The following is a 288,358-nucleotide window of genomic DNA, read 5'->3' on the forward strand; positions in this document are numbered from 1 at the left end:
GTGGTCTTCAGGTGGTCTTTGGGGGTCCTCAGATGAAGGCTCGTAGTCTTCTTCACTGTGTTCGCTGATTGACCTTTGCTTCTGCGCAAACTCAGTCCTAGGATCACGTAAACGGTGCCCTTCGAGGCTGTGGTCATTCTTTTGTGACCTCCTATCTTCCATGCATTTGTTCTCCAAGGCCCAGTTGTCTGGGATGGGATTATCCTGGAGCCCCCCTTATGTTATAACTATTCTTCTAGCTACTCCTTGAATCACATCAAACTGTAAGGCACCCTTAAATCACGCCAGGGTGTCTTCTGATCTAATTAGGTGGCTAAGGTATTTACAACATCTTTCTTGCTCTTGTGTTTTTAACCCTTTCAATAGTAGATGATAATATTACATTAACCCTAAGATCTAAAGTTAATCTGAATTTAATTATATGTAATAGCACTGGATGGCAAGTTGCACATGATTTTAACAATAAAATTAATTGGGTACTACAGACATCTAAGGCATGTATGGGTCCCAGTCTCTCTGTTGGTCTCTCTAGTTCTCGGTCAGTCTGTTGGTCTCTGTGTCTGAGTCCCAGTCCGTCTCGGTCACAGTCTGATGGTCTCTCTTCCTGTGTTTCAGTCTCTCTGTCTCTCTGCCTGGGTCCCTCTGTCCCGCTCTTGTTTTATCTGTCTGGGTCCCAGTCCCTCTGTTGGTGTCTCTGCCTCGCTCTTGGTTTCTCTTCCTATCTATATGGGTCTCGGTCTCTCTGTGGGTCTCGGTCTCTCTGTGGGTCCCAGTCTCTCTGGCAGTCTTTGTTTCTCTGTCAACCTCAGTCTCTCTGGGTCTCTGTCTAGGTTTCAATCTTTCTGTCGATATCTCTCTCTGGGGACCTGGTCTCTGTTGGTCTTTGTGTCTCTATAGGTCTCCCTTGGTCTCCATCTCTTTTGGTCTTGGTCTCTCTTTCTAGGTCTCCATCTTTATGTCTCCATGTCAGTCTCTCTGGGTGTCAGTGTCTCTGTCTCTCTGCCTGCGTCTCACTCTCTCTGTGTCTCTGTGTCCCAGTCTCTCCGTCAGTCTCTCTGTTGGTCTCTGTCTGGGTCCCAGTTCCTATGTCTGGGCCCCTGTCTCTATGTTGGTCACTCTGGGGGTCTCAGTCGCTCTGGGTCTCTCTATCAGGGTGCCAGTCTCTCTGTCTGTCTCTCTGTCTGGGTCCTGGTCTCTACATCTGGGTTCCCGTCTCTACATCTGGGTCCCCGTCTGTCTGTGTCTCAGTCTCTGTGTCTGGTTCTTGGTTTCTCTGGATCCACGTATGCCTGTTCGTCTTTCTGGGTCTCTGTCTGGGTCTCTGTCTCTGTCTCTCAGTCTCTCTGTCTGGGTCTCGGTATCTCAGTCTGGGTCCTGGTCTCTCTGTCAGTCTCGGGATGTCAGTCTCTCTGTCAGTTTTTGTGGGTCTCTGTCTGGGTCACATTATGTCTCTCTGTCAGTCACATTATGAGTCCTATTCTCTCTGGGTCCTGTTGCATCTGGGTCCCGTTGCATCTGAGTCCCTGTCTCTCTGTTGGTCCTGATCTCTCTGTTGGTCTCTCTGTGTGGGTGTCCTGGTTTCAGCTGGGATAGAGTTAATTTTCTTCTTGGCAGCCGGTATGGTGCTGTGTTTTGGGTTTAGGATGAGAACAATGTCGATAACACACTGATGCTTTGGTTCTTGCGAAGTAGTGCTAAGTTGTTGCTAAGTAGTTGCTAAGTAGTGCTCACACTGGTCAAGGACTTTTCAGCTTCCCATGCTCTGCCAGGTCCACAAGAAGCTGGGAGGGGGCACAGCCAGGACAGTTGACCCAAACTGGCCAAAGGGCTATTCCATACCACATGATGTCATGCTCAGTATATAAACTGGGAGGAGTTGGCTGGGGGGCAGCGATCGCTGCTTGGGGGACGTGCTTGGCATTGGTCGGCAGGTGGTGAGCGATTGTATAGTGTATCACTTGCTTTGTATTACTATTGTATTATTATTATTTGTTTTTATTATTGTTGTTATTATTACTATTACTACTGTTCTATTTTTATTTTACTTCAGTTATTAAACTTTTCTTATCTCAACCCATGAGTTTTCTCCCTTTTACCCTTCCGATTCTCTCCCCCACCCCACTGGTGGGGGAGTGAGTGAGCGGCTGTGTGGTGCTTAGTTGCTAGCTGGGGTTAAACCACGACAGTCCTTTTTGGTGCCCATCGTGGGGCTGGAAGGGTTTGAGATAACAGATTAACTAGAGTGTATTAAGGAATTTGTATCTGTTAACAGTTGCCGGTCGTAATATTGATTCATCCGTTCTCGGTGCTAGTCTACCTGATCTGCACCATGCTCTTGTTTTTGCTGTACATGTTAAAGATGGATGTTGGTTTTTGCAGTTTGCTGTGCTCTGCAGTAATTAGTGATGTTTTGCCTGGAAGATTGGTTATTAAAACACTGACCTTGAGCACTATCTGGTATTTGGGTTCTGTAGTGAAGCCATTACTGTACTTCAGGTACCACCTCATGGAGACAATTAGCAATTATACCTCTTCCTCTGAGAGGGTTTTTATGGAGGAAATACAGAATGGAACCTTTGTTGCTTTCTTCTATGATGTTTCCTCCTTCATTACAATAACTTTTCAGTATCTTGAACATCCTTGGGTAGTTAAGATATATCCATTGGTAGTTCTTGGGAATATTGTTTCAGTTTTGTCTAAGGTTAATAAGCAGTTTCAGAATATCATCCAGAGATCTGCTCCAAGGCTGGATAGTTATGAGTGGCAGGGTGTGTAGGAGAGCATGGGCAAATGCCTAGGATGGTGGGCCCCTCCAGTGTTTTGGAACTTCACCCTTGAACAAATGCAGAATCCTGAAAAATTAGCAGAATATTTGGCAAAGGTATATTGTCACCCTGGCAACTCGAGAGAGACACAAATCACCGCAACGTGCTGGGGCCTAGCCCATGCCTACCGAGCCCTATTCAACACTATTCAGAACCCTCAAGGGGAAGAGAAGGTCTCTGGATCTGATGACAAAATGACAGCCCCCGTGGCTGCGCTGGCCCCCGCGGCTGTGCCAGCCCCTGCCACAGGCACTGCAGCTGCACCAGCCCCTGCAACAGGCGCTGCAGCTGAACCAGAGAACCAACCCATGCCAGTATCAGTTGCCCCTACACAGAAGAAAAAATACACAAGAAAATCAGCTAGTTTAGTAAGGGCTGATGATGAGCCAGGGCCATCAAGAGAACAGGAGGAGGAAGAGGCAGAACCCATAAATGAGATGGTAACCACCCGATTCCTGTCCCTGAGTGAGCTGCGAGATATGCAAAAAGATTTCAGGTGTCGTCCAGGCGAGCACATCATCACCTGGCTGCTATGATGCTGGGATAATGGGGCCAGTAACCTCGAATTAGAGGGTAGGGAAGCCAAGCAGCTGGGATCCCTTTCGAGGGAAGGGGGCATTGACAAAGCGATTGGAAAAGGGACACAAGCCCTCAGCCTCTGGAGGCGACTCCTGTCAGGCGTGAAGGAAAGGTATCCCTTCAAGGAAGATGTTATATGTCACCCAGGCAAGTGGACCACCATGGAGAGAGGTATCCAGTACCTGAGGGAATTAGCCATGCTGGAAGTGATTTATAATGACCTGGACTACAAGTAGTTATCCAAAGATCCAGATGAAGTTGGATGCACATGCCCCATGTGGCAGAAGTTTGTACGGAGCGCACCATCATCGCACGCAAACTCATTGGCAATAATGACCTGGAAAGTCGGAGAGGGATCAATGGTGGATGAAATGGCTAGCCAACTCCAACAATATGAAGAAAGTCTCTCTTCCTCCCTACGGGCCTGCATCTCAGCTGTGGAGAAACTGTCCCAGAAGGTCCAGCAACTCGAAGAGGATATATCCTACTCCTCACCTGTACGGACCAGTATCTCAGCCATTAGGAGTAAGCGTCCCTCTGTTCAAGAGAGAAGATATAGTGGATACACACCACGGGCCATCCTGTGGTTTTATCTGCGTGACCCTGGAGAGGACATGAGGAAGTGGGATGGAAAATCTACCTTGACCCTAGAGGCACGGGTATGTGAGTTGCAAGGAAAAGCAACTACAAAAGGTGGTTCTCCCAGGAAAATTGCTGCTCCAGTTTCCAGCGAGCAGTTCCCTAGACAGGGTAGAAGGGCTGATTTTGCTTCCGATTTTAATAAAGGGTTTTTTGACTCGCATTTACAAGAAGTGAGTAACAAATGCTATGACCAGGACTAGAGGGGCCCTGCCTCCAGCCAGGTGCAGGAAAGGGACAACCGGGTGTACTGGACTGTGTGTATTCGATGGCCTGGCACATCAGACCCACAGGAGTATAAGGCTTTAGTAGACACCAGTGCACAGTGTACCCTCATGCCATCAAGCTATAAAGGGGCAGAACCCATCAGTATTTCTGGAGTGACAGGTGGATCCCAACAGCTAACTGTATTGGAGGCTGAAGTGAGCCTAACTGCAAATGAGTGGCAAAAGCACCCCATTGTGACTGGCCCAGAGGCCCCGTGCATCCTTGGCATAGACTACCTCAGGAGAGGGTATTTCAAGGACCCAAAAGGGTACCGGTGGGCTTTTGGTACAGCTGCCTTGCAGATGGAGGAAATTAAACAGCTGTCCACCTTGCCTGGACTCTCAGAGGACCCTTCTGTTGTGGGGTTGCTGAGGGTCAACGAACAACAGGTGCCAATCGCTACCACAACAGTGCACCGGCGGCAATATCGCACCAAACATGACTCCCTGATTCCCATCCATAAATTGATTTGTCGACTGGAGAGCCAAGGAGTGATCAGCAAGACTCGCTCACCTTTTAACAGTCCCATATGGCCAGTGCGAAAATCTAATGGAGAGTGGAGACTAACAGTAGACTCTCGGGGCCTGAACCAAGTCACACTGCCGCTGAGCGCTGCCGTGCCGGACATGCTAGAACTTCAATATGAATTGGAGTCAAAGGCAGCCAAGTGGTATGCCACAATTGACATCACTAATGCGTTTTTCTCAATCCCTTTGGCAGCAGAGTGCAGGCCACAGTTTGCTTTCACTTGGAGGGGCGTTTAGTACACCTGGAATCGACTGCCCCCCAGGGGTGGAAACACAGCCCTGCCATTTGCCATGGACTGATCCAGACTGCACTGGAACAGGGTGAAGCTCCGGAACACCTGCAATACATTGATGACATCATCGTGCGGGGCAATACAGCAGAAGTTTTTGAGAAAGGGAAGCAAATAGTCCAACTCCTTCTGGAGGCCGGTTTTGCCATAAAACAAAGTAAGGTCAAGGGACCTGCACAGGAGATCCAGTTTTTAGGAATGAAATGGCAAGATGGACGTTGTCAGATCCCAATGGATGTGATCAACAAAATAACAGCCATGTCCCCACCAACCAGCAAAAAGGAAACAGAAGCTTTCTTGGGCGTTGTGGGTTTTTGGAGAAGGCATATTCCAAATTACAGTCTCATCGTAAGCCCTCTCTATCAGTCAAGTGACCCGGAAGAAGAACGATTTCAAATGGGGCCCTGAGCAACGACAAGCCTTTGAACAAATTAAACGGGAGACAGTTCATGCAGTAGCCCTTGGGCCAGTCCGTGCAGGGCAAGATGTCAAAAATGAGCTCTACACTGCAGCCGGGGAGAACGGCCCTACCTGGAGCCTCTGGCAGAAAGCATCAGGAGAGACTCGAGGTCGACCCCTAGGGTTTTGGAGTCGGGGATACAGAGGATCCGAGGCCCGCTATACTCCAACGGAAAAAGAGATATTGGCAGCATATGAAGGGGTTCGAGCCGCTTCAGAAGTGGTTGGTACTGAAGCACAGCTCCTCCTGGCACCCCGACTGCCGGTGCTGGGCTGGATGTTCAAAGGGAGGGTCCCCTCTACACATCATGCAACTGATGCTACGTGGAGTAAGTGGGTTGCACTGATCACACAATGGGCTCCAATAGGAAACCCCAGTCACAAAAGGACTGCCATGGTTTAACCCCAGCTAGCAACTAAGCACCACACAGCCGCTCACTCACTCCCCCACCAGTGGGATGGGGGAGAGAATCGGAAGGGTAAAAGGGAGAAAACTCATGGGTTGAGATAAGAAAAGTTTAATAACTGAAGTAAAATAAAAATAGAACAGTAGTAATAGTAATAATAACAACAATAATAAAAACAAATAATAATAATACAATAGTAATACAAAGCAAGTGATACACTATACAATCGCTCACCACCTGCCGACCAATGCCAAGCACGTCCCCCAAGCAGCGATCGCTGCCCCCCAGCCAACTCCTCCCAGTTTATATACTGAGCATGACATCATGTGGTATGGAATAGCCCTTTGGCCAGTTTGGGTCAGCTGTCCTGGCTGTGCCCCCTCCCAGCTTCTTGTGGACCTGGCAGAGCATGGGAAGCTGAAAAGTCCTTGACCAGTGTGAGCACTACTTAGCAACTACTTAGCAACAACTTAGCACTACTTCGCAAGAACCAAAGCATCAGTGTGTTATCGACATTGTTCTCATCCTAAACCCAAAACACAGCACCATACCGGCTGCCAAGAAGAAAATTAACTCTATCCCAGCTGAAACCAGGACAGTGGGTCTTGGCCTCTCCATCTTGGTCTCTCTCTCTCTCAGTTTTGGTCTCTCTGAGTACTAGTCTCTCTCTGTCAGTCTCTGTCTGGGTCTCAGTCTCTCTGTCAGTCTCTCTGGGTGTCTTGGTCTCTCTGGGTCTCTGGCTAGGTCTCAGTTTCTCTTTCGGTCTCTCTGGGGGTCTCAGTCTCTCTGTCGGTATCTCTGTCTGTCTCTTTGGGGATCCCAGTCTTTTGGGGGTTCTGGTTGTTATGGAAATTACACATGCCAGCCACCATAACAGTGTTCGACTCTAGGTTTCCACTGAATCAATAAGCCGAAAAAGAGATTCTTCTGTAAAGTTCCTTTTATTAATAGCACTACAGCTCGAGCTGGGTGCCTCCGAAGAGTGACCTCAAACAAAGAAATCCCTAGGCAATTATACCCTTACAGTCTAAGTTCCCCACCCCTCACGTGACAGTTCAGACCAATAATAATATTAAGGTCTGGGGTCTTCTTGCTTTTTATTGGTTTGATTTGTTTGCTGTTTTGTTACTAAGCAGTTGCTAAGTGGTCATCTTATACAATATAGAGTGGTTCTATATCCTGTTTCACATCCTCTTAGGTCGGCTTCAGCTAGTTCTGTAGTTAGCTATTCGGCATGTTATAATACGGTTGTTACAGTTCATATACCACGATCTATAGGCTTTGTCTACTCTAGCTGTTAATGTTTAAGCTGCTAGTGCTAAGTTTCGACTAACTTTTTCTACAACATGGTCTTTCTAACAGTCCCAGTCTCTGACAGTCTATATGTGTCTCTTCCTGGGTCTCATTCTCTCTGTCTTGACACCAGTGTCTCTGGGGGTCCTGGTCTCTCTGGTTCTCTGTCTGGGTCTCTGTCTGGGCCTCAGTCTCTCTGTCAGACTCTCCAGGGGTCCCATTCTCTCTGTCAGTACTGGTCTCTCTGTCGCTCTCCCCATAGGTCTCTCTCACTCTTTCTGGTTCCCCGGTCTCACTGTCTGTGTCATGGTCTCTCTCTCTCTGCATCTCGGTCTCCCCGTGTCTCTGTGTCTCTCTGTCCCAGTCTCTCTGTCCGACTCTCTGGGGGGGGTCTCAACCTCTCTGGGTCTCTGTCTTGGTCCCAGTCTTTCTTTCTTGGTCCTAGTGACTCTGTCTCGGTCCCAGTCTCTTTGGGGGTCCCAATCTCTCTAATGGTTGGTCTGGGTCTCGATCTTATGGTCTGGGTCCTGGTCTCTTGGTATCTCAGCCTGGGTCTTGGTCTCTCTGTCTCTCTTTTTGGGTCCTGGTCTCTCGATATCTCAGCCTGGGTCTTGGTCTCTCTGTCTCTCTTTCTGGGTCCTGGTCTCTCTGTTGGTCAATCTTTCTGTAGGTCTCTCTGTCAGACTCTCTGGGGGGTCCTGGTGTCTCTGTTGATCTCTCTGGCTCTCTGTATGGGTCTCAGTCTCTTTGCCGGTCCCTCTGCAGGTCCCGGTCTATCTTGCTCCATGTCTATCTGGGGGTCCTGATATCTCAGTAGGTCTCTCTGGGTCTCGGTGTCTCTGTCAGTCTCTCTGGAGGTCCTGGTCTTCCTCTGCCAGTCCATTTGTGTTTCTGTCTGAGTCCCACTCTCTCTGGGGGTCTGTACTGGGAACCCTTGTGGAAGACATCATTGTATTCAAGGATTTAGTGATACTGAACAGGCCATGTCTGCTGTATTGGGCTTCATGCTTAGGGCTTGAGAAGCCTGTATGTTATTAGTATAATCTATAACTTATATCACTGGGAAAGGTAAACTGTATGTGGATCAAGGGATGGAATGTAGCGATCCTGACCGAGACACTGTTGCACGTTTAGGAGTTAGTGATACACATAACAGCTAACCTGAGCAGGCGCAGGTCTGTGCTGTGCTGCGCTGTGCTGTGCTGCGCTGCACATACAGCATGGCCCTCAGGCCTGTGTTGTGCTGCACAAATTCCTTGGCCACAGGGTAAACTTAACCAGCTCATTGTAGTAGAGGATCCTGCAGTCAGCTCTGGGGATCAACAGGGCTTATGCAAGGAACCAAAGAGAAAATGTCATTCTAAATGGTAAAAGGAAAACTTAAATTCCAATTTCAAGGCAAATTTGGGCTTGTTTGAGCACAAGGATACTCCCGTGGTAGTTATAGTATTCCTAGAAGTGAAGCTGGCTAGAAAGAGAAGTCTAAATGAGGTAAATTTACTAAGACACATGATCAAATTGCGAGTGACTGTTTTAAGCAGTGAGATCTAAATGACGTTCCTGGATTGCAAGTGTGAATCCTTTAAGAATAAGGGAACCTGGGTTCTGATTGCTTTTAGCAGCATCATGAATGATGCATGTTCTGGCATTAGAAGGTTACCTGATGTTCTGCACAGGGGAGGTATAGGATTCTTTCTGGACATCAATAAGAAAGGCACAACAGCAAATAGTGTAATAAAAAAATTGCTTTAATAATAGGATAGAAAGGGGAGGAGAAATATAGGATAGCGAGTAAATCTTACATCCCTTCAGATGCTGGGAGCCCTGCTTTCATGCAGCATCGGATGGACTCCTGGTGGACAGCCGTGGCACACTGTGCAGATCCCATCCGTGGAGAGGTTCACCCTCTCCCCTATAACGTGGCTCCTCATATCTAGTGTAACAAACAAAACTATTCCTCTTGTTTTGACATATAATGTCTTCTGCAAGACTCCCTATACACTCCACACCTTGATCTTGAGCACAGCCATGCTCACCATCTAATAAAAGGCCATTTTTATCAGTTATATCAACAAGCTGTGGATGTTGTCTACTTGGACTTTAGTAAGGCCTTTGACATGGTCTCCCACAGCATTCTCCTGGAGAAACTGGCTGCTCATGGCTTGGATAAGTGCACTCTGCGCTGGGTTAAAAACTGGCTGGACGGCCGAGCCCAGAGAGTGGTGGTGAATGGAGTCAAATCCAGTTGGCGGCCAGTCACGAGTGGTGGTGTTCCCCAGGGCTCAGTACTGGGGCCGGTCCTGTTCAACATCTTCATTGATGATCTGGATGAGGGGATCGAGTGCACCCTCAGTAAGTTTGCAGATGACACCAAGTTGGCTGGGAGTGTCGATCTGCTGGAGGGTAGGAAGGCCCTACAGAGGGACCTGGACAGGCTGGATCAATGGGCCGAGGTCAACTGTATGAGATTCAACAAGGCTAAGTGCCAGGTCCTGCACTTGGGTCACAACAACCCCATGCAATGCTACAGGCTTGGGGAAGAGTGGCTGGAGAGCTGCCTGGCGGAAAAGGACCTGGGGGTGTTGGTGGACAGCCGCCTGAACATGAGCCAGCAGTGTGCTCAGGTGGCCAAGAGGGCCAATGGCATCCTGGCTTGTATCAGGAATAGTGTGGCCAGCAGGACCAGGGAGGTGATAGTGCCCCTGTACTCAGCACTGGTGGGGCCGCACCTCGAGTACTGTGTTCATTTTTGGGCCCCTCACTACAAGAAGGACACTGAGGTGCTGGAGCGTGTCCAAAGAAGGGAAATGAAGTTGGTGAAGGGTCTAGACAACAAGTCTTATGAGGAGTGGCTGAGGGAACTGGGGTTGTTTAGCCTGGAGAACAGGAGGCTGAGGGGAGACCTTATTGCTCTCTACAACTACCTGAAAGGAGGTTGTAGCGAGGTGGGGGTCGGTCTCTTCTCCCTAGTAACAAGCGATAGGACGAGAGGAAACGGCCTCAAGCTGTGCCAGGGGAAGTTTAGGTTGGATATTAGGAAAAACTTCTTCACTGAAAGGGTGGTCAGGCATTGGAACAGGCTGCCCAGGGAAGGGGTTGAGTCTCCATCCCTGGAGGTATTTAAGAGAAGGGTAGACGTGGTGCTCAAGGACATGGTTTAGTGGTGGACTTGGCAGTGCTAGGTTAACGGTTGGACTTGATGATCTTAAGGGTCTTTTCCAACCTTAACGATTCTATGATTCTATGATTCTAAGCTGCTTAGCAACATCATGTTCGTAACTCCCCTGCAGTAGTGATTTTATATCTCAAGGGATCACACCTAATGCAGGAGTAGTTTAAGGTGATCATAATTGACTGTGCCTTAGGGGATACCGATATAGTTGTGGTACCATTTGTCCAGTGCAATATGATACCACCTGTTATTTGCTGTAAGTTCCACATCCTTGGCTGTCTATCACCTTCATGATGCAGGCTTAAATTTTGCTCGGCTTAAATTGCAGGCTTAAATGCAGACTCAGGCACCACTCACCATTCCATGTTCACTTAAACATTGACATCTTAGCTCCCAACAAAGAGTCCATCATCCTAAATGATATACCAAGCAGGTGAGGCCTTGAACATTGGTGTAATTTGCAGGTTGTCAATGTTAAGAGTGGCTGCCTCCTCCAGCATCTCTGGCCCAGGACTCCCTCCTGTCCGGCCGCTGGAGCCCAGTCCAGTGTGTCCTGGGACCTGGGGTCTCTGCCCAGGCTGAGGGACGTGGCTGCCGCTTTCCCGTTTGCAGGTTCAATCAGTAGCAAAGCTGAGCACATCACAGAGACACACGCGCACAGCCATGCACACAGATCCACAAAGGATACTGACATGGCCAGTCACACAGACTGCCACAGACAAGGCACTGCCTTCAACAGCACCTACTTAAAAGAATCACATAAAACAAGTATAGACAGCCATGTCCCCTTCATCCTCTTCGTCTGGTAGAGATAGAAGTTCACTGGTGAAGGCACATACACAACACCCTCTAAATTCACAAGCACACACATGTTTGGGGATCCTCTGCCTGCCTGGTACCCCTGCCCAGATCCTGGGCCCTCTTACCTGTTTTGCAGGTCCCCTAATCACTGGCTAGCCCAGCTTGATGCTCGTTAGCAAACATGCACGCACTCACACACTCATCCCACAGGCACTCCACACTCACAAGTCCCCTCAAATACCAGCATGGACCCTCTGCCCACCTGATACCCCTGTCCAGACCCAAGGCCTCATACTCTCTGGCTAGTCCAGCTTGAAGTTTTCTAGCAAATTACACATGCACACCCCCACCCACACCAGGTTTGGAGAAGATACAGCCACTCAGTCCCCTGCCAGCAGCTGGCACCAGGCACATGGGCTGTGACCCGAAGTCGCGCTCCAACCTCTGGCGCCACAATTCCACTCACACAGGCCTCACCGGTAGCTGGCACTTAGTCCTCACAGCAAACATACACACAGGATAGAGAGTGAGATTACACAGAGAGCTAGTTAAGAAAACATTTAATAAGATAGGATAGAGTGCTTTGATTAGGTTGCATGGCTCAGACAAGCGTACTGACTGGTCATTTTCTCTCCTGCTGGTGAGCAAGTGTCTGTGTGGATGCTAGCTGTGGCCAACTCATGACAGTGAACCAGAGCGTGATCAAGAGAATGAGGAAGAACGCAAGAGCGAGTGAGAGTGAGTGCGAGCAAGAGACTGCAAGTGAGCAAGAGAAAGAGTGAGAAAGCAAGAGCAAGAGAGCATGAGCGAGGCAGCACAAGCAAGACCATGACTGAGAGAGCGTGAGGAAGAGTGAGAGTGAGCAAGAACAAATTAACACAAGCAAGAGTACAAGGGAGAGAGAGTGAGATAGGGAGGTGGGGGAGAGGGCATGACTGAGAGAATGTGAGCGAGCAAAAGACTATAAGTGGGCCAATGACTGGAAAGCATGGGAGCAAGCAAGAATGTGAGAGCAAGTAAGAACAAGTGTGAGACTGTGAGCGAGCAAGAGAGTGCAAGAAATTGTGCATGAGCGAGAGAATGTGGATGAAACAGCAAATGAGATTGTGAGCAAGCCTGAGGGTGAGTGAGTGAGACTGAGTGAGTGCAAGCAAAAGCACGAATGAGGGAGCGCAAGAGGGAGAGAGCACGAGTGAGAGCAAGAGAGTAAGAACGAGCAAGAGTGAGAGAATGAGAGCAAGACTGAGTGAATGAGCAAGAGCATGAGGGAGAGCGCAAGCAAGGGAGCTCATGAGAGAGTTACTGAGAGCAAGCACAAGAGTGTGTGTGCACAAGAGAGCACAAGTGTAGAAGGAGGGAACATGAGTGCATGCACAAGTGGGCCAAAGGGTGAGCGAGAGAGCATGAGTTCAAGAGTGAGTGAGACTGACAGAGCAAGATAGCATGAGTGAGAGCAAGTGACAGAATGAGAGCGAGAGAGTGAGAATGGGAGTGAGACCATGCGAACGGTAGTAAGAGAGAAACTTGACTTGAACATAAGAAAGTTTTTTCATTGTGAAGATGGTCAAATTCTGCACCAGGTTGTTCAAAGAGATTGCGGAGTCTCTCTCCTTGGAGATATTCAAAACCTGACTGGAAAAGACCCTGAGCAACCTTCTCTAGTTGAGCCTGGTTTTAGCAGGGGGAGTTGAACTAGAGTATCTCCGGATGTCCCTTCCAACCTCAACTATTCTGATTCTGTGATCCAAGGATATGTGAATAGATAAAATTACAAGATAATTTCTGAAGTGTTTAGTAATTTCAATATTGTATGACTAAAAATCATGTTTATTACTGCTATTAGGTTGGTAATTTTTCAAGGTGAGATCATACTTTTCAGGTTATAAATGGTTTATTTTATGCTGCATTTTGAAATACTGCTTCTTGACTTTTTTCAGTGCTGTACTATAAATCAGCCCAGTAGTAAAGGAATTCTTACTCATATCAGGTGATGCTTTTAAAAATGGGGAAGAAGTTAAGCTTATAATTTTGAATGAAGATAAACTGTCTTGAAGCTCTTACATTCTGGTCATATCTGGTTTATTTGATTAGTCCTTTAAGAAAATAAATCAGATGAAAGTGTGCACAGTACACATCACAGTCAATGTATATACCTCTAGATGTGTAACTATGTACAGAGAATTATTTCCCTGGTATTTCTTTTTTGTCTGGTTTTTTTTTTTCCATCTCACTAACCATACATGCTCATGCTTCTGTTATGCCTTCTACTTTTTCATATATTCTATTATTTTTAAAGGGAAAAAAAGTAAATTATATTTTGGTAATATGTTTCTAACATCTCAGCATCTTTATAAAGCCAGTTTGACCCTTAAATCATTGGGGTTTTTTGTTTTGATTTTTTTTTCCTTGAAGTTGCTATCTGTCTAGCTGACCAGGTGCAATACAGTAGTTAGTTAGACTAGCAAATCACACTCAGAAATGCTAAATGCTGGGATCTCATGCTCTCTGAGCAAGAAAAATATTATGTTGGATAGTCAATTAGTGGGATTTGGGGTAACAAGCCAGCGAACACACGTTGTAAGCGCATGCCTCTGTAATGTTCCTCTGTAGAATATTTCACAAGAACACTCTGAGTTTTACTTCATTTATAATTACACAAATAAATCCTCAGAAAGTATTGGTGATACAGGAAAAGTATAAGACAATCAAAAATAAATTAGATTCAGTTCCTGTGTGCTGGCAGTGGGGCAACTATGAAGGCAAGTTAGGGAAAAACTCAGGTGAAGTCAGAGTACAAGAAGAGCCTGTGCTCTAATTCAGGGACTATAGACAGTGGTCATGAAAGGCATGAGCCTTGCTCATGGATTGGAGGCTGACTCCCCCATTTCTGTTCCTGCAATCCCTCCAAAAAAAAAAGGAAAGTACTTCATAGCTTTTAAAGCATTCAAAGGACAATATCTTAGGAATTATTGCAGACTGTCTTAATTGCCAAAAAACAACTTCAGATGAGAAATGCAGCATAGTTTCATAGCCTCCTGAACAATCCTGGTATTTTTCTTTTTTAGGACACAAAGCTGGAATCCTGTTAAGCATCACTAAGTGGTTGCAAGAGAGAACAAGTGTGCAACAGATAGCCTTCCTACTTTTTCAGTCCTCCCTAAATTGGGTTTGATAGTGCTGTTAAGGATGTTAAAAAAGCACCAAATCCAGTAGACAGACCAATGCATTCCTCCTTCCTGGCCACAGAAGGCCAGCCTGGTGTACTCTAAGAATTGGGAGGTCTCTCTGTCCCAGTCTGATGGATGCAGCTGCTGTTTCTGTTTGCAGGTCTGGCCAGTAGTGAGGCTGAGCATGTATTCTGGAGAGGCACATACACAAACATGTGATACTAACACAGGTGGCCACACAGTATAATAAACAGAGCAGTCCCTTTAGCAGCACTCACATATAACACTACCAGAACTCACATAAAATATTAAGTATGGAGCGCCAAATCCTGTTCCTCCTGTCTGGCTGATTAGGATTGAAATTCACTAGTGAAAACACACACATACTCTCTAGATTCACAAGCACACACACATTCATGGATACCTTGAATATTAGCATAGGCTATAAGTCCATTTAATATCCATGCCTGGGCCCCTTACCTGATGTGCAGGGTCTCCTCTTACTCACCAGCTAGCCCAGCTTGATACTCACTAGCAAACAGATGCATGCACTCACACACTTGTCTCACAAACACCCCCACAATCATGGAGCCCTTGAATATTAGCACAGGTTTTCAGTCCACCTAATGTCCATGCCTGGCCCCTGCTCCCCCCCCACCCCCCTTACCTAGCCACTGTCTCAGACCATGAGTCTTTCCAGATGTGGGTCTTCTACTTGCTGGTTAATCCAGCTTGAAGTTTGCTAGCAAATTATACGCGCAGGATGAAATTTACTGGAGAAAAATAAAAACACCTAGGTGTGACCATCAACAAACCCCTACAATGGAAGAAGGCTCAGAGAAGATAGACAAAGGTGATGTGCTCAAGAAGCTCGGAGAATAATGTATCTTCCTAAGCCAGACAGACCAACATGGGGGAAGGGTATATGTGGCTCAGCCCAACATAGAGTATAAAAATCAAACAACCGCCAAAATGGACTTTGAAGACAGCAATGGGCTTGAGCTGGCTTCAACCCATTTATTCTCTCCCAGTGACTGGGAATATATGGTGGTGAGCATATAGAGACTGGTAATAGGAATCACATTTGTATTGTGATCCAACTGTACATTGCAATTGCTATATTGTGCTCGTATCGTTATTTCAGTATATTGCAGTATCACTCCACTAAATCAAAATGCCATGTAATGTAAAATATCTACAAATAAGTAAATTTGCTATTAAACATTAAACCCTCCTCTTCTGGAATATCTAAAAGAACCTGGTCAGAGAGTATTGGACTCTGACATTAATAGGTGAGCAGGCTGGGGATGGGCAAGCATTTGGGAGGTGACACAGCCAGGACAGATGATCCAAACTGACCAAAAGGATATTCCATACCATATGATGTCATGGGGGGGAGTTTTTCTAAGAGAGCTGTTGCTTGGAGACTGCCTGGGCATCGGTCTGCTGGTGGGAGGCGGTGAGTGATTGCCTTTGCATCACTTGTTTTTTCTTTCTTGGTTTTTTCCTCTTCACTTATTAAACTGTCCTTATCTTGACCCACAATTTTTTCTCTCTTTTGCCCTTCCACTTCTCTCCCCCATCCTGCTGGGTGCGAGTGATCAAGTCAACCCACCATAGTCCTTTTTGGCACCCAATGTGGTGGGGCACGAGGGGTTCAAGATAACAACAGCTTTGATTGGAGTGTGCTAGACTGAATTTATAGTTGTTATACCTGTTTAGCTGCTACTTGGCAGGCTGTTACTTGCTGTTGCTGGTCATGATGTTGACTTGTTTGCTCTTGATACTGGTTTATTTGTTCTCTCACCTGCTCTGTGGTGTGCTCCCTCTCTCATCAAACTCCAGGGCTTGTTAATGGCTGCTTTTCACTTTTCCTGTGCTGTTTATCACTTTGTTTTGCTTTGCCTGGGAGAGCTATGATAAAAGCACTGGCCTTGAGCCTAATCTGGTATTTAGCCCCTGCATTGCTACTGTCCCAGTACTCCATGAACCATCTCGTGGAGAAAATTAACAATTACACCTTCCTCCTCCTCTCTGAGCCACTTTGTGGGGGAAATGAAGAATAGCACCTTCCTCTTCACCTCCGGGTAGAGGTTTTCTGCCTTGTTACAATGGCCCTTCAGTTTCTTGAACATCCAAGAATGCTCATATTGGTGTGCGTCATAAATCTGATTTCGGCTTTTCCTAAGCTTAACCAACTGCTTGGGAACGCCACGCGGGGATGTGCCCTGAGGCAGTCAATTCATGGGTGGCAAGGTGCATGGGACAATTTGGGCAGGTACCTAGAGAGTGATTTTCACCTCCAATTGTTTGGAATTTCACACCCGAACAGGCGTGGAATCCTGTTGAAGTGACAGAACACTTGAAGGAAGGATGTCTTGCCCATGGCAAAGAGATGCAACAACTTCTAGCACTGTGCTGGGGCCTGACTGATGCCTACCGAGCCTGTCCAGCACACTCAAAGGAGCGAGAGGGTGTCTGGATCTGAGGACATACAAACAGACATTGTGGCTAAGCCAGAGACCCAACCCTTGACTATAACAGTTGCTCCTGTAGTCAAGAAGAAACAGTGGAAGCAGAAGTCAACTTGCTTAGTAAGGGAGGAAGAAGCATCTCCTGAGAGGGAGCAGGAGGAAGAACCAGAGGAGGCAGGCTGTTCTGCAGCAGGACAGCCATGAGAACAGAAGGGGGAAGAGACAGAAACCATAAATGAGGCAGAAACCACCTGATCCCTATCCCTGAGTGAGCTGTGAGATATGTGGAAAGATTACAGCCATCATCCAAGTGAGTAAATTATCACCTGGTTGCTCCAGTGCTGGGATAGTGGGGCCAATGGTCCCACCCACGGAACTAGAGGGTAAGGAAGCCCAGCAGCTGGGATGCCTTGCTAGAAAGCATGGAATCAACAAAGGGATTGGAAAAGGAGCAGCGATCCACAGGCTCTGGAGGCAGCTCCAGTCGAGTGCGAAGGCAAGGTATCTCCTCAGAGAAGACCCTGCAAAATTTCTGAGGCAAGTGGACCACCGTTGAGGGAGGTATCCAGTATCTGAGGGAATTAGCGGTGGTGGAGGCGATCTACAGCAACTGGGACAATAACCAGGTCTCCAAAGATCTGGATGACATCCAGTGCATGCAGTCTATGTGGTTGAAGTTTGTATGGAATGCACCAATGTTGTACACCAGCCCCCTGGTGATAATGAACTGGACAGACATCGAGGCACCAATTGTGGATAGACCGGCCTACCAGCTCTGGCAATTCAAAGAGAACGTCTCTTCCTTTCCAACCCTACGATCCTGTGTCTTGGCTGTGAAATGACTGTCCCAACAGTTCCAGCAACTCAAAGAGAATCTTCCTCCTTGCCCTTACAGGCTGACGTCTCAGCTATCAAGAGCGTCATACAGAGCTGACCTTTCTCTGCTCAAAGGGAACCATGGGCACATGCCACATGCCACCCTGTGGTTCTATCTGCGCAACCATGGGGAGGACATGGGGAAGTGGGACGATGCACCTACCTCGAACCTAGAAGCTCGTGTATGTGAATTACAAGGAAAAACAGCATCCAAAAAGGATCCATCCAGGAAGATGACTGCTCTAATTGCTGTTGAGCAATTGCGCAGACACAGTAGAAGGGCTGATCACCCTTCTGATCCTGATGAAGGGACTTCTGGTTTGCAATTAGGGGAGTCAGGTGGATCTAGGGGTGCCCTGTCCACGACTGCCTTCTTTTCAGCTTAACTTTCTGTTTAGCTTTAGTGAACTGAATAAACCATTCTTAAACCCTAATTGGTGTTAACTAAATTAGTGAAGGTCTGCATATTGATGGGGCCAGTGTATTCTGGCTGAAATGATAAACTCCATGCACTAAACCACATACCTTTGTTATTAAACAGGAATACATCATTTTCTTGCTAATGCCTGATGCAGTGAGTGAGAAGTATAAAAATGAAACAAAAATATCTCTAGAGTCCTACTTATAATTGTTAACAAGGTTTTTCTGTTCATGCCCTTCTGTGTGTTAGAGGAAAATATATCTTGCCAAATCTAACAGCCTGAGTTTTGTAGCACTGGGGCCTCTGATCCATGCTGGGCAGATCCTGTCCATAGAAGAGATTCTCCCATTTTGGTCATTTGAGCTATTTCAGAATTTTCTTACAAGAAAACAACTCTATTCAACATTTCTATTATCAAACAGAAAGGATGTTCACATGAGAACTTCTCGCTGCACTGTGTCCACACAAGTGGCATAATCGCCAGTACTGAGTGGGAGCTGCCTGCAAATCACCTAAACCCCTCCCTTGTCCTGCCTTTGGTATCTCCCCTAAACATCTGTGGTGAGTTAACCTTGGCTGGCTGCCAAGCTGCTCTATCACTCCCCCTCCTCAGTGGGACGGGGGGGGGGGGGAGAAAAGATTAAAAACTTGTGGGTCAAGATAAGGGCAGTTTACTAAAGAAAAGCAAAGGCCACATGCAGAAGCAAAGAAAAACAAAAAGATTTATCCTCTACTTTCCATCAGCAGGTGATGTCCAGCCACTTCCTGGGAAGTAGGGCCTCAGTACGCGTAGCAGTTGCTTCGGAAAACAAATGACTTTTAATAACGAATCCCCCCCCCCCCTTCTCTTAGCTTTTATTGCTGAGCACAACGTCATGTGGTATGGAATATCCCTTTGGTCAGATTGGGTCAGCTGTCCTGGCTATGTCCCCTCCTAACCTTTTGCCCACCCCTAGCCTACTGGCCTTTGGGGGCGGGGGGTGTGTTGGAGAGACAGCCTTGATGCTGTGCGAGCACTGCTCAGCAGTAGCCAAAACACTGGTGTGTCATGGTTCTAGCTACAAATACAAAGCACAACACTATGAGGGCTGCTATGGGGAAAGTTAACTCCATCCCAGCCAGACCCAATACAACATCCCATAATAAGTCCTATGCAATCCCCCAAATGCTCTTCCCCTTCATCCCATTATGAGTCCTGCACCCCTAGGCATTAAGCCCCCTTAGTTCCAAAGGTGATCCAGAGAGCTGCTCCTGATGACTAATCTTGATGTGTTTCATGCCTGGACAAGGGGGGTGATCACTCGCCTGGGACAGCCCTGGGAAGTGCCTGGACAGGGTGTTCATTCCTCTGGAGTCGTCAATTTCAGTTCCCACCTGCCATTGTGCCCCTGTGCTCCTCTGGACTTGTGGAGGTGGGCATTTGATGGGCTGCTGGCTCCTCTGATGGGTCTGGAAGTAGCCCGGCAGGGTATTATTTGGTCTCCCCCTCCTGCCATTGTCTTTCTGTGCTCCTTTGTGGGTGTGCAGACAGCTTTTATCACATAACCTAACACTATGAGCTCATTAAGACTATATTTTGTCCTCATTCTACATGTTTAATAATATTAGAGCTCTAATTTATCCAGCTGTTTGACAGTGTCTGGAGAAGTTTACACATCCTAGGTCTGCTATTTGCCTTTGGCTTTTCTGATCAATTTCAGTGACTAAGCCAGGGAACTGTCACTTACCTGAGGAAGCCATGTTTATAGTACATATGCCAAATATATTTCCTGCATGCCAGGACAGTTGTAATCATGTAACAAATAACTAAATTTTATGGATAAATTTTATGAGATGGAGAGCATCTTCCAGATTGTTTGATCTTTACTGGTTGGTGGGCTGCTTCAAGCTCTTGCTTGTGACTGGTATAGTGAGTTGCCAGTCAAATATTCTTATATAAGTTTAGTTCTGCTATTTCTACCAATTAGGTGGTATCTTTTTTTCATAACACCTACCTTAATGTGCTTTATCTAACAAAAGTTACATCCCAAACAACTACCAACCAACATACTGAAGGTCAAGGAATTTGCTTAAGGAAAGCAAATGTCACTCCTATATTCAAAAAGGGCAAAAAGGAGGACCCAGGGCTGGCCAACCTCACCTCGATCCCTGGGAAGGTGATGCAGCAACTAATCCTGGGAACCATTTCCAGACACATGAAGGACAAAGAAATCATCAGGAATAGTCAGCATGGATTCATCAAGAGAAAGTCATGCTTGACTAACTTGATCACCTTCTGTGATGAAGTGACTGGTCTGGTAGATGAGAACAGTGGATATTGTCTACGTAGACTTCAGTAAGGCCTCTGACACTGTCTCCCATAAAAGACCCTCATAGACAAGCTGATGAAGTATGGGCTGAATGAGCAGACAGTGAGGTGGATTGAAAATTGGCTGAATGGCCGGGCCCAGAGGGTGGTGATCAGTGGCATGAAGTCTAGTTGGGGGACAGTAACTAGCAGTGTACCCCAGGGGTCAAGACTGGGTCCAGTCCTGTTTAATGTCTTCATTAATGATCTGGGTGAGGGGGCAGAGCGTACCCTCAGCAAGTTTCCTGATGACACAAAACTGGGAGGAGTGGCCAGAGGGTGGTGCTGCCACCCAGAGGGACCTGGACAGGCTGGAGAAATGGGCTGACAGGAACCTCATGAAGTTCCACAAGGAGAAGTGCCAAGTCCTGCACCTGAGGAGGAACAACCCCATGCACCAATATATGCTGGGGGCCGCCCAGTTGGAAAGTAGCTCGGCAGAAAAGGACCTGGGGGTCCTGGTGGGCACCAAGTTGAATATGAGCCAGCAATGTGCCCTTGCCACAAAGAGGCCCAACAGTATCCTCGGCTGCATTAGGCAAAACATTGCCAGCAGGTTGAGGGATGCAATTCTTCCCCTCTATTCAGCATTGGTGAGGCCACACCTGGAGTCCTGTGTCCAGTTCTGGGCTTCCCTGTACAAGAGAGACATGGACATACTGGAGAGAGTCCAGCGAAGGACCACAAAGATGATGAAGGGAGTGGAGCATCTCTCATATGAGGAAAGGCTGAGAGAGCTGGGACTGTTCAGCCTGGAGAAGAGAAGGGGGATCTTATCAATGTATATAAATACCTGAAGGGAGAGTGCAAAGCAGACGGAGCCAGGCTCTTTTCAGTGATGCCCAGTGACAGGACAAGAGGCAATGGGCAGAAGCTGAAACACAGGAGGTTCCATCAGAACATCAGGAAACACTTTTTTACTGTGAGGGTGGCTGAGCACTGGAATAAATTGCCCAGAAAGGTTGTGGAATCTTCCTCCTTGGAGATATTAAAAAGCCATCTGTACATGGTCCTGGGAAACTGGCTCTAGGTGGCTCTGCTTGAGCAGGGTGGTGGACAAGATGACCTCCTGAGGTCCCTTCCAACCTCAACCACTCTGTGATTCTGTGAAACTGTGGACCTCTGACATCAGTCTAATTATTTGAGTGATGTCAGCTCAGTAGGCCAAAACACATTCCACCCCTTGTTCTACATCTCCGTAACTCTCACTCATGTAATGATATATAGTTGGAAGTTACTTGCATCATAAATGACACCCTCTGTGACAGTCTCTAGATCTTTACACACAGGACTATAACAATAATAATTAAGATTATAAGTTCTCGCAACAAATACAACAATGGGGTGAATGAGAAGTTGGAACAAGGCATTAGCATTTGGGCTACAACTAGAGAATATATCATACGAATGTGCTTCATCTGCAGTGGCTACACAGTAAGCAGTCTTAAGTATATCCCATGTTGATGTAACACTTCAATCTCTACCTCCCAGTGGGTATCTAGGCCTCCTAACAATTTTGCAATTTGTGTCTCTTGTTCTGCTTGGCTTTGGAGAATGCTATTTAGGTATCTCCCAACCTCATAGCTGGATACTGTCCATCAAATACTTTCTTTGGACAGATTTCTCACATCCGCCAATGCAATTGCTTGGGCATGATAGGTGTGATTACCAATGATAGCCACAGTAGCATTGGTTTTACATTCTCGCATGAGAGGGAATGAACATGTTCCATCTTCCCACTCTACTGGTAGATGTACAGACACTATGCAAAGACTCCCATTCCGATTAATGGATACAAATTCTCTAAAAGATATAGAGGGTACAGATATCTTGAGTTCCGCTACTTGCATAAGAGTCAGTCACAGTTTTTCCATTCCTCCATCTGTTACTTCTCTGTAAAGTAAAACAAAAAGACCTACCAAGGCCATTAGGTTGTTATATTTTGGCTTTAACTGTAACTGTTGAAACTATTTTTCTTAAGATTACTCAAGATGACATCCATCTACTACTTAAATTTGAACTGTTTATGTTGGTTTTTTTCTTTATGAACAGAGTTTTTATTAGATCTTGGGACATTTTCTAGCCCCTTCTGGTTTATTATAACAGTGTTGGTAATTAAAGAAGGTGGCTCTACTTTTCTGGAGGTCTTGGGATAATAGAGGATATGGCATATCAAGTCATTTCCATGTTCATATGTCCCTAACTTTTTAATTTCATTTTTGAAATGAGAGCCACTGTCAGACTCAATTCTTTCAAGTCTACCATGTCTCCACAAAATTTGTTTTCTGAGACCTGCTATCATGTTTTTAGCAGTGACATGGGCTACTAGATAAGTCTCTAGCAAGCCTGTAGTCATTTCTACCATTGTTAGGATAAATCCATGTCCCCTACTAGTCCTGCACAAAGCTCTAATCATAGAATCATAGAATGGTTTGGGTTGGAAGGGACCTTTAAAGATCATCTAGTCCAACCCCTCTGCAACGGGTGGGGACATCTTTCACTAGATCAGGTTGGTCAAAGCCCTATCCAACCTGACCTTGAACTCTTCCAATGATGGGGTATCCACAACTTCTCTGGGCAACCTATTCCAGTGCCTCACCACCATCATTGTAAAAAATGTCTTCCTTATGTCCAATCTAAATCTACCCTCTTTCAGTTTAAAACCATTGCCCCTTGTCCTGTCACTACAAAAAGTAGTTTGCCCTGGCAAAAAGTCTCTCCTTCTTTCTTATAAGCCCCCTTTATATATTGAAAGGCCTCAATAAGGTCTACCTGGAGCCTTCTCTTCCCCAACTCTCTCAGACTTTCTTCATAGGAGAGCTGTTCCAGCCCTCTGATAATCTTCGTGGCCCTCCTCTGGACCCAATCGAGCAGGTCCATGTCCTTACGTTGGGGGCCCCAGAGCTGGACGCAGTACTCCAGGTGGGGTCTCACAAGAGCAGAGTAGAGGGGCAGAATCACCTCCCTCAACCTGCTGGCCATGCTTCTTTTTAGGCAGCCCAGGATATGATTGGCTTTTTGGGCTGCAAGCGCACACTGATGGCTCATGTCCAGTTTGTTGTTCACTGTTATTCCCAAGTCCTTCTCCCCAGTGCTGCCCTCAAGCCATTCATTCCCCAGTCTGTACTGATATCAGGGATTACCCCAACTCAGGTGCAGGATCTTGCACTTGGCCTTGTTGTACTTCATGAGGTTCACATGGGCCCACTCCTCAAACCTGTCAAGGTCCCTCTGAATGGCATCCCTTCCCTCCAATGAATCAACTGCCCCACTCAGCTTGGTGTTGTCTGCAAACTTGCTGAGGGTGTACTCAATCCCACTGTCTATGTCAGTGATGAAGATATTAAATAGTATCGGTCCCAGTATGGACCCTTGAGGGACACCACTCATTACTGGTTTCCACTTGGACATTGAGCCATTGACTATAGCTCTTTGGACACAGCCATCCAGCCAGTTCCTTATCCATCTAACACTCCATCCATCAAACCCATATCTCTCCAATTTAGTGGCCAGAATGTTTTGGGGGACCGTATCAAAGGCCTTACAGAAGTCCAGGTAGATGACATCTATAGCTCTTCCCTTGTCCACTGATGTAGTCACTCCATCATAGAAGGCCAACAGATTAGTCAGGCACTATTGCCCTTGGTGAAGCCATGCTGGCTGTCTCTAATCACCTCACTGACTTCCATATGTTTCGACATGTCTTCCAGGAGGATCTGTTCCATGTTCTTACCAGGCACAGAGGTGACAGGTCGGTAGTTCCCAGGGTCCTTCTTTTTACCCTTTTTAAAAATGGGTGCAATGTTTCCCTTTTTCCAGTCCCCAGGGACTTCACCTGACTGCCATAACTTCTGAAATATGATGGAGAGTGGCTTGGCAACTACATCAGCCAATTCCCTCAGGACCCTGGGATGCATCTCATTGGGTCCCATGGACTTGTATATGTTCAGGTTCCTCAGGTGGTCTCGATCCTGATCTTCTCCTATGATGGGAGTGACTTCATTCCCCTAGTCCCTTCCCTGAGGTTCAGGGGCTTGAGAGATGTGGGAAGAGATATTACCATTGAAAACTGAGTCTATTTATCATGCATCTCAAGATTGGTAGTTTAAGTGTTGTCTTTAATGCTTCAGTATTTTTAATTGTTCAGTTTTTTTCACTAATGTAAAAAATTTAGTCCTTTATTATTTGTATAATGGCATGTCTAGACAAGTCCATCCCTCAGTCTCTCACCCAGCGATAGGTGACATCTCATCCTGATGTTTCATGAGTCCATCAAGCTACAAATAGTTCCCCTCTATGTTCCCAGTACAGGTTTTTGTTGATTGTGGCAATCTGAGCAGCTTGGTCCACTTGATGGTTGTTGGTTTGTTCTTCGGTGGCCCTTCCCTTTGGGATATGGGCATTGACGTGTCGTACTTGCACACTGAGTTTTTCCAAATCCTGTATGATGTTTTTCCGCATGTTACCATTCAAATAGGCTTTTGTTATCTCTGCCAATTCCTGTTTCCCCTGTGTGAGCCAGCCTCAGAGGGCACTGGCCACCATCCAAGAATCAGTATGCAGGTATAACCTGGGCCATTTCCTCTATAATTGCTACATTGATGGCCAGTCTTATGGCTTGGACCTGCACAAACTGACTCAATTGTCTTTCACCTTCATCTGTTTTTATCACCTGTTGGACAGGGTTCGAAATGGCAGCCTTCCATTTTCCCTGATTGCCAATAATTCAACAAGAACTGTCAGTGAACAGGGCATATTGTCGCTCTTTTTCATAGTTTGTCTTATTCTGGAGCTTCTTGAGCACATGGTAATACCTTGGGTGAGGTCCCCAAATCACAATTTTCAGGCCATTCCATTAGCTCTTCTGCCAGACCTGGATGTCCCTGTTTCCCCATCTGAGCCTGCTGGGTAATCAGGACTATCCATTTACTCCAGGTAGCACTTGTCACATAATTAGTCGAGGGCGTTTCTCCTTTCAGCATCCAGTGAAATACCGGCAGCTGAGGGGCCAGCAGCAGTTGTGATTCCATCCTCATCACTTCAGATGCTGCCCAGATTCCCTCATAGGCAGCTAATATTTCTTTTTCTGCTGGGGTATAGTTTTCCTCACATCCTCAATAGCCTCAGCTCCAGAATCCAATGGGTCTTCCTCTGGTCTCTCCTGGTGCTTTCTACCATAAACTCCACTGGATCGATTGGTCCCTTGCTGATGTGTATAGTATGTTTCAGACATTTGGACTGGTTCTGATGGAGTCTAGGGCAACTGCATGTACTGCTACTTGTTTTACCTAGTCAAAGGCTTGTTGTTGCTTGGGTCCCCACTCAAATGAATTAATTTTCCTCTTGTCACAGGAAAAACAGTCTCACCTAAATTTAACTTAATTTATTGCAAATTAACATAAATTTTTAATTTATAATAGGAGTTTTGAGGAAAAAAAGACAATTAAACAAACACTTAGGGAAACACCTTTAGTCCTCCTTCTCCAGGCTCAGCTTCAGTGAAACACCTTGTACTGGCAGCCTTGGGGAAGACGTATTCGAGGAGTTTGTGATCTTGAACAGGACATGTCTATTGGGCTTTGTATTAAGGCTTGAGAAGCGCATAGGTTAGCTTGAGTAGCCGCTGTATGGGAACCTGCTGGAATGCCCCGTGCTGGCCTATGCTGTGCGCTGGTGGATGTTATGACAGAGATAGATAGATAACATTCCAACCTGTCAGGAAACTTTCTATTAGCTGAACATCTTACTAATGTAATCTGTAACTTATGATGTCTTTAAGAAAGTTAAAGTGTATGTGGATCAAGGGGTGCAATGTAGTGATCCTGACCGGAACACCATTGTACATCAAGGAGTGATCCACACAACAGTTAACCTGAGTAGGCCCAAGCCTGTCTTGTGCTGCACAAATTCCTCAGCCGCAGGATAAACGTAACCAACTCATTGTAACAGAGGAGTCTGCAGACAGCTCCTGCTTGGTACCTGTGATTGCGGCCACCTGCGTGACCTTGTCTTTATCTAAAAATGCAGGAAGGCATTCTTATGCAAACATCCTTTCTGTTTGACAGTAGAAATGAAGAATAGAGTTGTTTTCTTGTAAGGAAATCATATAATACATCAAATAACCAAAAAGGAGGAACCTGTCCACAGACAGAATCTGTGCAGCGTGCTGTGGGAAAATCCATTCGGGCTCTGTCCGATGCTGCACAAACACAGGGTTCCCAGCATCTGAAAGGACATAAGATTTACTCACTGTCTGTATTTCTCTTTGTATGCTATCCTATTAAAACAGCTGTTTTATTAAGCTATTTGTTGCCAGGCCTTTCTTATTGAGATCTAGAAAGAACCATCTCTCCCTCTCTCAGTCTCATACTGCCCCTCCCCCAGTGCAGAACACACCTCTCTTACCCTCTTTCTAGCATCAGCTTCCTTGTTTTCGCTGTGCATTATACTCAGTCCCTCCCAATTCCTTTGGTGAGGTGATGGGAGGTGTGGGAGGTGCAGGAGGTTGGGATCTGCATAGCAGTTTCTTTCTGTCGCTCTGCTTAGTTGTTTTCCTCCACTGATCCTTGCTTCTTACTGCTCCTCTGCACCAGGATAGTTTCCTGCATGGGCTGCAGTCCGTTCAGGGCTGCACCTGCTCTGGCATGGATCCTTGTGTGGCCGGCACAGGCAGGATGCAGGAACAACCACAAAACCACGTATGAAATGAAAAGAGTAAATTTATTTTCGTTACCTCGAATAGATCTGCAGCTATTAATCCTCTCTCAATACAAAAGGCAAATGAGTTAGTTACAGTAGAGGCCAACCAAATCCAAGTATTTACATGTGGATCTCACGGAAATGTATCCAGGGCATGTGCCTGTAGTACAAGACTACAAAGCACAACAAGCCAACCTGTGATAAGGGAGGAAAACAGGAGTATAATCTCCTTCCAGTAATACATACACCATTGCTCCAGCTCTTTCAGCTAATATCACTCCGGGTTTGATAACCTGATGTGGGGTAATTGCCCACACAGATTGAAGAGCTATGGCTTGCGCTTTTTCAGATTGAACTTCAATTCGATGTTGGGTTTGCGACACCAATAACACCATTCCAATGCTATCTCTTCTAGATAAGGCACAGGTATTCATCGAAGGTACCTGAAATACAAGAACTTGACAATCTGATATCAATAGAGGATGTAAAATAAGAGGAGAAGTTGGGGTACAGAACCATACAGCATTCTCAGGGGTTATATGAATCTTCACATCTAGACTAATAGGTCGCAGTCCCACCACACAATCTGTCAGTGTAAACAGTTCCATTTCCCCTGTAGTTAATATTTTGGGAGAGATACCATCTGGAAGAATTTCAGTCCTCACCATGTTTTGTACTGGAGATGTTGTAATACGATCATAGTGTGTTTGATTATGAATATTCTGGCTGTTTAACAAAAAACCTGCTTTAGTAAGATGTGAACTCCAATGCTGTAAAGTTTAGTGCTGGTTAGCTTTTTTAATTGTTCCTTCAACATCCCATTCATTCTTTCAATCAAGCTATTAGCTTGGGGATGGTAGGCAATGTGGAATATCCAATGTATCCCTAGCCCTTGAGCCCAATATCTTGTACATTATGTCCACTAAAGTGTGTTCCTTGATCACTTTGTATTTGGTGAGGAGGTCCATATTGATGAATGAGTTGTTCTAATGCTTCAATTGTGTTATGTTGATTAGCATATTTGGTGGGTTTAGCAAAAAACAGTCCTGACACAGTATCCACAGCAGCAAATACATATCACCACCCCCTTGACAGGGGTAGGGGGCCCATGTAATCAACCTGCCAGGTATTCAAGGCCCATTGACCCCATTTTATCTTTCCCCGTGGCCTATATAATGCCCTTAAATGTAGCTGCATACAAATAGTACAATTATGTGCACATGCTTTATAAATATGTAATGGCTATCGAAAAGAAAGCATTAGCAAGATCTATCACCACCTTCCAGGGCTGTAAATTTTTGCTGATTTTTTCTATAAGAGTAACCATGTCTGGTACTGTAACTGCAAGTGGGGAGGTGATTTTATTCAGTTCTCTATAATCTCCAAGTGCCGTCTGGTTTTCGAACAGGCCAAATAGGATTATTAAAAGCAGTCATGGTTTCCTTAACGATTCCCACTTGTTGAAGTGCCTGAATGGTTTGAGTAATTTCCTCCTCTCCCCTGATATATGATATTGTTTTACAGTTACCACCTTGGCAGGCACGGGCAGCACAACAGGATACCACTTCGGGAATCCATGCAAGACAGTTATAGATTGAATAGCAAATCCCGCTTGTGAAGTCCCAAAGCAGAAGTGACCATTTAAAGTTTCAACTGTTCGTCCTGCCAACACATCAATACCCAAGATATATTCTTTAATTGGGGCAATTAACACCGTCGTGGTAAATGGAGTGGCATTTCCTATTTTTAAGGCAACCTTAGCTCAGAGGGCAGGGGTTGGATTTCCCCTCAGTCCACAGATCTGTGAGGTGGCTTCTTTATTATTAATATTACTGTGTAATACAGTAACCTGAGCTCCAGTATCCACCAGAGCTAACACATGTAAAATCCCCCCAGACCACCACTTTATAGTTAAAGGAACATAGGAGCGTTGGTCCCCTCACAGTAAGAGGCTACAGTAGTGGCAATTTTGGGAGGCCTGCCAAATCTTCATTTCTGCTGTTTTGGCATTTGCCAGGTAGTGCCTTGCCTTGAGGTGGCAGGCAGGGGTGGAGGGTGGGTGTGGAGTTGGTGGTGGGGCCAGGGGCGGTCGGCTTTTTTGTGTAGGTGCTAACTTTTGCCATTGGCGAAACATTTCTGATGTTGTGATCCCATCTATTTCTGATCGTGGGATACCGGCTTGTACAAGATCATTCCACATTTGTTTCCTTGTCACCTGTGATGTAACTCCTTTTGGTTTTGACAGCTTTCCTTTATTCACCACCCGCACAGATGGTCCTGAAATTACAGCCCCAATTTCCTTCAAGTTATTTGCTAGGGCACCTACATTACCAGTAGCATTTGTGACTGCTGGAATAATCAAGGGTTTTAGTGAGGCAGGCGCTCCTCTCAAAAGCTGCATTTTGATACTTCTTGTTACTGCTACCCTGTCCAGGTTGAAACCCAATGAGCCATCGCTGTTATCAAAATATTCCCAGGCACAGCAGAGTAAGATGATAAGCAGTACAGCAGTACAGCAAGCAGTGAAAGCAAAAAGCAGCCACTAACAAGCACTAGACTCTAACATACAGTAAGGGAAGCAAGCCCCATGGCAAGCACAGAAGCCTGCCGATTAACAGCTAAACAGCAATAACAAACAACTATAAATTCAATCTAGCACATTCCAATCAAATCTGTCATTATCTCAAACCCTTTGAGCCCCACGTTGGGTGCCAAAAAGGACTGTTGTGGTTTAACCCCGGCTGGCAACTAAGCACCACACAGCCGCTCACTCACTCCCCCCCTGTTTATTAGCAATACGCGCTATCAACCGTTCGTGTATCCTGCGCTTCCTCCTCTGTTTTCTCTTAACATCTCTTCACATATCTCCTCACATATCTCCTTTTTGTGTGTCGTCTCACATATCTCCTTTTGTGTGTCCTGCCCCTGGTGGCTACTACTCTTAAAAATGTTTGAGCAGAAGCACCATATGCTCCTCTGACTGGTTCAAGTTTTGTTTTGCAGTGGGTTGTTTCCATCAGTTTCAGAGCCATCTGGAACCAGTTGTGACTGGCACAGGGCGGTTCATAGTCTCCTCCCACAGAGGTCACCTGTGCAGCCTCCTGCTACCAAAACCCTGCAATTTATGCCCAATACACCTGGTGACTTGGTACAGTGGGTTCATGAGCTGACTGTACCTGGGCATGTGCATTTGCCAAAATCCCACCATTCCAAAAAAACCTTATGTTTCCTTTTTATTGGTTAGTGGTTCCATTGCCACGATCTTGTCAGTCATGTGAGTAGAAATGTGATGGCACCCATCTTGCCATTTGACACCCAGAAACTGTATTTCTTATGCAGATTCCTTCACTTTATCCCTCTTGATTGCAAGTCCCACATTTAGTAAAATTCCAGTTTGCCTTTGTCGTACTTGCACACTTGCAAACTGTTTCCAATTTGTTATGCACCACTTGGGTGATGTTTCCCCATACTACGATGTCATCAGTGTACTGTAAGTGATCTGGGGCATTGGCCTCCTCCAAAACCTTTTGTGTAAGTAAGTCTGTGACAGATGGTGGGGCTATGCTTCCATCCTTGTGGCAGATGGTTCCGGAAGTACTGTACTCCTCTCCAGGTAAAGGCAAACTGCAGTTTACACTCAGGTGTCAGGGGAATTGAGAAAAATGGAACTGGCTATGTCAATGGTTGCATACCAGGCAGCATTCTTTGCTTGAATTTCATACTGTAGCTCTAGCTTATATGGTACTGCTGCGCTCAAAGGTGGTGTTACCTCATTCACACCTCTATAGTTTGTGGTTAATCTCCAGTCCCCATTGGGTCTTTGCACTGGTCAGATGGAGCTGTTGAAGGGTGAATGGGTTCAAGTAACCACCCCTTGACTTTCCAGCTTTTTGATACAACTGTGTATAAGACCAAGGGAATCTCTGTTGGTTCAATGCTGTCATTGGTGCGCTGTTCCAGGTGCAACTGGCACCAACTGAGGTGACATCTGTAGTAGTCCTACTACTGACTCTCCTTTTAAGATACTAGGCAGTTGAGATATCAAAGGGGTGTTCTCATTCATTCCCCCAGTGGTGATACCAAATGCCCATTGATTTCCTCGTGGGTCCTTAAAATGTTCATTCCTTAAAAAGTCAACGCCCAAGATGCAAGGAGCACCCCATCCCACTACCACTTCATGGGGTTTCCAGTTTCCTTTAGTAAGCGTGAGTTTGACTTCTACTACATGCAGTTTCCACTGGCCTCTGGTGACTTCTTTGATGATGACTGGCATCTTTCTACTGAGGGTGGAAGGGAGGAGAGTACATTGGGCTCCTGTGTCCACCAAGGCTTGATCATAGAATCATAGAATCATAGAATGGTTTGGGTTGGAAGGGACCTTAAAGATCATCTAGTTCCAACCCCCCTGCCATGGGCAGGGACACCTTCCACTAGACTAGGTTGCTCAAAGCCCCATCCAACCTGACCTTGAACACTTCCAATGATGGGGCATCCACAACTTCTCTGGGCAACCTGTTCCAGTGCCTCACCACTCTTACAGTGAAGAATTTCTTCCTTATGTCTAATCTAAATCTAACCTCTTTCAGTTTAAAAAATTACCCCTCGTCCTATTACTACACTCCCTGATAAAGAGTACCTCCCCATCTTTCCTGTAGGCCCCCTTTAAGTACTGGAAGGCTGCTATAAGGTCTCCCCAGAGCCTTCTCTTCTCCAGGCTAAACAACCCCAACTCTCTTAGCTTGTCTTCATAGGAGAGGTGTTCCAGCCCTCTGATCATCATCTTAGTGGCCCTCCTCTGGACCCACTCGAGCAGGTCCATGTTTTTCTTATGTTGGGGGCCCCAGAGCTGAACGCAGTACTCCAGGTGGGGTCTCAGGAGAGTGGCATAGAGGGGCAGAATCACCTCCTTCAACCTGCTAGTCATGCTTCTTTTGATGCAGCCTAGGATATGGTTGGCTTTCTGGGCTGCAAGAGCACATTGCTGGGTCATGTTGAGCTTCTCATCAACCAACACCCCCAAGTCCTTCTCCTCAGGGCTGCTCTCAATCCATTCTCCGCCCAGCTTGTATTTGTGCTTGGGATTGCCTGAACCCATGTGCAGGACCTTGCACTTGGCCTTGTTGAACCTCATGAGGTTCGCATGGGCCCACCTCTCAAGCCTGTCAAGGTCCCTCTGGATGGCATCCCTTCCCTCCAGCGTGTGGACCGCACCACACAGCTTGGTATCATCGGCAAACTTGCTGAGGGTGCACTCAATCCCACTGTCCGTGTCCTTGGCTGGGGACAGGGCTTCCCTATGGGATGTTTACCAAAGTCAGTTCTTTCAGGAGAGGAGAGTAGGAGGAATTTTTTGCTGGTGGGGCTGATGGTGTGAGGCCTTTCTCAGCCTGCTGTGGCTTGGCAGATGTCTTTCATTGCTACTTGAGTTCATGTATCCAAGTGGCCAGCTCCTTGGTGATTGCACTATCCACAGCTCCATCATTGGGCAGAGATGCCAGCCACAGTTCCTCCTAATTATCTAGCTCTAAGCTACTGGTGCCCGCATTCCAGCATCATAATAGCTAGGTTAGGAGCTTTTCCTCTACTCCTCATTGAAGAATTAGTATTTAGGTTTCACAATTCAGCATTATTTAAGGGTCAAGTGGTTTCAGTTTGTCATGTCACTAGTGTTTTGTGTGACTAGTCTCAGCCCCTCTCCCAGCCTGGCAGAAACTGCTGCAATAACCTCTTCACATGGATGCTAGGAGTGGAAGAGTTAAGATATGCTGCTCAGAGCACAGTTGCACAACCTTGACTCCTGTTTCCTCCCACTGCTCTTCAAGTAGCACAGAATCTCTCAGGCCCCACCTCCAAAAAAAAGCAGTCTTATACTAAGGGTGTTCCAAACAGCATAGGGAGGATTTGCTGGACAATATACTGGGAGCTGTTGGATGATTACAGAAAACATACCAGGAAGAGGAGGAGTTGCATTTTATTTGTTACTGTCTTATACTTGAACATGTTTCAAAATATTATCCTACATACACTATTGACACGTTTTATGAAGTAGGAGTGAATGTTACCTTATATATAAGTTAGTGCCTCAAGTAGGAGTACAAAGTGTGCTTCCCATCAGACTCCTAACCCTGAGTGCCCACCCTCACATCCTACAAGATTATACCCGGGCAAACTAATTTGGCAGCTGTAGGTGGTCTTGGCCTTGTGGGCATTTGTTAAATGATGCTACAGCTGTACAATTCTCTTTTCACTGTCCAAAACCTCCTTCGTATCCCACTGCTGACGCCTGTCCTGGTTTCAGCTGGAATAGAGTAAAATTTCTTCTTAGTAGCTGGTATAGTGCTGTGTTTTGGATTTAGTATGAGAATAATGTTTCTCACTTTTACTCTTCCAATTCTCTCCCCCATCCCACCGGGGGGGGGGGGAGTGAGCGAGCGAGCGGCTGTGTGGTGCTTAGTTGCCGGCTGGGGTTAAACCACGACAACACCATTTTTATTAATGTTGTGATTTAGGTCAGGACAGACTAAACATATGCATTAATTACTACACAATAATTCAATCTCTAACAACTACCTAGCAAAATATCAAAGGTCAAACTGTGGGCCTCCAACATCAGTCTAATTATTTGAGTGATGTCAGCACAGTAGGACAAAACAGTTGCCAAGATGAGAATGTCCCCATCTTTGGTGCTCTGAAGTAAGTATGAGAGAAAATGCATATTTAGCAAGGATGCATGTCATGTTAACAACCACTAATTGCTTGAGAAGATGCCTAATGATCTTTCCATGAAACCCATACCCCCCAGTATATAACCCAACTAAAGATTCTTTAGTATAAGCTAAACAATTTTATTTTAATTTTTGTCAGAAATGTGCTAATATCTGGACTACACCTAGCCCACATTTCAGAAATGGAAACAATATTCATAACTGGTCCCCAACTTTTGCCTAAATAATGAGCATTTGATTATTTAAGTGAATGTCACTAGATAATATAATTTCACTTTGACCACTAGCACTATGCAAGCATTTAATCATGATAAGCGACATAGACAGTGTTGATGAAGAAACAGATTTGAGTGTATAATTGTGTTTGTACACAAAAAATCAGAAGAAAGCACAATGTAGATGAAAAAAGCAAGTAAGAAACTATACAGAGAATGAATCAGCAAAAAGTGAAAAGTTAAACCTATGTGAGGAAGCATTCAGAAGAACACAGCTCCCCAAAATTAGCTTGGATGAGAGAAGCACAAGCTATGACAAACTCTACTATCCTGAGCATGTAGTGAGCCACTTTTGGAATTGTGCTTTTGTCACCATCAGACTTGATATAGACAACAGTCATAAAATTTCCTCTCATTAGGAAATCAGGGGGTACATATGTGACCTATGCAAAATTAAATTGCAAAATCACCCTTTCCAAAGCTCACACTATTATTTTCCTGGCTAGATACCACTTTTTTTTTTTTACCCAATTCCATATTGTGAACTGAAACAGAACCTGTAATACAACTGTCATTAGACCAATCCTCCTCCAAGTGTTAGCCTGGCTTGAGTCAAGCATTACCCAGAGGAAAAGGACAAGGGTCCTCTACTCTTGGTCTTTACATTGATAAAAATGAATCACCATAATTTTCACAGTAATACAATTTATTTTTCTCAACCTACAATATTCACAGCCTTCTCCATTTATAGGACAGAAATTCCAGAATAGTGACTTCCATTGTCGTCTTCTACTGCACTACAATCATTACACCTACAATAATGGGAACACTATAATGAACAGTTAACAGGATCTGTTTCTAGATCTTATGGGATTGTCAAAAGACTTCTGGAATCTCTTCAAGGAACTCCAGGGTGCCTGCTACTGAAGGGAAAAGACAGCTACAGGGGGCTGTGACTTCTAACAAGCTCTGTCAGCTATTCCTGATCCAAGGGTGGTTTGAGCTTTTTTTTTCCCAGCCAACTCCTGATTAGTGAGGGTCAAGCACCCTTTCAGCATGTGCTAGGGAGAGGCCTATGTAACTGCTAGGCCCAGAGCACAGGCAACAGATGCAACAATTTGCATAGCAGTTTGCATAGAAGGGGGCCAGCAACTCTGCTGAGGGCAATGTGCACGTGCTCAGCAATGGTTGTGATGTGCCACAGGGCAAGGTTCCCAGCACCCAATGGAGCAACTATCCCTGGAACATCAGAGGTTCCAGAGGGAGGCTGTAGCTCTCCAGGTCTCAGTAGGGAATGCCTGGGGTCTTTTGTTGAGACTGGGGCAAGGAGAGATGGTCTCTTTGCCTGCAGCTGTGTGCTGGTAGATCTGTGTTGCCAAGTAAAGGAGCTGGGAGAAGTCAGCAGACTACATAGCATCAGGGATGACAAGGAACAATCCAACTGTATCTTTTCCAAGACCCTGCAGATACAAAGGCCTGAATCCCCAAATGCACTGAAGGAAGGGCAGCCAGAATTTGTGCTTATTGGGGTGGAAAATGGAGACTCCCATGATGGCAAAGGCTGGAAACTTGTGACTTCTGGCAACAGGAGGAAGGCTCCTGCTCTACCCATAGATCTGCAACTGCAGAATAGGTTCAGTACCCTAATTGTAAATGAAGGGCTGGAAGCTCTGTCCAACAAAGCATCAGAGCCAGCTGAGCCTGAATCAAGCAGTAGCACCAAAAGGAAGCAGCACTATTGTAGTGGGAGATTCCCTCCTGCAGGGGGTAGAGGCTCCCATCTGCTGACCTTGACCTGCTGTCCAGGGATGTGTGTTTCTTGCCAGGGGCTCGGATCCAGGATGCTATGGAGAGACTGCTGAGACTTATCCAGTCCTTGGAGTATTAAGTCCTGCTGCTCATCCATGTGGGTACCAATAATACTGCATATCAAGAGTGACCACATGGCTCTGGGGACAAGGGCATTAGGGCCTACATGGTTTACTCCTCAATTTTGCTAATGAGGGGGGAGGACTTGAGGAGAAGAGGACAGAGCCTGCAGGTCAACCATGGGTTTCACAGATGGTAACAACAACAGGGATTTGGCATTTATGATCAAGGGACCCTGTGGGGTTTGAGAACTGATAGGGAGAGACAGAATCCACCTGACCAAGTGAGGCAAAAGCATCTTTGCCAACAGACTGGCCAGCCTTGTGAGGAGAGCTTTAATCTAGGAACAATGGGGAAAGGGAGAGGACGACCCACAGTCAAGTGAGAAAGTGGTGGACTGGGTTAACAAGCAAAAAGGGTGCAGGGTGATGTGGACAGGGGAGACCTTGAAATCAACAAAACAGGGCTGAGAGGGAACCACTTCAAGCATATACACACAGATAAGGAAGTGCCAAGAGGACAGAATTAGGAGGAAAGTTCTAACGCATTTTCTGGGAAATCATCATGACTGCATGCCTCTCTGAAGTGCATATACACTAATGCACACAACATGCAGAACAATCAGGAAGAATGAGAAGTTTGTGTGCAGTTACAGAGCTAAGATCTCATAGGGATCACAGAGATGTGGTAGGATAGTTCACACGATTGGAGTGCTGCAGTGGATGGATACAAGCTCTTTAGGAAGGACAGGCCAGGAAGGTGAGGAGGGGGCACAAGCAATCTATGAGGCTTCTGCAGTGCATTGATGACAACTTCCTGACACAGGTGATCAAGGAGCCAATGAGGTGAGGCACTCTACTGAACCTCATATTTACAAGGTTGAGGATGTGAAGTTTGGTGGGGAGGAGGAAGTGGAAAAGCAGCCTTAGTCACAGTGACCATGAGATGGTAGAGTTAAGGATCCCATGAGGAGGGAACAAGGCAAATAGCAGGATCACAATCCTGGACTTCAGAAGAGCTGACTACGGCCTCTTCAGGGAGCTGCTTGGAATAATCCAAGGGGCAAGGGACCTGGTGACAAAGGACACAGAAAAGGTTGATGTACTGATTGCTTCTTAGCCTTATTTTTTTTACTGCTAAGATTTGCTTTCAGGAATCCCAGGCCCCTGAGACTAATGGGTAAATCTGGAAAAAGGAAGACTTACCCTCATTAGAGGAGGATCAAGTTAGGGAACATCATTAAAACAAACTGGACATATACAAGACCATGGGACATGACAAGATGCACCCATGAGTACAGAGGGAGCTGGCTGATATCATTGAAAGGCCACTCTCAATTATCTTTGAAAGGTCATGGTGATCAGGAGAGGTTTCTGAGGACTGGAAGAAAGCTAATGTCACTCCTATCTTCAAGGAGGGCAAGAAGGAGGATCCAGGGAGCTAGAGGCTGGTCAGCCTCACCTCCATCCTTGGGAAAGTGATGGTGCAAACAATCCTGGAAGCCACTTCCAGACATATGACAAAAAGGTGCTTGGGATTTGTCAGCAAGGATTTATGAAGGGAAAATCATGCCTGACCAACTTGCTAGCCTTCTGTGATGACTAGCTTGGTGTATGAGGGGAGAATAGTGAATGTTGTTTATCTTGACTTTAGCAAGGCTGTTCACACTGTCTCTCATACTATCCTCATAGACACACTGATGAAGCATGGACTAGATAAGTCGCAGAGGCGTGTTGCTCCGGTGCTGGCCCAGTCCACAGTGGAGCGGCAGATCTTGGTGTACAGGGGGCTTTCCTGAGGCAGGAAAACGCCAGGGCAGCGGAGAGACCCGCCAGGAGCCAGCAGCTCTCACGAGAGATGCTGACGAGGCCTGGGCGTTGCCAGAGCAACCACGGCCACCCCTACATCTATAAAAAGCAGCCTAGGGAGCGCTAGCGACCAGGGTGTGGTGTGTCAGTTTGTGCATGAAGGGTGTCATCACCCTACCAGCTCCAAAGGTCAGTTCAGTTGGTGGTCATCACCAGAAGGAGCTTAGCTATGGTATCCACCCAGCAGAAAGCTATGTCCTCTGCACTCACCAGAACTGATGTGGCTACCCAGACAGAGCTCCCATGAAAATATGCAGCCATCCAGGTCTCAGGCTGTAGGGCATGCCAGAGCCTTTCACTAGTACCTGATGGCAGTAGTGAGAACAGCTGTGTGAGGTGTGACCAGGTGGATGATCTGCTCAACCTGAAGGCAGAGCTTTGAGAGGAAGTGGACAGGTTAAGGAGCATCAGGTAGTCTGAGAAAGAGATAGACTGGTGGAACCATGCTCTGCCCTTCCTGAGACAGAAACAGGAACAGCCACCAGAAAAAACACAAGATCAAGGGGATCCTGTATCCTTCCCCCCACCAGGCAGAAGGCAGTAACTTAAAGGAAAGGAGCGAATGGAGGCAAGTCTACGCTCAGGGTGGCAGGTGAACCCCCTCCTTGCCTACCTTGCCTTCCCAGGTGCCTCTATACAACAGATATGAGGCTCTGGATGTGGAAGGTCAGTCAACTGATGGTGTGGATGATGGTCCATCTATACCAGAAATGTTGCCAAGGTCAGAAAGGCCTACCCCTGTATCGTGACCACCTCCACAAGGAAAAAAGACGGGTTATAGTTGTAGGTGACTCCCTTCTGAGGGGACCAGAGGGTCTAATATGCCAGACAGACCCTCCTCCTCTTAGGGAAGTCTGCTGCCTCCCTGGGGCCTGGGTTAAGGACATCACTAGAAAACTTCCTAGCCTGATACAGCCCTCGGACTATTATCCATTATTGCTCTTCCATGTGGGTGGTGATGAAGCCACAGCGCGTAGTCCAAGGGCAATCAAAAGAGACTTCAGGGCCTTGGGACAGTTGGTAAGAGAATCTAGGGCACAGGTAATTTTTTCCTCTATCTTACTAAAGTCCAGGTAGACAACATCCACAGCCTTTCCCTCATCCACCAAGCAGGTCACCTTGTCATAGAAGGAGATCAGGTTGGTCAACATGGCCAACAGCCCAGCTGAAGTGCCTCTACACCAATACACGCAGCATGGGCAAGAAACAGGAGGAGTTGGAAGCCACCATGCTGCTAGAAAGATACGACCTACTTGCCATTACTGAAACTTGGTGGGATGAATCCCGTGACTGGAGCATTGCTATCAATGGCTACAAGCTGTTCAGAAGGGACAGGTGAGGAAGGAGGGGCAGAGGGGTTGCCCTCTACATCAAGAAATGGATAGATTGTGAAGAGCTCTCTCTGAAGAATAGCCACGAGCAGGTTGAAAGCTTATGGGTAAGAATTAGAGACCAAGGCAACAAAGGGAACCTTGTGGTTGGTGTTTTACTACAGGCCGTCTGATCAAGGGAAGCCTATTGACGAAGCCTTCTTACTCCAGCTACAGGAGGCATCGTGCTCGCAGGCTCGCATCGTGCTGGGGGACTTCAACCACTCCAACATCTGCTGGAAAAGTAGCACAGTGAGCTGTAGGCAATCCAGGAGACTCCTGGAGTGCATTGAGGATAACTTCTTAGGCCAGGTAATAGACAGCCCTACCAGAGGGGATGCATTACTGGACTTGTTGGTCACCAATGCAAGTGAGCTAATTGGTGACATCAAGATTGGAGGCAGCCTGGGCTGCAGTGATCATGCACTGGTGGAGTTCACAGTCCTGAGGGATATGGGACAGGTGAAAAGTATAGTCAGAACCCTGAATTTTAGGAAAGCAAACTTCCAGCTGTTCAAGGAGCTAATCAACAGGACCCCCTGGGAAATGGCCCTCAGGGACAAGGGAGCAGAACAGAGCTGCCAGGTCTTCAAGGATGCTTTCCATAGAGTGCAAGAGCTCTCGATCCCCAGGTGTAAGAAATCAGGAAAGGAAGGCAAGAGACCAGCATGGCTGAGTCAAGACCTGCTGGTCAAACTAAAGGGCAAGAAGGAAATGCACAGGCAGTGGAAGCAGGGACAGGTATCCTGGGAAGAGTATAGGGACACTGCCCGGTTGTGTAGGGATGGGGTCAGGAAGGCCAAGGCACAGCTGGAGCTGAACTTGGCAAGGGATGCAAAGAATAATAAGAAGGGCTTCTATAGGTATGTCGGCCAGAAAAGGAAGGTCAAAGAAAGCATACCCCCTTGATGAACACGACTGGCAAGCTGGTAACAACGGACGAGGAGAAGGCTGAGGTACTCAACAACTTCTTTGCCTCAGTCTTCACTGGCAACCTCTCTTCCCACACCTCTTGAGCGGATGGACCTCAAGGGAGGGACTGGGTGAGCAAAGTCCCTCCCACTGTAAGAAAAGATCAGGTTTGTTACCACCTGAGGAACCTGAACATACATAAGTCTATGGGACCTGACAAGATGCATCCCAGAGTCCTGAGGGAATTGGCTGATGTAGATGCCAAGCCACTCTCCATCATATTTGAAAAGTTACCAAGCTGAGTGGTGTGTTTGACATGCCTGAGGGACAGGATGCCATCCAGAGGGGCCTGGACAAGCTCGAGAAGTGGGCTCATGTGAACCTCATGAGGTTCAACAAGGCCAAGTGCAAGGTCCTGCACCTGCGTCGGGGCAACCCAGGGGGTTTCAGTACAGGCTGGGGGATGAAGGGATTGAGAGCAGCCCTGAGGAGAAGGACCTGGGGATACTGGCCTCACCAGTGCTGAGTAGAGGGGAATGATCATCTCCGTCGACCTGCTGGTAATGCTCTTCCTAACGCAGCCCCACCTCCTCCGTTCCAGGCTAAACAACAGTTAAGGAGTCTCAATTGGATTGCCCTTTCTGAACAGGAGGCGGGTGCTCTCCTTGAGGTGAACCAATGGGAGAACCCTTTCCTTGAGCGGTGGTGTCGGGTTGGAGAAGCGGTGGGACGAGGCAGGAGGAGGGAATAGTTGTCATCAATGAAGTCATAATCTCATCCCTCTCTGGTTTTGTACTCTGACTGACTCACAGAGAGGGAAGCCGTTCAATACAACATTCTTCCAAAGCAAGGTAACTGTAATTTACGATTTCTTCCCTCCCTTCCCATGTATACTCTCAACCTTTTCCATTATAGTTGGTTTTAAAGTAATTTATTATTATTGGTTATGTAAGCATGCATCATGCCCACTTTCACTCCTTGAAAAATATGCCTGCTGGCTTCAAGGATTATTATGTGCCTTCCTTCCATTCCTTTCTGCCATCTACAACTTACATTTCTCCAAAAATCTTTATATTTTTCAGTGGGTGAAGAGAAAAAAAGTTTTGATCCAGCATTTCTGGAATAATCATAATGTAAATATCTAATAAGAATAAAAAAAACACCAACCTTTTCCTGATTTGCAAGTCAGCTGCACCAACAGAGAGGAGGAGGAAGCAGGGAATGGTGCGTATGTGTATCTATCAATCTGTCTGTGAGTATATGTAATTTTTAAAGAAAGTGTCTGAAAAATTAAGATAAGAATAGTCGGCTGCTTTTGTAATCCCTTGGTATTGAGTCTGAAGCGAGCATTTAAAAGGCTTCAGGCAAAGCAGTCTAAACAGATATAGATCCCAGAAGCAACAGCCTCTTCAGGAGCAGCTCGGCAGCTACGATGGGGCTGGGAGTTGGTCTTGTCTTTTTTTAATTTTTTTTCCCCCTGCATTAATTGATCGATCTGTATTTTAGTGGCTCTAAACAGAGTGTGTTGGGAGGGAGATTATAATCTTCCAGCCTTTTGAGCAGAAGGGTTAGATTTATTGCATGCAGCTGAATGTTGCACTTCGAAATCCATTGCCTTCTGCCTTGGGGAAGGGGAGAACAAATGCTGCGCTTTGTGAGTGTTTTGTAATGGCATTGTTGTCTTCTATTGCAAAGAATTAAGTAGATGTGGCTGAGGAAAGAGAAGTGGAGTGGAAAGAGCTGTGTGTGAGGAGTGGTGTTACTTGTTAGAGCAGCAGCGTTAACTAGCAATGCCAAGGAGGCCGTGAGCTGGATAATCTCCCTGTCTGACTGCCCCAAACATATGAACATGCGGGAGAACGTTTAGGGGGCGGGGGATTCACTAACCAAGGCTGCAGCTCCTGTTGCCTTTCATTTTACTATCTTTCAATCTCTGGTTTTAATTGCACAGTCAAGTCACTCCTGCTGTAAAAATGTTGTGATTCATTTCTTAAAATAGCTTCTCTCATTCCCTTTTTTTCTGGGAAAAAAGCAAGTGTTCCCATGTCCCGTCCCCGTGTCCCATCCCCCCCCCCAGCACCTTGCAGTAGTCTGAGGAACAAAGAGTGGCATAAAACAACATGCGCTTACAAATGTATAATTGTCTTCCATGCAATTTGCATGTTATTTCCGGTATGTGTGGAAAATCTGCCTTTTTTGGGGGGGAGTACATACATGTTTATATTAATATAGATGCAAGTTCTTTGTAAAGATGTGATTCTCATCATCCTGTTGGGAGAGGGGTCTTGTTCTGTGCACAAAAAAAAAAAAAGGTGGGTTGGTGTGTGTGTGTGTGTTTTTGGTGTTTTTTTTTTTTTCTTCCCTTCCCCCTCTCGGTGATTAAGAGGAGGTAAGGAGAAAATGAGGCTTTCAGGAGTGTTCCGGTTTGTTACTGGGTGCTGTATGCTGAGTAGACCTGGAGGAGAGCAGTTACAGCCTGTCTCTCTCTTTGGAGAGAGAAAGGCAGTGTTTTGTGGTAGCTGAGGGTGGTTTTTGGGGTTTGTTTGGGTATGGGGGGGGGGGGTCGTGGTGGTGTGTTTTTTTGGTTTTGTTTTTTTTTTTTTTTTTCTTTCTTTCTTTCTTTCTTCCTCCTGCGTATGCGTTCAGCAGCAGAGAATCGGGAAGTCACAGCAGCCAAATACAGACTTAAACATTTATGGATGTGTTTGATTGGTGTGACATGACGGAAGAAGAGGAGGAGAGAGAGGCCTAGCTTTGCCATGAAACATGATTCCTGTTCATGCATCTGGCTCTTAACCCAAGTTATGCATGCTTAGATCTCACTTTTGGGTGTCAGTTCATCAAGGTAACCCACCAGGAAAAGCAGTGAAGCCATTGCTTTGTAGAGTGAGAGAAGAAAGCAGGACTGGCTCTTTCAAAATCAATTTTGAGATCCTCTTGATTGGGGCTAAAACTTCCTAGGAAGGAAATACAGTTCTGCTAAATGTACTTGCATGTCAACTGTGTATTTGTGGATGGAGGTGCTGGGGTGTGTTAGAGTTATAAAGTCGACGCCTGTACATTCCCCAGCAATTCCGGAAAATTCACGTTGGGGTTTTAAAAGAAAAAGCTTATTCTTTAATGAAGACAGTCAGAGTGAGAAACTTGCAATCTCTAATGATCCAGTCTCTTTGTGCATAGGGGGGAAGGGAGTGACTGAGTTTGGATCCTTTTTTTTTATTTATTTATCATTATTTTATTTTAATATTATTCATATTAAGTTTGTATGTAGATAAAACAAGTAGAACTTCCCCTGACCACATTTAAGGAAGCCCTTTATATTTGCTAGGGGAAGAATGGAGTTTATAAATTTGTCTTTTAATGCCCAAACAAAATTTATGCTTAAGGAGAAACAAAATATACACAATGGAAAAAAGTATTTTTAACCTATAATTGGAATCAGATTTTTTTTAAAAGACGTTCTAAAGAATCAGATTTTAAAAAATTATTTTTAAAGTGAGTGTAAATATTATTGAATAAATACTGTGCTGTAACCTCAATATGACTAAATAGGCTACATTGGAGTTGATTTTTTTCCCTTTATATTTGCTGTTTATTTTGTTTTCTGATGTTCAAAATTTTTTTTTATGTCCAACACTTCCAAACATTAGATGAACTCCATTCTTGCTAAGAAGGTCTTTGATGAATATTTTAGACAGGTAAGTAATTGGCTGAAGAGTCAAAGATATATGGATTTTTTTTTTAACTGTAGCAGACTAAATCTTGTGTTTGTTTTCTGTTTAAATGATATGGAACCGATGTTATTTACAGCATTGTTCCATTTGCCACCTTTCCTGTATATTTAGATCTTTCTTTGGTATTACTCACATCTAACCATAACCCCAGAGATCGAGGCAATAAATGTTACACCAAAATTTTCTTCCATTAGTATTATAAGAGTTACATGTCAAGGCCCACAGCCTTTTTTGTGTGAGTCAGTGTATTGTTATACAAACGAAGGCCCTTCTTTCTAAAAGGGAATTTTAATTTAGCAAATGAGACCATTTTTACAAATCATTGCAATGTTCATTATATTTTTTGTTTCCTACTGCAATTGATTTCCATATATTGAGTGTCCTTGACGTCCTCCTCTTCTGTGCTCCTTTGTTTCAGTTTTTCATTTCAGACTGATCCTCTAGTGGGAGTAATAAAAGGAAAATTACAACTTAAAGATCATTTGCCATGAAAATGGAAGCAAGTAGAAGCTTATGCCTTATTTGCACAGCTTTGATAGTTTGCAAATATATAGGATAATAGGACTGAGATGGAAAAAGATTTTAATTGTCAAAAAAACCCCATAACTATCACTTTTTGTATGAGCATCTCTGTCTCTCTGCTTCCCCTTGATCCCTAACCAGTCAACAAAGTCATGAGTGAGTCTTCTGTCACAGAATCATGGAATCGTAGAATCGTTAAGGTTGGAAAAGACCCTTAAGATCATCAAGTCCAACCGTTAACCTAGCACTGCCAAGTCCTCCACTAAACCATGTCCCTAAGCACCACATCTACATGTCTTTTAAATACCTCCAGGGATGGAGACTCAACCACTTCCCTGGGCAGCCTGTTCCAATGCCTGACTACCCTTTCAGTGAAGAAGTTTTTTCCGAATATCCAACCTAAACTTCCCCTGGCACAGCTTGAGGCCATTTCCTCTAGTCCTATCGCTTGTTACTAGGGAGAAGAGACCGACCCCCACCTCACTACAACCTCCTTTCAGGTAGTTGTAGAGAGCCATAAGGTCACCCCTCAGCCTCCTCTTCTCCAAACTAAACTACCCCAGTTCCCTCAGCCGCTCCTCATAAGACTTGTGCTCTAGACCTTTCACCAGCTTTGTTGCCCTTTTTTGGACACACTCCAGCACCTCGATGTCCTTCTTGTAGTGAGGGGCCCAAAAATGAACACAGTACTCAAGGTGCGGCCTCACCAGTGCCGAGTACAGGGGCACTATCACCTCCCTGGTCCTGCTGGCCGCACTATTCCTGATACAAGCCAGGATGCCATTGGCCCTCTTGGCCACCTGAGCACACTGCTGGCTCATGTTCAGGCGGCTGTCCACCAACACCCCCAGGTCCTTTTCCGCCAGGCAGCTCTCCAGCCACTCTTCCCCAAGCCTGTAGCATTGCATGGGGTTGTTGTGACCCAAGTGCAGGACCCGGCACTTAGCCTCGTTGAACCTCATACAGTTGGCCCCGGCCCAATGATCCAGCCTGTCCAGGTCCCTCTGCAGGGCCTTCCTGCCCTCCAGGAGATCAACACTCCCACCCAACTTGGCGTCATCTGCAAACTTACTGAGGGTGCACTCGATCCCCTCATCCAGATCATCAATGAAGATGTTGAACAGGACCAGCCCCAACGCTGAGTCCTGGGGAACACCACTTGTGACCAGCCACCAACTGGATTTGACTCCATTCACCACCACTCTGGGCTCGGCCGTCCAGCCAGTTTTTTACCCAGTGCAGAGTGCACTTATCTAAGCCATGAGCAGCCAGTTTCTCCAGGAGAATGCTGTGGGAAATGGTGTCAAAGGCCTTACTAAAGTCCAAGTAGACAACATCCACAGCCTTCCCCTCATCCACTAAGCGGGTCACTTTGTCATAGAAGGAGACTAGGTTAGTGAAAGAGGATCTGCCTTTCATAAACCCATGCTGGCTGGGCCTGATCCCCCGATTGTCCCACACGTGCCGCGTAATGGCACTCAGGATGATCTGCTCCATGACCTTCCCTGGCACCAAGGTCAGGCTGACAGGCCTGTAGTTCCCCGGATCCTGCTTCCGACCCTTCTTGTAGATGATTGTCACATTTGCTAGCTTCCAGTCAGCTGGGACGTCCCTGGTTGACCAGGACTGCTGATAAATAATGGAGAGTGGCTTGGCAAGCTCCTCTGCCAGCTCCCTCAGTACCCTTGGGTGGATCCCATCTGGCCCCATAGACTTGTGGGCATCCAGGTGGAGGAGCAGGTTGCTGTTACCTCTTTGATAACTGGGGCTTCATTCTGCATCCTATCTCCATCTCCCAGCTCAGGGGCCTGAATACCCTGAGGATGACCAGTCTGACTATTAAAGACTGAGGCAAAGAAGGCATTAAGTACCTCAGCCTTCTCCTCATCTTTTGTGGTGATGTTTCCCTTTGCATCCAACAAAGGATGGAGATTCTCCTTGGCTCTCCTTTTGTTGCTGATATATTTGTAAAAACATTTTTTGTTATCCTTAACTGCAGTGGCCAGATTAAGTTCTAGCTGGGCCTTTGCCTTTCTAATCTTCTCCCTGCATAACCTCACAACATCCTTGTAGTCTTCCTGAGTTGCCTGCCCCTTCTTCCAAAGTTGGTAAGCTCTCCTTTTTTTCTTGAGTTCAAAAAAACTGTCCACTAAAAGTAGAGTAAAATCTGCACATGTAGCACTGAATAGCGCTACTCCAAGTGTAGACTTGATTTTTAGTCACTGGCAAAGTTTTATGAATATTGATATGTGGTGAAGAAGTAGTTCCTTATACTCTTAACTCCAACTATCTACTTTACTCTTTTCCTGAAGGTTATTGCCTTCTGTAGCAAAGCTGTTAAAAGGGATCATATACACATGCCTCGACTTCTTCAGTGAAAAATTTGATAACATTGTTTATGCTCATCTTCTGTGGGCCCTGACTCTTGATGACTTCCCTTGGGATGGCTGTAGTAGATCCAGCCCCTAGCTGTTAGCCGCTCTTTTCTTGGTGCTGATTTTTGTTTTAGTTAATAACTTAGGCTGTAATTTACAGTGCTTCAGAAACTGCTTCATGAGAAGCCAAAACAACTACACAGTAGGGATGAGCTTCTACAAGAGGAATGGGAAAGAGTTGGAGGCGGGGACTACTAGAACTATCTAAAAGTAAACAGTCTCTTTTACAAAAAGAGCCTTATTTTATTTGACCTCCACAATGAAATGTCTGTGATGCAGGTACACAACCCATTCTACTCGCTCTACTGTGGGTGAGGATGGTGATCTCTGACAGAGGGCTGGAGAAAAAGCTGGGGCAGTGTATAGAGCTTGTTTGTCTCTATCCTAAGCATCTGGATAAAGAACTGAGGTGATGTATTTCTGATTCTATGGTTTGTATGCAAAACTGCAAGTTGCCTTCCAAGAGTGAACTTTTATGAGTTCAGCTCCTGTTATGTAAATTGAATAACACTAGTTTATGTCAGTTGAAAATCTCTTTCATCTTTACTGGTTTTATATTGTTTCATATACACTTTGTGTTCATTGATTGAATCATTGTTTGACCCTGGAATGGCAATAGTTAGGTCCTGATAAATGTTATCTAACAAATGGTGTTTTATGGGGATCTAAAATGCAAAACACTGACTTGTAAGTTACTTTTTCTAATTGTAGTGAGCTGTCTTCCTATTATCGGTTCTTAAACTTCCAGAATCTTAGTTTTGGTTATAGTTAATAAATCAAGCAAATATCATGAAACATTCATAGTGTCGTTTTGTATTTTTCATGATGTAAGAAAGGTGGCCCCAAGCTTTCCTGTTCCCAGTAACAGTGTGTTGTGATTTCATAATGTATTGTTTTTTCAAAAGCACCTATGGATTGTGACTTCAGTTGGAGGGAGGAGGTGGACTGTAATTATTTTCCTGTAGATTTAAAGATAAGGGAATGTGATCTGCACAGTAACATGCTATCAGCATGCAGCTGAAGCTTGGGTCTACATTGCCTTTTCATCGGATCTAAATGGTGCAGTTTACTTGTTTTCCAATATCTTGCTAAGGCAGGGGATCTGATCAAATACACCCTGTGGCTGAGACTCATTTTGGGTTGATTCAGGCTAGAAAAAGACAAAAGTTATATTAGATGGCGAGGAGAAACAAACAGAGGAATTGAAAATACTTATTGCTCTATGTGTTGCTAGAGTCAGTGCAACTGTCTTGTGCCAAAGTAGTCTGCCATTTCTGGAACTTTTGGGCTGTCCTGCTGGTTGTAAATTCCAAAGTAGTGGTGGTTTGTTGCCTGATCAATAATCATAGAATTGCTGAGGTTGGAAGGGACCTCTGGTGATTGTTTAGTCCACTCCCCCTGCTCAAAGAAGGGTCAACTAGAGCAGGTTGCTCAGGGCTGTGTCCAGTTGGGTTTCTAATATCTTCAAGGAGGGAGACTCCACAACCTTTCCGGACAACTTGGTCCAGTCTTTGACCATCTTCACAGTAATTTTTCCTTACATTTAAGTGAAATTTTTTGTATCTTAATTTGTGTCCATTGCTTCTTGTCCTTTCACTTGGGTACCACTGAGAAAAGGCTGACTCCATTTCCTTTATGCCCCCTTGTCAGGTATTTAGACACATTTATAAGATTCCCCCTGAGCTTGCTCTTCTTGAGCCTGAGAGAGCTGGGATTGTTTAGCCTCTCTTTGTATGAGAGATGCTCCAATCCCACCATAATCATCTTTGTGGCCCTTCACTGGACTTGCTCCAGTATGTCCATGTCTCTCCTGTACTGGGGAGCTCAGAACTGGACACGGTACTCCAGTTGGGGTTTCACCAGTGCTGAGTAGAGTGGAAGGATCACCTCCCTTGACCTCATGGTAATGCTCTCCCTAATGTAATCCAGGGTGCTGTTGGCTGCCTTTGCCACAAGGGCACATTGTGGACTCACACTCAACTTGGTGTCCACCAGGACCCCCAGGTCTTTTTCTGCAAAACTGTTTTCCAGCTAGTCAGCCCCAGTCTATACTGGTGCATGGTGTTATTCCTCCTCAGGGGCAGGACTGGGTATTTCCCTTAGTTGAACTTCATGAGGTTCCTGTCTGCTCATTTCTCCAGCCTGTCCAGGTCCCTCTGGATGGCGGCACAACTCTGGTGTATCAGCCACTCCTCCCAATTCTGTATCATCTGCATATTTACTGAAGATACGTTCTGTCCCATCATTCAGGTCATTAATGAAGATGTTGAACAGGAATGGACCCAATATTGACCTCTGGGGTACACCAATAGTGACTGGCCTCTAACTGGACTTTACTCCTGATCACAATGCTCTGAGCCTAGCAGTTCAGGCAGTTTTCAGTCAACCTCACTGTCCACTCTTTTAGTCTAGGCTTCATTGGTTGGTTTGTGAGGATGGTATGGAAGACAGTGTCAAAGGCCTTGCTAAAGTCAAGACAAACATCATCCCCTGTGCCAGTCATCTCATCGTAGAAGGCGATTGGGTGAGTTAAGCATGATTTCACCTTCATGAATCCATGCTGAGTACTCCTGATCACCTTTTTGTCCTTCATATGCTTGGAAATACTTTCCAGGATTAGGTGCTCCATCACCTTTCTTGGGGATTGAGGTGAGGCTATCCAGGCTGTAGTTCCCCAGATCCTCCTTGCCCTTCTTGGAGTGACATTTGCTTTCTTCCAGTCCATTCTAAGACCTAGCAGGTCTCCCTGACCCATCCTCTGTCCTCGTAGAACTTACAGCAGAAGAACAAGCATTCTACCTTCAATATTTGGATCCATCACAATCCACAGTTGGCAATAACTGACTCCACTTACTTTCTGATATAAGTGGTCTGAACCCAGTTCCTAAACAACTGGTATAAATCCACGTTGTAATTGACATCCTGGCTAGCACAAGTCAAGTACAGAACAGACAAGTAAAAGTGTAAGGGTATGTGGAAGGAGAGTGTTTGCTCCATTAAGGGTATCTGGTCAAGGACATTTTTCAACAAAGGATAATAAGAAAAGGAGGAAGCCATAAACAAGAACATACTGGGACACAAACCTGACTGGCAAATGATAAGGGAGGCAGTGATGAGAACCAAACCTGGTCAGTCATGCTAATTATAAGGGTATGTGAGAGTGTGAGAATGTTTATTCCAGCAAGGTTATCTAATTGGGGACCTTGTCAATTGGGGAACTAAGGGAAAAAGGGGGAAACCAGAAACAAAATATGCGGAGACACAGACCTGACAAAACAAACATGGGGACGATCACAAGAAACAAACCTTGCCAGTCACACTAATTAATGGAATATCAAGAAGAAACTACAGGTGCCACTTCCAGGAAGATCAACCTGGACTTTGCAATTGATAAGATTGTAAAGGGGAGGAGGAGGAGGATCCTGGACACCAGACTGGAAGAGGTGTGGGAATTGATAGAGCTATACAAATCCATGAAAGAATGTGCAGGGGGAAGGAGGAGCAGGGAGGAACAAAAAGTGGGTGGGGTGGGCAGAATGGGGTATAAAAGGGGCTGGTCAAATGTAAAACGGGGCTAGTCAGTACGCTTGTCTGTCTGAGCCCTGTGCCTGATCACTGCAGTCAGTCCTATCTTCTTATATCTACTTATTAAATCCTTTCTTAACTATCTCGCTGCATAATCTCACTCTCTATCCTGTGTGTATGTGTGCTGCAAGGACTAAGTGCCAGCTACTGGTGAGACCTATGTCTGGGGGGGGCAGCGCGAGTATCTGCATCTTCCCCAAACCTGGTGTGCATGGGGATGTGCACGTGTACCCCAGGGATCAATACTGGATCCAGTCCTGTCATCCAGACTAGATGACCTCCCGAGGTCCCTTCCAACCTCAACCATTCTGTGATTCTTATTTACAAAATTCAGGATAACACAAGAAAATAAATATAAAAACGATTAAGACTGTTATGTGACTTTTTTGTATTTAAATATTTACTTAAGGACATTCCTGATTAGGTCTATGCAATCATAACATCAAGTGAAACACACAAAAGATAAGACCGCTTTAGAGTGAACACAGCTGTAATTCACTTGAGGGGTTTGCCAAGTGTTGCAAACCATGAGAACTCAGCTTAAGTGGCTTATACAATGCTAAGAGCCCAAAAAATTAATTATAGGCCTTCAACTTGCTGGAGAACCAAGTATTATTTTTTTAGTTACTTCTGCTTAACAAAAATTGAGGCAGACTACAAGTTAGAATCGGTCTGCTTTTCTAGCTTTCTGAAAACTCTCATCAGTGCCTAACAGTTGCAATTTCTAGTCTACTAAAATCAGTGTATTGCAACACAGATGCCATCCTTTTATAAAACTTCTGGTCAGTTGCTGCCAACAAGATCAGTGCTGTTTCTTGGTACTTCTCCCTCCTTCCCAGTAACACCAATTCCACATGTCTGATAACACAGTAATTTCATTATTTGAGGAGCTAAACCAGCAGAAAATTAACACCGCAAAAAGTAATTTTCTGCTTATTTGGGTTCCTGAACTGACTTGCTGTAGGGTCAGATGTGTACCAGCACAAGGGAGGAGGTAGTAACACCCTCTTTAGTGGCAACTGGCCATTAGACAGGCTTAGCCTATTTGCTTCTTTTACTTGACTTTGAGAGCAGTTTTATAATAAGGGTACCTGTCCGTGGTCACTTATCCTATAATAATAAGTATAATGCAATAAGAAACAAAGCTTTTTAAACAACATTTGACTATCATATTTTGATTTCTATAAAAATTTTCCCTGACATTTCAAAGATAATTGAGTGTGGTGTTGCAATGACATCAGCCAGCTCCCCCAGTACTTGTGGGTGCATTCCTGTCAGGGCTCATGGACTTGTGTATGTCTAATTTTTTATATGTTTCCCTAACTTCATCCTCCTCTACTGAGGGTAAGTCTTCCTTGCTCTAGAGTTTCCTCCTCATCTCAGGCACCTAGGATTCCTAAAGACTGGTCTTAACAGCAAAGGCTGAAGTGAAGAAGGCAATGAGCACCTCAGCCTTTTTCATGTCCCCTTTCACCAGCCCCCTTGCCCACATTTTCCTTAGCTTTCCTTTTGCTGCTGTTATAGCTGTAGAAACCCTTCTTGCTCCCCTTCATGTCCCTTGACAGATTCAACTCCAGATGAGCTTTGGCTTTCCTAACCCCATGCCTGCATGCTCACACAGTGTCTCTGTATTCCTCCTGGGTCACCTGATCCTGCTTCCACCTCCTGTATGCTTCCTTTTTATGTTTGAGTTTAGTCAGGAGCTCCTTGTACATCCATGCAGGCTGTACATTCTGCTACCTTTGCGTGTTTTCCTGCTCATCAGGATGGACCATTCTTGAGTTTGGAGGAGGTGATCCTTGAATATCTACCAGCTGCTATATTTTTCAACATAGTGATTTTTGTGTTATAAAACTTCCTTTTGCTCTGTCTCATCTGTCATATAGCTGAATTGCTAGGCCGCTTCTAAGAAGCTTTGACATGATATATAAATTTCTGACAATTTTAAAATGTGATTCCTTTTGTTGGTGATGCTGTGGGATTGTGGGGTGCTAATTAGCCCCTGTGGTGTTCTGCTGTGATTTTTTTTTTTTTTTTAACAGAAAAATATCAGAGGTATCAGCATGTCTTACCCTGCAAGGAAATGGGATCCCAAGGTAGTTAATTTTAATTGAGTTAAACCCTTTTTCTAATTTGTTTGCTTGAATCAGAATAGAGATGTAACTAATAAAACATAACAAAAGGGAGTTTATAAACAGAACCTGGTAAACATTTTTGGTCCTGATAAAACATGTAGGTAAGAGGGGGAATACCCAAATAAGGTCTTGATGCAATTGCATTTTGCTTGCTTGAAGTATTGGGTCTGTTGGGTAAATGCTGTTTTACTTGTGACAGGAACAAGGTTGGCAGTTCTGTAAACCTGACATTCCTTGTTTGCAAGCAAATGGGGCAGCCAGCAGTAATGACCATCCTACTCTCCTACTCCATTATGTCTTCTCAGTGGGCCTCTTCTCTGCTTTGGTGGGAATCCTGGGAGGGTACATTGTGTTAAGCGATGTTAGGAGCAGGGACACCTCCTCCAGCTGCTCCACCTCAGGTCTTCCTCCTGCCCAGCTGCTGGAGCCCAGCCCAGGGACCCTGGGTCTCTGCCCAGGCTGAGGGATGAGGCTACCACTTTCCTGTTTGCAGGTTCAACCAGTAGCGAAGCTGAATATGTATCCTAGAAAAACACACACAGACACAGGACACTGACATGGCCAGTCACACAGACTGCCTCAGATAAGGCGCTGCCTTCAACAGCACCTACATACAGGACCCATATAAAACATAAACATAGACAGCCAAGTCCCCTTCCTCCTCTTCGGCTGGTAGAGATAGAAGTTCACTAGTGAAGGCACATACGCACTACTCTCTAGATTGACAAGCACACACACATTTGGGGATCCCTCGAGTACCAGTGTGGCACCTCTGCCCACCCGATACCCATGCCTGGATCCCAGGCCCTCTTACCTGCTTCACGGGTCCCCTACTCACCAGCTAGTCCAGCTTGATGTTTTCTAGCAAACATGCATGCACTCGCACACTCATCCCACAGGTGCTCCACATTTGCAAGTCCTCCTGGGCGTAGCACGGACCCTTACCTGTCTGATACCCCAGCCTGGACCTAAGCCCCCCCTCCCTTGGTGTGACTTACCAACTAGTCCAGCTTGAAGTTTGCTAGTGAATACACAGAATCACAGAATGGTTGAGGTTGGAAGGGACCACAGGAGGTCATCTGATCCAACCCCCCTGCTCAAGCAGGGCCACCTATAGCCAATTGCCCAGGACTATATACATACAGCCTTTGAATATCTCCAAGGAGGGAGACTCCACAACCTCTCTGGGCAACCTGTTCCAGTACTCAGTCACCCTCACAGTAAAAAAGTGTTTCCTGACATTCAGCCAGAACCTCCTGTGTTTCAGCTTGTGCCCGTTGCCTCTTGTCCTGTCACTGGGCACCACTGACAAGAACCTGTGTGAGCTGTGTGGTGCTTAGCTGCCTACTGGGGTTAAACCACAACAGTCTTTTTTGGTGCCCAACATGGGGCTCGAAGGGTTTGAGATAATGACAGATTTGATTGGAGTTTGCTAGCTGATTTTATAGCCCATCATCCAGATCATTAATGAAGATGTTAAACAGGATCAGACCCAGTATTGACCCCTGGGGTACACCACTAGTCACTGGCCTCCAACTAGTCTTCGTGCCACTGATCACCATCCTCTGGGCCCGTCCCTTCAGCCAATTTTCAATCCACCTCACTGTCTGCTCATCCAGCCCATACTTCATCAGCTTCTCCATGAGGATCTTATGGGAGACAGTGTCAAAAACCTTGCTAAAGTGTACGTAGAGCATATCCACTGCTCTCTCCTCATCTACTAAGCCAGTCATTTCATTGTAGTCATTTCACCTCCCCTTGGTGAATCCACACTGTCTACTCCAGATCACCTTCTTGTCCTTAATGTGCCTGGAAATGGTTCCCAGAATTAGTTGCTGCATCACTTTCCCAGGGATCAGAGGTGAGGCTGACTGGCCTGTAGTTCTCCGAGTCCTGCTTCTTGAAGATACAAGTGATGACATTTACTTTCCTCCAGTCCTCAGGCACCTCTCCCAATCGCCTTGATTGTTCAAAGATTATTGGAAGTGGCCTCACAATGACATCAGTCAGCTCCTTCAGCACTCATGGGTGCATCCCATCAGGGCCCATGGGCTTGTGTACATCCAGTTTGCTTAAGGATTCCCTGACCTGATCCTCTTCCTTGCTTCATCCTTTCCCTGTGGTGTCTGGGACCTGGGATTCCTGAAGGCTGGTCTTGCTAGTAAAGAGTGAGGTGTAGAAGGCATTTAGTACCTCAGCCTTTTCCATGTCCTGTGTCACCATGGTGGAGCAGATATCCACACTGCAGCCCATGGAGGACCCCACACTGGAAAAGTTGGCTAGTCCCTGAAGGAATTGCATCCCGTGGAGAGCTCACACTGGAGCAGATTTTCCTGAAGGAATTGCGTCTCATGAAGAAGACCCATGCTGGAGCAGGGGAAAAGTGTGAGGAGGAAGGACAGGCAGAGAGGAACTGTTACTATTGACTGTAGCCCCCCATTCCCCATACCCCCTGTGCTGCTGGCGGGGAGGGGTAGAGAAGTTGGGAGTGAAGTTGAGCCTGGGAAAAGGAGGGATGGGGAAAGGTGCTGTTTTAATTTTTTTGTCTTTGTTTCTCACCATCCAAATGGTCTCCAGTATAGTTTTTTTTTCCTGGCTATATTCCACTGACCCTAATGACACATGGAAATTCTGTTTTATTTATTTTTTTCTTTTCATTAGAGCTATTCTGCTAATTGAAAAGGAGACAGGAAATAGATGTCTACACCAGTGGACCCTGGCACAATGCCTCATCCTGGTCCTTCCCCAGGGCCAGGTCCTTCACCTGGACCAATTCTAGGACCTAGCCCAGGACCAGGGCCATCTCCTGGCTCAGTACACAGCATGATGGGGCCAAGTCCTGGACCACCCAGTGTCCCACATCCTATGCCGACAATGGGGTCTACTGATTACATGCAGGACGGCATGCACCAACGGCATAAGGTAATTTTGTTTTTAATAAATAAGATTTTTTCCTAGACTTCTCACCATTGATTAAAAAGCATACTTTTACTACATTTAGACCTGCAAAACAAGCTATTGCACTTCATACATCACCTGCAAAACTGCAGCTACACTTTGATTATATCTTTATTACTAAAGATTGTGTACATATTGGATCAAACAGAACTTGTTTGTTTTTAACAGACCAATTTGAACTACAGTGCTAGCAATTATGCAAATCTTAACTTGTAAACTGCACATTTCAATAGAATAGGCCTTACTAGAGAATAAAATTAAAGTGCTGCAAGACCGTTCTAGTAGTAATTTTTTGTAGTTAAACCTACATGTTAGATCTTGTAAGGTTCTTTTTCGACATCTGTATGGAACTATTCTTTTTCCATATTATATTTTTCTGGGGTGACTTTTTTTCATGAACATTTATTTTTATTATTATCTCTTAAAAGGCTTAAATATTTATTTCATCTTCCATGTTGATTTTAAAATTATTGTCAAATTAATTTACATAGGCTCCATCTCATTAAGGAATTTAAAACTATTTAATTTAAAGCATGTGAATAATCTAACTTGAGTGCTTGTCATGCTTAAATTTACATGTGTGCTTACACAATCAATTTCCTTTGCTATAAGGAAATATGTCTGAAATTTTCTTTTTTAAGACATTCTCTTACTAATTCTCATCTTTTATTTAATTATGAAGTAAATTTATGGTAACTTCACTTTTACAGGTTTTTTACCTTCATAAATATGCAATAACTGCTTACAGAAGCAAGATATAATTTCAAAAACTTTTGTTGATTATCATTGGTGTCACTTGGAATTGTTGTTCTTGTTGCTATAAGCATATAGAGAAATTTTCAAATTAAAATAAAAATGAGCCATTTATTTATTTACTTTTAAAACATTTTTGAACTCTTTCTGAAATGGCAACTTGTCGTGGTTTAACCCCAGCCAGCAACTAAGCACCACACAGCTGCTCGCTCACTCCCCCACCCCAGTGGGATGGGGGAGAGAATTGGAAGGGTGAAAGTCAGAAAACTCGTGGGTTGAGATAAAAACAGTTTAATAACTGAATTAAAATGAAATAATAGAATAGTAGTAGTAGTAATAATAATATAATAATAATAATACAATAATAATATACAAAGCAAGTGATACACTATACAATTGCTCACCACCCGCCAACCGATGCCCAGCATGTCCCCGAGCAGTGATTGCTGCCCCCTGGCCAACTCCTCCCAGTTTATATACTGAGCATGACGTCATGTGGTATGCAATAGCCCTTGGGCCAGTCTGGGTCAGCTGTCCTGGCTGTGCTCCCTCCCAGCTTCTTGTGCACCTGGCAGAGCATGGGAAGCTGAAAAGTCCTTGACTTAGTGTAAGCACTACTTAGCAACAACTAAAACATCAGTGTGTTATCAACATTATTCTCATCCTAAATCCAAAACACAGCCCTATACCAGCTACTAGGAAGAAAAATTAACTCTATCCCAGCTGAAACCAGGACACAACTTCTTCAATTTGCCTTTTTCACATATGGCTCAATCTTAGTTATTAAAACAATGATTGTCATGTGCAGTCAATAAGGACATGACACTGGTTGTCATCTACAGTATGAAAAAACACATCATTAAAACTTTTGATAATGCAAAGACATCTAAGGTGGAGGGGAGCCATGGTCCCAAGTTCTATTGAACTGCTGAAATCATCATCTTTGAGCGGTTGGTACATTCAATACTTGAATTTTATGCACAAGCATAACTTGAAGCATCAAGTTAGTTTAGTTGTTAGCCTCAAGTTGTGCCAGGGGAGGTTTAGATTGGATATTAGGAAAAATTTCTTCACTGAAAGGGTTATCAAGTATTGGAACAGGCTGCAGAGGGAAGTGGTTGAGTCCCCATCCCTGGAGGTATTTAAAAGATGTGTAGACTGTGGTGCTTAGGGACACGGTTTAGTGGTGGACTTGGCAGTGCTAGGTTAACGGTTGGACTTGATGATCTTAAGGATCTTTTCCAACCTAAATGATTCTATGATTCTATGATATTAGACATTTGCAATTGCCATTTCCTTGTTTGTGGGGTCAGTGACTGCCCAAGATGCCAGCATTCTGGTGAATACCAAAAACTCAATAGGCAGTCTGGGTTTACATTCTTCAATTGTCTCTCTCTTGAGAGATTCCTGAACTGCACAAGGAAGCACCTAGAATTCTGCAGTAGAACAGTTGAATACTCAATACAGTAAGTGTAACTTCTACATCTGGCTTCTCCTTGTACATTCATCAGGAGCTGTATGCTATGTCAGCAATGGAAACAAATACATACCACAGAGCTTTTATAGTCATTTTAGGAGCATCTTGGAGAAGTTCTGTGTACCAGAGTACAAGTTATGCCTTTGAGATACTTCAAGGCTTCTTTTAAAATTTACCATGACTGTAGAGTCCAGATAGTTGATCTAAAGGTGACCAATCAGTATAGCTAGAATAAAATTACTTCCCTTTCTCTCTACTGATTTTGCAAATGAGGCTAAGACTGTAACTACACAAATATTTGTTTTAGCAGCACTGTTGGCTTAAACAGCCTTGTTCTTCTCCAGGCTGCCAGTTCATTTGTTGTAGTACACTTGTGTGTGTGCATGAATAAAGTAGACAAAATATGCTCTGATTCATGCAGATATTTGTAGGATGGGCATATTTGTGCATATATACGCAATGGGATATGATTATCACTTTTAAAATTGACAAACTAACCAGTAAACTACCTTCATTCTGTATTGGATACTTGACTAACTTACAGAGAATAATATAATGCATACAGAATTTGAAGGAATCCAAAGTATGCAGAAGTATATGAAAAAACTGCTTGATATAAGGGGTTGCTAAATCCTGTAATAGGGTAGGGGCAAGGCTGCCAGTGCTCTGTGTCTCCAGGTCTAGCCAGTCATGACAGTGAGCGTGTGTTCCTAGTAGGCACGTATGCACACAATACATATATGCATACAGCTGCACAGATCAACACCAACAGAAAACACTGCACTTGCAAGCACAACCAGCACCAACAGCCTCATCCTGTTCTGCTCTCTAGCTGATCAGGATGAAAGCCTGTTAGCAGAAAATATTTACGATATGGATCCTTCCAGGAGCTGGGCTCAGACACTCAGTCAACCCATTAGCTGGCCCCTGGATCCCCTGGTCTTCCAGTTGCTGGCACCTTGGCATGCAAGCCCTCAAGACCTGCAGCCTCATTCCAGTTCCTGGTACTTGTCTTGCCTCTCCCTCCTTGCACACATGGACACACACACTATAGATCCTTGCAATAACTGGCCATAGACACTCAGTAGCTGGTCCCTGGATCCCCTGGTTTCCTAGTTGCCTCACAGACACACACACATGCAAATAGATCTCTCTGGTAACTGGTCCAGACCTATGGCCTTACCGGTAGCTGACCCTCATACCCCATCATCTCTCCAGTAGCTGGCTTGGACCTCCTGGTTCTTCTAGTAGCCAACTCTCAGACCCTCTGGTCTCTCCAGTATCTGGCCCAGGCTTATACCCTGGCTCCCAAACCTCTTATCCTACTTGCTGGCTAGTTTGGCTTGATATGTGTTAGCAATCACACACTGATATACATACCCACACAATAAGCATGCGTTCCAGTCTCTCCAGTTGCTGGTACCACAGACACATGGACCCCTATGACTTGTGGTTCCCCACTCCAATTGCTGGCTCTTAGACCTCCATACACACACACATGCACACAGAGTTGAGAACCCCCTCACCCAGGGGGTGAGTTTAATGACAAGACAGGACAGACTGTGCTGATCAAGTGCAGGGCATGGTCAGACAAATGCACTCACCAGACCTGTTTACATGCGCCCAGCCCCTTTTATCCCCTTATACCTCTATTTTCCCATGCTTGTTCCTCCCAAAATTCCCTAGATCCCTCCCTTTCCCTACCTTTGGTTACTCCCCTAAACATTCCATAATAAGTCTTGCACGATTCCAAAATGTTCTTCCTGGCATTCCATAATGAGTCCCATACCCTAGTAGGCAGTAACCCCCTTCAGTCTGTAAGTGCTTGGGAGAGCTGCTCCCGTTGACTCATCGGGTGGGTTTCACACTGGAGCTGAAGCTCTCCTCGGGACAGCCCTGGGAGGAGCCAGGGCAGGGGCTCTGTCTCTGATTAGGTTATTGGGGTTCCTCCACCTGACATTGTGCCTGTGCTCCTTTGTGTTTACAGAGATTTGCTTTAAATAGCATAATCTAACATTAAGTTGGCATTAATAAATCATATAGTTCCCATACTTAACAACAATTATGTGAAAATTAAATACTATATATTCAAATAACCAGAAAATCTGTACACAGGAAAATTTACTGTTGATTTATAAATATAGTTAGGCCAGAAAGAATAAACTAACTTTTTCTCACTAATTTTTGGAATAAACTTTAGTCCATCAATCACATTGTCAGCAGCATCAGGATGTCAACAGCATTAGGAAATCTCCTGAACTCAAAATATTTGGAAGCTGGGAGGATAGAAGAGGGAAGCATTGCTATATGTTTGCCCTGATCTTATTCTTCCTGGGTATTCACCTCTGGTCCCTTCTGGAGACAGAAGAAAGGGAAGGATGGTCTTGGTCTGAAGTGATATAGCTGTTCTTATGCACCAACTGGTCATGTATTTTTTAGCTATATATATTTATTAACCAGAACAATGATATTTTCCATAGATCTTACTCAAGGGACAGAAAGAGAACTGTGCACTTTGATCTCTCTTCCTATTTGCTCATAACCAGAAGTGTAATCCCTTGTTTTGCTTATTTTATTATTTATAACCATGTGTGGTGGGTTAGCCTTGGCCAGAAGCCAAATGCCCACCCAGCTGCTCACTCACTCCCTCTCCTCAACAGGATAGGGGGAGAAAATAGGATAAAAAAGCTTGTGAGGTGAGATAAAGACAGAGAGATAGCTTACCAATTACTGTCACAGACAAAACAGACTTGACTTGGGGAAAATGAATTTATTTATTTATTAAAATAGATTTGGATAGTGAGAAACAAAGACAAAAAAAAAAAAGCATTATGTCCTCCATGGGCTGCAGGGGAATACCTGCTCTGGCGCCTGGGGCACCTCCTCCCTCTCTTTCTTCTCTGACCTTGGTGTTTGCACTGCTATTTCTCACTCTTCTCCCCCCTCCCCTGCTTGTCCAGCATTTGGCTCAGCTCTGGCCTGCAGTGGAACTATTGCTGAGCTGGCTGGAACTGGCTGTGTCAGGCACAGGGCAGCCCCTTACCTCTTCTCCCTCTTCTCACAGAGGTCCCCCCTGCAGTCCTGCCCCCTCCTGCTACCAAAGCCTTGCCACTTAAATCCAATACACCATGTATACCATAAATGATTGCTGGCTGTAGAAAAATTAGTATGATGTCACAAACAGGATTTTTACTTGAAGTAAAAATATGCCAATAAGAAATTGATTCTTTTAATGGAATCTTTGTGTTTGAAGGGAAACAGCATTTGGGACATTCCAGTATAGCGGCAACTGAAAGGCAAAAGGTTGGGTTAATAATTTGGCCTAAGCTAAGTTGGTCTGCATTACACCGCTTTGTTATATGAAGTCAATACAGTTCATTTGTTTCTGTTTGGACAATTTTCCTCCAGTTTGTAGTACTTGACATTGTCCAAACAGCTCATAAGGAATCAGAAAAAGAAAAGGAAGCAGCAGGAAGGGGGATAAACGTTCTCATGTTGTGCTCTGCTTTCCAAAAATCTGATTCCAGGAATAGAGAGTCCCATTGTATTTACTTATAATAGGTAGTATGAGAAGTTTATATGCTTCTTTATATACTTGTGCAAATTTTTATTTTATGTCCCTTTGATTTTTTTTAGTAGATATATTTATTTTTTTTTACAGCCTACTGATGGCTTGCATGAAAAAGGAATGGTTGAAGATGTTCATTGTAGCTCTATGAAGAGTATGCGACCTCCTCACCCTGGAATGGGCCCACCTCAGAGTCCAATGGACCAACATAATCAAGGTTTATATGTATTATGCATGCAATATGATTTTTGGGGCCCTTTTGTGCTACAGGAAGTCACAAGTTCCTTGGAACAAGTTTCTTATATTTCCTCTGTGCTCTGTTTGGAAAAGACAAATTGTGATATTGAGGGGAGTAGAGGAATAACTTAATTATCTTGCTTTTTGGAGTGTTCATCAACCATGTACTGAAAAAAAGGGGTAATGTAAGGGCTTGGGTAAGGTTATAATCTGTGACCTGGGTAACTTTCTACGATCTTCAGCAAATCACTAAAGTCCATTATAGATTTCAGTTCCCGTTTTTAAAACAGTTTTCTTCTTTTTTATGTCAGTATTGTAAACATAAGTGCATTAAAGAATTTGATTGGTTTGAATCCTATGATGAAGGAATCACAAGAGAGAAGTCAAACCATCCTGGAGTGGCCTTATTTAATATCTGCCGTGTTTGCTCAAGTACTGTTCGTAGGTTTTGCCAAAAAATTGTGCCCAACAACAGAAACAAAATAGAAGCTAATTTCATCATGTGTCTTCTACATGTCCTTTAGTTCACAAGGTAAAAGGAAATGTATTCTATAAGCAGCTCAGTATGTTGAAGATTTAACTGACAACACCTACTTTCATTAATTAGTTTAGTAGATAAGGTTCTTTATATTGCATAACTAGTTGTATTACAGCAATGCCTAAAGATCCTGACTAGAATTAGGAACCCTATTTTACCAGTCCCTGTACAAATTATTAAGAGATGGTCACTTTTTTTGATGTGTTTTTGTGTTTGTTAGGTTGGATAAGACAAATCGTGGGAAGAGAAAACGGGTATAGATTAGCAGAATGTCTTTGCTTGAACTGCTGTGTGACTGAGTGGGCTGTGACTGGGATCCTGGTCAATACTTGTTCCTGTACCTTGAGCATTGGAAAGTACTGTTTTTCAGTTACACCTTTCACTACCAATTAAGTGAAATAGAACTGACTTCTGAAGGTACAAATTCTCCATCAGATTAAAGTGTTTTTCTGCTGATTTCAGCAGAATTAAAGCATGCTCATCTGAGAGCAAAATTTTACCGGAGTATGCATTCAGAGACAGTTTTGCTTGTAACAAATGTGTTTCCTAAAATGAACAGAATGTTTACTCTGAAAATGAAAACTGGTTCAATTTAAACATAATGTGCTAATAATACAGTACAGTACTTAGCACTGTGGGTCATGGCTCATGCATGGGACTTCTCTGTGCTACAATAAAACTAATAAGCAGTAATAACAGGTACGACTGTCTATAGAATAGACATGTATAGTGCTTGCTTCTGGATAGTATTCTAATTTAGAAGAAAAGTAGCACTAAGCAAAATTAATATAACCCATATTAAATGGACTAAAACTTGTTAAGTGATAGCTTATAAAAATAAATAAATAGCAAATCATCAACCAGTTGGGGACATTTCTAGTTGGTCTTGCGGGAATCTGAATATATTTGTCATAAATATATGTCATAAACTCATTGCTGGTAGAATTTGCAGATAACAGTGGTGTAGCAGTAAATAACAAAAGGAACATGTTGATTATATATGCTGATCAAGATCATAGAAAGATACCAATGAACTGAAACAACCCAAAAAACCCTCTTGTTTTTTCATGGAATTTGAACTAAATAAGTGCAATTATTGTGATACAGCAGTGAAACCCACTCCAATTACAATGTTTAAAGTGCTCTGTTCAACTTGAAATGCAAAGATAAGCACTGCAGGGTTTTTAAGGCTCTGGGACTTAATCTCTGTAAACTTTTAATCACGAAGCATTATTTGCTGAGCTTTTTACAATAAAGCTACCCAAATTTAGGTTAACATAGAGTTCACCAAGTTACTCCTTCTTCACAGAGAATATTGATATTTACTGTCCCTACTGTTCTTAAACTTAGCTGCACTTTCTTTTCTGATCCTTTCAGCCTTTTAAAGATGAGAAAAATCTATTTGGTCATCTTATCCATCTGTCTGCCGGTGGAAGACTACCTCTCAGCAGTATATTTCTCCAGTCCTAATTTTGAATGAATTGCATGCTTGGGACCTTCATATCTTTCTCTTAGTTGACAGTTCCACAAGAGATGATATTAGCACTGGCCATATTACCAATGAGGAAAATTTTATACTTTGCTTACCTTAAATAAATCTTGTACCTTCAGTCCTGTCTGAATATATTTCTCACTGTATATTTCTTCTAAGATGTTATGTGCTCTCACTGTGTATTGTGAATACCTATTCTGTTCCTCCTTCTGAGACTACATTTAATTAATGAAAAAAGTGATAGTCAACCTAAATGAGCCATTGAACTAAATTTCTTCAATTCCGGTCTATATCTCCTCCTCCCAAAACTTGTTTGCATTCATCGTTTCAATAAAAATCCCATCCCCACCCCCCTGCCATCAGTTGTATCAGAGCTGACAGCAGTTGAAATTTTAATGTATATGGTCCACATACATTTTCATCATTTAAGTCATCTTACTATTTAGTGGTAGTTAAGAGCTTGATTGACTTAAGCACTGATGAATATTCTACTGCTTGGAATGGTGGAATCTTGACTGTGCATCTAGTGCTATCTATTATGGTATTGTGGTTTAGAATTAATAATGTCATCTGCTGTTTATTCATAGAGTGGAAAAGGAGTACAAGTTTTCCTTAGCTTTCAGCTCCCATTTTCTCAACTTCGAAAGAATTAGTCGAAATGAAGAAAAAGTTCTATTTGCATCTGCTAAGTAAAATGAAAGCAGAAGCAATTAAGGCAAAAAAATTATACACACTCCTCACCCCCACCCCCCCACCCCCACTTGCTTCTGGAGAAGTGTTAGAACTAGGATTTGTTCCACTGTGAAGACTGAAAATAATATGCTTACTTTATATAACACATGATGCTATGACATACTTGTGTAGATCAAGTTGTATCAAAGTTTGAAAAAAAAATTGGTTGCTAATTATATATATATAGCTAAGAAAGCCTTTTAACTTCCTAAAATTTGAGAAGGACTCACAGGAACTGCCTCTTCTACTAGGGGTCATAGAGAAGATGGAGCCAGACTATTCAGAGGTGCCTGCTGCCTAGCAAGAGATATTCTAATTGTGCATAAGGAAAAAAAAAATCACAGTGAGAGTTGTGCAGCACTGGAACAGAGGCCCAGAGAGGCCTTGGAGACTTTCAAAATTTGCCTGGATAAGGCTCTGAGCAGCCTGATCTAACTTTGAAGTTACCCCTGTTTTGAGCAGAAGGTTAGAATACATGACCTCTAGAGGTCCAACCCAGATGATTCTATGATTCTATTTTTTATTTTTTAACAAGATACTAATGTTGTTTAAATAATTTGGTAAAAGAAAATATATAAGAAAAAAAAAAGCTGATTTTTTCAATTCAGAATACTGGCAACCATTAGAATTATAGCATTAAAGTCTCTGTTATTAGGGTATTATATGCATCTCTGATTTAAGTTGTCTTTGTAGCTCTGTGTTTTAAATAGCTATGAAATAATACTTTTGTAATGCAAAGCATTGCATAGGTATATGGTTTGCATTAGGCCCAGATGCAAGTGGCAGAAAAGTCACATGAAATCTGTGGAATTTACTTGTGATGTCAAGGCTATTTTTTTTCCTCATATTTGGTGTCTTCTCCCCTGTATATTTTCCAGAATTAACGGTTATCTGATTGTCCTCTGTCAGCACACAGAACTCTCTAAGTTCACACTCTTCTTGTGTTTCAGTTTGTGCCCATTGCCTATTGTCCTTTCAGTGGGCACCACTGAGAAGAGTCTGTCTCCATCTTCCCATCCCATCTCATCTCACTCAATCTCTCCTCATATGTCAAATGCTCTGATCATACTTCATGATCTTTGTGGCCCTTTGCTGGACTCTCTCCAGTATGTCCATGTCTCTCTTGTACTGGGAAGTCCAGAACTGGACACAGGACTCCAGGTGTGGTCTCACCAATGCTGAATTGAGGGGAAGAATTGCTTCCCTTTATCCGCTGGCAACACTCTTCCTAAAGCAGTCCAAGATGCTTTTGGCTACCTTTGCTGCAAGGGCACATTGCTGGCTCATGTTACACTTGGTGTCAACAAGGACCCCCAGGTCCTTTTCTACAAAGCTGTTTTCGAGCTGTTTGGCCTCCAGTCTGTATTTGTGAATGGAGTTATTCCTCCTCAGGGGCAGGACTGGGCATTTCCCTTTGTTGAATTTCATGAGGTTCCTCTGCCCATTTCTCCAGCCTGTTGAGGTCCCTCTGAATGGCAGCACTACTATCTGGTGTATCAGCCACTCCTTTCCAATTCTTTATTATCTGCAGACTTGTTGAGAGTGCACTCTGTCCCATCATTCAGGTCATTAATGAAGATGTTAAACAGTACTGGCTCCAGTATATCTCATATCTCACCAGTTTGGTTATAAGGATGCTATGGGAGACTGTGCCAAAGGCCTTGCTAAAGTCAAGGTAAACAACATGCACTGCTCTCCCCTAGTCCACCAAGTGAGTCATCTCATCATAGAAGGCTATTAGGTTGGTTATGTGTGATTTCCCCTTCATAAATCCATGCTGACTACTCCCAATCACCTTCTCATCTTTCATGTGTTTGGAAATGGCTTCCAGGATTATTTGCTCCATCACCTTCCCAGGGACAGAGGTGAGGCTGACTGGCATGTAGTTCCCTGGATTCTTCTTTTTGCCTTTCTTGAAAATAGGAGTGACATTTGCTTTCTTCCAGTCCTCAGGAACCTCTCCCAATCATCATGACCTTTCAAAGATAAGCTTAGGGACATGGTTTAGTGGTGGACTTGGCAGTGCTAGGTTAGCGGTTGGACTTGATGATCTTAAGGGTCTTTTCCAACCTTAACGATTCTATGATTCTATGATTCTGTAAGAATGTCCTCGCAATGATATTGGCCAGTTCCCTCAGCACTCATGGGTGCATCCCATCAGGTCCCATGGTCTTGCGTACATTCAGATAGTTTAAATGTTTCCCTAACCTGATCCTCCTCTACTGAGGGTAGGTCTTCCTTTCTCTAGACTTTCCCTCTAGTCTCAGAGGCCTAGGATTCCTGAAGGCTGGTCTTACTGGTAAAGACCAAGGCAAAGAAGGCACTGAATACCTTGGCCTTTTCTATGTCCTTTGTCACCACGTTCCCAGCCTGATTCAGCAGTGAGCCCACATTTTTTTTTCTTCCTTTTCCTGCAAGTATACTTGTAAAAGTCATTCTTGCCTTTCGCATCCCTTTCCAGTTTCAACTCCAGATGAGCTTTGGCTTTCCTAACCCCATCCCTGCATGCTTCTACAGTGTCTCTATACTCCTCCTGGGTCACCTGCCCCTACTCCCACCTCCTTTGCACTTCCTTTTTTTCTTTTATTTTAGTCAGGAGCTCCTTGTCCATCAATGCAGGCCTCCTGTTGCCTTTGCTTGACTTACTGCATGTCATTCTTGAGCTTGAATGATGTGATTCTTTAATATCAACCAGTTCTCTTGGAACCCTCTTCTTTCTAGTGCTGTATACCCTGAGATTCTTTCAAGCAGCTCCCTAAAGATGCCAAAGTCTTCTCTCCTGAAGCCCAGGGTTGTGCTCGAGGTTGGCCAGTATGTCTTGACTCTTTTTAAAGGTTTTGCACTTAAAGTAGAAAACCTCTATATACTTAAAGTAGAAAACCTCTATATGGCATCACAAAAATGTCACATTTTATAGTTAATAATGAGAAATTTGGAAGGTTTTTGTCCTTACCTGTAATAATTAGTTCGTGTTTTATTTTAATTTTTACTTTTGTAAAACTTGTTTTCCTTATTGCCAAGATTCCCAATGCGTATGACTTTGAGGGAGAGAGGAAATGTAATTATTAAATATGTAGAAACCTCAAAAAAATTCATTTCTAGAAATTCCTCTCTCCATAGCAATGTCATGCACTTAAGGCTTGAATTGTCAAGGTTAAAAACAAGTGCTGTATGTCTCATTTCACCTTTCTGACTTCACTTTTTTGTAGCTCAGATGATAGATTTAAGATCCAGAATCTCAAAGCCTGTCACTGATTTAGGACGAAATAACTTTGAAAAGTATAATATTGTGGTGGGGAGACAAAGAAATCTTTCTTTGGCAGACAGTTTTGAAAACAGCTTAATTAAAAGTAGCTGCTATTTAAAGGAAATTGTGAGATTTGGAAATGTAACAGTAATGGAAAAATACAATAAATAAGAAACCAAAATTTAAAAGCATAAGACAATAGAGCAATTATATGCTTTTTTAATACCATAATGTATTCATTTAAAGCAGTGTCTTCAGTAAGTGGGATTTTAGCCCCCCCTTTTCTTAATAAAGAAAGAATTATTTTTGAGAGTACTTAGTAGTCTCAGTCCTGACACCTTTGGTGGACAGAGATTAATAAATGGAATAAATCATATGATCTGTATGATTATTTATCATGGCTTTTATTACTGTTGTGGTTTAACCCTGGCCGGCAACTAAGCACCACACAGCTGCTCACTCACCCTCCCCCCCGGTGGGAAGGGGGAGAGAATCGAAAGGGTAAAAGTAAGAAAACTCATGGGTTGAGATAAGAACAGTTTAATAATTGAAGTAAAATGAAATAAAAATAAAAATAATAATAATAAATTGTAATGAAAAGGAAAAGAACAAAAAGAGAGAGAAAAACAAAACCCAGGAAAAACAAGTAATGCAACCGCTCACCACTTGCCGACTGACGCCCAGCCAGTCCCCGAGCAGCAATTCCTGCCCCCCAGCCAACTCCCCCCAGTTTATATACTGAGCATGATGTCATATGGTATGGAACAGCCCTTTGGCCAGTCTGGGTCAGCTGTCCTGGCTATGCTCCCTCCCAGCTTCTTGTGCACCTCCTCTCTGGCAGAGCATGGGAAGCTGAAAAGTCCTTGAATTAGTATAAGCACTGTTTAGCAACAACTAAAACATCAGTGTGTTATGACATTATTCTCATCCTAAATCCAAGACACAGCACTATACCAGCTACTAGGAAGAAAATTAACTCTATCCCAGCTGGAACCAGGACAATCATCAGCAATATATTTATGAATATATGTATAAGCAATTTTGATATTAATCTTTCTATTGAATAATCTCAGTAATTTTATCTTTTTACCCTTAATGTCTCTTATTCTCCCTTTTCATTCTTTCCTCAACTTTTTCTTTCTATATTTCCCTTAGGTTCCTTATTTTTTCTTATTTTCAATAGAGTCTTCTTTTCTTGACTTTTTGCTCTTTAGTTATAAAACTGAATTCTCAGTCTTTTTCTGTCTTATATCTGATCTTTTCCCAACTAAAACTTCTTTTTCTGTCCTGTCCTTCCATTTCCTTTTCCTATTTTTGAAAAACAAAACAAACCAAAACACAACCAACCCCAAATCTTCCATTCTTTTTTCTTTTTCCTTTCTCTCAGGTATTTTTAACATGTACTTCACCATGGGATATTAGTATCCTCAGACCCCACCTTTCATTAACTTTCAGTTCTTTAGCACTCTCATGTCTCAGCTTGTATGAATTCTGAATTTACAGCTACTGGCATCTCACCGGTCAAAATTTGTATAGTTCCCCTATGCTGCCCTTATTGGAAGAACAGTGAAATAAGGGAAGGAGTAAAATTGCTTGTTACTGTGACCAGGACTAGGTATAGATAAAGTTGGCCTAGTTTCAGTTCAGAATGTCAGATCGTCCAAGGAATCACAGGAGTAGATTTGATTCCACAGAACTCAGGGAAGTCTGCATGAACTTTTGAGTTCTGTGACCTATAACTTGGTCAAAGACTGTGAAAGGGAGCTAGGAGATTTGTTGTTTTGTAAGGCTCATCAGATTGATACTGTGGTGGGTTAACCCCAGCCAGCAACTAAGCACCCACCAGCTGCTTCCCCCCCCCCAGCAGTATGGGGGAGAGAATGAGAAGGCCAAAAGGAAGAAATTACTTGTAGGTTGAATTAAAGATAGTTTAATAAGTGAAGGAAAGAGAAAAAAAAACCACCAAGTGATGCAAAGGCAATTGCTTGCCACCTCCCACAAGCAGACTGATGTCCAACCAGTGTCCGAGCAACAGCTACTTTGGAAAGACTTCCCCATATTTTTTTATTGCTGAGCACAATGTCATATGACATGGAATATCCCTTTGGCCAGTTCAGGTCAGCTGTCCTGGCTGTGTCCCCTCCCAACTTCTTGTGCACCCCCAGCCTACTCCCTAGAGTAGGGGGGGCAGAGTGAGAAACAGAGAAGGCCTTGACGCTGTGCAAGCACTGCCTAGCTATAGCCAAAACATTGGTGTGTTATCAACAGTGGTTTAGTCACAAATGCAAAGGACAGCACCATACAGGCTGCTATGAAGAAAATTAACTCCATCCCAGACAGACCCAGTACAGATACAAATGCTATTTTTCTTCTGCAGATCTCTCTTTCACAGCTGGTGGACATCTTTAAAATCTAACTGTAGTGCATCACCTAAAGGATAAGTCTTAAGATTTTTTTTGTCTTGGATATGCTTTGGAGTCTTCGATATCTCACTTAAAAAGCATACTCATACCATCTATTTTCATGGATGTGTTATGAAGCTCAGGGAAATATTTGTGAAGTGTAATTAAAATTCAAACTTAAACCCACCAAAAAGCAAGATGAGTTCTGTTCCCTTCAGAGTTGTGCTCACCCTGTGTGGTGGGTCAACCTTGGCTGGCCTCCACATGTCCACCCAGCTGCTCTCTTAGTCCCCTTCCTCAGCAAGATGGGGAGAAAATAAGATGTAAAAACTTATGGGTTGAGATGAGGACAGGGAGATCAATCACCAATTACCGTCACAAACAAAACAGACTTGGGGAAAATTAATTTAATTTATTTCCAATTAAAAATAGAGTAGGATAGTGAGAAACAAAAACACAGCTAAAAACACCTTCCCCCCACTCCTCCCTTCTTCTTCCCAGGCTCAACTTCACTCCTGGCTCTTCTGCCTCCTCCTCCACCACCGAATGGCACAGGGGGATGGGGAATGGGGGTTGCAGTCAGTTCATAAAGCTTTTTCTCTGCCAGTCCTTCCTTCTCACGCTCTTCCCCTGCTCCAGCATGGGGTCCCTCCCACGGGAGACAGTCCTTCACGAACTTCTCCAACGTGAGTCCTTCCCAGCACAAGTTGGATGAAGCCATCACGACCCCCACTGGTGAAGCACACCGCCACACCCTGCCACCAAGCAGTGCAGGGGGGATGGGGAATGGGGATTGTGGTCAGTTCATAACGCTTCATCTCCATGGCTCCTTACTCCTCACACCAGCTCCAACGTGGGTTCCCTCCCACAGGCTGCAGTTCTTCAAGAACTGCTCCAGCATAGATCCTTTCCATGGGGTGCAGTCCTTCAGGAACAGACTGATCCAGCGTGGGTCCCCCACAGGCCACAGTTCCTGCCAGAAATCCTGCTCCTGCATGGGCTCCTCTCCACAGGGCTGCAGTTCCTGCCAGGAGCCTGCTCCAGCACAGGCTTGCCACGGGGACACAGCTTCCTTCAGGGCACATCCACCTGCTCTGGTGTGGGGTCCTCCCCAGGCTGCAGGGTGGATATCTGCTCCACTGTGGTTCTTCATGGGCTGCAGGGGAATCTCTGCTCTGGTGCCTGGAGCACCTCCTCCCCCTCCTTCTTCATTGACCTTGGCATCTGCAGGGTTGTTTCTCTCACATGTTCTCATTCCTCTCTCCCAGCTGCTGTTGCGCAGCAGTTTTTACCCTTTCTTAAATATGTTATCACAGAGGCACTACCAACATCGCTGATTGGCTCAGCTTTGGCCAGCGGAGGGTCTGTCTTGGAGCTGGCTGGAACTGGCTCTGTCAAACATGGGAGCAGCTCCTGATCTCACAGAAGCCACCTCTGCAGCCCCCCCTCCCCACTAACAAAACCATGCCATGTAAACCCAGTATACCCTGCTAGATCTTTTATAGGATTTAATGTTCAACAGCTTCTTCAGAAGATAGTTTTTGTGTTCAAAGTTGATACTCTGGGTTTTCCAGCACCTGGATGGTAAAAGGTAGTGAATGTTGTTTCTCAGACTAAAAGCTTTAATCTACATAATCTTGAGGAACTATGAAAAAATATGAATTAGATACTGTCTTTTTTTATATTTGTATGTTGGAGAGTATTAGCAAAAAGGTTATGTATCATTGAATAGGTACTTTGATGTATGCACATCAAAATAAATATATAAATATATAAATATATAAATATATAAATATATAAATATATAAATATATAAATATAATGCTGTTTTTATAAGCTATAAAATAGGCAAATATCTTTTAAAACATTCTATAATGAAATGTTTGTTCAACATACAGGTGAACCAGTGCCCTATCATGCCACTTGATTGCTGTATTTCACATGCAGTTTAGTTTTAGTTTGTTTTACCCCAAATGTGAGGGGAGTCAATTATTCTGTTTGAATAATAGCTCTTGTAGCCTTCTTGCTATCTCAGGGAATTTCAGATCATACTTCTGTTCTTGTAGAAAATATTACAGCTCTACTAATGTAAGAGAAAATTTTTTATACTTCAGATACTGTTTAGGGTAAAGAAACTTCAGTGGAGTTTAGACTTGATTAACCTGGAAAATAAGTTTTTGAACCTCTTATCTGCTCCAGGCTATATGTCTCCACACCCATCTCCACTGGGAGCACCAGAACATGTGCCCAGTCCAATGTCTGGACGAGGTCCAACTCCACCCCAGATGACTCCAAGTCAGCCAGGACCCACGATACCAGGAGATCCACAAGTTATGAGTCAACCCAACAGAGGTCCTTCCCCTTTCAGTCCTGTACAGCTACATCAGCTCCGAGCTCAGATTCTAGCATACAAAATGTTAGCTAGAGGTCAGTCTTTACCAGAAAACCTCCAACTTGCTGTTCAAGGAAAGAGGACCCTGCCTGGCATTCAGCAGCAACAGGTTCCTGCTGCCTATAGCAGGCAATCAAGTAAGTGAATGTAGGCACCATGTCATTGGCAAGATACTTCTTTGAGTTCTACCTGTGGAAAATAACAGAAATTGTTGGTGTGCAGGCATATAATTTGGAACCATTTGCAGACATCTGTATGAACAATGACCTATGGTTTTAAGTTGGAGTAAGTACATAAAGCACATTATTAATAGGATACTGTCATTTTTTTTTAAATAGAGATAAGAGTAATTTATATACTGTCTGTCCTGATTATGCCTGCCACTTTTGCAAATGTTTGTCATGATTTGTAAATTACATTTTACTGCTCTTCTTAGAATGCGTTTTCACTCCCCTGTTGCCATGCAGAAAAATAGATATAAAATCTAGAAGTTGACTGATTATGGAGATCATGAAAATTGAAACTATATGCAGTATGCTGTCAAGTGTATAACATAGGGAAAAGAGTTTCTCATAATAATAATAGATGTTATAATGCAGTACATTTTGGTCTTAAACAGCTGTTTTAATTTAAACAGCTTGCACCTGTTCTGTTTTCTGAACAAGTCCAATCCTAAGATCAATTTAATGGGGAGGGAAAGGAGGAGAGTTTTCTGTTGTTGAAGTTTGGTTTTGTTTGTAAGTAAGTTCATTAATTTGTATGATGATTGTCTTTCACTTTTTCCCTCCTCCACAACTTCAAGAAAATAAAGAAATGTCTAATCTAGCCATGTGGATATTATATGGATCCCACTGTGATATCTTAATAACAGTATTATGTGCATATTTTTTGACTCTTCATTACTTCCAACTTCAGACCTTTTCCCATGGGAAAAAAATTTCCAGTTTACTTAAAGGCAGTTTTAAATATCCTTTATGTATTTCTTTTCTCTTTTCCATTTTGTACATTTTTTAACTAAGGGCTATGAAAATGTAATCTTTATTTTTTAAAATTAATCTCCTCCTGCTGTTTATTACTCACTTGAAATAATAATCCTGTGTTCGTGATATTATAATATACACCATACAAATGATTTTGGGAACAAAATTAGCTTCAAGAACAGATTAAAAAATATGCTGATTATTTTAAAGAGTTAACGATTTCTGTAAACTGTTATTTAGCTTTAGAAGCTGAGGGTAAAGATGATCCTATTTTCTTATTAAAAGATAATTTGAATAACTGATCACTTAATTTCAATGCATGTGGCTTTGTCATCAAGTACTTTAAAAGATGTGATTTTAATATACCTCATTACATTAATTTTTTGCACAGTGGAATCCACTTAAATCTGTATTTAATGCACAAAGCTTATTTGCATAAATAGACTAGCATATTGGAATGCAGAGGGATTTTTTTAACGCGTAGTAATGTTTTATATTTTAATAATTTTCTTTCCTCTGTTAAATTATAGGTATTGGGTCACATGCAATGAGTGGTCCTACAGCTGGCCCAGGAGCAGCTCCAGGAGTACCTGGACATATAGCTGCCATGACCCCTAAACCTTGGACAGAAGGTAGAAGGGAGTATAGCAGTAATTTTATATCATGCATACAGTTAAGGTTAAACCGTGTGGGTAGGGATTGGGGAAAAGAGGCAGGAAAAAGAATGGGGAAATAAAAAGGCATAAAGAAGAAATGGTGTGACCTTTGCTTTGCCTAGCACTTAAATATCAAGGAGTGTTTTACCACTTATTCAAAGGTGAATGAGTTTATGATGAAATTATTGCAGCTGTTAGGCAGCCTGAACATGAAGCACCCTCTACAATCAGAATTAAATGTATAAACTTATTCCTTTTCCAGAGATTGATGCAGATGGTTGAATACCAGATGGTCAGGATGCTGGATCTGAAGTGAAATTGATTACAAGGCTACAGGCATATTGTGTAGTTGTATTTTTTAGCAATAAATTATTATTTTCTCAAACAATCAAGTGATATCTTTATTGTTGCAGATGTCTGTTCTTAGTGACTATCTCACATCTGTGTGCATGAGTGACTTCTTGACTTGTTAGAGTACTGAAACCTGTGCTGTCATTGGCAGGTGCTATATTTGTGTTAACTGATGAGTTAGTTAACTTTCAAAATAGTTAGAATGCTATAACATAAAAGAGTAATCAGATACCAAGTATTTCAGATACATAAATATAATTAATTGGGAGTTGGGGGCAAAATGGAAGCTATTTATATTTGTCAGGTATATTTAAGTACTATTGCTGAAATTTGAATACGGCTTACTGGTTCTCACAAAGAGTTATAAAAGCAGGCCTACTCATGCTTCTAATCAAATTATGACTGTGGATTCATCCTTGCAAGTGGTATAAGGACAACAAACATATGAAGAGGCAGAATTTGGTCCTGCACTTATATAAAACTAGTTCTAGAGGGCTCTTACTAATGCTAGATTTACTTAAAAAACAGTGTGAATTAAAAAAAAAAAAGAGGTGTTGCTCATAAATTGACATGCACTTTTATTATTTTTGGATCACTTTCTGCAATGTCCATTTGAGTTTGTTTCTCTATGGGGAGGGAAACCTAGTATTTTTCCTGATAAGTTTGAATGTTTGTCTTAGCTTCATGTTTTGACCTAAAAAATCATCTTGGATTTTTTACTTCATTCCATATTTCGTGTTATCATGTTTCTTATGTTCTAGGCCAAGCCCCAGATATGAGTGTTCCCAATACACCACAAAAGCTCTCCGTACCGCCTCCTAGTGGGAGGCCTTCTCCTGCCTCTGCTGCTTCCCAGCCTTCTGCAGCCATGCCTGGGCCCTCTGTACCACAGCCCACACCTGGACAGCCTTCACCTATTGTGCAGCTGCAGCAAAAACAGAATCATATCAGCCCTATCCAGAAACCACAAGGATTGGATCCAATTGAAATACTCCAGGAACGTGAATATAGGTAAAAGCTGAATAACAAGATTTAAATGCATATGCTTATTTTTTACTTTCTCAGTGGGCACTCTTGCAGTCATCCCCTGTACTGTAGTGATCATAGTTTAAATTGAGTTTCCATAGAGGGACCATGGCAAAAACAAGTACAGAGACATCAAACTGTAAAGCATGATTTAATTTCAACCCAAGTTCTGAATTAGCAAAGCATATTGGTAGTATCATTGCAAACCAGCTTAACTTTAAAATGGACTCAGGTACTTGGCTGGATTAGTGTGATATTTGGAAAGCTGCAAATAATAATAGCTATGAAATTAAAATCCTTGGAATCCACATGGAAACTATTTCAGTACAGAAAGTATTCAGAACCATAAACAAAAGGAAATTAGAAGGAAAAAAAAAAGGCAATGAAAAGACTGAAGAATAAGTGGCCAAAGCAAATTTTGTATAATGATAAATGGGTTGGCTGGACTACCAAAGAATAGTGAGAGTATTAAGGAGGTGAAAATGAAGATGAAAAATAGGATACCAGGAATTATGGTCCATGACTGTTGAGTTAGACTCCTAAGTAAGTACCCTAATTAAAAGGTGATGAGTACCCAGTAATATTCCTAGTAACACACAGAGGATCTAATATCTTATGATTTTCTGTGGTTAGAAAGAAACTGTTCCTTCCCCTTACTGAGACTATTATACAATTCCCCTTGAGGACTGGGGGAGGAGAAAGGTTGACTTGTATCTAAAGTATGTTCCTGGTCACTGTCAGTGACAGGAAACAGACTCCACATAGTGTATTTGCTTGACTTGAAATGATAATGCCTCTTCTTGTTACTAAAACAATGAGGGTATAGGGGGAAAGTAGACAAAAGATGGTAATCTCACTGAAAACAGATTAAATGAATACTTGCTTTGCAAATGTGTTCTACCTTTTCAGATACAGGAGGGAGGGTAAGTGGCATGAACTTTTATAGGATATCAAGCATCTCAGGAAGGATATGGTGTGATATCCGGAAACCAGGCCTTGATCCAGAAAACACTTGTAGTTTTTACATAAGAGCATGCTTAAGTTCTTTTCTGTCTTATAGTTGTGGTCATTCTGTCAGTCTCATAATTTTCACCTTACCATGGAATGGCTGTAGCTATTTTGGTGTGTACAGTCATGATCTAACAGCTTTTTCAGAAAACATGTAGGATGCACCATAATACAGTTTAACTGTTGCTCTGAATGAGGGATCACAGCATTAACCTGAGCCAGCAATCATTTGGCCAGTATTGCATAAACTCATTTGTAACTGCTTCTGCCCTTCCAGCCCTGCTCCACTGCTGCACTGTTTGTGCCAAATTTTATGACTTGAGGATATGCATAAATGAGGAAGGAAGGGGAGTGAGGGACAGCAGAAAATAACTGAGGTAGATCTACTCAACTATGTAGAAATTGGTTGCAGTCACAGCATATCCATTAGGTTCTAAATAGCCTGATCTGGGCAGGCTAAATAAGATGGAAGTTTGAGAGGGATTCTGGAATAGTAGAATTGTTTTTGTAATGGCTGGCTAGTAATTCAAGCTTTTTAAATATTGAGTGTTGTTGGGAATTTGTTTTGTTTTGTATACCAAGGTGCTTAGAACTTGTATAGGTCTTTTCATTATTTAAACCTAAATAAGTAACACCAAACTAAAGCTGTGAAAACAGCTTTTATGCTTTGGATGGTAATAGACTTAGCTTTAGTACAAGTAGAGTTAACATAACAGTATGAAGTATTCATGCCTTCTTAGTAAAATGGGAACAGAAGAAAGATAATATAAACATTTGCATCCTGAAAACCCAGTGAAGTTAGCAATATCTTTGAAAAACAATTACTGGATAGTAAACAAGACAGCTCCTTTTTTTAATAAGAGAAAGCATTTTACTATGAATTTTTTTTTTTAAACAAAAAAGGTGAATTATTTACATCTTCAAAAAAAGATGCAAGATGCTTCAAGAAATCCCATAATTCAAACATCCAGACCAAAAGTTAAAATTTTGGCATATTGCCTCACTGTGGAGAAGTCTCTGTTTTAAATCTGATGTCACAGTCTGTGGCCTTGAGCATGGTGTTTCTTGACTAAAGATGTGAAGTCTGCTGTGTCACATTCACTTACTGCTAATTTATCTGCTATATAAGAAGTCACTTGCTGAGGTATTTGGCCATTCCTCTTTGTGCATATGCACCCCCATAAGTGATTAATAGTTTGCTTTTGGGGGAGATGCATGTTTCTATACACCTTTCAATTTTTATAGATTGCTTATGTAGCATATATGTTAGAGCATGTCCTAGTTGCATGCAGGGCATCTCATCTCTCTCTCTTGTCTCTCTCAACTCCCTCTTGTCCTCTCGTCTCATCTCTCTCATCTTTCTCTCCCTCCTTTCTCGTATCTGTCTAATGTCTATCTTGTCTCTCTTGTCTCATCTCCTCTATCCTCTCAGTCAGGGGAAGGGGTTCGGGAAGGAGGAGACAAACTGAACAGGTGAATGCCTGGCTGCATAGCTGGTGCCATACTCAAGGTTTTGGCTTCTATGATCATCACCTTTGAGAATCCGGGTCTGTTGGGAGCTGATGGGATTCACCTGACCAAGTGGAGCAGGAAGGTCTTCACCAACAAGCTGGCCAGGCTTATAAGGAGAGCTTTTAAGCAGACTTATAAGGAGAGGTTTAAACTAGATTTAAACTAGATTTATCAGGGGAAAGAGATGGAGTTTTGAGTAACAGAGAAGAGCCAGGGGCTGCTGATGTATTAGGAACCAACAGGGAAACACCTGTGAAAAGCCTCAAAGGAATTAAGGTGTGTTACTCTAAAAAGGTGACACAGTCAACAGCCCAACTGAAGTGCCTCTATACCAATGCATGCAGCATAGGTAACAAACGGGAGGAGCTGGAAGCCACTGTGCAGCTAGAAAGCTATGATCTAATTGCTAGCGCTGAAACATGGGGGGATGAATCACACACCTGGAGTGCTGCAATCGATGGCTATAAACTATTCAGAAGGGACAGGCAAGGAAAGAGGGACAAGGGGGTTGCCCTCCATGTAAAAGAATGGATTGACTGCACAGAGCTGTCTTCGAAAAACAGCGATAAACAGGTTGAGAGCTTATGAGTAAAAATTAGGGGCCAAGCCAACAAAGGAAACCTCGTGGTTGGTGTTTACTACAGGCCACCCATTCAAGGGGAGCCTGTTGACGAAGCGTTCTTATTTCAAGGAATCACAAACTTCTGTGGACCTGAACAAATATCTGTTGCTTTTAATGGAACTCTTTCTTGCCAGAAGAGTAACCCTTCTTGATTTGGTGTTCAATCAGTATGGAAAATCTTACTGACCTAATTCTGCTTTCATTTTCTGTTCTCTTGAGGACACTAAATGAGTCTCCTGCAGTTAATGCAGTATTACATCCATTTTGTTTTTTTCAGGAATTTTAGAATCTTGTATCAGACTGTCTACTGTGCCTTACTGATGTTAAGACAAAATTGAGCAGCACTTAAAATTACTAAGTTCAAATAAAAAAAAAAAAATAAATCAGTTTTAAATCAGTTCTGAACATAATATTTTTGATGAAATTCTAATGTACCCTAATGCTTTCTGATGCATTGACCCAAATACATATATATGGAATATGGACCTTTGTTCTTTCTATTGCATTCTTGCTGTCATGTATGTGCAGGTGCACTTTGCACAAAGTGGTGTCAATAGAGGTACTTCTACTTTTGTCATCAGTTAATGTATGTATAATTCTCCATATCCTTGGAGAAACAGGTATTGAGGGGGGAGGGAAGAATTCCTTAGGAGATGCTTCATTTTTGCTCTTTGCAGTCCTATATCCCTGCTATCCCACAGAAAACTTATTTTAAGGTCTTTTTAACTAGGACATCTGCCTTGGTCTCATTGAGGGCAGATTACCAACTTTGGTTTACTATGTCACAGAAATAAAAGTGCAGGATTAATGGTTGCTGAGTACTGTGAATTGGGGTAGCTTACTAAAAGAAAATTAGAAAAGTAAATTTAGTGCTAGTCCAGTGTTCAGTAACCCTGAAAATTTCATGTTGCTTGTCTGTTAATGCTGAAATCCAGTGATTGCCTGCCACTAAATTGCCACAAGTTATTGCAAGCAGACTATTTTAACTTCTAAAGGATTTGAAAAAAAAATCTATATGGTTATATATAAATTGTAGCTTTATTGCCTGATAATGCGAATTATATTATTACTTAGGTGTACAGGTGCTGTGGCAATATACATTAAATTTTTAAGAATGCAAGAACAATATCTCTTAATGATTAAATGTATATCAGTTCTGTACCTGTTCTTATTTTATTGGATTCTTCTCCCATTTCTCCCCCCCCCCAATTTTTCCATTTATATTTAGCATAGCCTTATGAAAGTAATTTATGATATTACTAAAAGGAAATATTTCATTAAACAACTACTGTCTGCAAACGAGGGGAAGAGATTTGCTTTATGGTTTGGAGGTTAGTTAAAGGTTGCAGTGTCTGGGTTGCAAATACTGCAACTTTATTGTCCTTTCAAAAATCTATATAACAGAAGAAAGCTTTTTAGGTTTTTTCAGGTTAATTTTGGAATCTTGTACTAAACGTGAGTCTAAGACCTCCTGGCTTGTCTGTTTCTGGTTCCTTTCAAATTTCTGGCACTATCTTTAATGTTAGATTCAGAACTAGGGCTTTTGAACCACTAATGATAATGAACTAGCCATGATAATAAAGCTAATGAAAAGCACAGGCATGGTTTTAGGATGTATGAGGGGAGGTATTTCCAATAGAGAGTAAAAACTATTAATATAATTATTCACATCACTAAGAGGACCTATTATGTGCTATTCTAGACACTCAGGTTAAAGAAAAGTTAGTTGAAACCAGAACAAATACAGAAAGAATTATCTTAGATGATGCAGAGAAAGGATGTTCTGGCTTAGTGAAAAAAAAAGAAAAGTTTATATAGCCAAAAGCTCAAAAAAAACATGGTTGATTTATATAATCATTCAGGTTGGAAGAGACCTGTGGAGAGCATCTAGTCCAACCTTCCTGCTCAAAGCAGGGCTAACTTCAAAGTTAGATCAGGTTGCTCAGAGCTTTGTCCAGGCAAATTTTGAAAGTCTCCAAAAATGGAGATTCCACGACCTCTCTGGGTCTCTGTTCCAGTGCTGTACAACTCTCATTGTGACTATTTTTTCCTTATGTCCAATCAGAATTTCCCTTTTTTGCACCTGCTGTCTCTTGTCTTTGTAGTGTACACCTCTGAGAAGTCTGGCACTGTCTTTTCTGTAACTTCCTTGTAGATAGTAGAAGAGTAGATGAGTACTTCTCAACTTTTAAGATATTAAAAGGTGCTGCTTTCCTTATTATATGTATATTTACATTAAAGAAGAAAGCATCAGTTCAGGAAAGAACTAGTTAATGTAACAGACATTTTGTACAAGAACAAATGGTAATAAATAGACCAGAAATAAATTTAGGCTGGGAAATAGAAGATGATTTCTAACTGTCAGAGGTACAGGGTTCTGGAACAGCTTTTCAGTAAGCATAGCCTCTAGTTTTAAGATGGAGTTTGAGCAGCACATGAAAAGAAGTCCTATGGTGTGGCTAGCTGTGGCAGCAGGGGAATCTGAAGGCCCCCTCAAGTCCTATACTCCTCAATACAGAGGAGAATGGGACTAAAAACTGACATAACTTGGATATGGAGGGTAAGATTGGATACATGCATAGAGGACAAGAGCGGAGGGAGAACTAGCACAAGCAGCTGAGTCAGGTTTGAGGAGATGTGTCAGAGAAAAGAGACAAACGTAGGGAATGGACAGAAGTCTCTATACCCTCTAGAGAGTAATTCTCAACAGAGGAGTGCAACAAAAAGGACCAGCTAACAGGGATATTGGTAGTTAGAGGGCAGTTTGTGTCAGAAAGGGGCCAGAAACTCTGCTCAATAAAGTGTGGGACTGCTTGAGGCTGCACAACAATGGTAGTGACGTGCCACAGGGCTTAGTCCCCAGCACTTGCTGGAGCAACCCTGGAGGAAAGGTGCAGCTGCCCAAGTCTGGGGCTGCAGGGAGTGCCTGGGGCCTGTCCCTGGAGCTGGGGGCAATGGTGGCCTCACTTGTGAGAGACATGCTATGTTTGAGGCACTGAGCCACCAGTTGAAGGAGCTATGCAAGGAGGGGAGCAGGCTATGTAGCATCGGGGAGGATGAGCAGGAAATGGACAGGATCTTCACAGAGACTCTTCAAAGAAAAGTGGAGGTATGGGGAACAGCAAAGAAGTGCCCACAGGGACAGCATGATGTGGAGGCCTTCACACTTCTCCTTCCCACTAGCATGGCTAGTGGCCTATTTTAAGTGACTGTACACAAACACATGCAGCATGGAAAACAGACAGAAGGAATTAGAACTCCATGCATAGTCACAAAGGTCTGACCTCATTGTGTTTATGTGCTGGGATAGCTCATGTGATTTGAGTGTTGCAGTGGATACATAAAGCTCTTTAAGAAAAGAGCAGAAAAGCAAAACCCCACCTGGAGTTGAATCTGGAGAAGGATGTGAAGGGCAACAAGTAGGGCTTCTACATGTATATCAACAGCAAAAGGAAGATTAGGGGAAAATGCAGGCCTGCTGCTGAATGGGGCAGGGGAACTGGTGATAAAGGACACAGAAAAGGCTGAGGTATTCAGAGCCCTCTTTGTCTTGGTTTTTAACATGGAAGATTTGCTTTGAGGAATCCCTAGCCCCTGAGATCACTGGGAAAATCTGGAGCAAGGAAGAATTACCCTCAGCAGAGGAGGATCAGGTTAGGGAACATTTAAACAAAGTGGACATATATAAGTCCATGGGGCCTGATGGGATGCACCCATGAGTGCTGAGGGAGCTGGCTGATGTCATTGCAAGGCCATTCTCTATAATCTTTGAAAGGTCATGGTGATAGGGAGAGGTTTCTGAGGACTGGAAGAAAGCAAACGTCACTCCTGTTTTCAAGAAGGACAAGAAGGAGGATCTGGGGAACTACAGGCCAATCAGCTTCACCTCTATCCCTGGCAAGGTGATGCAGCAACTAATTCTGGGAACCATTTCCAGGCACATGAAGGACAAGAAAGGGATTGGGAGTAGTCAGCATGGATTTATGAAGGGGAAATCGCACATAACCAACCCGATAGCATTCTATGATGAGATGACTGGCTTGATAGAATCATAGAATTATAGAATCATTTAGGTTAGAAAAGACCTTTAAGATCATCAGGTCCAACTGTTAACCTAGCACTGCCAAATCCACCACTAAGCCATGTCCCTAAGCACCACATCTACCTGTCTTTTAAATACCTCCAGGGATGGGGACTCCACCACTTCCCTGGGCAGCCTGACTACCCTTTCAGTGAAAAAGTTTTTCCTAATATCCAATATCTAAACCGCCCATGGCACAACTTGAGGCCATTTCCTCTAGTCCTATCACTTGTTACTTGGGAGAAGAGACCGACCCCCACCTCACTACAACCTCCTTTCAGGTAGTTGTAGAGAGCCGTAAGGTCTCCCCTCAGCCTCCTCTTCTCCAGGCTAAACAACCCCAGTTCCCTCAGCCGCTCCTCATAAGACTTGTTGTCTAGACCCTTCACCAACTTCGTTGCCCTTCTTTGGACACGCTCCAGCACCTCGATGTCCTTCTTGTAGTGAGGGGGTCCAAAACTGAACACAGTACTCAAGGTACGGCCTCACCAGTGCCGAGTACAGGGGCACTATCACCTCCCTGGTCCTGCTGGCCACACTTTTCCTGATACAAGCCAGGATGCTACTGGGCTTCTTGGCTACCTGGGCACACTGCTGGCTCATATTCAGCCAGCTGTCCACCAACACCCCCAGGTCCTTTTCCGCCAGGCAGCTCTCCAGCCACTCCTCCCCAAGCCTGTAGCGTTGCATGGGGTTGTTGTGACCCAAGTGCAGGACCCGGCATTTAGCCTTGTTGAATCTCATACAGTTGGCCTCGGCCCATCAATCCAGCCTGTCCAGATCCCTCTGTAGGGCCTTCCTACCCTCCAGGAGATCAACACTTCCACCCAACTTGGTGTCATCTGCAAACTTACTGAGGGTGCACTCAATCCCCTCATCCAGATCATCAGTGAAGATATTGAACAGAATTGGCGCCACTACTGAGTCCTGGGGAACACCACTTGTGACCGGCCGCAAACTGGATTTGACTCCATTCACCACAACTCTTTGGGCCCTGCCATCCAGCCAGTTTTTTACCCAGCAAAGAGTATGCCTGTCCAAGCCATGAGCAGCCAGTTTCTCCAGGAGAATGCTGTGGGAAATGGCATCAAAGGCTTTAGTAAAGTCCAGATAGACAACATCTACAGCCTAATGGATGGATGAAGGGAAAGCAGTGCATGTTGTTTACCTTGACTTTATCAAGACTTTTGACACTGTCTCCCATAATATTCTCATAGACGAACTGATGAAGCATGTACTGGATAAGTGGATGGTGAGGAGGATTGAAAACTGGCTGAACTGCTGGGCTCAAATGGTGGTAATCTGTAGCACAAAGTCCAGTCGGAGGTCAGTCACTAGTGGTGTTCCTTAGTGGTCAGTTATTTGGCAAATACAATATCTTCATTAATGATGTGAATAATGTGACAGAGTGCACTCTCAGCAAATTTGCAGATGACACAATATTGAGAGGAGTGGCTGATACACCAAATGGTTGTGCTGCCATCCAGAGGGACCTTGACAGACTGGAGAAATGGGCAGAGAGGAACCTTATGAAGTTCAACAAAGGGAAATGCCCAGTCCTGCCCCTGGGGAGGAAGAACCCCATGCACCACTACACTCTGGGAGCCAGCTGGCTGAAAAGCAGCTTTGTAGAAAAGGACCTGGGAGTACTGGTGGACACCAAGTTGAACATGAGCCACCGATGTTCTCATGTGGTAGAGAAGGCCAACAACATGTGGGATTACATTAGGAAGAACAGTGCCAGCAGGTCGAAGGAGGAGATCCTTCCCCTCTACTCAGCACTGGTGAGGCTGCATCTCGAGTACTGTGTCCAGTTCTGGGCTCCCCAGTACAAGAAAGGTATGGACATACTGCAGTGAGTCCAGAGCAGGGCTGCAAATATAATTATGGGATTGGAGCATCTTTCATATGAGGTGAGGCTGAGGGAGCTGGGACTGTTTAGCCTAGAGAAGAGAAGGTTCAGGGTGGAATCTTATCTGTGCCTATATATGTTGTGGAAGGTATTAAAGAAGATGGAGACAGACTCTTCTCAGTAGTGCCCAGTGACAGGATGAGACAGTGTGCACAAATTAAAATATAAGTAATTCCATTTAAACAAAAGAAAAGGCTTTTTTACTGTGAGGATGGTCAAACACTGGACCAGGTTGCCCATAGAGGTTGTGGAGTCTCCATCCTTGGAGATATTAAAAATATAACTGGGCAAATTCCTAAGCAACCCCTTCTAGGTGACCTATCTTTGAGCAGGAGGGCTAGCCTAGATCAAGAGGTCCCTTCCAACCTCAGCTATTCTGTGAAGAAGGTCAAGCTGGGAAAGTGAGGATGAGGGGTTGAGGGTTTCATTTAGACAGCTGGAGGAAGCCTTTCTGATCACAGGCCTCGGTACTTATGGGGGACTTCAACCACCCTGAGATCTTTTTAAAGGGCAACATGGCTGGGCACAAGCAGTTGATAAGATTTTTGGAGTGTGTTGAAGACAAATTCTTGACACGGGTGTTGGATGGCCTGACTAGGAGAGATGCTCTGCTAGACATGTTACTTGCAGACAAGGAAGAACTGCTCAAAGATGTGAAGGCTGAGGGCTGCACTGGCTCCAGCAGCCATGAGATTGTGGAGTTTAGGATCCCGAGAGAAGTGAGCAAGACAAATAGAATCACAGCCCCGCACTTCAGGAGAGCAGTTTTCAGCTTGTTCAGGTATCATCTCCTTGGCAGGATCTCATGGGAGACTGCTCTGGAGGGCAATGGGGCCAAGGAGAGGTGGATAATCTTCAAGGACAGCCTCCTCAGAGCAGAAGTTGTTTCTTATGACGTGGAAGAAGTCGAGCAAGCATGGCAGAAAGCCAGCGTGATGAACAGGGAACACATGACTGAGCTCAAATGCAAAAAGGAAGCACACAGAAGGCGGAGACAGACATGGGCTACCTGAAAGGCATATAGAGACATTGCCCAGGAGTGCAAGGATGAAGTTAGGAAAGCCTAAACTCAGCTCAAGTTGGAACTAGAGAAGGATATGAAGGGCAACAAGAAGGGCTTCTATAGGTACACTGGCAGTAAAAGAAAGGCTAAGGAAAACAGAGGTCCACTGCTCAATGGGGCAAGGGACCTAGTGCCAAAGGACACAGGAATGACCAATGTACTCAGTGCCTTTTTTTGCTTCAGTTTTTGCTGGTAAGGCTTGTCCTCAGGCTTCACAGGTCCCTGAGCCTAGTGGCAGAGTCTGGGGGAGTAAAACATTACTCATAGTAGAGGAAAATACAGTTAGAGACCACTTAAACCAGTTTGACTGGCTGTGTGGTCAAGGGGAGAGCAGTGGAATTAGTTTACCTTGACTTTAGCAAGGCTTTTGACACAGTCTCCCATAGTATCCTTATAACTGAAGTGGTGATATCTGGACTGGATTAGTGGACGATAAGGTGGGTGGAAAATTGGATGGACCGTTGTGCTCAGAGGGTTGTGATCAGTGGTACAAAGCCTAACTGGTATGCAGTTGCTAGTTGACATCCCTCGGGGATCAATACTGTGTCTGATATTGTTTAACATCTTTAATAAAGACCTGGATGATCGAACAGAGCACACTCCCAGCAATTTTTCTGACAATACCAGTTTGGGAAGAATGGTCAATACGCTTGGAGGCAGGGCTGCTATTCAGAGGGACCTCGACAGGCTGGAGAAATGGGCTGACAGGAACCTCATGGAGTTCAAAAAAGGCAAGTGTAAAGTCCTGCATCTGTGCTGGAATAAGCAGGCTAGAGGCTGACTGACATACATAAAGCATGGGGAACCTAGGAAAATTCAGGAAGGAGTAGGAAGTTCTTAGGTTTCTGACAGACATTTGTTGTGGGTTAACCCCGGTTGGTAGCTAAACAACACACAGCCGCTCGCTCACTCCCACCCCCTGCCAAGCGGGATGGGAGAGGGAATAGGAAAAGCAAAAGAGTGAAACCTCATGGGTTGAGATAAAGATGGTTTAATTAGTGAAGGAAAGAGGAAGAAGAAACAAACAAACAACTAAGTGATGCAAAGGCAATCACTCACCACCTCACACAAGTAGACTGATGCCCAGCCAGTCCCCGAGCAATGGCTACCTTCCCAAACCACTTCAATCCCTCCGTTTTATTGCTGAGCATGACATCATATGGTATGGAATATCCCTTTGGTCATTTTGCGTCAGCTGTCCCATCTGTGTCCCCTCCCAACTTCTTGTGCACCCCCAACCTAATCTCTGGGGGACGCAGAGAGGGAAAAAGAAAAGGCCTTGACACTGTGCTAGTACTGTTCAGCAACATCCAAAACACTGGTATGTTATCAACATTGCTTTAGCCACAAATTCAAAACACAGTACCATATGGACTATGAAGAAAGTTAACTCCATCCCAGCCAGACCGAGTACAACATTCCATGTGGTACAACCTGATGTTGCCCCCAGGTGTTCTCTAAGGCTAAGACATTGTGGTGGTCAGGGAATAGAACTTAAGGGCCCCATCCTTAGCAGCCGTTCAAAAGAAAAATTAGAACTGCCATTGTTTACAAAGATGTACCTCAAGAAGCAGACAACTGTGTTTTTTGACCTAAATGTTCCAACCCTGATTATGAATAACATAGATGTCAATATGATGTCTTGTGATGAAACTTCTATTTTTTAATCCACTTCATTTTTAAACTAAAGCTTTTTTATGTATGATGTGCTAGATTAAGTTAAAAAAAAAACAACTGAGTTCCCTTATGTTAAGTAATGATATTGTTTCATTGCATAATGACATATTTATCATGGGAACTCTACCTCAGAGAGTAGGGAAAGCCAGCATAATATTTGATTCTTGGAACATCTTCATTAAGCAAGGGTAGAGAAGATGTAATTTTTTTTTTAATTTGTTTTGCAAGACTATTGAAGCTTTGCATTAGAAAACTTTAGTACCCCCAAAACAGATTGAATAGCAGGGCAGAAACATTGACATATTCTACTTCTGCAGGGCACCATAATTAAAAATGCAGCATGTTCTTCTGGTGTGATTTGACAGTACAGCTAAGGCAGTCTAATTGTTAGCTGTTGCCAAAAGAGGTAGTCCTGTCTCTCATTTTTCCCTCTCCCTCCTGCTGACCCTTCCCACTGTCTCCCCATTGGCACTTCTCTAATGGTGATCCAGTACAGGGAGCAAAACTGGCAGAAAGATACCCATAAAAAATAGTGAATAGTGAATAGTGTTCTGCCCTATACACTTCACTGTGGAGTCACATGATTGCAAAGGACAGTTGAAAGCAGGAGAGAAGTGTATGGGCCAGAAGGAAAACAAGGGAGGAAGCATAGTCCCTTTGTGCAGCAAATCACCATTAGATGGGAACCTGAGTCATCATCACTTCTTATTTAGGTAAAGAGCCTATTGCCATTATATTTCTGTGGAATTTGATTAAGAATCCCTGTTTAATGGCTTCTTTGAAATAATAAAAATTTTAATTGCTGAACTGGGTCACTGATTACTAGAAAATCTAAGGTATTCCAAGAAATCATAAGTGTTATATGTTGTTTTAAAATTGCTATCCCATCCCTGATGGGATGCACCCATAAGTGCTGAGGGAGCTGGCTGATGTCATTGTGAGGACACTCTCAATAATCTTTGAAAGGTCATGGTGATTGGGAGAAGTGCCTGAGGACTGGAGGAAAGCAAATGTCCCTCCTATCTTCAAGAAGGGCAAGAAAGAGAACCCAGGGAACTACAGGCCAGTCAGCCTCACCTCCATCCCTGGGAAGATGATGGAGCAGCAACTCCTGAGAACCATTTCCAGGCACATGAAGGACAAGAACTTGATTGGGAGTAGTCAGCATGGATTCACCAAGGGGCAGTCATGCTTGACCAACTTGATAACCTTCTATGATGAAATGACTTGCTTAGTAGATGAGGGGAGAGCAGTGGATATCATCTATGTAGACTTCAGGAAGGCTTTTAACACTGTCTCCCATAACATCCTCATAGGGAAGCTAATGAAGTATAGGCTGGATGAGCAGACAATGAGGTGGACTGAAAACTGGCTGAACGGCCAGGCCCAGAGGGTGGTGATCAGTGGCATGATGTTTAGTTGGAAGCCAGTAAATCACAGTGTACCTCAGTAAATACTGGGTCCAATCCTTTTTAACACCTTCATTAATGATTTGTACAATGGGGCAGAGTTTTCAGATGACCCAAAACTGGGAGGAGTGTCTGATACTCCAGAGAGTTGTGCTGCCATCCAGAGGGACCTGGACAGGCAGGAGAAATGGGCAGAGAAGAATCTCATGCAGTTCAACAAGAGGAGAGGAGGAACAACCTCATGCACCACTACACACTGGGGGCCACCCAGCTGGAAAGCAGCTCTGCAGAGATGGACCTGGGGGTACTGGCGGACAACAAGCTGATCATGAGCCACCAATGCACCCTCATGGCAAAGAAGGCCAACAGCATCCTGGGCTGCATTAGGAAGAACAGTGCCAGCAGGTAGAAGGAGGAGATTCTTCCCCTCTACTCAGCACTGGTGAGGCTGCATCTCAAGTACTGTGTCCAGTTCTGGGCTCCCCAGTACAAGAAAGGTATGGACATACTGGAGCAATTCCAGAAAAGGGCCACAAAGATCATAGAATAGAGTCATAGAATCATAGAATGGTTTGGGTTGGAAGGGACCTTTAAAGGTCATCTAGTCCAACCCCCCCTACAATGAGCAGGGACATCTACAACTAGATCAGGTTGCTCAGAGCCCCATCTATCCTGTCCTTGAATGTTTCCAGGGATGGGGCATCTACCACCCCTTCGGGTGACCTGTTCCAGTGTCTCACCACCCTCATCGTAAAAAATTTCTTCCTTATATCTAGTCTAAATCTACCCTCTTTTATTTTAAAACCATTACCCGTTGCCCTATCGCAACAGGCCCTGATAAAAAGTCTGTCCCCATCTTTATTGTAGGCCCCCTTTAAGTACTGAAAGGCCGCAATAAGGTCTCCCCAGAGCCTTCTCTTCTCCAGGCTGGATGACCCCAACTCTCTCAGCCTTTCCTCATAGGAGAGGTGTTCCAGCCCTCTGATCATTTCTGTGGCCCTCCTCTGGACCCGCTCCAACAGGTCCATGTCATTCTTGTACTGGGGACTCCAGAGCTGGATGCAGTACTCCAGGTGGGATCTCACGAGAGCAGAGTAGAGGGGCAGAATTACTTCCCTCGACCTGCTGGCCACACTTCTTTTGATGCAGCCCAGGATACAGTTGGCTTTCTGGGCTGCGAGAGCACATTGCTGGCTCATGTCCAGCTTTTAATTCACCAGTACCCCCAACTCTTTCTCCAGAGGGCTTCTCTCAATGCCTTCATCCCCCAAGCCTGTATTGATACCGGGGATTGCCCCGACCCAGGTGCAGGACCTTGCACTTGGCCTTGTTGAACCTCATGAGGTTCACACAGGCCCACTTCTTCAGCTTGTCCAGGTCCCTCTGGATGGCATCCTGTCCCTCAGGCATGTCAACTGTACTGCTCAGCTTGGTGTCATCTGCAAACTTGCTGAGAGTGCACTCTGTCTATGTCATTGATGAAGATATGAAACAGCACTGGCCCCAGTACAGACCCCTGAGGGACACCACTCATCACTGTTCTCCATCTGGACATTGAGCCATTGACCACTACCCTCTGGATGTGACCATCCAGCTAATTCCTTACCCATCTAAAAGTCCACCCATCAAATCCATATCCTTCCAATTTAGAGAGGAGGATATTGTGGGGGATCGTGTCAAAGGCCTTACAGAAGTCCAGATAGATGACATCCATAGCTCTTCCCTTGTCCACTGATGTTGTCACTCCATTATAGAAGGCTGCTAGGTTGGTCAGGCAAGATGACTGAGGGACTGGAGCACCTTTCATATGAGGAGAGGCTGAGAGAGCTTGGACTCTTCAGCCTGGAGAAGGCTCAGAGGGGGATCTTATCAATCTGTTTAAATACTTGATGGGAGGGAGTAATGAAGAAGAGGGAGCCAGACTCTTCTCAGTAGTGTTCAGTGACAGGACAAGAGGTAATGGGCAGAAATTAAAACACATGAAATTCCATCTGAGTGCCCCAAAAATACTTTTTTACTGTGAGGGTGGTCAAACACTGGACCAGGTTGCCCCGAGACGTTGTGGCGTCTCCATCCTTGGAGATATTTAAAATGTGACTGGACACAGTGTCACATCCCACCTGGGGAAGAGGGGGGAGGAGTGACTAAGATTCGCAAATCTTCTCGGTGTCGATTAAGGTGGGCCAACACTCAAGGTCTGTACACAAACACCAGCTTTAATAGAAAGCTTCTATAGAGACAAATATTGAGTACAAATATTCAATACCCGCCAACCCTCTCACGGTTATATCTACCCCAGCTATGCGGCTTTATGGAAAGTCAAGGTAGGCCGTGCAGTACTTGACTACAATTTAACAACTTAATCACCTTAGAAAAAGTGAAAGAGAGGGAGAGAGAGAAGGAAAAGAGAATCACCAGTCCTGGATCCAGCGTTGGTCCTGCCAACAGGGGTATTTGGTGAGGAAAAAGGAGAAGAGTGAGGAGGAGAAGTGAAGGTTCTTATAGAGGTGTTGATTCTGCGCAGGGTGCTCGGTGATGATAATTCCACAAATCAAGCATGCACACCGTCATACAAACTACAGCATATTTATCAGGCTACATGATTAGTATAAACCTGTCTGAATTTGCACTTATTGGTCAGTGATTAACATTTCATACACTATTGGTTTACTGTATTTAAATTAGCCTCGCTTGCTATGTAAATTAGCATGCATGCTCCTTTCAGGTGGGGGGAGGCAAGTCTTTTCGGTCCTGAATTGAGTCGGTGGTCACGATCTCCCTTCGCCGCATTTACCTTTCACCCAGTTTCTGCAGTTTTATCAAACTTCATGCTTCTCTGGCTACCGTCCAGTCTTTGGTGCCAAGATGTTCACTTTTATTGGCTTGTTAGCTCTTCTTCAACGTTAGAGCCGTTAGTTTTCCACAGTTTGTTATTTTTTAGCTCCCTCCCAAATTCCTTTCCCAAGGCACAAGTGGTTAGTAGTTTTGCTAATTGGAAAATTACATCAGAGGTACCAGTTGAATTAAGAGGAGCGACCAGTCAAACCAAGAGAAATAATACCAGGACTGTCCCCCAGGCAGTAGGTGTGGGGAGGGGGGAATAAGATGCTTAACAGACCACGGGGAATGGGGCCGAGGCAAGGCTGCCCTGTCTCCACAGGGCTCCCTCCCTCACCCTCACTCCAGGGTACTGTCTGGTCCTGGGTCCTAGCGACCGTCGCTCTGCATTCTGGTTTTAGTACCCAGGCTGTTTGAGACATCTTGTTGTTTTGCACTAGCAGTTCTCTACACACAGTCCTGGGCAACTTGCTCTAGGTAACCCTGCTTGAGCAGGGTGGTTGGACTAGCTGATTTCAAGAGGTCCCTTCCAACCTAAATGATTATGTGATTCTGTGAAATAGAATTTATTTTTAAGATTAGAAAAGCTGATAGCATTTTATTTTAATATACTTAAGGTCTGTAAAATCAACAAGCTCTTAAAATGAAAACACGATAAAATACAGAAACCTCTATTAAAAAAATAAACTATTAAATTGAAGAAGAGATAGCAGGATGTATGAGGAAACCTAGAATGCTGGAGAAAAACTCAGAAAAAATGGAAAAATATATTAAATAATTTTTCTTTGTTAGTACCTAGGAAGACTCAAAATATATTATTCTCGAGGTTTGGGTATAAGTACTGTTACAGAATGGGTACTTGTCTGCAGCTTTAAAAAAGAATTATATTTTCCTTTTCAGATTACACATTGCTCAGTATGCAGGTAGTTATTGTGAAATATTAATATTTTAATCTGTTAGCAAGTTATCAGGATTTATAAATTATATGGTTATGCTAATAATGGATTTCTTATGTTTATTCTATTATAGTGGATAGGAGATAAGTAACTTTGTGAACTGTGTAGAAATGAGTAGGTTCAGTCATTTAGTCCTTATAAACAGACTACCCACAAAAGAGTGTGTGTATGCATGTGTAGACATGAACTTGTGTCCAGACACAAACTTGCTCTGTGATCTGCCTTCCAGCTGTGCATCTGGAGCACTGAGTGTATGAGAGCACCTGTGGCACTGTGCTACTGCTGTGGTGTGGTGTGGGGAAAGGGCAGGGGAAGTACAAGGAAAGAATTATCTTAATGTGCAGAGAAGCAACACTAGAAGATGTTTTCTTTCTGCCTGCAGGCTTGTCCTGAAGTCCTCATCACAGGATAACATGTAAATATGCACCAGACACCTTTTCCTCATGTGATCTGATGTTTTATATATTAGGAGAGTGAAAAATGGAGATGTAATGTAGAGATTAGATATGTTTTCATTCCTGTGCTTTGGGGGATTTTAATTGGGGGGGTGTGTGTGTTTTAAAAAGTATGTAGGAAATAGAGGGAGTGTGAGCAAGAGCTCTTATTTCTGATTCATTTGAACTTAAATGCAATTTTTGGACCACTTAAAATGTTGTGGTCTGTCATTTTGCTGCCTTGGCCAAATTTAGAGTTTGCAAATAAATATTTACTTGTAAATAAAAAAAGCTCATAAAGATTATATAAACGTTAACTCTGTGATCTTGATTTTGAATGTGAAAAATAGAACCAAGTAAGTTTTTTCTGGCTTGTGTATTATTGTCAGTCTCTTTTGGATTTGTAAATGAATTAAGAATTCCATGAAGAAAGAGTGAAATAGAATCCAGTTTGTAGTCCAATAGCTATGTAAGTGCTATCATTTTACTGAAAATAAAGTTGTCACAATAAAACAAGCAAGTAGAATTATGAATATTAATATTATGAATATGTCATGTAAGAAAATTCCATTTGCATATGGTAACTATTCTGACAACACCATGTGTTAAATGCATAAAATAGTACCCACCAAACAGACCTGCAGACAGAATGCTAGGAAGCATGAGTAAAATAAAATTTCCGAGTTGCTATGCACACATATACTTTCTGTCCGAATTAAAAGAGGGGAAGAGGGGCAGAGGAGGAGTTTCATTATTTGGCAATTTATTCTGTAAATGGAAAATTAAACCTTATTCTTCTTCATCTATACAAATGCCTGTTAGTTCAGAAACAGGTAGTAAAAGCCAACTAAGTATCTGAGGTAAATTGTCAAATTTTACTATATACTGTTGATAAATACTGACAGATTTTTCCCAGTATCTTTTCCAATCCTATATTTATTTAGGCTTCAGGCTCGAATTGCTCACAGAATCCAAGAACTGGAGAACTTGCCTGGCTCTTTGCCTCCTGATCTGCGAACCAAAGCTACAGTGGAGTTGAAGGCACTTAGGTTACTGAATTTCCAGCGCCAGGTAATGCCTTTTGCTGCAGAGAAGTTCTTGTAGTGCTCACAGTCAAATGTGATGTTGTGGCATGTGTCAAGAGATTTTACAGCAGCACTGACCTTAAACAGGAGATTTTGTACAAGAGCACACTTGACTGATAAGAAGAATTTCACAGAAATGTTTAACTTTTAGTATTTATTTTGGTTTATTACTGAATATGTACATGTGTTCTCTTTCCCACCTGCTCCATCCTCCAGTATAAGTTGTAATCCTAGAATTGTGGTAGTTTTTCATGAAAATCATGGCAGTGGCACAGAGACACAAGAGAAGGACAGGCTGCAAGCCCATTTTCAACACAAATCATACTAGATGTAATTTTCATGACACTCTATACTTGTCATGGGTCTTGGTGAGAGTTGAATGCTCTTATTGTTGTGTGTAGCATTTCTCTGTAATCTGTTTTCAGCATTCCCACTGTGACACACAGACTGTGAAAATTAAGCCTAACAAAAGCATGTCTAAGATACAAGTTAGATCTTGAATATATATAACAGCATCTAAATTTCAGAAAGGGAGTCACAATACCAGACCATTCTGGGCCCCTTGTCATTGGCTTGCCTGGCTGGCCTTGAAGCAGCAGAGATGTGATTTGTCAGGCCAAGCAAAAATAGTTCCTGGAAGAAGTCTTTGGCAGTATTTGTACCATGTTATCTACATCTTCCTTCCCACTGCCCTTGCAATTCCTTTATACCGAGGCTTTGTCAGAGGTTAGTTGAAAAGTGGCAGGCTTTCCCTGCTTGCATTGCTGGGACTGTGGCTGTATTATTCCAAGCCTTCCCAATTTTCTACTCCCTATTCTGTTTCCCATGCAACTGACAATGAGAACAGTTGTCACCTATGTTCAGCACCAATTCTAGAAAAGCATGTAATATCTGTTCTTCCATGCTTTACTTGGGTGGTGTAACATCTTAACTGGTGCCTTTCATACAAGCAGGACAGTCATTTTCAGTAGGTAGGAAGGAAAAAAGTGATGTGCTTATGTTGTTTGATTCTTTCTGTTATCCTACAGAGACTGAAGATTTATTTAGGGAGACAGACCTTTCTGCTACAACTGAGGAGTTGCAGAACTGTAGTGGAAAGGGGAAAGGAAGCTGGGAGATCTCCTGCACCACTAAAATTTTATTTTACTGTATTACTAATTAAAGTTGTTCTTGTGTGCGTGAAAAATGGTTTTCTTTTGAACTGTTTCTTTTTTCTCACTGGTAGCTAAGACAAGAGGTAGTAGCCTGTATGCGTCGTGACACAACACTAGAGACAGCACTAAACTCCAAAGCCTACAAGAGAAGCAAGCGCCAGACTCTGAGGGAGGCCCGTATGACAGAAAAGCTTGAGAAACAGCAGAAGATAGAACAAGAGAGGAAACGTAGACAGAAACATCAGGTATTTTAACTCCTATTAACTGTTCTCCCAGACATGTAAATGCCATTTAGTTGATTGTTGCATCTTGTTATGATCTGCCAGTCATCGTCATTTTATATTTTATTCACCTCTGGAGTCTGAGGCACAAGAAAACAAGTTTGTACAATAAGCAAGCATAAAACTCTAAAATTACAACTCTTGTATTCCTGATCTCAAATCTTGTGCTATCAAATCTCTGAATTAAATTGTTTTCTTTCTCTAGGAATATCTGAACAGCATATTGCAGCATGCTAAAGATTTTAAAGAATACCACCGGTCAGTGTCTGGGAAAATACAGAAAATTTCTAAAGCTGTGGCAACTTGGCATGCCAACACTGAACGTGAGCAGAAAAAGGAAACTGAGAGAATTGAGAAAGAAAGAATGAGAAGACTAATGGTAAGGAATGGGGGAAGGGGTATGACAAGTTTGACTAAAATTACATACAGTCTGATGTACACCCTCAGGTGCTTATATATGCTCTTTTCAGAATAAAATCTCTTTAATTCAAGAAGTTTAAAAAGTATAAACCTAAAACTACTGCAGAAGAGTCCCTTGTATTTCTAATGATGGTAGTGAACTTGATAGTGTTCACTTTGAGCTATAGCTACTTTTTTCTTAAGATTTCTGATAATATATAATTGTCTTTTCTACAAGCTTCAAAACTTGTCATTCATGCATATCACAGCCACTTTTGTATAACATCGTTTAATCTCTGTCAACATTTTTACAACATTGCAGAGAGATTCAAGTTATTTACTATACAAGTACTGTGTATTCTTTCTAGCTATTATAGTTTTGAAGACTACTTATGATTAACTTTTTATGGTATTACTCAGAAACTTTGCATTTGCACACATACATATCCAATAGCAGTAAATATATGCAGTTTTTTCCTGAGAACTAATGGCAGTAAGCTATAGTTCCTCTTGCTGTTGTGGTTTCTTATTCTCTCCCTTCTTTGCACCTGAACAATGCCAATTGCACCTTTTTTAGAAACAGGATATAAAGGTTTTGTATATAACCATGTCTCTTCAGAATGCTGTGGAATTGATCAGTGGACTACTTACATTTCAAGAGTTAAAATATCTCCGTCTTAGTACTTAAAATGTAGACAGAGTAGTTTTTATGTACAAGTGTGTTAGCAACCAGAGTTAGATTAATTTTCTTCTGAAAAACTTCTACCAGACACTGGGTAACTCTAATACTTTTTTTTTAATTGTTGAAACCTACAAGACAGTAGGTGACCGGGAAAATATAGATTCTCAGTCAGAAATTGAATGACACAGTGTCAATTGAATGACAACAACGTAGAAGTTAATGGGAATCGGCATGTTTTCATTGAAACACAGTACTAATAAAACACCAAATATTTAAGGTGATGTGAAATAAAACTTTAATCCTTGTCCAAAATCAGTGCCCGCCAAGCATAAGGACTGAACGGTTTGGTTTTAAATCACCAATGAGGATTAAAAGTGCATATGAAATGTAACTGAAGGGCTTGCAGAAGAGAACAAATGTTTAGGCCCTATGGCTTTTCTCAAGGTTACATACCAATCTACATTATATAGCTTCTTTATTCTATCAGTAATAAGAGACAATTGCCAACACTTTATCTGTTCAAGCTGTTACAATGTTAATTATCAGATAAAAATATGATGACTTTACAAAAGTCTCGTTGTTTTAAAAATATTTTTTAGATTCTGAGGTGAATGAGCTTATGTCACTCTGAAATATATATGATATATAGTAAAGAAGTCGACAGCTAATAAATACAAGATGGATTTGTATGTCCAGAAATGTCACAAAACACTAATATCCAGTGCTTCCTCCTAAAACCTCCTACCCAAAGCCTGTGACTCAGATCTGCTATCAGAGACACAGTACTCAGTAGGCATCTTCAACTGGGTTTTGCTGTCAGAAGCACTTACCCTGTTCCCTTCTAAAAGTTTAATTAAATTTTCATGGAAAAGCAAAACAAAATGGCACTAATTATGCATGTTATGTTAGTGGAATTATTTCCCCTGTTTAAATTTAGTCCAACTGTGATATGTTCCTACAGTTTTTACAGATCTTTAATTCAGTGTAGCCAGAAGTTAATCTTCTATATACCAGAAATTTCTAAAGACTTCATCTTCTCTCAGACACTTGGGCTAGCCTAGGAAAACAGGCTATGTTTAAAAGTATGATAGCATACTTTTTAACCAAAGCATCTTAGATAATAGTGTTAAATTCCTTACGAAGATTGTCCTTAGATAACTAGGATTAGCATTGGTGATTGTGTCCCAGGGAAGTTCCTTAACATTTATATATCGCATGCAAGAACATTCATGATATGCTTCAAAAGATCTCACCAAGAAAAAGATAGTATGTATAGAGGAAATACCTTGGCTAGGTTATAATGATACTATATTTAATTATAATAGTCATAGAAGCTTACTTTTTGAGCATTGTAGTTCTGTTGTCTTGAATGCTGAAAATGGATTTTACCTTGCAAGTTCTTGCCAGGTTACTGCAGTTCTGGTATGTCTTCAGAAAGGCAGGAGTTTGTTCATATCTCACAACTGTGCTATTTCTATTGAAAGTAATGGTCTTCAAAATATTTCTTATTTTTGTTTGGTTTTATAAGGCCCCCTTCGGCTGGGGCTGCACGGCTAGAAGGCGCGTCCCCTGGGTGGTGGATAGGGGATCCCTCTCTGGAGGGTGCACCGGATAAAATTGAAGAAGGTGCCGCGAACCAACGCAGCCTAAGGGAAGGCCACCCTGACAGAAAAACCACTGGCCCTCCAAGTCATGGGGGTTGGGCAGGAGGCCAACTACCTCCTCCTGGAAAAAAAAAATAAAAAGTTGCAGAAACGACGAGCATCAACTCAGAGATGGAGAAAATCAGTAATGAAGTGAGGAGGAGGAGATGGAACTGGATCGGTCATGTCTTGAGGAAAAAACCAACAGAAGACTGCACTGTGGCCCTTGGACTCCAGAGCACGCAGCCGCAGACCGATCGAAGTGGAAGAACGATGTTCGCGCCTTGTGTGCCTCCTGGCACTGAGAGAATTCAGATTTATAAGGCCCTGTATACTTCTTCAATTATTAATTTATTCACTGAATTATCTTGGCCAAGATCTGCAGTGGGCTCTGTGATGCTTGTCTTATATTTCCTGATATGCATAAAGATGTCATTATATCTTTCTGGCATACACAAGTAATATTTCCTGCTATGCCCTAACAACATACTTATGCAGTGCTGTAGGGATATGGGAGTTGCTGAACTGACTCAGAGATGTGGCTGATCTGGTCTGATACCCTGTTTCTAACAGTGGCCAGCATCAGATTCTCCACAGGAAGATGAAACAACACCAGAGTAGATAGATGATGCATAATCTGCCCTAAGGAAAATTTCTTGGTAACACCTGACAGATAAAGATTATTACTTATACTGGGTAAAGGACCAAATAAGAGTTAGGCATCTGGGTCCCATTATCTTTCTATGAGAGTGGGGGATAACTGTACTTCGTGCTTTTGAAAAATCTTCTCTGTAGGAGTCTTATCAATTCCCTCAGTTTCCCAGCATTGTAACTTGCCTGATATGCTGTTGTATAATTTTCTTCTGTTCTCAGTCCTGTTGTAGAATGCCCCCCCCCCCGCAAGAGTAGGAGATATTTAAGGTAATACATCATCATCAAGACTGCAATTGTAGGTTCTTCTTAGGAACATTTCTCTCATGGATGATGTTTGTCCTGTATTGCTAGGCTGAGGATGAAGAAGGCTACCGTAAGTTGATTGACCAAAAGAAAGATAGACGCCTAGCCTACTTATTGCAGCAGACAGACGAGTATGTGGCTAATCTGACCAATCTGGTATGGGAGCACAAACAGGCACAAGCAGCCAAAGAGAAGAAAAAGAGGAGGAGAAGAAAGAAGGCAAGTAGCTAAAACTAATGCTTTTATCTCACCTCCCCCTCAAACCCCATTTTAACATTGTTAAATGCAGTGATCTCCAGTTGTCTCAGAGAGATCAGTGTCTGAAATCTGCATTGCCAAATTCTTAACGTTGAATGAATTCATATTTCTCTGAAGTCTGTTGTAGGAAATGCTGTATTTTTGCCATGCTAACATTATTCAAAAGATGGCAAGAAGAAGATGGGATTAGAAACCTGTGGGTTGTAAACATTTGAATTACTGATAAACTTCCTATAGGCAAAAATGGGCCAACCATGTAAATTAGGAATAAGTTATGAGAGTCCAAACTAGAGTATGTCAGAAAAGGCTAGTATATTCAATTATAACATATAGAACTGCTTATTTGGACCTCTAGAGTCTAAACTCAGTTCCATATTTCATTTGTAGGGTCATCAGAAATAGCCAGAGAAAGAGAACTTTAATTAATAGGTGTATTTTGTATAAATGGTTATTCTACAAGTAGTATTGTTCATTGTCTACATTGTAACCATTTAATTTAAGCCTTTTGAAAATCCACTTTGTATATTATTAAATATTTCTATCCCTGTCAGAGAGACTAGTTGGTAACTGAGCAAATTTATGAAAAAAAAAAAATATATATAAGTGATAATTAAGTAATAATTTGTCATTTTTGTGACCCCTAAATTCCTTTCCTGTCCCAGAGGATGGGTAAGATGGCCTTAATAGCCCATTTCCATCTCTAGTTTTCATGATGTGAATGATCTTAATATCAGCTATAAGAAAAAGAGTCTCAGAAGTTTCATGTGCTTGTATATGCTACAGACTGCTGTAGCTAATATTCCTGACAATTTAAGTTTGTATAGTTTGGACACCAAAAATATATACCATTTAAAATGTTAATATATGCATTGCTTAAAGGCAATGCTCTACATGTGATAATAAATGCCAATATATAATAAATGGACAATTTTGAAAATGACTGACATAAAAAATATTCCTTATTCCCCTCTATCCATCTCCAAGACAGCTGTACATTTTATTAAGAATATATTTTTAACAGAGAAAATGGCCTGTGCCTCCAAAGTAAAGATGTAGCTTCTCCTGGACCCGATATCCAGTAGGCTAGCTACGTACCAGGCACAGATTTACCAAGGCAACTAAGAGGGTTGTAGATTTCCCATTAATACTGCTAAGTGCTGTGAGTGCAGTAGTACCTGTATATATATTCCCCCTACATCCATCAATATCTTTATTTGCATTCATCACAGGCTATGAAAATGCAAAGTGAAAAACTGTTTGTGCTCTAGAATGCTTTCATCATATAAAATGTTTTTTATGCTCATAGCTTGACTATAATAGTTTTGCCTCTATTTGTTGTAGAAGGCAGAAGAAAATGAAGAAGGAATGGGATCTGGTCTTGGTCCTGATGGAGAGGTATGAATTTTACAAGCCGTTTTAGTTTGTGGGGTTGGTTGCTTGGTTTGTCACCCAGAGCTTGTTATAACTTATAGTGGTGGTAAAAGATTAATGTGTATGCCAGACATTTGACCTCTTTGTTCAGTTAGTACTCTGTAGGGCTTTTGCATGTGACTAAAAGAGCCACGTATACACTCAGAGTGCAAAAATGAAACTGATTTGGGGAAATTAGTTCAAAAGGTGCCTACACATTTGGAATCTCTAAGGTCAAGGGTAGCAAGTGTGCATGCTAAGGTCCCCATGAGAAACACACAGATGATCAGAGGGCTGGAGCACCTCTTCTATGAAGACAGGCTGAGAGAGTTGGGGCTGTTCAGCCTAGAGAAGAGAAGGCTCCAGGGAGACCTTATAGTGGCCTTCCAATACTTAAAGGGGCCTTATATAAAAGAGGGGGAGAGACTCTTTATAAGGGCAGATAGTGATAGGACAAGGGGGAACGGTTTCAAACTGAAAGAGGGGAGATTTAGATTAGATGTTAGGAAAAAATTCTTTACTCAGAGGGTGGTGAGGCACTGGAACAGGTTGCCCAGAGAGGTTGTGGACGCCCTGTCCCTGGCAGTGTTCAAGGCCAGGTTGAACGGGGCCCTGAGCAACCTGGTCTAGTGGGTGGCATCCCTGCCCATGGCAGGGGGGGCTGTAGTTAGATGATCTTTAAGGTCCCTTCCAGACCAAGCCATTCTATGATTCTATGATTACAATATTCATCAATTCAGTCTTATTTGAAAGAAAAGAAAAGAAAATACAGTAACATGAATGTACAAGCATACATATTTTAGAATAGAATAGAACAGAACAGAACAGAATAGTTCATTTGGAAGGGACCTACAACGATCATCTAGTCCAACTGCCTGACCACTTCAGGGATGACCAAAAGTTAAAGCATGTTAGTAAGGGCATTGTCCAAATGCCTCTTAAACACTGACAGGCACGGGGCATCGACCACCTCTCTAGGAAGCCTGTTCCAGGGTTTGACCACCCTCTCGGTAAAGAAATGCTTCCGAATGTCAACTCTGAACCTCCCCTGGCGCAGCTTTGAACCATTCCCACGCGTCCTGTCACTGGATACCAGGGAGAAGAGATCAGCACCTCCCGCTCCACTTCCCCTCCTCAGGAAGCTGTAGGGAGCAATGAGGTCGCCCCTCAGCCTCCTTCTCTCCAAACTAGACAAACCCAGAGTCCTTAGCCGCTCCTCATAGGACATGCCTTCCAGCCCTTTCACCAGCTTTGTTGCCCTCCTCTGGACGCATTCAAGGACCTTAACATCCTTCTTAAATTGTGGGGCCCAGAACTGCACACAATACTCAAGGTGAGGCCGCACCACCACTAAATACAGAGGGATAATCAGCTCTTTTGACTGGCTGGTTATGCTGTGTTTAATGCACCCCAGAATGCAGCGTGCCCTCTTGGCTGCCAGGGCACGCTGCTGACTCCTATTGAGCCTGCTGTCAACCAGCCCCCCAGATCCCTTTCTGCAGGGCTGCTCTCCAGCCACTCCTCTCCCAATCTATACTTGTGTCCGACATTACTCAGTCCCAAGTGCAGAATCCGGCATTTGTTCTTGCTAAATTCCATGCCGCTGATGATTGCCCAGTGCTCCAATCCATCTAGATGCCTCTGCAAGGCCTCTTGTCCCTCAAGAGAGTCAACGGCACCTCCCAGTTTGGTATCATCAGCAAACTTGCTAAGGGTGCATTCAACTCCTGCATCCAGATCATTGATCAATATATTGAACAGAACTGGCCTTGAACCCTGAGGAACACCACTGGTGACCGGTCACCAGCCAGATGTAGCCCCATTCACTACAACCCTTTGAGCCCTGCCCTTCAGCCAGATCTTCACCCAGCGCACCGTGTACCTGCTCATCTCACAGCTGGACAACTTGTCTAGAAGGATGCTGTGAGGGACAGTATCAAAAGCTTTTTTTTTTGTCCTTTAAATGCCTTTCAATAGCACCCAGTATGATCTTCTCCATGATTTTTCCAGGAACTGAGGTGAAACTAACAGATCTGTAGTTTCCTGGGTCTTCCATCATGCCCTTCTTGTAAATTGGAATAACATTGGCTAGCTTCCAGTCAGCAGGGACCTCCGCAGACTCCCAAGACCTTTGGTAGATGACTGAGAGGGGTCCTGCTGTAACATCCACTAACTCCTTCAGTACTCTATTTTGTTTCTTAAAAACAGTTTCTATTATGAACAAAGAATCATATCTGCAGTTTGTCCTTTGTTAATTTAGCAACTCTCAATTTCATCAAAGAGAGGCTATATCCCCAGGAATTCCTCTGACAAAAACCCTTCCCCCCAGAATCTGGAAGATTATCTAATTACAATGTAAAGCAACTTACAGCAAGGATGCCTGACTAAAGAGAGAAGTCTGAGAGCATCAGGAAAAGAGAAAGTCTATGAGAGAGTGTGTGTGAGAGACAGAGCTTCACTTTCTCATATGAGTAAAGTGAGGAGAATTATACCTGTCCTTAAGTTTTGTGGAGTGTGGAGTCAAGATCTCTGGTTTCAGGTTTGGACCTGCTTGCTTTCTTTCCTTTCTTCTTTTCTTCTATTTCTCTCTCTCTCTCTCTGTTGGTATGTGTAGACCCCATATTTATATGAAAAACTTATATTGATTCTTATGGAGTCTTGTTAGATTTACATGTGTTAACAAAAAGGAGCTCTTAGAAGCTCTGTTTGGGGCAGTACAGTCAGAGAATAAAAGATGGCTGTTAATCCTGGTCTGAGTCATGGGAGTGGTATATGGCTTCTTCTCCTGGGAAGAAAAGAGAAGTTCCAGAGAGGCATTACCTTGGAAATCCCACCCAGAGCAGCAGCATCAAGAGCTACCAGCTCTTCCTAGCTCTCTCTATGTACTGGGATTTGTCCAAAGAATACTGTCATGTGTGGAAGGAGAATTGCATGATCATCCCATGCCCATCATAGGTATTGCTATCCCTGAGCTGGCACAGGAGAGGGTCCAATTGATTCAGAAGCCTTTGATATTGACTACCAATCAAGCTCATTTACTCCTCTTCATTGCTCACAGCTCCTGCCTGACTCGCCCTTAGGCATGGCTGGGCAAACCTTACTGTTTAATCTTTGCAGCTTCAGATCTGACCTTTTGCTTCAGCCAGCATGGCTGTGAGTCAGTGGATTGCCTGGGCACAAGCTGGGAGCTCTGTGTTACAGTACACAGGAGTGAAGGAATTTGGAGGAGTCATATACCATTGCCATAGCTTTTTTTATAACCAGGAGAAAACTAGTCTGGTTTAACATTGGTGCTAACTTGTTTCTCTTCAGAGTTGAAGTCTACAACAAAGGTACATACTGAGTATGCTGAAAAATCCTTTTCAGCTTTGTCAGACACTTAAAAATAAATGTTTTTCTTGAGATAAAAATCCGTGTATAGTACATTATTTATTTTTCAAAATGCACTTGTAAGCACAACAGATTATACCATCTCATTACTAGAAAATACACTGTTGACATTGCACATCAATTCCCTTTCTGGCATAGGGTAAAATATACTGTCACAAAGGCTTCTCAAGATACCTGAAGGCACTTTGCCAAATAAGTATCAGAGACATAATTTTGTTCTGTTTTTCTTTTGTTAGAGCACCAGAGTAAGTGAAAGGGAGTCAGGATGGTGAATCTTTAACTAGGCCTTCTTTACTTTAAAATTTAATTAAAATATTATAGCTCCATTTCTTCATCCATAAAGAAAGAAAAAGGCTGAAAGCTCAATGTTTTTTCTCCTTACAAATTTCCATCAGTATAAGCAGCAAGAGTGAAAGGACTGTAAGCATAATATACTTTCTCTCTTCTTTCAGAGAGGTCAAGTTACTTCTGTTCCACACTGCTCTCATTCATTTACTTGGAATACTGTGATGCATGTGTGGATATTAAATGTAGAGATATGTTACACACAGAAATACTGTGACTTAGTGTTGACTTGGTAGCAGTATGGGAAGCTGAGGCTTCAGTAACACTAACTTATTCAGAGTCAAAACTTTGCAGTTGCTCTCTTCGTTAACTGTGGCAAACACAGGAAAACCAGTTATCTTATAAAATTTTATCTGATTTTTTAGCCCATAGATGAGAGCAGTCAGATGAGTGACCTTCCAGTCAAAGTGACTCACACTGAAACAGGCAAAGTTCTTCTTGGACCAGAAGCACCAAAAGCAAGTCAGCTAGATGCTTGGTTGGAAATGAACCCTGGGTAAGTAGCTAGCAAACCAATGGGGTATTTTTATTATTGGGGGGGGGGTGTCAACTGTATTGTTATTTTTGATGAAATTGTCTTTTTTATCTATTCCATTTGCCTTTTCATTTATTACTTGTAAGTTGAGTAGGAAATGTATTGAATCTATTCCATTCCTCCCTTTGTATTTCTAATTCGTGTTCTTTTGTCTTCTCTGTACAGCTATGAAGTTGCGCCCAGGTCAGACAGTGAAGATGAAAGTGGCTCTGAATATGAGGAGGAGGTAGGTATGCCTTTTTTCATAGGCTTGAAGCAAAGCAGTAGCAAGTGTCTAATTGTTTTAAACCTAATACAAACAGCAAAATACATCCATCATGTGCTGTAAATGCCTACCTGATAACCTGAATGAGGGGAAAAGAGAACTTGTTTTACTCTCATATCATCAGAGTAAAAATAATGAAATAATCATGTCAGAAAAGGCAAGCAAGTTCCTATTTTAAAATACACCTCTGTAAAGGACATATGGTGGCTTTGTGCTGAATGAAGTTAACCTCTTTTATCTTCTAGATGCCTCTTGTATCCATTATGTAATACTTTTCTACAGAAAGCAATGCTTTCTTAGTCTTAACATTGAAGTATTGCCTATTGAGAGGATGACAAAAGACAAATTTTATTGATTCTGACTCAGGTGTTTTGAGTCAGTAAATGGCAAAGGTTTATTAGGATCATTTGCTAGAATACACCTTCATTTTTACAGCTGCACATCAGCATTTGGAAGCTTTCAGGGTCATTTTGTTTTTTTTTTCCTTGGTAATTCTTCAGTAAGGATGAAATAGGGCCAATGTAATAAGACATAGTTAGGTACGTTCATTTGTCTGCTTATATCATCTTTGATAGATGTAATATTATAGAGCAATATTTTGCTCTGTTTGACTGTTAAAAATTTAAAATGTTCCACAACACCCTTTTCTTCAAATGGTTAAATCATTGTTAGAGACCCCCCAGTAAAATCAGAAAAATTTACCCATTTGTCATCCATTGCAACTGTAGCTAGAAGGGAAACTATAAATAAAGATTAAAAACATAACCTGTTTTAAAAAAATAATAAACCAAAAGCTTAAAACAGCATGAATGCAGAAGCTCTTGCCATTTTTTTAAGCTGTCTTACAGTATCATGCATCTTGAATATGTATTGTGGTTTAACCCCAGTTGGCAACTAAGCACCACACAGCTGCTTGCTCATCCTCCCCCCTCCCTGGTGGGATGGGGGAGAGAATCAGAAAAAAAAAAGTAAAACCTGTGAGTTGAGATAAAGACAGTTTAATAGGACAGCAGAGGAAGAGGAAATAATAATAATAATAATAATAATAATAATAGTATATACAAAACAAATTATGCACAATGCAGTTGCTCACCACCCGCTGACCAATGCCCATCTCATCCCCAAGCAGTGATCACTGCCCCCCAGCCAACTCCCCCCAGTTTATATACTGAGCATGATGTCATACACTATGGAATAGCCCTTTGGCCAGTTTGGGTCAACTGTCCTGGCTGTGCCCCCTCCCAGCTTCTTGTGCACCTGGCAGAGCATGGGAAGCTGAAAAGTCCTTGACCAGTGTAAGCACTACTTAGCAACAACTAAAACATCAGTGTGTTATCAACATTGTCCTCATCCTAAATCCAAAACACAGCACTATACCAGCTACTAGGAAGAAAATTAGCTCTATCCCAGATGAAACCAGGACAGTATGATACAAATATATGCATAATATCAGTCTGCTCTATGAGCAGGACAGGTAGAGTAAGATTTTTATAAATGAGAACATTGAAGAGGAAAATATTTTTTCTTAAAGTATTGTGACTTTCTGTTAGTTAATCTATGTAAATTTTTTGTTTTGTTTTGTTGCAGTGTATCAAGATAGCTGTCAGTTGAACTTTTTGGTGAAAACTATTAATAAATATGTGAGTGTTAGCCAAAGTTACGACTGAGTAGCATTGGAGAGTGCAACATTTTCCTGTCCTTTTTCCATCTTCTCTAGGATGATGAAGAAGAATCAAGTAGGTTAGAAGCAGATGAGAAGATACTTCTGGATCCTAACAGCGAGGAAGTTTCTGAGAAAGATGCTAAACAAATCATTGAGTGAGCTTTGGATTCTGCCTTTTTTTTTCTTTTTATTCTTTTTCTCTCCTCCCCTCCCTCTGCCCCTGAATGGTGATTTCTTAGCAGGGCTCTCAAAATTAGCTTGCTCTAGATTACCATGAGTGGCTGGTTGTTGTAGTGCCTGTGACATGCATCTGCAGGAGAAGAGATATGACTGTTTGGTAGTACTTGTGTACTACTTTAAAAGTAATGTGCATTCTTCTAAGGGTGAACTTCCCACAGTTGAGGATTTCTACTGCCTCTTTACCACTTGTATAAATAAGTGAACTGTATTGAAAAATATATGTATTTGTGGGAATTTACCTTTATTCTTTGTCTGCTTTCCAGGACAGCCAAACAAGATGTGGATGATGAATACAGTATGCAATATAGTGCTAGAGGGTCTCAGTCCTACTACACTGTTGCTCATGCAATCATAGAGAGGGTGGAGAAGCAGTCTTCTCTTCTTATTAATGGTACACTAAAACATTATCAGGTAAGAAATATAGTTGGAGTTAGCTTAAGTACTTCCAAACCCTTTTATTCAAAATAATACCCTGCTCTACAGCTGACAGTTACATAATAATGGCCAGGCTCCTATATAATATACTTTTCATTGAGAAAAACATGTTAAAATGTTTAAAAGACTTGCTTTATCCTAGATATTTCATTACAGTACTTAAAATGACAAACTGAAAATGTGTACAGAAACAAAAGATATCTGTTAGGTTAGAAACTGATGATGATATGGAGAAAGGGAATGTAGTCTTCTATCCCAGATCAAATTTCATACATACTGCTTGAATAATAACATCAACTTTCTATATATACCTGTAAACATCTCTTTTCATTGCAGACCAATAGTGTTTTGGTTTTGCTCTCCTTCCCATCAACCCAGTATTTGGATTTTTGCTCATTATTTTAATTTTAATTTATTATTTTTTTAAATAATCTTTTTCTTCTTTTAATATTTAAAAATTTAACAATTTGAGCTTTTAGCACTTCAGCGTGGATCTCTAGTGATTGAATTGATAAAATTGTTCTATACAATATTTGTTTTATATACAGATTGTTAGTGTTACAGATAAGGTGCATACTTTTCCAGAGAGCTTTACACCAGGCGTGTTGAGGCCTGGTTTTGGTTCTTGTCCTATCACTCTCCCTTTGACTCTTATGCCCTTCAGTTTCCTCTAGATCTTATCCATTTTTTCCTGCCCCACTTTCCTTCTCTTTTTTTTCCTTTTTCACATGTTCTTCATTCTTGATTTTGGTTAGGCTGCCTCTTCCTTGTGAACATCAGTACATGTCAGCGAAGGGGTGATTGATGACACAGGAAAGAGTTTCTCTATTATCAGTTCTGAAGCCATTTGTAAGTAGGAGACAATTGCAGAAAAAGTTCTGCTTGACTGTTGGTGCCCTGAGTTCAGTAAAGACAGTCTTCAGAGAATTTAGTACCTAAATATAAATCAATCAGCATATGTGTGAAGCTGATATATTGGCTGTATTATTTTGTATAAATTTTCATGGATACAACGGATTACTTTTAACATACAATGTTTTCCCCATACTTCTTAGCTGAACTTTCTCAGACCTGTTAATTTACTTCTCTCCCCATGCATGAGACTCATCAAACATCTGGATCATGGAAGTGGGAATGTGTCTAGATTACACTTGTATGGGATAACGTGATACGTACATGCATAGAAGGCTGTGTGACAAGAAAGTAGTCACCGTGCTAGGATGCAATAGAGTGAGTGTACCTTCTAGCTAGCCCAGCTAGGTAGATACTGCTTACTACACTGTCGTGGCTTCTTCCCAACTCTGGGATTCTACATGTCAGGCATAGTTGGTCAGTGGACCTCTTCTGACACGTGGAGTTGTGGACAGCAAGCACTAAATGGGTGTGTACTACGAGTTTCAAGATGCTAGTGATACAGTCAGGGAGTGTGAAGTGGAACCAAATGTGAGTCTTATGGCTAGTGCATGAAACTTGATAGGTTTGGTTTTGAGAAAGTTTTGGTTGAGAGATCTGACATGAAATTTTACTCCAAAGGTTTTAAATTTGACAGTGTCTAAATTAACAAATAGAATCTTTTAGTGGTGTTAAGAAACCTGAAGTATGGGCAGCAGTGTTAGTCTGCCTACAGTACAAAAAAACTTCAGTATGTATAAAATATGATTTGGTACCATGGGCCATACTGGCCCTAAATAGCGGTGATGACTTTCACATAGATGTAAGTCTTATCACCTTTTCCAAGATGTATTGGGAACTGCATGCACATAGTACTATGGAAGGAAAAACAGCATCTAAGTAGTAAGAGAAGTAAGAACTTCGCTTCTGTAATATTAGTACTACCTACCTCTGTGGATTTCAAATAACTGAAATGATTATTCATTTCAGCTCCAGGGCCTGGAATGGATGGTTTCACTCTATAATAACAATTTAAATGGAATTTTAGCTGATGAAATGGGACTAGGAAAAACCATACAGACTATTGCACTCATCACTTATCTGATGGAACACAAAAGACTCAACGGCCCCTATCTCATCATTGTTCCCCTTTCGTAAGTAAAGAAACTCATTCTGCTATTATTCTGTGTATTGTAGCTTGGTTTCTTAGCAACATGTACATTTTTTTCACACAATGACAAGATGAGGCACATCTTGGAATTGCACTGAGTATGTATTCTGAATTTAGCCTGTGATTATTTCTTCCTCACTGATTGTCTAGCATTGGAAAGGTGACCAGATGGCTGATAAAAGCACTTTGTTTAATTAATTTTGCTGTTCACTCTGCTGGCATGCTATATAGTATGTCCTACTTCACTGTTACTTACTCCTCACATTAGCCATGAGAGAGGAATTATACTTTTTTTTTTTTATATTACATGCCTGTAGTTTTCCCCATTCGAGGAACCTTTTAAAGTTTCTGGAAAAAAGAAGCTGAAACTTGAGTTTTAAAACTCTTTCTTCCTTCTCTTCTCCCCGCATAAGATGCACATTAGACCAGGTTGGTGCTGCCTTGGTATGTCCAATGACTTCACAAACAAAAAGGTTATCTTCTGTTCCCATATCATACTGGCAAACATACTTTTACCCATTTTAAAGACTATTTATTGTGATCATAAAGCTGAAACCACACAGTGCAAAACCGAATCTGCCTAGTGGCAATAGTATATCATTATAGCTGAATACAGATGTATTTTACTGTAGACTTCATATGGCTATATCTGAAAAGTTGCAGGCTCATGAGAGGCAATCAGCTTACAATGACACATAAGTCTTTCTGTGTAGGTATATCTTCCCCTTAATATGTGTCAAAATACAAAGGTATACTTCAAATACTTTGCTGAATTGGTCTGAAAGGGACCCCTGAATATAAGGGGAAGAGACATTTTGCCCACATTATTTCTATTTCCTCCCCTCTCAAATAAAGATACATATATCCTGAATACAATATATTATGTGCTTCTTTTTAAATATACTGTTTATTATAGGGGGTGTAAAAAGTATGTTGAGAATCCAGCATTCAGTGGGAAACAGATGGCATAATTATGAAGTTTAGCTTTTTTTTTTAACAAATAATGAAATATATTATTTTTACCTATTATCTTGTATTTAGAACTTTATCCAACTGGACATACGAATTTGACAAATGGGCTCCTACTGTGGTGAAAATATCTTACAAGGTTTGATTTATTTTTTTATATGAACATCAAGCTGAAAGAATAAACCATGTTTTTTCCTCAGCCCCTACATTCATTTGTAAACTGTGTTTGTTTGTAAAGTTTTGTCATGTACATTATGTACTAAGCAGTGAGAGTTAATCATCCCAAGATTACTGTAATTAACTGTAATTGCTTTCAGTTAGCAAAATGCAGAATAAAATTGTTAAATACCATATTGCAAGGATTTGCTGAGACCAATACAAATGATAAATACTGCACATTTTGTATACAGCTGAATATTTTGTTGTTTGGCTACTGCAGTTCCTATAAAGTCAAGCAATTAGTAAGGAGACTAGACTGCCAGCTGCATGCTTCCATTCCCATAGAAACAGAGCTTTACAGTCCAGCAGCTGGTTAGGGAAACCACTCTTGAAGGAGTATGGAATATATCAATATATTTGGTATGATTTTGCAGGATTACAAGGTCATATATTGGCTCTTTCTCTGCTAATTCATGACTGTACTGCATAGAAATATAGGTATATCTGTTTTCTTCATCCTTTGTCTCTGTTTTAGGGGACACCTGCCATGCGTCGCTCACTTGTTCCTCAGCTTCGAAGTGGAAAATTTAATGTTCTTTTAACTACTTACGAGTACATAATAAAGGACAAACATATTCTTGCTAAGGTAAGGAATGTCTGTCATCTCTTAACAGCTAACCCTTAAAGACATCATCTTATTTGGCGCCTAGCACAAAACACCTGATTTTGATTTACAGTCCTGGATTGCTGTTTTGTCTTGCTAAAAATTAACCATTTCATCTACCTTTTCATTCCCCTGTTGACAATTGGATCTCTCCCTCCTGAAAACAGAAGGATTTTCCTGGATATAATTCAGAGAATAATATTATTGCTCTGGAATTTTGTCAGTACTGTAGACTTACCTGTCTTTAGAAAAGTGTGATTTTTCTTTCCACTGCCTGATAGCATTTATCCTAATCTGTCATCCTGACTCTACTTTTTTAGCTTTGTTTCCAAGCTGAAGCTTGCTGTTATTACAACCTCTCCAGCTGCATGGTGTGTTTTTCCCAAGTGACCACCTATATAATGAATTTTATATCCAGACACTTTAATACATAATACTCAGTTTTTAAAAGCTCACAAACTGATCTGTGGATATTGGTGCCTCAGACGTAATGAATTGTTTTGAAAACTGTATGGTAGTGTAAGAGTATTTTATAAAATACACACATACCCGACCAGGTAGGTATGTTTTCCCATACTGTGAAACCTTGTGATCCTATTGTCTTTATTTTATCCTATTATATATTTAGATGTCTCATTTGTCCTCTCTGGAACATAGACAGTACATGATCTTGGCATAATTCTGAATGGTTGAAAACAGTTTTACTCTGCACAGTTTTTCTATCCCTCTAGTTTTTGCCCACCATTACTAAAAGATAAGAGCAGGGAACGGCAGTGTGCACATCTTTTCTGTGCAATGGGGCTATGTAGCATCTGATGAAAGCACTTGAGGACTACAAACTGAGACCTTACTGGTCATGTGATCAGTACATCATAGTCTCGTTATGTTGCTGTGTACCCCATCACATGACTCAAATGTTGCACATAACTACAAACAGAGGTATCCTCTGGTTTATGACCGGTATGCCCTTGGCATAGGGATTTAGGGATCTGGGGGTGCTGGTCGACAGCAGGCTCAATAGGAGTCAGCAGCGTGCCCTGGCAGCCAAGAGGGCACGCTGCATTCTGGGGTGCATTAAACACAGCATAACCAGCCAGTCAAAAGAGCTGATTATCCCTCTGTATTTAGTGGTGGTGCGGCCTCACCTTGAGTATTGTGTGCAGTTCTGGGCCCCACAATTTAAGAAGGATGTTAAGGTCCTTGAATGCGTCCAGAGGAGGGCAACAAAGCTGGTGAAAGGGCTGGAAGGCATGTCCTATGAGGAGCGGCTAAGGACTCTGGGTTTGTCTAGTTTGGAGAGAAGGAGGCTGAGGGGCGACCTCATTGCTCCCTACAGCTTCCTGAGGAGGGGAAGTGGAGAGGGAGATGGATGGTATCCAGCGATAGGACACGTGGGAATGATTCAAAGCTGTGTCAGGGAAGGTTCAGAGTTGACATTCGGAAGCATTTCTTTACCGAGAGGGTGGTCAAACACTGGAACAGGCTTCCTAGAGAGGTGGTCGATGCCCCGTGCCTGTCAGTGTTTAAGAGGCATTTGGACAATGCCCTTACTAACATGCTTTAACTTTTGGTCATCCCTGAAGTGGTCAGGCAGTTGGACTAGATGATCGTTGTAGGTCCCTTCCAACTGAAATAGACTATTCTATTCTTGGCATGTGACCTGACTTACGTGAAGCCTCTGGTCACATGGCCTAGGAGTTGGGTATATGCCCAACATCTGTTGGGGGGGGTGGTTATATTTTTGGTTATGTGACACATGCTTGTCTACTGGTTATCTCGCCCACTTCTTTCTGATCACTGAGGGCCTCAGCAAGCATATAAAGCAGCAAGAGGCACCGAAAACTTCACATCTGTAACAAAGTAGGTTGTGAGGCAGTATTTACTTTTTAAAAAGCAAAAACGACAACAAAAAAAAGCCTAAACAGCTGACATGACGTGTCTGAAAGGACTGAGCTAAAGAACTGCCTGAATCACTGATGTGCTGAGGTTCAAGCAGTGTCCCATCAAACTCATCCTATAGCTATGCATGTCTTAGCACAGAAAGTAATAAAAACTATGTCAGTTTTCTTTCAACATCTGTTCCTACTGCATTAAATTTTATTTCAGAAGATGCAGTAACTGAGATGTCCTTAATTATGTTGCTTCATTTTGGGGTTAGAAGAAAGGGATTAACTGAATCAAAGCAAAGTTCAGGGTTACTGTCTTTTGAGAGAATATAGTTATTTTGTCTGAAAATGCCTTTGCATCCTGTCTAGTTTCTTTTTTCTGACAGTTTCATTTGGATTTCTCATGTTCTTTTTCTTCCTCAGTAAGACAAATTCTGACCTTATGTTGCCAGTCTCCTGAACTCCTCCCAAGAAATGAGGAGATTCAGCTGTTTGCTGATGCAAGCTTATTTACAGATGTAGCCTACCTAGTATTTGTTTCTCCTCTTGTTTCTTGGGAGGCCACTAATGCTTGGATAATGTCAGATTTGTGTTTCCAGTCATTCAACAAGAATGACTGATGTTTCAGTTTTGAAATGTTCCTGTTTTAAACCTACTGGGATGTAGGTTCTAATTCTGATGATATCTTACCTGCTTTTTCTTTACCAGCTTTTCTTCTTCTTGCAGATTCGATGGAAATACATGATAGTAGATGAAGGTCATCGAATGAAGAACCATCACTGCAAGCTGACTCAGGTCTTGAACACTCATTATGTGGCCCCTAGGAGGATATTGTTGACCGGGACTCCACTTCAGAACAAATTGCCTGAACTCTGGGCTCTTCTCAACTTCCTCCTCCCTACCATTTTCAAGAGCTGCAGCACCTTTGAACAGTGGTTCAATGCTCCATTTGCCATGACTGGAGAAAGGGTACTGCAAAGTTTGCTTAAAGTTTGTTAGAAACAAACCATTAGGATGGAAACAAAATAGAGGCCATGTTATAGGAATAGTCTTTGAACTCTCCTTTGTGCTCAGAGAATTAGCATACTTAAAAGCCACCTTTATTACAGATTTAAAAGTCTTCATTAAAGTGTCTCTTTCTGGACTCTGAGTCAATTTAGTTGTAACATAACAAGTAATTACTGCAAACATTTATGAGAAATAATCTTTTACCTAATCACAAAGACATTACATAACACACTGAGTTGCCTTGTTGTGACCTTTATAAACTTTTGTAGGTGGACTTAAATGAGGAAGAGACTATCCTGATCATCCGTCGTCTCCACAAAGTGCTCCGGCCCTTTTTGCTAAGGAGACTGAAAAAAGAGGTTGAGTCTCAACTGCCAGAAAAGGTTTGCAATAGAAAGGGGCTTTATACTTTTTTTTGAGCACTATATAATATTGGTTTTTGAGATGCATCCTAGATAAGAGGACTTATTAAGTGTCCGTTGTTGTGGTTTGTGTTTTTAACTCTGCAAAGAAGAAATACTGGCCACTGAGGAATCCTGATTTCTGCATTCTCAGTCTTAATCCTCAGTCTTACAGCTTTAATTCTGTATGTAGCCACCCAAGGTTTATATAAGACATACAGCTTGTTTCCACAGTATTTGGTTTCAAGGCATTAATAAAAGCCAGTCATACCCTGAGGGTCAGATTGTGCCACTCTCTCATGCACTGAGAAGAAACTTTGCTTGCTGAATTGTTTCACTGAAACTCCTAAAGGACTGTGTGACATTCATAAATTTAGAACAATTTTAGTTAACTTTTCAGGAATCTGGAGTTGTGTGAAGTATTTTGTTTGGCTTGTATATGTGTCTTAACCAGTTTGTGCATCTCAGAATGTAAAATTCAACACTGATTTGAAAGACCACTATTTTAATTTCCAGGCATCTCACTCTACCCACACCCCTGACCTCCTTTGTGATTTTGAGCCTCCTTCCCCTTTCGCCCTTCCCCCCAAACCCACAAACACATAACAAATTAAGAAAATTGAAAGCAGGTTGGGGGGACATTTGATACTTAAACCTGCTGCGTTAAAACCATAACAAAAATCAAGTTATTGTTACGTGTGAATTGTGAGGTTGCATTTACACTGAATGAATGAAGATTTCTTTAGCTGCATTTAGAAGATTTCTAATTAAAGACCTAAAAATTTTGAATGTTATGAAGATTGTTGCTATTTTGATCTTCTGTTCCCCCAAATGTCATATTCACAATAGCCTTCTATGTTGCATTTATTTGAGCATGAAACATAGATCTGAAAATTTTGTCTGACATTCTACCAGGAAAGTCTCATTACTGAAATTTTTATTGCATTTCAAATTTCTGCCAATTAGGGCCACTGTATTTGATAGAACAATTAAGAGTCATGGGAGAAAAAGGATTTATAAATTGCATATGCACTGTTACTTAGTGGAGCACTTCTTTCATTTCTGTCCCCCTCTTTTCAAAACAATGCATGTCTGACTTGAAGCACCAGACTTTTTGACAGAAGTCTGTTGGTGACAGTTCTAGCTGCTCTGACAGGCCCCTGATGAAGATGTTAAGTGGATGTTCATGTTCCTTACGTGTGAGCTCATCCTCCTGTCCTTCTCAGATGAAAATAACCTATTGATTTTTTAGTCATAGAATCACAGAATCATAAAATCATTAAGGTTGGAAAAGACCCTTAAGATCATCAAGTCCAACCGTTAACCTAGCACTGCCAAGTCCACCACTAAACCATGTCCCTAAGCACCACATCTACCTGTCTTTTAAATACCTCCAGGGATGGGGACTCAACCACTTCCCTGGGCAGCCTGTTCCAATGCCTGACCAACCTTTCGGTGAAGAAGTTTTTCCGAATATCCAACCTAAACGTCCCCTGGCTCAGCTTGAGGCCATTTCCTCTCGTCCTATTGCTTGTTACTTGGGAGAAGAGACCGACCCCCACCTCGCTACAACCTCCTTTCAGGTAGTTGTAGAGAGCCATAAGGTCTCCCCTCAGCCTCCTCTTCTCCAGACTAAACAACCCCAGCTCCCTCAGCCGCTCCTCATAAGACTTGTGCTCTAGACCTTTCACCAGCTTCGTTGCCCTTCTTTGGACACTCTCCAGCACCTCGATGTCCTTCTTGTAGTGAGGGGCCCAAAAATGAACACAGTATTCAAGGTGCGGCCTCACCAGTGCTGAGTACAAGGGGACAATCACTTCCCTAGTCCTGCTGGCCACACTATTCCTGATACAAGCCAGAATGCTATTGGCCCTCTTGGCCACCTGGGCACACTGCTGGCTCATGTTCAGCCGGCTGTCCACCAACACCCCCAGGTCCTTTTCTGCCAGGCAGCTCTCCAGCCACTCCTCCCCAAGCCTGTAGCGTTGCATGGGGTTGTTGTGACCCAAGTGCAGGACCCGGCATTTAGCCTTGTTGAATCTCATACAGTTGGCCTCGGCCCATTGATCCAGCCTGTCCAGGTCCCTCTGTAGGGCCTTCCTACTCTCCAGCAGATCAACACTCCCTGCCAACTTGGTGTCGTCTGCAAACTTCCTGAGGGTGCACTCGATCCCCTCATCCAAATCATTGATAAAGGTATTAAACAGGACTGGCCTCACTACTGAGCCCTGGGGAACACCACTTGTGACCGGCTGCCAACTGGATTTGACTCCATTCACCACAACTCTTTGGGCCTGGCCATCCGCCCAGTTTTTAACCCAGCAGAGAGTGCACTTATCCAAGCCATGAGCAGCCAGTTTCTCCAGGAGAATGCTGTGGGAAATGGTGTCAAAGGCCTTACTAAAGTCCAAGTAGACAACATCCACAGCCTTTCCCTCATCCACTAAGCGGGTCACCTTGTCATAGAAGGAGATCAGGTTAGTCAAGCAGGACCTGCCTTTCACAAATCCATGCTGGCTGGGCCTGATCCCTTGGTTGTCCTGTACATGCCGCATGATGGCACTCAGGATGATCTGCTCCATAACCTTCCCCGACACCGAGGTCACACTGACAAGCCTGTAGTTCCCCGTATCCTCCTTCCAGCCCTTCTTGTAGATGGGCGTCACATTTGCTAACCTCCAGTCAACTGGGACCTCCTCGGTTAGCCAGGATTGCTGATAGATGGTTGAAAGTGGCTTGGTGAGCAATTCCACCGGCTCCCTCAGTACCCTTGGGTGGATGCCATCCGGCCACATAGACTTGTCTGTGTGTAAGTAGCGTAGCAGGTCACTAACCCTTTCCCGTTGGATTGTGGGGGCTTCATTCTGCTCTCCATCTCTGTCTTCCAGCTCAGGGGGCTGGGTATACATAGAACAACTGGTCTGACTATTGAAGACTGAGGCAAAGAAGGCATTAAGGACCTCAGCCTTTTCCTTGTCACTATGTTTCCCCCCTGCATCCAATAAAGAATGGAGATTCTCCTTAGCTCTCCTTTTGTTGCTAATGTATTTGTAGAAACTTTTTTTTATTGTCTTTTACAGCAGTAGCCAGATTAAATTCTAGCTGGGCTTTGGCCCTTCTCCCTCTATAACCTCACGACATCCTTGTAGTCCTCCTGAGTAGCCTGCCCCTTCTTCCAAAGGTTGTAAACTCTCCTTTTTTTCCTGAGTTCCAGCCAAAGCTCTCTGTTCAGCCAGGCCGGTCTTCGCAGCCGCCGGCTCGTCTTTCGGCACATGGGGACAGCCTACTCCTGCACCTTTAAGATTTCCTTCTTGAAGAATGTCCAGCCTTCCTGGACTCCTTTGCCCTTCAGGACTGCCTCCCAAGGGACTCTCTCAACCAGGCGCCTAAACAGGCCAAAGTCTGCCCTCCAGAAGTCCAAGGTAGCAGTTCTGCTGACCCCCTTCCTTACTTCTCCAAGAATCAAAAACTCTATCATTTCATGATCACTATGCCCAAGACGGCCTGCAACCACCACATCACCCACCAGGCCTTCTCTGTTCAAAACAAGAGGTCCAGTGGGGCACCTTCCCTAGTTGGCTCCCTCACCAGCTGTGTCAGGAAGTTATCTTCCACACACTCCAGGAACCTCCGAGACTGTTTCCTCTCCGCTGTATTGTATTTCCAGCAGGCATCTGGTAAGTTGAAGTCCCCCACAAGAACAAGGGCTAGAGACTGTGAGACTTCTCCCAGCTGCTTATAGAATACTTCGTCTGCCTCTTCATCCTGGTTGGGTGGTCTATAACAGACTCCCACCAGGATATCTGCCTTGTTGGCCTTCCCCCTGATTCTTACCCATAAACACTCAACCCTATCGTCACCATTGTTAAGTTCTAGACAATCAAAACATTCCCTAATGGACAAGGCTACCCCACCACCTCTCCTTCCTTGCCTATCCCTTCTGAAGAGTTTATAGCCATCCATTGCAGTACTCCAGTTCTGCGAGTCATCCCACCATGTTTCCGTGATGCCAACTATGTCATAGTTTTCCTGCTGCACAGTGGCTTCCAGCTCCTCCTGTTTGTTGCATTGGTGTAGATGCACTTCAGTTGGGCTATTGCTCCTGCCACCTTTTTTGGGGGAGAAGCCCTAATTCCTACGTGACCATTCTCAGGCACTTCTGTGGTTTCTAACACATCCATAGCCCTTGCGTCTTTGCTGCCGCATGGATCTCCATCCCCTGCCTCCACTGAGATGGCAGACCAAAGGGCCTCACTAGCACACTGTCCCTCAAACATTGGCGTGCCACCCCCAGGCTTATCTCTAGTGAGCCTGGTTTTATCCCTTTCCCCCTTCCAATCTAGTTTAAAGCTCTTTCAATTAGCCCTGCTAACTCTTATGCAAAGATCCTTTTCCCCCTTTGAGACAGGTTACCCCATCTGTCGCCAGCAGGCCTGGTATTGTGTAGACTGACCCATGATCAAAAAACCCAAAATCTTGCCAGAGACACCAGGCTCAAAGCCAGGTATTGATCTGCTGGCTCTTCCTGCGTCTTCCCTCATCATTCCCTGCAACTGGAAGGATAGAGGAGAACACAACTTGTGTTCCCGATCCCTTAACCAGTCATAAAATCATATAGGCTGGAAAAGACCTCTGGAGGTCTCTAATACAACCTCCTGCCCAGAGCATGTCACTCAGGACCTTGTCTAGTTGAGTTCTGAATATCTCCAAGGATTGAGATCCCACAACATCTCTGGTTTCCTGTTCTAGTGTTTGACCACCCTCATGGGGAAATTTTTTTCTTTATATCTAATCAGAATTTCTCACTTTCCAACTTGTGACCATTGCCATTTGTCCTTGTTCTGAATGTTTCCAAGCAGAGTCTGGCCCATTACGTAGTTAAAGAAAGCAATAAGGTCTCCCGAACCTTCTCTTCTCCAGGCTGAACAAGTCCAGCTCCCTCAAACTCTCCTCATATGTCATGTGCTCCAGCCCTCTGTCCATTTTGGTGGCCCTCTGCTGGGCTTGCTTCAGTATGTCCATGTCTCTTGTGTAGTGGGGAGACAAAAGCTGGTCACAGCACGCCAGATGTGACCTCACCAGTGCTCAATAGAGGGGAAGGATTGCTTTCCTTGACCTGGTGGCTGCACTTTTGCTAATAAAGCCCAGGATGCTGTTGGTCTTCTTTGCTGCAAGGGTACATTGCTGGCTCATGTTCAACTTTTTGTCCACCAGAACTCCAAGGTCCTTTTCTGCAAAGCTACTTCCTAGCCAGTTGGCCCCCGGAGTATACTGGCATTATTCCATCCCCAGTGCAGGACTTGGCATTTCCCTTTGTGGGTCTCATGAGGTTCCTGTCAGCCCATTTCTCCAGCCTGCCGAGGTCCCTCTGACCTACAGCATATTGAGCACATATTGAGGTGGGAGTGAGCGAGCGGCTGTGTGTTGTTTAGCTACCAACCGGGGTTAACCCACAACAAATGTCTGTCAGAAACCTAAGAACTTCCTACTCCTTCCTGAATTTTCCTAGGTTCCCCATGCTTTATGTATGTCAGTCAGCCTCTAGCCTGCTTATTCCAGCACAGATGCAGGACTTTACACTTGCCTTTTTTGAACTCCATGAGGTTCCTGTCAGCCCATTTCTCCAGCCTGTCGAGGTCCCTCTGAATAGCAGCCCTGCCTCCAAGCGTATTGACCATTCTTCCCAAACTGGTATTGTCAGAAAAATTGCTGGGAGTGTGCTCTGTTCGATCATCCAGGTCTTTATTAAAGATGTTAAACAATATCAGACACAGTATTGATCCCCGAGGGATGTCAACTAGCAACTGCATACCAGTTAGGCTTTGTACCACTGATCACAACCCTCTGAGCACAACGGTCCATCCAATTTTCCACCCACCTTATCGTCCACTAATCCAGTCCAGATATCACCACTTCAGTTATAAGGATACTATGGGAGACTGTGTCAAAAGCCTTGCTAAAGTCAAGGTAAACTAATTCCACTGCTCTCCCCTTGACCACACAGCCAGTCAAACTGGTTTAAGTGGTCTCTAACTGTATTTTCCTCTACTATGAGTAATGTTTTACTCCCCCAGACTCTGCCACTAGGCTCAGGGACCTGTGAAGCCTGAGGACAAGCCTTACCAGCAAAAACTGAAGCAAAAAAAGGCACTGAGTACATTGGTCATTCCTGTGTCCTTTGGCACTAGGTCCCTTGCCCCATTGAGCAGTGGACCTCTGTTTTCCTTAGCCTTTCTTTTACTGCCAGTGTACCTATAGAAGCCCTTCTTGTTGCCCTTCATATCCTTCTCTAGTTCCAACTTGAGCTGAGTTTAGGCTTTCCTAACTTCATCCTTGCACTCCTGGGCAATGTCTCTATATGCCTTTCAGGTAGCCCATGTCTGTCTCCGCCTTCTGTGTGCTTCCTTTTTGCATTTGAGCTCAGTCATGTGTTCCCTGTTCATCACGCTGGCTTTCTGCCATGCTTGCTCGACTTCTTCCACGTCATAAGAAACAACTTCTGCTCTGAGGAGGCTGTCCTTGAAGATTATCCACCTCTCCTTGGCCCCATTGCCCTCCAGAGCAGTCTCCCATGAGATCCTGCCAAGGAGATGATACCTGAACAAGCTGAAAACTGCTCTCCTGAAGTGCGGGGCTGTGATTCTATTTGTCTTGCTCACTTCTCTCGGGATCCTAAACTCCACAATCTCATGGCTGCTGGAGCCAGTGCAGCCCTCAGCCTTCACATCTTTGAGCAGTTCTTCCTTGTCTGCAAGTAACATGTCTAGCAGAGCATCTCTCCTAGTCAGGCCATCCAACACCCGTGTCAAGAATTTGTCTTCAACACACTCCAAAAATCTTATCAACTGCTTGTGCCCAGCCATGTTGCCCTTTAAAAAGATCTCAGGGTGGTTGAAGTCCCCCATAAGTACCGAGGCCTGTGATCAGAAAGGCTTCCTCCAGCTGTCTAAATGAAACCCTCAACCCCTCATCCTCACTTTCCCAGCTTGACCTTCTTCACAGAATAGCTGAGGTTGGAAGGGACCTCTTGATCTAGGCTAGCCCTCCTGCTCAAAGATAGGTCACCTAGAAGGGGTTGCTTAGGAATTTGCCCAGTTATATTTTTAATATCTCCAAGGATGGAGACTCCACAACCTCTATGGGCAACCTGGTCCAGTGTTTGACCATCCTCACAGTAAAAAAGCCTTTTCTTTTGTTTAAATGGAATTACTTATATTTTAATTTGTGCACACTGTCTCATCCTGTCACTGGGCACTACTGAGAAGAGTCTGTCTCCATCTTCTTTAATACCTTCCACAACATATATAGGCACAGATAAGATTCCACCCTGAACCTTCTCTTCTCTAGGCTAAACAGTCCCAGCTCCCTCAGCCTCACCTCATATGAAAGATGCTCCAATCCCATAATTATATTTGCAGCCCTGCTCTGGACTCACTGCAGTATGTCCATACCTTTCTTGTACTGGGGAGCCCAGAACTGGACACAGTACTCGAGATGCAGCCTCACCAGTGCTGAGTAGAGGGGAAGGATCTCCTCCTTCGACCTGCTGGCACTGTTCTTCCTAATGTAATCCCACATGTTGTTGGCCTTCTCTACCACATGAGAACATCGGTGGCTCATGTTCAACTTGGTGTCCACCAGTACTCCCAGGTCCTTTTCTACAAAGCTGCTTTTCAGCCAGCTGGCTCCCAGAGTGTAGTGGTGCATGGGGTTCTTCCTCCCCAGGGGCAGGACTGGGCATTTCCCTTTGTTGAACTTCATAAGGTTCCTCTCTGCCCATTTCTCCAGTCTGTCAAGGTCCCTCTGGATGGCAGCACAACCATTTGGTGTATCAGCCACTCCTCTCAATATTGTGTCATCTGCAAATTTGCTGAGAGTGCACTCTGTCACATTATTCACATCATTAATGAAGATATTGTATTTGCCAAATAACTGACCACTAAGGAACACCACTAGTGACTGACCTCCGACTGGACTTTGTGCTACAGATTACCACCATTTGAGCCCAGCAGTTCAGCCAGTTTTCAATCCTCCTCACCATCCACTTATCCAGTACATGCTTCATCAGTTCGTCTATGAGAATATTATGGGAGACAGTGTCAAAAGTCTTGATAAAGTCAAGGTAAACAACATGCACTGCTTTCCCTTCATCCATCCATTAGGCTGTAGATGTTGTCTATCTGGACTTTACTAAAGCCTTTGATGCCATTTCCCACAGCATTCTCCTGGAGAAACTGGCTGCTCATGGCTTGGACAGGCATACTCTTTGCTGGGTAAAAAACTGGCTGGATGTCTACCACAATAGCACCTGCATTGATTTGTCCTCTGATCATAAGCTCTCAACTGGCACATCACCTGCTCCAAGGCAAATCGCTGTGCATTCAAACCCCTCCCGTGCATAGGGCACAATCCCCTGTCCTCACCTTCCCAGTCTGTCTTTCCTGAAGAGCCTGTACCCATCTGTGGCAGCACTCCAATCGTGAGCTATCATCTCCCACATCTCTGTAATCCCAATGAGATCAGAGTTTTGCCAATGTGCATGGACTTATAATTCCTCCTTTTTGTTGCCCATTCTGCATGCGTTTGTGTACAGGCACTTGAGATGGGCCCCAGTCATGCTGCTTTCATAAGGGAAGCACAAGAACCTCCCAAGTTGTGCTCCCAGATACTTCTTTGCTGCCCCCCATGCCTTCGTTTTTCTTCAGGTAATGACACTCCTTCCCTGATGTACCTAGTTGAAAGCTTTCCTCACTAGGTTAATGAAATTGTTAGCAAAGACGCTTTTTATTTTGTTTGTTGCAGAATAACTGGAATTACTATTTAGATCAGGTCAGAACAGAAGCAGTTTATTACTATAGCTATAGGAGAGAACATAAAGCAGCAGAGTGACAGACTCTGCTGATATGAACTCTGCCCAAATAGGGCAGTTACAGAGTTTATATACCTTTAGGTTATACAACTCGTTCTTCACCAAACCATGTCAGAGAAACAGGACTACAGTAAATTGCAGCAAAGAGCAGTAACATGTGGATTACTTCATATAGGGAGGCTCCAAACAGTCAGATAAGGAAGCTCTAGACAGTACCTCTTTTTTATAAATAATTCACTCCTTTGTTAATTAAATTGTGCTGACTCGGTGAGGCTGTTTTAGGTCATGCTGACATGTATTTCTTAACTAGTGAGGCCTCCAAAGGCCTATGAAGTGTTAAATGTAACTGTTAACTTCCACAAGTTTATTTATGAAACATTAAGCATCTTGCTCTTTTTTTCTTTTAATCACTTCTTGCATTATTTGTCACCATTATTCTGTCTTCATTATGTGACTATTTTCATTTTGGCCTAGTTATTAAAGATAGTGAAGTATACAAGCCTGCCAGTCAAAAAAATGTGTGTTAAATTGGTACATGAAAACTTTTCTTGTGTTACTGGACTTAAGGGTAGTGTGCAGTCAAAACATTCTGAAACTAACTTATTTTAATCATATTTAACAAGAAGTCAAAATTAATTTGGTGTTCATACTCTACTTCATTAGTTCCCCTTTTTTTTAGTAGATATTGAGAAACAAAATAGCATGTTTCCATCCCCACATTGGTAAGTAGAATGCTACTTAGGACTGTAAGTGATGTTATTTATGTTATTTATGTTGTGCCAGGTTGTGCCAGTTGTGATTGATGCTTTGCAGGTATAATAAATTTCACAGCTTATTAGCCATTCAGTCTTTTGACAGTTGGTTAAAATTATAAGAAGAGAGAAACAGGAAATAATAATTCCTTTTTTATATGTTTGGTAAAATAGCACTGAATCTACAGTCATGCCCTTAGAATCTATGTGTCTTGTAGTAATCATAAATCCCACAGTTAATCTTTTCAAATAGTCATTATTATGCTTGCAAGTGGATTGCAACTCGTTTAAAGGTGATGTTATGATGAGGATCAAATAAGTATAATTTTTGTTTTGTTTAGGATGGCAAGGACTTGGAATTAAAATCATACTGAAACGATTATATCTTGGTAAAATTTGACACTGTATTTGTTAACTGTCTTTTTACACTAGGTTGAATATGTAATCAAATGTGACATGTCAGCTCTTCAGAAGATTCTGTACCGCCACATGCAAGCCAAGGGAATCCTTCTCACAGATGGTTCTGAGAAAGACAAGAAGGTACAAAGGGGAAACTAGAACACTTATGGAACAATAGATCATGATCATGTGTTAACTACATGACTTCTTTTAAAAAAAAAATATTAATAAGTAGATTCTTACCACAGATGTCTTTGAAGAAAGAAATCTCAATTAGACGTGCTTATTTTTTAAAAGACAGTAGTTTGTGCCCTCCATTCATAAGGTAAAAATATGCTGAGTTTAATCCAGTAAAAAACCTGACTAATTGGGATTGTGGCAGCACTGACTACTACCGGGTGTTCATCTTTTCTCTCAGAGCCATTATTAAGCACAAATCTTGTTTTGGCCAGCTAGGGTATGAGTGTCTCTGTTCATACATACAAATAACATCTGTTCATGCAAAAAGGTGTTAAAAGAAAAATAAGATTCAAAAAGTCATGTAGTCATACATTAGAATACTCCAAAATAAATGTTGACTTTTCTATCTTAGGACTTTGGCACATGGTCAAGTTATTGTAGAGAAGACAAGTAGCCATACATCAGCTTGTCTGTAAATACATATTTTACATTGCAATAGATGTGAGGTAGGTTGGATTTACTGTGAGATTCCTCAGAGTAAGATCATGTAGGCACTTAGAGCAACAAACATGAGCCAGCAATGTGTCCTTGTGGCAAAGAGGGCCAATGGTATCCTGGGCTGCATTAATAGGAGTGTTGCCAGCAGGTCGAGGGAGGTGATCCTTCCCCTCTACTCAGCACTGGTGAGGCCACACCTGGAGTCCTGTGTCCAGTTCTGGGCTCCCCATTACAAGAGAGCTACTGGAGAGAGTCTAATGAAGGGCCACAAAGATGATGGAGTGGAGCATCTCTCATATGAGGAAAGGCTGAGAGATGGGACTATTCAGCCTAGAGAAGAGAAGGTTCAGGAGGGATCAATGTATAAAAATACCTGAAGCGAGGGTGCAAAGAGCCAGGCTCTTTTCAGTGGTGCCCAGTGACAGGGCAAGAGGCAATGGGCAGAAGCTGAAACACGGGAGATTCTGTGTGAACATCAGGAAACACTTTTTTACTGTGAGGGTGACTGAGCACTGGAATAAATTGCCAGTTGTGGTTGTGGAATCTCCATCCTTGGAGATATTCAAAAGCTGTTTGTACATAGTACTTGACAACCTGCTCTAGGTGGCCCTGCTTGAGCAGGGGGGTTGGGCCAGATGACCTCCTGAGGTCCCTTCCAACCTCAACCATTCTGTGGTTCTGGGAAGCTGGTGTGTAACAGCTTGTGTGTGCACCAGTCTCATATATTGGTCCTATTATATGTGTTTTCATGATACAATATGATTGCACGCTATTTTTCCACCTGCCTCCTGCCAATTTCATTGTCACAATGGATGATATTGTTTTTCAATATCTTATTTTGTTTTAACCTCTATCAGATGTTGTCTGATGTGTTGTTTACTGTTGAGTATTCAAACCCTGCTCTAAAAACAAAGTTAGTCCTTTCCTTGTAGGATCTTCTATGACAGTCATCTCTATATAGGTTCTGAGTACTTTGCAAACATTGGTTTACTTTCTTTTGTTGTATTTTTAATGTAATTTTTCAGCTACCATTTTTTAAGCCTTAGAAAATGTCATTTGACACATTTACATCCAAAGGAGGTCATCAGAATGATTTGAAGTATAGAAGCACTACAGAGACCTATGCTAGAGGTTTGAGTTACTTGAATAACTGATAGTAGTTGCCTTTTACAATGCAACATTTGATGTGGTTGAGGGTTTAATACATATTCTTCAATTTGCATTGCATGTTCTTCAATATTCTTTAATACATAGTCTTCAATTTGCTCTAAGATCTGGAGAGAGGGTACTTGAATGGATGTTGTCCCTCCTGCTCATCTCTCCCTATTCCTGACCTGACTGTGATGCCTTTTACCATAACCACTTTGACTGGTCCATGTCCAGTCTATTTTCTTCCTCATCCCAACATCTTCTGCTAGTTCAATTTACTATGCCTAACTAGGCCCAGTTTCCTGGCACAGCCATTCCTGTTGCCCTTCCTCTGACTCAAGATTTGTGTGCAGTCACCTTACTCAACTAAATAGAGGTCAGCCATCTCTATGCCCTCATTCCCTGTTCCCAGTCCACCTCAGCAGGTTTATGTCCACCTCAGCATTGACTATCTTACATCCTGTTCCTTGTTCTAACTTCCCCCCACCCCCCCAATTTCATTTTGCATCCCAGCCTTCTGCTTACCTCTCTGTCTGGTTTCTCTTGTTCACTATTTCAGAATCTTCTCTCTGCTTTTTCTTCCTTGCTTCCCTGCCCAGCTCTTTGCCTTAAGCAGTTCTAACTGCCTCTGCTGTCCTCTAGCTTTCTAGTCTCTTTGGCCAGAACACTGCAATCTCAACTCCCTCATACTCATAGGTCCAATTTTTCCCCATCCTCCAACTTTTTTCTTTTCTGTAAGTAAGTAATTCATCAGGTTCTCTTATTCATGCTTCCTGGTGCCAGCAGAAGGAGGTGGTGGTCATTGAGAACTCTTGGCTTTGAAGATCCAGTAACTATGGTTTTAGGGAAAACTGTCATTCTGCAGCTCTGGCCTGCAATCTGCTCAAACTAGAGAGAATTCATTAGGATGCAAAGCTCTAGTAAACATTTCATAAACAAATGCAAACTGCAGTTTGGAGCAAATTGAGATGATAGACTTTCAAGGGATCAACAGTAGACTTTAACATGTGGACTACCCCCAATCAAATGTCAGTTCCCTTCCAGAGATGAATTTACTAGAATATAAAATGATCACATAATGTACTTTTTCCTAATCTCACTCTTGGAAATGTCTGAATTGTTTTGGCTGAGATATTTTAAAATAATTTCACCTGAGTGACATAGTGAGTTTGGAAATTGTACCAACTCTGGTAACAGTTTCACAAAGTTATAGCAAATCAAAATGGGACCTTAAAGTGAGAAGTGTTAGTCAGTCTTAATATGGTGTTACCAAATGTATTCATCAGTGATAATTAGATTGTAACCATCCCAGCTTAGTGGAACACTTGATAATATTTTACTGTTTACAGTTTACATGGTTTCATAAATAAGCAGTAGAAAAAAGCAGCAAATGCTTATTGTGACTGCTATAGACAGATATGAGATGTAGTACACTTTCCAGATTACTTGGAAGTCTTTGATCTCCTTGTCTTTTTGGATCATCCTCATGATATTTTAATTTGAGCAGCCAGATAACTGCACCTTATTTCACAGCTTCAAATATTTTTATTTCATGGTGATATGGTGTTCTGCTTTGGGTTAGAAGTATTTTTATGTCTCCTTTTGAAAATGGGTTTCAAAAGTTTCATTAACAAGCTAGGAAATGGGTTTCATAATATGATTTGTGGTGTTTGCTTCCCTAGGGAAAAGGTGGGGCAAAAACTCTTATGAACACAATCATGCAATTGAGAAAGATATGCAATCACCCGTATATGTTTCAACATATTGAGGTAAGTCTGTCATGTTTGATTTTGGGGGCCTTTTTTATTCAGGTGGCTAACATAGTCAAAAACTGCTAGCGCAGGAGGGAACATCTTTGGCAACAACACTTGTGCTGGAAAGAACACATTTGGGAAACACTCATTCCATTCCTCTGTAGAATATATGCATTTGTTCTTTTTGAGGCACTATCTTTAAAAAATAGTTTTCTGAGTTTAAGATATTCCATATCAACTTGCCACTACCTGTGCTTAAAATAAAACTAAATTTTAAAATAGAGATATCAGTTTTAAATGCCATATAGCAGAACATATAGTAGAACCTTGTTATCTAGCAGACTGCTAATCTTTTAGAATATCTATCAAAAATTGCCCCCCCTCCATACCCCTCCTTTTTTTCAGCAAAAATTTGTTTACTGTGTAGCATTTCTCATTACTGAGCTCAAGCTAACTAAAATGTAGCTACAATATACAAAGAAATGAACAAGTATCTCCTGTGGTGTATTATTGTGTTTTTTATTGTTTGCTCACTTGCTTATTAACTCATGAAATTCAGTATTTTGCAAATGGGTCTCGCAGTAATCAGTGCAAATTAATTAGGTTCTACTGTAGTTGTAATCTGGTAAAAAGCATACAGAGGGAAATTATTCCTACAAGCCATGCATTTTAAATAAAGCAGTAGCAGGAAAACATCAGAGTACTTGTGCCACAAGGCAAATTCCAAGGGTATGAGTGTAATGGGACTCAAACCTCATTCATATAATTTCTTGATACAGGGATGCATAATTTTGGCCACTGTATAGACTGTGTCTAATATTCTGTTTATTGCTTATAATTCTGCAGGAATCCTTCGCTGAACATTTAGGCTACTCAAATGGTGTCATCAATGGGTAAATCTTTGTCTTCATATATGCTGCAATGAAACAATTATATCATATCTTGTTTCCAAAAGCTATATGTTCTCAAAAACTAAGCAGTTTCTAAGATAAATCTAATCAGCTATAGAAATGACATGCTTTAGAAGCAACCTAACCAGCTTAAAACTCTTCCTATAGTCCCCCAGCCTAAGGGACTGCTTCTTACTTCAAGGGATGTTTCCTCTCCGAAATGGCAGTTTAAAGTTGCTTTTATAGCTGGATGGTAATTAGAATCTTCTGGACTCCAGTCTTGTCCTTGACTGATGCTGAAGCACTGCTGAGTGACTAATGTCAAAGCAAGAAAGTTTTTATCTGATTTAGTCTTGTGCTTTGAAAAAAGCATTCAGCTAAAGCAGAGAATGGTTAGGAGAATTCTGAAGATGGTTTTCCATTATTTTCATTAACATCATACCAAGATATAGGATCCTTTCTTTCACAAAACTTCCAGTCCTTGGGAAATGACTGAACATGGTAGAAATGATTGCTGGTTCTTCAGAAAGCTTTTATTCCTGTTGTAACAGGAGTCTTTTTTCTTTTTTCTTTCCCATCACATAAGGAAGAATTATGGTGGTCACATACAGGATTCTTGTTTATTTATTGATAACTGTACACTAGTCCTTGCTAAATTAGGGACAAGATTGAAACCTTTGCCCAACTGCAATGGCATGAGACATTATGTCACCTGGAGAAGACAAGGGGCAACGGGTACAAGTTGCACCAGGAGAGGTTTCATCTTGACATAAGAAAGAAATTTTTCACAGTAAGAACAATCATTCACTGGAACAACCTCTCCAGGGACGTGGTAGAGTCCCCATCACTGGAGGTTTTCAAGATACAATTGGACAGGGTGCTAGATAATCTCATCTAGGCTCCCTTTCCCATGAAAGGTTGGACCAGATGATCTTTTGAGGTCCCTTCCAACTGGGGCTGTTCTATGATTCTATGATTATCAAAACTTCCTTACAGAGGTCCCTGGTGTTTTCATATCTGTGATTTATTATTATTTGTTACAGTACCATTTCTCAGTTTTAATTTGTGTCCTCTTTGTTTTTATTCCCTTTCAAATTAGGGAAATATTAGCAAACTTTCTCTAACGGAAAGCATTTAAATTCCTCTGTTATTGTGGCTCATTCAAGTATTGGGCTACGAATTATTTCCAGTTAGCTTTAATATACCTCTGATTTTATGGGGGGTATGTTTTCTTATTACATTTGCAACTAGATTATTGGCATCTGTCCACTCTAATTTTTTTGTCAGCAATTTAAATGAACCTTGTCATAACAAAATTTCAAGTTTACTACTAAACTACTAATATTTTGCTTTTCAAAAACTTTGTTTCTTTAACACAATTCTTATAATCCAGCAACACATTATATTTACATAAAATGTTTAAACTGATACTTCAGTGATACTTGTACCCAGTTCTTAATTGTTCAAAGGCTATGTCAGTAATTTCCATAAAGAACTATTAGACTTTAAAGATCTCTTGGCACCAAGTCCTGGCTCATTTGCTCACAGGTTCTCTTGACATATATGTTTTTGATAAAGACCATGTTAAAAAAGATTAGAATCATAGAATAATTTAGGTTGGAAGAGAACTCCAGAGGTCACCTGGTTTAACCCCTATGCAAAGTGGGTCAGGTTGCTCAAGGACTTGTCCAGTCAAGTCTTGAACACCTCCAAGGATGCAGATTATACAGCCTCACTGGGCAACCAGTTCTAGTATTTGACTACCCTCATGGTAAAAAATATTTTTTCCAATATCTTATCAGAATTTCCCATGTTCCAACTTGTATCTATTGCCTCTTGTCTTATTACTGTGCAGCTCTGAGAAGAGTCTTCACTGTATCCTCCCATTAGGCAGTTGTAGACAAGCAGTAAGGTTTCTCTGAGCCTTCTCTTATCTAGACTGAACAAATCCATCTCTCTCAACCTTTTCTTCTATGTCATGTGCTTCAGTCCCCTGAGCATCTTGGTGGCCCACCTCTGGACTTGCTCCAATATGTCAATATCAATGCGCAGCAATAAGGATGATGAAAAAAGAGATGGAAAGGATCTTCTCCAACACCCTGCAAAAACAAGAGCCTGAACCCCCACCTGCACAGAAAGAGCAACCAGAGTCTGTACTCATTGGGGTGGCAAATGGAGACTCCCATGATGGTGAAGGCTAGAAGCTTGTGACTTCTGGCAACAGGAGGAAGGCTCCTGCTTCACCTGCAGATCTGCAACTACAGAATAGGTGCTATGATCTCATTGGGATCATGGAGATGTGCTGGGATAGCTCACATGACTGGAGTGCTGCCATGGATGGATACAAGCTCTTTAGGAAGGACAGGCTGGGAAGGCAAGGAGGGGGAACTGTCCTTTATATGAGACAGCAGCTGGAATGCATGGAGCTCTGCCTAGGGATGGATGCTGTGCCAGTCAGGAGTTTATGGGTTAGGATTAGAGGGCGGCACGATGTGGGTGACATTGTGGTGGGCACCTGCTATAGACCGCCTGATCAGGAAGAAGTAGATGAGGCCTTCTTCTTACAACTGGAAGAAGCTTCATATTTGCAGGTCCTGGTTGTCATGGGGAACTTCATCCACCCTGATATCTGCTGGGAGGACAAGACAGTAGGGCATAAGCAATCCAGGAGGTTTATGGAGATTTATGGTTTATCACTGACACAAGTGATCAAGGAGCCAGTGAGGGGAGGCACTCTGCTGGACCTGAATACCTCCAAACTAGGAAGGACTGGTTGGGGCAGCCTTGACTGTAGTGACCATGAGATGGTGGAGTTCAGGATCCTGAGAGAAGGGAACAAGGCAAATAGCAGGATCATAACCCTAGACTTCAGGAAAGCAGACTTTGGCTTTTTCAGGGATCTGCTTGGAAGAATCCCATGGGAGACAGTCCTAGAAAGCAGAGGGGGTCTGGAAGAGCCAGTTGATATTCAGGGATCACCTTCTCTCAGCTCAAGAATGGTCCATCCCAAAATGCAGGAAGTCAAGCACAGGTCGCAGGAAGTATGGATGCACAAGAAGCTCCTGAGTAAATTCAAACATAAAAAGGAAGCATACGGGAGGTGGAAGCAGGGACAGGTGATCCAGGAGGAATATAGAGACACTGTCCGAGCATACAGGGATGCGGTTAGGAAAGCCAAAGCCCATCTAGATTTGGATCTGGAGAGGGATGGGAGGGGCAACAAGAAAGGCTTCTGCAGGTATATCAACAGCAAAAGGCATGAAGTCCAGCTGGAGGCCAGTCACTAGTGATGTCCCTCAGGGGTCAATACTGGGGCACATACTGTTTAACCTCTTCTTTTCTGACCTGGATCTTGGGACAGAGTGCACTCTCAGCAAGTCTGCAGATGACAGAGAATTGGGAGGAGTGGCTGATACACCAGGTGGTTGTACTGCCATTCAGAGGGACCTCAACAGGATGGAGAAATAGGCAGTTCAACAAAGGGAAATGCCATGTCCTGCACCTGGTATGGAATAAACCCATGCACCAGTACAGGCCGAGGGCTGACCAGCTGGAAAGCAGCTCTGCAGAAAAGGACCTGAGGGTCCTGGTGGACAAGAATCTGACCATGAGCTGCCAATGCACTCTCATGGCAAAGGAGGCCAATAGCATCCTGGGCTGCATTAGGAAGAGCATTGCCAGCAGGTCAAGGGGGGAGATCCTTCCCCTCTACTCAGCACTGCTGAGGCCGCATCTCAAGTACTGTATCCCGTTCGGGGCTCCCCAGTACAAGACAGACACGGGGATACTGGAGTGAGTCCAGCAAAGGGCCACAAAGATGGCTAAGGGTTTGGAGTGTCGTGGAATAACCAGAATTACTATTTAGATCAGGTCAGAACAGAAGCAGTTTATTACTATAGCTATAGGAGAGAACACAGAGCAGCAGTGAGAGACTGCTGATGTGAACTCTGCCCAAATGGGGCAGTTACAGAGTTTATATACCTTTTAGGTTATACAACCAGGTTCTTCACCAAAACTGTCAGATAAGTAGGATATGGTAAATATCAACAGCAATTGGAATTCTTCATATAAGGAGGGTTGAGACAGTATATCCTTTTATGAATAATTCACTCCTTTGTTAATGAAATCTTGCTGACTGGTGAGACCATTAGCTGCAAATGTTTCTTAACTAGTGAGGCCTGCAAAGGCCTATGAGGCATTAACTATTTTGCTTCCACAAGAGCATCTGTCATATGAGGAGAAGCTTAGATCTGGGACTGTTTAGCTTGGAGAAGAGATGGCTATGGGAGGGATCTTATCAAAATGTCTAAATACCTCATAGGAGGAGTAAAGAAGATGGAGCCAGACTGTTCTTAGTGACACCCAGTGGAAGAACAAGAGATACTGCCTCATTCCACATCTTCTATGTCCATTTCAGTATCAATCATTAGAGTCTGCACACGGCAATGATCTAATTTAGAAGTTACAGAAGATATTTCAGGATTAACAGAATGTTTTGATATTTTTTCTCATTCTGTACAAGAAGGAAGTGTGTTTTTCCTATCCTAAAATCCAAGTGCATATATCATCCTAAATTATTTATAACACTTGACTCCATCATTCCATGTCTCCAAACTCAAGACTGTTTACAGATTTCCATCTGTTGGATTCACACTTTCACATTAGGAATCTCCCCTTCCCTCATCAAAGAAGATATTTCAGATTCTCAATGAAACCTAGGTGGTAACAGGATGTTTTACCCAGGGACTTTCCTGGACCCACCATCAGTGAAGAAGGAGTTAGTATGTGAATTATTACAGGAGCTTGACCCCTACAAATCGATGGGCCCTGACGCCATCCACCCAAGGGTGTTGAGAGAGATGGCTGATGTCATTGCGGGGCCACTCTCTATAATCTTCAAGAAGTGGGCCGCACCCAAAGGGTGGTGGTAAATAGCTCTTTTTCAAACTGGCAACCCATCACAAGTGGGGTCCCCCAGGGATCGATATTGGGCCCAATGCTATTCAATATCTTCATAAGTGATCTGGATAACGGGATCAAGTGTAGCCTGACGAAGTTTGCAGATGACACCAAACTGAGTGGGGAAGTAGACACTCTGGAAGGGAGAGCCACCCTGCAGGAAGATCTGGATAGGCTGGAAGAGGGGGCTAACAAGAACCTTATGAAGTTTAACAAGGACAAGTCTAAGGTCTTGCACCTGGGAAAACATAATCCAGGAGTGCAGCTCAGGCTGGGATCCACCTGGCTAGGGAGCAGCTCCATGGAGAGGGACCTGGGGGTCCTGGTGGACAGGAAGCTCAATATGAGTGAACAGTGTGCTGCTGTGGCCAAGAGGGCCAATAGGATGCTGGGTTGCATCAAAAAGGGCATCACCAGCAGAGATAAAGAAGTCGTTATCCCACTCTACTTGGCGCTTGTCAGGCCACACCTGGAATACTGTGTACAGTTCTGGTCCCCGCTATACAAAAAAGATGTGGACAGGCTGGAGGGGGTCCAGAGAAGGGCCACCAAGATGATCAAGGGTCTGGGAAACCTGCCATATGGGGATAGGCTGAGAGAGCTGGGTTTGTTCAGCCTTGAGAAAAGGAGGCTTAGAGGTGATCTCATCACCATGTACCAGTACTTAAAGGGGAGCTACAAAGAAGATGGAGACTCCCATTTTACAAGGAGTCACATGGTGAGGACAAGGGGTAACGGGTACAAGTTACTCCCAGGGAGATTCCAATTGGACACGAGAGGTAAATTTTTCACAATGAGAACAGTCAATCATTGGAATAATCTCCCCAGGGAAGTGGTTGACTCAGCTATGCTGAACACGTTTAAGACTCAGCTGGACAGGGTGCTGGGCCATCTCGTCTAGATTGTGCTAGAAAGGTTGGACCAGATGATCCTTGAGGTCCCTTCCAACCCGGTATTCTATGATTCTATGATTTCCCCACTATCAAAAAGTTCTCAGAATGACATGATGTAATGGAAGGGTATTTAAGAGCACGGAAGACTATTCATGTCCAGATGATTTGCTGATCAGGGGTAAATCCCAGCAGGCAACCATAGCAGCTCTGTGATATATCTCATCTTCTCATCAGTTTTTCATTAGCATGGACTTCATTTTGGGAGGGACCTGAAGGAGAATCCTGATTCCTTTGTCCTCTATGCCCTTTTATAGGGGGACAGAAAGGCACAGGATCCATACCTGAACCAAAAGATGCTGGTATTAAAAGTGTTATATGAAGCTTTTCTGCCCCTCTGTCTGTCTTGGGAAAATAGGGAAAGATGATTATCACACTGCATGTCAATATACTGAATAATAAATCCCATCTTCATGCAGACAAACCAATGCCTGCCCGCCTGCCTTCCCTTCTGCCTATCCTTCCTGCCTGCTTGCCTGCCTCCCTCCCTTCCTCCTTTTTTTTTTTAAACAACAAAGACATTATCTGAAATTTATTGTGGAGAATCTTTAGGGATTTCAGTAGGGGGTTTCATTTCTCTCACTCTCTCCCTCTTCTACTCTTCCTTTTTAATTTATTCCAAATTAAAGTTATGTTAGCACTTTTTCCATTGCTTAGATAAAAAAATTAAATAGATTTAAATTTGTTCTCAACACTTCTGTCCAACTGGCTAGAAATGGTTTCCATCTTACTCTGAGCAAGGGATAGAGGAGGTTGTGTGTATCCTCCACATGACTCCCTTCCTGTTTAAGTGTCAGCAATGTCTTTTTTTCTTTATTAGTATACAAGACTATCTGTCTCTCAAATAGTTTGGCCTTTTGCATAGCAATTATATATGTATACATCTCAGAAGGCCTTGTATCTTGTGGACTGAGTATACAGTTCCTAATGATGAATTATATTTTAAGGCTATAGATTTAGAGTTAGAGGAGAGTTATGTGTAATTTGATTTTCTAAACTATATGGTTGTCCTACTCATTTAACCACCTTTGTTATTCTCTTTCCGATTTTTGGCTTAAACATCTTTGTGTACAAACCTAGTGCTCAGTCTGTTTTGCAACTCATCTTGATAGCACAGAAGACAGAAGATTAGTAATCAGAGCAAATAAAGATAGTTCAAGACAGTTATAAGTGTATACAGTAAAAGAATATGTCCACTATCAAACTTTTCCCATTGTTTCTGTATATAAACTAGTCTGGTCTGGACTCCTTTGCTTTCACATGCACAGTAGTGAGTGGAAAAGTAATCAATTCTAACATACACTTGATGAATATAACTTGTGGCTCCAGTAGATGCTGATTGAAAGCAGATCCTGTGAAAGAGCGTCTAAACCAATAAAATGCTTATGTACTTCAGAAATAATGCTTGTTTTGAGAAATAATGAAAAAAATACTGGGCTCATAAAGGAAGATATTTGATGTGCTTGAGAGTCCACAGAATTCTTATATTTGGGGGGAGGGACCCTTTCCTAACAAATAAATACATAGATGCAATTCATTTTCTTATTTTAATCAATATCATAAACAGTTTTAAAGAGAGAAAAGTGCTATCAGTTTTGTTTTCCTTTGAGTAAAGGCATCTATCCATTATCATGATATGACACAATTGTAATTAGAATGCATTGTTAAAAACTCTTCTAAAAGCAGGCTTGTCATGGCATTTATTGTTTTTTTCCTCTTAAACAGAGCTGAGCTTTATCGGGCCTCAGGGAAATTTGAACTACTTGATCGTATTTTACCTAAGTTGCGAGCCACTAACCATCGTGTGCTTCTTTTCTGTCAAATGACATCACTCATGACCATTATGGAGGACTATTTTGCATTTCGAAATTTCCTTTACTTACGTCTTGATGGTAAGCTGAATGAAAATAAATTTGGGAGTGTTTTTCTGGTTCAGCAATTTGACTATGTAGTAGAAAAACTTCCTCCTCTTTACTATATGCGTATGGACATCTGAATAAAAATATCAAACTTCTGTCTTCAGCTACAGGCAGTGATGTAAAAAGATAAAACAAGCAGAGGGTCAAATCAAGCTGATCAGTAAAAACTGATTGTCAAAGTACAGGAAATTAACTTTGTTTCCAATGTGTACAGTGCTTAGTTGTTACTTAGAGCTTTGTGTAGGCCTTTTACCGTGGTTGAATTCTCTGTTTTCTGTCCCTCCCCTATCGACACCATTGTGTTTTGAATGTGATCTTTTAAGAATTTTTGTTCCCTTGATATTAATCTTGATTTTTAAGGCCAATAGAGAAACGTTAATAAATCTATGTTTGTGTACACATATAGTTTTTAAAATATTTAGATTCTGTGAGTGCTCATAAGGCCTTAATCAAAAATGAAGCTCCATTTTGTGTGTATATCATCTATTGAAACATGTCAGTCATAAAATGTTATCAAATAGATAGTTGCATCTTTTCAAAGTCCCCTTTTGAAATGTCAAGCCTACTTAAAATAAAAGTTTGGGAACCCTCCTCCCAAGTGCTATAGACAGTTGGGTGAAACATCCATGGTTAGTGTTTGCGTCTATATTATAGAAAATATAGCTGAGATGGCAAAGAACAAGTGAGCTAAAATTTCCCTTCCACATGTGCCTTAAACAACTAAGATTGCTTTTAAATTATTTCAGTAGAAGATCTTTGTCATAGGGTTTCTTTTTATTTCTTTTTTAATTTCTTCTCAGGTACAACAAAATCAGAGGATCGAGCTGCCCTGCTGAAGAAGTTTAATGAACCTGGCTCACAGTACTTCATCTTCTTGCTGAGTACAAGGGCAGGAGGGCTGGGCTTGAACCTCCAGGCTGCTGACACTGTTATAATCTTTGATAGTGATTGGAATCCTCATCAGGTTATTTTTATTTAATTATCTTCATGTAATATGGAAATAATTGTTTGTGCGTTTTTAGGCTTTGTGTTTTAATTTGGGAAGATTGACAGTGAAATGAAAGTATATCATAAAATGCTGCTTTGAGAAGAACTGGTAAGGCAAACTGCTACAATCAAGTAGTGTTTTGTTTTAAATTGTTAAAGTGATACTATGTCTGCATATATAGTTTTTCTGAGTGTCAGGGAATCCTCAAAGATAGAGTCTTACAGTCTGCATTTTCTGTTTCATTGGTATAACTTTGTTCACCCTTTAATCATAAGGCACTAATAAATGGCTCTCCATTCAAAGTTAAAAGCTCATGCAGCAGATGAAATAATTTCTAAGATTACTAATGCATTTAAGATTCTCAGGAATAGTGATTTGCTTTAGATACACAGGTCTATAGCTATATTATATTATATATATATACAGCTATATTGTTGCTCTGTTCTTGTACCTGGACTAGAGTCTATACTGGGTCTGGCTGGGATGGAGTTAATTTTCTTCACAGCAGCCCATATGGTGCTGTATTTTGGATTTGTGACCAAACCAGTGTTGATAATGCATGCACCAGTGTTTTGGCTGTTGCCAAACAGTGCTTGCACAGCCGTGAGGCTTTTGATTTTTCCTACTCTGCCCCACCAATGAGTAGGCTGGGGGTGGGCAAGAAGCTGGGAGGGGACACAGCCGGGAGAGCTGTCCCAGACTGACCAAAGGGATATTCCATACCATATGACGTTGTGCTCAGCGATAAAAGCTTAAGGAAAGGAGGAGGAAGCGGGGACGTTTGTGGTCATGGCGTTTGTCTTCCCAGGCAACCGTTATGCGTGCTGAGGTCCTGCTTTCCAGGAAGTGGCTGGACGTCTGCCTGCCAAAAGGAAATAGTAAATAAATTCCTTCTTTTGCTTTACTTGCACGCACAGATTTTGCTTCACCTATTAAACTGTCTTTAATTCGATCAACCATTCTTCTCACTTTCCTTCTATTTTCTCCCCATTCCGTGGGAGAGGGGAGTGAGTGAATGGCTGTGTGGGTGCTTGGCCGCTGTCTGGGGTCAACCCACCACAGTCCTTTTTGGTGCCCCACATTTTGGTGGGTTGACCCCAGCCAGCAGCTAAGCACCCACACAGTCGCTTGCTTACTAGCCCCTTAGCAGAATGGGGGAGAGAATCAGAAGGCCAAAAGGGTGAAAAGTCCTGGGTTGAGATAAAGACAGTTTAATAAGTGAAGGAAAGATATAAAAGAGACATTGGAAGAAACAGGCGTGCCCAAGACATCAATACCTGGCTCCAGGACTGGTGCCTCTGCCAGAACTTTGTTTTTTATAACCATGGAAGAGTCTTTCAAACACAAAGTATGCTGGGCCCTGACGGGATCCACCTGACCCAATGGGGGAAACGCATCTTTGCTCATAAGCTGGCAGGACTGATTGAGAGGGCTTTAAAATAGAATCAGTGGGGGAAGGGGATACCAACAGGATTGCCAAAGGCAAACCAAGGGTTGGCATGGCATCGCCTGAGGCTGGCAATGCTAGTGGGAGCATTTACTCTGCTCCAAAGAGCACTGAGGGCTTAGGAGCACATTGGAAATGCCTGTACACCAATGCATGCAGTATGAGAAACAAACAGGGTGAGCTGGAAGCGTTGGTCCGTTCCCAGAGCCATGATGTTATTGGTATTAGTGAGACTTGGTGGAATGAGTCCCACAACTGCAGTGCTGGGATGGAGGACTACAGGCTGTTCAGGAGGGATAGGCAGGGCAGGCAAAGTGGAGGAGTTGCACTGTATGTAAGGGAGAGGTTTGATTGTACAGCTCTCACAGTTGGGGATGATGTGGTTGAGAGCCTCTGGGTGAGGATTAGGGGGGTAGAAAACAAAGAGGATGTCGTTGTGGGTGTCTACTGCCGATTGCTCAGCCAGGATGTAAGCAGTGATGAGTTATTCTATAGGCAATTAGGAGAAATCTCTAGATCGGTAGACCTTGTCCTTATGGGAGATTTCAACTTCCCAGGCATCAACTGGGAATATCATACTGCTGTGACAAGCAAGTCTGAGAAATTCTTGAAGTTTGTGGAAGATAATTTCTTGTCACAGGTACTCGGTGAGCCAACTAGGAAAGATGCCCTCTTAGACTTGCTAATTGTGACTAGAGATGGACTCGTGGGAGATGTGATGGTAGGTGGCTGTCTTGGCCACAGTGATCACGAAATGGTTGAGTTTAAAATTTTCAGTGTAATGAGAAAAAAGGTCAGCAGAATTGCTACCCTGGGCTTCAGGAGAGCAAACTTTAAGCTATTCAGGGAGCTACTTAGCAGAGGACTCTGAGAATCTGCTTTTGAGGGCTTAGGAGTCCATGAGTGCTGGTGAGTTTTTAAGAACCACCTTTTAGTGCACAGGAGCAGGCAATCCCATGGTGTCGCAAATCAAGCGAGTGGGGCAGAAGACCAGCTTGGCTGAACAGGGAACTCCTCTTGGAACTCAGGAGGAAAAAGAAATTTCATGATCTCTGGAAGCGAGGTCAGGCTTTGCAGGAAGATTACAGAGCCGTGGCTTGCATATGCAGGGAGAAGACACAAAAGGCTAAAGCTCAATTAGAATTGAAACTGGCCAGTGTTGTGTCAGACAACAAGAACGGCTTTTTTATGTATGTTAATAGCAAGAGGAGGTCTAAGGAAAACATTGGACCAATACTTGATAAAGATGGTCACCTGACAAATAGGGATGAAGAAAAAACGGAAGCATTCAATGCTTTTTTTGCCTCAGTCTTTAATATCAGTGATAGACCTTGGGCTGCCTGGTCTCCTGAGTCAGAGGACCACGACTGGGGGAACAGTGACTTTCTATTTGTGGACACTGATATTGTAAGGGACCAGCTGTACCAGCTGAATGTTCACAAGTCCATGGGGCCTGATGGGATTCATCCCAGAGTACTGAAGGAGCTAGCAGATGTGACAGCAGGACCCCTCTCGATCATCTACCAAAGGTCTTGGGAGTCTGGGGAGGTCCCTGCTGACTGGAAGCTAGCCAACGTTATTCCAATTTATAAGAAGGGCGTGAGGGGAGACCCGGGAAACTACAGACCTGTTAGTCTAACCTCAGTTCCTGGAAAAATCATGGAGAAGATCATACTGGGTGCTACTGAAAGGCATTTAAAGGACAATGCAATCCTCAGGCACAGTCAACATGGGTTCATGAAGGGAAAGTCCTGTTTAGCTAATTTGATATCCTTCTATGATAAGGTCACCTGCCTAGTGGGTGAAGGGAAGGCAGTGGATGTAGTTTTTCTGGACTTTAGCAAGGCTTTTGATACTGTCCCTCACAGCATCCTTCTGGACAAGTTGTCCAGCTGTGAGATGAGCAGGTACACGGTGCGCTGGGTGAAGATCTGGCTGAAGGGCAGGGCTCAAAGGGTTGTAGTGAATGGGGCTACATCTGGCTGGTGACTGGTCACCAGTGGTGTTCCTCAGGGTTCAAGGCCAGTTCTGTTCAATATATTGATCAATGATCTGGATGCAGGAGTTGAATGCACCCTTAGCAAGTTTGCTGATGATACCAAACTGGGAGGTGCCGTTGACTCTCTTGAGGGACAAGAGGCCTTGCAGAGGCATCTAGATGGATTGGAGCACTGGGCAATCATCAGCGGCATGGAATTTAGCAAGAACAAATGCTGGATTCTGCACTTGGGACTGAGTAATGCCGGACACAAGTATAGATTGGGAGAGGAGTGGCTGGAGAGCAGCCCTGCAGAAAGGGATCTGGGGGGCTGATTGACAGCAGGCTCAATAGGAGTCAGCAGCGTGCCCTGGCAGCCAAGAGGGCACGCTGCATTCTGGGGTGCATTAAACACAGCATAACCAGCCAGTCAAAAGAGCTGATTATCCCTCTGTATTTAGTGGTGGTGCGGCCTCACCTTGAGTATTGTGTGCAGTTCTGGGCCCCACAATTTAAGAAGGATGTTAAGGTCCTTGAATGCGTCCAGAGGAGGGCAACAAAGCTGGTGAAAGGGCTGGAAGGCATGTCCTATGAGGAGCGGCTAAGGACTCTGGGTTTGTCTAGTTTGGAGAGAAGGAGGCTGAGGGGCGACCTCATTGCTCCCTACAGCTTCCTGAGGAGGGGAAGTGGAGCGGGAGGTGCTGATCTCTTCTCCCTGGTATCCAGTGACAGGACACGTGGGAATGGTTCAAAGCTGCGCCAGGGGAGGTTCAGAGTTGACATTCGGAAGCATTTCTTTACCGAGAGGGTGGTCAAACCCTGGAACAGGCTTCTTAAAGGGGTGGTCGATGCCCCGTGACTGTCAGTGTTTAAGAGGCATTTGGACAATGCCCTTAATAACATGCTTTAACTTTTGGTCATCCCTGAAATGGTCAGGCAGTTGGACTAGATGATCGTTGTAGGTCCCTTCCAACTGAACTAAACGATTCGATTCGATTCTGTTCTGTTCTACCTTGGAAGCCAACGCACATGTACACGCCTCCCCTCCACACATACTCTGCCCAGTTTTTATTGCTGAACATGATGTTATATGGCATGGAATATCCCTTTGGTCAATTCAGGTCAGCTGTCTCAGCTGTGTCCCCTCCCAACTCCTTACCCACCCTCAGCCTACTCCCTGGGGGGGGGCAGAGTGAGAAACAGAGAAGGCCTTGATGCTGTGCAAGCGCTGTTCAGCAACAGCCAAAACATTGCTGCGTTATCAACACTCTTTTGGTGACAAATCCATATCACAGCACCATCCCGGACAAGCCCCCAACAGGCTGGTATGAAGAAAGTGAACTCTTTTCTAGCCAGACCCAATACATAAAATTACTAATGCATTTAAGATATTCACAAATTTAGTGCTTTAAAGCACTAAAAAAAAGAAATTTTGCTTTAGATACACAGGTTTATATCTCGACTTTATAATATATACCTAGTTATATTGTTGCCTCTGTTCTTGTACCTGGACTAGAGAGTTGCTTTACTCCAGGGTTCCTTTCTGGCCTAAAGGCCATGAACTCTCAGTGGCAGAGAAGAATTGCATAATGTGGCCTATCTTGGTCACTTACTGCACATGCTTTCGGGAAGTGTTAGACTTACTGCATTCACATTGTACAGAGCATGCACATATTTTTTTTTCCCTCTAGTTTGCCTGCCCAGGTGTGATGAACTCCCAAGAAGGAGGATAATCAGGAATGAGCTAGATGAATTGTGGTGGGCTGTAGCTTGAGCACTTCTTTTTGTTATGCTAATAAAATCCAACATTACAGCGTCCTTTAAGCAGGGAGTGATTTGTGTAGCACAGTTATGTTATGCATCATTCCATATTCTTTGCCTAATAGGACTTGCAGGCCCAAGACCGAGCTCATCGAATTGGTCAGCAGAATGAGGTTCGAGTCCTGCGACTGTGCACTGTGAACAGTGTGGAGGAGAAGATACTCGCTGCTGCAAAGTATAAACTGAATGTAGATCAAAAAGTTATTCAGGCTGGAATGTTTGATCAGAAATCTTCAAGCCATGAGCGGAGGGCTTTTCTACAGGCTATATTAGAACATGAGGAAGAAAATGAGGTAAGGCAGTTAAAAACAATCAAAGAGAAGATGTTTCAGTTGGTGCTTGGGAAGCAGCTATATAACTAGTAGGTGAGAGTACAGTTTGAGCGCAGCTTGAGACTGCAAGCTATTATATAATTTCCTTACAAGAAAACAACTCTATTCCTAAAGGATATTCTCATGAGAACTTGTTGCTGCACTGTTAGATAAAGGCGAGGCCATGCAGGTGGCGTAGTCGCCGGTACCAAGTGGGAGCTGCCTGCAGGCTCCTCTGTTACAATGAGCTGACTGAGTTTATCCTGTGGCCAAGGAATTTGTGCAGCACAACACAGGCCTGAAAGCCAAGCTGTACGTGCAGCGCAGCACAGGCCTGGGCCTACTCCCATTAACTGTTATGTGGATCACTAATTCCTAAATGTGCAATGGTTTCTCGGTCAGGATCTCTACATTCCACCCCTTGAAAGGTAAACATACAGTTTACCTTTACCAAAGATATATTGTAAGTTACAGATTATATTAATAACGTATGGGCTTCTCAAGCCCTAAATACGAGCCCCAATAGAGCAGACAGCCTGTTCAAGATCCCTAATTCCTTGAATACAATGTCTTCTGCAAGGCTCCCAGTACAGCTGTGTAGCATGGGGGAGGATGGGCAGGAGATGGTCTTCAGAGACCCTGCAGAGGCAAAAGCTTGCAAATGATGCAAAGGAGGTACATTTAGAGGCTGTGCTCAGAGGAGCATAAAGCCCCGAGCAACCTGGTCCAATCTCGTAGCTGACCCTGCTTTGAGGAGGAGGTTGGACTAGATGACCTACTGAGGACCCTTCCAACCCAAATTATCATGTGATCCTATGACCAGTAGATGGAGACTCCCATGTCAGGGAAGACCTGAAGCTTGTGACTTCTGGCAACAGAAGGAAGACTCCTTCTCTGCCTGCAGATCTGCAATTACAGAACAGGTATAGTGCCCTGGGAACAACTGAGGAGGAACAAGCTCCATCAAGGGAGGCATCAGAGTCAACTGAGCCTATACCAAGTATCTACTCAGCACTGATGAGACCACATCTGGAGTACTGTGTCCAGTTCTGGGCTTCCAACTACGAGAAAGAAATGGACATACTAGAGTGAGTCCAATAAAGGGCCACTAAGATAATTAAGGGATTGGAGCATCTGACATAAGGAAGAGGCTGAGAGAGCTGGGATTGTTTAGCCTGGAGAAGAGAAGGCTCAGGGGGGGATCTTATCAATGTGTCTAAATACCTGATGAGAGGAAGTAAAGAAAATGGAGCCAGACTCTTCTCAGTGACAGGACAACAGGCAATGGGCATAAACTAAAATACAGGAAATTCCATTTAAACATAAGAAAAAACCCCTCTTTTTTACTGTGAGGGTGGTCAAACACTAGAACAGGTTGCCCAGAGAGGTTGTGGAGTCTCCATCCTTGGAGATATTAAAAACCCAACTGGACATGGCCCTGAGGAACCTGCTCTAGTTGACCCTGTTGGGGGGGGGGGGGGGGTGGGGGTTGGACTAGACAGTCTCCAGAGGTCCCTTCCAACCTCAACTATTCTGTGATTCTGTAATTCCTTAAAGGAGTCTAATTTTTATATCACCTCCAAACAATTCAACAAAACAATTAACTATCTTAATTAAGATAATAGTATTTTTGCATGCATAACACACCTCTCAGCTTAAACAGAATAACTGTCAAACCCTGATATAATTTCTGTGGCTTAATGAGTTGTCTTAGGTTATTGAAAGGTTTTGCCACCTGTAATTCTTTATTTTAGGCTTTCAAAATACTTCTCTTAACTATTTTTAATAAAATTTAAGCAAACTCTTTGTGAATATCTGCCAGAATCTTTCCATATTAAAAGAAATTCCTTTAGTAGTCATTAAATCTATTGTATTGAAAGCAGTTAAAACTATGAAATGACAAAGCTAATACAGTTTTTATATTCACTGTGACACAGGTTTGATTTATACTATTACTTCACATGTTCATACAGTTCTTTCCAGTGTGACATGTATTAAAAGTGATGTTGCTGCTCCCTATCATTCAGTTACAAACATGCCTTTTTGTAGGATTGGGACCTCTCTGAAAATGCATTCTAGGAATGCTCCCAAAGAGGGTACTGAAGATGTCATCAGTTAAAACTTAGCTTAATATGTGATATGTTGCATCAGTATTATTTGTTGTATACTTCTCAACAATTTTCACTTGCATTTTTTACTAGACTACATTAAAAATTGCATATGCTTTCTCTTCTAGCTCTGCACATTTCTGGGTTTAGAGGAAAATATCATAAAATTGAAGGAAAATATTATTGAGTGATTCGAGATGATAGTAAATGCACACACATTGAGAGGAAGAGAGGGAGTTTCACTAGTTCAGAATCCAAATATTCTGGACTTCTTGTATTCTTTTGCAAGATTTTTGGGGCAGTTTTTAATACTTTACTTAATGAAGGCTTTTTATGCATGTGATTTTTTCATTGCTGTTAGGGTTGGTGTTTTTTTTTTTTTAACTCAAATTTCTTCTATTCCCCTCCGCTTCTTATTTTCATTTCTTCCCATACATACACGCGTTCAAGTATATGCACACCCACAAAATATGTAATGAGTTTTTTTAAAAAAAAGAACAGCTAGCTTTTTCCAAATATTGAATGTATGAAATATTGGTGGGGAGGGGAACCAACAGTTCCAGAGCTTATGCCACCAGAACACTGTGTCAGAACACTATCACTTTTCCAAATGCTTTACTTATTTCATGTTTGAATTACAAATTACATAAGTATTTAGTGAGAGCTGAAGTGGTAATCAATCATACTTTTTTCCTGAAGTGTAGACATCTTACCAATGGAGGGAAAATGGTATGTATAGATATAGATGCAGGCTTCTTTTGATTATTTTGAAAACAAAAGACTGCAGAAAGTTAATTTTGAGGTACTATATACTGCATTCTACTCCACCTCCATTTTAGTGAGTATGAAACATTTATTGTCATGTAAAACCCTTAACTGTAGGTTTACAATATGCTGTAACACAGATTCAGTAAATGTTTTAAGGTTTTTATGTGGGAACCAAACTAAAGTTTGTAGCTTTGATTTACCTGTCCTGTTATGAAATTTAAAATGCCATGTACTTTCAAAATAGTTGCTGTATTTGGAGAGAGGAACTGAGCAATATGGAGCCTGATCATGTTAAAAATGGGCACCATAGCTCTTCAACATTTATGTTTTCAGTTGGATCCTAGAGTTTTAGTTTATTTTGCCAATGAATGTTTTTGATTTTATGAAAAAACTTTTTGTCAAAAAGACGGATCTTCACCAGACCCACTTCTTAGGGAAGTCTGCTGCCTCCCTGGGGCCCGGGTTAAAGATGTGGCGAGAAAACTTCCTACCCTGGTACGGCCCTCGGATTATTATCCATTATTGCTTTGTCATGTAGGCAGCGATGAAGTTGCAATAAGAAGTCCAAGGGTGATCAAAAGAGACTTCAGGGCCTTGAGACGACTGGTTAAGGGATCAGGAGCACAAGTAGTGTTCTCCTCTATCCTTCCAGTTGCAGGGAATGATGAGGGAAGAAACAGGAAGACCCAGCAGATCAATACCTGGCTCCGTGATTGGTGTCACCAGCAGGATTTTGGTTTTTTTGATCGTGGGTCGGTCTACACGTCACCAGGCCTGCTGGCGACAGATGGGGTACACTTGTCTCAAAGGGGGAAAAGGATCTTTGCGCAGGAGTTAGTTAGCAGGGCTCATTCATTGAAAGAGCTTTAAACTAGATTGGAAGGGGAAAGGGATAAAACCAGGCTTGCTAGTGATAAGCCATGGGATGGCACGCCAATGTTTGAGGGACAGTGTGCTAGCAAGGTCCTTCAGTCTGCTCCACGATGTGCTGAGTACGCTGTAGCACATTTGAAATGTCTCTATACTAATGCGCGCAGCACGAGGAATAAACAAGAGGAGCTAGAAGCTTTGGCCCAGTCCCAGAGCTACGACAACATTGGCATAAGCAAAACCTGGTGGGATGAGTCCCGTGACTGGTGTGCCGTGATGGACGGTTATAAGCTCTTCAGGAGGGATAGGCAGGGCAGGCAAGGCAGGGGGGTGGCGCTGTATGTTAGGGAGGGGTTGGATCGTATGGTGCTTGCAGTTGGCGATGACATGGTTGAGAGCCTCTGGGTAAGGATGAAGGGGAAAGCAAATAAAGTGGATGTTGTTGTGGGAGTCTACTATCGACCACCCAGCCAGGATGATGACACCGATGAATTATTGTACAAAGAATTAAGGGATATCGCTGGATCAACCGCCCTTGTCCTTATGGGAGATTTCAACTTTCCAGACGTCAACTGGGAATATCATACAGCAGACACAAACAGGTCCAGGAAATGCCTGAAGCACATTGAATATAATTTCTTGGTGCAGGTACTAAGGGAGCCAACTAGGAAAGGTGCCCTCCTAGATTTGTTGTTTGTAAACAGAGAGGGACTCATGGGCAAAGTGGTGATTGGTGGCTGTCTTGGTCACAGTGACCACACAAAGTAGTTGAGTTTCAAATCATTGGTGACTGATAGGAGAAAAACTGTCAGCAAAACTTCAACCCTGGATATGGGGAGAGAAGGCTTTAGGCTGCTGAAGGAGCTAGTTAGTAAGGTCCCCTGGGAATCTGCTTTTGAAGGTATTGGGGTCCATGAATGCTGGTCACTTTTTAAGAGCCATCTCTTAAGAGCGCAGGAGCAGGCAATTCCAAAGTGTCGGAAGTCAAGCAAGCAGGGCAGAAGGCCGGCTTGGCTGAGCAGGGATCTTCTTCTAGAACTTAGGCGGAAAAGGAAAGTGTACGGACATTGGAAGCAAGGACAGGCGACGCGGGAGGACTACAGAGATGCTGTTCGCCACTGTAGGGAGAAAATTCATGCGGCCAAAGCTCGATTAGAGTTCGAGCTGTCCAGTACTGTGAAGGACAACAAAAAGGGCTTTTTAAAATATGTTAACAGAAAAAGGAGACTCAGAGATAGCATTGGTCCATAGCTTGACGGGGTCAGTCACCTCACAAATAGTAGATGTAGACAAAGCGGAGATGTCTAATGCCTTCTTCACCTCTGTCTTCAACACTGATGATGGGCCTTGGGACCCCCAGAGCCCTGTATTGGAAGACCGTGACTGGGAGGATGATAAACTCCCATCTGACTCTGAAGTTGTTTGAGACTTGCTGCTCCAGCTGGATGCACATAAGTCTATGGGGCCCGATGGGATTCATCCCAGGGTACTGAAAGAGCTGGCCGATGTTATCGCAGGAGCTCTCTCCATTATTTTTCAATGGTCTTGGGAGTCTGGGGAGGTCCCAGTCGACTGGAAGCTGGCAAATGTTGTCCTAATTTTCAAGAAGGGTAAAAAAGAAGACCCTGGTAATTACAGGCCTGTCAGTCTCACTTCAGCGCCTGGTAAAATTATGGAGAAGGTTATTCTGGGAGTTATTGAAAAACACTAGAGAGACAATGCAGTCATTGGTCATAGCCAGCACAGGTTCATGAGGGGAAAGTCCTGTTTAACCAACTTAATTTCCTTTTATGACAAGGTCACCCATCTAGTTGACCAAGGGAAGCCAGTAGATGTGTTGTTTTTTGGTTTTTTTTTTTAATTTTACCAAAGCTTTTGATACTGTCTCTCACAGTATTCTTCTGGAAAAAATGTCCAGCACACAGCTAGACAAGTCCATAATACGTTGGGTGAGCAATTGGCTGACGGGCCAGGCTCAAAGGGTTATAGTAAATGGGGTTACATCAGGCTGGTGGCCAGTCACCAGTGGGATTCCCCAGGGCTCAATTTTAGGACCGGTGCTCTTTAATGTTTTTATAAATGATCTGGATGCAGGAGTCAAATGTACATTAAGTAAGTTTGCCGGTGATACTAAACTAGGAGGAGCTGTGGACTCCCTCGAGGGTAGAGAGGCCTTAGACAGAGATCTGGATAGACTAGAGAGCTGGGCAATCACCAACTGTATGAAATTTAACAAGAGCAAGTGCTGGATTCTGCACCTGGGACGGGGTAGTCCTGGTTATGCATACAAACTGGGGGATGAGAGGCTGGAGAGCAGCCCCGCGGAAAGAGATCTGGGGGTTTGGGTTGATGGCAAGTTGAATATGAGTCAACCGTGTGCCCTGGCAGCCAAAAGGGCCAACCGTGTCCTGGGGTGCCTCAAGCACAGCATAGCTAGCCAGTCAAGGGAGGTGATGATTGTCCCACTTTACACTGCACCGGTGCGGCCCCACCTCGAGTACTGTGTGCAGTTTTGGGCGCCTCAATATAAGAGGAGGAGGGCAACCAAGATGGTCAAAGGTCTCGAGGGCAAGACTTATGAGGAGTGGCTGAGGTCACTTGGTTTGTTCAGCTTGGAGAAGAGAAAGCTGAGGGGTGATCTCATTGCAGTCTACAACTTTCCTCAAAGAGGGCAGTGGAGGGGGAGGTGCTGATCTCCTCTCTCTGGTGACCAGCGATAGGGCACGAGGAAATGGAATGAAGCTGCATCAGGGGAGGTTCAGATTGGACCTTAGGAAAAGGTTCTTCACTGAGAGGGTGGTCGGTCACTGGAACAGGCTCCCCAGGGAAGTGGTCACGGCACCAAGCTTGTCAGAATTCAAGGAGCATCTGGACGACGCTCTTAGTCATATGGTTTAGTTTTAGGTAGTCCTGCGAGGAGCAGGGAGTTGGACTCTATGATCCTTACGGGTCCCTTCCAACTCGAGATATTCTATGAATCTATGATTCACATCTCGCTTTGTGAGTGGACAGTGGTTTACAGAAATATGGATTGGGCAGGCTTTGTTTCTAGGAATTTTTTTTTTCAGGATTGTTTTCCTTCCTTCTGCTTTGACAGTAAAGACCTCATATTGTAGAATGTTATTACTGGGGGAGTGCTGTAGAGTAGCAGAAGGGAAATGTGTATGTTTTAACTGAAAAACAAGCTGACAACTAACTGTGCTAGTGACCCTGAAAAAACTACGAACCAAAATTTCCTGGTTGCGTGTTTGCTCACTTCCTCATTCTCAATATATGAAAGTGATAAGAAGTCCTAATTTTCTCTTTGATTAAGTCTATTTTGTGTTACTTCTGAATCGATGAACAGCTAGGCACTTTCAAATTTTTAGTTTTCATTTGAGTGTTTCACATTCCTTTTGAGAGAGAGCGATATCAGTGCAACAGTGGCTCAATGCAAATGGTTGCCTCACTTTGGACATTGCTTTGTATTTTTCTAATGCCTTTTTCTATTTAAATAGGAAGAAGATGAAGTTCCTGATGATGAGACTCTGAATCAGATGATTGCTCGGCGTGAAGAGGAGTTTGATCTCTTCATGGTAAGGACATTATAATGATAAGTAGTATATCTTCTCTACCCTTTTTAACACTTTTGTTTTACTAAAGGTGTTATCCTTCTGTGATTCAAATGTTGGGTTATTATTGTGGGAGGAAAAGGCTTCATTTACTCACATTGTTCATCTGGGAAAAGGAAAGAATCTAAACAGAGAACAGCATCCTCACATGACAAACAAAATGCAGAAATCCCTGCTGAGTGGTACAGTGAAACACTGTCCATCCAAAGGAGGAGTCATCATAGGTGGTTTGATGGATTTAGACACTGCAAAACTGATGATCACTGCTTGTCATGCTAATCCTACAGCATTTTTTTTTATGCCTCCTCACTTCTTGTACTCACATGTTGTAGTATTAGCTAGGGCAAGTACAGGTATTTCACAAAATAGTAAGATAGGAGATTGATGGTGCTGTTTTCCTTTAGGAATTAGTCAGGTTTGCTGAGGATTATGTCAAGGGCTTAGGTAGCTGTGTCTCTGCTACTAAAACTTTTGAACAGTTCTCAAAACAGACCTAGATGACAGTGGTTCAAATACCAGAAATCTATCTGTATTAGTGCTTCCCTTGTTGTTAGCATTGATGGAATAATTACTAAAACATCAGTGTAGGTAAATGGCCTTTTGGCAAGTATCCAATGTGGGGATTGCTGGAGGACCTATCAAAATCAGTCCCTTATATTGATACAGCCACAGGAGCATGCTTAAATAAACGTTGAAGGGAAACCACCATCCCCTATCTTTCTGCACTGATGGGAGCAGGTTGATCTGTTCTCTAAAGTGAAGCAACACAGGTATTCTCACATATGCATAAACATGCAAGTATATCAGGAAGTGTCCATGGAGTCAGTTGTTAATAGGAACCCCAGATATTACATTCTCACACCATCTTATTCTATAAAACATAGTCTTTGTACAGCTATGCAAGTTACAAAACTTCAGGTGGACAGTTGGCAAAGGCCATGTTCCCTTATGTGGCAGTGCATTATGTTGAAGTGCCAGTCCAGTCCTTTAGGTGCTAAGTTTTATTTAAGGAGTTAAGTTTTTCTCAGACAGCATTAAAGACTTGATGCACTGGAAGTGAATGCTTGCAGGGATCTCTGTCATTTTAAAATTTCCCTCAATATAATTCAGATGTAAGGAGATTGGCAGGCCAGAAATCAAGAGATGATAATTTGATCCATAACTCAAAGGAATAATTGCAGCCAAATGTCTCCTTCCTGGCTTCCATCAAAGATACTTGCTTCTTCACACTGTGTGGAATTTCCAGCTGTTGCTATATCCAACCTCACTAACTGAATGTGAAGATAGATACACAGTGACTGATGTGAATGTAGTTGTGTCATACATCAGGGCTGAAAATGAAGTATCCAGAGTTCACTGTGCTGTAGAAATAGATTTGCTGCCTGAAACAGCATTTTAGTGCTAAAGATCAAGAAAGAAAGAACCAAAGCATGGATTGAAACTCATTGTTTAATTGAAGACTATTTAGAGAAAAAGATACAAAGATAAGTAGATCTGAATGGAAGAAGTGAGAACAAGTCTTATGAGGAGCAGCTGAGGGAGCTGGGGTTGTTTAATTTGGAGAAGAGGAGGCTGAGGGGAGACCTTATCGCTCTCTACAACTACCTGAAAGGAGGTTGTAGTGAAGTGGGGGTTGGTCTCTTCTCCCAAGTAACAAGCAACAGGACGAGAGGAAATGGCCTCAAGTTGTGCCAGGAGAGATTTAGATTAGATATTAGGAAAAATTTCTTCACGGAGAGAGTGGTTAGCCATTGGAACAGGCTGCCCAGGGAAGTGGTGCAATCACAGTCCCTGGAAGTGTTCAAAAAATGTGTGGATGTGGTGCTTAGGGACATGGTTTAGAGGTGGACCTGGCAGTTAGGTTAAAACAGTTGGACTCGATGATCTCAGAGGTCCTTTCCAACCTTAATGATTCTATGATTCTATGATTCTAAGTGCATCATTGGCTGTGCTTACGAAATCATGATACTCATTTATCACTCCCATTCACTAATTATGTAAAGGTTTTTCTTGAAATATGGCTAGTAAATTTCCTTCTTCCGTGATGTCAATCAGTTGTTCTTGCAAACTAACAGGAAGGTGTTGCATTTTTATGTTTTTAACAAATGGGTTCAAAACCCACTGAAACTCTTCATTTGGAAGATTTCTAAACAGGTTAGGAAATTCTGCTTCCAAGTTTTTTAAGTGTACAGATACGAGAGTTTTTATAGGGACACACTTGCATCATTTTCAGCAACAAAATCACATAATGATGGAAGCATTTCCAAAAAGCCGTTTTCAAAATGCTCTCTCCATAGCATGAGTTTCTTTCAAAAAGCAGCTACTTTCTCATGCCTTGTTAAAATGTTACCTTCACCTTGAAGGGACACATTGAGCGTGTTTATTTTTTTTCAAAAATAAGTGCTAAGTAGCATACTACTGGCAGCCACTTGTCATCACAGAAAAGGTCAGCAAATTTGGAACACTTGTCGTTTTGTGAAAGAAAAATGCATAACTCATCTTTAAGTTCGACAACTCTTTTAAACACTTTTCCACGAGATAACCAGCGAACCTCTGTGTGGAACAAAGATATCCATGGTTACTCCCCATCTCATTAAAAAGTATTGTAAAGATTCTACTATTTACAGGTCTTGTTTTTATAAACTTAACCACATTGATGGCATCGTGTAGCACTTTGTGCACTTCTGGCTCCAACATCTTTGCTGCAATAGCTTGCCTATGAATTATGCAGTGAATGAGTTCCACATGTGGTGCTATCTCTGTAACCTTACCCTGGAATCCTTTTTTTTTTATTCCAGTCAAAGCAGACGCTCCATCGGTGGTTACACTTGCACATTTTTTCCACAAAGCATTTATTTTTATTAAAGAAGTCATTTACTGTTGGGAATATATCTTCTCTGGTGCATTTTTCCTTTAGTGGCTCACAAAAAAGTAGTTCTTCGTGTATTTCATTCTTGAAACAGAATCTAGCAAATACCGTAAGCTGAAACATCTGTACTTTCATCCAACTGCATAGCAAACCTCCCACACCATGTAATTTGTTCTAATACTTGTTTCTTCAAATCTTCAGTAATATTTTCTATGCATCTTTCAACGGCATTTGCTGACAAAGGCATGCATTTTAGTTTGTTGCCATATTGTTTTCAGTGTACTATTTCAGCCATTTTTACCGCGGCAGGAAGAACAAGTGTTTCCCCAATGGTATGTGGGAGTATCACATGACTTGAAACATTGCTGAAAAAATTGTAGAGGTTTGTCTTCATGTTCTGGATGTTTAGTTTTTAAATGTCTTGCTAATCGTGATGGCTTCATACTATCATTAGCTAATATCTCAAGGCACAATATACACTTAGGGTGAGGTTCAACATTAACGATAGTGGATATAAATCCATATTTCAAATAGTCTTGATAATTTTGAATTTTTTTTGCCAACTTCTTGTCAGAGCTGATTAGATCGTCATTGTTTTTACCTTGTAATGTGGCTGACAGAGTACTCCTACTAGGAGTAGAAGTGTCAGCTCTGCCATTTTCTTGTAGTTTGCTTGTGCTTGCATTATTAGTATTATCTTCAATCTGCGGTTTCTTTGCAGGAATCTCTTTAAGCCACATGTCCATTCTGTGAGGGTTAGTTTAGTTAAGACTAGATAATATAATCTGTAAATCCACTTAACTGGGCACATGTAAACTGCAATATATCACAATATGCTGAAAGCGAACAAATGAGGGTGCCACTGTGAACCCCTCCGTGTTGTGGAACATCCACCCACTCTTCCCCCAGGACACCTTGAGTACAGCACCTGGCACATAACCATCTAACATATGGACCGAGTGAGGGCACCAGTGTCAGTTCGTATATTAGATACTAGTACAGGTTAATTTCTTTCTTAAAGTTTTAGATAAATAAATATAAGTAGAAGTTCTAATATTTTCTTCCCGCACTCCAATGGATCATTGTGCGCATCCCCTGGGGTGCGTGCATCCCACTTTGGAGACCACTGGAGTAGACAAAAAAACAGATTGAGAAGTGACTGTTTCAATGTCCTATGCAAAGCTATTTCAACATTGTTTAGTAATGTGCTTCAACGAGTGTTACATTTCCTGTTAAAACTGATAAATAAAATAGAAAACTTGAAAGTAATTTTTAATGATATTTTTATTCTAAATAAAGATTCTCAGTCTAAAAACTACCATTAAAGTCAAATTCTAGGCCTCCCACCAAAATGGCAACTGATACTCTAGTTGTGCTAATTTATTTTTAATTCTTGAAGCCAAAATGGCAATACAGCATGTGGTGGGTTGACTCTGGCTCCTCATGGGTCAAGATAAAGACAGTTTAATAAGCAAAGGAAAGAGTAAGAAGAAATAAAAGAAAAAAAACAAAACAAGTGATACAAAGGCAATGACTCACCACCTTCCACAAGTAGACCAGTACCTGGTATCCTGAGCAAAGGCTACCTCCCCTCCCCCCCCTCTGTTTTTATTGCCGAGCATGACATTATATGGCATGAAATATCCTTTTGGTCAGTTTGGGCCAGCTATCCTGGTTGTGTCCCCTCCCAACTTCTTGTCCACTCCCAGCCTACCCACTGGGAGGGGCAGAGTGAGAAAGAGAGAAATCCTTGACACTATGTAAGAACTGTTCAGCAATAGCTAAGCTATTGGTGTGTTATCAACACTGGTTTGGTCACAAATCCAAAATATAGCACCATATGGGCTGCTGTGAAGATAATTAACTCCATCCCAGCCAGACTCAGTTCAATCTCCACCCCTTATTCCATACCACTTACCTCATGCTCAGGTCTTACACTGTCCAATACATCCTCATTAACAACCTCTCCCCTTCCCATCCTTTGATATATACACAAATAGCATTCCCTTAGTCTATGGGCCATCCCCATAAAATGTCCGTAAAATTTTCGTAAAATTTTCATAAAATTTTTATTTACTCCATGAGTTGAGCTCCATCTGTTATGGTGGTTGCTCAGGACAGGAGACGCAGTGTGTTGTGTTGAGTTATTGGGCGCCAAAGCCAACTCAGGTTGGGTCACTGCTGCACTTGCACAGCTTCTTGCGAGGCTCAGGTTGGTTTGGGTGATTCCTGCTGCAGTACTTCCTATAATCAACTCAAACCATGGGTTATTTTCCCCAAAGGTTAAATCTCCTTGAGGTACGTGCCGGATTTCCCTATCCTCCCGCATTACCCACCAAGTACACCCAGGTCCTTGAACAAAAGCAATCCCACGAACAGGTTTGCCTTTTCCTGATGGAGGAGCAACCCATAATGTCTTTCCCAGCCAGTTCCCTACATACACTGTGGGGACCTTATCTCCTTCTACAGCACATAGAGGTTTTGTTTGGGCAGGACCAGGTCAGTCATATGATCCTCTGGTGTTAACCAGCCAAGTGACTTCTGCTAAATTTTCATCCCCAGTGCTTGTATGTCCTAGTGCCCATTGCTATCAGTATAGTCTTTAACAGTCCATCACATCATTCAATCTTTCTGCAGGCTGGTGCGTGATAGGAAATGTGGTACACTCAACTAGTGCCATGTTTCTTGGCCCAGGTGCTTATGTAGTCCCGTTGTCTGAGGCAGTTCTTTCTGGGGTGCCATGCCACCACAGAACTTGCTTTTCAAGGCTCAGGATCATGTTTTGGGTGGTGGTATGCGTTACAGGGTAAGTTTCCAACTATCCAGTGGTCACCTCCACCATTGTAAGCACATGATGCTTGCCTCAGCAGGTCCATGGCAGTGTGATATAATCGATCTGCCAGGCCTCCCCATATTGATATCCCAGCCACCATCCACTGTACCAAGAGAGGCTTTACTCACTTGACTCACTTGATTATGATGCATGTTTTGCATTCATGAATAATCTGTGCAATGGCTTCAGTGGTCAAGTCCACCCCTCGATCACGAGCCCATCTGTTGGTTGCATCTCTCCCTAGATGTCCCAATGTTTCATGGGCCCATCGAGCTACGAATAGCTCACTCTTACGCTCCCAGTCCAGGTCCACCTGAGCCACTTCAGTTCTGGCAGCCTGGTCTACCTGCTCTTTGTTTGAATGTTCTTCGGTTGTGCGGCTCTTCGATGTGTGAGCATCTACATGATGTATCTTTACAGCAGTGTTTTCTACCCAGACAGCGATGTCTTGCCACAGTGCAGCAGCCCAGATGGGTTTACCTCTGCAGTTAGTCCATTTCCGTTGCTGTAGTCACCCTTACAGGGCATTATTTGCCACCATCCATGAATCAGTACAAAGTACTGGCCACTTTTCTCATTCAGCAATCTCTAGGGCCAGCTGGATGGCTTTCACTTCGGCAAACTGACTTGGCTCGCCTTCTCCTTCAGCAGTTTCTGCAACTTGTCGTACAGGACTCTACACAGCAGCTTTCCAGTTCTGATGGTTTCCCCCAATATGACAGGACCCATCAGTAAAACGAGCATATAGCTTCTCATTTTCTGGAAATTTATTATACAGTGGGGCCTCTTGTACGAGTCACCTCCTTGGGCAATGCTCCAAAATCTCTGTCTTCTGGACAGTCCATGATCTCTTCCAGGATTACTGGGCAGCTGCAGTTTCCCATTCAGGCCCACTGTGTGATCAGTGCAATCCACGTAGCATTGGGTGCATCATGGGTAGAGGGAGCCCTTCCTTTGAACAACCAGTACAGCACAGACAATCGTGGTGCCAAGAGGAGCTGTGCTTCTGTACCAACTATTTCTGAAGCAGCTCGATCCCCTTCTTATGCTGTTAATATCTCTTTTTCAGTCGGGGTGTAGCAGGCCTTGGATCCTCTATATCCCCAGCTCCAAAACCCTATAGGTTGACCTCGAGTCTCTTCTCCAGGTGCTTTCTGCCAGAGGCTCCAGGTGAGGCATGCTCCCTGGCTGCAGTGTAGTGCACATTTCTCACATCTGGTCCTGTCTGGACTGGCCCAAGGGCTACCTCACAGATTATCTCCTGTTGGATCTGTTGGAAGGCATGCTTTTGCTCAGAGCCCCACTCAAAACAGTTCTTCTTTTGGGTCACTCAATAGAGAGGATGCACAAGCTGACTGTAACCTAGAATATGCATTCTCCAGAATCCCACAGTGCCTAGAAAAGCATATGTTGCTTTTTTGTTAGCTGGTGGGGACATGGCTGTTATCTTATTGATCACATCTATTGGGATGCCATTTTATTCCAAAAAAATGGATCTCTTGTGCAGGTTCTTTGACTTTACTTTGTTTTATGGCAAAACCAGCTTTCAGAAGGATCTGGATTATTCTTTTTAGGGCTGTGTTTCCACCCCTAGGGCAGTCAATTCCAGGTGTATTGGATACCCCTCCATGTGAAAGCAAAATATGGCTTGCACTCTGCTGCCAAAGGGATGGAGAAGAACACACTGGCAATTTCAGTTGTGGCATACCACTTGGCAGCCTTCGACTCCAGGTCGTATTGGAACTCTAGCATGTCTGGTACAGCAGCGCTCAGCAGTGGTGTGACTTCATTCAGGCCATGATAGTCCACTGTTAGCCTCCACCCTCCATCAGACTTTTGCACTGGCCATATGGGACTATTAAAGGGTGAGTGAGTCTTGCTGATCACTCCTTGGGTCTCCAATTGATGCATCAGGTCATGGATGGGAATCAGGGAGTCTTGGTTGGTGCGATATTGTTGCTGGTGCAATGTCATGGTAGCAACTGTCACCTGCTGTTCTTTAACCTGCAGCAACCCCACAACGGAAGGACCCTCCGAGAGGTTGGGCAAGGTAGACAGCTGTTTCATCTTTTGTATATCCACAGCAGCTACACCAAATGCCCACTGGCACCCTTTTGGGTCCTTGAAGTATCCTCTTCCGAAGTAGGATACACAGGGCCTCTGGGCAAGTCACAATAGGATGCTTCTGCTACTTGTCCCCTGTTGGGCTCACCTTGGTCTCCAACACAGGCAACAATTGGGATCCCCCTATCACTCCAGAAATCCAGATGTGGCATTAGGGTACACTGTGCATTTGTGTCCACCAAAGCCTCGTACTCCCGTGGATCTGATGAGCCAGGCCATTGAATCCATACAAAGCAGTAAACCCGGTTGTCCCTTTCCTCTGCCTGGCTGGAGGCAGGGCCTCCCTATTCCTTTTCAGAGCATTCATTACCTGACTCCTGTAATTGCAAACCAGAAGTCCCTTCATCATGGTACCAGGAGTGGCGTTCGAAGCCACACAGACATATGTTCATTGACTCAGTATCAGAAGGAAGAGAGGCATCCTCAGCCCTTCTAGTGCATCTGGGGAATTGCTCGACAGCAACTGGAGCAGTAATCTTCCTGGATGGATCCTTTTTTTTGCTGCTGTTTTTCCCCGCAATTCCAGGTCCAAGGTAGGTGCACCTTCCCACTTCCTCATGTCCTCCCCATAGTCTCACAGACAGAACCACAAGGTGGCACATGGCGTGCGCCCACAGGTCCCTTTCCTTTGAGCAAACAAAGACCGACTCCATACAGCACTCTTGATAGCTGAGACACTGGCCTGTAGGGGCAAGGAAGAAGAGAGATTCTCCATATTCTCTTCAAGTCGCTGGAACTGGTGGGACAGCCTTTCCACAGCTGAGATGCAGGCCTGTCGTGTAGAGGGGGAGGGGAAAGAGAGATTCTCTTCGAATTGCCGGAGCTGGCAGGCCAGTCTATCCACAGTTGGTGCCTCAATGGCTGCCCAGTCCATTATCACCAGAGCGTTGTCATAGGATGTCACTGTATTCTGTACAAACTTCTGCCACATAGACCGCATGTACTAGACATCATCTAGATCTTTGGAGGCCTGGTTGTTGTCCAGGTTGCTGTAGACCACCACCACCACTCATTCCCTCAAATACTAGATACCTTCCTCTGTGGTAGTCCACTTGCCTCGGTAGTTTACAAGATCTTCCTTGAGAGGGATACCTTCTCTTCATGCTTGATAGGATCTGCCTCCAGAGCCTGCAGATGGCTGTCCCTCTTCCAGTCCATTTGTTGATTCCATGGTCCTTAGCAAAGGATCCCAGCTGCTGGTCTTCCTTACTGTCTAGTTCCAGACCATTGGCCCCACTATCCCAGCATTGGAGCAACCAGGTAGCAATTCACTCACCTTGCTGACCTCTGTAATTTTTCCACATATCTCGCAGCTCACTCAGGGATAAGGACCGGGTTGTTTCCACCTCTTTTATGATTTCTGTCTCTTCCCTCTCTTCTTCTTGTGGGTCTCCTACTGCAGAACAGGCTGCCTCTTCTGATTCTTCCTCCTGCTCCCTCTTAGGAGGAGCTTCTTCCTCTCTTACTAACTGGGTCAACCTCTGCTTCCATTGTTTCTTCTTGACTACAGGAGCAACTATGAAAGTTGAGGGTTGGGTCTCTGGTTTAGCCACAGTGTCTGTTCATGTGACCTCAGAGCGAGCAACCCTCTCAGTGTCCATTTGTGTGCCCTCAGAGCAAGAGACCCTCTTGCTCTTTTGAGGGTGCTGGACAGCAGCTTGATAGGCATGGGCCAGGCCCCAACACAACATTAGAATTTGCTGTGTTTCATTGGGGCAGGCAAGGCTCCCCTCTTTCAAATGCTGTACCAATTCAATGGCATTAAATGCCTGTACAGGTGTAAAATCCCAGGTTAATAGAGGTGATAATGGCCCTTGGCACCTGCCCAAATCCTCCCATTCACCCTGACACCCAGGGATCAACAGCTTTGGGACATGTTCCTGTGTGGCATTCCCAATTAGTTGTTTAACCTTATGAACATTAATCAAAATGAATATCGGAGTCATGACACACATCAGTGCAAACAGTCTGATTGCACAGGGATATTCAAGAAACTGAGAGGCCATTACAAGAAGGCTGGAAAGACCTATCCTGGAGGAGAGGAAGGGGTAGGTACCATTCTTCCCGCTCCACACAGCATCTCTCAGAGGAGAAAAGGGAAAAGTGTAATTGCCAATTTTCTCCGTGAGATGGTTCTGGGACAGCAGCAATGCAGGGCCCAAATACCAGATTAGGCTCAAGGCCAGTGCTTTTATCATAGCTCTTTGTCCTGGTTTCGGCTGGGATAGAGTTAATTTTCTTCCTAGTAGCTGGTATAGTGCTGTGTTTTGGATTTAGGATGAGAATAATGATGACACACTGATGCTTTGGTTCTTGCTAAGTAATGTTTATACTAGTCAAGGACTTTTCAGCTTCCCATGCTCTGCCAGGTGCACAAGAAGCTGGGAGGGAGCATAGCCAAGACAGGTGATCCAAACTGGCCAAAGGGCTATTCCATACCACATGATGTCATGCTCAGTATATAAACTGGAGGGAGTTGGCCGGGGGGCAGTGATTGCTGCTTGGGAACTGGCTGGGCATCAGTTGGCAGGTGGTGAGCAATTGCATTGTGCATCACTTATTTTGTTTATTATTTTATCATTATTATTATTGTTGTTGTTGTTGTTATTTCCCTTCCTTTTCTGTCCTATTAAACGGTCTTTATCTCAAGCCACAAATTCTACTTCTTTTTCTTTTTTTTTTTTTGATTCTCTCCCCCATCCCACTGGGGAGGGGAGGGAGTGAGGGAACATCTGTGTGGTGTTTAGCTGCCTGCCAGGTTAAACCACAACAGTCCTTCTTGGAGCCCAACGTGGGACATGAAGGGTTTGAGATAACAATAGATCTGACCAGAATGTGTTAAAACAGATTTGTGATAAGCATTCATTATATTAGTTTAATAGTTGCTGGTTGCAATGTTGAGTTATTTGCTCTCAGAGTTGTTGGGCTTGTTCTCAGAGTTGTGTTATGTAACACCTTACTTGTCGTATGCATTCCCTGTGGTGCTGTTTATCACCTCTGGGGGCTGGATTAAGGTTATAATTTTGCTGTACTGTGTAACACTGGTTTATGATATGATAAAATTGTCAGTCATGAGATTGTATTCAGCACTGCCATCATCCCCATACTTCAGGAGCCATCTCTTGGAAACTATTAATAATTACACTTTTTACCTCTTCTCCTCGGAGAACCAATCTGTGGGGGAGACAAGGAGGGACACTTTCCCCATGCCTTCACCTTCCCTTTCTCCTTCAGGCTAGCTACAGCAGCTCTTGAGCATTTTGAATATCCTTAGGATGTTCAAATCAGCATGGTCCTATTGCTATGTCTCCTGAATGTGGTTCAGTTCTTGTTTAGGGTTAAACAATTATTTAAGAATACCATCCAGAGATCTACCCCCACGATGGGCACTGCGACTACTCAAACCTTGGTGACAGGCACTGCAGCTACTCCAACTCCCATGACAGGCACTGCGGCTACTCAGACCCCGACGACAGGCACTGCAGCTACTCTAACCCCAGCGACACGCATTGTGGCTGAAGCAGAGAACGAACCCGTGCCAGTATCAGGTGCCCCACAGGAAGAAATACACAAGAAGTTCAGCTCGTTTAGTAAGGGATGAAGATGAACCAGGGCCATTACGAGAACAGGAGGAGGAAGAGGCAGAACACATAAATGAGATGGTAACCACCGCAACCCTACCATTTGCCATGGACTGATCCAGACTGCACTGGAACAGGGTGAGGCTCCAGAACACCTGCAATACATTGATGACATCATTGTGTGGGGCAACACAGCAGAAGAGGTTTTTGAGAAAGGGAAGAAAATAGTCCAAATCCTTCTGACAGCCAGCTTTGCCATAAAACAAAGTAAGGTCAAGGGACCTGCACAGGAGATCCAGTTTTTAGGAATGAAATGGCAAGATGGACGTCATCAGATCCCAATGGATGTGGTCAACAAAATAACAGCCATGTCCCCACCAACCAGCAAAAAGGAAACACAAGCTTTCTTGGGCGTTGTGGGTTTTTGGAGAATGCATATTCCAAATTACAGTCTGATTGTAAGCCCTCTCTATCAATCAAGTGACCCGGAAGAAGAATGATTTCAAATGGGGCCCTGAGCTACGACAAGCCTTTGAACAAATTAAACGGGAGATAGTTCATGCAGTAGCCCTTGGGCCAGTCCGGGCAGGGCAAGATGTAAAAAATGTGCTCTACACCGCAGCTGGGGAGAATGGCCCTACCTGGAGCCTCTAGCACAAAGCACCAGGGGAGACTCGAGGTCGACCCCTGGGGTTTTGGAGTCGGGGATACAGAGGATCCGACGCTGGCTATACTCCAACTGAAAAAGAGATATTGGCAGCCTATGAAGGGGTTTGAGCTGATTCAGAAGTGGTTGGTACTGAAGCACAGCTCCTCCTGGCACCCCGACTGCCGGTGCTGGGCTGGATGTTCAAAGGGAGGGTCCCCTGTACACATCATGCAACTGATGCTGCGTGGAGTAAGTGGGTCTCACTGATCACACAACGGGCTCGAATAGGAAACCCCATTAGCCCAGGAATCTTGGAAGTGATCATGTACCGGCCAGAAGGCAAAGATTGTGGAATATCGCCAGAGGAGGAGATGACACATGCTGAGGAGGCCCCACCATATAATAAACTGCCAGAAAATGAGAAGCAATATGCCCTGTTCACTGATGGGTCCTGTCGTCTTGTGGGGAAGCATCAGAGGTGGAAGGCTGCTGTATGGAATCCTGTACGACAAGTCGCAGAAACTGCTGAAGGCGAAGGTGAATCGAGTCAGTTTGCAGAGGTGAAGGCCATCCAGCTGGCTTTGGATATTGCTGAACAAGAAAAGTGGCCAATGCTTTATCTCTATACTGACTCATGGGTGGTGGCAAATGCCCTGTGGGGGTGGTTGCAGCAATGGAAGCAGAGCAACTGGCAGCGCAGAGGCAAATCCATCCTGGCTGCCGCATTGTGGCAAGATATTGCTGCCTGGATAGAGAACCTGGTTGTAAAAGTACATCATGTAGATGCTCACATACCCAAGAGTCGGGCCACTGAAGAACATCAAACCAACCATCGGGTGGATCAGGCTGCTAAGATTGAAGTGGCTCAGGTGGATCTGGACTGGCAACATAAGGGTGACTTATTTCTAGCTCTGTGGGCCCATGACACCTCAGGCCATCAAGGAAGAGATGCAACATATAGATGGGCTCGTGATCGAGGGGTGGACTTGACCATGGACACTATTGCACAGGTTATCCATGAACGTGAAACATGCGCTGCAATCAAGCAAGCCAAATGGTTAAAGCCTCTCTGGTATGGAGGACGATGGCTGAAATATCAATATGGGGAGGCCTGGCAGGTTGATTATATCACACTCCCACAAACCCACCAAGGCAAGCGCCATGTGCTTACAATGGTGGATGCAACCACCGGATGGCTGGAAACATATCCTGTGCCCCATGCCACTGCCCAGAACGCTATCCTGGGCCTTGAAAAGCAAGTCCTATGGCGACATGGCACCCCAGAAAGAATTGAGTCAGGCAACGGGACTCATTTCTGAAACAACCTCATAGACACCTGGGCCAAAGAGGATGGCATTGAGTGGGTATATCACATCCCCTGTCATGCACCAGCCTCTGGGAAAATGGAACGCTACAATGGACTGTTAAAGACTACACTGAGAGCAATGGGTGCTGGGACATTCAAGCACTGGGATACACATTTAGCAAAGGCCACCTGGTTAGTCAACACTAGGGGATCTGCCAGTCGAGCTGGCCCTGCCCAATCAAGACTTTTACGTACTGTAGAAGGGGATAAAGTCCCTGTAGTGCACACAAAAAAGATGCTGGGGAAGACAGTCTGGGTTACTCCTGCCTCGGGAAAAGGCAAACCCATTTGTGGGATTGCTTTTGCTCAAGGACCTGGGTGCACTTGGTGGGTGATGCAGAAGGATGGGGAAGTCCGATGTGTACCTCAAGGGGATTTGATTTTGGGTGAAAATAGCCAATGAACTGAATTGCATTATGTTAATTGCTATATAACACTCTGTGTCATCACTTCTGTGGTGGCTATATGTCATATCAACGGTATTACAGTAAGAATCACCCAGATTAATGAAGAATGAACTTTGATGAAACCGAGCAGAGTGCAGCGGTGATGGAACCAGAACTGGCTTCAGCATGCAACAATCCAACACCACAAGCCATCTCTCCTGCCCTGAAAGACTATTATGGCAGATGGAGTCCAAAGCCATGGACTGAATGAACTCAACGGACATTTTAGAGGGATGGCGCATAGACTAAGGGAATGATATCTGTGTGTATATATCAAAAGACAGGGAAAGCAAAACAAAGTGATGAACAACAGAGCAAACAGCAACAATTGAAAACAGTCATTAACAATTCTTGGAGTTTGTTGTAGAGCAGGAAAGAGATGAAGCACCAGAGCAGTGGAGGGAACACATAAGTCAGCATCCAGAGTAAATACATTAGCATCATGACCAGCAACAGCAAGTTATAGCCTACCAAATAACAACTCAGCTAAACAGATATAATGGCTAGAAGTTCAGTCTAGCACACTCCAATCAAATCTGTTATTATCTCAAATCCCTTGAGCCCCATGTTGGGCTCCAGAAAGGACTGTGGTGGCTTGACGCCAGCTGGCAGGTAAGCCCCCACTCAGTCACTTGCTCACTCTCCCCCCCCCCGCAGTGGGTCGAGACCCCTCATGGGTCGAGATAAAGACAGTTTAATAAACAAAGGAAAGAGGAAGGAAAAAATCCCAACCAAACAAGTGATACAAAGGCAATCACTCACCACCTTCCACAAGTAAACCAATGCCCAGCTGGTTCCTGAGCAATGGATACTCACCCCAAAACACCCTCCCTTCTGTTTGTGTTGCTGAACATGATGTTATTTGGTATGGAATATCTCTTTGGTCAGGTCAGGTCAGCTGTCTCGGCTCTGTCCCTTCCCAACTTCTTGCAGCCTACCCGCTGCAGGGAGCAGAGTGAGAAACAGAGAAAGCCTTGACGCCATACAAACGCTGTTCAGCAATAGCGAAAACACTGGTGTGTTATTAACACTGTTTTGGTCACAAATACAAAACACACCACTGTGTGGGCAGCTATGAAGAAAATTAACTCCATCCCAGCCAGACCCAGTACATGGCATTTGAGCTAAAAGTCAGTGGGTTTAAGATGAGTGGTTTTTTATATAAGAACAGTTATAGTTGCAATTTAGAAAGAATAAGATAACTTTTCAAATATCAGCAATATTGTGTGCTTTTTGAAATTGAAAGTTTTAGGCCCTAATTTTACCAAAGCATACATTCTTTGCTCATATATAAGCATTTGTAGCATATGAATTTCTTTGTTTCTAGGCTTTCGCCCTCACTGAGGACACTGTGAATATAATTACTTTGTTAGTTTAAATAAAATAAGGTGGATCTCTTTTGTAAATATATGTTTTGCTAAAACATGGGAAGATGAGACTAGAGGTTTCTCAAAGATAAAAGGGGTTTGAATAGAATCTTTTGAGAAAAAGCAAATGGTTATTTGTCTCTTATTTCTCAGCTTAATTGGGAGTGTCTAATTTTCCCTGTTATGCTTTTTCCTTTCAAAAAAACAGCAGCTAACATATCCTTGGTTCTTCAGTCTGTACTTTTCAAATGCAAGCATATTAATCAGTAAAAAAATAAATACAGTTTTGGGCCATTATGTATTTCATTGAAGTTTGTTACTAAATGTATTTTGATTTTGGCCTTGTTTGACTGCAGATCTTCATTTCTTGCTAGTTGACAGGTTTGTCAATTAACTAAACCACGTGCATGCCCAGTTTGAATGAATACATAGTTTAAAAGGGGGAATATGAAAGTCTGCTATGCAAATAGAGGTATATACAGTCACTTCTCCATTATGAAGTAATGAGATATGGAATATCATTGATTCTGGAATCTAGTTGGACCTGCATAGTCAGGTTGCATGTATTGCATTCTGTTTTTCATCTGTATTTAGAAATCAGATCATAGGATAATTCAGGTTGGAAGGGACCTTGGGAAGTGTCTAGTCCTACCTTCTACTGAAAGCAAGGTCAGCTATGAAATCAAACCAGATTGCTCAGGGCTTTATCCAGGATGGAGACTGCACAACCTCTCTGGGCAATCTGTTCCACTGGTGAACATGTTTTTCCTCATATCCAGTCTGAACTTCTCTTCTTTCAAATTATGTCTGTTGTCTCTCATATTCCCAACATGTACTGCTTCCTCGTATGTATTGGAAAGCTACTATTAGGTGTCCTAAAGTCTTCTCTTCTCCAGGCTGAACAAGCCCAGTTCCCTCAGCCTCTCTTCACAGGGCATGTGCTCCAGCCCTGTGACCATCTTGGTGGCCCTCTGCTGAACTCTCCCCAGTTCATCAAAGTTTTTCTTTTTTTGGGGACCCAAATCTGGATACAGTATTCTAGATGTGGTCTAACAAGCCCTCAAGCATATCAACTTAACACACACACACCCCTCAATTTGGTGTCATCTGCAAACTTTATGAGCAAGCACTCTGTCACCTCTTCCATATCATTTATAAAGATGCTAAATAGGACAGGTCCCAGGATATACCCCTGTGGTACTACACTTGTGACTGGTCTTCAGGTAGAGTATGACCCATTAACAACTACTCTCTGTGCCTGATTATCCAGCCAGGTTTTTTTACACATCTGGTTGTCCACCCATCCAGACTATAATATTCTTCACTTCAGTGAAATTCACTTTGTAATAATGAATTTGATTGATTGAAGATCAACTTTCATGTAGCGATATTCCTTTTTACAGTGGCATTTTGTAAGTATTGGGGTGGAGGAGGGAAATGCCACCAGAGGAGTTGGTTTAAAGTTTCAAGCATAAGTAAATAACCAGGTATTCCCATGGTTTATTTAATCAAGACCCTTCAAATTGTTGTATCTTTTCCCAACTGTCATTGCAGCGCATGGACATGGATCGTCGTAGGGAAGATGCCAGAAACCCCAAGCGCAAGCCCCGCTTGATGGAGGAGGATGAATTGCCATCTTGGATTATTAAGGATGATGCTGAAGTTGAAAGGCTCACATGTGAGGAAGAGGAAGAGAAAATATTTGGAAGAGGGTCCCGTCAGCGCAGGGATGTGGACTATAGCGATGCTCTTACAGAGAAACAGTGGCTACGGGTAGGTACTGCTTTTTTCTTTTTGACAGTTGCTATTTGGGGGGGGGAATGTTCTCACTGAAGATTACAAAGTTGCACAAGCAAAAACACCATGTAATATCTAAGGTCCATGTATTCTTATTATTCAGTTTTTACAACTGTGCTCAAGACATAACTTAGGTTTCAAGCTACGTTGCTGAAGCTTAACTCATTGCTAGATTCAGAATCATGATTACAGTTGTTTTCTATTGCAACTGTTCTGTGGCTGTAGATATTGACATATTTCACTTATGTTTTTTGACACACTAAACAGATTGTCATCATTAAGAGACTTTTCAATTTAAAGTACGGAAAACCTATGATCAGTGTGTATTACAGCTTTCTGTGCTGCAGGTGTATAAGAAAAAACCCGAACTGATCCATTTTAAAGGTTTGGAAACTTTCAAGCAAGTCTTCTTTCTCTTATTTTCATTTCCAAGTGCCTCTGTGTTTCTTGATCCCAGTGGGATCAAAAAACTCGATGAAGACCATGTTGCAGGATTTCCATGCCTGAAAGTAAAGAATCTAAACTTACTCTCACTGAATCTATGATTTTGTTGCCCTTGAGGATTTCTTGTCATTCCTCTGCTTAAAAAAAAAAAAGTGGAGATAATGAAAATGCTTAAAAATGCTTACAAAAAGCATTAGATAATGAACGCTAATGCATATGGCTTTTCAGAATGTTAATATTGGGGTGGTAAAGAAACGAGGTTTGATCTCTAGAAAGTCTTGTCAAAACCAGGAAATTTCATAATTTTTAACTCAATTATGATTTCTAAAGCATATTAGTAAGATTTTTCATGCACAGAACTAGTCTCTGTGATTTGATAGGCAGTATTCTACCATAGTAGAACAATCACATGCTTATGTGGTTGACACTAATACACAGTGCAGCTAGGATCATAAAAGCTAGGGAAAAAAACATCAAAATGCAGAGTATATTGGGTAGACCTGCTCAAGCTCATTTTAAACTAGTTAGCTTCAGTACTGAAATACTCTGGCTATGGCAAAAGCTCAGCTTGGACTTTCATACTTTACTTCTCAGGTTGGTTTTGTACTCAAGCCATTTTCTGTCAAAAAATAATAGCCCTCAAGAAGTCATCTTTCTACCTCAAGGCAAGATCAGCTATTGCTATGTCATTCCTTACAGATGTTTGCCTAAAGGCCTCCACTGATGGAAAATTTAGAACTCCCTAAGGGAAGCTATTGCTGCGATTTAGTTTTCCCTAATACCTTATCTGAATTTCTTTGCTGGCTTTTAAGCACATCATTACTTCTTGTTCTGTTCACTGTGATCATGAAGAACAGGTTATTCACTTCTTTTTTTTCCCCAACATCTTTTTATGTCTTAAAAGACTGTTATCATACCCCTGCTTAGTCTTTTTTTCTTTGCGTTAACAACCTCTGCTCATTTGATCTGTTCCCATAGGCCCTGTTTTCTAGACCTCTGATCATTTTCATTCAACTTCCTTAAACTCTCTCCAAGTGATTAACAACTTTGTTTAGGTTTTATTCAAAGCCTGAATAAAGGGGAAGAGTTCTTTCACATAACTGCTAGGGTGTTTATACATCATGGTATAGTGTTTTTCTGTTTTCTCAGCAGTACAGACACTGACTTGTGTTCAACTTGTGATCCAGTATAAACCCTCAATCACTTTCTGTGAAACTACTCCCTATTCAATTTTTCCATATCCTTTTTTGTAAAGTTGTGGTGTGTTGACTTTAGCTGCCTGCCAAATGTCCACCCAGCCACTCTCTCACTCCCCCTCCTCAACAGGACAGGGGGAGAAAATAAGATAGAAAAGCTTATGGGGTGAGATAAGGACAGGGAGATCACTTAGCAATTACCGTCACAGGCAAAACAGACTTGACTCGGTGAAAATTAATTTAATTTGTTGCCAATTAATAATAGAGTAGCATGGCAAGAAACAAAGACAAAAGAAAAAACACCTTCCACCCCACCCCTCCCTTCTTCCCAGGTTCAACTTTACTCCTTCATTCCTGACTCTTCTACCTCCTCCCCCCACTCCAAGCAGCACAGGGGCATGGGGAATGGGGGTTGTGGTCAGTTCATAATGCTTTGTCTCTGCCACTCCTTCCTCCTCACACTCTTCTTGAAAGTTTTTTCAATTATTTTTGTTTTTATCTAGACTATTTTGTCTCTTCTTTTTTTACTTACTTATTTTCTTCATTTTGTTCCTGTTTGCTTATCTTCTACATCTTAAACTTGGAATAAAGTCTGCTTATTTCAAAATGAGAAGCATTACTCCACCCAAATAAAAGGAAAAAAAAGAAAACATAATGTTGTAGTTTAACACCAGCCGGCAACTAAGCACCACACAGCCGCTCACTCAATCCCCCCTGGTGGGATGGGGGACAGAATCAGAAGAGTAAAAGTGAGAACACTTGTGGGCTGAAATAAAGACAGTTTAATGGGTAAAGCAAAAGCTACATGCGTAAGCGAAGCAAAATAAGGAATTCATTCACTACTTCCCATTGGCAGGCAGGTGTTCAGCCATCTCCAGGAAAGCAGGGCTCCATCATGCATAACGGTTACTTGGGAAGACAAATGCCATCACTCCATTCTTCCCCCATCTTTATATACTGAGCATGACGTCATATGGTATGGAATATGCCTTTGGTCATTTGGGGTCAGCTGTCCCAGCTGTGTCCCCTCCCAACTTCTTGTGCACCCCCAGCCTACTCGCTGGTATGGTGGTGTGCAGAGCAGAAAAGGCCTTGACTCTGTGTAAGCACTGCTCAGCAATAAGGAAACCATCCCTGTATTATCAACGCTGTTTCCAGCACAAATCCAAAACATATAGTCCCATACAAGCTACTATGGAGAAAATTAACTCTATCCCAGTCAAATCCAGCACACATAAGAAAGAACATAGGAGAAAATAAGAAAGAAAGAACATGATGTGACATACGATGACTTTATTGCCATGAATTGAGATTACTTTGCAACAAAAACAAATTCCAGTTAACTCTTTATACCACTGCCCTATATGGGTATCTCATAATGTACAGAAAAAATTGGTGTTTTCATGTTTCAAAAATTTTAGAGATTTAAGAGAAATTTTTGCTACTCTGTTTATAGCTCAAAACGAAAGAAATTATTTTAATATCTTTTCAAGACAACTGGCTGTCATCACTAGATGATCACTTCCTTCTCCCTAATGGTCTTCCTTTCCTTGTGAAGTCTGTGGGTTCCAACATAATTTCTAGTGATTGTGCCCTTCTGTCTTTTTGTGCCCATAAGTTTATGAAAGGTTCACAGTTGCAAAATCAGGTTTGATAGATTAAATTTTAAAACATTGCTTACATTGCTGGATATTTCAATTATTTATTTTTAATCAGGTTGCACTGAAAAAACACCAACAACAAAACCAACCAAAAACCAGAAAATGCATTACTACTGTAGTTCATTAAAGCTGAGGTGAAATTTATCAGTGCTGGCTGTGTGTGATGCTTTACATTAAGAATATATTTTATTTGAAACATTTTTAGACAAGAAATAAAATATTGAAAATTAAAACCTTGATCCCATAAGAATTTTAAATAGGTACATATTTTTATTTTTTTATTACATGCTTTTGCTTCAAAGGTATTTGCATTGTAATAAAAGTTTATTAGAATAAATCTTCCAATCAAAATGCTTTTGTTTCAGTTTAATCCCAGCAAAATCAGTCTTGCATATCTGTTGTCTGATGCTATCTGAGTAAAAAAATAATCAGTTAAAATAACCCTATCAATCCTTGTATTATCCTCAGATGTTCAGTATCTGAATTACCTGACTTAAATGACTGATTATCTTCAGTTGTATTATCAACAGAATATCTTTGTGTCATCTGATTGGCCATGCCTGCAATATTGTGTCATTATTCTTCTTCATAGTCTTTATTAGTAATATATTGCCCTGTATGCTGTAGCATCGCAAGAACTATTCAGTTATTGCATCTCTAAGGAGATAACAAAAAAAAAATCAGATATATGGAAGCTGTAAACAGCCACAGACATCAGGAAGACCAGTGTTGAGAAACTAAACAAGATAACTGGATTTTAAAGAGAGGGCTCTTTTGAGGACTTAAAAAGTTAGATTACATGTTAGAGATAGTGTGAGCAAAAATGTAAAGCAAAGAAGGATGGGATTTCAGATAGGGCACAGAAGGAAGAAAAGTGGAATTGGTATTCAGACATCTCTGCAGGACCTGAAGGATAAAGCTGGTGAGATAAATTGGAGGGGGCAGGCTGAGAAAGCAAACTTTAATATAGGAGTAATTTTACTACCCTGGTCTCCTTGTAGTTTATATATATTGCAATCTGTATTATATTGTCATAGTATTACTGATGTGTATTATTTTGAGCACCTAATTTGAGTATACTCCATGAAATAGTGTTCTGACTACTATCAATCACATTTATTTTCGAAATATACTAAAATGTGTAATCCTTAAATGCCTGACTTTTCTGCTTGTGCACTCTGTTTTGATTGTGCATAAAATAAAATTAAAATAGAAACTAGGATGATCTGGGAGTTTCAAAGTAGAATGCTCTTCATTAGAATCCCATGCTTGAAAATAACTTCTCAGCAGTCCTGGCTAACCAGGGAGGTCCCAGTTGACTGGAGGTTAGCAAATGTGATGCCCATCTACAAGAAGGGCTGGAAGGAGGATTCGGGGAACTACAGGCTTGTCAGTGTGACCTCGGTGCCGGGGAAGGTCATGGAGCAGATCATCTTGAGTGCCATCACACAGTACATACAGGACAATGAATTGATCAGGCCCAGTCAGCATGGGTTTATGAAAGGCAGGTCCTGCTTGACTAACCTGATCTCCTTCTATGACAAGGTTACCCGCTTAGTGGATGAGGGGAAGGCTGTGGATGTTGTCTACTTGGACTTTAGTAAGGCCTTTGACACCATTTCCCACAGCATTCCCCTGGAGAAACTGGCTGCTCCTGGCTTGGATGGGCGTACTCTTTGCTGGGTAAAAAACTGGCTGGATGGCCAGGCCCAAAGAGTTCAATGGAGTCAAATCCAGTTGGCGGCCGGTCACAAGTGGTGTTCCCCAGGGCTCAGTAGTGGGGCCAGTCCTGTTTAATATCTTTATCAGTGATCTGGATGAGGGGATCAAATGTACCCTCAGAAAGTTTGCAGACGACACCAAGTTGGGCAGGAGTGTTGATCTGCTGGAGGGTAGGAAGGCCCTACAGAGGGATCTGGACAGGCTGGATCAATGGGCCAAGGCCAACTGTATGAGATTCAACAAGGCTAAATGCCGGGTCCTGCACTTGGGTCACAACAACCCCATGCAATGCTACAGGCTTGGGGAAGAGTGGCTGGAGAGCTGCCTGGCAGAAAAGGACCTGGGGGTGTTGGTGGACAGCTGGCTGAACATGAGCCAGCAGTGTGCCCAGGTGGCCAAGAGGGCCAAAGGCATCCTGGCTTGTATCAGGAATAGTGTGGCCAGCAGGACTAGGGAGGTGATTGTCCCCTTGTACTTGGCACTGGTGAGAGCACACCTTGAGTACTGTGTTCATTTTTGGGCCCCTCACTACAAGAAGGTTATTGAGATGCTGGAGCATGTCCAAAGAAGGACAATGAAGTTGGTGAAGGGTCTAGAGCACAAGTCTTATGAGGAGCAGCTGAGGGAACTGGGGTTGTTTAGTCTGGAGAAGAGGAGGCTGAGGGGAGACCTTATGGCTCTCTACAACTACCTGAAAGGAGGTTGTAGCAACATGGGTGTCAGTCTCTTCTCCCTAGTAATGAGTGATAGGACTAGAGGAAATGACCTCAAGTTGTGCCATTGGCGGTTTAGATTGGATATTAGGAAAAATTTCTTCACTGAAAGGGTGGTCAGGCATTGGAACAGGCTGCCCAGGGAAGTGGTTCAATCTCCATCCCTGGAGGTATTTAAAAGACGTGTAGATGTGGTGCTTAGGGTCATGGTTTAGTGGTGGACTTGGCAGTCCTAGGTTAACAGTTGGACTTGATCTTAAGGGTCTTTTCCAACCTAAATGATTCTATGATTCTATGATTCTATTCTAATATATCATCTCCTTTCTTAGGATATTTTGTTGTTTGAAACTCAGGATCCTGCTGGTTTAAAAAAAAGAAGAAAAGCTTTGAGTCCCATGAAACTTATGATTACAGGCTAATAGTGTAGGTCTTGTGTCCCAGCCATCAGTGGTTTACCTCTTACTGCTACCCTAGCTTGCTAGAAGAAGTTGTTGGGGAATCCATTCAGCATAGCAGGAAGTAGTTCTATAAATGGTATGCCTTTGCCCTAGGAAAAGTTCAGACTTTAGGATACTGTGCATTGTTAGATTTATTTCTTTTTAAGAAATTAGGAAGCTGATTTTTCTGTTCAATTGTATTTTGTATGCCTTCAGTGAAAATACTGAATTAGATAATTAGCATTGTGGTGGGTTAGCCTTGGCTGGCTGCCAGGTGCCCATCAAGCTGCTCTCTCACTCCCCCTCCTCAGGGAGAGAAAATAAGGTTAAAAACTTGTGGGTCAAAATAAAGGCAGTTGAATAAAGAAAAGCAAAGGCCACACGCAGAAGCAAAAGAAAACAAAAAGATTTATCCTCTACTTCCCATCAGCAGTCCATGTCCAGCCACTTCCTGGGAAGTAGGGCCTCAGTACATGTAGTGGTTGTTTCAGAAGACAAATGCCTTAATAACAAATGCCCCCCACTCCTCTTCCATTCAGCTAGCTACAAATACAAAGCACAGCACTACTGAGGGCTGCTATGGGGTGTGTGATTTTTAGTGCTTTCACTAAAACCTTTTTTAAGGAAAATTGTCTGAATTTACATGTCTGCACAAAATTTTAAGATGTAATTATAATAATAGATTTCTATAGTATTATCCAAATAATTTTTAATATTCATTTGCAGATTTATAGTGTGCTGGCAATTAATTCATTGTATACTACTCATTAATTTACAGAGTGGAAGAGCAAATGTCACAATTTGCCTGTTCTTTCTTTTCTTTTTTTTTTACACTGCATTGACCAACATCATTTAAAAAAAAACCAACCCCAACCATTCATTTGACTTTGATCTTACCCTCCACAACAATTTTTCAAAATAGTATATATCTTAAGTAACAACTGTATGCACAGTTCTAAATGAGATGTTATTACTCAAGGGTGGTGACAACACAATTGATTTGGAGGGCATGGGGGGGAACATTTGGCAAGAAAATTTTTTTTTGTTTTGGTTAATGAGTGAATATCCATTTTCTAAAGCACATTGCATCAAAATGCTAACCTTGTTTTTTGTTTCTTGTCATCCTGAGTATTTTGTTGTATTAGTTGTAATAACCAAAATCTAATCTGTTCTGTACAGAACAATAAAAAGTATTGTTTGCATTTTAAAACTGTATTTATTGCATACAATCTATTTTAGTTTTAAAATCATACATGAAATTGACCAATTTTGCTCTTACAATTAAAATGCTAACAAGAATTGGTAACTGCCCAGCTAAAAATCTAGAATCTAAGTGCCTAGAATAATAAGAGAAAAATATGATAAGTAGTTGTCAATATTAAAGCAAGCTGAAGGAAGAAGGCCTTGGGCCTTGTAGTAGGTAGAATGAAACAGCAGATTTGAGTATCTACAATCCTTTCGGTATTAAATTTTCACTAAAATAAAATTACTTGTATCTGAAAACATAGCCTTTCCCCAGCTCTCTTTTTTTTTCCCGATCAGCTGATGAAGAGACTAGCAGCTCGCTGCTTTGCTGGTTTGTTAATTTTATCCCCACTAACTGATTTCTGATAGCTGGCCTGCTGATAGTGGTAAGGTAAATAACCTTTTTCATTGCAGTCTTGAAGGTTCAGTAGAACTACATCACAGGAATGTGTAGGTGTATAAGACATCAAAAGCTGGTGTTCTCTGTATTTCGATGTGCAACTGAATGCTTAAGGAGAGCAATGACATTAACTGTTGACAGCCTTGTATGCTGTATTTATTATTTTTAGCTTCTCAAATTTGTGGAGAAATTTCCTTTTCTTAATCTTGGCTAGCTGCAGTGGTGTATGGTGGGTGACCTGATTTAACCAAATGAATATTAATGAGTTTTTGTGCAGTTTTTTCCTTACTTATTCTTCCTAACTCATCAGATCTCAAGCCTTCTTCATAGTGGCTATCTGAATGCTTGAAAGCATGATGGAAATTGTCTTTTGATTATTAAGGCCTTGTTTCAGGCTGTCCCTCAGGATTCTGTGTTCATGTTTGTTCTATGGATTTGCACATTAGAGAATGAATAGGAAATAGATTTTGAAATCCCACTAGTGGTTTTTAATATGCCAGGTTGTTTTGCATAGTGAACCAGGTTTTGTTCATAAAATGTTTTTCAAGAGACACTGCACGCAAATGAAATAAATTATGTCTGGACTGTAATCAGTCTTTTTATTCTCATATGATCATAAATATTAGTCATGTTTGGTTCTATAGAGAAATGAAGGTGCCTTATGATTATAGCTCCTTCAGCTATGAGAAATGATTGATTAGTATTTGCATGTATTCAAGGCAATAATAAGAGGCAAGAGGGACAAATATCAACATCAGTTATGCTCCAGAAAGCATTAATCAGAAAGACTACTTTTAAGATTTTTTTTTTTCCTTTTAGTTTCTTATGGCTCAATATATTTTTTATCTGTTTATGGGATTTTTTCTCCCCAAAGAAAAAAGTTCAGCTTTCTGTTTTTTCACCTGGATCTGTTGTTAGTGTATGAACAGGTTCCCTTTATGCCTGGTTTGCTTTCATAGAGATTTTATCTCTCTACCTGGTGCTGCCGGCTCTGGTTAAAAGCACGCATTTGCGGGTAATTGAAGCTGTTATTTTTTTGTGGCTATGTGTGTGTTTTTTCTTTTTTCATTCTATCATGAGTGCTCTTTACTGTAAAACACTATTGTAAGTTCTTCTGCCTCTTTATTGATTGTTATTTTAAATGAAAATTATACATTTTAGATATGGTTTTAACTGTTAGGTCACTTAAATTCTTTGAAAGAGAAGCTGAGTCTAGTATGCTACTACATAAAGTGTGTGTGTGTCTGCATGCAAAAAAACATATTAAAAAACTGTAATCTCTTTCATTGGAAGCTGAGCATGGTGTGAACTATCCTGTCTGTAAACATGCACATCAGAGTCTTTTCTCTTGAACTACATTCTCTAGGACTGCTACTAAAGTGAACAAATTGATGCAAGCCCTCATATATATGAAATTCAGGATCAGATGAATATGTATTCAGGTGGTAGGGTTCTTTATATAACTAATTTAGTTTTAGTGTCTTATTGTTTGTCAGTAACTGAATTTCTTTTTGAAATCTTTTTTATAAATAGACCGAGCATTTAATGTTGAATTATCTATATCTTGTTACGTTGTATTTTTCTTGGGTTTTTTTTAAATATTTGTTAATTGTCTTTGCATATTTCTCTTTTGGGTTTTTTGGGTATTTTGGAAACCATGGTTGTCAGGCAATTGAAGACGGCAATTTGGAAGAAATGGAAGAGGAAATCCGGCTTAAAAAACGGAAGAGACGAAGAAATTTGGATAAGGATTCTGGGAAAGAGGATGGGGAGAAAGCAAAGAAAAGAAGAGGCAGACCTCCTGCAGAGAAGTTGTCACCCAACCCACCTAAATTGACAAAACAGATGAATGCCATTATCGATACTGTGATAAACTACAAAGACAGGTGAGCTCAGCCTTTTTTGGTTTTGGCAAATAATTTCTGGAAACTTAATCCTGTGTAAGTTTCAATTGTGGTTATTTATTAATAAATAAAATAATTCCATTTAGGGCCTGATCTTGTAAGTCTTCCTCTACATAGAGGGCTTTTTAAAGAATCTGGTTGATCAAAACTTGTCAAAATGTAATTTAAAAGATGGGCATATCGTGTCTGCTTAGAAATGCCACTGTCCTGTTTAGTAGATATATTTCAGTACTGCAGGTTTGGGAAGGGGTTTTCTTTACCTTAATGGAGTATTCTGTCTTAATAATTATATAAATAATTTTAAATGCGTGGATATAGTTTTGTCAATACAAGTTCTCACCATGACACTTAAGAATACTCCCAAAATATTTATGGTTTGCCTGATGAACACTTGACTTTTCAAAGGAAAAAATGTAGAAATACTGAGCACTAGTAGGTTGTTCATAAATGAGACTGATTTGTCCTTAAAACCCAATTTTCAACATATATATACATTTCACATGTTAGACAATTGAATCTCAGGAAGAAATATAACTAACTTCTAATCCAAACTGAAGTTGTGAGATTTTTATTTTGCTGACTTTCCAACTGAAAATCATCTTTTTTATTGAGAAACGGCTCATCTTCAGCTATTGCTTAATAGCAACTCTGCATCAGGCTTCAGCTATGTGGGGAACTTGTACTGTTTGATCTCAGGTTTCTGATTTACTTAAATTGGTGCAACCTTCCTGTGTAGACATTCCTATTTTGCCATTCATTTATTTACTTAAGTTGAATAAGAAGCAAGTGTAAACTAAATCAACATAAAATTCATTCAAAAAGAAGGTGTTTTTCACACCAGAGGAGCTGCACCGGTGTAACCTATTTGGTTTCTGATTTGAGTACCTAATTTACTACAATTTTTATATAAACAAGCTTTTCAGAGTGTGTGGCTTCAAATGGCAGGATACATGTTTTCCTTTTTGCAGCTACAGTTTGATCTGTGCTTGTACAGAGATAACTTGAGCAATATACAATAAAGGATTTAGAGTGATGATACCTTACTTTTTAGGCACATAACTGCAGAAGTGGACTCCAGATCATCCTGTGATCCATAAGTTCTCTTTAGAGCATGTTGAAAAGTTTATTGCTTCAAAATGGGTTACAAAAATGAGCACGATGAGCAGGAGCTGCCTAAAAGGTCAGCAACATTCATTTTGCTGTGGCTTTTAACCAGCAGAAAAGCTGGGAAGAGTGGAGTGTTTTAAATTCAGGCATTCCAATCAGAGCTGCAAGAAATTATCTCTTTCCATTTAGGGTCCCTAGCCTTGGACCTTTTCCAGAAGGCAAGCACTTCTGGTCAGAGCTCCTACTTTTAATTTTAAACATAGCAGGCTTAAGTCACTTCTACCTTCCTCCTATGTATCATAGCTCAGTGGTTAAAGCACTCACTTAAGAAGTAGGAGATTTGGGCATTTTGCTTCCTCTGCCCAGTAAGTTCAAATGGATTAGAGGAGCATTTTCAGGATTGGCCGTTTCAGAATGAGTTTTATTTTAGCCATTTGAACCCTTGAATTCGAGGGGGAGGCTTTTTTGTTTTTTCAACTCTGGGGTTTTGGGGCAAGTATAGAGGGACAGATTCATTAGAAAGGGAGCAGGCCATGAAGCTTCATTTTTTCATGCATTTAGTATTTGAATGCTTAAAACTGTTTACATCTTCAAAAGTTTTCAGTACTAGTAAATGTTTCATCTCTACTTTATGAAAGTCCAAAGGGTTAATCTAGACCAAAGGTTGATCAGGAGACATCCACCCAAAAGTATTAGTGGCTCTGGCCTGAGTTGTTTCCTTAAAAGCAAATTTGCACTCTTTATCACAGCTAATAAGCCAGGAGAAAAAAAATCAAGAAAAATATTACTAGGAGTAAACTACTAAACATCTCTGTGCTTTCTCTCATGCTTCCCCTCACACTTGAGCTTCTTGTACTCTGAACCACTTCTCTGTTCTACTTAAAATCTTTCTTTTAAAAAAATGTCTTTTTCCATGATGCTTACAAAACTCTTGAATACAAGTTGGCTGCTTATGTATGGAGACCTCTGCATAATGTGGACAAGGGGGAGGATTCCCTATATACTTCCTCCACTGTCATGACTTGTCTTAGAGTTCTGTTGTAAGCATTTTGGGGCAGGGACAGTCTTTTTCTTATGTATTCGAACAGCATCCAACAAAACAGGATGGGTTGCCTACATTTAGGATTTCTAAAGGCTATAATAATGCAAATAATAAACCAAAGGTTGCGCTATACAGTTATTAAATTGAGGTAAAAATAAAGTCAAATAGACAAATTAGCAATATTTGAGATAAATATTCAATGTAGTCAAATACAGTATATAATTCCTTTAAATCTTGTGACAGGAAATTCAAAGAAGTAGATATCCAGTTATTTGTAAATCCCAATTAAAGGCCTTTACCCAAGGCAGTAAAAGCTAGCTTAGCTGGGTGTATGTTTTAGTACAGAAATCAAATTACTGTTTCTCTCTGCCATGTCCTCAGAACAAATGAAAACTTCCTTCTTAGATTCCCTATTATATGCAGGGATATTTAGCAACTAGCATGCTTCCTTTTCTTCCCATTCCACATTCCAACATAAGTACAGATTTTAATGAAACATTCCAATAAGTATAAGCTTAGTAGTCTTTGCAGAGCAATTTATAGCTGCCAGCTGAGTTTCTCTCAATTGTTTCACAAAACTAGGTAACTCACTAACTTACTGAATGGATTTATGCTGAGATGCTTTTTTTCTGGCACCCTAACTACATGAAGACTTTAAGGGCCTTCTTCCACACACGAGTTTCCTGATATCTGGGGTGTCTCCCAAGTAATAAGGAATCCTCTCTTTCAGAAGTGTTAAATACATTCCTTTCCTTTCTCCTCATCCCCTCCCCCCCCTTGACAGCTTTCAGTTTTGTCTGGTAGGGCAGGGATGTTTTAACATTACATTTTTTTCTCTTTATGAATTTAAAAATGTTAGTCTAGGCTCTAAATTTGATAGTTTAGAATACAGAATGAAACTAGAAGCAAGAGAAAACAAGATAAGAAAGCTGGACAAAATCCTCTGACTTCAAGGAAAAAAATGTCTTAAGTAAAAGGAAGCTTATGACTGAGAAGGAGAATTTCATTGTATTAACTTTTCTGACTTCTCTTTTTGTTGTTGTTGCTATCATCTGCCAACAGGAAACCTGGTTATAGAAAAAAACTTTGAATTAAGTGCTCAAGTTCCATAGAACCATAGAATAATTCAGGTTGGAAGGGACCTCAGGAAGTCTCTGGGCCAAATTCCTGCTCAAAGCAGGGTCAGTTATGAGACCAGACCACATTGCTCAGAGCTTGATCCAGTCTTGAAGACCTCTAGGGATGGAGACTGCACAAACTCTCTGAGCAACCTGTTCCATTGTTTTGCTGTCCTTGTGGTAAAAATTTTTTTCCTCATATCCAGTCTGAACTTCTTCAAATTTTGCCCATTGTCTCTCTCATCCTCCTGCTATGCACTGCTGAAGAGCCTGGCTCCATCTTCTTAGTAAATTCTTCATATGTATTGGGAAGCTACTATCAGGTCTCCCGAAGCCTTCTCTTCTTCAGGCTGAACAAGCCCAGTTCCCGCAGCTTCTCTTCACAGGGCATGTGCTCCAGCCCTGTGACCATCTCAGTGGCCCTCTGCTGAACTCACCCCAGTTCATCAATGTTTTTCCTTTATTGGGGGACACAAATCCTGATGCAGTCTTCTGGATGTGGTCCAAGGAGTGCTGATTAGAGGGGGATGATCCCTTCCTTCAGTCTACTGGCTATGCTCCTGTTAATCCAGCCCAGGATGCTGTTGGCTGTCTTTGCTGCCAGGGCACGCTGCTTGCTCATGTTCAGCCAGTCAATCCCCAGCCTGTATCATTATAAGATGTTCTTCCTTCCCAGGTGCAGGACTTGGCACTTGTCCTTGTTGAATTTCATAAGGTTCCTGTTGGCCTATCCTTCCAGCCTGTCTAGGTCCCTCTGGATGGCAGTCCTGCCCTAGAGTATATCAACTGGAACCCAACTCTACCCCACCCCCCCAGCTTGGTGTCATCTGAAAACTTACCTCTTCCAGGTCATTGATAAAGATGTTAAACAGGACAGGTCCCAGGATAGACTCTACTTGTTACTAGCCTCCAGGTACAGTAACCATTAACCACTACCTTCTGAGCCTTATCATCTAAGCAGTTTTTTACCCATCTGGTTGTCCACTCATCCAGACCATAATGTACTTACTTGGATACAAGAATATTGTGGCAGACAGTGTCAAAAGCTTTGCTAAAGTCAAGGTAAATAACATCCAGTCTTCTCCCCTCATCCACAAATCCAGTCATTTTATCATAGGAGGCAATCAGGTTGGACAGGCATGACTTACCCTAGGTAAATCCATGTTGACTCTTACCAGTCACTGCCTTTTCCTTCATGTGCCCAGAAATGTGTTTCAAGAGGACTTGTTCCATGTTTTTCTCAGGGACTGAAGTGAGACTGACTGTCATTTTGGCCTTTTGGGGGATTGGGTTCATCATCTTTCTCCAGTTGTCAGGGACTTCCCACAATCTCCATGACTTTTCAAAGATGATAGAGAGTGTCCTCACAGTGACATCAGCCAGCTCTTTCAGCATCTTCAGGTGCATCCCATCTGGTCCCATGGATTTGTATGGGTCAAGCTCTCTCAAGTAATCCCTGACTCTCTCCCTGTTGGTTGTTCTCCTCCTTGAATCCTTTATCTAATCACAAAGGCCTAGGAGACCTTGTTGGTGAAGGCTGAGACAAAGAAGACATTAAGTACCTTAGTCTTATAGTTGTCCGCTCCATTGAGCAATGGTCCTACATTTTCCTTGTTCAGCCTTTTACTACTAATGTAGCAGTAAGAAGCTCTTTTTGCTGTCCTTGGTGCCCCTTGCAAGCATCAACTCTAGGTGAATTTTGGCTTTCCTATTACCACCCCTGCATGCTTGGGCAATGTTTCAAAATTCATCCTTTGAAGTCTGTCCTCACTTCCACCTTCTGCATGCATCCTTTATGCATTGGAGCTCAGTCGTGAGTTCCCTGTTCAGCCAAGCTGGTCTCCTGATTTTCTGAGCATCAGAATGGATCTTTCTAGCACGTGGAGGAGGTTGCCCTTAAAGACCTGACAGCTTTCCTGAGCTCCTTTGCTTTTCAGAGCTGACTCCTATGTGATCCCACCTACCAGTTCCCTGAATAAGCCCAAGTCTGCCCTCCTGAAGTCCAGGGTCTGTACTCCGTTTCTTTCATTCCTCACTCCCCTCAGGATCTTAAACTTCACGATTTCATGGTCACTACAGCCAAAGCTGCCATTTTATCATATCCCTGAGTAGTTCTTCCTTGTTCATGAGTAGCAGAACCAGGAAAGAATCACCACTGGCTAGCCCCTCTAGTACCTGTTTCAAGTAGTTATCACTGGCACTCTCCAGAAACCTCCTAGATTGCTTGTGTTGCTCTGTGTTGTCCTTCCAGCAGATGTCAAGGCAATTAAAGCCCCCCCTCAAGAACCACGTCCTGAGATCTGGAGGCTTCCTCAAATTTTTTAAAGACGACTTTGTCTGCTTTCTCACCCTGATCGGGTGGTCTGTGACAAACTCCCACCATGAGGTCACCCTTACCATCTTGTCCTCTGATCCTGACCCACAAGCTCTCAACCATCCCATTGCCCATTCCATAGAACTCCATACATTTGAGCTACTCATTCACATAGAGGGCACCTCCCTCCTAGTCTTCCCTGCCTGTATTTCCTAAAGAGCCTGTATCCATCCATCACAGAGCTCCAATCACGCAAACTCTCCCATCACATCTCAGTTATTCCAGTGATGTCATAGTTCTGCATATACATGTGGAGCTCTAATTTCTCCTGCTTATTTCCCAGGCTGTATGCATTTATGCACATATACTTGAGGTGGGCCTCCTTTCACCCTGTTTTATTGTTCCTGAGGTCTCTCTTGTATCTGTTGCCCTGCAGCCTTTGCTTTCCACCCCATTCACCATTTCTTCACTTAACTGTGGGTTGTAATCTTCCAACCCTGATGTTTGTAGTTTAAAGCTCTCTTCACCAGGTTGGTCAACCTGTTGGCAAAGATGCTCTTTCCCAACTTCTGAGGGGGGGGGAAGAGAGAGAGCGAGCAGAGAGCAGAGAGAATAGAGATTGGTCATTCTTGCTATTAATGATAACTGGAGAACACTTGATTTTGTACAGGTGTGTATTTATTGGGTAATATTTTTTGGATATGTAAATAACATTGACTATGTTATCTACTAGGCTCTAAAGTTATAAACTAAAAGCTACAAAGGGAAGGATGAGGAAATCATATTATGACATTATACACTAGAAGCTACAAGGTGAAGGATGAGGAGATAGAGGAAGAAAAGGGTGATTCACATGTCAAGAGCACTTTCCACAAGAATTCCAACGTGACAGACAGTAATTTAGCATCTGCCAGTGCAAGGGTGTGAGAAAAGAGCACTTGGGACATCAGAGTAAGGGCACTGTCACAGCAATCTTGGGGGTGTATAGATGAAAGGTTAAAGAGGTGAGAGTGAAAAGTAGGCTACAGAACTGGAAATGAAAGGCCCTCAGTATTGCACAGGGTAAGACATCTAAGTCACCACGAAACACTCAAGCATTTTCCCTTCATGTGCAGGTTTGAGAACACTACCTGGGCCCCCATGCCCTTCACCCTCACGCTTGATACACTCAGGGTCTTCACTGGCAGTATTGTTGCGTGTACAGATGAGCAGACAGGAATAATAGTCCAAGAGTCGGATAAGCCTCCATGGTCTCTCTGCAACATCCCAGATCCAAGTGCCTGGTAAGCAGCAAACCTCCTGAGACATCAGGTCAGGTTGGCAGATGGGTGCCTCTACTACATGCAATATCAACCTCCTTTTCTTCTTTGTGCAGACGCTTGGTTGAGGCTTAGTTGGCTCTGACACCTTCCCTGAATGTGGTTCTTCTTCACCTGTTGCCAGGTGTTGTGGTTTAACCCCAGCTAGAAACTAAGCACCACACAGCTGCTTGCTCACTCCCCCCTGGTGGGATGGGGGAGAGAATCAGAAGAGTAAAAGGGAGAAAACTCATGGGTTGAGATAAAAACAGTTTAATAGGGAAAGCAAAAGTTGCGCGTGCAAGCAAAGCAAAACAAGGAATTCATTCACTATTTCCCATTGGCAGACAGGTGTTCAGCCATCCCCAGGAAAGCAGGGCTCCATCATGCGTAACAGTAACTTGGGAAGACAAACGCCATAACTCCGAATGTCCCCCCCTTCCTTCTTCTTCCCCCAGCTTATATACTGGGAATGACATCATATGGTATGGAATAGCCCTTTGGCCAGTCTGGGTCAGCTGTCCTGGCTGTGCTCCCTCCCAGCTTCTTGTGCACCTGGCAGAGCATGGGAAGCTGAAAAGTCCTTGACTTAGCATAAAGACTATTTAGCAACAACTAAAACATCAGTGTCTTATCAACATTATTCTCATCCTAAATCCAAAACACAGCACTATACCAGCTACTAGGAAGAAAATTAACTCTATCCATCCCAGTTGAAACCAGGACAGGCATTGTACCTGTTCTGTAACTGCAGAACCAGAGGTGGAGAAGCAGCCTTAGATGTGGTGCCAGAAGTGATAACTTTCCAGCCTCCCTCATCTTGGGAGTTTCCATCCACCATTTCTTTGAGGGTAGTCTCTATCTGTCGCTCCTTCCTTGCAACGTAGGGCTTGGGTTCTTGACTCTGAGAGTCTCTGCAAAGAGCCTGTCAATATCCTGCTCATTCTCCCTGATGGTGTGCAGCCTTCTCACCTCCTCTTGCAGCTCCTTCATCTGATGATTCAGTGCTTCAACCAGATCACACCTCCCAGTCGTCTCATCAGAGGCCTCAACCCAGACAGAATTCCTAAGGGTGGATGCCGGCATCCAGGTCTCTGGCTTCAGGGAGTGCCTGGGGCCTCCTCCTGGGGCTGCAGACACCGAGAGTCCTGGATGGCAGCATTCTCCCTTAGGCCCAAGTGCAAGGTCCTGCACCTGGGTCAGGGCAACCCCCGGTATCAATACAGGCTGGGGGATGAAGGGATTGAGAGCAGCCCTGCAGAGAAGAATTCGGGGATACTGGTGGATGAAAAATTGGACATGAACTGGCAATGTGCGCTCGCAGCCCAGAAAGCCAATTATATCCTGGGCTGCATCAAAAGAAGCGCACCCAGCAGGTCAAGGGAAGTAATTCTCCCCCTCTACACCACTCTTGTGAGACCCCATCTGGAGTGGGGTCCAGCTCTGCGGTCCCCAGTACAAGAAAGACATGGACCTGTTTGTTAGAGCAGGTCCAGAGGAGGTCCATGAAAATGATCAGAGGGCTGGAACACCTTTCCTCTGAAGAAAGGCTGAGAGAGTTGGGGTTGTTCAGCCTGGAGAAGAGAAGGCTCCAGGGAGACCTTATTGCAGCCTTTCAATACTTGAAGGGGGCTTATAAGAAAGACAGAGAAAGACTTTTTATCAGGGCCTGTAGTGACAGGACAAGGGGCAATGGTTTTAAACTGAAAGAGGTTAAATTTAGATTGGACAAAAAGGAAGAAATCTTTTATGATGAGGGTGGTGAGACACTGGAACAGGTTTCACAGAGAAGTTGTGGATGCCCCATCATTGGAAGTGTTCAAGGTCAGGTTGGATGGGGCTTTGAGCAACCCGATCTAGTGAAAGATGTCCCTGCCCATGGCAGGGTGGTTGGACTAGATGATCTTTAAGGTCCCTTTCAACCCAAACCATTCTATGATTCTGTGATTCTGTCTGGGACAGTTGAAATGTTTTTCTCAAGGAAGACAGCAGTCTTGTGGGAAATAGCTGCAGCTCTAACTGAATCAAGCAGAATAATTATAAAGCCTATCCTCTAGATAGCATGAGGAAAAATAAAACGATCTCTTAGAGTAAGAAGTGTAGGGGGAAAGTGAGAATTGCTAAGTCAGGTGAATTAAAATTTGCAAAGAACGTTAAAACATATAGACAAAGGCTCTTCAGCTGTATGAATAAAAAGAGACTGAGAAAAGACATAGAGCTATCATGCATTGTTGATGGCATACAGATTAAATAAAGATTACATAGTTATAATTCTGAAGTTTTACTTTTCAGTAAGGATGATAATATGAAAGGGAAGATGAGCGGTGGTAGTGAGAAGATAGATAGATATTAAAATTGCCATCTACAAGAGGGAAGCAAAAGTCAATCAGTTAAAGCACTCAGTTGTGGGGACGAGTCAAATAATATAAATCCCAGGATTTTGAAGGAATTGATATCTAGTCAGTGGTCTAATAGCCAGATAGGTTGTGCCAGACTAACATGATAACTCATTTTGTAAATGAAAGATATTTTATCAAAGGGAGCATGGTAAATTTAATATAGATGGATTTTAGTAAAGCATTTGATATGATACCACAAGAAAATTGTTAGTTAAGATGAAAAAAGAGGAGTGTAATGCAAGATTTCTAAGATGTATGAGGACTTGGATAAAGATGTGACTAAAAGCAATGTTGAAAGAGGAACCATTAGGCTGGAAGGAAGACAACACTGAAGTTCTTGAAAGATTTGTGTTGGGATGGATTGTAATATATTAATGATATTCATTTAATATCCACCTGATCATGGGCCTGATCCATTATATGAAAAATCAAGCTTAGTTGTGAAGTCTTGGCTAGCAGGGGACAAAGGACAAGAAACAAACACTTCTGTAAAGTAAAGCCCATCTGCCACAGGGAAAAACTACTCAACTCACATGGTTTAAACCAAATCAGGTGGTTTATTGATTTATTAGCAACACATGATTAATTTGCAATCAGTGAACTACATTCAGGATCCATATCAGCAATATAACAGAAAAAACACAATACCAGACACACACAGAAGTTCAGTAAACACCTACACCTGGACACCCAAAACCCTTCTGTAACTAATCCCAAAATACCCCCCCCCCCCCTAATTTCAGCTGGTGACTTTTGAACCAAAAGCAAATCCATCTATACGGGGTATCACTTTTCATGTTGTTTGTGGACACTGCCACTTTCTATCCCCATACATTTCACAATTGCTTAAACTAATCATATCAGCTTGTTGTATACCAGAAATGTTGGGTGCAACACTGCACCACTGTGAATTTAAGGACATCGTGGGCCAGTTTCATTGTTCTGTGTCAAAGCGTTTTTAACCAACATTGTTGGAGGTTTAACTGTCTTTTTCCTGCACATCTTATTTTCCAGAACCATCCTGTTGGCCCCAATCTTATAATCCATTGCAGCTGACAACTGCCTTGTTTCAAAGATAAAGAGGGTGTCTTATCTTTTCCTAGTCCATTTCCTTCTGCCACCACCCCATCTGTACGTGAGACATCAATGCTTGCGTTTCCATATTGAGTTGCTGTTGTATTATATAACATGTTAAGCTCTTTAAAGAATCATTTATTGTTCCTGCCAGACCAAAACCTGCTGTTGTGGTGGCATTAAACAATTTTTGTTCCAACACAAATTCTAGTTTTACGTCTTGCACATCTCCTTGCAAAGCAACCCTGCTTGATTCTATCCACATGCCTATAAATTTTACTGCATCTTGAAGTTGGGCTTGGAGGCTTCCCATTTGGGTTCCTATGGTTAGACTTTCTAAAACACTGAGTGTACCTGACAGGTCTTTTGCTTTTCGTAAAATCCCCTGGCCTTTCATCATTCCCCATAATGCCTTATTTGTGAGATCATGACATTATTATGGTTTTGTTAAATTTCATTTGAATAATATATTCACTCCAAAGGCCCTCACCTCTTTCTTTTCCTAACAAAAATGATTGCCAGGTGTTTACTTTAGTCTTGTTAATGTCAGTTTCTGGAATGTAATATACTATAGTCACATTGCCCAGGTTTTCACAGAATCATAAAATCATTAAGGTTGGAAAAGACCTCTGAGATCATTGAGTCCAACCGTTAACCTAACTGCCAGGTCCACCTCTAAACCATGTCACTAAGCACCACATCCACATGTTTTTTGAACACTTCCAGGGACTGTGATTCCACCACTTCCCTGGGCAGTCTGTTCCAATGGCTAACCACTCTCTCCGTGAAGAAATTTTTCCTAATATCCAGTCTAAATCTCCCCTGGCACAACTTGAGGCTGTTTCCTCTCGTCCTGTTGCTTGCTACCTGGGAGAAGAGACCGACCCCCACCTCACTACAACCTCCTTTCAGGTAGTTGTAGAGAGCCATAAGGTCTCCCCTCAGCCTCCTCTTCTCCAAACTAAACAAGCCCAGCTCCCTCAGCCACTCCTCCTAAGACTTGTTCTCCAGACCCTTCACCAGCTTCATTGCTCTTCTTTGGACATGCTCCAGCATCTCAATTTCCTTCTTGTAGTGAGGGGCCCAAAAATGAACACAGTACTCGAGGTGTGGCCTCACCAGTGCCGAGTACAGGGGCACTATCACCTCCCTGGTCCTGCTGGCCACACTATTCCTGATACAAGCCAGGATGCCATTGGCCCTCTTGGCCACCTGAGCACACTGCTGGCTCATATTCAGCTGGCTGTCGACCAGCATTCCCAGGTGCTTTTCTGCCAAGCAGCTCTCCAGCCACTCTTCCCCAAGCCTGTAGCGTTGCATGGGGTTGTTGTGACCCAAGTGCAGGACCCAGCACTTAGCCTTGTTGAATCTCATACAGCTGACCTCGGCCCATCGATCCAGCCTGTCCAGATCCCTCTGTAGGGCCTTCCTACCCTCCAGCAGATCAACACTCCTGCCCAACTTGGTGTCATCTGCAAACTTACTGAGGGTGCACTCGATCCCCTCGTCCAGATCATCAATGAAGATGTTGAACAGAACCAGCCTCAATACTGAGCCCTGGGGAACACTACTTGTGACTGGCCGCCAACTGGATTTGACTCCATTCACCACAACTCTCTGGGCTCAGCCATTCAGACAGTTTTTAACCCAGCGCAGAGTGCACTTATCCAAGCCATGAGCAGCCAGCTTCTCCAGGAGAATGCTGTGGGAAACTGTGTGAAAAGCTTTACTAAAGTCCAGGTAGACAACATCCACAGCCTTCCCCTCATCCACCAAGCGGGTCACCTTGTCATAGAAGGAGACCAGGTTGGTCAAGCAGGATCTTCCCTTCATGAACCCATGCTGGCTGGGCCTGATCCCCTGGTTGTCCTGCACATGCCTCGTGATGGCACTCAAGATGATTTGTTCCATGACCTTCCCTGGCACCGAGGTCAGGCTGACAGGCCTGTAGTTCCGCAGATCCTCCTTCTGACCCTTCTTGTAGAGGGGAGTCACATTAGCTAACTTCCAGTCATCTGGGACCTCCCCGGTTGACTAGGACTGCTGGTAAATGATGGAAAGTGGCTTGGCAAGCTCCTCTGCCAGCTCCCTCAGTATCCTCGGGTGGATCCCATCTGGCCCCATAGACTTGTGGGCATCTAGGTGGAGTAGCAGGTCGCTGACTGTTACCTCTTGGATTACTGGGGCTTCATTCTGCATCCTATCTCCATCTCCCAGCTCAGGGGCCTGAATACCCTGAGGATAACTAGTCTGACTATTAAAGACTGAGGCAAAGGAGGCATTAAGTACCTCAGCCTTCTCCTCATCTTTTGTGGCAATGTTTCCCTCCACATCCAACAAAGGAGGGAGATTCTCCTTGGCTCTCCTTTTGTTGCTGATATATTTGTAAAAACATTTTTTGTTATCCTTAACTGCAGAAGCCAGTTTAAGTTCTAGCTGGGCTTTTGCCTTTCTAATTTTCTCCTTGCATAACCTAACAAAATCCTTGTAGTCTTCCTGAGTTGCCTGCCCCTTCTTCCAAAGGTGGTAGGCTCTCTTTTTATTTTTCCTGAGTCCCAGCAAAAGATCCCTCTTCAGCCAGGCCGGTCTTCTCCCCTGCCAACTCGTGTTTTGGCATATGGGGACAGCCTGCTCCTGTGCCTTTAAGACTTCCTTCTTGAAAAATATCCAGCCTTCCTTTGCCTTTCAGGACTGCCCCCCAAGGGACTGTTAATCAGACTCCTAAACAATCCAAAGTCTGCCTTTCTAAAGTCCAGGGCAGTGGTTTTGTTGACCCCCCTGCTTACTTCTCCAAGCATCGAAAACTCTATCATTTCATGATCACTATGCCCAAGACGGCCTCCAACCACCACATCACCCACCAGGCCTTCTCTGTTCAAAACAAGAGGTCCAGTGGGGCACCTCCCCTGGTTGGCTCCCTCACCAGCTGTGTCAGGAAGTTATCTTCCACACACTCCAGGAACCTCCTAGACTGTTTCCTCTCTGCTGTGTTATATTTCCAGCAGGCATCTGGTAAGTTGAAGTCCTCCATGAGAACAAGGGCTAGAGACTGTGAGACTTCTCCCAGCTGCTTATAGAATACTTCGTCTGCCTCTTCATCCTGCTTGGGTGGTCTATAACAGACTCCCACCAGGATATCTGCCTTGTTGGCCTTCCCCCTGATTCTTACCCATAAACACTCAACCCTATCGTCACCATTGTTAAGTTCTAGACAATCAAAACATTCCCTAATGGACAAGGCTACCCCACCACCTCTCCTTCCTTGCCTATCCCTTCTGAAGAGTTTATAGCCATCCATTGCAGCGCTCCAGTTCTGCGAGTCATCCCACCATGTTTCCGTGATGGCAACTATATCATAGTTTTCCTGCTGCACAATGGCTTCCAGCTCCTCCTGTTTATTGCCCATGCTGCGTGCATTGGTGTAGATGAACTTCATTTGGGCTGTTGATCTCTTCTCCAACACAGGCATGCCACCCCTAGGCTCATCCCTAGCAAGCCTGGTTTTATCCCCTTCCCCCTTCCAATCTAGTTTAAAGCTCTCTCAATGAGGCCTGCTAGCTCCTGAGCTAGAATCCTTTTTGCCCTTTGTGACAGGTGAACCCCATCTGTCTCCAGCAGGCCTGGTGCCATGTAAACTGCCCCATGATTGAAAAACCCAAAATTCCACCGCTGGCACCAGCCTCTGAGCCACATGTTAATGAGGTGGGTATTCCTGTTCCTTTCCGTATTCCTCCCTGCTACTGATGGGATGGAGGAAAACACTACCTGCACTCCTGATCCTTCAAGTAATCGCCCCAGTTCTCTGAAATCCCTTTCGATCATCTTTGGACTTCTCTCGGCTACCTCATTGCTGCCAACCTGAACAACCAATAGCGGGTAATAATTGGATGGTTGTACCAGCCTAGGGAGCTTCCTAGTAATGTCTCTGACCCGGGCCCCAGGGAGGCAGCAGACTTCCCTATGGGATGGGTCCAGTCGGCATATCGGGCCCTCTGTTCCCCTCAGAAGGGAGTCGCCTATGACAGTTACCCTTCTTTTTTTCTTAACAGCAGCAGTTGTAATGCATGGGGTTGTCTGGCTCACCCTAGTCAATCCCCTGGCTGGATCTTTGTCTGCATCATCATCCTCCTGGCCCTCAAGTTCCAGACCCTCATACCTATTGTATAAGGGCACCTGGGGGGGCGAGGTCGGCCGGGAGAGGATTCGCCTGCTGCATCGAGCAGGGATGTTTCCATCTCCCTCCTTCTCTTAGATCCCCTCTTTCTGCCTGGTGGCAAGAGGGTAGGGGAGCCTCTGCTTCTCTTGATGTTTCTATCATCTGGCGCGCTTGTCTCAGGGATGGTAGGGACTGGCTCCACCAGTCTATCTCCCTCTCACACTCCCTGATACTCCTCAGTCTTGCAACTTCTTCTTTCAGCTCTGCCACCAGGCTGAGCAGATCCTCCACCTGGTCACACCTCACGCAGGTGTTGTCTCAGCTGCCCTCCATTACCAGAGCAAGGCTCTGGCACTCCCTGCAGAGACCTGGGTGGCTGCATGTTTTTTTGGGAGCTCCGTCTGGGTCGCCACATCCCTTCTGGCGATGGCTCTTGCCCGAGTGGAAACCATGGCTAGGTCTCTTCTGGGAGGGCGAAGACCACAAGTTGAGCTCGCCAGCTGACTGCGCCCTGCCTGCACGAACTGCCGCGCCACGCCCTTTCTGACGCACCACGTCCTGGTCGCTAGTGCTCCCTAGGGGCGTATAAATCTCCCGCGGTTACCCAGAACGTGCAAGCCCTGTCCCCCTTGCTCGCAAGAGCTGCCGGTTTTGTTGCATTGGCCCAATATTGCCCTATTAAGCTATCTATCTCCTAAATCTAAATAAACAGTGTTATTTAACTGGTTTTCTGTAAACACATTTCCCTTTTGACACTGTTGGTTGTTTTTCCTATATTACCAAATTATTCCTGATTTACTGTTGTTGCCTAATTCTGCATTGTTGGTGGTTCCTCCACTTAGGGAAATGTTGCATCATTTGCCTGATTCCCACACCACCCCTACTTCTTATGAAAGCTATCTCATTCTGACAATTCTATCATCTTTGCTACTTGAGATGGTGGTCAAAGTGATGTTCTCTGTGGCTTCAGTTTTGATTGATCGTTCAAAAATAGTTGTGTTATTCCATCCAGTTGTGGCATTGGATGATTCAGCAGTATATATCCCCCATGTGAAGCTGAACGGTATCACCCAAGAAGTGGCCATTTTGGTTTCTCTGTTATACCTGTAAAGACAGAAACAAAAACCTACCTCCCTTTTTTCCCTAGTAACTGTTGCAGTAGTCTTTTAGCTTAGGGGCCATATGAGGTCATTCGGACATGCCCTGAGATGGGTCTTGTGGACCCTGGGATATTATTTGGGTCCAAACAACTGCCATATTGCACTCTTCATCTTCATGCTTACTTGATTCCCAGATGACTCCATCCTATGTTTCTGGATCCCAATCCTCACTCTGAACTGCCATTAAGTCTTCCAAATCCTGTTTCCCTTTGTTCTTTTTCCCGTGAATGTGTTCTGCCTTTTGTGCAGCCATCACCACTGCCACCTGCACTACCTTCTGAGCCTGCTGAGCATTCTTAGCTTCAGCACTCTTGGTAGCCTGTTGCAAACACTTTATCCTTTATTTATAATCAGCAACAAGTTCCTTCACTTTCTGACCCATCCTCCTGATCACCTTCTACAACAAAGTAACATCTTCTGTTGACATGGGGACAGCAGTGGATATTGTTTACCTGGACTTCAGCAAAGCATTTGACCCTGTTTCCCACAGCCTTCTCCTGGACAAACTGGCAAGATACAGACTGGATGGGTGGTCTGCAAGATGGATAGGAAATTGACTAACAGGCCGCACTCAGAGGGTGGCGATCAATGGGTTTTACTCAGGCTGGCAGCCTGTCACAAGTGGGATCCCCCAGGGATCATACTGGGCCCCATTCTCTTCAACATCTTCATAAATGATCTGGACGATGGGATTGAAAGCACCCTCACCAAGTTTGCTGATGACACCAAACTGGGTGGTGAGGTGGACACGTCAGAAGGGAGAGCCATCTTACAGAGAGATCTGGACAGGCTGGAAGAATGGGCAAACAAGAACAGTGTGAAATTTAGCAAAGACAAATGCAAGGTCCTGCACCTGGGATGACATAACCAAAAAGCCCAGTACAGGCTAGGATTTGTGTGGCTGGAGAGCAGCCTTACTGAAAAGGACCTGGTGGACAACAAGATGAACATGGGTCAGCAGTGCGCCACTGCAGCAACAAAAGCAAATGGGATCCTGGGTTGCATCTGCAGGGGCATTACTAGCAGAGACAGAGACGTGATCATCCCACTCTACTCAGTGCTTGTCAGGCCGCACCTGGAGTACTGTGTCCAGTTCTGGTCCCCACAATTCAAGACAGATGTGGACAGACTTAAAAGGGTCCAAAGGAGGGCCAAGAAGACGATCAAAGGGCTGGAGAACCTGCCCTATGAGGAAAGACTGAAGCAGTTGGGTCTTCTCCCTTGGAGAAGAGAAGGCTCAAGGGGGACCTCATCACAGTATTCCATTACTTAAAGGGTGGCTACAAAGAGGACGGAGGCTCTTTCGTCACAAGGAGCCACATGGAGAAGACAAAGGGCAATGGGTTCAAGTTGCACTGGGAGAGGCTTCATCTCAACATAAGAAAGAAATTTTTTACAGCAAGAACAATCATTCACTGGAACAACCTCCCCAGGGACCTGGTGGAGTCCCCATCACTGGAGGTTTTCAAGCTGCAATTGGTCAGGGTGCTAGATAATCTCATCTAGGCTCCCTTTCCCACAAAAGGTTGGACCAGATGATCTTCTGAGGACCCTTCCAACCTGGGCTATTCTATGATATATGCCTCACTAACTTCTCAAAGTGTGGTCATTAATAGCTAACACAAATAGCTACATCGACCACCTGCCTTTCTCATACCATTCCTTGCTTTACTTAGTACAGAAGTTTTCCCCCATCCCCTCAATAAAATCATAGAATCATAGAATGGTTTCAGTTGGAAGGGACCTTTAAAGGTCATCTAGTCCAACCCCCCTGCAATGGGCAGGGACATCTTCAACTAGATCAGGTTGCTCAGAGCACCGTCTAACCTGACCTTGAATGTTTCCAAGGATGGGGCATCTACCACCTCTCTGGGCAACCTGTTCCAGTGTCTCACCACCCTCACCGTAAAAAAATTTCTTCCTTATATCTAGTCTGAATCTACCCCCTTTCACTTTAAAGCCATTACCCCTTGTCCTGTCATTACAAGCCCTACTAAAAAGTCTGTCCCCATCTTTCTTGTAGGCCCACTTTAAGTATTGAAAGGCTGCAATAAGGTCTCCCTGGAGCCTTCTCTTCTCCAGGATGAACAACCCCAGCTCTCTCAGCCTTTCCTCATAGCAGAGGTGTTCCAGCCCTCTGATCGTTTTTGTGGCCCTCCTCTGGACCCGCTCCAACAGGCCCATGTCTTTCCTGTACTGGGGACTCCAGAGCTGGATGCAGTACTCCAGGTGGGGTCTCACGAGAGCAGAGTAGAGGGGCAGAATCACCTCCCTCGACCTGCTGGCCATGCTTCTTTTCATGCAGCCCAGGATATGGTTGGCTTTCTGGGCTGCGAGCGCACATTGTCGCCTCATGTCCAGCTTTTCATCCACCAGTACCCCCAAGTCCTTCTCCTCAGGGCTGCTCTCAATCCCTTCATCCCCCAGCCTGTACTGATACCGGGGATTGCCCTGACCCAGGTGCAGGACCTTGCACTTGGCCTTGTTGAACCTCATGAGGTTCACACAGGCCCACTTCTTCAGCTTGTCCAGGTCCCTCTGGATGGCATCCTGTCCCTCAGGCGTGTCAACCACACCACTCAGCTTGGTGTCATCTGCAAACTTGCTGAAGGTGCACTCGATCCCACTGTCTATGTCGTTGATGAAGATATTGAACAGCACTGGCCCCAGTACGGACCCCTGAGGGACACCACTCGTCACTGTTCTCCATCTGGACATTGAGCCATTGACCACTACCCTCTGGATGCGACCATCCAGCCCATTCCTTATCCACTGAACAGTCCACCCATCAAATCCATATCCTTCCAATTTAGAGAGAAGGATGTTGTGGGGGATCGTGTCAAAGGCCTTACAGAAGTCCAGATAGATGACATCCATAGCTCTTCCCTTGTCCACTGATGTTGTCACTCTATTATAGAAGGCCACTAGGTTGGTCAGGCAAGGCTTGCCCTTGGTGAAGCCGTGCTGGCTGTCCTGAATCACCTCCCTGTCCTCGATGTGCCTTAGCATAGCTTCTAGAAGGATCTGTTCCATGATCTTCCCAGGCACAGAGGTGAGGCTGACAGGTCGGTAGTTCCCAGGGTCCCCCTTTTTACCCTTTTTAAAAATGGCTGCAATACTTCCCTTTTTCCAGTCCCCAGGGACTTCACCTGACTGCCATGACTTTTCAAATATGATGGAGAGTGGCTTGGCATCTACATCAGCCAATTCCCTCAGGACTCTGGGATGCATCTTGTCAGGTCCCATAGACTTATGTATGTTCAGGTTCCTCAGGTGGTAACAAACCTGATCTTTTCTTACAGTGGGAGGGACTTTGCTCACCCAGTCCCTCCCTTGAGGTCCATCCGCTCAAGAGGTGTGGGAAGAGAGGTTGCCAGTGAAGACTGAGGCAAAGAAGTTGTTGAGTACCTCAGCCTTCTCCTCGTCCGTTGTTACCAGCTTGCCAGTCGTGTTCATCAAGGGGGTATGCTTTCTTTGACCTTCCTTTTCTGGCCGACATACCTATAGAAGCCCTTCTTATTATTCTTTGCATCCCTTGCCAAGTTCAGCTCCAGCTGTGCCTTGGCCTTCCTGACCCCATCCCTACACAACCGGGCAGCGTCCCTATACTCTTCCCAGGATACCTGTCCCTGCTTCCACTGCCTGTGCATTTCCTTCTTGCCCTTTAGTTTGACCAGCAGGTCTTGACTCAGCCATGCTGGTCTCTTGCCTTCCTTTCCTGATTTCTTACACCTGGGGATCGAGAGCTCTTGCACTCTATGGAAAGCATCCTTGAAGACCTGGCAGCTCTGTTCTGCTCCCTTGTCCCTGAGGGCCATTTCCCAGGGGGTCCTGTTGATTAGCTCCTTGAACAGCTGGAAGTTTGCTTTCCTAAAATTCAGGGTTCTGACTATACTTTTCACCTGTCCCATATCCCTCAGGACTGTGAACTCCACCAGTGCATGATCACTGCAGCCCAGGCTGCCTCCAATCTTGATGTCACCAATTAGCTCACTTGCATTGGTGACCAACAAGTCCAGTAATGCATCCCCTCTGGTAGGGCTGTCTATTACCTGGCCTAAGAAGTTATCCTCAATGCACTCCAGGAGTCTCCTGGATTGCCTACAGCTCACTGTGCTACTTTTCCAGCAGATGTTGGAGTGGTTGAAGTCCCCCAGCACGATGCGAGCCTGCGAGCACGATGCCTCCTGTAGCTGGAGTAAGAAGGCTTCGTCAATAGGCTTCCCTTGATCAGACGGCCTGTAGTAAAACACCAACCACAAGGTTCCCTTTGTTGCCTTGGTCTCTAATTCTTACCCATAAGCTTTCAACCTGCTCGTGGCTATTCTTCAGAGAGAGCTCTTCACAATCTATCCATTTCTTGATGTAGAGGGCAACCCCTCTGCCCCTCCTTCCTCACCTGTCCCTTCTGAACAGCTTGTAGCCATTGATAGCAATGCTCCAGTCACGGGATTCATCCCACCAAGTTTCAGTAATGGCAAGTAGGTCGTATCTTTCTAGCAGCATGGTGGCTTCCAACTCCTCCTGTTTCTTGCCCATGCTGCGTGTATTGGTGTAGAGGCACTTCAGCTGGGCTGTTGGCCATGTTGACCAACCTGATCTCCTTCTATGACAAGGTGACCTGCTTGGTGGATGAGGGAAAGGCTGTGGATGTTGTCTACCTGGACTTTAGTAAGATAGAGGAAAAAATTACCTGTGCCCTAGATTCTCTTACCAACTGTCCCAAGGCCCTGAAGTCTCTTTTGATTGCCCTTGGACTACGCGCTGTGGCTTCATCACCACCCACATGGAAGAGCAATAATGGATAATAGTCCGAGGGCTGTATCAGGCTAGGAAGTTTTCTAGTGATGTCCTTAACCCAGGCCCCAGGGAGGCAGCAGACTTCCCTAAGAGGAGGAGGGTCTGTCTGGCATATTAGACCCTCTGGTCCCCTCAGAAGGGAGTCACCTACAACTATAACCCGTCTTTTTTCCTTGTGGAGGTGGTCACGATACAGGGGTAGGCCTTTCTGACCTTGGCAACATTTCTGGTATAGATGGACCATCATCCACACCATCAGTTGACTGACCTTCCACATCCAGAGCCTCATATCTGTTGTATAGAGGCACCTGGGAAGGCAAGGTAGGCAAGGAGGGGGTTCACCTGCCACCCTGAGCGTAGACTTGCCTCCATTCGCTCCTTTCCTTTAAGTTACTGCCTTCTGCCTGGTGGGGGGAAGGATACAGGATCCCCTTGATCTTGTGTTTTTTCTGGTGGCTGTTCCTGTTTCTGTCTCAGGAAGGGCAGAGCATGGTTCCACCAGTCTATCTCTTTCTCAGACTACCTGATGCTCCTTAACCTGTCCACTTCCTCTCAAAGCTCTGCCTTCAGGTTGAGCAGATCATCCACCTGGTCACACCTCACACAGCTGTTCTCACTACTGCCATCAGGTACTAGTGAAAGGCTCTGGCATGCCCTACAGCCTGAGACCTGGATGGCTGCATATTTTCATGGGAGCTCTGTCTGGGTAGCCACATCAGTTCTGGTGAGTGCAGAGGACATAGCTTTCTGCTGGGTGGATACCATAGCTAAGCTCCTTCTGGTGATGACCACCAACTGAACTGACCTTTGGAGCTGGTAGGGTGATGACACCCTTCATGCACAAACTGACACACCACACCCTGGTCGCTAGCGCTCCCTAGGCTGCTTTTTATAGATGTAGGGGTGGCCGTGGTTGCTCTGGCAACGCCCAGGCCTCGTCAGCATCTCTCGTGAGAGCTGCTGGCTCCTGGCGGGTCTCTCCGCTGCCCTGGCGTTTTCCTGCCTCAGGAAAGCCCCCTGTACGCCAAGATCTGCCGCTCCCTGCAGACCGGGCCAGCACTGGAGCAGCTTGCCTCTGCGACTCAGTGTTGCATTACTGTTCAAAGTACAGAAGCAGTAGAACAGTTGTAAGAATAGAATTTTTAACTTCACAGGAGTTTGTCTGCTAGCTTTTATTTTTAGAAGTTTAATTGTTTGAATGAATTCTTCCAAAACAAATCACCCTGAAGCAGATATCTGGCATTAAAAAAACAAACAAACCAAACCCTTGTCTAGGTAATTAATTGCCCAAAGTTACAAAAAAAGGAAAACATTAGGAAATTGTACTTATTAGCCCCTCTGATAGCTGTGCTTTTTTTCACTACATCGTTCTTACTGTTGTCTCTAGTATGAATTTCTAACACCAAATTATGAGTAGGATATTATTTCATTAATCTTTTGGTATCTATAAACGTACTATCTTTGTGTCAGAGATCACATTTACCCTCTTTGTAATTTAGAATTAAAAACAAGTGGGGAAAAACTTGGGGATGATGCTGACATTTTTAGACATAAGCATCATCTTTACAGACACCATCTGCAATGTCTAAACTGTTTTGGTTTTGGATTTTGTTGCAATTATTTCTACACTTAAACTAATATCTGAAAGTTAGAAAAGGTGCCCTTGTGGGTGTTAAACCTTGGTCTGTATTTGTGATATAAGACAATCATTTAGAGTGTTAGAGAATTTTTATTGTACCCCTTGAGGTGAATTAAACACACATTTGTGCTTATATATAAAAAGATTTAATAAGCAATGCATTGGACAGAGTCCTACCGCAATAAGCAGTTCTACAAGGAGTCTGCAAAGATGTATCATGAGCCAATTCCTTATATACACTTACACCTGTGCCAATCATGTGAGTGTCGGTATCCGTCGGCATCAGGCACCTTAGCCCAGTGTTTGGTTCATCCCCTAGCCAGTTGTGTTTACCAAAAGTGGCCCCTGAGCACTTGCATTCCACGATTGTTACAATACTGTGGCATTTCTTATCTCATCAGGCAGTTTAACCCGTTCTGTAGTTAGGCCTTCTTGCCCTCCATGCCAGATAATTCCTTTGTCACAAATTACCATTGCTGAGCAGTTACAATTTTAATTTCCCCTTCAAGGGGAAAGATGGTTGAAATTAATACATCCAGCACTTCCATCTTTTTTTTTTCCAGTTCTGATCCTCATTTTTAACCTTTCTGTCTTTCATTCCCTCTGAAATTGAGAATGTTCACATAGAAGGCTGGTGTAAAGATTAATTTGTAGTTCTTATGTTTTTAGAAACCAAAGTTTCTCTATATGACCAGGGTAATTATTTTACCCTTTTGAAATTAGGAACAATTTTACTGGAAATAAAAACATGTTTTTACTGAACTAGGAATTTATATGCCAAATGAGATCAAGCTGAGCCCTAGCTGCTCTGTTTGCACCATGGACATCCATGCTGCCTTAGACTCCAAAACCATCTTCTTCCTCCTGTGGGTGCTTTCCCTTATTTTTAAGTTTCAAAGTAAGATAAACTATTAGTCTGGAATACTCAGAAGTTAGTTCTTCCCTTTCCTGATTTTTAAATGCAAAAAAATTAATTTGATCCAATATTCCTCCATGTTCCCTACAACTTCAGTGTACTCCCCTCCCTTGCAGTAGTTTGTTCTTTAATGCCTTGGTGACATTTTGCTGCACCTGTTACTTTGCATTAACTTGGCTTAGATAGCAACAGTTGACTCCTACCAGATCTCTATGAAAATAACAGCTCTGTTGTATGTAGTGGTGTGCTTCTGAGCCACCTACTCTCTGCTCAGATTATTAGAATCATACAATCGTTTAGGTTGGAAAAGACCCTTAAGATCAAGTCCAACCTTTAACCTATCGCTGCCAAGTCCACCACTAAACCACGTCCCTAAGCACCACGTCTATCTGTCTTTTAAATACCTCCAGGGATGGGAACTCAACCACTTCCCTGGGGAGCCTGTTCCAATGCCTGACCACCCTTTCGGTGAAGAAGTTTTTCTTAATATCCAACCTAAACCTGCTCTGGCGCAACTTGAGGCCATTTCCTCTTGTCCTATCGCTTGTTACTTGGGAGAAGAGACTGACACCCATCTCGCTACAGCCTCCTTTCAGGTAGCTGTAGAGAGCAATAAGGTCTCCCCTCAGCCTCCTCTTCTCCAGGCTAAACAACCCCAGTTCCCTCAGCCGCTCCTCGTATGACTTGTTCTCCAGACTCTTCACCAGCTTCGTTGCCCTTCTTTGGACACTCTCCAGCACCTCAATGTCCTTCTTGTAGTGAGGGGCCCAAAAATGAACACAGTATTCAAGGTGCGGCCTCACCAGTGCTGAGTACAAGGGGACGATCACTTCCCTAGTCCTGCTGGCCACACTGTTTCTGATACAAGCCAGGATGCCATTGGCCTTCTTGGCCCCCTGGGCACACTGCTGGCTCATATTCAGCCGGCTGCCATGAGCAGCCAGTTTCTACAGGAGAATGCTGTGGGAAATGGTGTCAAAGGCTTTACTAAAGTCCAGGTAGACAACATCCACAGCCTTTCCCTCATCCACTAAGCGGGTCACCTTGTCATAGAAGGAGATCAGGTTAGTCAAGCAGGACCTGCCTTTCATAAACCCATGATGACTGGGCCCGATCCCCTGGTTGTCCTGTACATGCTGCATAATGGCACTCAAGATGATCTACTCCATAACCTTCCCCAGCAGCGAGGTCAGGCTGACAGGCCTGTAGTTCCCTGGATCCTCCTTCCAGCCCTTCTTGTAGATGGGCATCACATTTGCTAACCTCCAGTCCACTGGGACCTCCCTGGTTAGCCAGGACTGCTGATAGATGATGGAAAGTGGCTTAGTGAGCACTTCCGCCAGCTCCCTCAGTGCCCTCAGGTGGATCCCATCCAGCCCCATAGACTTGTGTGTTTCTAAGAGGTGTAGCAGATCACTAACCATTTCCCCTTGGATTATGGGGGCTTCATTCTGGTCCCTGTCCCTGTCTTCCAACTGGTCAAACTATTAAAGACTGAAGCAAAAAAGGCATTAAGTACCTCAGCCTTTTCCAAATCCTTTGTCACTATGTTCCCCCCTGCATCCAATAAAGGATGTAGATTCTCCTTAGCCCTCCTTTTGTTGCTGCTGTATTTATTGAAACATTTTTTGTTGTCTTTAAAGCAGTAGCCAGATTAAATTCTAGCTGGGCTTTGGCCCTTCTAATCTTCTCCCTGCATAACCTCACAACATCCCTGTAGTCCTCCTGAGTTGCCTGCCCCTTCTTCCAAAGGTCGTAAACTCCCCTTTTATTCCTGAGTTCTAGCCAAAGCTCTCTGTTCAGCCAGGCCGGTCTTCTCCCCTGCCGGCTCGTGTTTTGGCATGTGGGGACGGCCTGCTCCTGTGCCTTTAAGATTTCCTTCTTGAAGAATGTCCAGCCTTCCTGGACTCCTTTGCCCTTCAGGCCAAAGTCTGCCCTCTGGAAGTCCAAGGCAGCAGTTCTGCTGACCCCCCTCCTTACTTCTCCAAGCATCGAAAACTATCATTTCATGATCGCTGTGCCCAAGACGGCCTCCAACCATCACATCACCCACCAGGCTTTCTCTGTTCGCAAACAAGAGGTCCAGTGGGGCGCCTTCCCTAGTTGGCTCCCTCACCAGCTGTGTCAGGAAGTTATCTTCCACATGCTTCAGGAACCTCCTAGACTGCTTCCTCTCCGCTGTATTGTATTTCCAGCAGGCATCTGGTAAGTTGAAGTCCCCCACAAGAACAAGGGCTATCGATCGTGAGATTTCTCCCAGCTGCTTACAGAATACTTCGTCTGCCTCTTCATCCTGCTTGGGTGGTCTATAACAGATTCCCACCAGGATATCTGCCTTGTTGGCGTAGATGCACTTCAGTTGGGCCATTTCTCCTGCCACCTTTTCTGGGGGAGAAGCCCTAATTCCTACGTGACCATTCTCAGGCGCTTCTGTGGTTTCTAACACATCCATAGCCCTTGCGTCTTTGCTGCCACATGGCTCTCCATCCCCTACCTCCACTGAGATGGCAGACTAAAGGACCTAGCTAGCACACTGTCCTTCAAATGTTGCTGTGCCACCCCCAGGCTTATCTCTAGTGAGCCTGGTTTTATCCCTTTCTCCCTTCCAATCTAGTTTAAAGCTCTTTCAATGAGCCCTCCTAACTCTTGTGCAAGGATCCTTTTCCCCCTTTGAGACAAGTGTACCCCGTCTGTCGCCAGCAGGCCTGGTGACGTGTAGACCGACCCACGATCAAAACAAACAAAATCTTGCCAGAGACACCAGTCATGGAGCCAGGTATTGATCTGCTAGCTCTTCCTGCGTCTTCCCTCATCAGTCCCTGCAACTGGAATGATAGAGGAGAACACTACTTGTGCTCCTGATCCCTTAACCAGTTGTCCCGAGGCCCTGAAGTCTCCCTTGATCGGCCTTGGACTTCTACTTGCAACTTCCTCACTGTCCACCTGAAAAGCCAATAATGGGTAGTAATCTGAGGGCCATACCAGGGTAGGAAGTTTTCTCGCCACATCTTTAACCCGGGCCCCAGGGAGGCAGCAGACTTCCCTAAGAAGTGGGTGTGGTCTGCATATCAGGCCTTCTGTTCCCCTCAGGAGAGGGTCTCCTATGACAGTGACCCATCTTTTTTCTTTGTGGAAGCTGTTTTGATGCAGGGTATAAGCCGACTTAACCTTGGCAGCACCTCTGAGCTGGATATACTATCATCACCGTCATTGTTTGGTTCCACTTGCAGAGCCTCATACCTGTTTTGCAAGGGCACCTGGGAAGGTGGGGCAGTCACAGAGGAGATGCACCTGCTGTGCCAGGCAGGAACTTGTTGTCATTGCCCCCTATCCCTTAAGTCACTATGTTCAGCCAGGCAGAGAGAGGATAGGGAATCTTCTCTGTCATGGGTCCTGCCTGCCTGCTGGGCCTGTCCCAGGGAAGGTAGGGTGCAATTCCAGTAATCTCTCTCTCTCTCTCATGCTCCCTGATACTCCTCAGCCTACTCACCTCCTCTGTCACTAAGCAGAGGAGTTCCTCTACCTGGGCACACCTCCCACAGGTGTACTCACTAGTGCCATCCGGTACTGGCATAAGAGTAGGGCACACCCTGCAGCCTGACACCTGGGTGGCAGCGTGTTCCCATTGGAGCTCTGTCTGGGAAGCTGCATCAGTCATGGTAGGTGCAGAGCTTAGCAAGGCCGTGGCTTTCTGCCGAGTGGAGACCATTGCTCCCTGGTCGATCTTCAGCGCCCTTTCGCGCAAACTGCCGCGCTACACCCTAATCGCTCGCGCTCCCTTTATGCTTCCTTTATACGGGGGGGGGGGGGGGGGGCGGCTAGGGCTTGGCCGCCGTTGCTCCTGGCCCCGCCCAGGTCTCATCAGCTGCTGTCGCGCGAGCTGCGGGCTCTTGGCGGGTCTCTCGGCTGCCCGGGATCGGGAAATCCCCCTGTGCACTGTGCTGATCCTGCCGGCTACGGAGCTGCTCGCCTCGGCGACTGAGAGGCGACTTAGACAAAGTAGTGAGTGCAGAGCCTTACCTGATAACTTCATAAAGCTTCCTCCTCTTAGTAGGTGGTTGTTAACCATGTTTAATAAGGCTGATAAGAAAGTTGGAGGTCATTGTGTTCTGCCTGTGTTTCTTGCTTGAACAGAAGACTTCCCATATTTTTGGTGTGTAGCATTTTCATCTCTGCATCATTAAAGCTAGAAATGTTTAAATTAGTACTTGTACCATCCTAGTTTTGACAGATTAGTTCAGGGGAGAGGATTTTTCTTTGTATGTAAAATTCTTTTTATTTTGACTGTTTCAGAGGTTTCCTCAAGTGACTAGCTTTTAGTTGTGTTATAAAATAGTGAGTAATGTAACTGGTCATCAGTAATGTAAATAGTAATTAATTATACCAATCAATACTCTGAAGTCTTCAAGCATACAAAGTAAATAGTTGTGATTGATATCCTGATCAAGATTATGGCCTATGTAGCCATACATCAAAAACAGGAATTGCTATTTCTATCTATTCCTATTTAAATAATAGGGAAATGTCTGCCATCTACTAGTGAAGTCAAATAATCTTGGAAAGGGAAAAAAATTAAAATAAATTTAACAAAAGTGAATAATCTCTCCACCTGTCTGGATTACTGCTAGAAGGTTATAAATACAAAATAAAAACCTTACCATGAAGGTGGATTTTTTTAGAACAACTTCACTGTGAGTTGCACTTGAATGAGAGTTGTAATTAGCACACTAGTGCTAGGTGTGAGAACTCTAACTAGAGCAAGCATGCAGGACTCTTCACTCAACCCATGTAAATGGAATTTCAGTGTTTGTTGAAAAGTGTGAAATTTTCCAGAAATGTGAACATCTTGCAGTTTCAGCTTCATTGTTATCTTTCCTTTTTGGTTTCATTAGTTTCAAATACCTGAAGGGGAAAGAGTTTTGATAGAGAGTAGTATTCCTTAAGGAATTTTAACCTATATAATATGTAAGTATTCACATGTGAAGAAACATGGGAATAAAAGTATGAACTAATACAATAGTAGTGAACCATCACTCATCTTTCTGTCACAGTCAATTCTGTTAATTTATTCTGGTCACTCTTGCTCTTCAACATGTAGTCTGCTAGTTGCTAGGCAAACATAAATTATTACTGCTCATGCTTTTTTATATGGTGGCTATAGAGTTTATTATTTTTAATTATAAAAGTGGAAATATGGACTAAAAATCAGAGAATGGCATTCAGAATTAATAATTTTCTTCCACCATACTCATAACAGTCATTTTTGATTACATAAATATTGTCTTTTAAAACATGCAATATGGAAACACATACACAGAGGGAGCAGGAGGTAATGTTTCTGTGATAAGAGATTCTGGGAAAATCATAGAATGCCCTGAGTTGGAAGGGACCCACAAGGATCATCAAGTCCAACTCCTGTCCTTGCATAGGACAACCCCAAAATCCACACTATATGTCTGAGGGCGTTGTCCAAATGCTTCTTGAATATTGTCAGGCTTGGCGCCATGACTGCCTCCCGAGGGAGCTTGTTCCAGTGCTCCACCACCCTCTGGGTGAAGAACCTTTTCCTAATGTCCAACCTAAACCTCCCCTGGCATATCTTCCTGTTGTTCCCTCAGGTCCTATCATTGGTTGTCAGGGAGAAGAGATCAGTGCCTGCCCCTCCTCCTTCCCTTGCGAGGAAGCTGTAGACCGCTAGCCCTGCTAGCTCCTGGGCAAAAACCCTTTTCCCCTTCTGAGAAAGGTGCATCCCATCAGATGTCAGTAGACCTGGGGATGAATAGACCATCCCATGATCGAAGAACCCAAAGTTCTGCCGATGACACCAGCCTCAGTATGGTACAACAGAATAAGTTGTTACTGATCTGGGTAGACAAAATTAAAGGGCAGTACATCTGGTTTTACCATTTACATGACAAATCAGGAGACATGCTCTTTGTGGGGTTTTGGGGGGTTGTTTTGGTTTTTTGTAAGCACTCTGAAGACTATATTTTGTATCTACTATAATGGTGCAATTGTAAATTTGTGTTTGTTCCTGTTAAAGTATAGTATTAGCTGCTGAAAGTAGAATTTTACTACTTTCTTTTTTAAAAATTAATTTAGTTTTTACCAATTTTTGTTTTAATGGGAAAATGTTTTAATTTTTGAGAAAGTACAGAGTGAGGATGTCTACAAAATAACATACCTTCTGGCTTCTGAAGACACAGTTTTGTCACAATATTGGATGACTCCACAAGTCATCTGCTAATTGTGTGCTAATTTTTCAAGTAATTTGTTGTGCCTTTTAAAGAATTAGCTTACATCTGCATGATATATGTTGTAAAAAAGAATTATTAAAAGAACATACAAAAATTATTAAAAGAACATACAAAATTATACAAAAAAAGTTGTACAATTATACAAAAAAGTTATACAAAAAAGATGTGGACAGGCTGGAGGGGGTCCAGAGAAGGGCCACCAAGATGATCAAGGGTCTGGGAAGCCTGCCATATGAGGATAGGCTGAGAGCTGGGTTTGTTCAGCCTTGAGAAAAGGAGGCTTAGAGGTGATCTCATCACCATGTACCAGTACTTAAAGGGGAGCTACAAAGAAGATGGAGACTCCCTTTTTACAAGGAGTCACATGGTGAGGACAAGGGGTAATGGGTACAAGTTACTCCCAGGGACATTCCGATTGGACACGAGAGGTAAATTTTTCACAGTGAGAACAGTCAATCATTGGAATAACCTCCCCAGGGAAGTGGTTGACTCCACCACACTGGACACGTTTAAGACTCAGCTGGACAGGGTGCTGGGCCATCTCGTCTAGACTGTGCTAGAAAGGTTGGACCAGATGATCCTCGAGGTCCCTTCCAACCTGGTATTCTATGATTCTATGAAACATTATTAAGTTTGTGAAGTCAAGCAGGCAGAAGGTAAGTACAGCCTGTAATGCCATGACAGAGTACTGGTTTCATTTGTTTTTTTCCACAGGATCTTTGCCTCATATCGTGCACAAGATGGACAATATGATCACTTAATGAACAGCTATTTGTTATTTTGCTTTATCTTCATTCTTGAATACGTGGTTTCGTGCCTTACTTGTCCATTATCCAAACCCTATTAGAAGACAGAATTATGAATTTTCTTATGGGCTTCTTTATAGTGTTCATCAGTATGTAGTATCTAAATGCTTTGCAAACATATAATTGAGTTTCGCAACACCATAGCATTATTTTAATTTTATGGATGACAAATAGAGACTTAAACTTTAAGATACCATTTGGACACCAGAGGTCTGTTTTCAGAGTACTTATTGTTTTATATGTTCAGGAACAAATTTCATTGATGTCATTTGCAGCTGTGAATGTTCTACACTTTTGATTATTAAAGAAAATAATGTAAATGTAGCTTTTGTTTGCAACTTCCCATTTCTCTTTGAAAATGCAAACTGAAACAAAAACAAATCCTGTCATGTGGAATCACATTATCACTCACATTGATCATTGATAGGATTGGAGCCTTTAAATCCACAGTACAAATCTCTCTCCCTTTGACTTATGAAGTACAGTAGTAGTAAATTGACCTCTTCTGTGTGAATCAGTACTAGAAGGGGATGAGTGAGAGAGCGGCATGACAATTTCACAAATATTTGCTGATGGGAGAGGAATAATGAGAATTTGGATTAGGATTATCTGTCTATTTTATGATTTTCTCTTATTACAATATCCAGGTGCTTCCCAAGTAAATCAGATGTTTGGTGAGTTGCTAGTAAACTTCCTGGAGTTTGACTGGTTTTCTCATGTGTGGTACAGAACAGGGTGGCCTGACCTCAACAGCTATAAGGGTTGGATCTATGCTCAGAACACTTTCCCTTCCCTGGTGCATATACATAGCCAGCCTCCTCTTCTCACCCTGCAGCAGCAGCTGCTAAAAATATATTCCTGCACCTGCCATAACCTAACAGGCATTTGACTGCTAGGATTGTGTTTACTGTAAACTGGATGGAAAAATACTCTACACAAGATTTATGCCACAGGACTGGACCATACCAAATAAGAAGCTGTGCTTGGAATATTTGAATTACTGTCCTTCTCTCTCATACAATGTCTATAAGAAGAAATGTCCTAGAACTAAACCAAGAACATTAAGAAATCTTGGATCAGTTGAACAACATCTCCATGTAAAAGAAGAAAACTGTTTATTCCTAATTGTTCATTGACCTACTAGGTCCATAGGCAAAATAGTATCTACCCAAATCCTGAGACTATTTTACACATTAAGAGATCCCTATTGAGAAGGCATAGATGATGACATTCATAGAGGACACAGCTGTCCCATACATCTTATCCTCCTTCATCATGACAGAATTACCTAAATTAACCCTTGATTCAGCATTAGTTCCAGTGTGTCTGATAAAATACCTGCAGTTTCAACAGAATGCTGTATTGTGGAGAACAGCTGTAAGAGAGAAGCTCAGGTGGGGGGCTCAAGAACTGGCAGCAGGCTCTGTGTTGCCCAACTCCTACAAATTACCATTCAAAGGTGGAAATGAGAAAACAGGGCCCCTTTGGAGTAAGTTGTGATAGAATTAAGCAGTGATATTTCTGTCTGTGAAATATGGGCTGAGAAACACTGGTGAATGCTGTCTATGTAAACAGGCTACAGTTCTTCTCAGAAGCTGCTTTTTTCTGCTACCATGACTGTCAGATAAATGGCAATACGTACATAAATATATATATATATATATGCTTGAGCCCATAAGGGCCATCAACAGATCTTTCCTCTCCAAATAACTCATAGTCAGCTATTACCTCAGAAGCCACAAATGAGAGGATAAAAAGAACTTTTATTCAGAAGCATTAAAGTAGCTATTAATAAGGGATGAACAAGGAAAATCTGGAAATCTCAGAGAATATAAATAGTTGCAAATCATAGGCAAAGTGTATCTTAGGGTATCCAAGGAATTTAAATAATCCATTACTTTACTTTTGACAATTCTTTCCAGATTATTAAAGAGGTACAAACTGCAGTACTGATTTTCAATGCACTTAAAAATTATCTTCCCAGAAACCTAACATTCATTAATGAAAGTTAATACTGGCATTTATTGTAAAACATAGTTGATCTGATTTCAATCAGCATCTGGTATAATAGCACCTAGTATGGACAAATAGTTCACTATGAACCAGAGCTATAAAAATAGCTATTAAAAAGACCAAGAGGAAGATAAATTTAAGGTGACAAGAAAGAGAATAGTTAAGAATAATAAAAGAAAATTAAGAAAAGAATAAAACTGCCCTAGACAAAGCATTAGAGAATTCAGATTCAAATCCTGATCCTTCTCCTTTATGATCTACACATATGATGGTAGTGATGCATCAGGACAAGAACATGAAAGTTGTGCATTAAACTGTAGATTAATTATTTATATCAAATCAATAAGATCAATTCAGAACAGTTTGTTACTAATCCTTTACAAGAAGAAAAAAAGCTAGATTTTTAATAATTTGATTGTATACAATTTCTTTTCTGATAAAGTTGTAGTAATTCTTTGTATTGTGTGCTTGTTTTTCTCAATAGTTCAGGGCGGCAGCTAAGTGAAGTCTTCATTCAACTCCCATCTAGAAAAGAATTACCAGAGTATTATGAATTAATTAGGAAACCAGTGGACTTCAAAAAAATAAAGGTAAGAACCATTTTTGGGTGTGGACATTTCTTTATTCCTTTTTGCTATATAGAAATATGAACATTAAGTCATCATTAAAATTGAGATCATGTGGATATTAAATTTGCCTATGTTTTTTGCTTAGATTTTAAATTTTAATATACCCCTTGTTATGAATTTTGCTTAATGTATATTGCAGTACTTCACTACAAACACCTAAGTCAAAGCAAAACACAGGATGACATAAATCATACTTTCAGAGATGATACATTAATGTTGTTTTTGTAAAGGACCAAATCCTGAATCTGTAAGCAAAACTTATATAAGTGTAGTGCTTGCAAAAATTTTATGTTGTTGGGAGGGATATAATCATCTTTCAACTAGCATCACATCTTGGAACAGCCACAGTTGGATAGGTGAGGATTAGGCAACTTCTTGCACCTTAGAGGCCATGAGGAGTTCATGGCTCTCTCTTTTACCTTCACTCATACTATACTTTTTGTTTCTGTACTGAGAAGAAACTTGGAATTGAACTTCTTTCTTACCCACAACAATACAATTTCTGTTGCTTTTGGCCCTTCCAATTCATGCAACGATTGCACAATTTTTAGTCTGCCTTTAACCATGATGCGTTTTGTCAGCATATTCTTCTCACACAGGCTTTAAATTTTGTTTGTTTTAATTGGATACTTATTCCACTTGGGTAAAAAGTTTAAAGAGAAGGTTTTAATGTATTGAAAAGCAATATTAATTGATTGTCCTGTCTGTTATTTTTCTTTTTCTCTCCCCACCGCTGCCATCCATCCTTCTCCTCATCTTCTTAACAAATGCAACAGGAAAGAATTCGTAACCATAAATATCGGAACCTCAGTGATCTGGAGAAAGACGTCATGTTGCTGTGTCACAATGCTCAGACATTCAATTTGGAGGGATCACAGGTCTGATTGAACCACTTTGTGTTAAACGTGTCTTCCCTACTCAGTGTTTTCAGTGCTTGTTTAATTATGACAATTCTGTATATGAAACCTCTATTTTTAATCTTATTAGTGCTTTTAATGAATAAAAATGCCCAGATTCTTTGAAGCATCCAGAATGCTTTGGTCACAACTAGAATTCAAACATTCAGCGAATTTAGTTTTGATTCCATAATCCTGAGATCAGTTCTGATATACTTTAGGACAGTTTTCAGACTATTTGAATCTATGCTAAATGGCTGTGCCCTGAAGAACCATATGTTGGTTTGAGCTCACCAAAGTGCATAATACAAGTAATTGAGAGAATGGTCCAGCTTAGGGACAGTTAAGTGTTTAGTGGTGAAATTTTAAGCTCTACTAATGGAAGATAAAGTTTAAAGTTTGTCTGACACTAGGAAGGACTCTTAAAGGAATCCCAAAGCTGCTTGGGATAAATTATTTTCTTTTTTACCCTCTTTGGATTTTGGAACAACAATTTTTCAAGGCTGTTATGATCTAATTAAAATATATCATAGTTCTAGTGGTAATAAAATAACAATGAAAGAAAAACAATTGCATTCCAGGATGGACTCTTTCTCTAATTGGATGTTTTAAATGTGATACATTTTAAGAGTCATATTTTTGTGGCTCACTGTTGGCCAGATTCTTCATTTAGAGCATGAAAACTCAATATTGGCTTTTTTTTTTGTAAAATTCATGAAGCAAGCATTGTTACTTGTAATAAAAAGGCTACGTGCTGTGAGTTTGTATAGGAATAAAAGTGAATTTTTGATGATGCTTGGCTTACAGTTCTGATATAGGTTTGCTTTCATACTATAGATCTATGAGGATTCCATTGTTCTTCAGTCTGTATTCAAAAGTGCACGACAGAAGATTGCCAAAGAAGAGAGTGAGGATGAAAGCAACGATGATGATGATGATGATGAGCAGTCAGAGTCAGAATGTAAGTTCCCTGCTGAATGCTGAGAAGGAAATACATTTAGGGAAGAGGGGGGAATCGATTTTTCCATTTGTGTACTGGGACTGGTTATAGACTTTAATTTTCCATTGGTGGAAGTAGTTTCTTATAAAGTTTGCTGGTTTGGCTGCTTCCATTCAGCTTAAGTCTCTTGGCTACTCTATTCTGGCTATATTGCTTAGAATTGTGCTGAAGACTTCAAGTGCTTTTAAGCACTGCTCAGATGGAAACAGATCTGACTTATCCTTATCTGGCTGACCATGAGTATATATGGACCCTTCTTTTCCTGATCATGTCACTTGTAAATATAAAAGTGCCTAGAACTAGTGACTTCCTTAATCCATAGGTGAGCAACCTTTCTGATATTATGCAACATATATGATTAAGAACCAGAAAATGTTATTTTAGTGAGACAAAGGGAAAATGGAACTCCGATTGTTTGGCAAGCAGGAGATGACATTAATAATTTAAGAGGCCCAGCTAATCTGCTGTGAGATGGGCCCAGGCTGGGCCAAAAATTCATCTGGGATCTAGGGCATGCTGCAGGATAAGTTGGAGCATCTCTTTTAAGAAGTGATACTTTCATCTCTTATTAAATTATTCTGATATAATTTATTATCTCCGTTGGTAAAAATGTATATGTCTTTTATTTCCAATTTGAATTTTAATTTGCTGCATCTCTGCTATTCCACAGAATTGCCAGTAGGTTCACAACACACTGATGTCAAAAAATGACTATAGAAAGAGCCAGATATACATATTACCTTTCAGCTCCCCTGACCAATTAAAGTTTCCTCAATAGGTACCTTCTCACATAACCTCTGAACTTGAAGTCCCTGCAAATTTGGAAACATGATATTGTGGAAAAGGAGGGATCCCTTCATTCTGCTTTCTGCCATTCAAGTGCTTCTACCCTATACTTTCTAACTACCTAGAACTGCACTTTGAAAGTGTGTCTGGATAGAGAAACTAGAGTACTTTTGCCTTGAGTATTACAAGCAGCTGTGCAGAGCATGCAACTTCAGCAGTTCATCTGGAAATGACCAGATACCCTGGAACTGGGCACTTGTGTTCTCTTCAGTAAGCCATCAACTCAAAAATTTCCAGTCACCTCCACGTGGAGTTTGTGTAGTTAAAAAAAACCCAAATTGTCTATTCCTATTGAAGATAATAGACATTTTTCTACATGCAGGCAACAAAAACTACTTTATTTCTTAATGTGCATCTTCTTGTACAAGGTTCCCTGAGTGTAGTTGCAATACTAAATGCTATCTGTAAGTGCCATGCATTCTAAAAGTGAAAGAAGGATGCACCTGATCAACTCTTGGATTTTCATGATAGTTTAATGCAAATTAGTGCTGCAACTATCAAGAACACAAGTAAAAGCAAATATCTCTACTTAATTCCACAATCCAGACAAAGAACAGAAAGAGGATTTTTTTCAGGCTACAAGGGGAGAATTTACATGAAGACAGACTGTTTAAAAGTCATTTAAAAGTTATTTAGTAGGAAAATAGTATACAATAAATAAAGGCAGATGTTACATTCACATTCCACTTTTTACAGCAAAATCAGTGAAAGTCAAAATCAAGCTGAACAAGAAGGATGAAAAAAGCCAGGACAAAGGCAAAGGCAAGAAGAGGCAAAGCCGAGTAAAAGCCAAGCCTGTTGTGAGTGACAATGACAGTGATGAGGATCAAGATGAAAACGTAAGTTTTGTTCACTGAGATTTTGGAAATGGTTCCAGTGATTTCATCTATACCCTGTCCTGTTTGCACTCAGAATTTTCACCTCTTCATGCTTAGAAACATTAAGCATTGTTTTTAATCTGTGTCATCATCTTGGGAGGATGGGGGAGCAGGGTCAAACTGTGTTAGGATTTGCTTGTGGGGTCTGGTCTTGGTGCTGGAAGACAAAAAGTCTGACTCTTTTGGCACTTATTTTCTGAAGATGTTCTTTCTTTCTTCAAAACTTTAAAACTTATGGTTTGTTTGCTTTCATTCCCACCCTAGAAACACTTGGTTTTAATTTCTCATAGGTGTTTCTATTAATGCAACAAATGAAGACAGATCTTTCCAGACAATTTTAAAAATACTTGGGTAGACAGAAAGGAGCTAGTGTTTCCTGACTCTGTGCCTTTTCTTCTCTAAAGAGGCCCACAGCAATTTCATTGGAATGAAATGTCATGAAAGGAGAATAGTAAATAACATATTACTTTTCTTATGGCTATCTTGATTTGTCAATTTAATTGTAATTTTTCTTTTCTTTAACAAAATCCATAGAATACTTGGCAAAGAATTGCTGACTTTTCTTGTGTCTCTTACCTCTAGGACCAGTCAGAAGCAAGCGGAAGTGATGATGAGTAATTCACAGAGTTTATTTCCTTGGCAGAACTGACCCCATCCCCTTCCCTTCTCTCATTTTACAACCACTGAATTCATTTTGTCAAACAGACATTGGGTTGTATTCTCATCCTCTATAAACTAGCTCTAGGATAGTGCCTGACAAACATATGATATCATAGTGTAAAAAAGGAAAAAAGTAACATACTGTGACCGAATGGGCCTCAAAGATTCTTTTAAAAATCTCCAAAACAACAAAAAAGCTTTTGATGAAAAAATGTGCATTGATAGTATATTTCTCTGGGTTGGATTTCCTTGGTAATGGTTTCATCATGCCTGGTTTTATCATTTGATGTTTTCAGTGTCATCAGAAAGACAAAAAAAAGTCTTTTGTAGCACTGATAACCAGGAGAAGCCATAAAAAGCCACTGGTTATTTTATTTTTCATCAGGCAGTTTTCTGCTCTATTGTTTTTTTACACTGTGGTGCATATATGCAACTTTGTTTAATAGCTTATAAACATACAGTAGATAGCCTTTACCTCACCTTGTCCTGTATACATTTTTTCACTTTATGCTTGATGATCTTCAGAAAAATGCTTTTTTGAATTGTAGCAAATTTATGTGTACTGTAAACTTTGCTAAGCTTTTCTCCTCTTGATTAAAAACAATGGGTTGAAAAATGTTTTAGAATATTGCAATAGTGTAATGAATGGCTTCTTTCATCAAACTGATCTTCTATGTTACCAGTGTGCATTCTCAACTTTTCCCTAAAGTGTACTTAATCTTTGCTTTCTTTGCACAATGTCTTTGGTTGCAAGTCATAAGCCTGAGGCAAATAAAATTCCAGTAATTTTGAAAAATGTTGTATTGGTGCTTTCCTAATAAAGGGATAATTTATCTCAATAAACACAGCCTTGTGTTATGAATTCCACAAAAATCATTTTTGCTATAGTGACAAGAGTGCCTCTTGTAGAGAGATCCAAGGTGCTCTACTCTAAACAGGTAACATAAGAGCGTGTCTGAATTCCATAGGAACATCCTCAAAGAGAGATACAAGACAAGTGACAGCTATTAAAAGATACCTTGAAATGGAAGCACAACTCCAGTCCCTAACTAGAATTCAAGTGATAAATCAATAAAACAAACATCTTTGTTCCTTTTTATATTTTTTAGGAAATGTTTCTGTCCATATGTTTTAGTGGGAGTGAATACAACTAGTTATGTAGGCAGTCACCCCATCTATAAATTAGTTTATTTTCTTCATTACAAAGAATCAGATCATGCTTTCCAGAACTGAGATGCACTAAGCTCTGGCAATGTAAAGAGACTACAAGTGTGTAATATCTACATTTAATACTGCTGTTACTTCCTGTAGAAACCCAAACTTCTCACATTCTAAACATGCAATCAATATAAAATTTTTACACCTAGAACATTTCTTAAACTGAAGATTTCTAAGTTACATGAACCATTTGTTTCTCAGTATGTATCCTCACTGTTAAGGATGTTATGGGAGCTGTTAAACGTAGAGGACGTGAGGACTTGTGAATTCCTCCTTCCTGGCCACTGAAGTCCAGCTGGGTGCACTCTAAGACCCACTCTGAGATGCAGATGCTGCTGTCCACATCTGCAGGTTTGGCCAGTAGTGAGGGTGAGCGTGTATTCCAGAGAGGAACGTACACACGCGGGATACTAACAGAGGTAGCCACACAGCGTATAATAGACAGAATCATAGAATATCTCGAGTTGGAAGGGACCCGTAAGGATCATAGAGTCCAACTCCCTGCTCCTCGCAGGACTACCTAAAACTAAACCATATGACTAAGAGCGTCGTCCAGATGCTCCTTGAATTCTGACAAGCTTGGTGCCGTGACCACTTCCCTGGGGAGCCTGTTCCAGTGACCGACCACCCTCTCAGTGAAGAACCTTTTCCTAAGGTCCAATCTGAACCTCCCCTGATGCAGCTTCATTCCATTTCCTCGTGCCCTATCGCTGGTCACCAGAGAGAGGAGATCAGCACCTCCCCCTCCACTGCCCTCTTTGAGGAAAGTTGTAGACTGCAATGAGATCACCCCTCAGCTTTCTCTTCTCCAAGCTGAACAAACCAAGTGACCTCAGCCACTCCTCATAAGTCTTGCCCTCGAGACCTTTGACCATCTTGGTTGCCCTCCTCCTCTTATATTGAGGTGCCCAAAACTGCACACAGTACTCGAGGTGGGGCCGCACCGGTGCAGTGTAAAGTGGGACAATCATCACCTCCCTTGACTGGCTAGCTATGCTGTGCTTGAGGCACCCCAGGACACGGTTGGCCCTTTTGGCTGCCAGGGCACACGGTTGACTCATATTCAACTTGCCATCAACCCAAACCCCCAGATCTCTTTCCGCGGGGCTGCTCTCCAGCCTCTCATCCCCCAGTTTGTATGCATAACCAGGACTACCCCGTCCCAGGTGCAGAATCCAGCACTTGCTCTTGTTAAATTTCATACAGTTGGTGATTGCCCAGCTCTCTAGTCTATCCAGATCTCTGTCTAAGGCCTCTCTACCCTCGAGGGAGTCCACAGCTCCTCCTAGTTTAGTATCACCGGCAAACTTACTTAATGTACATTTGACTCCTGCATCCAGATCATTTATAAAAACATTAAAGAGCACCGGTCCTAAAATTGAGCCCTGGGGAATCCCACTGGTGACTGGCCACCAGCCTGATGTAACCCCATTTACTATAACCCTTTGAGCCTGGCCCGTCAGCCAATTGCTCACCCAACGTATTATGGACTTGTCTAGCTGTGTGCTGGACATTTTTTCCAGAAGAATACTGTGAGAGACAGTATCAAAAGCTTTGGTAAAATTAAAAAAAAAAACCAAAAAACAACACATCTACTGGCTTCCCTTGGTCAACTAGATGGGTGACCTTGTCATAAAAGGAAATTAAGTTGGTTAAACAGGACTTTCCCCTCATGAACCTGTGCTGGCTATGACCAATGACTGCATTGTCTCTCTAGTGTTTTTCAATAACTCCCAGAATAACCTTCTCCATAATTTTACCAGGCGCTGAAGTGAGACTGACAGGCCTGTAATTACCAGGGTCGTCTTTTTTACCCTTCTTGAAAATTAGGACAACATTTGCCAGCTTCCAGTCGACTGGGACCTCCCCAGACTCCCAAGACCATTGAAAAATAATGGAGAGAGCTCCCGCGATAACATCGGCCAGCTCTTTCAGTACCCTGGGATGAATCCCATCGGGCCCCATAGACTTATGTGCATCCAGCTGGAGCAGCAAGTCTCAAACAACTTCAGAGTCAGATGGGAGTTTATCATCCTCCCAGTCACGGTCTTCCAATACAGGGCTCTGGGGGTCCCAGGGCCCATCATCAGTGTTGAAGACAGAGGTGAAGAAGGCATTAGACATCTCCGCTTTGTCTACATCTACTATTTGTGAGGTGACTGACCCCGTCAAGCTATGGACCAATGCTATCTCTGAGTCTCCTTTTGCTGTTAACATATTTTAAAAAGCCCTTTTTGTTGTCCTTCACAGTACTGGACAGCTCGAACTCTAATCGAGCTTTGGCCGCATGAATTTTCTCCCTACAGTGGCGAACAGCATCTCTGTAGCCCTCCCGCGTCGCCTGTCCTTGCTTCCAATGTCCGTACACTTTCCTTTTCCGCCTAAGTTCTAGAAGAAGATCCCTGCTCAGCCAAGCCGGCCTTCTGCCCTGCTTGCTTGACTTCCGACACTTTGGAATTGCCTGCTCCTGCGCTCTTAAGAGATGGCTCTTAAAAAGTGACCAGCATTCATGGACCCCAATACCTTCAAAAGCAGATTCCCAGGGGACCTTACTAACTAGCTCCTTCAGCAGCCTAAAGCCTTCTCTCCCCATATCCAGGGTTGAAGTTTTGCTGACAGTTTTTCTCCTATCAGTCACCAATGATTTGAAACTCAACTACTTTGTGTGGTCACTGTGACCAAGACAGCCACCAATCACCACTTTGCCCATGAGTCCCTCTCTGTTTACAAACAACAAATCTAGGAGGGCACCTTTCCTAGTTGGCTCCCTTAGTACCTGCACCAAGAAATTATATTCAATGTGCTTCAGGCATTTCCTGGACCTGTTTGTGTCTGCTGTATGATATTCCCAGTTGACGTCTGGAAAGTTGAAATCTCCCATAAGGACAAGGGCGGTTGATCCAGCGATATCCCTTAATTCTTTGTACAATAATTCATCGGTGTCATCATCCTGGCTGGGTGGTCGATAGTAGACTCCCACAACAACATCCACTTTATTTGCTTTCCCCTTCATCCTTACCCAGAGGCTCTCAACCATGTCATCGCCAACTGCAAGCACCATACGATCCAACCCCTCCCTAACATACAGCGCCACCCCCCTGCCTTGCCTGCCCTGCCTATCCCTCCTGAAGAGCTTATAACCGTCCATCACGGCACACCAGTCACGGGACTCATCCCACCAGGTTTTGCTTATGCCAATGTTGTCGTAGCTCTGGGACTGGGCCAAAGCTTCTAGCTCCTCTTGTTTATTCCTCGTGCTGCGCGCATTAGTATAGAGACATTTCAAATGTGCTACAGCGTACTCAGCACATCGTGGAGCAGACTGAAGGACCTTGCTAGCACACTGTCCCTCAAACATTGGCGTGCCATCCCATGGCTTATCACTAGCAAGCCTGGTTTTATCCCTTTCCCCTTCCAATCTAGTTTAAAGCTCTTTCAATGAATGAGCCCTGCTAACTAACTCCTGCGCAAAGATCCTTTTCCCCCTTTGAGACAAGTGTACCCCATCTGTCGCCAGCAGGCCTGGTGACGTGTAGACCGACCCACGATCAAAAAAACCAAAATCCTGCTGGTGACACCAATCACGGAGCCAGGTATTGATCTGCTGGGTCTTCCTGTTTCTTCCCTCATCATTCCCTGCAACTGGAAGGATAGAGGAGAACACTACTTGTGCTCCTGATCCCTTAACCAGTCGTCTCAAGGCCCTGAAGTCTCTTTTGATCACCCTTGGACTTCTTATTGCAACTTCATCGCTGCCTACATGACAAAGCAATAATGGATAATAATCCGAGGGCCGTACCAGGGTAGGAAGTTTTCTCGCCACATCTTTAACCCGGGCCCCAGGGAGGCAGCAGACTTCCCTAAGAAGTGGGTCTGGTGAAGATCCGTCTTTTTGACAAAAAGTTTTTTCATAAAATCAAAAACATTCATTGGCAAAATAAACTAAAACTCTAGGATCCAACTGAAAACATAAATGTTGAAGAGCTATGGTGCCCATTTTTAACATGATCAGGCTCCATATTGCTCAGTTCCTCTCTCCAAATACAGCAACTATTTTGAAAGTACATGGCATTTTAAATTTCATAACAGGACAGGTAAATCAAAGCTACAAACTTTAGTTTGGTTCCCACATAAAAACCTTAAAACATTTACTGAATCTGTGTTACAGCATATTGTAAACCTACAGTTAAGGGTTTTACATGACAATAAATGTTTCATACTCACTAAAATGGAGGTGGAGTAGAATGCAGTATATAGTACCTCAAAATTAACTTTCTGCAGTCTTTTGTTTTCAAAATAATCAAAAGAAGCCTGCATCTATATCTATACATACCATTTTCCCTCCATTGGTAAGATGTCTACACTTCAGGAAAAAAGTATGATTGATTACCACTTCAGCTCTCACTAAATACTTATGTAATTTGTAATTCAAACATGAAATAAGTAAAGCATTTGGAAAAGTGATAGTGTTCTGACACAGTGTTCTGGTGGCATAAGCTCTGGAACTGTTGGTTCCCCTCCCCACCAATATTTCATACATTCAATATTTGGAAAAAGCTAGCTGTTCTTTTTTTTAAAAAAACTCATTACATATTTTGTGGGTGTGCATATACTTGAACGCGTGTATGTATGGGAAGAAATGAAAATAAGAAGCGGAGGGGAATAGAAGAAATTTGAGTTAAAAAAAAAAAAACACCAACCCTAACAGCAATGAAAAAATCACATGCATAAAAAGCCTTCATTAAGTAAAGTATTAAAAACTGCCCCAAAAATCTTGCAAAAGAATACAAGAAGTCCAGAATATTTGGATTCTGAACTAGTGAAACTCCCTCTCTTCCTCTCAATGTGTGTGCATTTACTATCATCTCGAATCACTCAATAATATTTTCCTTCAATTTTATGATATTTTCCTCTAAACCCAGAAATGTGCAGAGCTAGAAGAGAAAGCATATGCAATTTTTAATGTAGTCTAGTAAAAAATGCAAGTGAAAATTGTTGAGAAGTATACAACAAATAATACTGATGCAACATATCACATATTAAGCTAAGTTTTAACTGATGACATCTTCAGTACCCTCTTTGGGAGCATTCCTAGAATGCATTTTCAGAGAGGTCCCAATCCTACAAAAAGGCATGTTTGTAACTGAATGATAGGGAGCAGCAACATCACTTTTAATACATGTCACACTGGAAAGAACTGTATGAACATGTGAAGTAATAGTATAAATCAAACCTGTGTCACAGTGAATATAAAAACTGTATTAGCTTTGTCATTTCATAGTTTTAACTGCTTTCAATACAATAGATTTAATGACTACTAAAGGAATTTCTTTTAATATGGAAAGATTCTGGCAGATATTCACAAAGAGTTTGCTTAAATTTTATTAAAAATAGTTAAGAGAAGTATTTTGAAAGCCTAAAATAAAGAATTACAGGTGGCAAAACCTTTCAATAACCTAAGACAACTCATTAAGCCACAGAAATTATATCAGGGTTTGACAGTTATTCTGTTTAAGCTGAGAGGTGTGTTATGCATGCAAAAATACTATTATCTTAATTAAGATAGTTAATTGTTTTGTTGAATTGTTTGGAGGTGATATAAAAATTAGACTCCTTTAAGGAATTACAGAATCACAGAATAGTTGAGGTTGGAAGGGACCTCTGGAGACTGTCTAGTCCAACACCCCCCCCCCCCCCCAACAGGGTCAACTAGAGCAGGTTCCTCAGGGCCATGTCCAGTTGGGTTTTTAATATCTCCAAGGATGGAGACTCCACAACCTCTCTGGGCAACCTGTTCTAGTGTTTGACCACCCTCACAGTAAAAAAGAGGGGTTTTTTCTTATGTTTAAATGGAATTTCCTGTATTTTAGTTTATGCCCATTGCCTGTTGTCCTGTCACTGAGAAGAGTCTGGCTCCATTTTCTTTACTTCCTCTCATCAGGTATTTAGACACATTGATAAGATCCCCCCCTGAGCCTTCTCTTCTCCAGGCTAAACAATCCCAGCTCTCTCAGCCTCTTCCTTATGTCAGATGCTCCAATCCCTTAATTATCTTAGTGGCCCTTTATTGGACTCACTCTAGTATGTCCATTTCTTTCTCGTAGTTGGAAGCCCAGAACTGGACACAGTACTCCAGATGTGGTCTCATCAGTGCTGAGTAGATACTTGGTATAGGCTCAGTTGACTCTGATGCCTCCCTTGATGGAGCTTGTTCCTCCTCAGTTGTTCCCAGGGCACTATACCTGTTCTGTAATTGCAGATCTGCAGGCAGAGAAGGAGTCTTCCTTCTGTTGCCAGAAGTCACAAGCTTCAGGTCTTCCCTGACATGGGAGTCTCCATCTACTGGTCATAGGATCACATGATAATTTGGGTTGGAAGGGTCCTCAGTAGGTCATCTAGTCCAACCTCCTCCTCAAAGCAGGGTCAGCTACGAGATTGGACCAGGTTGCTCGGGGCTTTATGCTCCTCTGAGCACAGCCTCTAAATGTACCTCCTTTGCATCATTTGCAAGCTTTTGCCTCTGCAGGGTCTCTGAAGACCATCTCCTGCCCATCCTCCCCCATGCTACACAGCTGTACTGGGAGCCTTGCAGAAGACATTGTATTCAAGGAATTAGGGATCTTGAACAGGCTGTCTGCTCTATTGGGGCTCGTATTTAGGGCTTGAGAAGCCCATACGTTATTAATATAATCTGTAACTTACAATATATCTTTGGTAAAGGTAAACTGTATGTTTACCTTTCAAGGGGTGGAATGTAGAGATCCTGACCGAGAAACCATTGCACATTTAGGAATTAGTGATCCACATAACAGTTAATGGGAGTAGGCCCAGGCCTGTGCTGCGCTGCACGTACAGCTTGGCTTTCAGGCCTGTGTTGTGCTGCACAAATTCCTTGGCCACAGGATAAACTCAGTCAGCTCATTGTAACAGAGGAGCCTGCAGGCAGCTCCCACTTGGTACCGGCGACTACGCCACCTGCATGGCCTCGCCTTTATCTAACAGTGCAGCAACAAGTTCTCATGAGAATATCCTTTAGGAATAGAGTTGTTTTCTTGTAAGGAAATTATATAATAGCTTGCAGTCTCAAGCTGCGCTCAAACTGTACTCTCACCTACCAGTTATATAGCTGCTTCCCAAGCACCAACTGAAACATCTTCTCTTTGATTGTTTTTAACTGCCTTACCTCATTTTCTTCCTCATGTTCTAATATAGCCTGTAGAAAAGCCCTCCGCTCATGGCTTGAAGATTTCTGATCAAACATTCCAGCCTGAATAACTTTTTGATCTACATTCAGTTTATACTTTGCAGCAGCGAGTATCTTCTCCTCCACACTGTTCACAGTGCACAGTCGCAGGACTCGAACCTCATTCTGCTGACCAATTCGATGAGCTCGGTCTTGGGCCTGCAAGTCCTATTAGGCAAAGAATATGGAATGATGCATAACATAACTGTGCTACACAAATCACTCCCTGCTTAAAGGACGCTGTAATGTTGGATTTTATTAGCATAACAAAAAGAAGTGCTCAAGCTACAGCCCACCACAATTCATCTAGCTCATTCCTGATTATCCTCCTTCTTGGGAGTTCATCACACCTGGGCAGGCAAACTAGAGGGAAAAAAAAATATGTGCATGCTCTGTACAATGTGAATGCAGTAAGTCTAACACTTCCCGAAAGCATGTGCAGTAAGTGACCAAGATAGGCCACATTATGCAATTCTTCTCTGCCACTGAGAGTTCATGGCCTTTAGGCCAGAAAGGAACCCTGGAGTAAAGCAACTCTCTAGTCCAGGTACAAGAACAGAGGCAACAATATAACTAGGTATATATTATAAAGTCGAGATATAAACCTGTGTATCTAAAGCAAAATTTCTTTTTTTTAGTGCTTTAAAGCACTAAATTTGTGAATATCTTAAATGCATTAGTAATTTTATGTATTGGGTCTGGCTAGAAAAGAGTTCACTTTCTTCATACCAGCCTGTTGGGGGCTTGTCCGGGATGGTGCTGTGATATGGATTTGTCACCAAAAGAGTGTTGATAACGCAGCAATGTTTTGGCTGTTGCTGAACAGCGCTTGCACAGCATCAAGGCCTTCTCTGTTTCTCACTCTGCCCCCCCCCAGGGAGTAGGCTGAGGGTGGGTAAGGAGTTGGGAGGGGACACAGCTGAGACAGCTGACCTGAATTGACCAAAGGGATATTCCATGCCATATAACATCATGTTCAGCAATAAAAACTGGGCAGAGTATGTGTGGAGGGGAGGCGTGTACATGTGCGTTGGCTTCCAAGGTAGAACAGAACAGAATCGAATCGAATCGTTTAGTTCAGTTGGAAGGGACCTACAACGATCATCTAGTCCAACTGCCTGACCATTTCAGGGATGACCAAAAGTTAAAGCATGTTATTAAGGGCATTGTCCAAATGCCTCTTAAACACTGACAGTCACGGGGCATCGACCACCCCTTTAAGAAGCCTGTTCCAGGGTTTGACCACCCTCTCGGTAAAGAAATGCTTCCGAATGTCAACTCTGAACCTCCCCTGGCGCAGCTTTGAACCATTCCCACGTGTCCTGTCACTGGATACCAGGGAGAAGAGATCAGCACCTCCCGCTCCACTTCCCCTCCTCAGGAAGCTGTAGGGAGCAATGAGGTCGCCCCTCAGCCTCCTTCTCTCCAAACTAGACAAACCCAGAGTCCTTAGCCGCTCCTCATAGGACATGCCTTCCAGCCCTTTCACCAGCTTTGTTGCCCTCCTCTGGACGCATTCAAGGACCTTAACATCCTTCTTAAATTGTGGGGCCCAGAACTGCACACAATACTCAAGGTGAGGCCGCACCACCACTAAATACAGAGGGATAATCAGCTCTTTTGACTGGCTGGTTATGCTGTGTTTAATGCACCCCAGAATGCAGCGTGCCCTCTTGGCTGCCAGGGCACGCTGCTGACTCCTATTGAGCCTGCTGTCAACCAGCCCCCCAGATCCCTTTCTGCAGGGCTGCTCTCCAGCCACTCCTCTCCCAATCTATACTTGTGTCCGACATTACTCAGTCCCAAGTGCAGAATCCAGCATTTGTTCTTGCTAAATTCCATGCCGCTGATGATTGCCCAGTGCTCCAATCCATCTAGATGCCTCTGCAAGGCCTCTTGTCCCTCAAGAGAGTCAACGGCACCTCCCAGTTTGGTATCATCAGCAAACTTGCTAAGGGTGCATTCAACTCCTGCATCCAGATCATTGATCAATATATTGAACAGAACTGGCCTTGAACCCTGAGGAACACCACTGGTGACCGGTCACCAGCCAGATGTAGCCCCATTCACTACAACCCTTTGAGCCCTGCCCTTCAGCCAGATCTTCACCCAGCGCACCGTGTACCTGCTCATCTCACAGCTGGACTTGTCCAGAAGGATGCTGTGAGGGACAGTATCAAAAGCCTTGCTAAAGTCCAGAAAAACTACATCCACTGCCTTCCCTTCACCCACTAGGCAGGTGACCTTATCATAGAAGGATATCAAATTAGCTAAACAGGACTTTCCCTTCATGAACCCATGTTGACTGTGCCTGAGGATTGCATTGTCCTTTAAATGCCTTTCAGTAGCACCCAGTATGATCTTCTCCATGATTTTTCCAGGAACTGAGGTTAGACTAACAGGTCTGTAGTTTCCCGGGTCTCCCCTCACGCCCTTCTTATAAATTGGAATAACGTTGGCTAGCTTCCAGTCAGCAGGGACCTCCCCAGACTCCCAAGACCTTTGGTAGATGATCGAGAGGGGTCCTGCCATAACATCTGCTAGCTCCTTCAGTACTCTGGGATGAATCCCATCAGGCCCCATGGACTTGTGAACATTCAGCTGGTACAGCTGGTCCCTTACAATATCAGTGTCCGCAAATGGAAAGTCACTGTTCCCCCAGTCGTGGTCCTCCGACTCAGGAGACCAGGCAGCCCAAGGTCTATCACTGATATTAAAGACTAAGGCAAAAAAAGCATTGAATGCTTCCGTTTTTTCTTCATCCCTATTTGTCAGGTCCCTCCTACTGTAAGAGAAGATCAGGTTTGTGACCACCTGAGGAACCTGAACATACATAAGTCTATGGGACCTGACAAGATGCATCCCAGAGTCCTGAGGGAATTGGCTGATGTAGATGCCAAGCCACTCTCCATCATATTTGAAAAGTCATGGCAGTCAGGTGAAGTCCCTGGGGACTGGAAAAAGGGAAGTATTGCAGCCATTTTTAAAAAGGGTAAAAAGGGGGACCCTGGGAACTACCGACCTGTCAGCCTCACCTCTGTGCCTGGGAAGATCATGGAACAGATCCTTCTAGAAGCTATGCTAAGGCACATCGAGGACAGGGAGGTGATTCAGGACAGCCAGCACGGCTTCACCAAGGGCAAGCCTTGCCTGACCAACCTAGTGGCCTTCTATAATAGAGTGACAACATCAGTGGACAAGGGAAGAGCTATGGATGTCATCTATCTGGACTTCTGTAAGGCCTTTGACACGATCCCCCACAACATCCTTCTCTCTAAATTGGAAGGATATGGATTTGATGGGTGGACTGTTCAGTGGATAAGGAATGGGCTGGATGGTCGCATCCAGAGGGTAGTGGTCAATGGCTCAATGTCCAGATGGAGAACAGTGACGAGTGGTGTCCCTCAGGGGTCCGTACTGGGGCCAGTGCTGTTCAATATCTTCATCAACGACATAGACAGTGGGATCGAGTGCACCTTCAGCAAGTTTGCAGATGACACCAAGCTGAGTGGTGTGGTTGACACGCCTGAGGGACAGGATGCCATCCAGAGGGACCTGGACAAGCTGAAGAAGTGGGCCTGTGTGAACCTCATGAGGTTCAACAAGGCCAAGTGCAAGGTCCTGCACCTGGGTCAGGGCAATCCCCGGTATCAGTACAGGCTGGGGGATGAAGGGATTGAGAGCAGCCCTGAGGAGAAGGACTTGGGGGTACTGGTGGATGAAAAGCTGGACATGAGGCGACAATGTGCGCTCGCAGCCCAGAAAGCCAACCATATCCTGGGCTGCATGAAAAGAAGCATGGCCAGCAGGTCGAGGGAGGTGATTCTGCCCCTCTACTCTGCTCTCGTGAGACCCCACCTGGAGTACTGCATCCAGCTCTGGGGTCCCCAGTACAGGAAAGACATGGGCCTGTTGGAGCGGGTCCAGAGGAGGGCCACAAAAACGATCAGAGGGCTGGAACACCTCTGCTATGAGGAAAGGCTGAGAGAGCTGGGGTTGTTCAGCCTGGAGAAAAGAAGGCTGCGGGGAGACCTTATTGTCGCCTTTCAATATTTAAAGGGGACCTACAAGAAAGATGGGGACAGTCTTTTTAGCAAGGTCTACTCTGACAGGACAAGGGGTAATGGCTTTAAAGTGAAAGGGGGTAGATTCAGACTAGATATAAGGAAGAAAATTTTTTACGGTGAGGGTGGTGAGACACTGGAACAGATTGCCCAGAGAGGTGGTAGATGCCCCATCCCTGAAAACATTGAAGGTCAGGTTGGAGAGGGCTCTGAGCAACCTGATCTAGTTGAAGATGTCCCTGCCCATTGCAGGGGTTTGGACTAGATGACCTTTAAAGGTCCCTTCCAACCCAAACTATTCTATGATTCTGTGATCCAGCCAAGCTGGTCTTCTGCCCTGCTTGCTTGACTTTCAACACAATGGGATCGCCTGCTCCTATGCTTTTAAAAGGTGGTTCTTAAAAACTGACCAGCACTCATGGATTCCTAAGCCCTCAAAGGCAAATTCCCAGGGGACACTGCTAAGTAGCTCCCTGAATAGCTTAAAGTTTGCTCTCTTTTTTCTCTTTTTTTCTCTCTTTTTTGTCATTACACCGAAAATTTTAAACTCAGCCATTTCGTGATCACTGTGGCCAAGACAGCCACCTACCATCACATCTCCCACGAGTCCATCTCTAGTCACAATTAGGAAGTCTAGGAGGGCATCTTTCCTAGTTGGCTCACCAAGTACTTGTGACAAGAAATTATCTTCCACAAACTTCAGGAATTTCCCAGACTTGTTCATCACAGCAGTATGATATTCCCAGTTGATGCCTGGGAAGTTGAAGTCTCCCATAAGGACAAGGGCTACCGATCCTAATATTTTAGGCTTATTTTTACTGGTTTTCAGATTAAACACAAGTGCCCCAGTTTTCTCCAGTGTTTTCTTCTCTGACCTTCCACTTCACTATAAACACATGTATTTTTTTTCCCTGAATGTTAGACCTAAAGTAAAACCTGAAATGTATGAACAGCAAATATTTGTGAGAAGCAAATACATATTTCTGAAAGAAAATCAGACACCTTATATTTACCTAATGTACAGTTTGTGCACAGCTTTGTATTTATTCACATACTCAGATATTTTTCAAATGAAACATACATGAAAAATTTGAAAATGTACTGTACCATGTACATGCTGTACCAGTGCTTTTAACACTAACAGGTGCCAGTCCTGGATGGGTCTTGTAAAACCATATTACCTGCTTACCTTTGGAGACAGAAGGTGCTATAAGGCATGCATGTGTGTTTCTCCAGCTACCCAGAAGTCTTCTGGGAGGAGAACAACATCAAGTCACGTTCTGAGGAATGGCTGGTGAGAAGTAAAATCATTCACATACTTTTATTAAAAATAAAATCATTCACATATGCACTTGAAGCATAGCTGAGTAACACATGGAGGGAATGTGATGGCAGAGATATACCTAGGCAAGCATGTAATTCTACATAAAAAGTGAGAAAACTGAGAGGGTAAGGTAGCCAATTGTTTGAATCTAACTTTACGTTTGGAAGTATAAAAGAATTAACATTGTTAGTTATATTTAGACACTCAGCCCTGGGCTTCCAAGTTAACAAATTTCAGCCATAATGTCTGGGCTTGGATTTAGACTGTGTCTAGCTATGAATCAGACAAGCTTTTGTGGTTGTTTTTTTAAATAAAAAGAAAAGAAAACATTGCTACTACTGCTAAGTATGTAACCATCCATGTGTATGCACCTGCATAGAGATATATACACATATATACACATATGACTGGGCAACATTTGCTTTTCTTTTGTTCAGTAATAAATCTTTTTGGTTTAATGTGCTTTAGAATAATCCTGAAAATGCATACATTACCCTGGGGAAGGATGGATGTTTAAAATGCCAACCTATCAGTGCAAGGCAAGTTTGTAAGGTAGAGGCCATAGCATTTATTTGGCCAACTAACATAATGAGAAAAACAGACAACATTTGAACACAGAATTCGTGAAGATCTGACCTTTTTTTCCAAGCATAAAATTAGTCAAATGCATTTGTCTGAGAACATGACACCCAGGAAGATTAGAGATACAGTTATGTCTTTATACTTAGAGGCCTCTTATACAATCATAGCATCACAGAAATATGGCTGGGAGGAACCTCAGAATATCATCCAGCCTATTTGCCTCCCCACTACAATCAGCTACACCTAAGCCATTTCAGACAAACATTTGCCCAGTCTCTTCTCAAAAACTCCAGAATCATCTGAAGGAAGATTAAGTCCAGTGCTTTGCAGTCTGCACTGGTACAAAAGTTTTCCTAATGACTAACTAAAATATTTTCTGCTGCAATGTAAAGGGAACATGGTTAGAAGCTGGGCCTTCCCACCTGGAATGTGATGCAGACTACAGTTCCGGACTGTGGTGGCTCAAATGCTTTTTGTGCATCTCCAGTGAAAATTTTGTTCTAGGCTTGTGTGTGCATATATTTGTGCATGAATAATGCAACAAAGGTTTAAGACAACAGTATCAAACAAAACAAGATCAATATAGGTTGTTTGTTATCAAAATAATACTAACAAGACAAGAATATTTAGTTGTTATACAACTGAAAAGAGAAGAAAATGGCTGTTACCTTGTAAAGGAACTTGCGGCTTTCTCATGTGCACCCCTTCTGGTGCTCAGCCCAAATTGTCACACAACCACCTCTGCAAGCTTGAGGCTAGCCAGTGAAATCTCCTTTGAGACTTACTGCTTTGGTGCAACAATGCCCCACAACTCTGTAATGTGTCTAAGTATAAGCATTAAAAAAAAAAATAGGGAAATTTTAAAATTCTGTAAGATGCTGTTACACTGTGTAACAAGCGTGTCCCAGGTTTGTAGTTACCTCTGCTGTGCAGAGGTATGTTGCCTCTGTTTCCCTAGCAAGATGCAACAACAAAGAAAGATTTTAGTGGGGTTTCTTGTGGGGAAGGACCCAGGATCCTTCCCAGATATCCCAAGGTAAAGGTTAAATGCAGCTGAGGAAGTGAGTGGGAAGCTCTTGCTCCTGCTATGTTTGTGATGGTAGTCATGCTTCAACCATGATCTACCAAGTATTAGTGCCACCCTCCGAGCATTTGTCAGTGGTCTGAAGACTGTTATCATAGAATCATAGAATTATCTGGTCTCTCTGTCCAATGCTAAGGAGTGGTAATAAAAAAATATTGCTCTTCTAATGTAACTTACCTATATGAGCACTGCTCATGAGCATTGTAGAAGAGATGCTATGTGATCATCAGTACAAACCTATACATGCCATCATAAATAGAAAGGATGAGTGACTATGAAAATTTCTAATTCAGTACTGAGAAAAACACTCCAGAGGCCCTCTTTAGCGTGAGTTTGAATAATTGATTTTTATTATTAAACTCTGGCATTGATTTCAGTGTGCTACATGTGAGGTCATATTTTGTGCTGGTTTTTATGGAAAAGAAGACTCTGAATGCATGGAAAGAGTACATAGTTGTGATAAAGGGGCTCTTCCTTTCCCATTGAGGACTGGCTATAGAAAGCAACAGTATCAAATGTATTTTATACACATTGTATAAGCTTTGTTATACAAAGAGGTTTGATAATTTTTTTATTATTTCCACTATATTTTAACAAGCAATTTCCTAAGGTAGTGACAGGTGTTTAATTTTCTTCTACCCATTTTCATTTTAAACAAATAGAAAGCTTAATTTTAACCTAATTTACTGTTACTGTTTAGAGAGTTTTTACAGAGTTGTTCAGGAGAAAACTTTTAGTTAAACTATACTGTCATCTTGTGGTGACCAATGCTTCTGGTTCAAATTCACACATGAAAGTTTTCTTTTCAAACTGAAGAATCTGGATACCATACAAATAAAGTTACGTTTTTTGTGGCTTCTTGGTAACAGATATTCAGGGTAGTTTTTTCCCCACTAATTCCAACGAGGTGTCTACCTCAGCAAATCAAGATGATATCCAGAAATAAAGGCATCCAAACTGACCCTCATGAAAATTTTGCCCTTGAATTCCTCAGTTCTGCAGCCTTCCTGAGACATTGTTACCTTGGTCAGTGTTCAATATTGTGCTGGTTTTGGCTAGGGTAGAGTTAATTTTCTTCATAGTAGCTAGTATGGGGCTATGTTATGGATTTGTGCTGAGAACAGTGTTGATAACACAGGGATGTTTTAGTTATTGCTGAGCAGTGCTTACACAGAGTCAAGGCCTTTTCTGCTTCTCACACCACCCCACCAGCGAGTAGGCTGGGATTGCACAAGAACTGCTGGGACAGCTGACCCCAACTGACCAAAGGGATATTCCAGACCATATGACGTCATGCTCAGCAATAAAAAGCTGGGGAAAGAAGAAGGAAGGGGGGACGTTTGGAGTGATGGTGTTTGTCTTTCCAAGTAACTGTTACGCATGATGGAGCCCTGCTTTCCTGGAGATGGCTGAACATCTGCCTGGTGATGGGAAGTAGTGAATTAATTCCTTGGTTTGCTTTGCTTGCGTGCGCGGCTTTTGCTTTCCCTATTAAACTGTCTTTATCTCAACCCACAAGTTTTCTCACTTTTTCCCTTCCGATTCTCTCCCCCATCCCACTAGTGGGGAGTGAGCAAGCATCTGTGTGGTGCTTAGTTGCCGGCTGGAGTTAAACTACAACAAATATCCAAGAGGACCTAAAAGCATTCCTTTGATCTAAGAGATCACATTTAGAAATAAAGACTTCGGCTTGTCTGTGTCTCTGAAGATAATTGGTATCAAGCACCAACTAGCTTCTAGCATATATCAAGCTTGAATCTTCACCATTCCTATCCCTTGTAGTCATCCTCACTTGCACAAAGGCCATTCCATATGTGCACAAATAAGTGGTGCCAATATGATGACATTAGACAGAAATTGCTTGGATATCAGTCTTGCATTTGCCACACACAAGTCCTTTCAGCAGTGTTCAAGTTTCGTAGAACCAATACAACTACTTTGTTTTGGAGCAAACCCCACCATAGTCACATTAGGGACTGTATGGCTGTACTGCACCCTGGCGATGGTGCTATGTCGTATGACACCAAATCTATGCAAAACAAATGCCACTGAGGTTATTTGGTGCTCATATCCACCTTCCTCTGTATTGCCTAGCCAGCCCTGGTTTTGGTCTCCCTGTCCCTGAGCTGGACTTATCTGTAAGGCTGCTCTGCTTTAGTTGTGGGGAGGGCCTGGAAGTAGGCAATTCTCCTCTTCCCCAGCAAAGTGCCAGGGCAGAGCAAGGAGGTCAGGAAGGTCTATGGGCCTTGGATGGGATCAGCTTGAGGCAGAGGGGCTTGTACCCCAGAGGGATGGAAGAAAAAAATGGATGGGCATGTCCAGTGTTGCATTTTGCTTCAGTTTTTCAACCCCAACCAGACTGGACAGGCTGCAGAACATGGTGTTAGGTGATACAGAAAGGCACCCGCCTCCACAGTATTCAATAAACCCTGATCTAGATGCTTAATAGGATCACAGTGTTTGCTGGCATGACAAAGAGTTTCTCCCATCACTGGACCTGGCTGGACCAAAAGTGCTGTGCCGGAAGCTGCGATGGGACACAGGCTGCAGTGACAGACTGCTGTTTCCTACATCTAAAAGACAGTCCTGAAATCCAGATGTGTCATCTTCTAAATCGTTTGGACTACTTCTTATGCATCAAAGCAGAAGGGTGAATTAGCCAGTGCTGAATTTAGGCTGGTGCCGTTCAGCAGTTGCTAGTACATGAGACTGTGGATTTTGAGCAGGCTGGAGTTCACTATTGGCAGTGAACTCTATCCTCACCCGTGACCTGCACAGGGGCTAAGAGCTTCTGGGATTATACTGGAACAGCCAAAGCTCTGCCCATTCCCTACCCTAAAAGTATCCAGTGCTCCTGAATACTAAAGACGATTGCATGATGATATAAAAAAAAAATCTTTCTTTCCTAACAGGTTTGAAGACATGTAAATGAACAAGATTATTTTTATCCCACAAAGGACAAGAATAATTCCTCTGGCAGCATATCCTTGCAGGCAGCCAAACCAACATACTTCCTTTGGAGGCCGTTGCCATGACATCTGTCCAATGTCTTCACAGCATCTTCCAGATTTCTGAGATCTAACAAGAAAGAAAGAGGAAAGGAGGCACTAGTTAAAAGACACACAGCAAGGTTGCTGGGAGAAATATGACCCAGTCCAGCCTGTAGGATGTATTCATACTTTGAATTAATTGGGATTTTTTTTCTGTATGGCATTTCATCCATAGGACACTGAGTTTTCTTTTTTGATTTTTGGCAAGGAAGACAGAATTGCTATAAAAATATTTTCATTAAGTCAGTCAGGGCAAAATTCATTTTACCTAACTTCAGCCATCTATGTGCCTAGCCTAAGGGGGCTGTCTAGGCTCCTCTTAGAATTAATGGAAGGAGAAGGGTTCCTCCCAAGGATGATTTATCCAGCCTACTTTAGACACCTAATTTAAGATGGGATGATTTACCCTTTGGAACCATTTATTTCTCTCCTGTAACTACAGCGGGACCATGGATGGACTAAATGCCTGGATTTTCAGGTGAGGTAAAATGAATATGAGCAAATACCTCTGCCTTAGGTGTTATTCCAGGGATAGAAATTGCCAATCAAAATGAAAGAGCTGAGTGAACAGCCTGGGCCATACATTTGTGTGTCTGGAAACAATGCAGCTAAAGACAAAATGGCTTTTTGCCCCATCCCTCAACCTTAGCAGAAGTCAAAAGCCTCCCAGCACATAAATCAGCGCCAAAGGAATTCAGTGAGACGCCATGCTCAGGAAACAATTGAGGATAAATTAATATTGAGACAACCGTACAAGGCTGGTTTGTCTAGGAGTGAAAATGCAGCAGTCAGACACGGCTTAATTGCTTTGGGGATTGTGCCACGGGATGATGCCTTTTTCTGGACAACGAGCTCCATGTTACAGGGGTTCAACTGTCCACATGTTCATCATGGAAGAGTTCCTCACAGTTTGCTGGCTTGTGACAGGCCCAGACAGCTGCATTTTGGAATAACTGCATTTTTAGTCAGCTTCAGTAAACCAGAAGCAGAAGGAATGAGAACTAGCCTGCCAGATAAATACATACTTTTATCAAGAGCTGTTAGACAAGGTCATATAATTCTACAATCAAGGTTAAATAAATTGGTTTTATCATCAATTTCTGACTTTGAGACAAGTATGTGTTGAACTGGTGATAAGATAAACACAAATTTCTTCAAGTTCTCTCTGTACATGTTATTTCCCCAAAATTAACTCTTCTAAGATAAAATTGCCTATAGATTGTGAGTCTACTGAAGATGCGTGGTAGGCTGGCATGTGAGAATTTAAATGGTGCATCTGAATAAAAAACGATTTTGCATTAATGATGTCCATTGTGATGCTTTAGACTGCAGGCAGTCATGTGGCATGTGGGGGGCTGGGGGGGACATGGACAAGCAGAGTGTGCAGTAGGGGCTGCCTATTTTTTAAGGCAGTTCACTTTGAAAGTATGTATTACAGCCAAGAATACCCTGTCCCTGAATTTCAGTCATTAAAATAGTTTTCACTGAATGTGGAAATAGGGCCAGGACTTGACTCTGCAGCCTGAAGTGGAGCTGTAGGTACCTGTGAATAGCAGCATGGGCGCTATCACAGAGAAGACGCATTAGAGTTAAGAATTATGTGCCAGTAAGGCAACTTAGGTGTGCTAAATATTTTCTTGATCAGGTAGAGACATATTTACCCCCCGAGGGTCTCACACGGGACACCAGGACTTTCGGGGACCCCGGTCTGTCCCAGCAGGCCGGGCCTGGCGGGAAGGGGCCACCACACGGAGGGGACTCCTGAGCACAACCTGGGGCGAGGCCAAGCCAAGGAGAGCACTCGCTCTCTACCGCACCGGGCTTCCCCAGCCAGGCCACCGAACCGGACCCATCCGCCGCGCCCAACCGGACACTTCCGGCGCGCACCCGGAAGCGCTTGCCGGGCCGTAGCGGAAGCGGGGCGGGTCTTGGCCTCTTTGGTGCTGGCGCCTGGAGAAGATGGTGAGCGCTAGGGCCTGGGTGCGGGGTATCCGCCACCATCTGCTGTTGTGCTGGGCTCTGCGGGGTCGCGGGCCTCGTCTAGGGCGCGGGGCGGCTCTGCGCCCTGCTGTGGCCGGGCTCGGCGGCGGGACGGCGCTGCGGGGCCGGGGCCGGGGCCGGGGCCGGGGCCTGAGCCTGAGCCTGAGCCTGAGGGCCTGGCGGTGGGTGCCGCTCCTGGCCCGGGTGGAGGCGCGGGGCGTCTCGTCCTGGGCAGGGAGGCCGCGGTGGGGTGCGGGGCCGTGCTGCCGCCGGGGCCTCCTTCAGGGTCTCCTCCGTGCTTGCTGCGGGCCTGGCCGGGCTGGTGCTCTCCCCGGAGATGAGGCAGCCTTTCAGATAACGTAGCAAGAGGGGGTTTGGTCGCCAAAGCCTCTTGTGTTGAGCGTGCGGCTGATCTGTGTGAAATAAATACATTTCCTCAGGAAAAAGCAGTTTACTGTTTATCACTGATGAATTTTGGGGAGATGAGAAGGGAGTTGCAGATAACCACTCGGTGGCTTCGTTTTATTTCAGCACTGGGCGGGGGGATAGGAACGGCGAAGAGAGATGTAAGGAACTGATTTCTAAAAATGAAGGATACCTATAGGCAAAACTGAGTTGGTGTTTCAGAGTTCAGTGTGCCTCTGACATCTTTATTGGACTTTGTGAATTTGTGCGTGTTTTTTAGAGGAGCTTATTATTCTTTGAGTTATGACTTGCAAGTGCTAGTGATGTTTACAACGTGCAATGTCTTGAAATGTTTTTCAGACGAAGGGTACCTCGTCATTTGGTAAGCGACGAAATAAGACACACACCTTGTGTCGTCGATGTGGGTCCAAGGCATACCATCTGCAGAAATCTACTTGTGGGAAATGTGGTTACCCTGCTAAGCGTAAGAGAAAGTGTAAGTAACAGACTTGAGTTTAGAAACTTGTGTTTCTTTGTCATCTTCAATAGTCTGGCTTTTTTCCAATCAAGGAAGAATACTGTGTCATCTTGCAGTGAATTTTTTCTTCTGTCAGATTGAATAGTTGTGCTATTCAAACATACTGTGCAACTAATTATTTTGTGCAGATGAGTAACAGTAACTTCTGTGTTCTAGATAACTGGAGTGCAAAGGCTAAAAGACGCAACACCACTGGTACTGGTCGCATGAGGCACCTGAAAAGGGTCTACCGTCGATTCAGGTATGACGTTTTATTACAAACTAGTGTAATGTGAAATCTTGCATGGATTTCACTGAATTATAAAATTTGTCATTCAAAGTTAACACTCTTATTTAGTACACTTAATGTGGTATGGTTAAATATATTGTGGAAATAAATGATACCTTATATCTTCAAAGGAATATGCTGCCAATTATAAAAAGCTCACTCGTTAATACATAGGATGTATAGCAAGCTCTGATGTTTCTGTTAAGTGTAGATAGTACAGAACACAGGGTACTGTAATAAAATGCCCACATTTGAAAAGGTATGCTTTGTGTAGCGTTGCCTCTATTTGTGAGTCAGTGAAACTGCTGGTTGCACTGAAGTGTGGGTTTTTGTAAAAGAGAATTCTTGAAATGCATTCCAATCCCCTCTTGCCCACAAAAAAAGTTCAGGATTGAAATACTTCAGTAGTCACTCTCTAATTTGGAGTTCAGTTAGCAGTAAGTAACTGTAACATCAGATTCTGAGTTACAGGTTTCTAAAATGTGTTATAAAGCTTTGAGTTGCACTTATGAGGTACTGTACTGTGAAACTCATTAAGAATTTCTTTTGTATGACATCCATGTTCTACAACGGAGCTCTGTAACTTCTGTCCTAATACACCAGAAAGCTGGATGAAAAATACCAAGCAATTCAACAAGAGTCTTTTCCTAAAAATGTAGATTGGATTTAATAGTGAAAAGTAGGAGTCTTTTAAGTCCTGGACCTAGGTGTAGTTGAGGGATCCATTCATCTGGGATTTTTGGTGAGCACAGTCTTTCCCAGCAGCAGCCAGAAAATACCTTACAATGTGCAACTGCAGCCTGATTTCCACCAAGTGTTGCTGAAGTAGAAATGTCATATCCAAAAGCAAGCTTGGGGCTGACTCTTCTTTTGTCATGCCTGTCTTAATCTCTGGTTGGAGACATGGAGGATTTCTGTAAGAAATTCACTTGCACTTCAGTACTAACAAATGTGAAATCTTTTGCTGAGTTGCTTAGTAGGAACATAAAGTAAGGAGTGCCTTCAGTGGGTGCGCTGTATCTGATTCAGTCTTGCAGCGTTTACTCAGTTACTGAAATCTTCTTGTTTGAAGAAGTCAAATTTACTTCAGCAGAAGAGAGAGAAAACCATACTGCTTATTCCAAACAGATTGTCAATGATGTTTCTTATTAAAAATGTCTGAACGTATGAACTCCATAGTGATTTCAGTGCATTACTGAGAGAAGCTGAAAAAAGCTGGTGAACTTGATCTAAAACATTACTTGTTAGAAAATAACCTGGAGCAGAAACCACCCTTTCAAAAAGTGGTAACCATATTTCTACTTATAGGAATGGATTCCGTGAGGGAACCATGCCGAAGCCGAAGAGAGCAGCTGTTGCAGCCTCCAGTTCATCGTAAAGACTCATCTATTTGTTAAAATAAATGGTCTTATCCAGAAAAGTCACCTTTTATACATGTTTTACTTCAGTGAAATATGGGATTCCTGAAAATACATATATTTACGCACACAAATTCTTGATGGTATACACTGAAGCAATTCATTTAAAATAATCCTTTAACTGACTTTTCATTTGATAGCACCTCCACCTTTAAAAGGACCATTATCTCTGTGCTGAACTTAGAGAGGCTTCTATGTGTTACTCAAAAGAACATTCTCTGCAAGAGAAATGGAATATTGGCACTATGGACCGAGTTTCATTGTGTCCTAGCACGGAGAGTCAGATTTTATCTCAAAAATAGTAACTTGAATAATGGCTCTAAGTGCTGTTCTGGGAGGGAATAGAGGGATTCCCAGTCTTAGCCATTGCTCGCTGTTCTGTGGCTCTGAAAGGTCTGCAAAAGCATTGCCTATTCAGTGGATCATTGCTTCTTGGGTAAAAAGAAACTCCCAAACCTGGAGCACACATACTGCCAGACAGGAAGGGACTAGAGATCTGCTGTAATTGGGACAGAAGTTACCCAAATAGTCAGGGAAGGTCAGTGTAGAAACTTGACACACAAATAGATCAGAGTTAATTATGTGGGTATAAACAATAAGGGTAGGTAGTATGATACAGAAGTCAGTGACTTGGGGGTACATTTGAATTATAGAATCATTTAGTCTGGAAAAGACCTTTAAGAACATAAAGTCCGACCGTTAACCTAACACTACCAAGTCTACCACTAAACCATATCCTTAAGTGCCACATCTACACGTCTTTTAAATACCTCCAGGGATGGTGACTGTCCTGGTTTCAGCTGGGATAGAGTTAATTTTCTTCTTAGTAGCTGGTATAGTGCTGTGTTTTGGATTTAGGATGAGAATAATGTTGATAACACATTGATGTTTTAGTTGTTGTTGAGTAGTGCTTACACTGGTCAAGGACTTTTCAGCTTCCCATGCTCTGCCAGGTGCACAAGAAGCTGGAAGGGGGCACAGCCAGGACAGCTGACCCAGACTAGCCAAAGGGCTATTCCATACCATATGACATCATGCTCAGTATATAAGCTGGGGGAAGAAGAAGGAAGGAGGGACGTTCGGCGTGATGGCGTTTGTCTTCCCAAGTAACCATTATGTGTGATGGAGCCCTGCTTTCCTGGAGATGGCTGAACACCTGCCTGCCAATGGGAAGTAGTGAATGAATTCCTTGCTTTGCTTGCGTGCGTGGCTTTTGCTTTACCTGTTAAACTGTTTTTATCTCAACCCATGAGTTTTCTCACTTTTACTCTTCCAATTCTCTCCCCTGTCCCACTGGTGGGGAGTGAGCGAGCAGCTGTGTGGTGCTTAGTTTCTGGCTGGGGTTAAACCATGACAGTGACTCAACCACTACCCCAGGCAACCTGTTCCAATGCTTGATAACCCTTTTGGAGAAGAAAATTTTTCCTAATATCCAATCTAAACCTCCCCTAGTGCAACTTGCGGCTGTTTCTTCTTGTCCTATCACTTGTTACTTGGGAGAAGACAGCAACTCCCACCTTGCTACAACCTACTTTCAGGTAGTTGTCAAGGTGTGCTCTCACCAGTGCCAAGTACAGGGGGACAATCACCTCCCTAGTCCTGCTAGCCACACTATTCATGATACAAGCCAGGATGCTATTGGCTTTCTTGGCCATCTGGGCACACTGCTGGTTCATATTCAGCCGGCTGTCCACCAACACCCCCAGGTCCTTTTCTGCCAGGCAGCTCTCCAGCCACTCCTCCCCAAGCCTGTAGCGTTGCATGGGGTTGTTGTGACCCAAGTGCAGGACCCAGCACTTAGCCTTGTTGAATCTCATACAGTTGGCCTTGGCCCACTGATCCAGCCTGTCCAGATCCCTCTGTAGGGCCTTCCTACCCTCCAGCAGATCAACACTCCTGCCCAACTTGGTGTCGTCTGCAAACTTACTGAGGGTGCACTCGATCCCCTCATCCAGATCATCAATGAAGATATTGAACAGAATTGGCGCCACTACTGAGTCCTGGGGAACACCACTCATGACTGGTCGCCAACTGGATTTAACTCCATTCACCACAACTCTTGGGCTTGGCCGTCTAGCCAGGTTTTTTACCCAGCAAAGAGTACGCCCATCCAAGCCATGAGCAGCCAGTTTCTCCAGGAGAATGCTGTGGGAAATGGTGTCAAAGGCCTTACTAAAGTCCAGGTAGACAACATCCACAGCCTTCCCCTCATCCACTAAGCGGGTCGCCTTGTTGTAGAAGAAGATCAGGTTAGTCAAGCAGGACCTGCCTTTCATAAACTCATGCTGACTGGGCCTGATCAATTCATTGTCCTGTATTTGCTGTGTGATGGCACTCAGGATGATCTGCTCCATGACCTTCCCCAGCACCGAGGTCACACTGACAAGCCTGTAGTTCCCCGAATCCTCCTTCCAGCCCTTCTTGTAGAGGGGCATCACATTTGCTAACCTCTAGTCCACTGGGACCTCCCCGGTTAGCCAGGACTGCTGATAGATGATGGAAAGTGGCTTGGTCAGCACTTCTGCCAGCTCCAACAGTACCCTTGGGTGGATGCCATCCGGCCACGTAGACTTGTGTGTTTCTAAGAGGTGTAGCAGATCACTAACCATTTCCCCTTGGATTATGGGGTCTTCATTCTGCTCTCCATCCCTGTCTTCCAGCTCAGGGGGCTGGGTATCCTGAGAACAATTGGTTTGACTATTAAAGACTGAGGCAAAGAAGGCATTAAGGACCTCAGCCTTTTCCTCATCCTCTGTCACTATGTTTCCCCCCTGCATCCAACAAAGGATGGAGATTCTCCTTCGCCATCCTTCTGTTGCTAATGTATTTGTAGACACAGCTTTTGTTGTCTTTAAAGCTGTAGCCAGATTAATTTCTAGCTGGGCTTTGGCCCTTCTAATCCTCTCCCTGCATAACCTCACGACATCCTTGTAGTCCTCCTGAGTTGCCTGCCCCTTCTTCCAAAGGTCATAAACTCTCCTTTTATTCCTGAGTTCCAGCCAAAGCTCTCTGTTCAGCCAGGCTGGTCTTCTTCCCTGCTGGCTCGTCTTTCGGCATATGGGGATGGCCTGCTCCTGCACCTTTTAACATCCAGCCTTCCTGGACTCCTTTGCCCTTCAGGACTGCCTCCCAAGGGACTCTCTCAACCAGGCGCCTAAACAGGTCAAACTCTGCCCTCCAGAAGTCCAAGGTAGCAGTTCTGCTGACCCCTCTCCTTACTTCTCCAAGCATCGAAAACTGTATCATTTCATGATCACTGTGCCCAAGAGGGCCTCCAACTGTCACATCACCCACCAGGCCTTCTCTGTTCGCAAACAAGAGGTCCAGTGGGGCGCCTTCCCTAGTTGGCTCCCTCACCAGCTGTGTCAGGAAGTTATCTTCCACACACTCCAGGAACCTCCTAGACTGTTTCCTCTCCGCTGTATTGTATTTCCAGCAGGCATCTGGTAAGTTGAAGTCCCCCATGAGAACAAGGGCTAGAGACTGTGAGACTTCTCCCAGCTGCTTATAGAATACTTCTATGGGGATTGCCGTCAGTTCATCACACATTGTCTCTGCCGCTCCTTCCTCCTCAGGGGGAAGACTCCTCACACTCTTCCCCTGCTCCAGCATGAGGTCCCTCCCACAGGAGACAGTCCTCCACGAGCTTCTCCAACGTGAGTCCTTCCCATGGGCTGCAGTTCTTCATGAACTGCTCTAGCATGGGTCCCTTCAACAGGGTGCAGTCCTTCGGGAACAGACTGCTCCAGTGTGGGTCCTCTGCGGGGTCACAAGTCCTACCAGCAAACCTGCTCCAGCATGGGCTCCTCTGTCTCCATGGGTTCACAAGTCCTGCCAGGAGCCTGCTCCAGCATGGGCTTCCCACAGGGTCACAACCTCCTTTGGGCACATCCACCTGCTCTGGTGTGGGGTCCTCCACGGGCTGCAGGTGGATATCTGCTCCACCATTAACCTCCATGGGCTGCAGGGGGACAGCCTGCCTCACCATGGGCTTCAGCACAGGCTGCAGGGGAATCTCTGCTCCAGCACCTGGAGCACCTCCTCCCCCTCCTTCTTCACTGACCTTGGTGTCTGCAGAGTTGTTTCTCTCACATATTCTCACTCCTCTCTTCTGACTGCTGTTGCATAGTTTCCCCCCGCTCCCCCTTCTTAAATATGGTATCACAGAGGTACTACCACTGTCGCTGATTGGCTTGGCCTTGGCCAGCGGCAGGTCCATCTTGGAGCCAGCTGGCATTGGCTTTATTGGACATTGTCGTGGTTTAACCCCAGCCAGCAACTAAGCACCACACGGCCGCTCGCTCACTCCCCCCCAGTGGGATGGGGGAGAGAATCAGAAGGGTAAAAGGGGAAAACTCGTGGGTTGAGATAAGAACAGTTTAATAACTAAAGTAAAATAAAAATAGAACAGTAGTAATAGTAACAACAACAATAATAATAAAACCAAATAATAATAATAATACAATAGTAATACAAAGCAAGTGATACACTATACAATCGCTCACCACCTGCCAACTGATGCCCAGCACGTCCCCCAAGCTGTGATCATTACCCCCCCAGACAACTCCCCCAGCTTGTATACTGAGCATGACTTCATGTGGTATGGAATAATCCTTTGGCCAGTTTGGGTCAGCTGTCCTGGCTGTGCCCCCTCCCAGCTTCTTGTGCACCCGGCAGAGCATGGGAAGCTGAAAAGTCCTTGACCAGTGTGAGCACTACTTAGCAACTACTTAGCAACAACTTAGCACTACTTAGCAAGAACCAAAGCATCAGTGTGTTATCAACATTGTTCTCATCCTAAACCCAAAACACAGCACCATACCAGCTACCAAGAAGAAAATTAACTCTATCCCAGCTGAAACCAGGACAGACATACATAGGGGAAGCTTCTAGCAGCTTCTCACAGAAGCCACCCCTGTAGCCCCCCGCTACCAAAACCTTGCCACGCAAACCCAGTACAGTTGGTTCATATTGAAAGAATGACAAGACCTAACACAGCTGTTCAATGCATAGCGAGCCATAGGTATCAGGCAACTAACCAGAGAGTTACTTTAAATCCAGAGTTCTGGGTTTATAGTAGAGTGGGGGTTTTTTGTGTTGGTTTTTTTTTTCTTATGCGTGGGCTATTGAGGGTAAGAAAGAACAAATGCCTATACCAGTACTAATGATTGTATTTTGCAGTTAATAAAACTAATGCAGTCTTTCAAAGGTAATTTAGACTTCTAGTACCGTTGTACTTCCTGCAAAGACATGTAAAAAACAGTACCTGCTTTAGGCAGGTTGTGTGTATGAACTAGCAAACCCAATAGGGTGAATGAACTACACCTCTATCAATGTGAGATTGTTGACTTCACAGCAGGAACAGCTGAACAAGGTGTTTCACACTTTCTGACCCCCAGCTGTTTCTGCCATCCAATGTGCTAGCATAAAGTGGTGCTAATTTCACTTTACCTATGAGTTGAGATTAACTCCTCTGTTGCTGTAGTATGGAGATCAGTCTAGCAACTTTTTCCACAATGCCACAAGCAAACAAAACCCACTAGATTTTTGTAACCCCTGGAAAGGGGAGAGGTGGGATACGTCATGCGATGCTCTAAGAAGAAAATGTTGGGGGAAGAAGGGTGTTAGTCACTTTTCCTCGTGAATTTACATGAAAAAGGTTCATGATTTGATTCATGACAATGATTTGAAAATCTTTCCTAAGATTAAGTTACTTTCCTATACAAAGCCGTAACTACTACACTAGATTCTTAAGCTTCTCTGCTCTATTAAAATTTGATTCAGAGCCCTAAATGAGAACCTTTGAGGTCTTGGCCTTACACTATAAATATGGAGGCTTTTTTACTCAAAATATCAAATAACTTGACTAAGTGATGCTGTTTATACATATTCTGAGTAAAACAAACTCCCCCACCTCATGGGGCAGTTGGCATAGGCTGCATCCATGAACACATGTAGATAAAGCAAGGTAAATTCCAACTTAAATATTTTTTTAGGTGTTTCATGAGGTAAACAGGTTAATGAACATGTTAAGGCAGCAGTCAGGTTGTAGGTTGTAGGCAAGCTGGCAAAAATGCAATTCGTTCATGGAAACAAAGTCATATTTCTTGACTAATGGGGAGATCAAAGTTCGAGGACTTTCCAGAGAGCATTGCTTTCTTAGTAGTGTTATCTCTTGGGTGCGAGCAAACTGGGGACTATGCTTTCTGATTAGGTATTTTATATGTAGGAAATAGAGATCTTATATTTATGTATAGGGAAAGATGCTACAGGACAAAGGACAGAATTTTCTAATTGCAGTAAAGTTGGGATAAATAATGCATTTAATCCTGTTTCTTTTCTTATGGTAAACTTATCTAATGATCCTCTAATGGTGTATATGCAAAATAATAATTAGCTGAACTTTGTACAGATCTTTGCCTGTTTGATTGCTACTGTTAAACTGTGGTATGTAAAGGGACTGGTGTACTGTAGTCATGGCACAAGGTACAGTATGTTGCCTACTGTATCAGTAAATACCACTGCAACTGTTTCAAGCGATCGCTGTTGCAGTTGTTGCAATACTGCACTGAAGCAGCAAAATATTACCAGATAGGAGTTACAAAAGAGGAATTGAGACTAAGATTTTGGGGATGCCACGTCTTCAAGAACAGGACAGGTATTTGAAAGCACATCTTCTGAAATCACTAGTTACTACCCTGACTATAACACTCTCCCTCTTCCACATATAATGAGGAAAGACCATAAAAGGAACACAGCAAGAACACATTAACACATGAAAGCTCATACACTTTGCAATAGAACAATGAATCAAAACTTGTGAAAATCCATACGCACCTTCTAGAAAGTATGAAGAGGAGAATCTTGATGAAACAAAAGGGGCCACAAAAGGGAATGGACCTGTTAAAACAGAAAGCATGTTGCCTACTGGGTGATGCTCACATGAGAAAATGGTGACTAAATAGCTAGCTAACACGCATGGACCAATATATAATTTATTTTTCAATTTGCCAAAGCAGTTAAATCAAATCAGTGTGTAGTACTAAACTGTAGATCCTAAGTGTGTATTTTTAAAAATACACTGTTTTTCCTACAATGTTACAGATTAGCCTTTCCACAAAGCCATAGATAGGATCCTGTGCAGAATGGAAGCATTTTGATGCTTTAGATAACTGCTGAAATGCTTGAGACATTAGACACAGCCTCTAACTTGGAGCCAGTGCCCCTTGCTAAGTACTCTTATAGAGATACTTCAACTTTACCTTTCTTCTGTACTGGACTTAACCCAGCCAGTCTACAATAGCCTGGAGGAAAGCAAGAGCAGTCACTGACTAGTGGGTGGGGGCTGTATCTTGCCTGAGTATTAGGTCACTTTGTTTTGTAAATACAAGCATTTTACAGGAAGATGAAGGGAGAAAAAGAAAAGGAAAAAAATAAAAGCAAAACTCAAACCCTGATTCCCACCTGACTGCGATAATGTACTTTCCCAACAGATCAATAACTGAAGAAAAAAGTGTTAGTAGTCTCAGCTTGTATTTTGTTTTTACTAACAGTAAGCGCTAACATGGGAAAAAGCCCATGCAGCCTTGCATGCCTTGTTATGTTTGTTATGGACTAGGGCCTATAAAGGTCTGACCTCTCTTTAGAATTCGAAATGTAATTAATCACTGGAATCCTGTCATCTGCTCAGGTACACTTACAGGAACTGTTTTCAGCTATTTTATTGAATAGGTGCATTCTTACTATATATTCTCCATATATCCTGGAAATACTGGTAGACTATTTCAGGCTTTTTGCTGGCTCAAGTAATTGCAGATAGTCCCAGCTATCACTTGGTTCAAACACATCCTACTGAGCAGCATTAAACTATTGGAACTGAACTTTTGTTTTTATTTACATGCTTGGTTTTATATTTCTGTGGCTTCTATCAACTGTTCTTGGTTCTGTCTTGTGTGGTTTCTTCAAGGGCACCACTGGAGGTTTCTCAGATGTGAATCTACTAACCGGCCTTCTACAGAAAACATTTTCAATAAAATGTCTGGCCCTGATGCTTACTATTTTTCTGCTGTGGGATATGGGAGGCAGAGTATTGGTGGATAAAATATGCCACAAAGTAAAAAGTTGGTGAGTTTATGTTAGTCAATGTCAAATACCTTTTAATGTTAGCATTTTTAAAGTTAATGCCTCATTTTATTTTAGAATTGAAATTTAAGTAAATTAAAAGCCATGTTTGTGGAAGCTAATAGCTCTGAACTTGTTCTGTTTTTCCTTAAAAATAGGGGATTCCATTTACATTTAAGCAGAACTGTAGGAAATCACATGGATACAGATGGGTACAAAGTCTGATGCTTGCATGTTTCCCCCCCCATGCTCTTTCTGTACATATGCCAAGGCTCTGTTAGGAACGGATGGGTCCAGCAGCAGAAGACAGGAAGTTCTGCTACAGAGCTCAAATCTGGATAAAGAGAAATTGCCAGATTTCTTTACTCTCTATTCTTCTTTTCCAATTACGAGAACAAAAAATTGCAGGACAACATGATTCTCAAGCCTACTGATGCTGAGCATCAGTTGTGATACAAATTAAAATTTCTGTGGGGATACTTCTCTTTAGATGATGTCCAAAAAGGGCATAATTAACATATCTGAATTCAGAAGTGAAAGATCTGGCACCTTTACACATTAATGCAGGCTTACTGAGGAACAGTAGTACCTGCTTTTCCTGCACTAGATACAATCTTTTAATATCAATTTATTATGTTTATATCAAAACTTTATACCGGTCAATTAGTGCAGGCTGAAAGCTTCTCAAATTTTCTGCTCAAAGATGATCCTCATGAAAATGTTTGAAATGAAAATTCTAAATTACTCAAATAAAAATTAAGTATTAGTTTTATTTTCCTTGTTTTTACTATTTTACCATTTACAATATTATTTTATTTCATGTCATGCAAATTTTAACAGGGTAGATATTATGAGTAGTCCCTACATTGCTTACCAGCCTATGTTTTGGCACCAGCTGAACAAATTACTTGGTTTTATAAAATTTAAAAAAAAAAAAAAAAAAGATTCTTTATATTTCCTATGAAATCTTTCAGATTTTTTTCTTCCATAGTAATGAACGATGGGTTTTAATTTTTTATCCCATTAGGTTAGAGGGAGGTTTCAAAATATAAAGATTTTCCAGGGACTAGAATTTCTGTTTTCCAACTTTCTGTTAAATTCATGACTGTAACATAAGTAATACTGAATGTTCTCTAAATCAGATTTAGGACCATTACTAGAAAAAAATGTTTTTTAACTTCCTGATGTCTGCACATTTAAAAATCTTTATATTGTTTCTGTAATATATTTATCTGTTTGCAAACACATTCAGGGGCCATGCTTAGGGTAAGCAAGAGAAAGCATTTTAGTTTATATCATTCACTTATTCTGGAGAACTGGGGAAAGGAGGTGAAAGGATGGGAGTTGCCAGTAACCTTCCTCTTGAGTCGATGATCTCTCCATGCAAAAATATCCATCCAATCGTCACTCTTTGGTATGTAGAAAGCACACAATGCATGAATGGAAGGAAGGATACTGCCCTAAATGCAATGTGAATGAATGAGTTGGCAAGACAAACTGGAGGACAGGTTATCTGGTCAAGGTAGTAGGAGTTAAGAGGGTCCTACTTCTCTTCGTATTCCCACAATAGGATCTGGATTTGGACCTAGGTAGAGGAAGGGAGAAGGGGGAGAACTAACAAACAGATTTAATTTACAAGGTTGATTAGAAATACAGAGACTTGACGTGTCTGTTTTTTGTGAGTGGCTGTTTTCTGTCATAGGATACCAATACTCATTTTTTAATAGGACTGTTCTTCTGGCAGCTTATGCTCCTGAATTACCTTACTGAAGGATCAGACTTGTGGGAATAAATGAGATTGTGTTTTACTTTGACGAGATGCAGCTGTGCCCTTGAGGTTTGTTACAAACAGGTTTGTGAAACTTAGAGGCAGAAAAATAAGGATGAGATTGGATACGTACCTGAAAGAGGAATTTGCGTGCACCAACTTGAAGAACCAATAAGCAACGCTGAAGAGACGCGTGGAGGCAAGGCAATAACCAATGAGATAAGCTTTGCTTGCTCATGGACACTAGATCATATTATAAAAGGGATAGATTGTAAAATAAAGTGTCTTCGCCTGAACTCATACGTGGAGTCTGTGATTAATTGCCACACAGACTGGTGTTTGCTTATGTCAGAGCAAGGCAGGGAGGCAGAAACATGGCTTCACCAGCTTGCTTCATCTTAAACTGTTTCAGACCTTTCTTCACCACATGGGTGGTTTGGAAACAGTATGCTCCCTGTGCCTGGATGCCACTCCTCACGTGGCATGGCAAAATGGGTTTGCTGGCCATCAGCCCTCTCAGTATCACTGGCAGAGCCAAGCGTATCAGCAACAACTGCATCTTGAATGGACCTTTAAATTGTGATATGCAACACGCCGCATTATTAGCACCTGAAACCCTGCCTGCATGTGGGTGTTCAGCTGCTGCCCCAGCGAGAGCTGCTGCGTGCTGCAAGGCCTGCCTGTGGAGAGCACGCAGCAGCACGTTGCATGGCACCCCGTAGCTGTGGCAATGCAGACAGCCTAGCGATCTCATTGTGATAGTGCGATTTCTCAATTAAAAGTACACGTATGTTCGACACATCTCCTCACTTTGGCATCAGGAGGGACAACTCGTGCTGTGGGGAGCGCTTAGCCCTAGCTTCTCACTATCTGCGGGAACAGGCCCCGCAGGCGATGGTAGTGCCAGCAAGCAACACGGGGAAGCTTCAGCTTCGAGGCGGTGCCGCTTCTAACACCGGGGGGCCCAGGCCAGCCCCTCGCCGGCGCTGAGGTGAACCGTCACCGCCGCTGAGAAGCATCCTGTGCCCGCCTTCCCCCCCCAGTCCCGAAATCCGGGTGAATCTCCAGTGCTCCTCGGGGGACGTGGTGTTGTAAAAACGCCCCGGCCCCCACACTCCACCCTGCAGCCTTCGGGGGCTGTTTCTCGCCTCGCCTCGCCTCGCCCCGCCGACAGGACCTGCCTGCAGGAGCCGCAACCCTCGGGGCATCGCTGAGTCGACTCAGCCCTTCCCCCCCCCGAACCGCAATAGTTTGTCCCCGGGGAGGGCGGGAAGGCAATAAGTGTGGAGTTCACTTCTGGGTTTCGGTGCGGGCGGGGGTTGCATGATTGTTCCTCCCCCGCCAGCGCTGCGGCGCGCGCTATGCGCAGACTCGGCCCTTGGCTCAAGATGGCTGCGGCGGATAAACAGAAGCACGAGCACGGGCGGGTGAAGATTGGGCACTACATTTTGGGCGACACGCTCGGTGTCGGTACTTTCGGCAAAGTCAAGGGTGGGTGGCGGGGAGTAGGGCTGCCGCCTGCCTCGCGGAGCAGCACGGCCCAGTCGGGCTGCAGGGTGTAACGCGCCGGGCGGGTGTGTCGGGTTGAGTAGCGGAGTCTCCGTTGCTGGCTGAGGGATGCGGCCGCCTGCTGTCGCCTCACGGCGGCCGGTCCCCTAGGGCTGGGGCCAGGCGGCCGTTGAGGCTTGATCGGGGCTGGGGGGAGTGTGAGGGCTGGGCCGCCGCCCTAGCCTGGGCTTGATCTGGCTCCGTCTCCTGCTCAGTGTTTTGGGGGAGGGGCGGTGGGGGGGTGTCTGAGCTTCACCGTGGGCGGTGCTGGGAAGCTTCAGCTGCTGGGCGCTTCTCGGCCGTATCCGCCGGGCCGAGTGAGTCACTGGGCTGTGGCGGCGCTAGCACCGCGGGCCGACGGGAGCGGTGGGAGAGGGGCCGGGGGGAGTGACTGCAGGGCTGATGTGTAGTTGGGGCAGTCGTGAGAAGGCGTTTCATGGGCCGTTAGTTAGAGTATCGGCCCCAGCCGCGGTGGCTGCAAGGTGGGGTCCTGGGGCTACGGTCTAAATGCCGCCGACCGACTGTGGTGTTGTGGAAATAGTGCCTGGTATGCTGTGAACGTCTTTCAGGAAAGAGGAGTTGTATTAGCTGACTTCTCGGGGGGTGCAGGGAAGTAATCGCTGGAGGAGCAGAAGCTTTCTCATCTGTATTTATGGAATTAATTCCTGGAAGCTAATTATGCTGCACTTATTTAAAACACCACTGGATATGTAATGAAAGTAGGCAGTCTTAATTCTTCAGCTGTCTGTACGTTTTGCTGTACAAATACTAATACTTGATGCCCTTATAAGGAAGGCAAGCTTTCTCACTCTACAAGGGGAGAAATAAACATAAAAAGATGGGCCTGAGATTATTGGATTAACTGGCAACACATCTGATACACAGACATTGAAAGACTTTGTGCTAAAAACAGTTGACTAGTGGTTATCAAAGTTTTTTTTCAGCTTAGACTTAAACAATTTTTCCCAGTAGGGGTGCAGATGCCATGCAGCAAACTCGAAGCCTAGTAGAAATAAAATAGAAATTAAAATCTCCCTTGATGCCATTCATCACAGGTGAAAAAACTGCATTATTTTAAACTATTCCTGCTGTGTTGTTTGTGAGAATTGTTGAAATATTGGGGTATGCAAATTGAAAACGTTGTTTCACAAATGAGTTAGACTAGACTCAGGTTGTATTCTTAAAATAAGTTGTGGGGGGTTTTTTTTATGGTTAACTTAATGGATTTCTCATGTACCAGTATAGCCAGTAAAAAAAACCCCCATCTTATCCTGTTGTATCTAATGTGCTAGCTGGCTTTTAATATTATATCTTTTTTCAGTGTAGATGTTCTTATTTTATATTCTCTGCACAAGTTCTTTCAACTATTGGCATGTTCTGAAGAAATTACTGATGTTTCAGCAGTCTGTTATCATGTTTCATTTCAAGTTTACCTCCCTTTGTTTAAATTCTTCCTTCCAGAAGTAGCATCAGATTATGGGCATCTCTTTGTATGATTGAAGAAAGTGGGTGAAGAGCATAGATTGCCCTCTCTACAAATTGAAACAGTGATGTCATGGATGGTGCTCTGTGTAATAGTAGAATCACATCCTACCTGGAAGTCGCTTGTTAATAAGGAGCTTCTGACATGCTATAGGAAATAGGAATATATTTGACTCTAAGAATATCTAGGAAAGCAGTGGAAGAATATTTTGAGAGTAAAGCCCATTGAGTCTCCTTTTTTTTTTTTTTTATAAGGCTGGCTTATAAAGTGACACCACCACCCCCCAGCCACTGGGGAGCAGTGACCCCCAACTGGCAGCTGAAGTACCATTCCTTTCCTTGATAACTTGGTGCTTCATTAAATAGAGAGGAAATGAGATAAGGGAGAAGACAGGCATCAGATTCTCTTCCCTCATGGAGGGACTACATGATTGAGGGGAGGAGTCAAAGATTATTTTTTTCCAGTGCACTGCACAAAACTAAGGTTGGCATACCCATAAATGTTCCAATATGTTTCCTCTTGCATTTCAGAGCATGCTGTTTGCGCTACTGCTCCTGTTTTTAACTTCAGACACATTTTTGCTAATACAGATGAAACCTTGAAAGATAGTCAATTGGTGGAGCTACTGTTATAATTTTAACGTTATTAAATGTCACTCCTATTAATATTTCATCAAATACAGTTAGCTTGAAGGGCTAATAATCTGCCTTATTGAAACACTTAATAAAACTGAAACTTTTTTTTTCAATTATTGCTCTAATGCCATAATACCCCTCTGTCCACCTTATTTGGTTGAAGTTGGGTGTTCTTTTAGGCTGATTCATAGTTATTGATCACGTGAAGAGTACACACACACACATGCATGTATGAACGTAATTTTTTTGAAGAGTGGTGGGAGAAGTCACCTTGTGGTAAAATGCAGCATCATTCTGCATACTGAATTGCCTTCCTTAAGTGGTCTGGGAATTTATTTAGGAACTGGAAGCAAGTGTTAGTGTTCATGGACTAATGCTCTGTTTCTATAAACAAATTGCTTAAGTTTTATTATCTTGTCCCTAGATGATGTACTATGTTGGTTTTGTCTTGCTCTAGCTGTACTTCATAAAGGGTATATTTTATCTGTGATGCACTAGTTTTCTTCCTGAGCACACATTTTATTCATTTAATACCAGATCTGTGATTGTTTCCCTGTAATCCTCAGCATTTTCCTTCTCTGGCTGATATGGTTTCATCAATTGACAATAAAAGGAAAAAATGTAACAATTTCTTAAAATTTTTTTATTCAGTTAGGGTTTTCCTTGAGAGCTCATGTGATGTAGAGGGTCAGGCATATGGCTTCTTGAAAGTGGGTCTTTAATTTTAACAGTGGTGGCAGCCCCAAAAGATGAGTTGGAAAACCAGTGCTTTACTTAATTCTTAAAGGTCTCCTTCTGTCAAGGTAGCTGTCAGATGACTTCACCCTGCTACTTACCCTTTTACCCTCCCAGATAACTGTTACTGATGTGATGTTTTTCCAGTTTAACTGTTCATCTGGCTGTACTAGCCTGAATTAACTACTGATTTAGTTCATTTGACTGTGCCTCAGATGGGCAGTCATGGAAAAGACAGCTGTTTCTAGCCAATATCCAGGCAAAGCTAAAATACCACAGAAGTAAAAAGCTGTGGGGTAAAAGAGAGTACTGAACCTAAATTAGTTATGTGTGTTTTAAAAAAAAAAAAACCAACAAAAAAAACCAAAAAAAACCCCCAAAAACAAACAAAAAACCCCCAGGTTTCCTGCTGAAACCAAATGCAAACTTTATTTCCAGATGCTTTTTTGAAATAAAGTTAGCTTTCATAAAGGGAAGAGTAGTCAGGCTTCCAGTGGTTGGTATTGAGAAAATGAGGGTACTAACTAAGATTGTAAATATATGATATTTGTTCCAGTCTGTGGAACTAAGTTAAAAACCCTGGTCTGTATAGCCTGCAAAACTGATGTAAATAGGTCTTCTTGATTAAGGCAGTGATAAGAGACCTGGGAATGGACAGTGAAGGTAAGTTTGCTATCTAATGTTGTTGTACATCAATATGCCTTTGCACAGCATTAACTAATTTTTGTTAATTAGTGAAAACATTTGTTTAGCTCATATTTTTAATGACTACCTTCCTATGAGCATTGGGTTGGCTTTTCAGCATATGACAGAAATGCTTCATTAAACACAGCATATGCTTATTCAGTTTTTTCTACAGCCTTCATGACTTGTACCTCTATTTCATAAAAATGTTGTACTTACTCTGAATGGCCTCATGATCTGTTTTCTAGTTGAAGACCTGGTGAACTGAGTTTAGAGACTGTTGCTCCTGCACTTGAACAGTTAAAACAAGTCATTGCTGCTTAGAGACTGTCTTTGAAATCTTGATGTTATGTATAGCCATAGTGAAGCTTGAAGGCAATTGGCATTATCAAAGAATAAAGAAATATAGGGAAATGTTAGGTCTGTAAAGGGAACTTTTTTGCAGTGATTCTTTTGAAGGACTGAAAGCTCATTGAGGCTTAGGGTGACTAACAAATATATATATATTTTGATTACTTCTTATTTGTGAGCCTTCCCCTTCATAGGTAAAACCTCTGTCGAGGTAATACAAAGTAGCTTTTGTAAAGATAACACTAGCTTCTTTTCTACATGATGTTATCATCTGAGGTCTTGCTTTCAGTTCTGTCTTTATACTGAATTCAAAAGTAGTCAGCAGTCTGTTACCAGTTAGCGTCTGCTGTTTTGCTGATACCAGATACCTTGAACTGCTTCATCATACAATAAGTTCTTATGGCATGTAGGTGAAGACTTAACTTAAACTATAGTAGTAGTTCAGTATGTTTTCTCCTTGGAATTAACAGTTTAGTTCTAATGTGATAGTAAGCAAACAATAACGAAGCTGCAAAGCCACTTTATAGTAGGAAAAAAAATGACAACTCTTCATTAAATGTATGTGGAAAAACTTGTATTAGCTATTACATTATGCAGCAAAGTGAAGATTACTTTTGTCTGGGAAGACTGAAAGATTTCTGAAAAGAATACATCATTTAAGACTTAAAGTATATGACTTGTGGTAGCTGAACAGTGCTAATGGATACTCTGGATCATATCCAAGAAGATAGTTTTATTTCATGAAGTAGATGGTTAATGGAATCTTGTATCTTAAAAAGCTAAATTTGATATAATAAATTGAATGGGGGGGGGGAATTACTGAAGAAAATAGCCATTCAATTTGAAAAGTCTTGAGCAAGTGAACAGGCTTTTTGGGATCTTTTTGCACCTGTGCAAAACCACAGTATGTTTTCATTTCAGTAACTTATTTGAAGTTGGCAAATGGCTGAAGAAGCAGAAAAGCTTGTTTCCTCCCAATCAATGAATAAAATCAAGACTTGAGGCACACAATCTTGAAGGTTGTGATGGCTAGAATTGGTTTTAGTCACCTGCAAATGTTACTGTTTAATTACTTTGAATGAAAAATGTGTTTTGATAAACTTTTTCTTATGTGCCTTGCATATTGAACATAGAATGTTGTAGTTAATAAATGACCTTCTAATGTTTTTCCAAGTTCTAATTCCAGTTTTCATCTAAGGTAGACTGACGAATCAGAAATGAAACAAACTTGCTGATAAATGAAACTTTGTAACACAATGCATGTTAGAACTGAATATCTGAATATTTATATGCTAAGCTGTAGAATTGCTCAAATGTATATGCTACTTACATTTAAGGAGGTGTTTAATACTTTGTAAACCAAAGGAATATGCAAATTAACGTGTGATTTTTGGTTAGTTTCTAAGAAGCTGTTCTTACTAATAAATTAATGTTAAATTTTAACTTGCTGATTAAAGATGTTTTTCTAAATACTTCTGGTTTTCCTCAGTTCACATTACTGATAGGCAAAGACTGTAATTTGAATAGTTGCTTTTCTAGTGTTTTATGTTAGTGATTCATTACTCCTTAGGATTTGGATATAAGTGATATAATTTGGGTTCCTTTAAAACCTCAATCACATTTGAACTGAAGAAAAAAATGGGGGTGTAATTGCTTAATTGTAGATCTGATTGAAAGCAAATAATTCTCATAAGTGATGTGATTTTACAGTCCTAGGCACTCGCCTATCACCGCTTTGTGGTCTTTCTAGAACTTGTGATGAATGTCAGCTTTGTCCTGCATTCCTCAGCAGTGTGAATGTGCATGTCTAGCACTTTAGTTATTGTGACCCTTTTAGGTAATGGCTTCTCCAAATGAGGGGATGTGTTCTTTCACCTTGCAGGTGGAGCCTTTCTGTATTCTCAGGTACAAAAGACATCTCATCACTGCATCATGATGGTTCAGGGTCTTGGATGATCTACTAAGTTACTTCCCTATAGGAGTTTAGACAAACTGCCTTATTTTACACAGTGGCCACTTTTTTGTTTTAAGAATAATCACTCAGATGCTTATAGTTATTTCTGACTCTCTGCTAAAAATTTCTTTTCACTTGCATTGGTTTTCAGCTCAATATAGAGGCCAAAGGCAGCAGGAAAGTCTTGTGTTGGGAACGAGATTTACAGATTGATAGGTGTTTGCTAATCCTGTCAAAATTATCTGTTGAATGCAGAAAGATTTTTGTGGATCACTGCTGTTTATCACAGCTTCCCATGGATATATTTAAATAAAGCTTGAAGCCTGGGGCTTAGTTTAATTTCAAGTGAGGAGAGGCACCCGGATGAATAAGTACCATGTTCAGCAGAGGTCCGTTACCAATGTCCATTCCAGTGGATGAGGATGAACCATGTAGGTGTCCCTGGAATCTGGCTTGTCTTCAGAAAGTAGGATTCAGGGTGTCGAATGAAAGTGATGTAGTTATGATATTTGTAGTGTTAAATCACTGCATGTAGAAACCAATGCAGATAGCGAAGCCTCCTAGTGGAAGAGATACTTGCCTTCTGTGGCTTATCTGTGATCCAATGTTGGGTTTAAGAAAAATATTCTTAGCAACTCTGTTGTGGCTACTTTCAATAGCACCTGCAAAATTAAGGAATTTAAGAGGAGTAACTGTCTAGGAGATGTTTTACACTTTCAAGTTCCCCTGTTGAAAGAAAAATGAAACTCTCCTAGAAGTAGGAAAGAAACTGAGAAATGTAAGAGGTTGCATGTTTGCATTGCTTCTCAGAGTTACTATTGGATTTTATTTTGTGCATTTCATATAACTTTTGCCACTTTATATAATAAAGCCCTGGTGTTTACTGCACAGAATGTGGAGCTTATATAGGGTCAGACTGCTCTAAGGACAGATAAATAATTATTTTTCAAGTAAAGTGATCGAATACTCTTAGCAGTGAAAGGGTTAAAGCCAAGATAGACAAAGCCACTGCATCAAAATGCCTCCTGAAAGACTTAAAGGCTAGAGGCAAGGAGGATATTTTAAATATCTTAGTCACTTAACTAAACAAAAGAAAGGCCTTTGTGATTTAGGGAGTAGTTAGAATGGTTGTAAGATAAGGGGGCTCCGGGACAATCCCATCTCGCACAACTCAGCCTTGGGAGAACAAATGCACGGCAGATAAGAAAGTTGCAAGGGGATGAAGGTCAGGCAGTGAACACAGTGAAGATGACTATGAGCCTTCATCTGAAGACCCTGATGACCACCCAAAGACCACCATGGGAGACGACTGCGCATGCGGGTTGTACATTTGCATATGTTAATAAGTTCCAGGAAACCTCATGTTTATGTAAATGAATTCTGGGAAATCCTGTGAATATGTATGATTGTATAGTATATAATCTCTGAAAGTCTACCAAATCGGTGGAGCAATCATGGTGGAGAATCCCCAGTGCTGCCCAGCACTGCAATAAAATGCCTGCTTAATAACACTGTTATTGAGTTTCATTACATCGGTTTCCTTACCCAGCCGCACCTAGCTTCCCACCTCTGTGAGGAAAGTTAGAAAGCAAGGGGGTTTGGAGAACACTGATCTTTGTATCAGCAGTAATTCAGAGTAATTGCTGAAATGGGCTTCTTGAGGGAAGGATAGCAGTGACCTCTTTAAGAGTGATCCTTGCAGGTAAAGTAGGAGAGCATGTCTGAGTAGGTTACCAAGTGAGCCAAAAGCTTGGGGTGACTTGTACAGGAAAAGAAAATGGTCTTCCTGATTAGAAAGGATGGCAGTGTTTTGGGATGCAAAATGTTTTGTTTGCAGTAGTGCAAAAATGTAGTCATGCTGCAAGACTTCTGAGGGTTAGGTTTAAGGTTTGTTCCTACATATCCAATTCATCTTCTAATGATAGAATTGTGGGAGGAATTGGGGTAGGGCGGAAGAAATGATGTGCCATCTGGTTTTCAACCTCCCTAAAGATAATGGGGATATGTGGAATGCTAACATCTTAACTGTGGTATTTCTTGCCTATAGTTAAAATGGTCCAATTAATGTCTTTAGTCAGAGTTCTCAATTGCTCTGTAAATACTGACTTACTTGTTCCTTGCAGTTGGCAAACATGAGTTAACTGGGCATAAAGTTGCAGTGAAGATCCTGAATCGACAGAAGATTCGCAGCCTTGATGTTGTAGGAAAAATCCGCAGGGAGATTCAGAACCTCAAACTCTTCAGACATCCTCATATAATTAAGCTGTAAGTTTTGCTTGCTATGATCAAATCTATTTAAGCAGTAATCTCTTGCTCTCACTGATCTGAAACATGTTTAAAGGGCAATACTATTACCAGTATATTGTTTGGAAAGTAACCAGTTTCCAAGTATGCAACCGTTTTTAATGTACTCTGTAATGCATTTTCACAAAACTGATCTTCCATGAGATCTTTACTTACAAATTCTTTGGGCAGGTATATAAAAGGTAGTGGCATGATGGATACTTATAGTAACATCCATCTCAGTTTTTTAGCTGCTGCTTCTGTATTCTTTTTTTCTGGTTATTTGATCTTTTTTTCTGCTTAGAAACTGAGTTAAGAACAAGACTGTAAAGGGCACTTCTATAATAAGTTTATTGTGTTTTCTTTACTCAAAATATTTTTTAGGGATGTGTTGGTCAGTGACCTATGTTTTCCCTATGTAGATGCTGCTCTGCAAGTTTTTTCTGAATGAAAGATGTGCAATCTGTTAAATGTGATCTGATATTTTGGAGTTCTTCAATGTAGCTGCTACCATTTGTCTAAATAAATGTGATATTTACAGTGTGCCTATTTACATCTGTTTGATCAATAGTTCATTAGCAGAGTTTGGAGTACAATTAAATATGTCTCAGAGTAGACCCCTTATATCTGGTCTGAGGAAATAAATTATAAATGTTGTTGTTGTCTTTTTACTTTTCCTATAAAGTGAACTTGCACATCTAGAGCATGGGTGACTTTCACTGTTAATCATAATGTTGGAGTTCAGTTTATTGGCAGAGTATTTTCTTAAGATCATGCTGCCACTGACAGATGCCATCCCTACATGCTCCTTTCATTTGACAACAGCACTTATACTGGAGTTAAATCAGATTGTGTTAGGTCATCACACTAACTTCTTCAGTGGGTCAGTTTTCAGAAGACTACTGAGCTGATTTGTCTGGCTGCAGAACTGCTAGTGCTGCCAGTTAGAATTCACGAATGAGTCCAAAGCACATACCTGTAGCCAAAATAAAATCAGAAGTGTCAGCATACCAACTGAGATATGGGAGTGGAACAGGAATGTGTGCTTCTGGTGCTGCTAAACTTTTAAGTCAGCTTAACAGGTTTCAGGTGACAATTTCTTTCTCAGGGAATTATGGGGAGAATTTTTTTCTCCTGCATGGTGGAGATGTAGATGATGGAAAAATTGATGGATCCCAACTTTTCAGTTGGTCAGCCTGCATTTCCAAAGCAGAAGGGTTATTAGCCTGTGTATAAATAGCATTTGAGCTATAATTGATACTGTTGTGTAGGTAGACTTGCTGGTAACCTGGGATCATGCTGCTCGTGCTATTAGCTGGATTGGGGAAATGCTAGATAGCAGCTCAAGGTATTTGGGATAAAGGTAAACAGATTACTTCAGCTGAATATTACAAATTAGACAATGTCTAATTTGGAACATTGCTGTGCTTTAAAAACTTCATACAATGCTTTAACAGTATATACAGTTGCAAGCCTGCCTCAATAAGATCTTTCTATACCATGCTTTAAATAAAAACATTTGGACCATCTCTTCTTGTGGTTTTTGACCTCTAGCAATAGAATGCATCTTGTTTTCCTATATAAAATTGCCTCTGTGCATTCTGGTTATCTATGCTGTGTGGTTTGATAACCTTATTTATATTATAGGTATGTAACTATTTCACAACCTCCTTTTCCATAACTAGAAAAATGAACTGACTATAGAGAAGCATGGCTGAGTCTTCCAAGAGGCTGAAAACATGGGAGGTGCAGAATGGCTCATTCTTTTCAGTGATGGGGAGAGGCTTATCTCCTAGCATTGTTCACTATCTCACTATCCAGAGTATTGAAAATCACTGCAAAGATCTAAACTAAAACTGTTGCTCCTGTTTGCCTGAAGCATGGAGCTTCAACAACCTTTAGGTAAGGATATGTAGAAAACATATCCATCTCAAGTGGGGCGTTTGGCCATAAACTAGTTAGTTCAAAACCTCAAAGCTTTTTTCAAACTTAAAGTATAATGATAAAAATACAATAACCAGGATGACAATACTCTTAAACACTAATGACAAATTTAGGTCTCTTTGTAAAAGATAATTGCTCTTAATAATAATGAATATTTTTTCAAGTCTTGAAGTACACTTTCTTTTTATTTATGGCAAGACAGGGGTTTTTTTGCCTGTTAAGGTGTATGCTTCTGAGACACTAGCAAAGTCCTTTTGAATTCTTTCCTCACTGCACTATGATGTCTGTGAGGCAGCACTGTAAATGACTTCATAGAAATAATTTGGACTAAGAATAGTCCTCTGAAAGTATGAAGACTAATCTTCCTGGTGGGAAATACACATTCCCTGCTAGTCTTGGCAATGATGGCATCACATAGTGAAAGGAAATAGCTTCTGAAAAATATTATCATTCCAGTAGCTGTAAATTGGCTGATAAAAGTATACTTTTTGTCCTGGTTTCAGCTGGGATAGAGTTAATTTTCTTCCTAGTAGCTGGTATAGTGTTGTGTTTTGGATTTAGTATGAGAATAATGTTGATAACACACTGATGTGTTTTAGTTGTTGCTAAGCAGTGCTTTACACTAGTCAAGGACTTTTCAGCTTCCCATGCTCTGCCAGGTGCACAAGAAGCTGGGAGGGGGCACAGCCAGGACAGCTGACCCAGACTGGCCAAAGGGCTATTCCATACCATATGACATCATGCTCAGTATATAAACTAGAGGGAGTTGGCTGGGGGGCAGTGATCGCTGCTTGGGGACTGGCTGGGTGTCTGTCAGCAGGTGGTGAGCGGTTGTATCACTTGATTTTCCTGGGTTTTGTTTCTCTCATTGTTTTCCTTTTCATTACAATTTATTATTATTATTTTATTTCAGTTATTAAACTGTTCTTATCTCAACCCATGAGTGTTCTTACTTTTGCTCTTCAGATTCTCTCCCCCATCCCACCAGGGGGGAGGGTGAGCAAGCAGCTGTGTGGTGCTTGGTTGCTGACTGGGGCTAAACCATGACAATTTTTTTTTTTTAAAAGTTATCTGACTCTTTGCACAACTTCGGTTTTAACTAAATGTAACTTCTCTTATCAGGTACCAGGTCATCAGTACACCAACTGACATTTTCATGGTGATGGAATATGTTTCAGGAGGAGAACTGTTTGATTATATCTGTAAAAATGGAAGGGTAAGAAGTAGTCCAGCTCTACAAATCAGTGACTTGCATTCTGTTATTGCTTTTGCAACATTCCTGTTAAATGAAGGTTTGTTTTTATGTATTCAGCATTAATTTTGTTGTTAGCAATTAAAATATACTTTATGACTACGTCTTGTTTTGAAACTAAAAATGGTTATATGTTAAGACGTTTCAGATCTTTATGTATGACTTAGTAGCATTTTTCCACTCTACTGAAGAATAAATGATACTGATATGTTAATTTACAATTACTGTGTACAAACTGGATGGATATGTATCCAGTTGGAGTAGCTGAAAACTTTCTTCAGTATAACATATTATTGGAAAGCTACCGTTGTGCCCTTATTACCCTCTTGTACTAATAGAATGATTTCTGTGAAACTCCTAAAGTAATTTCTGACAAACCATCTAGATAGCCAGGATACTTTTAGTTAGTTGTTAGACTGAGCAAACTTTGACATGGATTAGGGTGTGTTTATAGGAAATGCCCAGTTAAGTCTGTTATTTGGGGCTAGCTGCTAATAGGAGCATAAGTAGCATCTAAAATTTATCACTTCTGTAATGAGTGTCAGCAGCTTTTGCCAACTTAAATATTACACTGTGCTTAAAGATCAAAGTTCATTGATATTCTAATTAGACAAAGTTAATGTTTGGGTGCTAATATTTCTAATTACTGAGTATATAACATCTGCCTAACCAATTTCAAAAGTGTGATTGAGACATTTCAGTGACTCTTGAGTTGGTGGATATTGTTTTGGTTTAGTCATTTTAGAGCTGTGGTACAAACAAAATGATGTAAGCTATGAAGCTTTGTGGTACAAACAAAATGATGTAAGCTATGAAGCTTTCTGCTACAAGTTCTGATCATCTGCTGTATAAAGTATCAAAACTATGAATGATAACTTAAGCTCATGGGAAAATTTCCTTTAATTCATATAGAGGAAACCCAAGTTATCTTCCACTGTCTCAAAATTATTTAAAACCTTTGTTTATCCTAGCTTGATGAGAAGGAAAGTAGACGTCTGTTCCAGCAAATCCTTTCTGGTGTGGATTACTGTCACAGGCATATGGTAGTACATAGAGATCTGAAGCCTGAAAATGTGCTGCTTGATGCATACATGAATGCAAAGATAGCTGACTTTGGTAAGCATTGCTATTTTATATCTGTTCACATTTGTTTTTATTTAGATCCTGTTAATTACTATGGGAAATAATTAATAAAAAGTGTATACTTGAATATCCTGGTGGTGGGACATAATACAAGAAAACCTGAAGAGTATGAATGTAAAACAAAATGGTGTTCTTGCACATGTGTGGAATTTGTTTTCTTCTAAAGCTTTCTCCAAGTCAGGTATTTTCTGTGACTGGGTAAAATTGTGAACTGCCTTGTTTGGTCTTGCTTAACAATATTTTCTCTGAAATGCTAAATAGACTTAGTTCCCCACCTTGCCACTTCAAAATTGACTCTCTTATTGCCTGTTTCTCCATCTTTAAAATGCAGATGCTTAACTCTTTTGGAAGTACAGTGCAAGGACAGTTCATCATATTTAAGAACCACATTGCTCTAGTAAAATACACTACTCCTCCTATGAAACTACTCTAAATTAATTTAAAAAACTCTAAAGATGTGATTGAAAAAATGTAATTAAAGCATAAAAGGTAAAATAAGAACAGTTAATTTTGCAAACTCCTGTGCTTTTTTGCTATATAGCTAACTAACCAATTAGAAAGCTTAATTGTTTATACTAGCTGTTTAACACAGCTGCTGAGAAGACTGGTAGCTAGTTCTTGGAACTATCTGAATCAGGAAACCTGACCATATAAGCATAGTAAGGTATCCATACTGCTACATCATCATGATGTATTTCTTGTAGGTGTAGTAGATAATACCTGCCCTTGTAAAGCACTTGGAGGTCTCTGAAAGATGCTAGGTAATGCTGAGTATTCTAAGTATATCTTAAAAGTATGGTGTTCAAGTATGTGGGTGCTGGGATTCATAGTGATTTCTCAAGTGTAGAAATAGAAAATGCTTTGGGTGAAATGGCTTACCTGGTGAAGAAATGAAGTACAGTAACTTATAAAATATCTTCCTATAACTCAAGTATCAGCAAAGCTGTAGCACTCAGTTAATTGTGACAAGCTTATTAAACAAGACATTAATAAAAGCTTTTGTATATTAGAGTATTAAAGCTAGTCAAGTTGTGTTCTTTCATATTCTTCTCCTTCCACCCCCCCAATAAAAGGGCATGAATTCCTTCTCTGAGACTGAGTTCTCTGGCCTGTAGTAATCTTGGTTATGCAGCCTCCACTGAGGAAGCTAGAAGATATTTTCCACAGCTATTCTAGAAGTGGTAATTCTTTACTGATCATAGGGTATGCTGAGGGCTGGTGAATGAAGATGGCCTAGTTCTAAAGTATGCTTTAATCATAACAGTATCTAAAAATCAAGCTATGCTAAACCGCAGTGATTCAGGAACCAGTTGAAGCAGTGTAGGTGTCTAAATTGTGGCGAAGCTGTGTGCACTCCTCAGTTCCCTTATTCTATGTAACCTCTTACAGAATTTAGGCAATTCTGTGGTCACATCTTCCACTTCTGCATTTAGAAGCAAATGTGGGTTTTAAGACACTTTCTTGTTAATGACCAAAATCCTATCTTGCTATACTGCTCTCTCCCTTAAAGCAGCTTTGTTCTCTGTCATGCCTGTGTAATCCAAAACGGACTGGTTTTTGTCTTGGATTGATGTTACTCAAATTTCTGGTAAACTAAATGCAGGATCATGTGGCATTCTCAAAAATTTCAATAATTCCAAACAATGTTGCTACCTTACTGAGATAAATTAATCAACTTTCTAATTTGAATTACTAGTGATTTGTTTTAGGTGGTACATGCAGTGTGAAATAATTTTGCTCTCTGAATCTTTAGTAGTTACTCTTATACACTTTCAGGTCTATCAAATATGATGTCAGATGGAGAATTTTTAAGAACAAGCTGTGGTTCCCCTAACTATGCTGCACCAGAAGTCATTTCAGGAAGGTAGTTTCTTTTCTATTGGACGCATGTGTGCATGTACTTCAGTCATTTTGCTGCTTAATTCTAAAGGCTACAAAACTAGTGCAATTGACAAGCTTGATGCTGAGAAACTGTGGGCTGAACTCTTAATTGCCTTGATAATTTTTCATAAGTGTTTAAGGCTTCGATGAACTAGCTTTGAATAGTTCCTGTAAAGTGGAGGTGATGTCTAATGTCCCAAATCCAGTGTGTACAGTGTGCCTAAATTGGTTTAAAAAAAATCTCACAGCTCAGATCTTGGAAGTAGAGGTACAGATAGAAATGCAGGCAGTCTTCTGTGAAGTTGAGTAGCAGTGAAATATCTGCTGCAGAACAGATATTCAGTCTGAAGGTAACGTCCCCTTTTGTTTTGGACTTGGTGACTGTCAAATCTGCTACTTTCAGCTACCTACCCTAATATATATTTGGCCTCCAATCAGCAAGAGATGTTTTATTCAGGCGGTAGCATAGAAGATGTGACAAGTTCTGCTATATGGACTTGTCTTAAACTTCTCAGCCTCCAAGATTTGGAGGATAGATGACTGCATAGATTCCACTCGGACAGTGATAACAATGTTTAACATGGGCTTTCTTGGTAGTAGGTGCAAGTTTCTTTCAGTTTACCATTGTCTTAAATTGTATCTGTGGGTTATTTTTATTCAATAGAGAGGAAAACTAAGTACTTGTGCCCTAGGTTTTGTTACATATTTGAAGGGGAAGGACACTAGAGTTCAAGGGAGGCATAGCACTGAAATGATATAGTAATTGCAGATGAGTCATTCCAAGTTCACACACTCTAAATGTGATACAATGTAAGGAAGTAGAAAAAAAATCATCTATTTAAATGTATTAAGCACAAATCGCTAATAGCTAACTTTTTCCCAGATTATATGCAGGTCCAGAAGTAGATATTTGGAGCAGTGGGGTTATTCTCTATGCTTTGTTATGTGGAACACTTCCATTTGATGATGATCATGTGCCAACCCTTTTTAAGAAGATATGCGATGGTATCTTTTATACCCCTCAGTACCTGAATCCATCTGTAATTAGTCTTCTGAAACACATGCTGCAAGTAGATCCAATGAAGAGAGCAACAATCAGAAACATTAGGTAAAACATTAACCAATGTCTGATCACAGATGCTGGAATGGTAATATCAGTGAAAATATGCAGAACAAAGAAATCATTCATATAGCTTGTCCCTGTTTTATAGTCTGAGATGAAAAATTCAACTTCTGGTTGTTTGGCTTCAGCTCTGATATCCAGTGGCCAGTATCTATTGGAGGTAACAGTAAACCAAATATATGTTACATGTAGAAATTCTGAGAAACTCTAGATTTAAGACTGCTAAAGCAAACCTGTTTATCTGCAAAATGGTTTGTAGAAATACACTGTATTGACTTCTCTGGGGAAAAAAACATCTTTGCTCTTAAGAGCCACTATTCTGTACTGTAAATGTCTGAGGGGAAGTTATGACTCTTTAACCTGATAACTACTGCTTTTATTTATATTTCTGCAGACATTGAAAAATCATCTGTTAAGGCTGAATATTCCATGTGTAAGATGGCACTTTCTATTCTAGCTTCAAAACCCTGGCATGAGCCTGTGTATGAGTGACAATTACTACATAGAATATTGATAAATTAAAGCTGCTAGCTACAGATAGCCATCATGGGCTCCAGATTCCGAGATAGGATTCTGGAGAGGGTGACTGCTTTGACAAGTATGCAGTGGGTAGAATAAATAAAAAATGGTAGCTGATAAAGCTGTACTTCATGCAGTAGCTTAGTTAGGTTTTCCTGTTTCCTTTGTAAGAAGCTCTAAGGAGAAAGCTCTGAAATACTACCTTAGTGAAAATGCTTCCCCTTTTAGGGTTGGAAGCTAGGAAGTTGGCAATGTTTGTGTTCTTTCAGTAGAACAAAAAATGTGGTGTGCACATCCCTTGCTACTTCATTACAATGGGAAGTACTTTCTTGCAGAAATCAAAGCACTGTGAGAACTAAGCATTGTAAAACTTAAGCTAAGTTCCTATCCACTCATCTAAGTCATGCTAAATAAGTCCAGAAGAGAAGTGATGTGAAAAAGATGTTGAAAAACGTTGACTATAGAGCATGGATGGATTTTGAATCCTAAACAATTTTGTCCTGTTAGCCATGAGACTTGTCATCTCACAGTTTAATTGAATACCTTAATTTTTCTAGGGGGGTGTGTGTGCGTGCAAGGGAAGAGGCCCACTGCAATGAATAGTAATAAAATACTACTCTTAACTCAGTTATTCAGCTAGGGCTGTGCTTTGTAGTAATATAGGAAAAGCTTTTTCTACTTCCAAATTAACTGCTTGCTTATGATGAAAGTGCATTTTGCTTAATGCATTTATGCTGAGGCATGTTCTCAAGCTCATACTGACTAGAGCTTGATCTGTATAACTGCTCTTAAATCTGTAGTGAGTCTTTATGCTATAGACTAGGATACTTTTAAAATTAGCATCATGCCATATCTTTTGGCTAGTTAAGCAGCTTATTCTAGGCACACAAAACAATTTTATTTTTTTCTGTATGATTGGGCAACTTTAAGTATTTGGTTCCTTCTGTATATTTCCTTTTCCCCCTTATGAATACTAGCCCATGGATATAGTAGTAAAGAGGTATAGATTGACTCTTCCCCAGCCTTCCCTCAACTCTTTAAGTCTTGAAGAGACAGCAGGGGGTTTTCTGAATGAAAAAAATTATAGGCAGCTTGTTGGGGGTGGGGAGCATATGACTTTAATGTTAAAAAATCCTTGTCCAAACATCTATCAAAGAAACTATTCAGTATCAAGATTTCTTCAATTTGTTACGTATGTACTTGGGGAGGGACAACTCAAGTGGGTAGGGTACAAGTTTCAGTTGAAAATATCTCAAAACTAAGATAGTGGCAGTAAAAAAAAATATATATATATATATATATAAAAGGCTGGTTGATGAGTTACACAAAGATATTTTTGGAGATCAGGTAGTTGAAACCATTACAGGAAAGAGGATTTTTTCAGTCTCCTGCAAAATGTCTAGCAAAATCTTGTGAAGGAGGTGATTACTTTCCATTATGTACTGTTGTGCTGCACAGAAGGGGACTTGAACTGACAACTGTGGGTTTTTTGTATGGACTAAGAATAATTTTATCTTTCAAATAATTTATACTAAAAAGGCTTGCTTTACATGTATATATACACACACACACAGACTTTGTTTATTTTTAAATCTAGGGAACATGAATGGTTTAAGCAGGACCTTCCCAAATACTTGTTTCCTGAAGACCCATCATATAGTTCTACCATGATTGATGATGAAGCCTTAAAAGAAGTGTGTGAGAAGTTTGAATGCACTGAAGAGGAAGTGCTAAGTTGTCTATACAGCCAAAATCATCAGGACCCTTTAGTGGTTGCTTATCACCTCATTATAGATAATAGAAGAATAATGAATGAGGCCAAAGACTTCTACTTGGCTACAAGCCCACCGGATTCTTTTCTTGATGATCACCATCTGTCTCGCCCTCATCCTGAAAGAGTGCCATTCTTAGTAGCTGAAGCACCACTTCCCCGCCATACTCTTGATGAGTTGAATCCACAGAAGTCAAAACACCAAGGTGTAAGAAGAGCTAAGTGGCACTTGGGAATACGGAGTCAGAGTCGACCTAATGATATCATGGCTGAAGTTTGTCGAGCAATTAAACAATTGGATTATGAATGGAAGGTAAAAGAATAAAGGGTCTTTACAGCAGACAACAGTAAATTTTTGTTTGAGCTCTGTAATTACATAGCCTAGAAGTCTGAAACTACATTCTCCTGTGCTGGAAAATAATCTCGTGTGCCTGTGCTGACTGCTTGTGCTTGCTGTGCAGGAAGGGTTTTGGAGGAGGCTATTTATGCTGATAGGAAAAATCTTGCTAAGGTGTTTAACCTTTCTACTGGGGCTGTGTTGAGTGGGGTTTTTTGTTTGTTTGTGTTTTTTTTTTTTGTTAGAAAAAAAATGCTCTGACAGGTAAGCCAGAAATTACTTGATAATACCAGTGAGTTGAAATGAGAAAAACAATATGCAGTGCTTCTCAAGCAGTTCTAGTTACTAACTCAAATCTCTTCTGTACTAGGTTGTAAATCCATACTATCTGCGTGTTCGAAAGAAGAATCCAGTGACAAGTGCATATTCCAAAATGAGTCTACAGTTGTATCAGGTGGACAGCAGGACATACTTACTGGACTTCCGTAGCATTGATGGTATGTGAAGACTTACATAAGTTAATGGAGTTGTAAGGGAAATAATTCTAAATGCAAACATGTCTTAATTTACTTGTAAGTGTTGCCCTTTATTAGTTTAAACCAAGCTAGATCCGAATTAGTGTGTTGTGGTGGTGTGGGTTTGGTTTTTTGTTTGTGTGGTTTTTTTTTTTTTTTTTTTTAAATATTCCTTCCTGGTCTAGTGTTCCTGTGACCAGATGGTTAGGTGCTTCATCCCTTAAATAACCAGTTTTTAGCTATATCAATGCCTGAACTGCTACACTTTGTGTCTGCACCAGCACTAATACCACTGGTGTAAAAGGGTAAGGATTGTGGGAGGTGAGATTTGGATCAACCTAAACTGCCTTTGGGGCCTCACCCCCAAATTTAAACATAAATTTAGATCTGAAGTAAGTATGTGAACATATTTTCCTAGTGAAGGTGAAGCTTGGCATCTAGGCATGTGAATTTGACTTGGGCTGTACGTTGCTGTACTGGGTCTAGCTGAGATGGAGTTAATTTTCTTCATAGCAGCCTGTATGGTGCTGTGTTTTGGATCTGTGACTAAAATAGTGTTGATAACACATCAGTGTTTTGGCTATTGCTGAACAGTACTTGCATAGTATCTAGTCTTTCTCTTTCCCCACTGTGCTGCACCCAATGAGTAGGCCAGGGATGAACAAGAGGAGGGGATGCAACCTGAACAGCTGATCCAGGTTGACCAAAGGGATATTCCATGCTGTATGATGTTATGCTTAGCAAAAAAACTGAGGGGATGGGGGTTTGGGGAAGGTAGCCATTGCTCAGAGACTGGCTGGGCATTAGTCTGCTTGTAGGAGGTGGTGAGTGGTTGCCTTTGTATTGCTTCTCCCCCTCCCCCTTCCTCTTATTAAACTGTTTATCTCAACCTATGATTTTTCTTGCTTTTGTCCTTCTAATTCTCTTCCTCCACTGTACTGAGGTAGGGTGGAGTGAATGAGGGACTGTTAGCCAAGTCCAACCCACCAATGCTAGTAGTAGACATAATTTGAGATGGGAATTGTATGCTTGCAGTAAGTGAAGTCTTGAAAGCAGTTGGACTGACCTATAGAAAGTTCTATTTTATAGAGTGACAGTAACACAGCACACAACTCTGTTGTGGTTTAACCCCAGCTGGCAACTGAGCACCACACAGCTGCTTGCTCGCCCCCCTCTCCCCCCCCCCCCCCCCCCCCCCCCCCCCCGTGGGGTGGGGGAGAGAAGTGGAAGAGTAAAAGTGAAAAAACTCATGGGTTGAGATAAAGACAGTTTAATAGGTAAAGCAAAAGCCACATGCACAAGCAAAGCACAATAAGGAATTCATTCACTGCTTCCCATCAGCAGGCAGGTGTTCAGCCATCTCCAGGAAAGCAGGGCTCCATTGTTACTGGAAAGCGGCAAAATAATTCACTCTCTAAAACTTAATTTTGGAGTTTTAGAAAGCAGGCATTCTTTATTGCGGTGCCAGGCAGCACTGGGGATAATTCCACCATAAGTGCTCCGAAGACTTGATAGACTTTCAGTAATTATATACTATGAAAATATACATATTCATAGGATTTCTGAGAATTTGTCTACATAAACGTGAGATTTCCTGGAACTTATTAACGTATGTAAATGTCCAATCCACATGCGCAATCATCTTCCGTGGTGGCCTTCAGGTGGTCTTTGGGGGGTCTTCAGATGAAGGCTCATAGTCATCTTCACTGTGTTCGCTGACTGACCTTTACTTCTGCGCAAACTCAGTTCTGGGATCACGTATACTATATCCTTCAAGGTCGGTTTGTTCTGGTCTAATGGTCATCTTGCAACTTCCTTATCCTCATGGTTCTGCATATCTGCTCTCCCAAGGCCTAGCTGTCTAAAGGGGAGTATTCAGGAGCTTCTTATCTTACAAGTGTCTTTACCAAACAAAAGCAAGTCTTTGTGAATAGTTAAGGGGAGTATTCAGGAACTTCTATCTATATTCGCAGGTATCACCATCACACGTAAGGGTTACTTGGGAAGATAAATGCCATCACTCCGAACGTCCCCCCCCTTTCCTTCTTCTTCCCCCAGCTTTATATGCTGAGCGTGACGTCATATGGTGTGGAATATTCCTCTGGTCAGTTGGGGTCAGCTGGTCCCAGCTGTGTCCCCTCCCAACTTCTTGTGTACCCGCAGCCTACTTGCTGGTGGGGGTGGTGTGAGAAGCAGAAAAGGCCTTGACTCTGTGTAAGCACTGCTCAGCAATAATGAAAACATCCCTGTATTATCAACACTGTTTCCAGCACAAATCCATAACATAGCCCCATACTAGCTACTATGAAGAAAACGTATCCCAGCCAAAACCAGCACAAACTCGAAGTTGGATGCCTTCCTGAAAATGGAGGCGCTAATATGGACTGGCTATAATGCTTGTTCAAGGGCATAGTAGATTAAAGCAGAATTACCTACAGCCAGTAGCGTACATGACATGCCTAGGAAAACACGTGGCATGGAAAAAGGATTTACTGGAATATGGCTGGATTACAGTATAGGACGGCTAAGGCTCTGTCTCGCGGCGGTTTAATGTGATCTGACTTGGCACTGCAGTTCTTGCCTTGTCCCTTCTGACAATACAAGTGCTTGCTTAGATCCAGTAGTATTTGATACAGGGGATGAATCACTTTCCTGTACTGACCTACTGCAGTGTAGGACAAATGCCATCCCTGTTGGAGAGGAGATGACTGCTTAGAGTCATGCAGTTGGGGGAGGGCAACCTGCTGCAGTCCTGGCCTCAACTCTTGAGGAAATACAGCCCAAGGGTATGGATTTGGCATCTCTCTTCCAATAGCGAAGCTGATCTGACTTTCCCTCCGCCACAGCTAACTGTTCTCTGTTCTTCTTACCAAACTGTAGTTTAAAGTAGCTTTGATGTGAAAAGGCAATCTCTCCTGTGTTCACTAATTTCTCCTAGAAATAACTTTTTCTGGTGCCAGGTGTGAGTCAAACTAATGTTGAGTATTTAAAGTAAGAATAGAGATACTTCAGCAGAACATTACCTTCAGTATGAGGAGGAAATGCTTCCATCTTAGAAGTAAACTTAAACTGCCGCAGCCCAAAAATGAAGGATAAATTAATGTAGATGCTAGCAATTAATGCATCAATGACTTATAATAAAAATACAAATAACAAAGTATAAATAACCAAATAGAAAGAAAACAAATATAATAAAAATAGATACTAGAAAAACTATCTACAAAATGTTTGAACTGTTATTTGACTTAACCTTATGATGCTATCTTGTTTCTGTTTTAAGTTTACTTAAAACTAAATCAATTGAACTATTAGCTGCTGAAACTAGTTCATGAAAAAATATGGTGAGTGCTGGTCTAAACTAGATCAGATAGTCCTGGAGCACAGTTCAGAGCACAAGAATAATTTGCATAAGGACATTTGATTCTGTGTTGCTATATGTATAAGCTTTTATTTTGTATCAACTATATACGGTTTGCAAAAGCTGCTTATGTATTAATCAAGATTTAAAAAACAAGATTAGAAGTGTGAGAAGGGGGAAGATGTTTGCTTTTCCTATGACTGATTTGATACTGATAACTAATTTTCCTCCTCTCTCCACTTGCCTCCCAGATGAAATTACTGAAGCAAAATCTGGGACTGCAACTCCACGGAGATCAGCTTCTGTGAGCAACTGTAGATCCTGTCAAAAAGATTCAGATGCTGATGCACAAGGAAAATTGGCAGATATATCCCTTATCCCATCAGTGACCTCTTCACTTGACTTTTCTAAAGCTGACTTAACTCCAAGACCAGGGAGTCATACAATAGAATTCTTTGAGATGTGTGCAAATCTTATTAAAATACTTGCACAATAATTTTTGAAGATGGGCTTATTTCTTTTACAGCAATAAGCATGCCTAAATCATAGTCAGATGCTTCCAGTTATAATCAAGTTAAATTAACTAAGGCGCTGAAAATTAGCCACAGAATGCAATTTGCAGAGGGATTGGAATGATTATGGGCAGTTATGTATATTATTTTGAAGCTGGAGTGAATTCTGATTGTCTGCTGTCCAATAGTATAATGCAGGTACAGGAAGTCACATGCCCTTGGGGCAGTGTTCATAACACTGATTCCACATTAGACTTCATATAATGTTTAAGTTACATGGACCTTCTTGGTTTTTTCATTGGTAAGGCATACATCTGATGCACTGTAAGTAAACGTACACAATTGTGCCTCAGTTGATCAGAATTCTCGACATTTAACAGTAATGTGTTAAAACTGCTGTGTTTCCTCCCACTTATTTGACAGTAAATAATAAAGAATAGTTTAATGCATTATAACGTACTAGTTTTAATAACGGATAAATTTGATTAAATGCATGCAAATCCAACCATTCGTTGGAAATGCATGTAGGTGCTCTGTAATGCACTAAGGGTGAAATTATGTGGGCTGTAAGTAGAACAATTGAGACCACAACAGTGGTGAGAGACTTAATGCTGAGAAGACTTGGCACCCCGTGGGCTGAAACAAAATGTTGCTCTGTGAAGGAGAACTGTCAGCAGGTTCCTGATCTGTGCAGATTCAGTAGCTCATACCTTAGTGTAGTGGCAGCACAGCAGCTCCTCGCTGCTACTGCATGCTGAAAATCCTGTTCCTTATAAACATGTGCATGTAGTTAAGAGCACAGCCCTAAGGGCTCTTGCATGCTATTCCAGAATCTAAAATTTACAGTTTTTAAAATATATGTTAATACTTTGATACAGCTGTTTATATTGTATGCTAACTTAGCGTATATTATATAGAATTAACTTTGCAGTTGAAACTACATGTTTAGGTTTTCCCAAGCCACTCTGCCATTTAAATTGTGATATTAATAGTCTAACTTTTCAGTTGAACACTTAAAACTGATCATGAGAACTTGACTGCTAATATTCAAAAAGTTTTCAATGGTAGATTGCCATTACCAACGACATAAATCCTTCTGCATTTATGGTTTTTGCAATATTTCAGGAAGAAAATTGAACCTTAAATGTTAAAATCACAGCTAGTACTTGCACAAAAACATTTAGTCTCTTGTAAACTGGATGTAATTATCCACAGTTCCATTTTCATCTAGCACTTTTAAACATTAAACAAAAACTGTACATCATAAAACAATTAGTTTTATATTCAAGAACGAGTGTTCTCTTTGAAATAAACTTTATGACTTACTCTGAAGATTGTTCTCCCATTCAGAGACTGGAAATCAAGGCATTACTATGAACAGTGAAACTTAGACTCTTAAAATGAATGGGGGTTCTTGCCAATAACTAGCTGAAAACTCCTAGCTACAGCTATAAGAACAGTCTAATCCAGGCCAACTGGCTTCAGTTCAGAAATTCATGTTATGAATATGCACAACACAATTTGAAGAAACTTAAAGCTGCTTAAGCCCTGGAGCTGCTGTAACTGTGTTCTGAACTGGGCAATGGTGTGGTCTGCCTAGTATGTAGGTACAAGTTACAACTTCAGTTCTTTATCCTCAAGTGTCACACATGGTCCCTGTAATGCAAGGTTGTATTACTGTATTGCAAAGTGGAAGATTTCTCTTTGGGTTTGAACTCCTGAGATTGAGATTGTCGTGGTTTAACCCCAGATGTCAACATGAGGGACCAGCTGCAAATCCTACTTTAAGTTTTTTTTATTTTTTTAGCCTTGTAAGAATTGGTTCTGATGTACTGAATAAATCAGTGTACTCATTTTTGTTACCCTTTTATTTTGAAATTGTTAAATATTGCACTTTGTACAATATAACAAATGCACAGATTTTTTTTTTATTGCAGTAATTCCTCATGTGGAACTGGTTTGGGATCAGTTTGTTAAGGGAGCAGCAGCCACCTGAGCATTCACACCATCCAGGGAGTTGCGCACACACACCACCCGAGACTTTAACTGCTAGGACCAGAGTCCCTTCGCAGTGGGCAGCTCCACTGAGCTGATGGGCACCCCTTTTCGACTCCTCGCTCACACACACACTCACCCCTCAGGCGCTTCCACTCCCTTCAGGCTCGACCCTAGGTTTCCCCGAAGCAGAGTCTCTGACATGATGTATGCCAGGCGAATTTATTGAGTGGTACAGTGGTGAAGAGCAGCTTGAGCTGGGTGCCTCCAGAGAGGGACCCCAAACAAAGAGATCCCTGGACAATTATACCCTTACAGTCTATGTTCCCCTCCCCTCATGCGATGGTTTGGTCCAATAGTAATATTTGGGTCTGGGGTCATCTTGTTCCTTATTGGATCCTTTCCCTGTCTCCAGGCAGGTCATTCTTTATCTTGATTAGCTGCAGCTTCTGCTGATGGCTTCAGCTACCTTATCTTTCTGGTTTGCACCAGTTTCAGGGCCTTCCTTCATGTAGCTAGGTAGGAGTTCAGCATATGGTCAGTGTATCTAGGTGAAAGTTCACAGCTTGCAGTCTAAGGCTTCAACAGGTCTTTGGATCCTTATTTGAGCTAAAAATGACTTCTACAACAAGTTAAACTAAATATTTGCAAATGGTATCTGCTCCTGGTTTGCAAATTTGTAATGCTGACCACAAATGCAAGGTGTCAAAGTGCAAATAGGTTTTAATTTTTATATACTTTTTTTTGGCCCTCTTGTGCATTAAGGCAACCATGGTTTTTACTTTGTCTTGGTATCTAGAAGTTAAAGTAAGTTTCTGGCAGAAGTGTATAGTATGCATAGTTTTAAATAAAGTAAATTTTATTGGTATGATAAATCAGTTTTGATGGCCAAAAGTTTCCTGATGGAACAGAGTTGGGTTTTTTTGGTGGCTTTTTTGTTCTTTTGGGTTTTTTTTGGTTTTTTTTTTGTTTTTTTTTTTTTTTTTTAATACGGTGTGGGAGAGGGAGAAAGGGGGACTGATAAGCTATTTGAATCCAGAACAGTTATCTGTTGTGTAACTTTCCTATGCTTTGTAGATCTTGCTGTTGAAACTGCTTGCTTCAGATGTTCCTACTGATCTTGCAGACCTTTTTTTAGCATTGCACTAGTATCTGCCAATAGGCTGTGAAACAAAACTTCACTGAGAAATCTGCCAGGGTTGTAAGGAGGCAGCTTATGCAAATATACAAATTGGTCAAGTATGTTACTCTATATTCCCAAGCTTACTCCTGTTGGAGTACATTGAATTATCTTGCCTTTGTATTGTAATTTTTGAAAAAAACAGATAAACCTGATTGTTCATGTGCAATATAACTCACTAGGTAATGGATAAAAATTTCATCTTGGTAATGCAATATTTAAAAAAAAAAAAAAACAAAAAACTTTCACGATTATTTTGATATGAGTGTTTAATATAAACTTGGAAATAAAATTTATTTTACCAGTTGATTGCTATTGTAAGATATAAAGTCCTGTTCTTTATTAAAGATGTGCCTACTTCCTGTGTTGTGGGGTTTGGTTTTTTTGGACAAAGCTGAATGGCTCAAATGCTTGTTTATAACTAAACTTTTTAAATTGTCAAAACTTAAAACTAAGTAAACATGAAATACTAAACCATCTTGTTTGAAACTGTGTGCATGCTGTCTTCTAGTGTTATATATGTTATAAATTAATAGACAAACTTACGTTTGTTTTAAAAACAACAGTAATTACTATTTTAGAATAAGCAGCAACATGACAACTAAAATTATTACAGAATTCCCAGCTAGGCAGGCTGGGTGTCACCAACTGCTAGCCTGGTGACTGATTGACTATTTTCCCTTATATCCTATAAATCCTCTTAGAGCAAAATGGAATTTGAGATGGAAGGAACACTGGGAAAGTCCCCTTTTGCACTGCCCTATGGTCACTCGCCTTATCTAGCATCTTGCTCTTTGCTCTTTTCATACACCATGGATGGTTCTTTTATCTTGATATTTGCCCATATAACTAGGGAGCAGTTTAAAACCCTCTAGTTGGTCTTTTCTTTTTCTTCCTTTTAGGAAAAAACAACCACCTCATCTTTGTTCTTGGTCATTTTTCCTTGTAGTATTTTCTGCTTTTAACAGGTTCTTTGTGAAGAGGTGACTGCTCTCATAAATAACAGTTGCATGTTGTCAGAGTTTTCTGTGATACGTGGCATTCCCATCTTCCTTCACTTCTCCCCTGGTGGTACTTGCCTTCATAGTTGAGCCATCACTAGCAGGTGGTAACCACCCAGACTTGCATATTATCACCCCCTTGCATTCCCACAAGTAGTACTTCTTCTGTACTTAACTATGTGATTAAAATCCTCAAAGCCATCTCTCCTGCCTTACAGCATAGAACAGGGCAGCTAGGCCCTGCAAAAACCGAATTGGCACTCCTCCTGCAATGCCTGTACGCGTCCCAGTTGTCTCATTAAAGCTGGAGTTGACTTGCATTTATACGCATCCGAGGGCCCTCCAGGGCGGGAGCCCAAGGTGCCCCAGCCGTCTCTGGGAGAACTACAGCTCCCGCCATGCCCCGTGGGGCTAATGGTGGTGGTTGTCCCTTGCGCCGTGGGAGACGATGGGCCCTGCTGCTTCCGCCAAGTGGGCGGGGAGAAGCTCTTCTTCACCTCTTCTTCCCTTTTCCGCTGCTACCGCTTCGCTTTTCCCCTTCCTTCTGGTTGGGAGGTCAAAGGTCGCATGTGCCTTCTAGCTGGAAGACAAGTGCCTGGAGGAGAGCGGTAGGTTATGGTCTCTTGCTGTAGGTCTCTGCTCAAGGCTCGGTCTGTGGGGGGCTGTCGGGATGTTGGGGCGGGACGGGGCCGACACAGGATACCGTCTCTCTCAGCCTACCTAGCTGCTTGTTTCCTGCTGCCTCTCCATCGGTTGTGCTGGGCCTTGTTCCTGGCCGCGGTGAGTGGCGGGCCGCGCCCTGCCGGAGACGCCCGTCCTGGGGGTGCCTCACTGGCTGCGGAGCGGCCGTGTGGGGAAGCTTCCCCGCAGGCAGGCGGGCCGAAGGCATTTAGGGCTGTGCAGTGGAAGGTCTGCATGGCCGTTGCAGTTCGTAGTGGTTTGGGCTAGTGGCCATGCCTGTGATACGTTGCTCACCTTGGACCGAGTCGTTTCCTTTTTCCTTTTGTCTGGTTTCTGGTGTGTTGGCTTCAATGTTACAAGGCTTTCTGGTGTGTCAGAGCTCCGTGGTAGGTTTTGTGTGTGTGTGTGTGTGTGTGTGTTTGTTCGCTTTGTTTTTGTAGTGTGGGGTTTTGCTTTGTTTTTTATGTCATATGACTAGCCCTTTGGCCAGTCTGGGTCAGCTGTCCTGGCTGTGCCTCCTCCCAGCTTCTTGTGCACCTGGCAGAGCATGGGAAGCTGAAAAGTCCTTGACCAGTGTAAGCACTACTTAGCAACAACTAAAACATCAGTGTGTTATCAACATTATTCTCATCCTAAATCCAAAACAGAGCACTATACCAGCTACTAGGAAGAAAATTAACTCTATCCCAGCCAAAACCAGGACAGTGCGCTCTCATACTATAAAGACTAATTAGTACAATAGTTAGGGAATGAGATTTTCCTAACAATATAGAGATTGTGTTTTTAAGCTTGAGAAAGTAGAAGTATTTCTAAATGCTTTCATTCTACATCTGGTAATTGCTAATATTTACTGTACTTAAAGATCAACTTCTGTTTAATATATGTATTTCACTCATATGTCCCTTCTCACCTTCGCCCTCCTTGTATTTTGCTTTTAATGTTGTATATTGTGGAAGACCCTTATTTTCTTTGTATTTTGGTGTTCTCTTTGATTTATTTGCTTTTGTGTATTATGTAAAGTGCAATAAATCTCTTGAATGGCAGCAAATAATCTGTTGTATATATGGTTTAGGGCAAGGAGATAGACTGCTGTATATTTATTTTGAGCAGCAGGTAATTTTTGGTGATCTTAATATTTTAAGACAAAACTCAGTCTCCAAGACTAAGGTTTTCCTTTTTCTGTCAGTTAGGAAACAATACAAAAACTTAACGCATCCATAAGTAGCAACATGTGGGTTTTTTGCAAATTTAATGAGAACTATATCTCATCAGAAGCACTTATGAGAGCTACTGAGAAACACAAAATGGTTTGTAACAAGAAATTAAAATGCAACTTTCAGGAGGCTTTTTACTTGCTTTGGTGTTAACACATATCTGAGGCTTAACAGAAGTTCTAACTTGTATTTTCCGTCAATTACTCTAGCACACTCTGTAGAGTTTGGGCAATTATGGTAGTATAGTGTTGTCAGGGCACGCAACTTTCAGGCAGATCTTTCTTTTAAAAAAGATTTCACATATATTAGAGGCTAAACTCACAGTGGGAGGCTTTTATTACTTGAACAGGTGGAATAGTTGACATTCCTTTCAGTCTGCTTCCTCAAGTTCCCTCTAATGGTATGTTTATTCTCTCTGGTGGAAAGTGGTTGTTCTAATTGTGTTTTAGACTTACATGGTCTGTTTTTTTGAAAGTACCTTTATACAACATAAGCAGACTCGTGAAGAATTAAATACTTAATGTAGATTGTTTCCTGGAATATCAAAGCATAATAACAGTTAAAGAAAGATTTGATGTGGATGGTATTTGTTCCATTGAAGAAAGTCAGAAGAAAAACAAAGACTGAGCACTAGAGGGAAACCAAGGTGATGTCTTGGTGTTACTTGTGGAGTGGAGAGAAGGGGATCTTGGAAGGAAACAGACTTGGGAAGAAGCAAGATATGAATAAGGCTAAATAAAGGAAAGAATAGAAAGTAATAAATTCAACTTCACTTCTTATGGAAAAGAGACTCTAAGGTAATGTGCATGGCAAAATTAATATAATGAAAGATGAATTTTACAAGTGGATCCACTATTACTTAGCTAGAATAGTAATTACCGCCTTTATGCTTGGTTAGTCCATTAGCTTTTTTCTGGTAAGGGAAGGCAGCGATGGTGTTACATCCCCACCATGGTTTTGTTAGTCTGTGTATGCAGTAAGTCTGTTTCTGTGGATAAGTGAGATCTGACTGACTTGTGCTTGTAAAATGGGTCTCGGTGCTTCTTGAGGAGGAAGAATAATTGGACTTCTTAGGGGGAAGAATTTGTACAGCCTGCTTTCTTTGTCCACTGGTGAACTCAGGAGTGGCATGGGTGAATTGTTTTGGAGATGGCAGCCCTCTATGGGTTTTCAGCTTTTGTGGGAGCTGCTTGGGGAGTGTTTATATGTACCCAGTGTAATGTGTGTGCATAAACCTGTTAAGCTGAGAGAGAAAAAGAAGAAAAATGGTGCTGAAGAGAACAATTTCTGGTCTATATTTTAGTCTTTGTGGGATAGTAAGGAAGATGGGGAGACTGCCAGAAATAGGTGTTGAACTGGGTTGATTATCCCAGTGGGTCTAATATTGTGGAAGACATGGTTTAGGAAATTCTGACCTAGAAGCTTGATCAATAGGCAGTTATGAAGATGACTTGTGAATGAGTGATCTTGCTGTCAGAACAGAAAGAAAAGGCAGATATGTGGAAGAAGTGTTACATTTGTGTGCTCTTGGGATGTGTGGGAAGGAGCAATTAAACAAACATGTACAAACACACATGCTCTTTTGGGAAACAGAATATTGTCTGTTGGTGGAAAGAGAGAGGGAGGAGGAGTTACCACTGGGTAGTTTGCCCTCTGAATGTTTTTGTATCTCTTGTCTGAGTAGGGAGCCCAGGGGTGGGAAAGCTCCTTTGGCATCTCCAGTGCTTTAACACTGGGCATTTCTACTTTTTTGCCTTTCTGTGTGTTTTAAGGCATATTGAAGTGTCTTCTGATGAAGGTGTTCTCATGTACAAAGAAGAGGTTGGGGAGTTATTCTAAACTGCAGATAATGTTCACTATTTATTTTTAAACCAAGCAATTTTTAAGGAGTCTTAAATGGTTAAATGATTTCATAACTATTGAACCTGTGGAGGCTTTTTGACCAGGTGATCTAAGTCATAATTATACTCTTCCCATTAGCCTTTCATTACCATTTCTTTGCTATGAGAGTGGTGAGGCACTGGAACAGGTTGCCCAGAGAAATTGCGGATGCCCCCTCCCTGGAAGTGTTCAAGGCCAGGTTGGATGGGGCTTTGAGCAACCTGGTCTAGTGGAAGGTGTCCCTGCCCATGTCAGAGGTGTTGGAACTAGATGATCTTTAAGGTCCCTTCCAACCCAAACCATTCTATGATTTTCTAATTTTTCAATGCATTATATTTTTAACAAAGAAAAGTTAATAAAGCATAAATGTCGGGGGTTTTAGTAATGTTTGAGATTTGGGAATTATTACCCTTCCCAAGAGCAGCTTCTTCTGTTTCTTTGTTTCATCTCCCCCCCAAATCTGTCTTCACTACCCACATAAAAACAATTTACTGTATTTTCATTTCAAGTTTCCCTGGTCTAAAATACAGCTTCCAAACAAATCTAATCTATATTATACGAGCTGCATAATATATTCATTTCTTGCAAATGAAAAGAAAGATTTGTTTTGGTTTGGTTTTGTCAAACTTGTGACAGAAAGTGAGATTAATTAGCCCCTTTTTATTTAGCTTTTACAAAAGCTGTTTGCTCTTTTTACTGAATTTAGTAAATAGGGTAAGTCAACAGTAATACTTATACGTAAGCAGGCAGAACTTTATTTCTGTGCCCCAAGTAAGAGGCAGAAATTCCTTAAATTCTAGAAATTGATTTGCAAGAGCACACCTGAGTAAACTCTGCAATGTGAGTGTAGAAACTGTAGAAATATTGCAAGCCTGACTATATGTTTCTCTCAATTTCAAATGTTTGTTTTTACAAATGAGACTTACTGTATTGGTGATGACAACTTAAGCAGTAACAATTTCACACTGATATCTTCTTCTCATGCCACAAAGTGAGCCCCAGGCTTTCATAAAAAAAAACCCCAAACAAAAGCAGCATTAAAAAAAAAAAAAAAGACTATCTGAAAGTGAATGAGTCTCCTACTCTATCCCAGCTGAAACCAGGACACTTGGAGATATTCAAAAGCCATCTGGATGTGGTCCTGGGCAACCAGCTCCAGGTGGCCCTGCTTGAGTAGGGGGTTGACCCAGATGACCTCCGGAGGTCCCTGCCACCCTCAACCATTCTGTGACTTAAGTTTACCCCATTGTGGGCTGGGGCCTTCATGTCAAATCTGAAGTATTGAAGATTACATCTGCCCAGTTAATTTTGTATAAATGTGAACCAATTGTGCATGCTTTTTGTTTGATGTTTTGAAGAATGCAGTTCACTGTATTGTTACTAAGTAGGTAATGGTTTAGCAGTCTATAAGCATGATACTATGTTTTGTAAAAGGAATCAAGCCTTGACAATATGAATGCTCAGATCAGCCCTTTCCTTTTATTTCTCACGAAAGAAATAGTGTCAGCTCTTTTACGTGATGATAGGAGTTATGTATTAGCAAAGGGAGGAATTATTGCATTTTATTGGAATCCAGCTAACATAACTAATTTGAATTTGAGAGAATTTTTCAAAATGATACTAATGTAAGTATATAGAAACAAAGATTTTGGTAACCAAAAAGTAACATGAAAAGATTTAGTGGCATTTTATAGCCTTTGTAAACGGATGGTTGGCTTTCCATTGAAAAGCAATCAAGTCTGTGCTTCAGATTATGTTCCTGTCAACTTGAGGGGATAAATAACTCAGATTTTATTTTTATAGTTTTATGAGAGATTAAAATATATAATTACACTGCTGTGATATAATCTTCCTTCTAAGCACAACAGTGTGGATTATTTTATAGTCAATTACTTAAGCACAGTGATGGAATATTTAACTTTATCATTATATAGTTGATACTTATTCTTCTTATGTGCATAAATGAAAATAAAAAGAAGCAATGCAGTTTTAAAAATAGCTATTTGTTTTATCATTTTGGCCTAGAATTTCTTGTTATTCCATTTGCAGTTTTTGTTTCATACTTTAAATGGTACTGCTTTCCTTATTAGGATTTGATAAGACGGTATTTTCTTTTAAAAATAAAACATGTGATGGCATATTTCTGTCCTGCTGACTCCATCCTGAACTACATGCCAGCCACATACACACTCTAGCGTATAGTATTTGGGAAGTATTAAGTTAGAGCAAAAATAAAACTTTTTGTCATAAAAAGTGGGGTTCTGTTAAATTCTTTTTCAACAACTTTAAACAATCCTACCCAGTTATAGGTAATACCTGGTAATACTAGCTTCCCCAGAGGTCCTGTCAGTCCTGCAGTCCCCAGCTACTATAGCATGCTCCATTTTTTTTAACCACTGTTAGAAGCCATAAATATATTTTGATACCCAACCAAATATTTTTTAATGCATGAAAATACCTTCTACTCAGAGCTGTCTGATTTTTATTTTCAGTCAACAAAGCAGAAGAGCAACCATGTCTCTAAAAGTTTAAATACCCTCTCTGCTACATTTCTAGCAGGGCTACTTAGTTTTTGCAAGCATTCCTGACTGACTGACTAGCTGGTGCTTCCTGTTAGTTACTCTTTTCAGTTGCTCAGAACTTTTGAGGCTTTAACCATGCCAGTGAAGTTTATCTTCTCAATGTCAGGCTTTATTTTGCTGGGCTAAATATGTCAAGTTCTAGGATAGGATAGATATTTTGTTCCCTTGATCCATCTGGATTATTCCCACATGTGTAGTAGAGCATAGTGTACAAATCTCTACATGGTAGAGCCAGCCTGAAGCAGTGACTTCTGCAGAGAATGCTGCAGTGTCTTGCTCACTGAGGTGTAAAGGAAGAAGAGGAGAATAGAAACTTCATCATCTTCAAAAGAAGAGGAAGAAGGAAGCTGCAGGAGTGAGGAAGATAGACCTTGAAGAGAAACTTGATGCAGACATGGTGGCTGATGGAAATTTTCTGAAACTCTAGTCTGTACAGAGATGGGTGCCCAGGGCTAAAGAAACTGAGGAGATTTTTGGTTTTTTTTTTTTTCTCCTATCAGTTGCCACAGGCCATTATGTTCCTGTTCTCTTCTCATACCTCCAGGTTCAGGCTCATGTCCTCTGGCCTCTTGTGCCAGCCATCAGGCACTGCACTGCAGGGAGGATGTGTGCTGAGTCACCCCTGGGGGTGATGCATCCTCATCTGCTCTGCATAAATTCTCTGTGGTGGCGAACATCCAGCATAGGAGAATTAAGCTACTGCCATCTCACAGACGTGTACCAAATGGGAACAAGGACCTCAAAAAGTTTATAACTTAAATTCCAATAGGTTTAATGCAAAAAGTCTTTCACATCTGGAAAATTGCCTACTATATTTCAAGTCCTTTCTCCAAAACATGAAAGCACCAGAGCCTTTGAAAAAAATGGTTTTGTAAAATTAAGAACTGTGAAACATTGTTCACCTCATTCTTGAAGGCAGAAGAATTATTTTTGCTGAAAAGAAATTTTCAGTGAGAAAATTTTTATTGAAAAGAAGAAATAATCTGAACAGAAATCTTTTATAGAAAAGTTCAGCCCAACAGTTTAAAATAGATGAAGACACTATTCAGATTAAACCATATAAACTATTAAACTAGAGTGAAAATATCTGAAAGAAATGGATTTTTTTTTTTTTTAAAGAAGAGAAAGGTAATGAGGAGTCTTTAAATATACTAAATTCCATAATGAGTGTCTCTAAATATACTAAAAGTTTCTGTAAAAATGAGTTATTTGTATTCACTGCGTGTAGTACAATAAATAAGACTTAAATTGCAATAAAATGTTGGATGCTGGAAAAAAAATCTGTATGTAAGGATTATTAAACACCAAAAAAGATTACTTGCAAATGTATATATGTCTTTGCTGATTGCCATCCTTTAAAATAGGTCAGATAGTATCTCTCAGATGTAACATAAAGGCCTAATACAAGCCTTGGGGGTAAATATGACCTGCATAACCTCATAGAATCGTTAAGGTTGGAAAAGACCCTTAAGATAATCAAGTCCAACTGTTAACCTATCACGGCCAAGTCCACCACTAAACCATGTCCTCAAGCACCATGTCTACCCGTCATTTAAATACCTCCAGGGACGGGGGCTCAACCACTTCCCTGGGCAGCCTGTTCCAGTGCCTGACTACCCTTTCAGTGAAGAAATTTTTCCTAATATCCAAACTAAACTTCCCCTGGCACAGCTTGAGGCTGTTCCCTCTCGTCCTATCGCTTGTTACTAGGGAGAAGAGACCGACCCCCACCTCGCTACAGCCTCCTTTCAGGTAGTTGTAGAGAGCAATAAGGTCTCCCCTCAGCCTCCTCTTCTCCAGACTAAACAACCCCAGTTCCCTCAGTTGCTCCTCATAAGACTTGTTCTCTAGACCCTTCACCAGCTTCGTTTCCCTTCTTTGGATGCGCTCTAGTACCTCGATGTCCTTCTTGTAGTGAGGGGCCCAAAAATGAACACAGTACTCGAGGTGCGGCCCCACCAGTGCTGAGTACAGGGGCACTATCACCTCCCTGGTCCTGCTGGCCACACTATTCCTGATACAAGCCAGGATGCCATTGGCCCTCTTGGCCACCTGAGCACACTGCTGGCTCATGTTCAGGCGGCTGTCCACCAACACCCCCAGGTCCTTTTCTGCCAGGCAGCTCTCCAGCCACTCCTCCCCAAGCCTGTAGCGTTGCATGGGGTTGTTGTGACCCAAGTGCAGGACCTGGCACTTAGCCTCGTTGAACCTCATACAGTTGGCCCCGGCCCATTGATCCAGCCTGTCCAGGTCCCTCTGTAGGGCCTTCCTGCCCTCCAGCAGATTGACAGTTCCACCCAGCTTGGTGTCATCTGCAAACTTACTGAGGGTGCACTCGATCCCCTTGTCCAGATCACTGATAAAGATATTAAACAAAACAGGACCGGCCCCAATACTGAGCCCTGGGGAACACCACTTGTGACCGGCCGCCAACTGGATTTGACTCCATTCACCACCACTCTATGGCTTGGCCATCCAGCCAGTTTTTTACCCAGCACAGAGTGCACCCATCCAAGCCATGAGCAGCCAGCTTCTCCAGGAGAATGCTGTGGGAAATGGTGTCAAAGGCCTTACTAAAGTCCAAGTAGACAACATCCACAGCCTTTCCCTCATCCACTAAGCGGGTCACCTTGTCACAGAAGGAGACCAGGTTAGTGAAGCAGGACCTCCCTTTCATAAACCCATGCTGGCTGAGCCTGATCCCCTGGTTGTCCTGCACGTGCCGCGTGATGGCACTCAGGATGATCTGCTCCATGACCTTTCCCGGCACCGAGGTCAGGCTGACAGGCCTGTAGTTCCCCGGATCCTCCTTCCGACCCTTCTTGTAGAGGGGCATCACATTAGCTAACTTCCAGTCAGCTGGGACCTCCCCGGTTGACCAGGACTGCTGATAATGATGGAGAGTGACTTGGCAAGCTCCTCTGCCAGCTCCCTCAGTATCCTCGGGTGGATCCCATCTGGCCCCATGGACTTGTGAGCATCCAGGTGGAGGAGCAGGTTGGTGACTGCCACCTCTTCGACAACTGGGGCTTCATTCTGCATCCTATCTCCATCTCCCAGCTCAGGGGCCTGAATACCCTGAGGATGACCAGTCTGACTATTAAAGACTGAGGCAAAGGAGGCATTAAGTACCTCAGCCTTTTCCTCATCCTTTGTGGCAATGTTTCCCTCTGCATCCAACAAAGGAGGGAGATTCTCCCTGGCCCTCCTTTTATTACTGATATATTTGTAAAAACATTTTTTGTTATCTTTAACGGCGGTGGCCAGTTTAAATTCTAGCTGGGCTTTGGACCTTCTAATCTTCTTCCTGCATAACCTCACAACATTCCTGTAGTCCTCCTGAGTCACCTGCCCCTTCTTCCAAAGGTGGTAGGCTCTCCTTTTTATTCTGAGTTCCAGCCAAAGCTCTCTGTTCAGCCAGGCCGGTCTTCTCCCCTGCCGGCTCGTCTTTCGATACATGGGGACAGCCTACTCCTGCACCTTTGAGATTTCCTTCTTGAAGAATGTCCAGCCTTCCTGGACTCCTTTGCCCTTCAGGACTGCCTCCCAAGGGACTCTCTCAACCAGGTGCCTAAACAGGCCAAAGTCTGCCCTCCAGAAGTCCAAGGTAGCAGTTCTGCTGACCCCCCTCCTTACTTCTCCAAGCATCGAAAACTCTATCATTTCATGATCACTATGCCCAAGATGGCCTGCAACCACCACATCACCCACCAGGCCTTCTCTGTTCAAAACAAGAGGTCCAGTGGGGCACCTCCCCTGGTTGGCTCCCTCACCAGCTGTGTCAGGAAGTTATCTTCCACACACTCCAGGAACCTCCTAGACTGTTTCCTCTCCGCTGTATTGTATTTCCAGCAGGCATCTGGTAAGTTGAAGTCCCCCATGAGAACAAGGGCTAGAGACTGTGAGACTTCTCCCAGCTGCTTATAGAATACTTCGTCTGCCTCTTCATCCTGCTTGGGTGGTCTATAACAGACTCCCACCAGGATATCTGCCTTGTTGGCCTTCCCCCTGATTCTTACCCATAAACACTCAACCCTATCGTCACCATTGTTAAGTTCTAGACAATCAAAACATTCCCTAACGGACAAGGCTACCCCACCGCCTCTCCTTCCTTGCCTATCCCTTCTGAAGAGTTTATAGCCATCCATTGCAGCGCTCCAGTTCTGCGAGTCATCCCACCATGTTTCCGTGATGGCAACTATATCATAGTTTTCCTGCTGCACAATGGCTTCCAGCTCCTCCTGTTTATTGCCCATGCTGCGTGCATTGGTGTAGATGCACTTCATTTGGGCTGTTGATCTCTTCTCCAACACAGGCATGCCACCCCTAGGCTCATCCCTAGCAAGCCTGGTTTTATCCCCTTCCCCCTTCGCATCTAGTTTAAAGCTCTCTCAATGAGGCCTGCTAGCTCCTGAGCCAGGATCCTTTTTGCCCTTTGTGACAGGTGAACCCCATCTGTCTCCAGCAGGCCTGGTGCCATGTAAACTGCCCCATGATTGAAAAACCCAAAATTCCACCGCTGGCACCAGCCTCTGAGCCACGTGTTAATGAGATGGGTCTTCCTGTTCCTTTCCGTATTCCTCCCTGCTACTGATGGGATGGAGGAAAACACTACCTGCACTCCTGATCCTTCAAGTAATCGCCCCAGTTCTCTGAAATCCCTTTTGATCATCTTTGGACTTCTCTCGGCTACCTCATTGCTGCCAACCTGAACAACCAATAGCGGGTAATAATTGGACGGTTGTACCAGCTTCCTGGTAATGTCTCTTATCCCTGTCTTATGTCTTATGATCCCTTACCTTTTTTAGAGGGTCACTGCATAGTGACAATTACTAGGTCCATGTGTTATAAAAACATGTTATATAAAGTGTAGTCTGATCAAAACTGGCCTTCACACTTAAAGGCTCTGCAAACCAGCAGAAGAGATTCTGCTCATGGCACAAATGGAGGAGGATGATTGCTGCAGAATACCTTATAGTGAGACAAAATATAAAATATTTTAGAAACATAAATTCTTCAAATATTGTAACTTGGCAAGTGAGAACGTCTTGCAGTAGATTTTTATAGTACTCTTCCCTATGGAAGCAAAAGCAAATGTGTGAATACATACTGATTTAAAATCCCATAGTCCTTACATGCAGGGTCTTTGAGACCACAGCTACCCATTAAAATGAGGCTAGAACTATCAAGGTTATCTAGTGCCACCACATCTTCCTATAATGCCAGGCAGGAAGTAGGAGTAAGAGAAGGAGATTTACATCTCTATTAGCAGGAGAATTAAAAAGTAGCACTGTTATTTTCTTTTCTTTTGTCTTAATAGAAATTAATGACTGTGGAAGCAGTTACAGTGGCAACATGAAATTTTATGTGGATAACAATTCTGCTTTTTTCAGTATTACATTGCTGCTTTAAAACTAATTCCTCTGATCTTTTGCAGCACTTAAAATTTAATTATTTTTTATTTATAATAATGTCACATGCAAAATCTTTTTTCTAATAAATAACAAAGAAAGATGATTGTTTTATGTGGTATTGTATGAATCAAGACAGCTCAGCTTATTAAATGTTGTCTTAGATTAATCTATATTTGATTATTGTGTTTATCATAGAATCATAGAATCATTTAGGGTGGAAAAGACCTTTAAGATCATCAAGTCCAACTGTTAACCTAGTACTGCTAAGTCCACCACTAAACCATGTCCCTAAAATGTTGTTTAATGTGCATGAACATAACTATATAGACAGGTTTTAATTATGAGGCCTCTTTCATGGAAAGCTTAAAAGCAGATGGTGTTTGGTTATATTTTTTTTCAACAGAAATACAAAAAAAAAGAGCATTTAGTGTTATTTGTAGCTTATCTATCCCTGGAAATTAAAAGCAAGCAAAGTTGAATAAAATGACACTGTTTTGCAAGAATTAAACTG

The 288,358-nt window shown here is 42.6% G+C and overlaps 3 protein-coding genes across 7 annotated transcripts; all 3 read left to right on the forward strand.

Moving 5' to 3' along the window:
* Positions 1-55,310: 55,310 nt before the first annotated feature.
* LOC309601870 (putative global transcription activator SNF2L2) lies at positions 55,311-215,598 on the forward strand (the record flags this gene model as incomplete). 4 transcript variants are annotated; one of them, XM_082335095.1, is made up of 33 exons in its annotated part: positions 55,311-55,535; positions 61,463-61,586; positions 72,217-72,550; positions 73,942-74,021; positions 75,158-75,407; positions 93,879-94,005; positions 95,245-95,418; positions 95,660-95,833; positions 99,184-99,354; positions 100,735-100,788; positions 104,904-105,034; positions 105,239-105,299; positions 107,056-107,156; positions 107,505-107,652; positions 109,558-109,721; positions 110,780-110,846; positions 111,402-111,512; positions 114,143-114,385; positions 114,694-114,807; positions 124,879-124,986; positions 128,355-128,441; positions 129,273-129,319; positions 136,951-137,117; positions 137,945-138,108; positions 143,444-143,671; positions 150,933-151,010; positions 167,836-168,054; positions 177,565-177,782; positions 210,384-210,489; positions 211,305-211,406; positions 212,262-212,385; positions 213,967-214,109; positions 214,731-215,598. In XM_082335095.1, 33 exons carry the CDS (start codon positions 55,311-55,313, stop codon positions 214,764-214,766), a joined length of 4,680 nt encoding a protein of 1,559 aa, XP_082191221.1. In that variant the 3' UTR covers positions 214,767-215,598. The 4 variants fall into 4 exon arrangements, with proteins under 4 accessions (XP_082191221.1, XP_082191218.1, XP_082191220.1 ...); XM_082335092.1 differs by having other exon boundaries at positions 72,217-72,546; positions 73,920-74,021; positions 75,077-75,407; XM_082335094.1 differs by having other exon boundaries at positions 72,217-72,546; positions 73,920-74,021; positions 99,184-99,358; positions 100,742-100,788.
* Positions 215,599-235,253: 19,655 nt separating this feature from the next.
* LOC309601567 (large ribosomal subunit protein eL37-like) lies at positions 235,254-237,983 on the forward strand. Its single transcript, XM_082334631.1, has 4 exons — positions 235,254-235,335; positions 236,119-236,254; positions 236,453-236,537; positions 237,873-237,983. The coding sequence occupies exons 1-4, from the start codon at positions 235,333-235,335 to the stop codon at positions 237,940-237,942; spliced, it is 294 nt and encodes a 97-aa protein (XP_082190757.1). The 5' UTR covers positions 235,254-235,332; the 3' UTR covers positions 237,943-237,983.
* An 11,234-nt stretch (positions 237,984-249,217) lies between these two features.
* On the forward strand, positions 249,218-271,883 carry LOC309601511 (5'-AMP-activated protein kinase catalytic subunit alpha-1-like; the record flags this gene model as incomplete). 2 transcript variants are annotated; one of them, XM_082334544.1, is made up of 9 exons in its annotated part: positions 249,218-249,362; positions 257,385-257,526; positions 260,611-260,704; positions 261,712-261,856; positions 263,660-263,747; positions 264,648-264,872; positions 267,004-267,490; positions 267,885-268,011; positions 271,639-271,883. In XM_082334544.1, 9 exons carry the CDS (start codon positions 249,233-249,235, stop codon positions 271,881-271,883), a joined length of 1,683 nt encoding a protein of 560 aa, XP_082190670.1. The 2 variants fall into 2 exon arrangements, with proteins under 2 accessions (XP_082190670.1, XP_082190669.1); XM_082334543.1 differs by having other exon boundaries at positions 249,233-249,362; positions 260,611-260,746.
* Between the last annotated feature and the right edge of the window lie 16,475 nt (positions 271,884-288,358).

Source organism: Platalea leucorodia (genome assembly GCF_965183815.1).
Source record: "Platalea leucorodia genome assembly, chromosome: W".
In the NCBI taxonomy this organism is placed as follows: Eukaryota; Metazoa; Chordata; class Aves; order Pelecaniformes; family Threskiornithidae; genus Platalea; species Platalea leucorodia.

What these genes read in the sequence shown, in the direction of transcription:
- LOC309601567 (XM_082334631.1), top strand. An exon ending in TGCTAAGCGTAAGAGAAAGT is followed by an intron (nt 236,255 to 236,452) that starts GTAAGTAACAGA and finishes TCTGTGTTCTAG; the next exon opens with ATAACTGGAGTGCAAAGGCT. An exon ending in AGGGTCTACCGTCGATTCAG is followed by an intron (nt 236,538 to 237,872) that starts GTATGACGTTTT and finishes TTCTACTTATAG; the next exon opens with GAATGGATTCCGTGAGGGAA.